We start from the raw sequence: 205,001 nt of genomic DNA on the forward strand, positions 1-205,001 counted from the left end.
TCAAAACGATCATCTGGCATCTCTGGAGGTGACGACATTTACTTTGACAAAGGCCAAAACGAAAACAACAATTTGTGAACGGTTTTCATTAGCTGATAGTTCTAGACTATTGCAGTGCGGACTTTTACAGTAAAATTTTTGAATGATTTACAAATAGATCAAAAAGGCTCGAAGGTATGTATATTGTTTTTCTTAAATATCGATTGTTTGCAATGTGAAATGTAAAATGCTGTTACATTTGAAAATGTAAAGCATTGCACAATTTTGGTTATGACTTTATTGTTTAAAACTTTCAATTTTTTAGATACCATAACTAACCGGAGATGTGGAAACCTTTGCGTTCCAGGCTGAAGTCGCTCAGCTGATATGGCTGATATGCGTGAATTGATTGAACTCTTCGGATGCTCTCGAAAAAATTCGTTATGCATACAAGAATGTTGGCTCGGACTATCATGGATACTGGTATCGGAATGACCAAAGCCGATCTGATCAATTGGCGATCTAACGTACAAATCTACACCTAGGCGGCGCTGCGGTGAAAGTGATGATGGTTTTAAATTTTGCCATGTGAGCTTATGGAAGGTTTGTAGTTCTTTCCATAAATTACAATGTCATAATCATAAAAGATTATTTGATTGCGATGAGTTTGTAAGAAATTTAATTCTGCGCAATTTTATATATAACATGTTATTTATTTACCTCTTTCAGTAGTGAAAACTATAAAAATGTTGACAATGGTTGAATCAAAGAAGGAAATTTGAGAGCACAATCAAACACAAGTAGAAAAATGTACGATTCCTGCATGTGAGAACTACCTTGGAAAGCCCGGAAGTAAAATATACGTGATGTGCCTTAGAGTTTTAGGTTACATTAGCATCACTTTCTTAGTTAAAAAACAAAATCCAGATGTCTCATTGGTCGTTTACGTATTGCGTTAGATCGCCAATAAGCTTGGCACGATTACCAACTCCGAAACGAAAGCGTTTATGTAAACTTTGCAAGCCGGAGCCGACATGTGTGTCTCAAATGATTCCGACGGATCGCCACCCTGTTATATGTGCATCGCACACAGTTCATTATTATCTGAATCAATCTTGTCAACATTCGAGAAAGGCCGTGTTTTTAAATGATTCTCCATAGCTGTAAGAACGCGAGAGAAAAACAAAAAAACCAATGTTATTTATTATATGGATATATTTTTTTTTCAAATTTTATCAAAAATAAATCAGCTTCACGAGGCACTTAGGTGCACATTCTTTTAATGTTTTTTTTCTTTACAAAAAGTTGATAACAAAAACCTAATAAATGCACTTTTGTCTTGATCAATCCCTGATTCCATAAGACACATACTCTGTGGTATATAAAACTTGGAAGCAATTTCTATTACACTATCCAACTAAACCTTACAGTTTTTCAATCAGGATGAAACAAGCGCCACCACCTTCATTGCAGATCGATGCACAGTCTGGCCAGTCTTGAGATTGTACGCCAAATGAGTGACCAAACAAGCAGCCGACATTCCGATAGGATGATTGGCGACTGCGACAACCAAGAAGGCATCGTTAAAATTCCCACATGGCGACATCCTCTTTAAAAATACCGGTCTGCTGGAGTAATTTAGGAATTGCTAGCAGGCGCTATTCGGAAATATTTTTTGGATCGATTTCGGCATCAGCAAATCCAATAATGCGAGCCAATAATTTGCACTTGAGCTTTTCGGCCACTTCAGCTGTCATAAAAATCGTAGCCGAAGTACCATTATTCAGAGTAGATGCATTTCCAGCGGTAACGTTTTCACTCTCACCTGAAATACTGTAGCCAATTGACTGAATTTGTAGAGATTAATTCGTTTATATCACTCATCTCTGCTAACAACAGAGATGCCGCGCTTGCCGCGATGCCGCGGCTTGCCGCGCTTTCCAGGGATTGTCACAGGCGTTTTTTCTGCATCAAAAATTTTTCCGCGTAGTTCCCCATGTGGAATTTGTTGTAAACATCAATCAGTCCGTAGAACACAATACCGTCCTGTATGGTGCATTCGATATTGACTCCATTCCTCCCGCCGGTACAACATCTTGTTGGCCCAGCATCAACGCTTGCGCTCCCAGCATACTGCTTTTTATTCCGGATGAGCACACTTTATTAACAGTTGTGCAGATTGTGCTTTTTTGAAGCCTGGTGAAAGTGACCGCTTGCCTAACAGGAACCTGGCCCAATCCAGCAGCGCTCACATTACCCATACAAACTTCCTGTATGTCTCCTCTTGTTTTTGTTTTGGTTCCACAGTTGTCTGACTGCTGCGATGAAAGTTCGACATTCGAAATTCACCGCCCTTCAGGATTTGAGGCGAACGGGTAGAATGCAAAATTTTCGAACTCGTTCGGATTGTGAAATCCAATCAATCCAATTGGCGATCTAACGTACAAATCTACACCTAGGCGGCGCTGCGGTGAAAGTGATGATGGTTTTAAATTTTGCCATGTGAGCTTATGGAAGGTTTGTAGTTCTTTCCATAAATTACAATGTTATAATCATAAAAGATTATTTGATTGTGATGAGTTTGTAAGAAATTTAATTCTGCGCATTTTTATATATAACATGTTTTTTTCTTATCTCTTTCAGTAGTTAAAATAGTGTAAATATCGACGATGGTTGAATCAAAGACGGAAATTCGAGAGCACCATTAAAAACAAGTAGAAAAATGCATGGTTCTTGCATGTGAGAACTACCTTGGAAAGTCCGGAAGTAAAACATACGTGATTTGTTTTTCAATTTTAGGTTACCTTATCATCATTTTCTTAGTTCAAAAACAGAATCCAGATGCCTCACCGATCGTTTACGTTTTGCGTTAGATCGCCAATCGCCGATCGTGAACCGGAATGAGGGTGATTGACGCATTTACGTTGGATTTACAACAAGATGGCGCAGCGAGTAAAATGAGAATGTTTTTTTTTTTTTTTTGAATGAAATTCGTTCAAATTTTCTAGACAAATCAGAATTTATCTTCAAATTTCCCGGTTTCATGTATACTTTCCACGCTGAAAAGGTTAGAAAATCATCATTTTACAATGTGCTATGTATATTACAAGGAATGGCTTGTTGTAAGTATTGTAACTTTAATTTTTTTTCAACTAAGTAAACGATGAATAGGGTGTTTTGCGCCAAAAAATACTGCAAATTCTTCTCGTATCGACTCCTACATAATCAATGATATCAGCCAATTTGATATGATATCGATTTCATAGCAATTATCCATAGTATCAATAACTGGTATGCATTATCAAACTTAAAATTTTCGAAGATTATCTATGACTTTGGTCAAATCGCGTGTTGAAACCAACGTAAATATACAAAACTCCAACATTCTTACCATATACTGACGACATTCAATGGCTGAAATGAATCTAAATTGAAATAAAATGAATAATCACCACCGAATCTTGCTTTTTAGTGCGTAAAATAAACAAACAGCCTCACTTTTGTGGTTCTTAGTTCTAATGTAGATGTCACATGAGCTGATTCAGCTTTGCGTAAATTCATCAATAAGTTCTAAAACCACTTGCCGTTTTTGTTCTTGTATTGGTTTCACAGTTGTCTAACTGCAACGATGAAAGTTCGAAATTCGAAATTCATCGCCTGTTTGGATTTGAGGCGAACGGGTAGAATGCAAAATATTCGAACTCAATCGGATTGTGAAATCCAATCGCCGATCTTGTACCGGAATAGGGTTAAGCTCGTCAATGTGGAATCGCGCGGCGTGATTACCACATCTCCACACCTCAATTAGATTTAAGTTGAACGAATCCCAGAATTCTAAATAACGATCTGTTCGGGTAATTCTATCTCGATCTAATTTCGGAGTATGGGTGAATATTTCTGAAGTGCGAACGAAATCTAGAAGGTGTCCTTTCGTGTAGAACCTTCTTCGCGCTTCAGTTGGGTAATTTATTGGCAGAATAGTGGCCCAACACTCATAGTGACGTCTGATGCGGGTTCAACCTTTATCGTCTTCAGATAAAACGATACGAGTGACAAACGATCAGAACGATACATATTCTCACCTGTTCTGTTTTAAAGTGACGTTATGATGTTATCTCGTAAATCGCCACGGAAGAGTGCGATGGCCATCACCATCGAGTGTTGAAGAAGCGTAGGAGTGAGCGGTAAGGAAGCTGTTGATGGTGTGTGAGCAGCCATTATTGCATTTCTCCTCTTCGGTTGGTTGTCTTTCCTTTCAATCGATTCCGACGAGTTTGTCCGTACGGTTTATTCCGTGTATTTCGCTAACCAGAAGGAGGCAAAAATCTCTTTTAATCGGTTTGTACAACCACGAATCATATCGAAATTCGGCTAGTATCATAATAGTACACGGCAAAAGTACGAATTGATACTAGTTTGCGGAGAAAACGCGCTGAAAAAAGTGAAATTTCGCATTTTTTTTTTTCTTGTGTGTTGGAAACAAATTTTCTGCCTTTTCCGCAGTTCGCTGTTTAAGGCTTCACACGCATACAAACAAGTCCGCACTGCATGAGCAGCCCCCGTATTGAAACCTGAATCTTGTGGCCGCGAACGTTGTGTATATTATGCGGGAGAGTGAAAACAAGTGTTGGTGTTACTCACTCATTGCTCTGGTTTCACCTTGTTTTTCCCTCGAAGTGGACGACGAATCTGAGTGGCCGCGAAAACCTGTTCCTGTTCCTTTTTTTTTCTCGCTCCGCTGTGGGCATTTGCATGAAAATTTTCGCAAAGCTTCTATTCCCAAATATTTTACATTTGAAATTGTACCGCTAAAATGGGATATTCATCGCAATAAAGAAGGAATTCCGGCGCCTCAGTGTTGGTTCATTTTCAGTTTCTATCAAACAGTAGAGAAAATACAAGCTTCCAGAGTATATAAAACAACAATACTGTGCTTGTCCGTTTGTTATCACAACTAATCGATGCTCAATTAATTCATGCGGCCAATTTCTATTCGTTGGCAACACTGTTAGTTTCCTAGTTGGAAATCCTTCATTCAGGCTCTCAACTCGGTTCGCGTGTGAATCCAACTTTGGCAGCCAGCCGTTCTTATTCAGACCCTTTCTCGCATTCTCGTTTCTCAAAAAAGTTACATCACACTTGTAATAGTCTGTCTGATTTTAATACCACTGCAATGAGTGTACTCCTCTCCTATCTCCGAAACCAGTTGAGTGAGAGATAATGCTGTTGTCCTCGCCGCCGAGTCTTTTTTTTGCTTGGTTGCTTGCTTGCGTACAACGATGTATCGATGAAATGAGAAAATATCGCCATCGCATCCAACGGGAATAAACAGTGCACACACAGTCAGTGATGAGGTGTGAAGAATGTCCGCAGAGCGAATATCCAGCAAGTGGGAAAGATACTAGAATAACTTTTTTTTTTCGAGTGTTTCGTTTCGTTTAACTTCTGCGCTCCGTGGTGGTTGTTATGGAGCTGTCGAGATAAAACTCATTTTGCATAGTGCTATTAATTTGTGCTCAATGAGTCAATGTCAAATGTGTTGAATCGTTGAAGAATATTATTCTGTTTATCGCTCGCAAAACAAAGAAAGTGCTTTTTGTACGTTTCAGTCCGTGTTTTTCGTTTGAATGTTTTTCAGTGTTTCCCTTCTCTTACAGGATTAGATCCGGGGAAAAGTATGTTATCCTAGATAATCCTGTTTTTCGTGAAGATTAAGTAACTCATCCATGCAGCAGTTGGGAAATTAGTCATCGTCATAGTATAGAGCTTGTGGACTAGAGAAACGGTGTCGGTAATCTGCAGCAGTTAACTTTTCTGCGTGGTGAAAAAAAGAGCGATTTGCTGCTGAGAAGTGAAGAAGTGAAAATGGTGCCGATGAAAAGGATTTATCTTGCCATACTTATTATGGTGGTGAGCAGCAGTTTTCACAGCAACCAGGTGAAAGGAGATAAATACGAGGACGAGGATGACTACTATGACTCCAGAGGTGAGTGTTTACTCGAGATTGATGCGAAATTCTCTATAACAAGAATAAACAGTGTAGCTTGATGTCCTAGCTGCTTTACTTGCTTTTCCCTATTTCCACAAGCTATTAGTGGAATAATCTAGAAGATGGGTAAACTCCAACATGTTTGTTCAATTACTGTTGGACTCGAGGGATTTTCATTAGTAAAATCCTTCCCTCGGCAACACGCCAAAAAACTAAACGTTACCAACAGAGCATCGTGACAACATCAACAACAACTGTTCACTTTTTTTCTCCCATAGGCCCATCCCATGGGTCCCTGGATTCATATGCAGATAATGGCTCCGAATTCACGGATGGGACGGTTCGATTTTGGCTCTGCGTCAAAATTTCATTTTGTCAAAAACGAACCGTGCCAAAATCGAGCGAGTTGTACATCATACATACAAAGACAATGCTATAAAGGTTCTTGCAATGGTATTGCTAGCAAAATTATCTTAGTTTGCAGGGAAATTATAAAATAGTTGTGATCAAATGGAGAATGAAAAGATATTTCTTCCTAATGAAGTCACACATAGTTTACCGGGTCACACAAGACCCGGCAAACTTCGTTCCGCCCAAAATTTGTTTTTTGTTATCAATACCTTCAAACATTCACGTTTTCTTACTAAGCACAAGTTCATGATTCCAATCGCAGAACTGTTCATTGATTGATATTCTAATCGACCCCGTTAAATTTACCTTTTACTAAAAAATTCCTAGTACTTCTACCAAAACTCACCATTATAATATCAGACTATTTTCAGACTCAATTCTCGTTCAAGATTTTTGAACCACTTGCAAATAACATGTTTCTCCGTTGCATGGAATAATTTTTTTTATCCAAAAATATATATTTTTATTAAGGCTCATAGGGCGTCAGCCTAACGGGGCCGGGAGTTCAATATTTCAACAATGTTTGCCTTACAACTATGTTGGTAATATGTTGGTAAAACCGGTAACTCGCGGTTGGCTCGAGGTTAGTATTACAAGTGTTTTCGTAATTGTGATGTTGCTGTATCCAATGCTCTGTACATGTGCCCGACACGGGATACTTCCTATTGGGATGCAGCTGACCATTAATCAGCAACGCCCTCTAGTATGTACCCCATATCTAGCGTGGTGCGTCTTCTTGACTCGAGGAATCCAGGATAGAATGATCACTAGCCGGCGCAAACATCAGTTCGTGTAGAGTTGTCATGAGCGGTACAACCTTTGGCTCTTGTTGAATCATCAGTGGACTGCACAACCTTCGGCCCGTGTATCTGTAAAGAGTGTGTGTATGTATTGCCGCGACTAAGTAAAAGTTTATAGATCGGATAGGAGGGATATGAAACAGGGACACAACGAAGGAAGAATCATTCAACGTTGACATCGGCGTTTCTGAGGAACAGGTATAGATGAAGCAGAAGATCAGGATCACGGCTACCAAAGATATCCCGGACGGGGATATCCGATTGTCTGCCTTTTGCTCTCATTGCTCTAGAGAGCTGAGAGCGAGCAGCATGGAACCGGATACACGACCAGACAACATGCTCGATGTCGTGGTAGCCATCGCCACAATCACAAAGATTGTTTGCTGCGAGCCCAATAGAGCCCATAGAGATGCGCGTTTAGGTTGTAGTGATTGGACATGAGCCGAGATATCACGCGAATGAAATCACGACCTACATTCAATCCCTTAAACCAAGCACTAGGGATAATCGTGTGTAACCAACGACCGAACTCATCTTCACTCCACATGCGCTGCCAACTTACGAGCGTGTCCTGACGAGGAATGTGAAAAAATCATTATAAGCAATTTGCCTTTCAAAAAGTGTGTCTTCTGAAGTGCCCACCTTAGCTAGCGAGTCCGCTCTCTCATTCCCCGGAACCGAGCAATGAGAGGGAACCCATGCTAAGGTAATCTTGAATAATTTTCCGACCAGAACACTCAATAGATGCCTTATTCTTGTTAGGAAATAAGATGAGCGTTTATCAACTTTCATTGAGCGGATTGCCTCTATTGAGCTGAGACTGTCTAAAAAAATAAAACAATGTATAATAAAATAATAGTATATCGCATCCAGTTCAGCGGCATACACAGAACAAGGTTCTCTGAGTTTGAAAGAGGCACTGGAATTTTCATTGAAGATGCCGAAGCCAGTGGACCCGTTTATGAATGAACCGTCAGTAAAGAACATTCTATCAGATCTAACTTTCCCATATTTTTTCCGAAAATATCGACGGAATAACATTGGAGCGTAGATGAGCTGGGGTTCCATGGATTTTTTGTCGCATGGACAGATCAAAAATGACAGAGGAATTGCAAAAGTATGGGAAGCAAACTTGATTGGAGATGCCTGGTGAAGGGTGCACGTCGTGGGTAAGATACCTTGACTGAGGAGTCAGTTGGAGTAGATTTTCGAAGTTATCAATCACCAATGGATTCGTGATCTTGCAACTTGCAAAGAAATCTGTAGGATAATTCTGTGAACCGAAGAGTAAGCGGGGGTACTCCTGCCAAGACTTCGAGACCATGGAATAAATAATAAATAATATATTTTTCATTTGTATGACAGCCCACCCTAAGAGAGGGGGGAGGAGTGTCGAACCATCATAGAAATATTTATTGCATCCTAAAACCTCCACATGCCAAATTTGGTTTCGTTTGCTTCATTAGTTTCTTGAATCATGCGGGAATGTATGCTTAATTTGTATGGCAGCCCCCCTTCCCTCTCAGAGAGACGGGAGGAGTGTCTGTTCGCCATAGAAACGTTTTGTGTCCCCTAAAACCTTCGCATGCCAAATTTGGTATTTTCTTGATTAGTTTTCGAGTCATGAAATTTGATTTTCATTTGTATGGCAGTTCCCCCTTAGAAACGGGTTGGATTGTCTAACCACCGTGAAAACATTTATGGTGCCGTAGAACCTCCATATACCTAATTTGGTTTCATTTGCTTGATTAATTGTCGAGTAATGCAGAAATTTTTGTTTCATTTGTATGGCAGCCCCCCCTTAGAGAGGGGGTTGGAGTGTCTAATTACCATAGAATCATTTCTTGCAACCTAAAACCTCCATATGCCTAATTTGGTTTCATTTGCTTGATTAGTTCTCGAGTAATGCAGAAATTTGTGTTTCATTTGTATGGCAGCCCCTCCTTAGAGAGGGGGGAGGGGTCTCAAACTATTATGAAAACCTTCCCCGGGCCCAAAAACCCCTACATACCAATTTTCATGTCAATCGGTTCAGTAGCTTCCGAGTCCATAAGACTCAGACACACAGACAGCAGACAGACAGACAAACAGAAATCCATTTTTATATATATAGATATCGAGAGAGGTTCATAAATTTCATTGTTTTAGATAGTTAAATGTTTAAGAACTACAACTACAGAACTAGTATGAAATTTAATTTCAAATCTACATCTGGATTTTCTTCTGAAAAATGACTGGAAAATCATGGAATTTTTCTCTCGGATTTTGAGTTGACACTCGGAACTACGGAGACCTCTAATACGTTTCACTAAAAAACGTTATTTTAAAATATCCAACTCAATGATTGTACAATCTGCTAAAGGTGACTTATTCCTATTCTTTCAGACTAATTTACTAATGTTGAATTCGAAAACTTCAGAACACTTGTCAATAAATATCCAGCGGATTGCTTTAGCCATATCTGTGAGTAGATGACTAGGAATCGCCAGGCTTGGCTGATGACGTTTAGCTGGCGCATTTCTAGCTGTCGCATTTCTAAGGTTTGCATTCCAATAAGTGCACAGTTCTTTTCATAGGAAGATAAGTTAATTAGGTTAATGGGATTATCCCAAGGTTGATCATGTACAGAATTTCTCAAGAAATATTTCTGAATTTATTCGATACACTGAACATTTAAAGTGTGATATGGAGCCCAGACATGTACTGCGTATTCCAGAACGCTGTGGTCCAACGCAAAATACAAATATTGGGTTGGGGAAATAGAAATGTCGTATTTCTGATCGAAATTTGACGCTTTATTTAACATACTTAAATTTATCCAATTTGAGTCAAATATGCGCCGTTTTGTTCGCAAACTTGTTGCCATTTAGAAGGCAATTTAATTGTCCCCCCTCCTTATTTGCAAAAAACTCAAACAGCCAGTTTTCGCAAGCCTCTTTTCAGGCCAACTTTCACCAAGAGCGTTTTGCATGGATGATAATCACTTGGAGTCAGGTCCGGACTATACGGTGGGTTCAATAGGACATCCCATCCGAGCTCCCGTAGCTTCTGGCGGGTCATCAAAGATGTGTGAGGCCGAGCGTTGTCCTGGTGGAAAACAACACCATTCCTATTGATTATTTCTGGCCGCTTCTGGTCAATCGCCTGCTTCAAACGGTCAAGCTGCTCACAGTAGAGAACCGAGTTGAGGGTCTGGCCATAGTTGAACAGCTCATAATGGATGATTCCCTTCCAATCCCACCAAACACACAGCAAAACCTTCCTGGCCTGACGTCCGGGCTTGTCGATGGTTTGGGCCGGTCACATGCCGGTCTACTTGGATGATTTCAACGATTTTGTCGGTTTCCACGACGGTTGACCTTCCAGTACGGGGTGTATCTTCGACAGCCATTACACCAGAACGAAATCGATCAAACCAACGCTGTGCTGTGCGAATCGTTACAGTATCGGGTCCATAAACTACACGAATTTTTTCGGCCACCTTCGTTACAGTTTTACCTCGCAGGTAGTAAAAACGTAAAATATGGCGAATTTCTTATTTGGCGGACTCCATCTTTGACGCGCTATCCGCGTTGACGGCATCGAGCTTCGTATTACGAAATGGGGGAGTAGGCATGACAATATGGAGTTGCAGAAGAAATGAACACACTTTTTAAATAAAAATTATGAATTAACATTATTTTTTCCAAATCAAATTAGTACTCTATGTAAATGAAAATCACTTCTGTTTGCAAGTAGGTAGAAAATATCATACAAAAATTGTGTCTAAAGATAATTTTATATTATAATGGTAAATTTTGGTGAGAATATCTGGAAATTCATAGAAAATAGTTTAAATTAGGGTCAGAACAACGTACTTCTAGTAGGTATGTAACACCAAGAAAGAAAATTTCATACCAATTTTACTAATTTAAAACTGCCTTAGGGCCGACTAATCTGATAGAGAAAAGTTGGCCTCATACAAACTAATGTCGTATCCAGATGTCGACACCATTCCGCCGTCAACGCGAATAACTTGAGACTAAAAACAGGAAGTGGGTTATATCTTTGGTATAACCGCAAAGGTGACGTAGGACTATCGTTGATTTAGAGATCATTTGTTTGAAGTTGAATCTGAATTCATTCTGAATGAATGAATATTTGGAGAACTTCGAAAACGAGAGCGTTACGTTGGAGGCACAAGGTTTTATGCATCCAATATTGGATACGGAAATATCCTACTGATGGGGAAGAATAATCTTCAAAAGCTATCCTAAAATCACAAAACCAAATGAATTTGGTCACAGTGTTACATGGATAGAAAACATTAAAATAAACTCTTTCACATGAATGTAATTTTAAATTCCCAGAGGAACTGGCAGATTATTTTCAGTAACGATTAGATATTTCCACATTTTCCTCGCAATTTTTGCAATACAAGTCTAAAAATGAGGTACAAACGCTGCGATAACGCCTTTGATTAACGCATATTGCTTAATCAAAGGCGTTATCGCAGCAAATGGTTAACAACATTTTGCCTAATCATCAAATGGTATGCGTAGAAATTCAGTGAGCACAAGATATGAAGACATATCCTTAAATGCAATAATGGATAACCGAGCCAAAACGTTGTGTTCGTACCAGCTTTTGTAATTCATGTTAGGAAAACACTTTTCGGAGTGCGAAAAAAAAAATACGGGTTTGGAATGCCAATTTCCCCACGCTCCTTGGATTTAAAGTCTGTGTTAGGGAACACACTTTGGTGAGAACACAAGCCCCCATACTTTCATGTATTTGCAATGCCGATTTCCCCCAGGCTGCTTGGTTTTGATGGTTGTGTTAGGGAAACTGTAGATCGGGCCAATCAAAATGAGTCAGTTGGGGCGTTTAGATAACGCTTAATATTTTACAGTTATTCAATTGTTTATCTAATGAAAAATAATATTTTATTAATTGCGATAGAAGCGTAGAAATATTCCCTATCAATTGATGGAAACATCTTTCCGATCCAGTAAGAAATGTTCGAGTTATAAGCATTCGGAGTCTTTCATTTTTTGCTGCATGTGCTGTTTAGGTTTTCATTTTACCCCCCATATACTCCGGTTAGACGTAGTCCCACGTCAAAAGGAGATAAGTGCAACCTGATCAACTATCGCGGGATAACCAGCCTTTCTGCCGCATCTAAGCTATTTGAGATGATCGTGAACAATGTTGTCTTTTTCGAAGTGAAGAGTTTTATGCCAGGACGCTCGGTAAGCACAAATCTTCTAGAGTTCTCATCGTTTTGTGTCAACCGCCTTGAAGAGAGAGCCCAAGTTGATGCTATTTATACCGACATAAAACCGCTTTCGACCGAATTGACCACCGTATCCTGTTGAGTAAACTATCTCGTCTTGGTGCTTCTAAAGGATTCATCTACTGGCTGAGGTCATACCTTTCTAGAAGGATACTCCGTGTTAAGCTAAGTCTCACACTCCATATCCGTTTGCTGTTTGTTCGGGAGTTGCACAAGGCAGCAATCTAGGGCCACTGCTGTTCGCAATATTTTTCAACAATGTGTCGCTTATTCTCGCATCCGGCGGTGTATCGATCTACGCAGACGATTTGAAAATCTATCTGGCTATCAAAACTCTCGAGGATTGCCTTCGGTTGCAGAGCTTGCTTAACCAGTTCGTATGTTGGTGGCGGCTGAACAAACTTACCATCAGCATTACCAAGTGTGTGATCATGAGTTTTTATCTAAAAAGACAGCCAATTATATTCGAGTACATGATTGATGATATCATCTTGGAGAGAGTAAGTCAGGTCAACGATCTGGGTGTAGCGCTCGACCCTAAACTCACCTTCGACTCACACCGCTCTGCGCTGATTTGTAAAGCTAATCGTCAGCTTGGGTTCATTTCAAGAATATCTAGGGACTTCGGGCCGATTGCCCGAAGTAACCAGACGAAGGAAAGTCGCGTCCAAGTTCCGTTATCGGTTACCGCGTGATTGTTGTTTTTTTTGCCGCTGAAGAGTTCATTTCGCTATCTGGATAGTGAGTGAAGTGCCCTGCCTGCAAGTGGATAGAGGCTTTCATCCTCGGAAAGCCAAGCATTGGTTTTTGTTTTGTCGCTGCTTCGCCGACATTGGAGATTTCGCCGAGTCATCGTGCCAACAGTGACAGTGCGGGTAAGCTTTCACCGACGACTGTGTGTAGTGGTGTCGTAGGCACATTCCCACCACCAACGAGCTTTCAGCACGCTCCCGTTCATCTGCACTGGAGTGCGTTCATAGGTGAATAAGATTGAATATAGTGAGAGAAAATATTTATTAATTATAAGTTTTTTTTTTGTTTGTTTTTGTGAATTATTATTATTGTGAAATATTATTTTAAAAAAATACTTAGAATATAAGTGCCAATTTTAAAATGGCAGAGGGTGGGGGACCTTCGGATATGGAGGTCTCTGACCCTAGTTCCCTCCTAAGTGATAAAAAAAAGTCACTCAAACGCGTACCAAATACGGAAGATACTTCTTCTGGGGACGAGTCAGCTAACCCTACCAAGCCTCCCTCCAAAAAACTAGCAAATCTCCCATCTGCCCTTAACGATCCCACTCTACCTTCAACCTCGTCTTCTCCCTCTGTTCTTCCCGCTCCTTCTCAACCTTCGTCTTCCCACTCTCAATCCCCGTCCTCGCCTTCCCCCCCTGTTATTCCCACTCCCCGTGTAAAGGTCTATCCAGAAGATGCGCCCGGAACTGGTCCCTGGGTTGTTTTCTTCAGGCCTAAGCCAAATGGAAAGGCGTTGAGAGTCATGCAGATCGCGAAAGATCTGGCAAGGTATACCTCCGTTTCGGAAATTTCGAAGGTTAGACCAAACAAATTGCGAGTTGTCGTGAATGATCGAAAAGACGCAAACAAGATTGTTGTCGATCAGCATTTTACAATTGAGTATCGGGTCTACATTCCCTCTCACATAGTCGAAATTGAGGGTGTGATAACCGAAACGGGCTTGACGTGCGAATACATTACGAGTGAAGGTACCGGCCGTTTTAAAAAACTGCCCTCGACGACTGTTAAGATCTTGGGTTGCCGCCAGCTCGGAACAGTCTCCCATGAAGGAGAAGAACAGAAATTTACGCCGTCCAACTCGTTTCGAGTCACCTTCGCTGGTTCAGCTCTCCCTGACTGCGTGATGGTAGATAAATTGAGGTTAGCCGTGCGACTTTTTATTCCAAAGCCAATGACTTGTCTAAAGTGCAAGTCAGTTGGTCACACGGCTGCTTATTGTGCCAATAAAGAACGATGTGCCACTTGCGGATAACAACATGAGGGGAAATCCTGCAGTGCGACTGAGCATAAGTGTCCATATTGCGGGGGATCCCCACACGTGCTCTCAGCTTGTGAAACATACAAGGCTCGCTAGGAGAAACAGAAGCGCTCTTTGAGGGAACGCTCTAAACGCACTTTCGCAGAAATTTTGAAGGGCGCTTCTCCACTAGCTCAAGAACAACAACCAATCAATACACACAATGTCTTCGCTACGTTGCCAGTTGACGAAATGGAAGCGGATACAGCTAACGGGGGCACGCCGTTTATTTCTCAAGGGAATCCCCGGCGCAAAAATGTGACCACTCCCAAAGTTCAAGGACAAGTCCCTCCGGTGATACCCCCTGTTAGCTTGCCCAAAAAATCGAGTGCAGCGGATAAGCAAAATCAGGTCCCTCCTGGCCTCCGTGGTAATAGTTCACCTTCGAACGACCCAGCACTCGAGGGGACATCAAAAACCCCAACTGTCCCTGTTTTTCCGTCAAGTTCAACTTCCCAATCGGGATTTATAAAGTTGTCTGACCTTGTGGATCAAATCTTCACGTGTTTTAATGTTTCCGACTCCATCAGAACCATTGTCACCGCAATGCTTCCAGTACTAAAGACAATTTTGCAGCAATTGCTCTATCCGAAACCTGGCTCTCTTCTCAAAATGATCTCTCTTTCCACGATTTTAATATAATACGCTTGGACCGCGATGACAGATACGGAGGGGTACTATTGGGGATCAATAAGTGTCACTCATTTTTTAGAATTGACCTTCCACCTATTGGAGGGATCGAAGCTGTTGCTTGTCATGCAAACATCAGAGGCAAAGACCTCTGTATAGTCAGCTTGTATTGGCCTCCGAGAGCTGCGGTTAGCCGCAAGCAACTTGTTGACATGTGCTCACTCCTTCCTGAGCCACGATTGATCTTGGGAGACTTCAACTCTCACGGAACTGCCTGGGGGGAACCGTACGACGATAATCGTTCATCGTTGATATATGACCTTTGTAACAGCTTCAATATGACCGTTTTGAACACTGGGGAAACAACACGTGTACCTAAACCTCCTGCTAAACCAAGTGCTCTTGACCTCTCGCTTTGCTCGAATTCACTATCGTTAGATTGCAAGTGGAATGTAATCCAGGATCCCAACGGTAGTGATCACTTGCCAATCAAAATTTCTATCACCAATGGGTTGAATTCTTCTGAATCTATAAACATGGCATACGACCTCACAAGACACATTGACTGGAAAAAATATGCGGACGCGATTGCTCTAGCCATCAATTCCAGAGATGGTTTGCCTCCATTGGAGGAGTATAACTTCATTTCTCGTTTGATCTATGACAGCGCGGTTTGCGCTCAAACGAAACCCATCCCAGGTTCCACTATTCGTCGAAGGCCTCCCAATCCATGGTGGGATGGCCAGTGTTCCAAGCTTTATGGAGATAAATCGAATGCATTTAAAGCTTTTCGGAAACGTGGAACCATTGAGAATTTTCAAACGTATTTGGACCTTGAAAATCAATTTAAAAACTTGATCAAAGGGAAAAAACGTGCTTATTGGCGAAATTTCGTGGGAGGTTTATCACGAGAAACGTCAATGAAAAAATTATGGAAAGTGGCTCGAAACATGAGAAATCGCTCTTCATCCAATGAAAGCGAGGAATATTCACATCGATGGATTTTTAATTTTGCACGAAAGGTTTGTCCCGATTCCGCTCCAGTGCAAAGAATTATTCGAGATATACCACAAGATAGGTGCGATCTTGATTCCGAGTTTTCGATGGTAGAATTCTCTCTTGCTCTCCTTTCATGTAACAATTCTGCTCCGGGATCGGATAGAATTAAGTTCAACTTGCTGAAAAATCTCCCTGATGTGGCGAAACATCGCTTGTTGAACTTATTCAATCGGTTTCTGGAGCATAATATTGTTCCAGATGATTGGAGACAAGTACGAGTTATAGCTATTCAAAAACCCGGAAAACCCGCGTCCGACTTCAATTCGTACCGCCCAATAGCAATGCTGTCTTGTATACGGAAATTGTTGGAGAAAATTATCTTGTTTCGCCTTGATCGATGGGTTGAAACGAATGGCCTACTCTCAGATACACAATATGGGTTCCGCAGGGGCAAGGGGACGAATGATTGTCTTGCGTTGCTTTCTTCAGAAATTCAAATGGCTTACGCCGAAAAAAAACAAATGGCTTCAGTATTCTTGGACATAAAGGGGGCCTTTGATTCAGTTTCAATAGAGGTTTTGTCAGACAAATTACACTCTCGGGGTCTGCCGCCTCTATTGAATAATATGTTATATAACTTGCTTTGTGAGAAACATTTGAACTTTTCTCACGGAGATTCGGCAGTAAGTCGGGTCTCTTACATGGGACTCCCCCAGGGCTCATGTTTAAGCCCCCTTTTGTACAACTTCTACGTAAGCGACATTGACAATTGCCTTACACAAAATTGCAGCCTAAGACAACTTGCAGATGATGGAGTGGTTTCTGTCGTAGGATCAAACGAATCCGACCTGCAAGAATCCTTACAAGAAACTTTGAACAATTTTTCAACCTGGGCCATTGGGCTAGGGATCGAGTTCTCCACGGAGAAAACAGAGATGGTGGTTTTTTCTAGGAAGCATAAACCAGCAAAACCAAAGCTTCAACTTTTGGGTAAACCGATCACTCATGCTATGTCATTCAAGTATCTTGGGGTCTGGTTCGAATCTAAATGTACTTGGGGGGCCCATATTAGGTATCTGAGTAAAAAATGTCAACAAAGAATAAACTTTCTCCGTACAATTACCGGCACCTGGTGGGGAGCCCATCCTGAAGATCTTATAATGTTGTATCGAACAACTATTCTCTCAGTGATGGAGTATGGCAGTTTCTGTTTTCAATCAGCTGCCAAAACACACCTCATTAAACTCGAGCGAATTCAGTATCTTTGTCTCCGTATTGCGTTGGGATGTATGCCCTCAACGCATACCATGAGCCTCGAGGTTTTGGCAGGCCTACTCCCACTAAAAGATCGCTTCAATTTATTATCTCTTCGGTTCCTCATCCGGTGTAAGGTTATGAACCCATTGGTGATCGGAAATTTTGAGCAGCTGATCGAGCTAAATTTTCATTCTGGATTCATGAGCTCATATCATGAATTCGTCTCCATGCAGGTTAATCCTTCTTCGTATATTCCCAACCGTGTTTGTTTTCCTGACTACATCAATTCCTCTGTGCATTTTGATCTGTCCATGAAGCAGGATATCCATGGAACATCAGACTATCTTCGATCGAGGATCATTCCAACGATCTTCGATGCAAAGTATGGGGATATCAATTGTGATAATATGTACTTTACTGATGGGTCCTCTATGAATGAGTCCACAGGATTTGGAGTGTTCAACGTATTTTTTAGCACCTCACACAGTCTTCAGAATCCTTGCTCAGTGTATATTGCTGAATTGGCAGCGATACACTGGGCGCTGGACAGCGTCGCCTCACGACCTGTTGAACACTATTACATTGTAACGGATAGTCTTAGCTCTGTCGAAGCTATCCGTTCAGTGAGGCCGGAAAAGCACTCGCCGTACTTCCTTGAGAGAATACGAGAAATTTTGAGTGCTTTAACCAGACGCTGTTATGTCATTACCTTTGTGTGGGTTCCTTCACATTGCTCAATTCCGGGTAATGAGAGGGCTGACTCATTAGCAAAGGTAGGTGCAATTGAAGGCGATATTTATCAGCGTCAAATCGCCTTCAATGAATTTTATTCTTTAGTCCGCAAAAATACCATAGTTAACTGGCAACGCAAATGGAACGAAGATGAATTGGGCCGGTGGCTCCACTCGATTATCCCTAAGGTTAGCCTCAAACCATGGTTCAAAAGTCTGGACTTGAGTCGGGACTTTATTCGCACCTTCTCCCGACTCATGTCCAATCACTGTTCGTTAGATGCGCTACTCTTTCGTATTAATCTTGCCGACAACAATCTTTGTGTTTGTGGCCAAGGTTACCACGACATCGAGCACGTTGTTTGGTCGTGCGAGCTGTATCTTGTCGCCAGATCGAATTTAGTAGTCACCCTTCGGGCCCGAGGAAGGCAGCCCATGATGCCGGTGAGAGACGTGTTGGCTCGGTTAGACCTTGATTACATGTCCCAAATATATGTATTCCTTAAAGCTATCGATCTTCGTGTGTGATTGTCCTTACATCCTTAGTTTTTCCTTTTCCTTTTCCTTTGTGAGAGATCGGATCCCTTCTTAAGAATAAGATGAAATGTAAATACGTATTAGATATAAGATAGGTTTAAGAATTGAGTGTGATGAGTGTGATTGAGAGTGTGATTGAGAGTGTGAGTGTGATCATTGTCAATATATCCTCATATCCCCTCCTTTTTCTGAAGAAAATATGTCACCCTTCTAAACTCGAGTCGACCGCGAGTAATCGGTTTCCTATATTATCAACATTAGAATTAAGGAAAAATGTTTATATACTAGTAACAATACAGTAAGGAGTTCGGCTCCTTTAAACCTATGTAACTGAGCCTATAAAAATAAACGATTTAAATAAAAAAAAAAAAAATAGGGACTTCACCGATCCCTACTGCCTGAAGTGAAACCGCATCGGTAGTTCCACCCTTATCAACACATGTGGAGCATCAGGATTGAAAGAATTCAGAAACGCTTCATCCGTAGAGCGCTTAGGCATCTACCTTGGCGTGATCCACGGAATCTGCCGCCACATATAGCCAGATGTCGATTACTGAATCTGGATGCGCTTGGACGTCTTAGGCGTATTCAACAAGCCACTTTCGTTGCCAAACTAATTTTTGGTGAATTAGATGCACCTAACTTGCTAGAGATGGTTAACTTTCGCGCTCCCAGCCGAATCCTACGATCCTCGTATTTGCTGCAACCGCTTCAACATCGATCATCGTTTGGGTAACATGCGCCGATCTCGGGAATGATAAGGACATTTTCATTAGTAGAACATTTTTTTGATTTCGGAGAACCATCACAACGTTTCAGAAACAGGATTGAGAATTCTAATGTGCCTAATGTCATCAACTAGTTATAAGTATTTTATTTCATTAAGATGATGTTGTCAGATGAATTTAAACTCAAACAAATAAACAAAAAACAAATGAATCGGATCTCATCCGAATACACAGAATAATAATGAATGAAAAAAAAACAAATATATTTAAAAGAACAAAAGCGAATGAATTTTTCACTGCCAGCACAAATCTTATTTGTCCACATAATAATTCACACATTCCATATTCATAGAATTAGCAAACGGGGTAGATCTCTGCGGAAAACTATTTCGGAGTGGTTTCAAAATATCACAGTAGTTTTTTTTCCAACGCAACACCGACGCTTCGTTTCACTCTAAGGAAGTAAAACCTGTATTGTTTATATGTTTAATCACAATAAAAACTTAAAAAGTTTTTTTTTACTTATTTTATTACTATAGTAAAAATGGCGTTTTGCCTCTCGTGTGGAAACTCCAACGTTGAGAGGGTTTCCCATAACATCGAATGTTATTATGAAGATTGCGGGAAGAAATCGTTTTGGTAGCATCGTAACAGTTTCGTGAAATTGATCCGAATCGAAAAGGAAAAAGAATCGTTTTGTACTAGTGTTTAAGGATCCTTCATAATATCCTTTACACTGTATTAATAAATCAAATCTGTTATCTTTTGTAACACTTCTTAGTCGTAGTTTAACTCAATCAAAAACTACGAACAGTTGATTTATTTAAGATATAGACAGACGTTCATAAATTTTATTGTTTTAGATAGATAAATGTTTAAGAACTACAACTACAGATCTAGTATGAAATTTGATTTCAAATCTACATCTGGATTTTTCTTCTAAAAACAGGAAGTGGGTTATATCTATGGTATAACCGCAAGGGTGACGTAGGACTATCGTCGATTTAGAGATCATTTGTATGAAGTTGAATCTGAATGAATGAATATTTGGAGAACTTCGAAAACGAGAGCGTTACGTTGGAGGCACAAGGTTTTATGCATCCAATATTGGATACGGAAATATCCTACTGATGGGGAAGAATAATCTTCAGAAGCTATCCTGTTGATTGCGATTGATTGAAAAATCACAAAACCTAATGTATTTGGTCACAGTGTTACATGGATAGAAAACATTAAAATAAACTCTTTCATATGAATGTAATTTTAAATTCCCAGAGGAACAGGCAGATTATTTTCAGTAACGATTAGATATTTCCACATTTTTCTCGATACTGGAAGCCCACCAGTGGTTAATGCTAACTCGATAACCATCTGTTAATAGCACTTGATTGAAACATATTTGGTCACAGAGTTACATGGATAGAAAACATTCAAATAAACTCTTTCACATGAATGTATTTTTAAATTCCTAGAGGAACTGGCAGATTATTTTCCGGATCTTTCTCGATCCAAACGGAAAGAATTCCGTGCGTGTATGTGTGTGTGTGTAGCGGCTGCTTCGAGATCTTCCCGGGGAACCGTTTGTAGCATCACTCTCCTCCTGATGGATTCCCTTCTGGCCTAAGGTGCACAAACAGGCTCTTGGTGACACCGTTCATCCGCGCTTTCATGATAAATGAAGAGCTTCACCACAACAGCGACAACATGCTCCAATCGCTGTTCAATTAGAACTGAGTGGATTTCCGAGCGGCGCTCGCTTATATACCGATTGGTGATTTCAATAGCCTATTTTGAAAGCAAATTTAAGACTATTGAATCAAGTTTTTGGATCAGAAAGTAACAAGTATAGAACGCGTAGACATTTTATCTTTCGAATGAAGTGTTTATCATACCATTTCGTTCAGTTGTTTAGGAGCTATTAACACTCAAAATCTCGGTCTCCGGCGTAACGCTTTCGTTTTCGAAACTTTGATTTTACACCCCGGTATAGAAATGAAAGACGTAGTCCTACGTCAAAATGACTGGAAAATCATGGAATTCTTCTCTCGGATTTTGAGTTGACACTCGGGATTACGGAGACCTCTAATACGTTTCAGTAAAATACGCTTTTTTCTTGTTATTTTGAAACATCTAACTCTATTATTGTACAATCTGCTGAAGGTGACTTATTCCTATTCCTTCAGACTAATTTACTAATGTTGAAATCGAAAACTTCAGAACACTCGTCAATAAATATTCAGCGGATTGTTTTAACCATATCTGTGAGTAGATGACTAGGAATCGCCAGGATTTGCTGATGACGTTTAGCTCTCGGGATGGTGTGTGAATGTTGATGTTTTGAATATAGTTTCTGCAGTTGGCTTCAAGCCCTGAAATTTTTTTTGCTGAAACAATCGTCGCATTTCCAAGGTTTGCATTCCAATAAGTGCATAGTTCTTTTCATAGGAAGATAAGTTAATTAGGTTAATGGGATCATCCCAAGGTTGATCATGTAGAGAATTTCTGAAGAAATATTTCTGAAATTATTTGATACACTGAAAATTTGAAGTGTGATATGGAGCCCTGACATGTACTACGTATTCCAGAACGCTGCGGTCTAACGCAAAATACAAATATTTCAGATCGTAAATATCATCGAAATAAGCTGTGTCCTTCCGTTTTAATTTTTTTTTGACGTAGAACTACGTCTTTCATTAAAAGTGCCATATTAGAAAACAGGTCCCGTTTTTATGAAATAAAGTTAATGTTAATAAATATTTTTGTCGCGAACGAATTTCGGCGATTTACATACCAAACGAATCGGAAGTTCCCTAAGATTTGTTTGATATGCTATACAGACAATGTCATAGTGTGTATATGGTTTAAATTGATGAAAATTGGAAGCATTCCAATTTCCTCATACATTTGTTCTGTCCATTTGTGTGCTTTCCCGAACAGAGCTATCAATAGCGAGCAACTTATCAATGAGCAACGAAGGGGAAATCGTAAGATGTAAAGTCTCGGTGAACAAAGGAAAAGAAGAAGAACGAAGGGGAATATTTGCCTAGAGTATAAACATTGGATCTCGCTGAGTAAAACTTTCTTTCTTCGTGAGGAAATCGACTGAACAACATCGTTGCTGGGCGAGTTGGACGGCGAGAGATCGAATGATTTTTTTTTTCGAAAACCTCGATTTCTTCACTCCTCCCTAGGGTGATTTTTCGATTTTCAAAAAACTCAAACTTTGACCGCTTTGCGCCTCTCTCCCTTAAGCTCGATTGAGCTGAAATTCGGCATAGGGTGTTTTTCGCAGGTTGTAAACGTTTTGTATAGGGTAACTTTTTGAAATTTTAGGGTCGATTATTTCTCATACATTCATTGGCACCCTAGCGTACGTGCGTGTTTTATAACCCGAAAGTAAAAATAGTGCATCTTCGCTACGCTGAAACCCCATTTGTATCTACTCCCGTGTGCATGCGTGTGTAACGATGCAACAATCGCTTAATTTTTAATGCTATGATTGACGATTGTTTGGTGTTGCAAATTATGCAGTCGTAATGATAAATATAAACAAGGAGGGGGAGATAGGAGGAGGGAAATGTTTACGCTAGGGTATAAGTAATGAATCTCTGCCTTTTGCCAAGCAGTTAACATTGTTTGTTTTCTGTCATCAATGCATTGAACTGACGCTATGGTGAAGCAGGTGTTAAGGTTGTGCACCAAAAAATTATTTGGGGAATACCAAATTATTCAATAAGTTGTAATAGGTATTTATTTGGGTTCGCGTGCCAGTATCAAAACTGCTTTCAACTAAGATTGCATTTGCGCTAATCTTGATCATAATGAAGCAGCGCTACTCTTTTCGAGGTTGTTGAGATTAGCAGATAGAGTTTATTCCGTTTATTTTGTCACGAAGAGAATAAATGTCGTTCTGAAATTTTGTATGTGATTTGGTTTTGCTTGCCAGTAGCAAACTTTCTCCACTAAGGATGGCAGCTGCGCTTATCTCGAGCATGTATTGTTCTGCGAGCACAAGAATGAATCGTTGAACAATTGTCGTCAAATGATTCTACAATAAAAAAAACATTTCAGGGTGACCAAACTGGTAGAACGGTTATTTCAAAATTTTCGCAGCATTATAAAATAATATCCGGAGTTATAAACAAGCGACTTGAATTAAACTACAGCGTAGTTCTGCGTCAACAATGCGGTGGTGTCTTGAACACAACCTCCTATAATTTTTTGCATCCGGATTCAAAGGTGAAGTAGAAAAAAATAATGATGGCTAAACTTAGATTATTCGCTTCATTCGAGACCCTAAAAGATTGATAACAATGAAAATGACTTCCAAGGTTGATTTTTTATTTCGATTTCCTCCATTCCTTCTTAAATGAGATTAAACAATATTTTTTATATGCAAATCGTATGTATCGTAACGAAGCGAAGGAAGCTGAAAAAAAACTTTGAAACACTACTAAGTGCACCACGCAATTCATCTTCACGGCTCATGACACCAATCAACTTGTTGAAAGAAACGAATTTCCAACACCGGAGCAAAAGCTTTTCTTCCTTTTGAAAACAGAGCCAGGAAAAAAAGTTACTTTTTAGTTTGAAAGCTAACTTTTAAACAATCAACTTTTCAATTTTCGCTTCTACACCGTGTTTGCTCGGTCCGCTTGATTCCGACTTTGCACAACTTGTATCTATCAACACGACGATGGCGGCGGCGAAAACCCAACCGTTGTTAATACATTATTTTAAAACTTTTTTTTTCTTGGAAATATCTCGTGGGGTGTAGACGCAGTAACTGAATTCTGAGGAATGTATCACCGCGTTTGATGGTTCAATTTGTGCAAAATTTCTAATGAAAATACATGGGAACCGGATTCCGAGAGCGGCTACGCCACATTTCTTCCGCCTTAGTCATCCATCTTGATTGGAAAAATATTCAACCTTAATTACTAGTCATCTGCATTTCTCGAAGTGGCTTTCGGATACGTTGGGATGTCGGCTACAAATTTAACGAGAAAACTTTTCGACTGGCAAAATTCTAGCTAAGCTAATTTATGGAAGAAAAAACAAACTTTCCAGTGTGCCAAAATTAATTGGAGCTTCGTCTTAAAATGTTAGCCTCTTTGCCAGTGGCAACGATTATTCGAATTCGGGAAACTTTGAACGGACGGATGGGTGCACATATATTCCAGTTTTTTTTTTCTTTTTTTTATGCATCAACACAAATTGTTGCTCGTGAAAGCCAAATTACAGACCATTTCGGGACACGAAAAAAAGGACGAAAATTCTGGTGAATTTGAAATTTAACTAAAGAAGAGAGAAGTTTTCGTACAATATTGTTCATTCGTTTGTTCGTTGAATCAATACTCTGAGGATGAAGGATAGCTTGTTTCAAATACTGTACAAATTAATATTCTTGTTGAAACTCAACAGATTTCCGGCATTATTCCAACAGCAAAACATGGGATGCAAAAATTTAACATTGTCGGGGCATCCCAGCAATAAATATTACGAAAGACAGAGTCGTACACGGTCTTCTAAAGCTCTAAATACGCAACATGACACACAATAGAGAAGAGAAGGAACAAAAGTTCAGACTACTCCCAGTTGAGCTGCAAATCCATTTGACTCGCTTCGTCCTTCATAGGATTGCTCTCGTCATAATTTTATTGCTTGGCTTGGCATTCTCTTTTGAATAGTAATAGGATGGATGGTGAACAATGGAAACCGATTTCCAGCTCTTTCGCCTGATCCACCCCAACCAACCAACCAACAGCGCACAACTCCTCTCGCAAGGAATACACACAATGCCTTGGGTTGCTGGTGCTTATTGCCTTTTCTTATTTCTCTACCCTCCGCCCGCTATTAGTGCCCTATAAAGTCATAAAAGCTTAACTGCAATGGCCATCGGTTGTATTGCTTTACGCCATATGCACAGAAGTCGCCACCCGACTGCATTTCGTACCGATGTGATTGATGCTGCAGATTTGCCAAATTTTTCGGTGCTTGTGTGTTGTAATCGGAAGTGAACAGAAACATCATACTTTGGGTATGAATTATTAATTTAAAATGCTTTTGAGATAGTTAGATGTCTGCATACAGTAATTAAATATTTCCCCCTAATCAACAGCTTGTTATGTTGGCGTCAACTTTCAATATTTTGATCGTACTGACAATTTGGGTTCCTCAATAATGGCATGGCACAAATTTACTTTTTTTTCTATAATGTTCCAGACCTGATCAAATAAAAAACAAAATATCAAATATTGTGCAAGATTTATTTAATCTCTTACACAATGAGTTTCATTAAAAGCAAGCATTCTTCCGACGAGCAATCCAATCATGCAGACACACTTTTTGAAGTTATATTCCGGAAGAATTCCTCGCGTTCTATCATCGAATTCGTGTTAATGCCTTCAACCGAGCTTAATTGGCTTCCTCGAAGCAGCCCAATTTGGGTTCAGAGAACAAGTCAAACAAAAAAAAATCTGTTGAACACTTTCCAAAAATATAGCGAAATTCCATGCCAAATTAACCGCGCTGTCCGAACTTTTTGGTTTTTTGTTTTCAAAACATTTCATATACGATATAGCGGTTCCCCAAAATCCCAATGACCATCATCATAAGAACAATTTCAATTTAGACTGGTACTGTCAATCTTGCGAACCTTATGCTCTACTAGATCAGCAGTGAGAACTTATGCAAAATTCTGGGTGTACTCACCAAAATATATCCACATATTGAAGCTTGAGCTTGAGTTAGGATTGGACGATATTGGATCGATATTTAGAACATCGATTTGTTTCATTCTGGGACCTGGTTTGTTTAAATCGATTCTTTGTACTCGAAAAAAAAACACGAAAATCGATTTTTTTAGGGTTTTCGACCTTTTTTTCAGTGTACATCGATCTTAATCTCACCAATAGGGTTGCCTACTATAACTTTCAAAAATCAGGAAGAACGAAAATAAAAATCAGGAAGGTATCGGAATAGCTCAAATTGAGTTGTCTGGAAAGCCGATTTTTGGGAAAAACAAAAGCATCATTTTTATATGCAGACATTCAGGATTTGGCGATCTTGGATCGATTTTCAGAAGATCGATTATTTCCATTTCGATTTCCAATCTCACCACCTGACAAATGTTACAAACATAATGTCAACATTTGGACAGCTTTGGAGAATGTCAAATTAGTGATAGAGAATAGGATTGGGTGATCTTGGATCGATATTTTGATCTTTTCCTCTCCGATTTTCGATTTTCAGATCGATTCTTTCTACTCCAAAAAATCTCGAAAATCGATCTTTTTGATCGTAGAAAAAAAAATTGTGAGTTTGTTTTCAGTGAACATTGATTTTAATCTCACCAAAATTTTCATAAACATTGGATCCCTTTCAAAGTTGTCAAATTAGTGGTCGTAAACTTAGGAGAAGCAGTTTTGTAAGTTTTTAGACGGTTTTATTTAGCTTGCCCTGTAATCTGTTCGTATGTTTGTATGTTTGTTTGTTTGTAACATGTCTGTCTGTAGCGCTGACCCACATTAATAGATATTTGATCTCCTACCTGTTGACCGATTGATCTGAAATTTGGAACACACCTTTATCTCTGTAGTCATTATAAAACTGCGTATTTCATGATCTTGAAAATCCAAGATGGCGGCCGCTACAAAATGACGGATCACATATTTTCTCAAAATCTCATCAATATAGGTTTTCCAAAACTTCATCAATATGGGTATCAAATGAAAGAGCTTGACTGGTAGAATACGGCCATTTAAGAAAAATGAAAATCCAAGATGAGTGGCCACTACAAAATGGCGGACTACATATTTTCTTAAAACTTAATCAATATGGATATCAAATGAAAGAGCTTGACTAATAGAATACGGTCATTTAAGAAAAATGCAAATCCAAGATGGCTGTCACTATAAAATGGCGGACTTCATATTTTCTCAAAACCTCATTAATATGGGTATCAAATGAAAAGGCTTGACTAGTAGAACACGGTTATTTAACAAAAATGCAAATCCAAGATTGGTGCCACTACAAAATGGCGGACTACATATTTTCTTAAAACTTCATTAATATGGGTATCAAATGAAAGGGCTTGACTAGTAGAATACGGTTATTTATGATAAATGTAAATCCAAGATGGCTGCCACTACAAAATGGCGGACTACATATTATGTCAAAACCCCTTTGATATGGGTATCAAATGAAAGGGCTTGGACTAGTAGAACACGGTTATTTATGAAAAATGCAAATCTATGATGGTTGCCACTATCAAATGGCGGGCTGCATATTTTCTCAAAACCCGATTAATATGGGCATTAAATGAAAGTGCTTGAATAGAAGGTCACAGTAGATTATGCAAAAACCAAATCCAAGAAAGCCGCAATCACAAAATAGCAAATTACTTATTAAACGGTTTTATTTAGCTTAAACTGTTCGTATGTATGTTTGTATGTCTTTAGGGTTGTCCCACATTAATAGAAATTCGACCAATAGGAACTGACTGAATTTATAAAATACCTTTATCTCTGCTGTCATTTTAAAACTGCTTATCTTGAAAAATCCAATTTGGCAACCGCATACCAAATAGCTGATTCCATATCATCTCAAAAAAAAGGTTGATTGAGATATGTGTATCAAACGAACGAACTTGAATTGGAGAACAAACTATGTATTTTCTGCAATCCACTCAATGTCGGTATCAAATGAAATTTTTTGACTGATAGAATACAGTACAATGGTTTTATTGTAGAGAAATATTCTAATGAAACAGATAATGTACTAAAAACTAGAAAATAAAATAAGTTAAAAAAACTTTTTAAGTTAAACGGTTTAATTGTGATTAAACATAATAATGTACTAAAAGCTAGAAAATAATTAGGCAAGTAGCAGTTAGCAGTCATCACACCTCTCCTTCATTTGTCTAGGGCATTGAAAAGCCTTAAATAAAATCGTGGGGCACGTTGGATTTCTATTATCCACAATTAGTGACTTCACCATATGTCCCACGATTTTATTTCAAGCTTTAATAAATGTCGACAGTGTATCTTCGAGAACGCTTTGCTTCATAAAGGATAGACAATAATTGACAGAGAAATTAAATATTACTCAAGTGCGACCCGGAGAGTTTGTCTTTTGAAGGCTCTTATGACATTTGTCATATCCAACCAGGAAAGTTTTGTATATTTATTACAGATACTTTTTATTTAGATAAAGTGAAATATACAAAAACCTGGAAAAATCGGACAAAATTTTCGTCACGATATCGGGCATCGTGCCAAAAATGTCTGGGAAATCCTGAAAAATCAGGAAGGTTGGCATCCTTGCTCACCTAAGATCATCTATCAAATCATATAAATTATATAAACATATTCCAGAGGAGGGAGGGGTGTCAAACCATCAGAGAATAATTTCTTATACTCTAAAATCCTCACATTCAAATTTTGGTTTCATTTACAAATGAAAAATACGAACCATCATAAAAACATACCCCGGCCCAAAATACCCCTACTTTTTTTTTATTTAAAGGTGGCTCGAAAAATATTTTATTTATTTTTTTCGCGCACGCATCAGTCGCGTAAAAAAAGAATCCAGTGTACTGGATCGATCCAGATGATCGTCATATCAAATCAAAGCTCGCCTTTTATTAAAAAAAATATTATAAATTAAATAAAATTTTTGAATTTCTTTAATATTTGAAAATTTGTTTAAATTTCGTTTTAGTAATCATTGATCGTACAGGGTAACTTCGATATAACGTACATTTTACTTTCAAAATTGTCTCCTTCTTCTTGAATGGCGTTAACGTTCCCTGTGGAACTTTTGTCGTCTCAACGTATGCATTAACTAGCGTCATTTATTAATATTTATTCGAGATTTCGTAAGTCAAATAACACGCCTTGAATGTATTCCGAGGGGCAAGCTCTTGAATACGCGTGACCACAGTGCAAGTCGAAGGAAATTTCTTTGACGAAAAATCCCCTCGGCCAGAACGGGAATCGAACCCGAACACCCGGCATGATAATGTGAGCCGCTAACCACTCGGCCACTGGTGCACTTCAACATTGTACGTTGCATCGAATTGTACGTTATATCGAATCATATTAAAGAACTTAGAAACGTAGCTTATATTACTTTATTGTATTGCTGCTTGAGTAAGGTTAATGAATAACTTAACTAGGTTAACTAGAAGACGAGGCCAACCTTTCTCATTATGTTTCTCTTCGTACTGTTGATCAACGATCTGGCGTAGTGGTAACATCCATGCTTCTCACGCTAAAGGTCACGAGTTCAATTCTTACTCCCGACATTCTTCCAAAAATGGAAGTGACGAACCAGCCAAATGAGTTGAAAATCACTATGATACAGATAAAAAAAAAGAATTATTCATTTAGAATGCGGAATCACAAGACAGTTGTATTTCGGGATTTCGTACCTCTACGAAACAAGCTCTAGTATCAAAATGCAATTAATTTATTGTTGTTTCAGAAAAAAAATATTCAAAAAATTATTATATATTTATATATTTGGACTTTGAAAATGTGTACATAAGTTCATAAGTTCCCCTGTGCACATAGTTCCACTGTGTTTGTTATTAGTTGTTTACATGGCTTGGGCCTAGAGGGCGCAATATTTTTTATTTTTTCCTGAAAGTTGAGGTTTTTTACATAACATATCCAAAAACTAGAAATGGATTATATCTGTGATATAACCGCAAGGTAGACGTAGGACTACCGCTGGCTCTGTAATCATTTGTTTACAGCTGCTTGAATCAAATCTCAATGAATGAATGAATAATTATTTCTAAAGTTGCTGGAAGTTTTCCTTGTTAGTGTGTGAGCTTTTAGGATTTGAAGCGCTTGTATTTAGTCTACTAGATGTGGTGGCTTTGACAATTGATGGAGATGGTGAATCCTTTGGCTGAAGTCGGCCTCGTTGTTGATAGCTCAGGGAACTAGGAACTTTGGTCTTGAAAAATACCGTTTGGAAAATTGGGAAACAACACTTGGAAAATCCGAACAGTGGGTGTTCAGTCCCTGAAGAGAAGAGAAACATTGCATCGCAAATTCATCCCCTCCACTCCAACGCAAGGTGGTGCATTAGTAGTAGTGATCGCTTCATACATAGCGGACTGCGTGTGCCCTGTCGCACTTGAAGATGCAGAAAAGTGTTCGAATGACGGCAGCTCCAGATGAAAGATTTGAACCCGGTAGTCATTATCGCTCATTTCGTAGTGTAATGTTGTGTTGCGTGCGGGTTCTATAGTGTAGTCATTTGTAGCCATCAGATTACATTCTTCACGGTGTAGAAGATTCACCCAAATAGAAAATAAAAAGACGGGTGGGTAATGTCGGGGACATAACCGGAGTGACGTAGGACTATACAAAGGGGACAGCTTTTGTTAAATATATATTTCAAATATATTGTTTTATTTTCTTCTCCTACGTGAATACCTACCTATCTACCTGAAAAATGGATTAGTTTACTGTTTAATCACTCGATATCCCCATCTTGTTCGGTTTCTCAGTTGGAAAATTTCTTCCCATCCAGCTTGTGACATGTTGGTCAGTAAATTAAATTTAATGGCACGTCGCATTACCACCACTCAGTATCGGATTGGAGGTAATTTTAACCTGTAATTGAACATTTCCGATGACAGTGGTACAGTGTCGACTTTCAATGTGGGGTCATAATTTGGACCCCGAACTCTATGTTTACAAAAATGTCGCATTACAGATCCATCCAATTAGCTCAATGTCGAGCTAAATATAAATTACTGTACTTTCAATCTAGAAGCAAATTAAGAATTGGTGAAAATTGGATAATCGGGAAAGTCCCCAACCATCAATAAGCTCAGAACAACTGCCAAATTCACATACTCATCATATCCTGGCAAACAAATTATAAAAAAATCAATTTGTGTTTTATTATTATTTTGGATATTATTTTAGAATGCATTGAACTGTATTCCGTAAACTCTTTTTTGAAAGGTTTAATGGCCCTGATAAGCGCCGTGTTTTATGGAATGGTTCCAATTTAGAAAACTTAGTACTCGTGGTTTAAAAAAAACCATTTCGAACGCCCTCGATGCCGCCTTGTTCTGGATTTGCCGCCAAAGCAGTTTGTATAAAGAACAAACTTTTTTCTTCTGCTACCTGATGCCGTTTTGCGATTGCGTTTGCCACTCGCCACTCGCTGCAACTGCCTGTTGTCTTGATGTCCACCGAACCGAATGTGTTCTGTTCCGAATGCAGGTTTTCTTATCGTCGCGAGCAGCTTTGTCAGCTAACTCGATCACTTCGGCGGCCGAAGCTATATAACGCCGGCTAGGTGGACTGGTACACTGGTACTAACGCGCTCGGCCTAGCTACCCTTGCGGGGAACTCCAGATCAACACGGTTCGAGCGGGATTTTGCCTTTCCCTTCACTTTTCCTCCTTTACCATGTCCAGGCATGGCTGCTTGGGTTGGTTTGTTGATGTGTTGTGATGCGAACCGATGTGGTGTACGGTTTGGATGAGAATGATCGTTACGGCAGCGGAGCGGGGATTTTTAAGCTGACTGGCTGGCTCGAGAATTACGCATGTGTGAGACTGCGACCAATGTTTCCCTCATTTTTTTCTTTTTCCTTTCCAATCGTGCTTCATTCTATTTCGCTGCTGCTCTGGTTGCCCGTTTTGGTCGGTACGATTTGAGGAGCACAAAATGGACCAATCAAAAATGGGCACATAGTGTATTTGGACAATGCTTGATATTTCACAATTATTCAATTATTTATCTCAAGAAAAATGAAATGTTATTCGTTATGATAGATGCGTAGATATATTTCCTATCAATTGATGCAAAAACCTTTGCGATCTATTGAGAAATGCTCGAGTTATAAGCGTTCCAAATCTTGCATTTTTTCCTACTTGTTCAGTGCCTAGATTTCCATTTCACCCCCTATATCTTCCGGTTAGACGTAGTCCTACGTCAAAATGAAGATATTCAGGATAACATGGAAATTACAAATAAATTATCTTCGATGCTACAAATGTGAATTAATATACATTTTTCTCTGAGATTGTCTACCTGTCCTATAAATGGTTTGAACGGGTCGACGAGACGCCACTTCATGTCGGGGACAAAATCGGAGAGGGCTAGGACAAAACCAAGGGCTGTCGCTTAAAATAACTTGAATATCCCGATATTTTTTTCAGTTTTTTTTAGCAAAATTATATCTCCAACGCTCTCAAAACCATCCTTTGACCAGTCTTCCATGTTTCACAAAAAACACTGCGTCCGGGATAACATGTCCACGCTCCTGTTCGCAGTTTTGTGTTTGAATACAAACATGATTTTTTCGAACCTATGTTTGAAAATGTGACATGTTTGTATTCGTAGTATGTTTGGACATACGATGTTCAATCCTAATGTTTCACATGGTGTACAGTTCCTCTTGCATGTTCACCCCAAGCACCGTCAGTGCGTAGAGTACAAGGAGCGAATCGGATACCACTCCACCACCACTCAACACGTGGTGTGTTGGTATGTTGACATGGAAAAAATGCTTCACTATCATGACAATGGGTGCTTCGTCTAAAATTTTGGGCAAATAAAATAAACCTCTTTATCTGTTCCGAACATAATAAACTTCGATTGATATCAGAGTTCTTCATAATTGATATAATTATTCAGTGCACGCATCAATTTATATATTGAACTAGCTGACCCGGCAAACTTCCCGCCCAACATTTGTTTTTTGTTATCAATACCGTCAAACATTCACGTTTTCTTACTATGAGCAAGTTCATGGGTCCAATCGCAGAACTGTTCATTGATTGACCTTCTTATCAACCCCGTTGAATTTACCTTTTACTATAAACTTCATAGTATTTGTAACAAAACTCATCATAATATCATAATCATAATATCAGATTATTTTCAGACTCAATTCTCATTCAAGATTTTTCAACCATTTGCAAATAACATGTTTCTCCGTTACATGGAATGTTTTATACAGAAAATATGATAGAATAAAGACGCCCCCTGTAATGTGTGTTTCATTTGTATGGCTACCCCCCCTTAGAGAGGAGGGGAGGAGTGTCTAACTACCATAGAAACATTTATTGCATCCTAAAACCTCCATATGCCTAATTTGGTCTTATTTGCTTGATTAGTTCTCGAGTCATGCGGAAATTTGTGTTTCATTTGTATGGCAGCCCCCCTTAGGGAGGGGGGTGGAGAGTCTAACCACCATAGAATCATTTATTGCACCCTCTAACCTCCACACGCCAAATTTCGTTTCATTTGCTTGTTTAATTCTCGAGTAATGTAGAAAGTTGTGTTTAATTTGTATGGCAGCCCCCCCCCCCTTAGAGAGGGGGAAGGGGCCTCAAACTATCACGAAAATCTTCCCCGGCCCCAAAAACACCTACATACCAATTTTTATGTTGATCGGTTCAGTAGTTTCCGAGTCCATAAGAATCAGACAGACAGACAGACAGAAATCCATTTTTATATATATTTTATATATTTTATATTTTTATTTCATGTAACATTCGCTATTATTAGCTATTGAACAAGTACTAAAAGTACAACAAATTTTGATTACAATACTTCTATAATTTTAATCGTATACAAATGACCAGAATTATTTAGCAGTGACATGTTAGGCGTGACGCTAACCACTCGATCGCGGGAGCAACAATTTTTTTGAGGATTATTTAATCAGACTTGCAAAATGTGCATGAGCTCATAGTCTCTTAGTTCATGCAATTATTGTAATGCGAACTAAATTTCAAGTTCGTTTCTGTGAAAAAAAATTAGGATGAATAATTTCTTTCCGTGCATGACAAGAAACGAAACTAAAGCAATGAATACTGCGACATCGAGTGATATGTTTGTACATGATGTTCTTGAATTATAAACATCGGGTTTGTTTACACACATTTATGTTTGTGTTTCATTGTTCGTGTTTGGAATAGACATCCAACACTAGCGAAAATCATGTTCGAGTTCAAACAAAAACATAGAATTTTCACATCGCGTGGACATGTGTAAGTGTTTTCCGGAAGACTGCCTTTGAGTAGGTATCCTCACTTTTTCCGGGGTGCTTTCTCATTATTTGTCCCTTTTTGATGTTATAAAACAATCGTTAAATCGTCGAAACCGCTACACTTTTCTTTTTCAAAGAATACGAGTATTAACGAGTATTATTGGAAAATCATATGAACACAAGAATCGAACTATGTCAAACTGCTACGGTTCCTTACGGATGCGAACACTGCCAGGAATACTCCGTAACAGTGTTCCATACTTTATTAAATCCAGCATTTCACAGCGCATACGTGCTCCATTAAGATTCACCTTTGAGATAAAAAGTCGATACCAACGTAATTGAAATAGTTGACGTCTCGTGTGCTGTTGAGAGTCCTTATCATTTGCTATTCTAACGTATCGAACGGTTTACTCTTCTTATCTATTGCCCTGGTAAATAGAGTAGCAATGAGAGCAGAGAAAACATATTTGCACTGCTCTTTGCTTACCGCACCACACTCTGTAGGCACCTTAAAATGGCTTTTACATCTACTACTGAGTGCTTGACCGAGTACTCGATTTATGTGATTACGGCAGTCTGAAATCTGGCTAGAAATCGATAATGTGTAATTCTGCTCCGCAGCACTCGATAAAAGAGATGTGTGGTCTTAAGAGAATGCACCTATTATGCTTTGCCCTTTCAGGTGTTTGATAACATCAAGCCAATGTAACGTACCTTGAACCCGCTTGAGAATGTTTGGAATGAAAAAAGAGAAAAATTAAAATTTAAAAATCATAAATACGATTCCGAATGAAAATAATACACCTCATAGTGCACCTACTATTACGATTCCTCCTGTAAATCGCATGCTGTATACATTTTCAACGAAATGACTCTCGAGCCAAGGAAAATTGTTGTGCCTTCCGTCTTGTTTACCGGTTTCAATTTTTCTCCCACTTTCCCGCGCTGCTGAAAAACAGCAATGCCACCTACGACAGGACGCGATTTTGTTTCGTGACGATAGCGGGGAGTGAGCGTTGTTGGCTCACTTCCAGTTGCTGACATGTACTCCAGAATCTGTTTTCTCCTAGCGTCACCCACATTAGGGGCTGATAAAAATACACATTAGCCTTTAAATATATTTTTATCTTTCGTCGTTAGGGCAAGAGGAAGGAAAAATGGTTTCTGTTTCTATTTTCTGCAGCAGCCCAGCAGCAGCCTTCCAGTCGACATTTTGTTTGTCCTATGCCAGACCGTATTTTGAGAGTGCTTTCTCACACTGTAGGATGGTGCTGACTAGTGTAATCCCACAACAATGAAACTGGATGGAATGAAAAATATGAGGACAATTTAGTGGAGCACCGATACTTCATTAAATAGTTTGGATTTAATGTGGAAATCCTATTCACTAATTGAAGTTCATTTCTCCACATTACACATTTTTGTATTATTATACTACAGTTTCATGAGTGAAAACAGGACTTTTCTGAGGTCTTTTTTATCAAATCTATTATAACTAGCCAATCGTGCCACGTGGCTCTATGCGAGTTCTTTCTGTTTAATCTGTTTAAGTTTATAACGAACTAATTGTGCTACAGACAGATTCTACATTCGACAAAAGTTAGAAGAGCAAAATGTCCTATCGAAATTTTTAGTGGTCAAGAATTCGTGGTAGAAATGAAATCAGTTTTATGTTTGCAGCTTCCTAACTAGGGCAATATTTTATAACTATTTGTGGAATAATGATGACACAATGAATCAATCAATGGGCAACTTTGGCAACTTTGGCAACTTTATTGCATCCTTGACAAGATTGATTGATTTCTTCCAGCAAAACAAAAATTCTTTTCAATAATTTTTTAAAAACAACAATGTTAGCACTATTTTCTAATCTACGGTATCTCCAAAACTCCTTCTAATTTCAATTTCACATCAATGCGTTCTGTCATGTGTTCTGTGTCAAAAAATTATCCTCTCAGAATGTGTTTGCTTTCTCGCCGAAAACTGTTTTCTATACAAAAGAAAGATGTTATCTATACTGTCCATAATGTCGAAGTTCGTATGCTTGAGATAATTTTGCAGGGACCTTAACCTGTGATAATCTTAAGGTGCAATATCCGGTTAGTTTAGCTGGTGGGATAGCACATTCCAGGCAGACTCCAACATGAATTGTCGTGTTGGCAAAGAGACATGAAGTTTGACATTGCTCTGAAGGAACATAACGGCTATCGCATAGACTAATTCTGGAAATTCCTCCAGTTTATTGCAAGCAGTAGTTGTGGGAATTTATCGACCGTTTGATTAGTAGAAGCTTATAATGGAGCTTCGAGAATAATGAATAAGTTCAGCTTTGCGATCAGTTTCGTAAGATTATGCTAATGATGATCAGTTTTTGTGGATATATAAGTAACTTTATTGACACAGTTGTAAAGTAAGAACTAGGACTACGTGTTTTAATTATTCAAAAACAACAAGTCATTATTTTCATTCGAAATATAACGTTATGAAACTGCCTTTGGGCGCGCTAATCTGATTGAGTATGTTTCTTTCACGCCAACTTTAAGCTTTAATAAATGTCGACAGGGTATCTATCTATATATAAAAAAATGGAGTGATGTCTGTCTGTCTTTCTGTCTTTCTGATTCTTATGGACTCGGAAACTACTAAACCGATCGGCATGAAAATTGGTATGTAGGGGTTTTTGGGGCCGGGAAAGGTTTTCGTAACAGTTTGAGACGCGGTCTGCCATACAAATGAAACACAAATTTCTAAATTTCTCGAGAATCAATCAAGCAAATGAAACGAAATTTGCCGTGTGGAGGTTTTAGGGTGCAATAAATGATTCTATGGTGGTTAGATACCCCTCCCCCTCTCTTAGGGGGGCTGCCTTACAAATGAAACACAAATTTTTGCATTACTCGAGAATTAATCAAGCAAATTAAACCAAACTAGGCATTAGGAAACTTTAGGGTGCAATAAATGTTTCTATGTGGTTAGATACCCCTCCCCCTCTCTTGGTCGTGGTCTGCCATACAAATGAAGCACAAATTTCTGCAGTACTCGAGAATTAATCAAGCAGTAAATGATTATATGGTGGTTAGACACTATTGTGTCTGAAAATAATCTGATATTTTAATGTCGAGATAATTTTCATTCTAATAAAGTAAAAAGTACAAAATCAGGAAAAATCAGGATCATATCACAAAAATCAGGGCAAATTTAGTATTTGTCAGGATATCAGGGAACGTGTCAAAAAGTCTGGGTAATCCTGAAAAATCAGGAAGGTTGGCATCTTGGTCGTAATGGACCCACTTTTCATCGCCAATATGATTCGATGCAAAAAACCCTTTCTTTTATGTCGTTGGAGCAGTTGTTCGCACTTGAAAAAACGGCATTCGGTGTCTCGTGGCTTCAATCCAATGTCCTATCTTTCGGATCATTCCCATTGCTTTTATGCGATGACTTTCTGCAGCTTTTTTCTTCATATTGAAGTAATGAAGTAACACTCCTCGCAAAAACACTCTGGTTGGTACGAAATTCGACATAATCGAAATGGCAAAAAACTATGTTATTTACGCTTTAACTTTTTGACATATACTGGAAAAGACGCGCAACGACAGTAGCTTTCCAACGAATGTCTGGAAATTTGATTCACTGCAATAATAATCATCTGTGTAATCAACACACAAAAAAAAACAGCATATCCCGAACGTACCCGACGGAATAGAAAGACGAATACCAATATGAACAACATTCATTCTGTATCCACCCTTTACCCGTGCTATATCGCGAAAATAAACCAGTGTTCAGAAGTATTTCTAAATGTTTTATTTTTCTAAAGCGTTTTTTTTTTAATTCTCCAGTGCAAGCTGAATCCAAATAATTTCCGATATTTTCCAATGCCAAAGCGCCTGAGCTAACCGATTCCTGAGTTATCATCGTCGTGGCGAAGGAGCACAACCGAAGGATCCGTCGTTCCAGTCAGTGATCAGAGTCACCACATAACTAGTATTCGGATGTAATTTGAAAAAAAATTGTGTGAGAAACAAAAAAAACAATGTAATCTTTAGCTACAGATTTTTGGTTTGTAAAAGTTTGAAGAATCTGTAGAAATACAGATTAATCTGTAGTTATGGCAATTCTGCTTCCGTTGCTGCCTATTGAAATGAAAGAGTATTATGTGCATGCGTTACCCAGGGATAAATTCCGTCACAGCATGATGAAATGAAATAATGTCACAACATATTGACGAGATGCATAGAAAATTCGATTTCTAATCGAGAATTTCCTCAGTTGAACTCTTAAGGAACTCAGGCATACATTACATCGTCGCGTCACTCAATATATCATTGTTCCGATAACTTCTAAGAGTCGCATGAAATGTTCAGCGAAAATGAACGAAATTCACCAAAATATGTTACGCTGTGATCTCTTTGCGATTGAGTATCGCGTATACGTATCCTGTTGCAACGTTGAAATAGACGGTGTAATAAACGAAAAGGGTTTGACTCGAAAAGAGATACTCGATGGTGTCGGTCGCTTCAAGAACTCCTCACTTAAAAGTGTGAAGATCCTTGAATGCGATCGACTGAAGTCTGTCTCACTTAAAAATGACAAACGAGTTCTCAATCGGACAAACTCTTTTCGTGTGACATTTGAGGGTTCCGCTCTTCCAAACTACGTTGCAATAGGTGCACTTCGTTTACCTGTTCGGTTGTTTGTACCCCGGGTAATGAAATGCAACAAATGTATGCAACTCGGTCACACGGCCGCCTATTGTTGCAATAAAAAACGTTACGCAGATTGTGGAGAGAGTCATGATGGGACTTCTTGCGCAAAAGAGCGCAAGTGTCTTCATTGCGACGAGGCTCCACATGATCTTTCTCAATGCCCGGTGTACATACAACGAGGGGAAAAACTCAAGCGTTCCTTAAAGGAACGTTCCAAGCGGACTTCTGCAGAAATGCTTAAGAGTTCCGCTTCAACGACTCAGAACAATCCCTACTCCATTCTGCAGAACGACGAGCCTGTTGCTGACGCTCCCAATGCAGGAAGTTCCGGTACATCGCAGGGTGCCATTAGGAAAAGAAAAATTACTTCTTTTCCATCACTCCCCAGAAAGAAGACCGAAACTTCCCAAATTGGAATGAAACCTCGTATCGAACGTGCTGAGAATAGACCGAAGCAAGTGCCTCCTGGTTTAAGCGGTTCTTCTACGCACCAGGGGTCCTCAGCACTTCCCGGAGCAGAGCCCAACACGTCTGTTCCTTTTTCGCGGTCGAGGCAACAGCCACAATCTGGCTTGCTTGCGCTTTCTGACCTGGTGGACAATATTTTAAATGCTTTAAATATAAATGACCCTTTTAAAAGCATAGTATTATGTTTGCTCCCGATTGTGAGAACATTTTTGAAAGAAAAATGTGGTTTTTTAGCAGCGTTCATTTCCCTCGATGCCTGATTTAGTGCAAGAGGTCAAGGATTTGACCACTGTAATACAGTGGAATTGCAGAAGCATCATCCCTAAACTAGATCAATTTAAATTTTTAATTCATAGTTCTAACTGTGATGTATTTTCCCTCTGTGAAACATGGCTTTCTTCAGCCGACGAACTGAATTTCCACGATTTCAACATTATTCGCCTCGATCGAAATGACTCGTTTGGTGGCGTACTATTGGGGATCAAAAAATGTCACTCCTTCTATAGAGTCACTCTTCCATCGATGACAGGCATTGAAGTTGTCGCTTGCCAGACACAAATCAATGGCAAAGACCTCTGTATTACCTCGATATATATTCCTCCAAGAACTATGGTTGGCCGCCATCAGTTTTTTTATATCATCGAGGCACTGCCGGAGCCGCGGCTAATCTTAGGTGACCTCAACTCCCATGGAACAGCATGGGGTTCACTCTACGATGACAACCGTGCCACTTTGATTTATGATCTGTGCGACAACTTCAAATTGACAGTTTTGAATACTGGGGAAGCAACTAGAATAGCCAACCCTCCTGCACGGGCAAGTATGCTAGACATATCACTTTGCTCTTCTTCGTTATCCCTGGATTGCACGTGGAAGGTAATCCAAGATCCCCACGGTAGTGACCACCTGCCAATAATTTTATCGATCGCCAATGAATCAGGTTCTCGTGAGTCAGTCGATATTGCTTATGACCTCACGAAAAATATTGACTGGAGAAAATTTGCAGAAATAATATCTGAAGCACTTGTTTCAATGCATGAACTTCCTCCACTCGAAGAATATAACTTTATATCGAGTTTGATTTACGAAAGCGCACTTCAAGCTCAAAAGAAACGTGTTCCTGCTACCACTTTCCGACGTCGTCCTCCATCACTTTGGTGGGACAAGGAGTGTTCAAAGGTCTACCTTGGAAAATCATCCGCTTTCAAAAAATTCAGGAAAACTGGATCAGTGGAATGGTTTCGAAAGTACCAAGCTCTAGAAGCCAAACTAAAAGGTCTGATTAAAGCAAAAAAGCGTGGATATTGGCGAAAGTTCGTCAATGGTTTGTCAAGGGAGACCGCTATGAGCACTCTTTGGAATACGGCTAGGAGAATGCGTGGCTGGAACCATACAAATGAAAGTGAGGAATACTCTGACCGTTGGATTTTCAAATTTGCAAGAAAGGTTTGTCCCGATTCCGTTCCTGCACAAAGCGTCGTACGCGACATTCCGCTCCAATACGACTATGAGAATTTTTCGATGGTAGAATTCTCAATTGCCCTCCTCTCATGTAACAATTCAGCTCCTGGGTCGGACAAGATTAAATTCAACTTGTTGAAGAATCTTCCCGGCTTGGCGAAACAGCGTTTGCTGAACTTGTTCAACAAGTTTCTGGAGCTGAATATTGTCCCACATGACTGGAGGCAAGTGAGAGTGATAGCCATACGAAAACCCAACAAGCCGGCTTGCGATCACAACTCGTATAGGCCGATTGCAATGTTATCCTGTATTCGTAAATTGTTAGAGAAAATGATTCTACTTCGTTTGGACAAGTGGGTTGAAGCGAACAATTTGCTGTCAAATACGCAGTTTGGCTTCCGCCGAGGTAAAGGGACGAACGATTGTCTGGCGCTTCTATCTTCTCGATATCAAAGGGGCATTTGATTCAGTTTCCATGGAAATTCTCTCAGAGAAACTTCATAATCGTGGACTTTCACCAATTCTGAATAATTTCCTGTACAATTTACTGTCAGAAAAGCACATGTTTTTCAATCATGGCAGCTTGAAATCTTCTCGATACAGTTTTATGGGCCTACCACAAGGCTCCTGCCTAAGCCCCCTCTTGTACAGTTTTTACGTCAATGATATGGATAATTGTCTAACTAGAGACTGCACGCTGAGACAACTTGCAGACAATGGAGTTATTTCCATCACGGGTACTAATCCCGTCGTTCTGCAAAAGTCGTTGCAAGATACCCTGAACAATCTGTTCACGTGGGCCCTCAAGCTGGGTATCGAATTCTCTACGGAGAAAACTGAAATGGTCGTTTTTTCTAGGAAGCACGAACCCGCCCAATTCCAGCTTCACCTATCCGGCAAAACGATCAAGCACTCGATGTTTTTCAAATACCTTGGAGTATATTTTGACTCTAAATGTACCTGGGGAATACGCATTGCGTATTTGAAACAGAAATGCCAGCAAAGAATCAATTTTCTCCAAACAATAACCGGAACATGGTGGGGTGCCCATCCAGGAGACCTCATTCAGTTATACAAAACAACGATATTATCAGTGTTAGAATATGGCAGTTTTTGCTTCCGATCAGCTGCCAGGATTCATATTCTCAAGCTGGAGAGAATACAATATCGTTGCCTGCGTATAGCCATGGGGTGTTTGCATTCGACACATACGATGAGTCTCGAAGTTTTGGCAGGAGTACCCCCGCTTACTCTTCGGTTCACAGAATTATCCTACAGATTTCTCATCCGTTGCAAGATCATGAATCCATTGGTGATTGATAACTTCGAAAATCTACTCCAACTGATTCCTCAGTCAAGTTTTATGTCTTTATACCATGAGTACCTTACCCACGACGTGCACCCTTCACCAGGCATCTCCAACCAAGTTTGCTTCCCATACTTTTGCAATTCCTCTGTCATTTTTTATCTGTCCATGCGACAAAAAATCCATGGAATCCCAGATCATCTACGCTCCGATTATATTCCGCCGATATTTTCGGCAGGATATGGGAAAGTTAGATCTGATAAAATGTTCTCTACTGACGGTTCATTCATAAACGGGTCCACTGGCTTCGGCATCTTCAATGAAAATTCCAGTGCCTCTTTCAAACTCAAAGATCCTTGTTCCGTGTATGTCGCTGAACTGGGTGCGATATACTACGCACTGGGGATCATTGAAACATTGCCCATCGACCACTATTTTATTTTTTCAGACAGTCTCAGCTCAATAGAGGCAATCCGCTCCATGAAGGTTGATAAATGCTCATCTTATTTCCTAACTAGAATAAGACAACTATTGAGTGTTTTGGTCGAAAAATTATTCAAGATTACCTTAGCATGGGTTCCCTCTCATTGTTCGATCCCGGGGAATGAGAAAGCGGACTCGCTAGCTAAGGTGGGCGCTTTAGAAGGCACACTTTTTGAAAGGCAAATTGCTTATAATGAATTTTTCCACATTCCTCGTCAGTACACGCTCGTAAGTTGGCAGCGCATGTGGAGTGGAGATGAGTTCGGTCGTTGGTTACACACGATTATCCCTATGGTCTCGACGAGTGCATGGTTCAAGGGATTGAGTGTAGGTCCAAACGATGCCTAGCAGGTATTGAACCAAGGTCGGCTGGGTAGTAAGGCTTTGACGAAGACTTCTTTAAAGGAAACAATCCAGATTTTGGAGCTTTAATATGTATGTTTATTCTATACTTTTTATTAATTTACATTAGTTTGTACTACTAGAACCGAGTGGAACGGTTAATACAGATCGCTGCCAACAACAAATGACAACTGGGAAACGTTATGTCACAGATCACCGTTATGTCGCCTTTTTGCTTCAATGGGACATGAAAAAATTGTCGAAAAAAACTGGCAATTTTAACTTACACACTTGGTGAAAAAATTGCGATTATTTTGTTATCATGGTTATCATAATCATTCCATCGAAAAAGGAACAATTTTTCGAAACCCTTATACATAACAACACGGTGATGTTGTTTCTCTTTTCTCCATTTGCACCAACAGCAGCATCCGATGATAAGTGAGTGTGTCAGCCCGCCGGTCACCAAAAAGGCGAATGAACCCATCGTTGTTTTTACTACCACTTTTCATTATTTCAGATGCAGATCGAGGGCGGTTTGGGGGTTGTCCCTTCCTGTGTAGCGAGTGGAAGGTTCTCTGGCTTTGATACAGTTGGAAAATTCGAGGGAGAACACGACACGAAAAAGCGTAATCACGGAAATTGAGTCAGAAAAAACACTGTAACTCTCTGCTCATAAAAAGAAATCATCTCGTTATTCTCGTATCAGATTCCAGCCAGCAAAAGGACAAAAGCGTCGCTTCACTCCGCTGTCGACGCCACTTTCGCTGTTCTTCGTCAGAACGTGGATCGCTTACGGTTGGTTGTTCATTTGCAAGCGTTATTTTCTTATCGTTTCCATATTCTGGTTGACACGATTAGTACGAGAAGAGGGAAAATCGGTGACCAAGCTCGAATTCGAACGGATAGCATCATAAACTCGCTTCTGCGCGCGTTTATTATTCTTCTTTTGGTATTAATCGGATAATCTCTGTTGCTTTCTGTTAGTAAACGCAAAGTAGATTGATTATGGATCACTAAGAGAGTGTTACGTCAGTTTGAAAAAACTAGTTTCGAGAAACACACCTTTGAAGTTTTCTTTCAAGCCCGAACTAGATTGGATACCGGCTCACTGAAATGGCTATAACTCGGTTAATAATGAGATTTTCAAAACGAACGATCAAACATTCCAAACATACTCTATTCTCCACAACGAAGGAATATTTAAATGTTAAAGAAACTTTGCGAAGAAGGTTATGATTTTTGAAAATTGTATCATAAAACTTGTCGCATTCCAGATCAAAGCTCTGTTTGCCAATTTTAACAGCAAACAAACAAACAAACAACAAATAACCCAAATTCCAATAAATTCTGTATAAGAGTAATTGGCGAATACATGACATACATTGGCGAACAAAAAATTATCTAAATTTTTTGCATCGATATCTCTGTATTGAAATGTTCACAGGAACGTTATAGGAATCAAATGAAAGCTTCTTGAATTTTTTAGTAGGATTTTTTAACAATGTATTTTAAATGTTATTTTTCCTCAATAGCCAATTATTTTCCAACAGCTTTGTCGAACATCATAATTTAATGAAACATCTGAATTCTTTGTTACGATTTTTTGAAATGAAGATATATGATTTTGAATACGCCCTTTTAAAAAATCAGTCGTAGTTTTAAGTGGTCATATTATATTGAAAATTTTGATATTGGATTTAGATTTTAGATTAGGTAATTTTCAACATAAGTACCAGGTTTCGGAAGTGGATCGGGTCAAAATTTGCTGTTTTTTGGTCGATTTGGCATGGAATTACTTTATAACACTTTGCAATAATACAAATACTTCTTCCCTTCTATGTTGAGATATTCTAATAAAACCATCAAAATTAACAGCAACTTTAGTGACAGACTCATCGGGCTTCATTCCCGTATACATTTTACGGTGAAAACTAAATAAACGGCACGTCATTGAACTATGTTCCACAAGTTAGTGAAGCGTCAAAGTTGATAATGGGTTTCCAGGCAGAAGGAACACTTTTAAAAGAGAGATTATGAATGAAAATTAACTTCACCATATCAAATTAGTTTCAAATTAGTTTCCTTTTTCATGTGGTAAAATATTCTCTCACAGAAATTGTATCTGGAGATAATTTTGAAAAATATCATGCCAACTAGTCTTAAAAGTTGGCAGCACTATTTCAGATTGCAGTTAAACGTTGTGAAGACATTGATCATTTAAGCAAATTTGCATACATTTTGTTTTGCTTTAAAAAAAGAATTGTCTGCTTTTTGAAAAGACCAACAAATTCTTCTTTTTTTTGCACAAAAATTTTTACTCAAAAATTATGATACCTACAAAATTTTGATTAAAGAATGGAAAGTAGGAAATCGTTAAATTTAAAAAAACAACTTTTTTACAAAATTATGCTGAAGAACCAAATGAAATCAACAAATGACAAAACATGAGTATTTTTGATTCGAATGAAAGTTTGTATTCCGTTTGGGTTGGAGAAAATATGAGTTTTCCACTGCAATTGGGAATTTTTTGACCCTAGTGTAGCTTTCGAAAAGGGCGTATCGATTTTAGTAAGAGAAATCTTTGATAATCCATATCTCAAAAATTATGAGTCGTACCAAAATAGTGTCTTAGAAAGAGTTATAGAGTATTGATGTTTAAACCATAAAAAAATACTATAAGAAAAAAAATCATTACCCCGTTTTTTATTACAAACAGAAACCTTTAATTTGCAATATCTAAAATACGTATTTTTATTTTACACGATGGACATATTAAAAGAGCATATTCACTATAAAAAAGACAATAAATTAGAAATATTTTTTTTAAATATCTCGAGAAGGGCTGCATTTATAAGAAGATTGGGAGTGAGCTTTTTAGTTTTAAATCACATCAGGATTTATAACTTGTGGCTAAAAATGATTGTTGACCTACAAAAATTCAAAGTTTCGAAAATTCATAAAAATGTGATGTTTCACAAAGTTTGTCAAAAATAGTTCTACCATCTTGGACTTATTCTTTAAATTTTATGAAATTATATGAAAAAATTGAAAATAAATGAATTTACATATTTTAGGTATTGCAAATCCAAGTTTTTTTTGCAAATAAAAAAAGTACTATTGTTTTTTCTCATTGTATATTTTTTCACGTTTAAATATCATTACTCTATAACTCTTTCTAAGACACTGTTTCGGTTTTTGAGATACGAATTATCAAAGATTTCTCTCACTAAACTCGATGCGCCCTTTTCAAAAGTAACACTTCAGTCAAAAAATTTCCAATTGCAGTAGAAAACTCATGTTTCCCCCAACCCAAACGAAATACAAACTTTCATTCGAATCAAAAATAAATATTTTTAAAATTTGCATTTTTAGGTCGTTTTGGAATTGCACTAAGCAAAAAAAAAAAATATTTTTAAAATTTAAATTCATTACATGTGTACTTTTGCAGAGAAAAAAATTGCAGAACATGTAAATCGCGATAATTTATACAGTAAAATCTGTTTTTATGCGATTGTTTTTTGTTCGTTGTATGAAAAGAAGCATATTTGACGAAATTATCGTCCATTTAGATTTTTCGATGGTTTATATGCATTTCAGCGCGAAAAAAGCATATTTGCGTCTCAATTATCCACTTCTGAAATCATTCCCCTCCTCTCATCAAATGCTCTAAGTTTTTCTTAGTTTTTGCATGACATGATTTCTAACAGCAACACGTTTCGACATGCAACATAAGCACAAAACCTGCCACGCGCAACCGAAAAGGCAAAGTGTCCCATCGCTAAGCAGAGAAACAAAAGGAAATTGAACGGTGAATGGCGTGGATTTGAGCTATTTTTTTTTTTTGAGAGAAATTTGTTTTATGCGGTCCCTATCTACCGCTTGCGATGTATGTGTAACTTGTAAGAAATTGTAAAGGCTATACGATTTTTTTTGAAATTTAAAAAAACCTAAAATTAATTTTAATTTTCAAATTATTTTTCTCAAAAATATGTTTCTCCAAAATTTTGAAAAAATAGATATGAATAGCTTTTACAATTTCGAACAAGTCACCCGCACTTCTTCAAGGAAAGTTTGTCTAACAACAATTTTTTCGTGTTTTCTTTGAAAAAATACCATTGATGTTCAACCCGTAACATTTTTATGTATAAACTAGCTAACCCGGCAAACTTCGTCCCGCCCATTTACTTGATTAATTCTCGAGTAATGCAGAAATTTGTGTTTTATTTGTATGGCAGCCACCCCTAAGAGAAGGAGGAGGGGTATCTAACCACCATAGAAACATTCATTGCACCCTAAAGTTTCCATATGCCTAATTTGGTTTAATTTGCTTGATTAATTCTCGGGTAATGCAAAAATTTGTGTTTCATTTGTACGGCAGCCCCCTCTAAGAGAGGGGGAAGGAGTATCTTAACACCATAGAAACATTTATTGCATCCTAAAACCTCCACATGCCAAATTTGGTTTCATTTGCTTGATTAATTCTCGAGTAATGCAGAAATTTGTGTTTCAATTGTATGGCAGCCCCCCCCCCTTTGAGTGGGGGAAGGACTGTCTAACCATCATAGAAACATTTATTGCACCCTAAAACTTTCACATGCCAACTTTGGTTTCGTTTGCTTGATTAATTTCCGAGTAATGCAAAAAATTGTGTTTCATTTGTATGGCAGCCCCCTCTAAGAGAGGGGGAAGGAGTATCTTATCACCATAGAAACATTTATTGCATCCTAATACCTACACATGCCAAATTTGGTTTAATTTGCTTGATTAATTCTCGAGTAATGCAGAAATTTGTGTTTCATTTGTATGGCAGTCCCCCCTTTGAGTGGAGGAAGGACTGTCTAACCATCATAGAAACATTTATTGCACCCTAAAACTTTCACATGCCAACTTTGGTTTCGTTTGCTTGGTTAATTTCCGAGTAATGCAGAAATTTGTGTTTCATTTGTATGGCAGCCCCCCCCTTAGAGAGGGGGGAGGGGTCTCAAAATATCACGAAAACCTTCCCCGGTTCCAAAAACTCCTACATACCAATTTTCATGTCGATCGGTTCAGTAGTTTCCGAGTCTATAAGAATCAGACAGACAGACAGACATCACTCCATTTTTATATATATAGATAGATAGATTATTGCTATTTACATGTTCTTCAAACTGCTTTCTATTTGGAAATATGTCGAGAAAAACTATAAAAGATAGAAAGTTGACGTCTTCGAAAAAGCTCATATTTTAATAAGTTCTAAAACTATGTCGAATACACTATACAGGGAAACTTCGATATAACGTATCCTCGTTATAACGTACCCTCGATATAACGTACATTTTACCTCGATATAACGTACACATTTCCAAAGTGTAAAGGAAAAAAAAAAAATTCAATATTTTTTTCCTGAATGAATTATCTGTATTGTGATGCTAAAACAAGTTTTGTACCTTCAATCAATCCAGAAATACAGCTGGTTTTGTGATTCCGGATTCTAAATGAATCATGCTTTAATCAACAGTACGAAGGGAAACATCATGAGAAAGACTGGCTTCGTCTTCTGATTGAAGTTATTCATTAACTTCACTAAAACAGCAACACAATAATGTATTATAGACTACGTTTGTGAGTACTTTATTATGCTTCGATATAACGTACAATTCGATACAACGTACAATTTCGAAAGTGAAATGTACGTTATATCGAAGTTTACCTGTATTGCTATCTTGACTTTAAACAAAATTAGGATGTTGTATTTTTTTCAGAGAAAACATAAAAAAGTTGTTGTTAGAAAAACTTTTTCCCTGTAAATGTGCCCATTTTCCGATGTAGGAACGACTTGTTGGAAATTGTATGGTCCATTCTCATATTTTTTTGAGAATTAAAAAAAAATACAATTTTGAGAAAAATAAATTGAAATTTGAAAAATAAACAGTAATTTTTTAAGAAAAATTGGTATTTTTAAAATTCAAATAACTTCCTATATTTCATTCTTTGACCAGATATTATAGATATTATAGATATTATAGATATTATAGATATTATAGATATTATAGATATTATAGATATTATAGATATTATAGATATTATAGATATTATAGATATTATAGATACTATAGATATTATAGATATTATATATATTACAGATATTATAGATATTATATTATATTATATATTAGACTAGCTGACCCGGCAAACTTCGTCCCGCCCCAAAAATTTGTTTTTTGTTATCGATTGTTATCAAACTTCAAACATTCACGTTTTCTTACTAAGCACAAGATCATGAGTCCAATCGCAGAACTGTTCATTGATTGATCTTCTAATCGACCCCGTTGAATTTACCTTTTACTATAAAATTCCTACTACTTCTACCAAAACTCATCATTATAATATCAAATTATTTTCAGAAACAATTCTCGTTCAAGGTTTTTCAACCACTTGCAAATAACATGTTTTTCCGTTACATGGAATAAATGTTTGAAACAGAAAATATGATAGAATAAAGACAGTCCCCTCCCCTCTTCTATACTGTCTATGTATATTCACCATAGAAAGGTTGGTGCCTCCTAAAATCTTCACATGCCAAATTTGGCTCCATTTGTTTGATTAGTTTTCGAGTTATGCAGAAATTTGTGTTTCATTTGTAAGGCAGTCCCCCTAAGAGAGGGGGAGGAGTATCTAACCACCATAGAAACATTTATTGCATCCCAAAACCTCCACATACCAAATTTGGTTTCGTTTCCTTGATTAGTTCTCGAATTATGCAGAAATTTGTGTTTCTTTAGTATGGGAGCCCCCCTTTAGAGAGAGGGGAGGAGTGTCGAACCACCTTATAAATGTTTCTTCCCCATAAATTTCAACATGCCAATTTAGCTCCGTTTGCTTGATTAGTCCTTGAATTATGCGGAAATGTATGCGTCATTTGTATGGCAGCTCCCCTCCCCCTTAGAGAGACGGGAGGAGTGTCTATTCACTATACAAACGTTTTGTATCCCCTAAAACCTTCGCATGCCAAATTTGGCGGTCTCTTGATTAGTTCTCGAGTTATGCAGAAATTTGCCTTTCATTTGTATGGCATCCCCATACCACCATGTCTATCCACTATAGAAACATTTATTGCACCCTAAAACCTCCATATGCCTAATTTGGTATAATTTGCTTGATTAATTCTCGAATAATGTAGAAATTTGTGTTTCATTTGTATGTTCAAAGGTTGCTGATTAGTCTCAGGTGAGAAGAAACCATAGTTTAAAGCATGGATTTTCAAATAAGTCGTGGTACAATTGGGCATTATTACAAATGTTTTTTCTTTATTCTTAAAATATGGTACAAATTGATAATAGAACTGGACAAACCAAGGTGCCTTACATTACATGGCGTTTGTTCAAATTCTTTACTTACACAGCAAATATGTAGAATTCCATTAAATTAGAAAATTGTTCCATTCAAATGCCCGACAAAACGGTACGTTTGGCTTTAATTGAAGTTGGAATGTAAGAAAAAGTTTAAGTTTGCTGAGTTCATATCATAACAAAAAATGAGTGTGTTATATCTTTGATATAACCGCAAAGTTGACGTGTGTCTTAGTAATCATTTGTTTGTATTGATTAAATTGATAAAATGAAACAATTTTCGAATTCAATGGAATTCTACATACTTGCTGTGTAAGTGAAGAATTTGAACAAACGCCATGTAATGTAAGGCACCTTGGTTTTGATGGCTGTGTTAGGGAACATACTCCGATGGGAACAAAAATTCCCACAACTTGCACGTATCTGCAAAGCGGATTCCCCCAGGAGCATGTATTTTGATGGCTGTGTTAGGGAACTTACTTCGATGGGAACGAAAATCCCACTCCCATTGCATCTATTTGCTAAGCGGATTTTCCCAGGTACATTGATTTTGAAGTCTGTATTGGGGAAACCGTAAATCGGCCCAATCAAAATGTGACAGGGCGTTTAGATAACGCTTACCATTTCACATTTGTTCAATAGTTTATAAAAATAACATTTTATTCATTGTGATAGATGCGTAGAAATATTTCCCATCAATCGATGCAAACATCTTTCCGATCTATTGAGAAATGTCCGAGTTATAAGCATTCGAAATCTTTCATTTTTTCCTGCATGTTCTGTGTTAAGGTTTTCATTTTACTCCCCATATATTCCGGTTAGACGTAGTCCCACGTCAACAAGCATTGGGATCGTCGAGTTTCGCTGAGAGTCTCTGTTAATTTTTTTCCCTGCGTATCTTAATTAATAAACTCAGTTTGATGGCAAGTATAACAAAATGAACCCAAGGTGGCCAGGAGTAATTACTAGAATTAACTAGAATGGTAAAGTTTGCATTGGTTGTGATAAGGATACACTAAAACATCCATCATCTCCACAAACATGAGCGACATATAGAGTCGTAAAGAGGTGTCTTTAATTTTAATAGATATCAGATCAAATCCAAAACAAACAGCGCGTCCTCACTTGCATCCAACTAATGGGCCTTTGCACACCCACATTGTCCGATAAGAAAATGTAACACTACTGAGGAGAAGGAGTTGAATACACAACTAACTTCGCCAGCATCCCAAATTGCGGTTCATGAAACCACACACACAGCTTAGGTTGTTGGGGTGTATGCGGAGAGTTTTATGATAATCCGCGAGTATCGCCTTCGCCGTTTCCCGAACACTGTTGGGGAAGATAATTAACCTCAACTCCCCTCTCGAACTAAGCAATTTATCATTAATCTTCTTGGCTTCCATGGCTTCATTCTACCGAGACTGGCAGAACTTTATGTTCGATATATGTGCGTACGATTATGATGGATTCGTTTGGAATGGGGAACGGACGGCATCAATAATAACTGTTTGTATGTCACTATTTGGATCATGCTCAGAATTTGCGTTCATAGATATTCAATCAGCTCACGCAGAAAGTTTTCCATCTAATGACAATTTGCGCTCAAGATGGTCATACATTAGGTTCTACGTGTATGCTCGAAATTATTTATGCCATCTTGTCGAAGTGCAAACAATTTTTTATAGAGATGATAATGTCTCAAAACATCGGCAAACTGAGAGTTTGTATCATACGTTGGAAGACTGCTCAGAACAAACCCACATGATAGCGCAATTAATTGATTAGTCACAAGAAGCTCTCGGAGCTCGGCTGCCGCAAACTTTTTGCTAATAACTCTTCACAGCTGCTCACACCGGCAGAGGGGTAGTTCTTCCTTCTGTTGCGAACACACGTACTTGATATGTTTGACGTCACAAATTGGAGCTTAGGGATTTTAGTCCTGAATTGAAAGCGAAACACCTGGATCGGCCTGGCATGGGTTTGTTCTCTCCGCAACAGCGGGATCAGCATTTGTCGTATTTGCAGCGGTGCATTACGGTCAGATCTGAATTCCCAAATTAGAATACGTGGGTGTATTTGTTGGCTAAACTTGTCGTTGTTTTGCCCCCCCCCCCACGTTTACCGGGGTCCATCTTTCAGTTCTGGCACTGAAACGTGGTTAGATTGTTTAGTTTATTAGTATCGTTATTAGTAATGTAGACAGTGCTTCAGCGGGTCTTCCCATCTATCCTCGGCATGACAAGAATTTCGCACCATCATTTTTGCAAAGGGTTTTCTACCATGATTCCATTTGTTTTAACACCCCCTTCAAAGGCTGAACTTTGCGTGGTGCAAAATCAATAGCACAAAGCATCCTCCACCTGTGCACAGTAGTTTATCATTCGTATTTCTATTTTCAGTGGGAATGCTCATTTTCACCTACGGTTCATGACCGCCCGCCTGCATTCATATGTCTAAACATACACACAGGTGTTTAAACTCATTGCCGCATAGCGGCAATCATTTTCCCTTTTGTGGTAGGCTTCTTGTGCTTCACCATGCTAACGATTCTAACAACCGAAGTGAATCATGTAGGCCAAACCGTCATCAATAATGTTTGAGTAGGGCACTACCTAGTTTCCTAGTTTCCGATTGGCCACTTGGATATGGATCTGAGCGTTTCTTCTCGATACAATTCCTCGATATTGGGATTCGATGGGAGGGTTCATCATCACCTGTATTCATACAGGATGAGAACGCAAAACGAGATCCACACACAACACAGTGTTTCGTGCCATTCGTGCTTCGTTAGCGTTTTCAGTCAAAATGATGATTAGACTGGCATGTTTTGGGATGGAGAGAGGGTTATTTGCGTGAGAACATTTCTGGGCGAAATTCGATCCAACCTCTCCATTAAAAATCGCTTCCACTTTTATACCTTTCCTAAATTCTTGCTAAGCGATTCTCCGATTATGGATGGATTGAACACATTTGTTTTTTTTCAGATCGGAGAATTTTTAGGTGTTAATTTTGCTACCACTTTTTCTTATAGTGGCTTCTGGAGAAAATTATGGTCGAATGAAATAGATCGTAAACAAAATCTAATTATCGATAGCATACATACACAGAAAAAAGGATAGGCGAAATTGGTTACGATTTTTTTAAACCTTCTATATTTATTCTTGATAAGGGTGATCTGAAAAATCGGGGTTTGTCGGTTTGCCACTTTTGAACTGCTGGACCGATTTCTAATCTCTTACCAGCAAATAAAAGATATTTTACACGTTAAGCCCCGTGTCGGGGACTGACGTTAAGCTCTTCGTTAGAAAAACGTTGATTACTGGGCCTGACAGGTACAAAATAAGGAAATATAAAAAATTTTGTTTGTTTTCGGATGTTTTACTTAATGTGACTACTTCCTGGCTGGATTTCTGACTATTTTCTTTTTATACAATAACTGTCTACAGTAGCGGGGACCGAATCGTATATTGTGCAAATGCTTTTGATGCGGGATGAATGAAAAGCGCAGCAAGAACAATTCGGGACTCAACGTGTTATTGAACTTTTTGAGAAAAATACTCGACTGCACCACAAATCGAGAATTTCTTAAATTTTCTAGTTGATTTCGACGAAAATACTCGTTAAAAAATCGTTTGAACCGCTTACCGATGTTTAATTTTTTTACAGCAAATGGAAATCATTTCTACTGCAAATGAATTGAAAATGATTTTTCGTCCAGGAGAAGTGGTAAATTACGTTTCAAATATTCACTTCCACGTGAAAATTGTGAAAAATTCGGTTCTTGTGGTTTTTAATGTGTCGAGAATTAGGAGATTTTAATATGACTTTGACAAATTAACATAACATATCGAAATTTTAGAGAGATGTGTCCTCAATGTATTGTTTTTTTCCTTCTTAATAACGGAAAGAGATTGGTTGGTTGAAAATTCCTGGGATTTTTAATGAAAACAATCAAACGCGCTGCTGTTTTTGGTCGACGGTCAGCAAACGCGGCACCCATCTCGCGGATAGCTTTTTCATGTCCAAAATGTATCCCACTTGTTCTTTCGAAATGACTAACTCGCGTAATCGACTCGCGTGAAGTAACTCGCGTAACTTCACTTTACGATCGTTTAAAACGAGTCGATGCACTTGTTTTACGATTTCTGGATTCGTAGCTTCTTTTGGCCTTCCAGATCGAGGGGCATCTGCGGTCGTACAAGCCCATTTTAAAATCACTTAACCACCGATAAACTGTTGTTCTCGAAGGAACAGAAGCGGAATAAGATTTCGTTAACCACTGTTTTGATTGTTCAGGAGTTTTTCCCATAAAAAAAAACAATGTTTGATCAAAATACGATATTCCTCTTTTTCCATTTTCTATACGAATGTTCAAGCAGTGAGACTTAAACAACTGTAGTTTGTGAAAAAATAAACGAAATGTCATGAAACTTCACAAATGAACTAGTGACAGATGAACCTCTCGAAAAGAATCTTGTCCATTTTGACGTAGGACTACGTCTTTCGTTTCTATACTGGGGTGTAAGTTCAAAGTTTTGAAAACGAAATCGTTACGCCGGGGCAATGAGATTTTCGACGTTAATATCTCCCGGGGCAATGTAGTACTTTTGTACTCGCTTGCGTTTCTGCAAATCGAAATGTTTCCCTAGCACCGATTCCAAGGTCATAGAGCCTGGGGAAATCGACATTGCAGATACATGCAAGTCAGCAGTACTTTTATACCCTCATGCATATTTTCACTCCGGAATTCGTTTTGCTAACATGGTCTACAAAAGCGGGCAGAAATGTATATACTTTGGCTCGGTTCTTCAAGACTGCATTGGAAGATATCTTAATATGGAAGATATGTTGCCAGCTCACTGAACTTCTACGCATACCGTTTGATGATTAGGCAAAATGTTGATAGCTATTTGCTGCGATAATTGCTACCATAATGCATGAATTGACCTAAATTGGGATTTGTTTGCAATTGTATGCGTAAATTATCTCATTCATTCAATAATTTAGTCAATAATTTAATCAATACACACAAAAGATAGATCTGCGCATTAATCGTACCCAATGTGACATCGTACCCAATGAGGAATATTCGAGGTGCGATTATTACTAATTGAAGGAACACAAATGATAACTAAGCCAACGGCAGTCCTACGTCAACCTTGCGGTTATATCATAGGTATATCCCATTCATAGTTTTTAGTCACGCCATATATTGAAAAATTCCAGGACTTTTCAGCTCATGTAGTATTCCCCTAAATATTTGAAATGTTATTTAAAAAATGTCTCACTTCTCCGAAAATATCTATAAACCTCAGGATCTCAAAACCCCTGAAAAACGATCCTGAATTGTCGGTGAAAAAGAATCAGCATTACAAAAGTAATTCCAAAATTATGTTTTCACGATGTTTTTTAACGCTGATTTTCCAATCAACTCGTTTTTTCCACGTCTCTTTTTGAGAAATCATAACCCAAATATAGAAAAAAAACACATCTGGATTTTTGAATGTTATTTAAAAAACCTTAGCTATCAAGAAATGATAAAAAAATATAGCGCCCTTGGTCCCGAGATCATGTGAACTTGTAAAACAAATACGATTGAAAATATCGCAGAAAAATCAAAGTTTGTAGTATTTCTTTTTCAACAAAGACCAAAAAAGATTGACTTTAATTTGATACGTCGATCATCTGATTCGGTCTAGTAGTTCAAAAGTTATGAATTTTTGAACAAAAATCATTTTTGGAAAAAATGAGGCAAAACCATTTTTCGGACCTCCATAAAATCGAAACGGCCACCCTAACGAAAAAAATAAGGGTCTAATATTTTGCAATAAGGAGCAAAACTACCAATTTTCACGAAAATCTGAGAACCACTATATCAGCTTGGCATGGAATGACTGAAAAAAAAAAGAATGTCTACTGTCCGTTTTCCTGTGTTTCTGTTGAATAGATTGATAATATATCTACTTTTGTCAGTATTTCTATCTGTCTATCTACCCATCTATTTATCGGTATATACTTTATATACTTTTTTTTAAATCTGTTTTATACTGACTTTCAACACTTTTGGCTGGTTCGTCTTGTTGGAAATTTTATGGGCTATTCATGTATATTTTGTCAGAATTTTAGAAAACCATGTTTTTGAGTAAAAATTAATTTTAGTTTTCAATATAGTTATTTTTCAAGGAATTTTTTTTTCAAAAGTTTGTATGATATTTTTTAATGAAAACATAAATATCAACCTACATTTCATTCTTTGACTAAAATCTTGTAGGTCTGATAGATTTTATGTGAAAAATTGTTTGAAATATTGAGTTTTTTCAACTTTTTTTTGAAAAATCGTAATTTAAAAACTGGTAGATTTACAAAATGTTGGTTAACACTAGAAAGACTGAAACTTAATACAGTCATACCTCGATATAAGGCAACCTCGATATAAAGCAAGCTCGATATAACGTAACATTTACCTCGATATAACGTATCTTTTTTAGATGTCTTAGAATTAAAAATCTCACATTATCATGACGGGTGTTCGGGTTCGATTCCCGTTCTGGCCGGGGGATTTTTCGTCAGAGAAATTTCCTTCGACTTGCACTGTGGTCACGCGTATTCTAGAGCTTGCCCCTCGGAACACATTCAAGGCGTGTTATTTGGCTTAAGAAATCTCAACTAAGTATTAATAAATGACGCTAGTTACTGCATACGTTAAGACGGCAAAAGTTCCACAGGGAACGTTAACGCCATTCAAGAAGAAGAATATGTATATGAAGTATGAATTATGTTTCCAGTAAGACTTCAAACAAATAAGTACCGTAAAATGGAGTAGCATTGGTATTCTTCTCAATCTTTTGTGAATATGTCCTATATAAACCAAATAATATTACGTTCCATATTTCAAAACAAGTATTGTGCCTACGGCTGAAAGTCTCTATAATAAAGAATAAAAAAAAAATAAAAAAAAAGAGTATTGTCCTAGTTGAAATGGAAAGAAATAAAGCTCACATTTTTAAAATCTTCAAACTTATCAAAATAAATGTTTCATGTGCAGTTTTCATTTTGGATCTCAATCTGGATGACGGAATTATTCAATAAAGTTGAATTAAATTAGTTTTGGAAACTTCCGACGCATATCGATACATCGTTGGATTTGTACCTAATGGACATTTCACAAACGTGAACAATGACGCCGATCAGTATATTTGGTTGATTGAAACATATCAGGAAATATGTTTATCGATTCGTGTTATTTTTACCTAAATTTATTCCATTTTTTTAAATAAAAAAGAACTTGTGGAAGAGCAATGCACGATTTTTTTTCCCACATGAAATACACATACCTTTAACATGATATTCTTGGGCGGTTTTTCCACTTGGTATTATTATGGCATTTTTGAACTTTTAGCATAACATTGAACATGTTTCAAGAACAAAAGTCAGAGATAAGTAAGTAAGTCAAACATAGAAACTACAAAATAAACATTGACACTAGAGATGAAAAGGATATCTGGTCTATCCGGCCCATATTTAAAAATTATGTTTTAATACTGAAATGCCAATTTTTTTTTTTAAATTAATATTTACTCATAACATTAATTTATGAACAGTACTAAAAATGACCCAGTGGTAAATTATGATGAATAAATAATAAATTTTCAGATGTTGATACTGCCAAGAGCTGAAAGATAAACTCTAGCAATCCTTGCCCTCGATTGATTACTTAGTTTTAATTACCACTACATTTTGAACCGATCGCAACCGTCATTCACATTTCGTCGATTTCGTAAGCAACGGGTTTTTTCCTGAACGCGACGCTAACTATTATTTTCATTTGCCACTTCGTTGAAACAGTCCCAAAATATGTGCCGTGAGTTTCGTGTACCGTTTTGTCTTAAAGTCCGAACAGTCTCAAATTCCGAACACTTCACTTTTAAATGTAAATATACTGAACTTTAATGTTATAAATAATTGAAAAAAAAACCTGACATCCTTTGTGGTATAGGTTTTATTTTGACAATATTTACAGGTATCGAAACTGCCTATAACTTATAATACTAAGCATTTGGAAAAAAGTGACTGTCAAAACCAGCGATGAAATTTGAATCAAGTTTCGAAGAACAAATTACATTTTTTTTGTGTAGTATTTTTCCAAAGAAAAATATGTTATTTGGTTTAATTTTATACATCGATCATCTGAATCGGTCTAGTAGCTCAAAGGTTATGATTTTTAGAAGAAAATTGCATTATTGCTGTTCGGAATTTGAGACAAACATAATCAAACATATTTTTAGTTTTTCACCATGAATATGTGTTTGTAAACCAATTTTATGGTGGACAAATGAAAGAAAAGGCTCTATTGTATCCAAAAACCACATTAATTCCGCGAAAAAGTACCATTTTCAGTAATGAGACACTGTTTAATGACCAACAAAGCTTAAGTGAGACTTTGAGACAAAGCGGTATAAGGTTTGATCCAGTTTCGTCTCTTTTGTTTCATTTACAGGTCTTGAAGACGACAATGAGCAGTTACTCTCAGAAGATTCGTCGCTAGATATTTTATGTACTCCAATAACATTGCCAGCAAGACTGTTTACCATTCAAGAACTCCTAAATTGTTTGACTTGATCTTCGGGTCTGAAAAGGATGCAATAAATAATTCTGATCTTCTCCTAAGTAGTTAAATCCTGATCAGAAAAACCCTGTTGAAGATTACATGCAAAGAAAACTTGAATCTCTATTAAAGGATATCCACGGAAACGGGAAATTTATTCATAGTTCATTATTATTATGTAAAAATGTGTTTATTTCTTCTAAAATGTAATCCTTTATTCGCATCACGGAGAAATACAGTGTCATCCAGTTTCGTGTTCGCAAATAAAAAGCCGAATATCCGACTGCCGGACAGTCTTGAAGCTATCTGGTATCCAGACAAACTACTATCCGTTTCATCAGTAATTGATACCATTTTCACTTCAATTTTTTCAAAACTTTTCCTCTACTTAAAACTGATCATGTTTGTTCACGAAAATTATCTTAAATAGACATAAGAAAGGTTCATAAATACTGCTGGGTGATTAAAAATTAGTTTTTGCGCATTCTTGAATAACCTAAAACAGTTTTGCATCAAGCATCATCCAAAAAAGAAACAAAAGATTTTTTATGCTTCGATATAAAACGTAACGAGAAAAAAAGAAAAGTTGCCTTATATCGAGGTATAACTGTATACACCCTGATTTCCCAAAAGCAGTCAAAATGACTGCTTTGCGAAAGAATAAATAATATGTAAAAAATAGGGTTTAAGTTGATTTTCAATACTTTTCATATTGTTTACAGTTATATGACCAGTTATTAGTAAATATCGACAATGAAAAATATTTCACTTGGAAAAAAATTATGCATTATTATTTGTACTTTTTTTTACAAAGTAGAGTGGAAATCTTTTTATGTGTAAATCTTCCGCAAGCGTACTTTTGACATTTGTTTACTTTATCATTTGTACAGGGTTTTCCATTTCGGGCTTCCGAAAGTATACAGCCCTGCGCTGACAACCGTTTGACGTGTCAACCAAAGCGTCATATCGTTAGTTATCGACTGCCATTTTACAATATGGATCGTTTTAGCATCGCACAACGTGTTAATTTTGTTAAATCTATCTATATAAAAATCTCGTGTCACGGTGTTTGTTACCGAACTCCTCCGAAACGGCTCGACCGGTTTTGATGAAATTATACTCAAAATACTTGGTAGGTATGAGAATAGGTTGTAAACTATATATGATACCGGTAGGATACCGATAACCATACATTTAATACCAAATAGGGTGGCTCTATGCAGAAAAAAAGATCTGGATATTTTTTTCAAAAATTTGACTTTATACCATACATATAACCTTAAATTTTGACCCCAATTCCCTATTTTTAATTGCGAAAATCGAAGAATCACTCATGGGGAAAACGTCGAGATTTACTGTTATCTCGAAAAAAAAATTTCGTCAAAAATCGTCGTTCCATGCAACCATGCAACAAGGCTCAATTTTTTTTTAAAACCCCGATTTCATGCACTCTCCCCATGGGTGATTGAAAAATTATAAATGATCAAGTCCCAGAATGTCGATTCTTGACAAAATTGTTTTTTCGAGATGACAGAAGATCTCGACGTTTCGTGCAATTTGAAGACATTTGGGATCAAAATATTTTTCTACATAGGGCCACCCTAATCAGTATTAAATATATAGTAATCGGTACCCTAGCGGTATCATGTATGGTTCAATCCACCCATAGCTTTTTGAATGAAAAATGTCACACCGCAACAATTTTGATATTTAAAAAAAAAGTTTCATACCCGAGGTTGAGATCCGATGAAAAGATGCCCCGCCCCCTCTCTACTAAGAAAAATATTTCTGAAATTTCGATGCGTTCCAATATAATCCCCAAAGTGATAAACACGCGGATTGAATGAAATTAATTCGTAATCCTTCACAGCCGTGTCCTGGACGCCACCCATTATATTTTTTTTCCTTTACGTATGTCCATCACCATCGGTTCGATTCTCGTTCAGGCCGGGTGATTTTTCGTCAAAGAAATTTCTTTCGATTTGCACCGTGGTCACGCGTGTTCTAGAGCTTGCCACAATAGTTCGGCAGAGGAATCTCAACTAAGTACTACTAATAAAACTGACGCAAGAAGATGTGAGCGTTAGAACATGGGTTAGGTCCAAACTCGTCTAAAGCTGTTGGGATTTGTAGAGGTGAAACAAGTTTCCTTCGAAAAATAGAAATTCAATTTGTATGTTATGGTCAATATTTTTTGCTATGAATCCCGGTGTAATATGCAACTAAAAATTGCTGTGAATGAATAGTTTTTTTTGATAACTCATGAATAATAGTCAATGTTTTTTCTTCTCATTTCAGGTATGACAAAATAAATATTTACATCAACGGTGCACTTTCCCTTAATACATTCTTTACGAATGTTCTCTTTCTATTGTTTCAAAGGTAAATATATAACTGATATCAAATTTTTGAATATGACTATAACGAAAACGTCGTTGAGATTATTATTATTCGAAGTTTAAGTGACCCCATATTGTTTCGGAATTTACAAGAGTCGTTTCACTTAAACCACTGTAACTTGTAAACTAAACGTTAGATCATCATTAGAATTTGCTAGATGCTGTTCTCGTTTGAGTTTGTCAACGGTGCTGTCATCTACAGTCTATCGCAAAATTGAGTGTACACCTTAAATTTCTCCAAACAAATTAACCTTTTTAGTAGGATCTCTGTGAATTAGCATACTTTTTTTCGTCAGCTTTTGACGTCAACACCAAACCACTGCTTGGGCAGTGTTGGTTTTTGTTTTTTGTAGATGTTTGAAAAAGTTTTTACAAAAATGGTAAGTAAGAGGAAAAAAATAGATATTGTTATACGTACAATGATAATAAGTAAGACATTGCGGGAAATAGCAACTGCTGTCGGAAAAACCCACTCTACAGTAAAGAAAATCATGAACAAATGGATTTACGAAGGAACCATGAAAAATCTCCCGGGTAGAGGACGCAAACGGATCCTATCTTCTGATGATGAACGGGTAATTGTGCGAACATTGCGAAAGAACCCCAAAACAAACATTCCTAAATTGACTGTCCGGAGAGCAGCATACAGGAACAATCTGAGAGGTCATGCTGACTGTGAAAAGTATTTCATCTAAAAGGTGAATTTGAAAAAAAAATACTACAGTTTGCTAAGGCATATGTAAACAGACCTAAGGATTTCTGGAACACGGTATTTTATACGGATGAGCCGAAAACCAATCTCTTTGATTCGGATGGAAGACAGATGGCGCGGAAGAAACCAGGATCGATGCTTCAGGTTCAGCATTTGGTTACCACAGTAAAACACGGCGGCGGTAGTCAGTTGATGTATGGTATATTGGCCTCTTCTGGTATTGGAACTATGGAGTTTATCGATTCGGTGATGGACGAAATGGCTTAATTGATCTTCCTGTAACGTAACCTGCAGTCTCCCGTTCAGAAATTGTGTCTCCATCGTGATAACTACTTTCAACAGAATACTGACCCGAAGCAAACTGACTTCATTGTGATATGCCTGCTCTATAATTACCCAATCAACTCAAAAAACCTCCACATTCAACGGACTTGAACACTATTGAGTATCTATGGTGGGAAATCAAGAACCATCTGAAGAATAAAAATCCAGTGAATGAAGCGGAACTCAAAACGACGGTTACGGAGACACATCCGTCTACAGTAACTAGAAATCTCGCCTCGGCGTTTGCAAGAAGTACTGGACGCCAAAAGGGGGCCATTCCAAATACCAGGGGAATTGATTTATGTTATCTGTTAACATTTCTTAAATGATGTTAATTTTCTTTAAAAAAAAACTCGAACTGTACATTAATTTTCCCACATCTTAATTGGAGATTCTTTGTTTGTATTTCAAATATGAAGTAGAAATGTGACCATTTTAATTTTTTCTTATCACTACATGCGAGTAAAATGGATCGATTTTACGATGAATATAAGTCGCATTTAGTTATTTACTTTTTAACCCCGAAAAACTCAAAAATAACAAAATAACAAACCAGCGCGAGGTGTATACTTAATTTTGAGATTGACTGTATGTGCCTGTTCGGAAACTTGAGTCATGTGTTTTGATGGCTCACCAATGATTCTCCACATATACAGTTTGGAAACTTATCTATGATCAAATATTGCTCCATGACGATATAACAATATTTTGATTAAAACAATGTTTTTGCTTCAATCGTATAAATATTGATGCTTTCTAATTATAATTCTCCACTTTTGTTTTTTTTTGCAATCTCCCTCGTTATCAGTCGTTATGCGTATTAAGCTGTGCTCAAATCTGAAAACGGTGCCATTTTTCGAATGAGTTTATAGTGGCGTTAATGAGTGTAGCGCTATTTATGCGCTATTCGCAATGGAAGCCAACTATCGGAAAATTCCACAAACTTCTCCCCCCCCCCCCTCTCGTAGCACATTATCACGGATTTTTGAAGCCATTGTTCTATTTTGATCATTGATGCCTGTGGGATCTTCCAGGGGGTTCAACATACAATGGTAAAATGCATGACTGCAGTTCGATTTTTCACGTTGAAAAACTTTTATCGTCACACTGGGTTTGGGTTCAAAAGAAGAGATTCTTCAGACTTATATTGTATAAATTTATACGTTGAACGTGACAAATGATAATCTGTAGAATCTAGCTTTCCTCAGTGCTCCCGTTTTATGTCCTCTGACGGTGGGTTTTGTATTTGAGAGCACGTTATCAAACCAAATCAACCGGTGACAACGCGCTATTAACTGTTATCTTCCAGGCGTACAATCACTTGCTCACAACGCGGGACTCCATGATTATACAATCGGGTACAGAATCAGTTACAGCAGCACGACGATGTCGACGTGCAAAATTCTCTCCATATCAGTGAAAATTTCGTGATTCTAGTGAAGCCATTGAGATATCCTATTTCTTGATTGGGGTGGGATTGGGTGTTTCTTCTATTTTCACTCATGAAATTCAATGTATAGTTTTAAACTGAACTGTTTCAGTCTCATGGGATATTCGCAAGGAATAACTTATTCTTCTAGAATGAACCAAGCAAGACTATACGAAACGAAGTCAATCTAGTAGAGGACCACCCTGACGTAAAACCTGCTTCCCGATCAATGAACAGCCCTTTTGGCAAGTAAACGCTTAATATACGCGCTCATACAAAGCTGCTGACGGGTGATAAATACGCCGGTTTCGCCGAAATTTTCATTGTAAATTGGGCAAATGCAAACCGCGTCAGTTTATTAGGTTTCTTGTTGATACAATGCACACTGTGTTGCAACCCGGCTCCCACTGTATTTTGTGCTCGTGTATAGAAAGCGCTATTATCGCGTGCTCCGCAAGCCAGGGATCAGAAGGATGATGAATTATTTATCTCATCCCAATATTATATTTTTAGATGCCTCTCGAGGGACATGAAAAAGAGTATATTCAATAGCTGCCAGCACGGCATTTATCTATATTGTTGTTGCTTATCGAAATTTTGTTGTGACTGTGTATGGTATACTATTATTTGCGTGTTATCATTTTTGTCCGCAGTGGCCCAGAATCCGAATTATCCGCAACGATATTCTGTGCATCACAACCCGTTGGATCTCACTGTATGGCACGATGCTATATTTGCACCACGATGAAATTTTTTTTTTTTTTTCTGTATTATAGTGACTTTCAACGCTTCTGGCTGGTTCGTCACTTTTACCTTCCATTTTGGAAGAATGTCGGTAGTGAGAATTGAACTCGTGATCTTAAGCGTGAGAAGTATGGATGTTACCTCCACGCCAGATCGGCTCCACACGATGAAAATGTTTTTTATCTGTATTTACTTCCCTCATTTGCTGAAGAAGATTATCGTTAGGAAAACCCGGGGCAAGAGTGCCCATCTGATTATTTTGCCTATTTCCATCTTTTACAATTATTTAACTACAGAACTTTGTTTTATACAGATACTGCATATATCTCACATATTATCAGCTAGAACCATAAATATTTTTTATTGGAAAAAAGATAAATACTAACTGAGCTTCTTACAACTGCAATCTATATAAGAACAAGCAGGCGCAAATTAGCGAAATACCCTCAGTTTCTATACGTTTGCATGACTCCACCCATAAATACAAATAGAATAATACTTTTCTTCAACTTACTGTATGAACTAATTTAAATCGTACACATTTATTTCAATAAAAAATAAATTTGTTATCTCTCAACTTCCGGTGCAAAAGGAGCCATTATTACCGCGGTAAAAATGCCATAGTCGTAACCTCGAATTCGATCTGTCAAACGCAAATATTTAGTGTAATCGTGGTTGTGTTTGTTGTGGTCATGGTTCGTAAATATGAACGGCTTCCGTTTCGAAACCAGTGGCAGATGGAAACTATGGTTGTTGCCGTACATTCTGCCAATCATGGTGACGAGCTGCGAAGGAATATAGACTGTGTTTTCTAAACAACAGGAGGAGCAACCCGTGAGTCACATCCTTAATATGCAAAAGTTATTGTATGGGCTGACAATACACGACATCCGGAACCTAGGGTATAAAATTGCAGAGTGAAATAATTTAGATCACTCATTCGACAAAACATCCAAATTGGCCGGAGAAGATTGGCTTACCAGTTTTCGTGAACGCCCCCAGAACTTGAGTTTGCATTCTTTGGAACCACCGTGAATTTCACAGTGCCTTTTTCATCAAAAATTATATTTTAATAAGATTGGCAGATTGGCTGTTGCCCCGTACTGGAAAAATACAAGCCAACAACATCATTTTTGTAAATGAAACATTTTCATAGTAAACATAACTTTTAAACAATTTGATGCATAGATACACCTAAATAGGAGTATAAATGAACAAACCAGCACAAAAAATGGAAAAAAATATAACAAAAGAGCATTCAAAAACGCATATTAGCTTAAGGTGGCACTCTTGCCCCGGGTTCCCCTACTTAGCTTTTTGTACGCTTAGCATTTCTCAGAACAAATTAGGTCCGCCATGGCACTCCGGAATTTTGGCATAAAATAAAAATTAAAAAGTTTATGCAGTTTTTGGGGAAAAGTGTTCATGAATAATTAAAAAAAAGACTAATTGAAAAATTACGAGGATACGAGTCATTAAGGGCGATAGCGGAATAATTATTTTTTAAGTAAAGGGAATAGCGAGATTCTTCGTGCTTTCGCTTTCTCGACACTTCGTCCCGCTCAAATTTATTTTTCGTTATCACATCCACGTTTTCTTAATAAGCGCACGTTTATACGTCCAATCGCAGAACTGTTAATTGATTGATCATCTAATCTACCCTTTAAAATTAATTTTTAGTATAAAATTTCAGTACTTCTACCGAAATTCGACATTATAATATCAGATTATTTTCAGACACAATTCTCGTGCAAGATTTTTCATCCACTTGTAAATAACATGTTCCTCCGTTACGTTACATGCCAAATTTGGTTTTAATTGCTTGATTAATTCTCGAGTAATACAGAAATTTGTGTTTCATTTGTAGGCCAATCGTCGAAGTTGCCTTCTAAATGGCAACATGTTTGCGAACAAAACGGCGCATATTTGACGTAAATTGTATAATTTTAAGTATGTTAAATAAAGCGTCAAATTTCGATCAGAAATACGACATTTCTTTTTCCCCAACCCTATATATAGATAGAAGATAGATAATATGACAGATTTATTTATTCATTAAGATCACATAAGTCAGATGAATCAGAGTTCAATAAATAAATAAATAAATAAATAAATAACTGAATAAATAAATCTGTATATATTTGAAAAAGGAGTGATGTCTGTCTGTCTTTCTGTCTTTCTATCTGTCTTATTCTTATGGACTCAAAAAAAACAAATTTCAGTATAACTCGAAAATTAATCAAGCAAACGAACCCAAATTTGGCTTGTGGAGGTTTCAGGGTACAATAAATGTTTCTAGGTTGGATAAACACTCCTCCCCCCTCTCTAAGGGGGGCTGCCATACAAATGAAACACAAATTTCTTCATAACTCGAGAATTAATCAAGCAAACGAACCCAAATTTGGCATGTGTAGATTTTAGGGTGCAATAAATGTTTCTATGTTGGATAGACACTCTTCCCCCTTTATAAGGGGGAATGACATGCAAATGAAACACAAATTTCCGCATAACTCGAGAATGATTCAAACAAACGAACCCAAATTTGGGATGTGAAAGTTTTTGGTTACGAGAAATGTTTCTATGATGGTATGATTGTATGGATTGTTAGTCCATTTGATGTTTGCGCCAACGAAATTTGATTCTTGTTCGAAAGTGGAAATGGATTTTAATGTAATAAAACGCACTCCTATATCTTCTTCAATCTAGTTAAATAAAAATGGATCGCCGAATGTGTTGATAAGAACAAAACTCGAAGAAGGAATTATCCGATTTAGGGCTATCTTCATTCTATCATATTTTCTGTATCAAACATTTGTACGTTGTAACGGAGAAACATATTATTTGCAAGTGTTTGAAAAATCTTGAACGTGAATCTAGATAAATAAAAATGGATCGCTGAAAGTGTTGAGAAGAGCAAAACTCGAAGATGGAATTGTCCGATTTAGGGATATCTTCATTCTATCATATTTTTTGTATCAAACATTTATTCGATGTAACGGAGAAACATGTTATTTGCAAGTGATTGAAATATCTTGAACGTGAATTGTGTCTGAAAATAATCTGATATTATAATGGCGAGTTTTGCTAGAAGTCCTAGGAAATTTATATTAAAAGTAAATTGTAAAGGGTCAATTAGAAGATGAATCAATGAACAGTTCTGCGATTGGATCCATGATCGTAAGTAAGAAAATATGAATGTTTGGAGGTATTAATAACGAAAAATAAATTGTGGGTGGGACGAGTTTTGCCGGGGCATCTAGTTATAAATAAATAAATCTCATTTTTATTTTCATAAATCAATATAATGAAAAAATAGCAATTCCTACGACAAGATCGTGTTCTACGTGTTCTATGGATTTAACTAATTAATGATTTTGTAGTATATTTTTAAGCCGTGACTTACTCACGGATAAGAAGATTACCAATCACACCAATCACATGAAACATGGACCGAACTCCGAAATCGTCCGAATTGTTTCAATTCATATTTTGGAAGTTTAATCGTTCAAGAGTATTTCCTTGGAAGGATTTTTCAGAATTCTCATTATTTAACGAATTATAGCCACTCTAGTGATGCGGTATCTAGTCTTGTACAACCTTGGTTGAAATCTTCGAACTTTTGAAGTTGAACTCCATGTTTTTTTTTAATCCCATATGTTTATTTTATTAGGTTCATTTTGCGATTTAGCTGTAACAGAGCCATAAATTCGACTCTGTACATTTTTTTATTCATGTACATTCTTATCTCACGATAAATTATTGTATATTAGACAGTAGCCATTGAGGCATAAGAGTATTCCTATCTTATCGATACACATTTTTATGCATTACACAGTAGCCATTTAAGCATAAGAGTATTCCTATCTTATCGATACACATGTTGGGCCATACACAGCGGGACAGTTGATATGAGGCTTCCATTGTTGTGTTATTAATAGTACCAAATACCAATGCAGCAGGCCACATATACAGAATATTCTGTGTTTTACAGAATATCGAATCTTAATCTCTGTTTCCCTAACCGATTGAAGTACACTCATTTAAGTGTGCGAGAAACTGTTTCCAATTATTCTAAACATTCTAAACATTTTTTGACTTTGTAGCCTTTGTAGGCTAACATAGTTGAGAACCCGATTGTAACAATTATGAACAGCACCGATTTTTTTTCCAATCCAAAATGCAATTGGAATCATGTTAGAAAAGATAATGCCGTCAGAAGCTAAATGTTTCGGTGGAGAATTTAGAAGAGTGCTGCTGCCTACCAAATCTGACATTTACCCTTCAATCAATACTCAGCTTCAATCAGGCTTCAGCAGGTGAGGAAAGTAAACATCGTCAAGAAGCTTTGTCCTTTGATGCCAGAAGATAAGAGACACTATTGAGAAATCCTCGTAATCAACAATAAAATTGACTAGATTTAACTATTTAGTTACAATCATTATGTGCAATATGTGAGAACAGCAATACACTTCAATCTAGGAAAAAATATTCCTCTAAGCTAAGTTTGATTTTATGAATTATATTTGACGAAATTTTTGAACAGAACTTCATGATTTATAGTTCTAAAACAAAATGGCTATTATAAACGCAGCATGAGGATGGAATGTTTCTGATTAAAATATTTAGCATGACGAGCTTTTCGGAAAACTGTTTTTTACGAGAAAAAACGCATGTGGCTCTCATTATGCTAAACGTCCAATACGGAAGATATTGTTATGTGGAATTTGCTGTCCCCGCTCGTTCATCCTATGCTATCAAAACAGATCAAATAAACACATCGCATCAAATTACGTCACATCATAGAGGAAACGGCGCTTACGCCACTCCGTTCTCAAGCTTTTACGGGGTCATTTTGACGTTGGACTACGTCTTACATTAAAGGTGCCAAATCAGAAAACATCGTGCCAAATCACAACATTCGCGAGAGGAATCATTTTATTCAACCAAGGTCTGAACTCATCACGAATGTCCGTTGAATGATGAAAAAATCGAATTAATCCACCTAGAAGTGATATCGTGCTATTCAGCAGTATAAACGGACAGACCCTCAACTATTTTGCTTTTGGTTCCAGTCAGCCTCTAAACAGTCCACATTTGGCGATTTGATTTCCATTTATAGACGCAGGACATTCCTTAGGAACAGATTAAACAGACTTTTCACAGTCCATCTTACTCCCACTGGCAACTGTCCATTTTATCCCACCAGTACAATTATTTCAACAATTTAAATTTTCCACTCAAAAATGAATTCTCTTTTCCGTACATACCTAATATCGCTTCTCTGTTATTTCACAAACCAAAATGTAACTATCAGCGAATTTAATTTTGATATTAAACCATGGCGCATAATGCTTAATATCGAAGCAGCTAAAATTACATCCACACGTGTTAGAGATGAACCAGCCTTTGGCTGAAAATCTCTTTAATAAAGAAAGAAAAAAAAACATCCACACGCGGAAACCTTCATAATTTTCGGTTTATGTTTCCGTTTTTCACTTTTGATCAGTATTCATTGCCATAGGGTGGCTTAAATATTATAGAATAACATGTAGAAGGTCTTCTCATTAACAGAAATTTGAAATTCAAAACATAACTATACAAATCAACCGCCTGCCCATATTACCACCACTGTCCGTATTACCCGCGGTTCCCCTATATGCTCACAAAATTTGCTCCGCACTCGAACGGCTAAAGTTAAATTGCTGTTAAAACTTTATAGAATTGACCAGTAGGATCGCAGCTGCTCTTCACATTCGGCTTTTATCTTGGAAACAATATTCGAATTCACGAAATTAATTTATCGATCGCAAAAGGTCACCAATAAATAATTCTCGATTTATTAGTCATGCTGCTAGCTACCAATCGGAAGCGGCATCAAGGCTTTGCAAATGGCCTTTTTCAAGCTAAATGTTCAGTTTATTTTCCAAATTGGCCTTTTCCAAGCCGAGTATTGGCCCCATACTCGCGCAAACGGTCAGACCGAAAATCAATGAGGTGGCTGAATTTAATGACTATTAAAACTGAATGAAATTAAAGAAAACTTATGTTCTGGAGTTTTTTCGTTCAATTATATATTTTTCTTCAAATGAACACCAATAACGCCTAAAAATACACAATAGCAATATTACACAGACACGCACAGTGTCCTAAATTCACAGAAACCTATCTTTTTCAATAGAATTATAATAATCAGTTCACTTTTGATTATTTCGAATATTGTTTAAGACTGCATCGAAATTTTCGAAATAACCTTTTAATCGAAAATTGGAAAGTTATTGAAAAGAACCGATGGGCTTGCGTGGTTTTGTAGAAGCAGTTGAAATGAGTGGTTCATGATTCATTCCAGTTCTCGCGAGAACAATACACGAGATTTTTGTCCTTACTGACAATGCAAGTAGTGCACTCAGTATGCATCGCGAAGGTTCTTCTCGTGCTTTACATAGTGCAGCCCATAGTGATTACATATTTGTCCCCCATCACGGTTATCTAATCAACAATTCGTAAGTGTGACTCAATCCTAACTCAATCCTCCACCTAACGGTATGAAAATCGACGCAGTTCGTCCTATTTAATGCTTCTCTTCTGCTATGCTTCTGCGCGTCAGTGCCTGCTCTGCACTATGCTTACTTCGTGTATGTTATGAGAGTGCAAAATATAAATTGAGGTTGGCCAGGGCGAGCACAATATGTATAGTGCTTTCACGACTTCTATTACAATATTTTCTCTAGCCCCATTGTCCGTATAACGGAAGTTGCATTTGCTATTTCTATTTGAAAAAAGTGTCCTGTTTTTTTATTTGACACCATTATTGAAATACGTAGTCACACATCAAAAAAATTCATTTTTTTTACGCGTACAAAATAATTTGAATACCAATAATACCAGATGGGCCAACCAAAAGAGCTCGTCTGTCCGCAGGTTGAGTATAGCTGATCTAGCACTACGCCAAGAGTTATCACATCATCTACACTCTCTAGAACATTATCAACGATGTGACAATCAAACATAATCGGGTCCTTGGATCGATGAAAGATAATAACAAGTTTGACAATAATGCCAAGTTTGTTATTATTGTCAAAAGTGAATAAACTCATCGAGTGGCCTTTGAAGGTGTAGACAATCCCCGATGAAACATACCATGACATAGATCTTCCAATCTTCGGCGTATATAAGATTCCAGTTGAAGCCCAACGAAAATGCATCGTCATTGAAAGATAGCATGAACAGTAATGGACCCAAATTGCTTCTTGTGGAACGCCATATACGCTAACAAATGACGATGATATTCTAAAGCGAATAAAATATTGCTGGAAGTTATTCTTGTAAGCGCGTGAGTGAATACGGAACGGGACTATTATTTACCACATTTACATTTACGGCCTTGAAAAGTCAAAAAGTCAAAATTCATTCGCATCTAGCCTTGAAAAAGGCCTATTAGAAGGTCGTTCATTGAGGTTCTGGAATTTAACCTACGGTCTTTCGCTTGATAAGTAGACGCGCAACAGTTATGGTTACGGAGACCACCTGAACGTCAGTTGATGAATTGATGAAATCACGCCGTTTTTTAAGCAAATCCTAATGAATGATGAAAAATTGATAATTTACAGCAATGTTGGACAAAAATAAATCTCAGGTAAACCAGATACAATTGAATGTATTGATATGGGTCTGGTTGATATGTGTAGCCGCTGCTGTGAGAAGATAGAAGATCCGAACACAGAAGCGATAGAGTGCTACGGTAAGTGTCATGAAACAATACATGTTGTATGCTTACCAAGCGCGGTGCGGGAAAATATCGATGTTTTGAGAAAAATAAAAAATGCCGTTTTTGTTTGTGATACTTGTCTCTTGTTACATGAAAATGGTTTCGGAAATAATCACTATGATGACTCCGTCAGTAAAATTTTGAGTAATATAAATGAGCTGAAAGGTTTAGTTGACTTGGCCAACAACTTTGAGCTCAAAGTCAAAGAGGCAGTACGGACGGAAATTGGTAATCTATTAAAAAACAATATTGATATTAACGCAGATGCAGAGGAAACACCTCAGCGGTACAATCTGCGTTCAAATTCGAAAAAGCGCCGACGTGACGAGCCAGAAAATCAAAATGAAAATACAACTCCATTGAGTTTTGCTGCGGTTTTGAAAGATGCTAGGAAAACAACAAATGAGAGTGTAGCTGATAAAAAAAAAAATGTTAATCCCAAGGGATTAAATATAAATGGCCTGCGAAACGGGAAAAATGGCGCTGTTGTTGTCTCTGCTATGGATAAAAACTCAATAGAGTTATTGAAGGATAATTTTGAAAAAAAAATTGGGTCAGGACTACGAGGTTAAAATACCAGAAGCACTAAAACCGACCATTAAAATAATCGGATTTAGCGAGGAATTAAATGAAAATGATTTAAAAATAACGTTGATGAAGCAAAACCCTTTGTTGCATAAAAATAAGCATTTTCAAGTGAGAAAAATTTACAGTAACAACGCTATGAAATACAATAAATACAGTGCAATTATAGAAGTCGATGGCGATACATATAATAAAATTATGGAAGCCAAGTCAGTATTTTGTGGTTTCGAAAAATGTAGGGTAGTTGATGGGTTGATGGTTCTTAGATGTTTCAAGTGTTGCGAATATGGCCATAAAATTGTCGATTGCAAATCAGAGCTTAGTGTATGCCCAAAATGCGGTAAAAATCATCAATTCAAAGATTGTAAATCCGAAGAAATTCAATGTTCCAATTGCACCAAAATTAAAAATGAGCGAAGATTAGACATAGATACAAAGCATTTTGCTTGGAGTACTAACTGCCCTATGTTCCTTCGCAACTACGAAAGGAAAAAGGGGCAGGTGGATTTCTCCATCTAGCCATCCAAGAAAGGACCATATGATATACTTTACCTGAATGTGGCAGGATTACGCACACATTTCGACGAAATTGAAATCTTGGTATCCAACAAAAAACCGAAAATACTAATATTGGTTGAAACACACTTGACGGTTTCAACCGATCTAAATGGATTCAATGTAGCTGGGTATTCAATGGTAAATTGCTTGTCGAGATCTGTACATACTGGAGGTGTATCTATGTACATTTCGAACCTTATGAAATTTAAAGAAATCTATAATGATACATACGGGGACAATTGGTTTCTAGCTGTAGAAGTCAGAGGATGCAAAATGGCTGGGATATACGCTGGCATATACCATTCGCCTAGTAGTAGCGATAGGGACTTTTTAGAATTTCTGGAAGATTTGTGGCTGCAACACATTCAAATTCATGAACAAAAGAGAATAATCATTACTGGTGATTTTAATATTGATTGGGCCGAACGTAAGAAATCTCATGAATTGAAAGCAATCACACAAGCCGCTGGATTCAAACAGAGAATTAATGATCACACCAGAATAACAAGGACAACTTCGACGACTATTGATTTAGTTTTTGCTAATTTTGACGATGGTGTTATCGAGATTCTTCATGACAGCAAAATCTCGGATCATGAAACAATTGGTATGATCTATAACTTCTCTGATGTTGAGTTTATCGAAATAAAGGACAAGTTATATAAGTGCTGGAACAATTATTCGAAACGCAAATTGGAATCTGTTTTACAGAACAAAATAATGCCGATTGGAGAACACTCCTCTCTTCATGATGTGGCAAAAAATCTTGAGGAAGCACTTTGCTCTTCAATGAAAAAGATATTGACCCCTAGAGGATCGGGCATTCCAGCACAAAGACAGAGCGGAGACAAAGCTTGGTATACCACTACGCTAGCTTCCATCAGAAGAAAACGGGATCGTTACCTAATAATAGCTAAACGTACAAACAGTATTAAATATTGGGACATGTACAAAGTATGGAGAAATATTTATGTACGTGAACTAAAGAATTCCAAAAATAAATTAATTCAAAGTGAAATAATGGCAGTTCAACATGATCCAAAGAAGCTGTGGAAAAAAATAAAAGATTTGTGTAATCCATGCAGAATGTAATTTCATAACAGCTGAAAAATTGAACAAATTTTTCACGTCAAGTGTGGAGGAAATCCACAATGGTATTGTGCCTCCTACAAATCGACTAAATCTTGCTTTTCCTAGTTTGTCTTCACAATGGAGATGCTTTAGAACCATCAGTATGGAAACACTGAGGAAGGTTGTGATGGATTTAAGAAACTGTGCGGGTGTTGACGATATCAATAAAACGGTATTAGTAGATGCATTTGATTTAATCAAAGAGAATCTACTATATATAGTAAATGAGTCGATGATTCGAGGTGAATGCCCACATAGTTGGAAGAAATCCGTTGTCATACCGATTCCAAAAAATCTGAAATCGACCAGAACCAGAAGACCGTAGACCAGTTAATATATTACCAATGTACGAAAAAAAATCCTAGAAATCGTTATCAAAGATCAACTTCTGGAACATACAACGGAAAATGAAATACTGGTAGATGAACAGTCTGGATTTAGGAAAAACCACTCTTGTGAAACGGCTCTTAATTTGTTGCTTCTAAAATGGAAACAGGCTATAGAGGAGAAGAAAGTTATTTTGACGGTATTTATTGATTTGAAAAGGGCCTTCGAGACAGTAGACCGGTGTAAATTGATAAAACTACTTTCCAGTTATGATGTAACTGGACCTGTATTGACGTGGTTTGAAAGCTACTTAAGCGGGCGAACACAAATCACTATTTATAGGGACAGTAAATCATCGGCGGGATCAGTGAATCTGGGTGTGCCTCAAGGAAGTGTTCTGGGGCCGTTACTTTTCTTGCTTTATATCAATGACATCAAACAGGTGTTAAATGACAGCGACGTGAATTTGTTCGCTGACGACACAGCGATATTTGTTGTGGCAGATACATTGCAAGACTGTTACAGAAAAATGAATCTTGAACTACAAAACTTAGATGACTGGTTAAAATGGAAAAAATTGAAATTAAATATAAGTAAAACGAAATACATGGTAGTGTCGACACGCAGTCTTGATAGTGGCAATCTAAGTATAAGTATAGATGGGCAACCCGTAGAAAGAGTATCATCAATCAAATATCTTGGCGTTATTCTAGACGAAACGCTGCTTTTTGAAGAGAACATTAATTATACTATAAAGAAGGCAGCTCAAAAATATGGAGTGCTTTGTAGAATTAATCGTTTCTTGACTTTTGAAAGCAAAATAACGATCTACAAAGCGCTGATCGCTCCACATTTTGATTATTGTGCATCTGTACTATTTCTTGCAAATAAGAGACGGATGCAAAGAATGCAAATGTTGCAAAACAAGGCTATGCGCCTGATATTGAGATGTGATCGACGAACTCCGCGGAGATTCATGCTAGAATGCCTACAATGGATGTCAGTCAGTCAGCGTATTAAATATTGCACGCTCACGTTTATATACAAAATGTCTAATAATATGACGCCGAATTACCTACGAAACACTATAATGTATGGAAGAGACATGCATCGATATAATACAAGACAAGCAAGCGACCTCAGAACCATGAACTTCCGAATGTCGTGTACCCAAAATTCAATTTTTTATAAGGGATATCGACTGTATAATACCTTACCCAATGAGGCAAAGACAGCAACAAGCCTTCGAATGTTTCGTAGTATTTGTAAAGAGTTTTTGAAACATGATTTAAATTTTTGACCTGGTGTGTAATCAATGTTAGTATGTAAGATGACGAAGCTGTAACGGATTAATTTTTTTTTTGTGCTTTTGTCTTTTTTATCATTAGACTATGATGATGGTGCTATTTTATTTGTTTGTACTCGTTTTTAATTATTTTTTTTTTTTATACATTTCGAGTAGTCTACAACAGTTTGAGCATCGTGCACGTGAAACGGCATAGAGAAGCTTAACATTGAGCATTGGCTAAAAAAATTATTCTGTTTTTAAGAAAATCATATTCTAAGGGATTGAAAGTGGAAATTGCGAACAAGCTAGGGATAGCTCAACCGGAATTCTTGTAAATTTTTCTTTTTTTTTACAGATGATTGACGAGATCTTTCTGTGTTGTGGCAGATCTCATTGCAGATTCTGATTGAAGCGATTATACCCCAATTTGAATGAAGGGCCTGAAGTATCGGCTGGAATTAGGCTTAGGTTTGCTTAGCTGTCTGGTCTCGAAAACGATTAACAGATCGTTGTCGGGTATCCAGTAAAGCGGGATTTCCTTTGTAAATTCAAAGCTGGTATGGATATAGGTATTAGGTTCGATTCCTGATCGGTCAAGGGTCTTCCCGGATTGGAAATTCTCTTGACATGCCTTGGAATATCTAGCGTTCATATAATGCCTTTACTTGCTCTTTCGAGTGACAATCTATGTATATGCTCTTAACTAATATACTGGTTTTGTTTGTATTATAAAAGAAATCCATATATATATAGTTATCAAAGAAAATTCGTCCAGCTCAAATCGTTGTAGGAAAATAAAGTGGGACCGTCATCATTATTACATAATGAATAGAGTACTGTTTTAGGTGTAGGTGCATGTGTGTGTTTTTTTTTATCTTTAGACTATGATGATGATGGTATGTTGTTTTTATTATTTTTTTTTCTTCAATTTTTAATAATTTTAGTTATTAGATTAGTTTAAAAATAATTGTGAAGTCTACAAGAGTTTGAGCATCGCCTGCGTGAACCGGCATAGTAAAATTTGAAATTGAACATTGGCAAAAGTGATTTTTTTCTTTGTTTTTGTTTTGTTTAATAAGATCGATCCATTCCAAGGGATTGCAAGTGGAAACCTGAAAAGAAGCTAGGGATAGCTCAACCGGAATACTTGTAAATTTATCCTTTTGACAGATGATTGACGAGATCTTTCTGTGTTGTGGCAGATCTCATTGCAGATTCAGATTGACGCGATTATACCCCAGGTTGAATGAAGGGCCTGAAGTATCGGCTGGAATTAGGCTTAGGTTTGCTCAGCTGTCTGGTCTCGAAAACGATTAACAGATCGTTGTCGGGTATCCAGTAAAGCGGGATTTCCTTTGTAAATTCAAGGCTGGTACTGACATAGGTATTAGGTTCAATTCCTGATCGGTCAAGGGTCTTCCCGGGTTGGAAATTCTCTTGACATGCCTTGGGAGAGTTACTGGGCCTGAAGTGTCCGCTAGAATTAGGCTCGGGGTTGCTCAGCTGTCTGGACTCGAAAGCGATCGCATTAGTAGATCGTTCTCGGGAATCTAGTAAAGCGGGAAATCCCTTGTAAATTCATGGCTAATGCTGATATAGGCATTGGGTTCGATTCCCGATCGGTCAAGTGTCTTCCCGGATTGGAAATTCTCTTGACATGCCATGGAATATTTAGCGTTTAGATAATGCCCTTACTTGTTCTTTTGATAAACAATCTATGCCAGTGGTACAACCGGACCGTTTTTTGTTTTTAACTAGCTTACTGGTTGATTTGATATTACAAAGAAACTCCTCCATATAATTATCCACAAGATAACTCGTCCAGCTCAAACCTATGTAGGGAAAAGAGGTGGGACCATAAAAAAAAAGGTAAACCAGATAAACCACCATCAGCTACCTGCAAAGCCATTCCTCATCGGAAAGAAGTCATGTCCAAGTCGCTGAATTTGAACAAGCACTGCTAATAGCTGGTCGAATTAAAGGCTGCAATCCAGGACAAACGACAAGAATTGACTAATATGCTAAACGTCGTGAGGGTTTATTTGACAAACAGACTAAAATTTTCGAAGTTTAACTGAGATGTGCTCTTCCCGCCGTCGGTGCTTACAAGATATTTCAGATTATGATTCACGTAGGTCTCTGGAAAAAATCTCAGTTATTAGAACTTCAACTCTGTAGTCCATGGGAAAACATAAAAATCGCAGTGACCATTTTTTTCGACGAGAACCATGATATGGAAGGACAAAATAGTCATGCTGCATGAAGGATGGCGCAAATTTGTAGACCAGAACGGTGCATAGATTATTGGATAATGATGTGTCTACCTATAAAAATGATGCTTCTGATTTTTTCCCAGAATATCGGCACGAACTTCCCGGAAACATCCCAATACTACATCATGTTTGAAATTGTCATGTCATAAACAGAAAATCATAACATCATCAAACCTTGATTCAAAACTATTCGGAAGCAAGAGAAAAAGGTTGTTTGTACTCGTAAAAAGTCCATTCGTTCCGATCTATTACGGAAGATAGCAGCGCGTCCCTTTTTCCTCATCCTGTAACCATCGCATACCCCGTTTGAGGCCACTTCATTTATCTCAATCAAATAAACTTGAATCTAATCACGTCCCACTCACATACGACTACATAGGTGGACTTTTTTTCCGTCCACCCGAAAGTTTCCGTTTCCGTAAATAACTCCAATATTATTACGGGGGGCACAAAGGTAAAATCATATCCTCAGGAAAAGAGAGAGAGAGGGAACGGATGGATTTGTGTTATTCACGCGATAGATTCCCCGAGGCCAGATCGAAGCGCTTTATCCGAACTGATTCGTTGTTATCTCCAAGTGGGGCACCATTAATATGTGTGATTTTTTTTTCTCTCCTCTGCTCTCTTTACCTGTGAAAACATGTATGTTCAGTGGAGGGTATTTTATGCGAGTTGAAAGATACCTGTAATCTAGTGTGACAGCCGAGAAGAGATTTCATTTGGAATAAGAAATTTGGTGCGACTCACGTACAGACGAGTAAATTTCTATTAGCGAAGGGATCGAAAACAGAAAGTTATCCGGAACACACAGTTGTGTCTGATTGGACACGAGAAGTGCTGACGAGAATTTGAGCATTGCAAACATTTGGCGTGAAGCATTCTTTGTTTTCCCTCTTTACAAAAAGCGTCCAGTTAGGGCAACGAGTTCTTACTCAATGTCCTTTGGGATAAATAGTTTTCACATAAGCATAGAATGGTCATATGGAGAATTCCCAACAATCACGGAACATGAATTTTGAAGTACAATCATGAAAAAATATGATAACAATCTTTGATAATCTTATTTTCATTACATGCCGCTCATAAAGGAACAACCAAAACAGCTCTCAAGGAGCACACATTTTTCGACATTTTCTTCGCTACCGATGCTTCTTTGAAAAAGCACAATAAACTAAGCGATGGATAGATATGCTATTCTCCGCGATTAAATTTCACCGAAAAAACCACTTGATACCGGCTCGTTTTCTCCGTTTTCCTTCTTCTCAATTGTATCCGGTTACCCCGAAAACACTTTTATTTGTGTTATAAAGTTTAGTGCCATCGATGTAATTTCAACTTAATTCTCAGCTAAAGGAAAAAAAAACAGCGAAAAAGAAAATTAACGGCGAGGGTTACTTTGAACTTACAATAGAGCTAAAGAGCAATTTCACCAACTGGCTGTCCCGTCACTCTCCGATTTTTTTTCAAACTTCGTACATAAGGTGGGAGCTACCCAAAATTACAAGTTGATGATCAAAATTGTTATTTGTCAAATTTCAGGTGGGACTGTTTTTTATGATGGTGTATCCAACAGCACTGAACTTTTTACAAAAAGAATTACAGAGGGATTAAGTCCAAGACACGATCGCCTTATTGACATTGGACTCCGAAATTATTTTATTCAATCCGCTTGTTTTCCACTTAGAATATCATTTGAGAATACATCGTAATTCTATGAATAGCTCTTTAGTAGAACGTTTCGGTGGCCTGTAGTTTGTGTGATTTTGTAGAAGCAGTTGAATATGGTTGATTGATGATTCTATTTTTTCCTCAAGAGAACAATACACGAGCAAATCTATTGTGTGGATATCAGCATTAGGGAAACTGTTGCCTGCTCGCTAGCTAGGCTAGACTAGGCTTGAAAGGTTTATTTATACCCAATAAGTTGAAAACGGACGGAGCATAAACTGCACAAATTTCCTTTAATTTTTCTCCATATTGTCCTTAGAACGAACGAACGAACGCATTTGCAGTAGTACATAATGTACCTTGCTGAAACATTAACCCTTAGCGAACGAATGCCGCTATACTCGCGACATTGCAAATATTCTAAAAAAAAATCGCCCGCCGTCATACATGCGGCATTCCGTTATATTTCTGGAATTATGTTAGGTTATGCCTTTTTTATGCATGCTACGTGATCTGATGCATTCTTTACCGAGCGCCTTTTCTCGCTCTGGAAATAAAGCACCTAATTTCTTAAAAATCCGTCGACCATCTGGTCATCGTTCTAGAAAATGCGCTCGTTCGTTAGAGGTTAATTACTCGTCATTGACAACACGAATAGATAAGAACAGAAATTCTCTGAACAAATGTATGAGAAAATGGAAATGGTTCCAAATTTCGTTCATTGAAACCGTTTACGGATTAGAAAATCGTAATATATAGTATCCCAAAGAAAAATAGAGAATTTCCGATTCCACTGGTATGCAAATAATCAAAATCCGTTTGCAGTATACATAGTAATTAACGTTAAACTATCTTATAAAAACGTGTCCTGTTTTCTGACAAGGAATCCTTGCAGAAAGACGTATTCCTACGTCAAATACCGTAACACACATTCCAGCTGTCTGATTAAAATATGATATTCGTGAAAATTATTGGAAAGCAGGTCTTCGTAGTAAATGGGTGGTTGGAAAATCAAAGGTCTAAAGAAATGACATATTAAATACACTGTTGAGAAGGCTTACTCAAACTATGAGTTTAATATTAAAAACCTTCGAATCTCAAAACACCCACTTAGATATAATTTTTTCATATATTCTTACATTTTTAATTTAATCAAGTTTTACGGATAGGAATAGGGATAGGGATAGGAATAGAAATTGGAATAGACCTTCAATAAAAGAATACGAAAACAGAAAAATAAAGAATAGAAGAATAGAAGAGTAGGAGAATAAAAGAATGGGAGAATAAAGGATAAGGAGAATATTAGAATAGGAAAATAAGAGAGTAGAATGATAGGAGAATAGGAAAATAGGAGAATAGAAGGATGAGAGAAAATGAGAATAGGCGAATAGAAAAATAAGAGAAAAGGAAATTTGGAGAAATTTATCATTCTTTTATTTTTCTTTTCTTCTATACTTCAGTTCTCCTATACTCCTAATCACTTATTCTATTTGGAGAAAAGAAAGATAATAACAGAAAAAAAGAATAGAAGTATAGAAGAATAGGACAATAGGAGGATACGAGAATAATATAATAAGAGAATAGTAGAAAATAAGAATAGAAAAAAGAAGATTAGAAATCTAATGAATATATGAATATAAATATGAAAATATGAAAATAAGAATATATGAAAACATGAAATATGAAATTACGAAAATATGAGAATATGAAGAAATGAAGATATGAAAAATTATGGAAAATATGTAAATTGTGGAAAACATCGGAAACATAGAATAAAGGAAAAATATGGGAAATATGGAAAGTCTGGAAAATATTGAAACTGTTAAAAATCTGGAAAACATCGATAACCTAGGAAATATTAAAAAAGAAAACACAGAAAATATGCAAACATAAAAAACATGAAAAAAGAAGAAAAATGAGAAAAAAATGAAAATACTGAAAATATAAAAAATAATGAAATCATGAAAATTACGAAAAAATTGTGAAAATGTAGAAATACGTAAAACGAAAAAATGGCAAGGTAAAAAAATTGAAAATTGTGAAAATGGGAAAATGGGCATAAAATATATAAGGAATAAGAAATAAAATAAAGTAGTAAGTAAAACGTATAAAATAAAGTAGTAAGTAAAAAGTATAAAATAAGGTAAATGGAGTAGGAAAAAAAATGAATATAAGAAAATATGAAAATCCAAAAATCCAAAAAATCCAAAAACCTAAAAATACAAAAATTTATTTAATACTAAAATACTAAAATACAAAATTACTAAAATACTAAAATACTAAAATACTAAAATACTAAAATACTAAAATACTAAAATACTAAAATACTAAAATACTAAAATACTAAAATACTAAAATACTAAAATACTAAAATACTAAAATATTAAAATATTAAAATACTAAAATTCTAAAATTCTAAAATTCTAAAATACTAAAATACTAAAATACTAAAATATTGAAATACTAAAATACTAAAATACTAAAATACCAAAATACTAAAATACTAAAATACCAAAATACTAAAATACCAAAATACTAAAATACTAAAATACTGAAATACTAAAATACTTGTCTTAATCGATCTTCAAAAAATCGGAAGTCTTTTTCCAGTATATTTTTCAGTATCATTCTCTATCAGTGCCCTTTTTTTCAACTGAGAATGAAAATTCCACACTTCTATGTAAACATCAAAAGCATTTGTGTTGTTCTCAGCATGAAGCCCACAATAAAAACTTTAAAGTACAGATAAAAGCATTTTCCAGGACATTCATCTTCTGTCGTCGTGAAATCATTTAATTACATAAATTAACCCATTAACGATTCAAAATCAACAAAGGGTTTATTAGATTTTTGTCATAAAACTTAATGAACTTAAAAGCCATTTGGATGGTCGATATTATGTTTATATAATTTATTATGTGGTCTTTGGTGTCACTAAAACTGATGTTCACAGGAAAACAAATTTACAAAATAGGGAAATGGCAAAAATTGAAAATAGTAAAAAAGAGAACAATAAAATAGAAGAATAGGAGAATATGAATAGAAATAAGGACAGAAAAAAGTTAATAAATATTGAAAAGGATAAGAAGAAGACAACGTAAGTTTACCAAAACCACTTTCTTCTCTGATTGAACATTTTTATCATCAGTGGAAGTCAACTCCTTGCCAACAATGGTTTGTTCAAACATCTCGAATGATTTGAGTCTGTTCAATATTTTTTTTATAAACGTCACCCAATTTTTGAACATTTTTCAATAATGACAGTTCAGATTAATGACAGCCCGGAGAGTCGAGATAATATTTCCGCAATCAGAGAAGATCAAGACGCTGGCAACAGATGTAGAAATAATGAGAAAATGGAGATTTGTTATTGGAGGGCATCTCCTATGTCGATCAGAAAAAAACAATAAGTTTCCAGCTATAACTCGGATAATTAAGTCCGCTTCGAAATGACCAATGTTCCGCAACGTTTTAAAAACGAAAAATTGAACGGCTTCTTCAAGAACTCTTCAAACCGATTCAGGTGTTGCCAACAGGACCTCCATGCGTTCATGTGCGAATGGAAAAAGAATCATTTTGAAATGTTTCATTTGTTCTGATAACTAATAAATATAACGAAAAAAAATCATTTGAAAAGGTGCTGTAATGACAGCTATTTTTCTAATGGCAATTTAAGGAAAATGTTGAAATAAACTGCAACAAAAATTTGAAAATATAAAAAATTTGACAAATATTGAAAACATGGAAAATATGGAAAAGACGTTTTTTGAAAAATATTTCAAATATAGAAAATGGGAAAATAAAATTATTGTAAAAATGGGAGATGGGGACACAGGAGAACAGGAAAATAAAAACAAAATAGAAAAGTAGGAAAATATAAAAATAGGAAAATGGAAAAATATGTAAATAGGAAATTATTATACAGGTCGGACTCGATTATCCGGAGTGAAAGTGGCGCCAAATATATATATATATATTTTTCAAAAACCACATCAATATGGGTATCAAATGAAAGTGCTCGACTAGTAGAACATAGCAGATCATGAAAAATTCAAATCCAAGATGGCCACAGTCCGCAAATAACTGATTACTTTTCAATGGTTTCATTCAGCTTGCCCTGTTTGTATGTATGTTTGAGTGTTTGTAGGATTGCTCCACATTAATTGGAATTTGACCCCGTTCCTGATCACTGATTGTTCTGAAATTTGGAACATACTTTTAATTATACTGCCATTATAAAACTGCTTGAAAATTCAATTTGGCCGCCCCTAAAAATGGCTGAATGACTTGACTTGGAGACTAGACTACATTATGAACAACATAAATTCGAAAAGGTAACCGCCACTAAATAGTCGACTATGTATTTTTGCATTTCCCTCAATACAGGGTAACTTCGATATAGCGTACCTCGTTATAACGTACACATTTTCAAAGTCCAAAGGAATAATTTTTTGAATAGTATTCTTCTGAAAGAACAATGAATTATCTGTATTTTGATACTAAAGATTGGTTTGTACTTTTAACCAATCCCGGAGTACAACTGTTTTGTGATTCCGGATTCTAAATGAATCAAATTTTAATCGACAGTAAGAAGAGAAACATCATGAGAAAGGTTGGCTTCGTTTTCTAGTTGAATTTATCCATTAACCTTACTCAAACAGCAACACAATAAAGTAATATAAGCTACGTTTCTGAGTTCTTTATTATGTTTCGATATAACGTACAATTCGATACAACGTACAATTTTGAAAGTAAAATGTACGTTATATCGAAGTTACCCTGTATTGTTATCAAATAAAATGATTTGACTAATAGAATACAGTAAATAATAAAAATATTCCGAAGAAAGTTAGGTAAGAAATAAAAAATTTAAAATACTTGAATGGTTTTATTGTAGAGATACCATTGTAGTATGCTAATGGTACAGATAATTAACTAAAAACTAGAAAATAAAATAAATAAAACAGCTTTTAATGTTGTACGGATTAATGTACTAAAAGCTAGAAAATAATTAGACAAGTAACAGTTAGTAGTTATCCGTTCCTTCATTCATATTTGTGTTGTTGATAATGTAGTGTATTCTCCAAGTCAAGCCATTCAGCCATTTTTAGCGGCAGCCAAATTGAATTTTTCAAGATCCATGGAATACGCATTTTTATAATGGCAATAGAATTAAAGGTATGTTCCAAATTTCAGATCAATCAGTAATCAGGAACCGAGTAAAATTTCAATTAATGTGGGGCAATCCTACGAACACTCAAACTGAATGAAACCCTTAAAAAGTAATCAGTTATTTGGGAACTGCGGCCATCTTGGATTTGTATTTTTCATGATCTACTGTGTTTTACTAGACAAGCCCTTTCATTTGATAGCCATATTGAAGGGGTTGGGGAAAAAATATGGCACCATCTTGTGGTGGCGTCCATCTTGGATGTGCACTTTTCATAAATAACTGTGTTTTACTAGTCAAGCTCTTTCATGTGATACCCATATTGGTGGGGTTGTGAAAAATATATATGGCGACATTTTGTGGTGGCGTCCATCTTGGATTTGAATTTTTCATAAATAACTGTATCCTACTAATCAAGCCCTTTCATTTGATACCCATATTGGCTATTCAATATGGAATTATTATACAAATTATTCAAAATTTCCGAAAATCAAAAATAAAATACTCCGGATAATCGAATCTAAAATTCCGGATAATCGAATCCCGGATAATCGAGTCTCCGGATAATCGAGTCCGTCCTGTAGTAGGATAACAGAGAACTAGGTTAAAAAATAAAATAAAGAAAAGGGGTAGATGAAAAAAATGATAAAAATAGGAAAAATGAAAAAAATGGAAAATTTTGAACTAGGAAAATATAAATTTAAATTTTAATATTTTTGGTATTTTCGTACGTTTCTATTATAATAGAAACGTACGAAAATACCAAAAATATAAAAATTTAAAAATCCAAAACTGCCAAAATACAAAATAAAGTTTGAAGAATCATTGTGGAATATTTCATTTGTTCTGATAACCAATAAATATAACAAAAAAAAAACATTTGCAGAGGTGCTGTAATGACAGTAATTTTTCTCATGGTAATTTGAAGGAAATGTTTTTTTCAAACAGCTAAAAAAGGAAGACGCTTGAATTCTGAATTTTACAAAGTCTTCCGGTCGTTTTTGTTTAATGCTATTGTAATGAGCTTCGATTCATCTTTTTTCTACTTTTATCTTCATCATATTTTTCTTCATATTTATTTCTTATTTTTTATCTTTTTCTTGTTGTTTCTTTGTTTTGTCTTATTGCTTATTTTTGAATAAGAACAAAATGTTCTTATTCTTCATTATTCTTCGCTGTTTTTTAGGAGAACCAAATTTGATGTGAATCAGTGCAACTCGGTTTCACTAAAACTCTATGAGCAATACGGAAAGCACTGAGGTCACAGTTGCTCACAGAAAATTTCTCGCACTATGGCTGTAACTTCCTATTTCTTTGGCACCCAATAAGACAAATTGTAGCTCCTCAATCCAGTAATCACTAAAAGCTAGCTTATGTTCCCGTTTTGTCGGCTGTTGGACCATATCCAGTAGCTACAGAACAACTGGGAATTGGTTGCGGCAAAACATCAACGAAGAAGAGAAGCTGTCTCAGTTCATGTTCCATTTCAACATGTTCTCTCAGTAACTTCAATCGTATTTCTTTCCATGCAATTTAGCCCCTCTTTTGAAAAATGATGCCATGTGGCTCTTGCCAGTGTCGAGTTAACCAGGATATAATAAAATTGCATATCCTTGTATCGGTGGTTTTGTACATCGTGTCTGTTTCTGTCTTTATTTCGCTTTTGGTGCTGCTGATGCTTCTGATGCTTGATGCTATTACTCGGGCCCTGTCAGATCTGCTGCAATAAGGATGACCAGGATGAACTGCTGTATTGCAAAGTTCTGTCTCGGCTGATACCAGCAGAAGACGACAATACCGCAAACACGATGGTATCGTACAATTGTTATCATCATGGTTCACGAAATGTGGTGGTTATAGAGCCATGGAAGTAGAGCTCACACCAGCCAGTACCCATCAACCGGTATTACTGACACACACACACACACACTAGTTTACCCGGACAGGGATACCCGCTTCTCGCAAAAGACCGACACAAACGCTTGCTCTAACATTCGACATTTGCGGCTTCAAGATGTCCACTTCTGTCACCGGTGGAATTTGGTCTGTACGAAGTCATTAGGACAAAGTTAAGTGATAAATAGTTTTTGCTGTGTTTCCCCAGCAGTTTCGATTCATGTTTGTATGTCATCTATGAAAGTTTGTCTGTTGGAACGTTTTGTATGTTAGGGATGCTAAACTGTTTTCCCACAATTTTAAATACGGCTGTGGATATGCGTGCGTACTTCGTGATGAATATTTCAAAAATTCCATATACGTGGAAATAGTGTCACATGAAACACGAGGGTTTATTACAATGGTTTACATTTAGTTCAGCATAAGGCTAAAACCATGCATAAATGCTATGCGAAACGGATAGACAATGTACCTTGTACTTTGTTGCGAAGAGGTTTAGCTGCTTATCATACACACACACACTCACAGTAAGGAGAGCTCTCCATTCCCGAGTCTTTCTCCGGAGATTACGCGAAGGAAGAACGAGTGGAGCGAGTAAAAAAACATATTACAACAGGACCTGCTGGATGGCATGTGACGAGATTGCGCTTTTTCGCCACAGCTTCAGCGGTAATATATTTCTCGTGAGACAGTGGGATTGAGTGAGCTTATGGTGGGAGATTGAATGTTTCGACACATTTTATAGTAGCTCGCCCAGAAATATGTTATTTTCTCTTCGCATCCGGGGATAACTGCTGGTAGCTACGGAACAGCCGGAGGAAGTTCGATCAAAGGAAGAACCTTGGACAGGCTTTCTAGCTTAAATAGCTGATTAAGATAATGTGACTGCCCTATTTACGTTTTGTGATTAACTAGAATCACTTCGCACACTGATGCTCAATCATTCGACTGCTCCATAATGGATTGTATTGGGAGCCCTTGAAATTAAAATTAAAAACTTTTATATTACAAAATCTCCTCGTTCTTTTTATGTATTTTTATTGGAATACTAATTCAATTGAATTATTCATTTGACATACAAAGGTGGAGATATGAATGCGAAGAGACAAAATCAAGGATTCCTCGTTGTAACAGCACGAGAGTAAGATGGTTCATATCAAACAAGCAAACTAATATCTCTATTCCAGGTATGATACAGTGTGTCAAACTGTTATCGATTACCCACCCAAAGTTTGCTCATTGATCATGTCGCGTTGGTTGTATTTGCCACCTTTATGATGCGTATCATAGAGGAGATGACTCACAACCCGAGAGATGATGAAAGTGAACAGCATCATCCTCAAGCCGAAGTGATTGTCGCAAAGTACAGACGGAACATCAGCATGGTGACAACGCCCCCAACAGCGCCCAACGCGTATTCCAGCTGAGCTCGAAGATGAGAAATTGTTTGAACTGAATTAGCATAAAACAAACATATGTTGAGGTTGACGAGGGTTCATAAGCATGTATAAACACAATTATTTCGTACCAGAGAAGATGCGTCTGAGATGCGTAGTGTATCACACGTTTACCAATCTTCGCTGTTACGTATGATGAGATAAAAAATAACGTCGTTCGAGATATGTTTCGTTTTGTGAAGGGTGGGTTTCCTGTTTCGCCCTGTTACCTCTTCAAGGCCTCGACATCTATTTACTTTTGCGAAGCATAAATATGATAAGTCTTAAAAGAAATTAAACAGAGGCGTGCGTGTTGCGAAAGGACACTTTCAACCTACTGGTTGAGCAGTTTTGTCACCTTCATTAGCCAGCATCAATCATCGAACAACATCAATCACATTGTCTATAAACCGAATCATAACCGAAATAACAGACTCAATCTATATCGTTTTTTTTTTCTTCTTTCGAAGCAGATCATCCCATAGATAGATAAAGAAAGCAGAAAGCGTTTTTCTTGTAGTTCACTCGAAGCTTGAAAAATTCCAATTAAAAATTAATTAAGCACATTGCTACATTTTCGTTTCGTTTCTCTTGTTTTTCAGGTAAGCATCCATATCGTGTGACCTTGGTGAAGAATATCGCCGCTTCCAACAAACCGGGAGAGGATATCCGATGGCACATAAATTAGGTCTCGACAGTCACGGTGTATATACAAAAAAAGGTTAGAATTTCTCTTGAATATCACCGTTCGTTAGCCGTTGAGGGCATAGGTTATCGTCATTCGATGTAATGAATTTATATTCAAAGTAAAGTAATTAGTCACGAATGTGATCGATTGTGTATACTACTCTGTTTTCGTTGTTTTCATTAGGGAGTTGTGCAAAAGTTGTGGAGAATCATGATTAATATCCATAACCCGATTTATCACAATGAGACATATTAGCATTTATCAATCAATTGAGTAAACGGCCCAATTCTGATTTGAATGATATTTCCAAAATACCTTAGAAAACAAAGATGTATATAATAGATTTTGACATATATATTAGGTTGGGGAAAAAGGTATCCATTATTTTCTCGATAACTAGCTATAGTGATAACTATCTCGCGTAATATCGATCATACAATTCCAAGTTTAGGCTCGTTTCATTTCACATAAAATTTTTTTTTTTGCTATTATTTGTTCGTTCCATTCAGTTGTTTGTTATAAGGTGTTAACAATGGAGGTCAACAAAGAGAGAATTCGGTACATTTTACCCTTTTTCTTTTATAAATGCGAAAATCCAAGTCAAGCGCTGAAATTGTGAATGGTCATTATGGGCCGATACATCAACAGAAAAATACGGGCATTAAATAATTTAAATATTTATTTAGAAAAAAAAATAAAATTGTTTTAAATTTTTTTTAAATTTTTATTCTCAATTTTTTTAATTTTTTTTTAGTGCAATACACTAAATTAAGGTCTCTACTGTCAACAAATGGACCGTTTGAAGCAAGCGATTGACCAGAAACGTCCAAAATTGGCTAACAGAAGAGGTGTTGTGTTAGATCAGGGCAACGCAAGGCCACACAATTCCGAGAGCTTGATTGAAATATTTTAATGCATCCACGCATTTCAAATTTCCAGGCTGATAAGAATTGGGTTCAAGAGAAGATTGTAAAAATCTATTGCTAGAGTTTTTCGTCAAAAAGATACAGACCTCTATGATTGACACATTATGAAGCTACCATTGGAACGGCAACAAATTTTACCCCAAAATAATGGATTACTTTTTCCCCAACCTAATATTTTGTTTTGGAAAGATCATATTTCGAAAACTGTTATTTGTGGCGGAATGGCTTCATAGAAAAAGAGAGTCTGTCTGTCTGTCTGATTCTTATGGACTCGGAAACTACTGAACCGATCGTCATGAAAATTGGTATGTAGGGGTTTTTGGGGCCGGGGAAGGTTTTCATGATAATTTGAGACCCCTCCCCCCTCTCTAAGGAGGGCTGCCATACAAATGAAACACAAATTTCTACATTAATGGAGAATTAATCAAGCAAATGAAACGAAATTTGGCATATGGAAGTTTTAGGATACAATAAATGTTTCTATGGTGGTTAGACACTCCACCCCCCTCTCTAAGGGGGGGGGGAGTGTCTGCCATATAAATGAAATACAAATTTCTGCATTACTCGAGAATTAATCAAGCAAACGAAACCAAATTAGGTATATGGAAGTTTTAGGGCGCAATAAATGTTTTCACAGTGGTGGGTGCGGCTGCGTGTGAGAGTGTGGCATTACGAGTGCGCGATCGTGGAGGATGACCAGCAAACATGTGATTGTATTGGTGTGGTTGCCTTGCTTCCCAGAACGGACTCGTTTGCTTCGGAAGACCAAGGTAGTTTGATTCTTTTCGTCGGTTGACGTACAGTCGAGTTTTGAGGATTGGATCGGAGAGCATATTTTGATTGTGCGGTAGCTGACGGATGGAGGCAGGCTGTTTTGTTTGTTCGAGGCAAACGATTTCGGTCACGGCAAGGCGGAGCGGACGGTGTAGCCACGCCGGTGCAGTTCTATGTCGTTGTTTACTTCTCGCAGTTGCGTGAGATTTGTGCAGCCGCATTTTCGCGCGAAGTTGCATTCAATCTAAACGACATTCTAGAGTTTTAGAAGATCCAATAGTTTTAGAGGTTTTTATATATCTAATATTGTCTTCGTGGTAAAGAGCACATTGACGTCAACGTAACATCGATTTTCTTTTCTTTTAAATCTAGCTAGACGTTGACTTTGATGTGTATGTACAAGCGGCCATAAGATTTCCATGCAAGAATATTCAATGTAGTGTGCGTTTCGACCATGAGAATGTTACGGAGGTCGAGAGAAAAGTTTGAATTAACTTACATTTGTCTCTTTTGCTCACCCATGTTTTTTTCTTGGGATTAGTAGTTCACCTTGAATGTCAGTGAGTTCTTCTTGTATGTATCTCCTTTTCGGTTTTTTTTTAATAGAGGATTGACGTTGCTTTTCCTTCAATTATGTCATTCAAACCCTTACTACAAGAACAATAATTTCGTTAATAATTGCTCGACTGATTACTTGAGAAATTGTTAGCTTTTATTACAAATCCAAATCGCAGGTATCAAGTTTTCCTTTTCGAGGTTCAAATATAAATTGCAAGACTAGGTTCAAGATGCTAGAGTCCCAATTCGGAAAACTTCCGTGATTTCCGTGTATTACAATGGAAGAGCATGACGTGCGACTAGGCACAAGTATTAAGTCCGATCCGAGTCTGATAAGACCTTATCAGGTGACCCTTCAATATATTCAATCTTCAAATGCATTTGATTTTCGAGTTTTTGCTCCGTTGAACAGAGGAAACTTTTCAGGTTACCGTTCAGCTGCTACGAAATGCATTTGATGTTCGAGTTTTCGTTTCAACGAGTAATTGGGTCCACGCTTACAAAATTAATTCACTTACCAGAGTTATGATCCTTTTGCAGAGACCTTTTCAGGTCACCCTTTAATATCTTCACGGCTACGAAATGCATTTGGTTTTCAAGTTTTCGTTTCGTCAAGTGATCTCTAGTTTGCGTTAGCATAATCACATCACTTACCACAGTGAATCCTGATTATTACCCCTTCCCACTAACAAACTATCCCTTCCATGATAAACGCTAGGGAACCACGCTATAGAGGCGACCCTTCTGGCCTTCGGGCGGCGAATATCATACTAACATTCCTACCCTTCCCCTGGTGACTGTAAGGACGTGGCCGGCGTCGTTATTGATCATTGAAAGCTCGAATCACCGAAAATTGCACAACGAGAATGATTTGCTAGTCCCAAGCGTCATTCTGTGTGTTCTTTGTGCAATTTGGTTGGTTCAGGTCAATCACGGAGAGCAACTACGAATTGTACAGTCTACCCAAGCTCAAGCTCAAGCTCAAGCAATAAATGTTTTCACAGTGGTTAGACACTCCACCCTCCTCTCTAAGGGGGTGCTGCAATACAAATGAAACACAAATTTCTGCATTACTCGAAAACTAATCTATTAAATGATAACAAATTTCTGCATTACTCGATAATTATTCAAGCAAACGAAACCAAATTTGGCATGTGGAGGTTTTAGGGTGCAATAAAATCAATGATGGTGAGATACTCCTCCCTTCTCTCTTAGGGGGGGGGGCTGCCATGCAAATAAAACGCAAATTTCTGCATTACTCGAGAATTAATCGAGCAAATGAAACCAAATTAGGTATATAGAGGTTTTAGGGCGTAATAATTGTTTTCACGGTGGTTAGACCCTCCACCCTCCTCTCTGCCATACAAATGAAACACAAATTTCTGCATTACTCGAAAATTAATCTATTAAATGATAACGAAATTTGGCATGCGGAGGTTTTAGGGTGCAATAAATGGTTCTATGATGGTTAGATACTCCATTCCCCTCTCTTAGGGGGGGGGGGCTGCCATACAAATGAAACACAAATTTCTGCATAACTCGAAAACTAATCAAGAAAATGGACTCAAATTCGGCATATGAAGAGTTTAGGTGCCACGAAACGTTTCTATGGTGAATAGACACTACTCTCCCCTCTCTTAGGGGAGAAGAGGGTCCGTCTTTATGCTATCATGTTTTCTGTATCAAACATTTATTCCATGTAACGGAGAAACATGTTATTTGCAAGTGGTTGAAAAATCTTGAACGAGAATTGTGTATGAAAATAATCTGATATTATAATGATGAGTTTTGGTAGAGAGTTTGGTAGAGTACTAGGAATTTCATAGTAAAAGATAAATTCAACGGGGTCGATTAGAAAATCAATCAATGAACAGTTCTGCGATTTGACTCATGAACTTGCGCTTAGTAAGAAAACGTGAATGTTTGAAGGCATTGATAACAAAAAACAAATTTTAGGCGAGACGGAGTTTGCCGGGTCAGCTAGTATATATATATATAAATCTCTCAACTCAAATGTCATGTCCTCTTTTAATTTATTAAATACTCAAACTAAAATAAATTTAAAAAAAATATCCGTTGATGGAACAAAACCTTGAAAAAATCTAAAAGAAAAAAATTAAACAACGGCATTTTTGAATTCAATTTTTTTTTAATTAAATTATTTTTTTGTATGTAGCACATGAAACTAATGATGAGAGTTTTACAAAGTCATAAATAAATACAGAAGCAACATTGTTTTCTTTATTAATCTCTTTATCCTCCGTTGTTCAGCAGGGATACATCTTAATTATCATTTCGTATGTCTGTCAGGACGCCAAATTCATGTTTACTTTCTTACTAATTTTAGACTGAATAGTTTTTAATAGGTCATTCCAAATTATTTCATTTCAAAACTTTGCACAAAACCCGTCAGTCATCCTCGTTCAACATGAAAAGATTACGATGAAATTAGTTATAACGATTTTCCATGTAAATTCCTTCAGATATTCAGATTCTTAAAAGCATGAATTTTTTTTTTGGTTTCTAGACCAAAAAGTTCAAGCACCTAGACCAGCAATACTCGACACCATGCCGCATGTGACCCGGCGAGCTCTTCTGGTTGGCCCATCTGGTGTGTATGATGTTTGGAACTCATACACGAAAATCTATAAATATTGGTGAATTTCCGCGTTCCTCACTCAGTTAAAACATTAATTCGCTGGCCCTTGTCAGTGTTACCAAATGTTTGTAGTAAAAAGTTTCATTTTTGAATTTTTAAAATGTTTGTTTCTCGCTGGTTATAATTTGGTAGTACATTTATTTTTGTTTTGCGGCCCGCGACACCATGTCTAACATGTGTTTGTGGCCCCTCTGAAAAAAAGGTTGAACACCATTGACCTAGACTATCCCAAGTATAGCCAAGCATCGATATATTTTGAAAATACTATTGGGTGTTCAAGTATGACCTCACGGACTTATAAAACGAGGCGAATATCGTATTGGTAGCCTTATGTTGATGTTGGCCACACGTTCATTTGGAAGGCGTGTACTTGTTCATTTGATTCTGTTGCATTCTTACTTTCTATCACTGGTGAACGGGCTGATGACAGTGAATACCTTCGAACAGAATTCCAAAGAGAAAAGGGCCAAAATGGGAGAGTAGACACGAAAAGATAATTTTACTGCTTGACAACGCCAGGCTACATATTCATGGATCTGTCAAGAATTATATAGAAAGAATGATCAAAGAGGTTCTATCTCACACGCCGTATTATGTAGACATCAATCTTATGAATCATGACAAAAAATAGCTTCAAAACAACCAGATTTCTACCAGCGTGGAATACGTGTATCGTTTGAATGATAGGCCAAGGTTGTCGTTTCCAATGGAACATACTTTGAATAAAGTAGCTGTAAGCTTTCTGTTTCAAACGAATGTCTGTAAAAGAACCGTAAAATCATTGTCATTCGATAAACATACTTGAAAAGTTCGTGACTCTTGTGTTCAATTTGTTTTTAAGTATTTATTTATTTATTTAACCAACACGTAAAATATTCACCCCAATGACAAAAAATATACTTGCACTATAAAAATTAATTTAGTACACTACAAAAACTACACACATTTTTGTAGCGCGAAACATTGAAGTCAAACACGTTTAGTTTAGTACAATGATTTGGGAATACTTTGTCATCCAGAGGAAAGGGTTGTTACCAAGTCTATACTTGTTAGTCACTGATATCACAAATGCAGCGAAAATGAGATGTTACTGGAATGATAATTTTACATGATATTCCAACAACAAACAAAAAGCAGCCCTACATACAATACATTTTAAAATGTATTTAGAAGTTTTCTTCGAGTTTATCAAACCATACGTGTTTCTAGATGGATGTTCACCAACCATGCTGGCGCTTTGCTGCTCATCATACTTTCCTCGTAAATTGTGAACAGCAGTCAGCTCGGTCTTTGGGTCGGTTGCTGCTGCCCACAGAATGAGAGAAGATTTCTGAAGGGAAACACGTGGAAGCGAAGACAGTGTAAAAACCAACCAGCCAGCCCTCATCGTCACGTGTCGGGTTACTTAAGCGAAATTTGATTTCATCTGGAAACTTTTGCCGACCGGCATTCTGTTTCATTTGCAAAGTGTAAGATATGAGAGTTCGTGTGGGCTTGTATGTATGTTTGCATGTATGTATGTATGTTACACAGTGTGATGGGAATGGGCCTCCGCCCCCTTCGAATACGACACGGATGGCTTGACACACATTGATGGAGAAATTAGATCTCCCATGTGTTGTTATTCTGGCTTTTGCTGCGGTGGCATCGAGTGAGCAAAATAATCCCAAACGAACGAATGGGGGTTGTAATTTTAAGCTCCAGAAATTTAAAGTGATTTGTAAATCGTTCAGCGCTGGCCAAATGAATGTCTTCTAACGAAAAGCGTTTTCATTTGTATGGAATCGACAGCACACTCGAGACAAAGATTGTAGCAGCGAAGAGTGACATCGAAATTTTAAAGTATTTCTTGAAACTTGATCCGTGGAATGTTCCAGTTAGATACCCAGATTGAATTGAAAATAATTTTTTTGTGTTTAATCATGAAGTTTTCTTTAAATAATATTTGCACAATATAGCGAAAATTATTGAAATTTACAAGGTACAAGTTACATTTATTTCTTCGTGAAAAAGATATATTCATCGAATTTTCCAATGACCTGCTAGATGATTAGCTAGAATCACTGCGAAATTTCATATTGTTAGGTTTGCTGTTAAAAAAAATGTCAGACTTTCCTCCTTTGTTTTTTTGTCGTTTAGCGTCAACCGATTCATTTAACAACTCATAAAAAATACAACAATAATTTGGCAAACTTAGATATTCCAATAGGATCTGAATTCCCTCACCAAATAACAACAGCGTGTAATAACCGTTGGAAGATTTGTCGTGTCAAAAATAAATCTCAAACAAAATCTATTCAATCATGCTCACTACTGTTCTCTCCTTGCTATAACGGGAAATATCTCCACCGAAGAATAAAAAATAAACACGAGCACACGCTATTGGTTGGCAAAATGTTTTCTGCTCTAATTATGAAATATTCATTTTTCTCTGCCATTCTTGGCCAATACTCAACCTAGCAGCAACAGCAGCACTTGTGTTCCTGGTCGTCCTGGCGCAAAGCAGCGCAAAGAAGGAGTGCCACTTGGAGACTGGGTCGTCCTGATGATTCTAAATTGTTGTCTGCCACGAGGAAGAAAAGACGACGGCGGCATTCGAAAGTAGCACTAGCAATAAATTTGAACATTTTACAATTATGAAAGTTAAGTCTCCTGTTAGCAGTCAGTGAGCTGGCTTCGAAACTGTAACGAAGCCCGCGCCAAAGGGGTGAATATGTTTTCAAATGGGTTTTTCCACGAACCAACAAATCAGCAGTAGGAGCCGCTTTTCTGACCTTTTGCCTAGTTGGGCTCCACTTCACAACAATGGAGTTTGCCAAGTTGGTGCGAGTGTTGTAATCAGGGAGTGTATTTCATCTTTTCTCTATTTTCAAACGAATCGATAGAGTTGGCAATTGAAAAGTATCGTTATGGCATCGTTTTTCATTATCAGTGTAAAGCGCAGCCCTAAAACTATGAGTCTGTTTTCGACGCTGAAATTGAACAAAATCGTATTGAACAGTTATTAAAGGCACAGAGACCTGAGCTGCTTGCATCATTTTCAGAAAGCTGAGGTTTTTTTGAAATAGGACTACGTCTTTCATTGAGGGTGCCAAAACAGAAACCAACGTATGAATTACAATTCGGGAACTATCCAGCTAGCAATCAGCCTCTCAACTGCACTGTGAAAAATTAAAGCCTACAATTCAAGACTTGCTTTTTCTCCTTTGTTCTATTACTCAGTCTTGCTCCTAGCCGTGAGCAGTCAACAATAATGGAGAGTGGAGAGCGCTTGAGTATTTTTGCACAACACGCACACATTGTTGTTGGGTTTTGTTCGTTGCCAAATGTAGATTGAAATGATCACCACAAGCACCACAAGACTTGCTGTTATAGCTATAATACTAAGAAGAAGAACAACCTTTACGTTGCTTGCTCATTATTAGTGTTATGATCGTCGTATTAAAGCTTTGGTCCATTTAATATTTGGACGAATGGTTTATTTTACTGTAGCGCTCCGAGAAAACATACAGTGGTGTTGTGGCAAGGGGGTGTATTTCTTCGAAAATGACATCAATCCACCCTACTCAATTCCGCCCACTTGAGAAATATTGGGCATTTGACAAATAGAAGTTGAACAAGATTGAAAAGATGACTTGGGATGTGACAGAGATGAAGAGATGATGGAACAAAATGACCGCCCATGCTAACCAATCGTTAGTGGCATTCGAAGAAAAGCTCGAGGATTCATCAAAACCAAATTGGATTATTTTTTTTTTTTTGCTATTTTTACCTTCAAGTTCAATAAGTGATCTTCGTTTCGAGTCCTCGCCATTTCTATTGCATTCACATTGTTCCGAGACAGATCCGTTTTTCTGCGACCAGACATCAAATGAACCAAGCTTTTGATGTAAAGAATGAATCAAACCACGCACACAAATCGGCCCTTTTCAGTTATTTGTGAAATTTCAATACAAAGCAACATTCGATGCAATGAAAAGCGAATTGATTTTTTTTCGACTGATCATCAATTTTCGTGAATTGTTCCCGGATTGAATTCGACGGCAAGTGTAGTGCATTTCAAGCCGGATTTGAAGAAGGTATTTTCCAGCGGTGAGAGCAATGTACTTCGGCGGAAAAAGGAAAATTGTTGTACTCGCTAACAACAATTTTGTAGTCCTACGTTAAAAATGCGGTCATGTCAATCTCAGAAAAATTTTTTTTTTGTTTTTGGGATATATTAGGTTGGGGGAACAGCGCTACATCCATCATTTTCGCGTGAAATTCAAAACTTTTTCCAATATACTTTGGATTGTCCGATTTGGGTCAAATATGCACCGTTTTGTTGTAAAATTTGTTCGGTAGTTACATAATACTTCTCTCATAGAAGTCTTGGTCCTTATTGGCGAAAAACTCTAGCAATAGATTTTTACAATCTTGTCTTGATCCCAATTTCTTATCACTCAGACAATGCGAGAAAAAGGTGGTAATCGCTTGGTTCCATGTCTTGACTATATGGTGGATGTATTGAGACATCCCAATCAAGTTCCCGGAGTTGAGTGGCCTTGCGTTATCCTGATGGAACACAACACCTCTTCTGTTGGCAAATTCTGGACGTTTCTGGTCAATCGCTAGCTTCAAACGGTACATTTGTTAGTAGTAGAGATCTGAAAAAACCAAAAATTAAAACAAAAAAATTAAACAAACACCATAAACACCATTCACAATTTCAGCGACCTGGCTTATATTTTCGCAGAAAAGTGCAAAATGTACCGAAGTTTCTCTTTGATGACTTCCAATGTTAACACTCTGTAACTCACAACTGAATCGAACAAACAAAAAAAGCAAATATATTTTCTTTTAGTGTGAATTGTCGATCACCACAACCAGCTATCGAGAAAAATAATGGATTTCCTAATATATGAAAATGGAATTTGGAGAAATACCGAATCGAAATTTATACCTTGCTAAACGTAAGAAGTTACCCGGGTAAGTTTAAACTTGTCACGCAAGTTGATGATTTGGCAATGTATCTGTAGTTGTGGAAAGAAAACAGAGATTTTCACCACTGGACCAACTTTGAATGGGTAACTTCACAAGGAGAAGTGTGCTCTGAAGATAATTTTACCGTTCATTCGATCACACGAGGGTCCCGTGATGGTCTTGCCCAACTTAGCCAACTGTCGTTACAACCGGGATGTCGTAGAATGGTATAAGCAGAATAATATGGATTTTATTAAAGAAAAAGTATGAATGCATCAAATCGTACAGATTTTCGTACCATCGAAAATTATTGGGCAATTGTCAAGCGTAAATTGAAGAATCGAATTGCCATCTGACATGGAAAGTGGTGGGAATAGATGGAAGGTATTCAGCAAGAAGTTCGTAAGCTTGTAACATTTCACTGAGTTCCACCATAAATTTAAAGTTGCGAACGGAACTGCACCAGAATTTAATTCACAACGTGACCCGCTATCGACCCTCCAAAGCGATGTTGACCGCTTGCTGACAGAAGCAAAACTGGTTAATATAAAATGGAAATACTCTGCCTTTACGCTCTGGCCGTGTTAATAAGTTGCCATTGGGCGAAGCTTAAAGTGCAGTATTTCCTCTCTCCACAGTGCCCGTTAGAGTGGCAGCGAAATAGGTCATGTCAAATTTCCAAAACCGACCATGTGAATTTTGTTTATTGGCCCAAAAAATGACCTGTGCAACGTTTCAGCTCACTCGGACATGATTTAGGGGTGCCTCAAAGCGCTCAATGTTTTGATTTGTTGTTGTTGTTATCTGTTGATTGCTCGATTGCTCTAGAGCGACGCGGATACTCTGAACTTATTTAATATCAAAGTAGTGTTTTAGTATCTCTTAATACCACAATAGTTCAGAACAATGGACGCAGTGGTTCACATCCAACAGGAGAAAAAAAAATCTGTTAACAACATTGTATCACCCACGCTCCCAGAAATATATGGTCAGAAATCCACCACAAACTATGAACACACTTGAACCTATTTTTTGAGTTTCCAGAGATATGTACGAAGCCGGTTGAATTGAAGTATATAGTATAGGATATTATAATTATTTTTATTGATAATAATGGCCATTTGAGCTTTATTGTTGGGTTCAGGCGCGGAACATACAAAAAACTATAATTCCAGTGTTTCATAACTATAGATCCAGATGGAAAAACTTTCACTCCTTTACAAAATTAACATCAATTTCACATGAATTACAATATGTTTCTAATTCGTATGTCATCTTTAGTTCTCAATTAATACAAATATCTAATTCGGGGTGGTTTCGATCAAGCTGCGCCATGTTGTAGTGTGTATCTCGTTCTACGCAGAGGATATTTCTCGTTGAGGCTTTCAAATCACTCATACTGCTTGTAAGCTGCTTCTTCTATTCGTACGATCACTCCTCATATATTCTTGATAGGGTTTTGATCTGGTAAACAAGCTGACCAGTCCAGAATCTGAAGCCCCTATTCATTAAATCATGTCATGACTTTCCGGATTTTATGAATTGATGCCAAATTACACAATTATTACATTGTTTTCGATGCAAAAACAGCAGTAAATGATTCTGAAGTACTTCGTTGCACTCTTAACTGTTCATATATATTGATGGTAAGCTATCTAAAGCCTATTGGAGAAAATTCTCCCCAAACCATAAAAATTTCATCTCCAGAGCTGCGGGTCCAAAAACTAATGTGGAAGCTAATCCCTTCGGTTTCACTATTTAAGGAGAACTTCTCTGATAAAAAGAAATTCATCTTGAATAGAATTTCTTCAAACTGGAAGGACTTACGGAATCTGTCACGTAATTTTTTCAACTCGTAACTTTGCAGGCGGCAGTTTGATGGTTTGAGGAAAATGTTTTCAAAAAGGGCTGTTTTAGATATCTTTTCATAGCAAATCCGGAAAGTCATTGCATCGTTTAATGCACAGGGACTTCAGATTCTGGACTGGTCAGCTTGTTTACTAGATCAAAACCCTATCAAGAACTTATGAGGAGTGATCGTACGAATAGTAGATGCAGTTTACAAACAATATGAGTGATTTGAAGAGCTTAAATGAGAAGTATCTTCTGCGTAGAATGAGATACACACTACAACACGGCGCAGCTTGGTAGAAACCACCCCGAATGGGTTGTTTGTACTGATTGAGAACTAAAGATGACCTACGAATAAGAAACTTATTGTAATTCATGTGAAATTGACGTTAATTTTTTAAAGGAATGAGAGTTTTTCCATTTGGTTCTATAGTTATGAAACACTCGAATTATAGTTTTTTGTATGTTCCGCGCCTGAACCCAACAATAAAGCTCAAATGGCCATTATTATCAATAAAAATAATTATAATATCCTATACTATATACTTCAATTCAACCGGCTTCGTACATATCTCTGGAAACTCAAAAAATAGGTTCAAGTGTGTTTATAGTTTGTGGTGGATTTCTGACCATATATTTCTGGGAGCGTGGGTGATACAATGTTGTTAACAGATTTTTTTTTCTCCTGTTGGATATATATATATCGGTGAAATGTGCCTCTTGGATAGAATATGTTATTTTGAAAAGTTTTGTTTATTTAGCAAACACCTTGAATATTATTCATTCGTATCAAAATCATACATAATACAATTTAAACTAGTTTCAATGTTCATCTAAATCTTCAAAGAAGGGTATGTAGAACAACCGTCTCTCTCTTTTAGAACGATTTAGGCAAGCCTCCCCGTTGGATACACCGAGACGATAACGTATTTATATGCAAATTTCTTTCAAAAACAGACTTATGAATATAGCGCGCAGGTAGGCTTGTATCCCTCCTCGGTTCTTCTTCGCAGTCGTTGGTAGACATGGATTCCGGCGGCGCGCGGAAGGGAAGCCATTTTTCATTTAAAGCTAGTGATGAATACGAGAGAGACTAGGGGGCTCGAGTAGGGCGGTGAGCACATGTGCTGAAAACATAGCAGCTTACTCGCCGTATGACACACGCTCGTGGAGAGCTTTCATCCAGATGAGATGACACACGTGATGTACTCCCTTAACAATGTCTCTTATAGCTGATTGCTGGCAACCTTCATAGCATAATGATGAACATCATCATCAGAGGAGGAGATGCCGGTGACGGCCGCCGTATGATGGCTGCTGTTGTTGTGTGTCTACATATGATTGTGAGAGAAGAGCAACAATGATGCTGATTGTTGATTTAAACGAGGAAATGCTTATCCTTGCATATCACGAGGAAAAAAAGGTTCGGGCTTTCACGCAAGAGACCCTTCAAGCTTCGAGATAAATGCAGGATGATTTCGCTCAAAATTAGTGTGCTACCACAAAATTGTGACATTTCTGCTGTCCTAATTTTCGGCGTGAAAAGTTTGTTCTCGAAATAAAGGTATTGATAAATGGAGAATCTTTTTCCTAGGCAAAAGCTTTCTTCTTCCATCATAATCATCGCTACCTTATAACGACCTCAATTCAGGCAGATTATCGTCCAGTAGGAAGGCAATGTGACAGACAGATGGTTTAAAGAAATTACACAAATGCTATAGTATTTAAATACTGTAACAGTTTAGTTAGCATCTCAAATTTCAAATGCCATAATTTAGAATTTTCCATCAGAATAGAAGTAGAATATACTACTCATATCAATTGATTACTCCGAAACAACTTCAATTATTCTATAAATGACTTATTTTGAATAGTGTATGAACAAACAGACAAATCTGTTATCGCCGTCAAAATAAATGACATTAAAACTAATAACTTCTATTCACACCGACCAATCTGAACCAGAAAGCGACCATTCTTCCGCTCGGAAAAAATAATTTCACTCTAAACCACCATAAATGTCTGGGCATTATTGATTATTTCACCTTGCGACGGTTTACGCAAGTTCGCAGTACAACCAACTGGTTTATCACCATCTAGCCGAGACTTTATGGCCGCTCTGGTACAATAAAACTAACCTTTTTCGGAAAAAAAATAAGCTTCCTTTTTTCGTTCGCTGTGGTGGCGCTAAATTACCATCTACTTAAATAACTTGCCACCTGCCTCTTTATGCGGACGGTGTGTGTGTGTGTGTGGGGCGGTATATGAAACACCCACCCCCAACACCTCCAGCAGTAGCACCAGCAGCAGCAGCGCATTGCATGTTTTCTTCAATTCGTCGTCCTGTGTAGCGCTATAAATGTACATATTGGCCGGGATTGCTGAGCCGAGTTGGCATAAATCAATTTCTCGACAAGGTCGGGCGGAATAAATTTCACCTTTGGTGGCGCCAACGCCGAACAGAGAGCGGCGGATTTCGAACGAGAAGCACACGGACAAATGAAGCAAAAAAGGGCTTTCGTGTTTTATGTTCACGTCTATTGCGAAGACGTTATTTGGATTTTGAACTATTGAACTAGTTCAAGTGTGATTTGAATTAATTTATTAGCTGATTATGGCATTATACAGTTATGTCGTTGGAACGATCTGTATGATAAGTAGTTGACTGAGGTCAGAGATGTTACGTGCCTAACTAAATCGTATATGTCATTGTTTACTTTTTTTTTATTTGATGGAACATGGTTAGCAATTTAATTCACCATTTGTTCGCATCTGACAGTCAATTACAAGCTAAAATTATGCCAATAGAGCAATTCCAAATCAAATCGACGAATGACAAAACATGAGAATTCTGGATTCGAATGAAAGTTTGTATTCCGTTTTTGGTTGGAGAAAATATGAGATTTCCACAGCAAATGAGAATTTTTTGACTCAAGTGTAACTTTTCAATAGTGCATATCGAGTTTAGTAAGAGAAATCTTCGATGATTTATGTCTCAAAAACTATGAGTCGAACCGAAATAGTGTCTTAGAAAGAGTTACAAAGTATTGATTGTTAAACGTAAAAAAATATACATTGAGAAAAAAATTAGTGCTCTTTTATCATTTATGAAAAAAAACCTTTAATTTGCATTATCTGAAATATGTATTTTTGTTTAGAAGTCCTGTAGAAAATTTAATACGGACAATATGGATACAGAAAATATTGCAATCTAAGGTCCGCGGTATTCTATTCATTGAGTATGAACATGCCATTTGCGATTTCAAATTACAGTATTCACAAAAACTTGTTAAAAAATAAACCAAGACGGTAAAACTATATTTGACGATCTTTGTTGAACATCGAATATTTATGAATTTTCGAAACATATAATTTTTGTATGTTAACAATCAATTTCAGCCATAAATTGTGAATCATGACGTGATTTAAAACAAGAAAGCTCATGTCAATCTCCTTCTAAATGCAGCCATTCTCGAGATATATTTTTTAATTTTTTTTTGTAGTAAATAGATCCTTTTAATATGTTTGTCGTGTTATACCGTCATATTCATGAAACTTAATGAATTTGCCTATAATTTTCAACAACTTTTCCAAATCCATCATTATGGTACAAATATATGTTTAGAAGTTAAGTTGAAAAACATTTGAAGTCATGTGGGTTAATACAAAACGTAGCGATATTAATTTGTTTTATCTCAATACAAACTTTCAACATATTACTCGTGTTGCACAATCAAAACACGAACAGTTTTCGAAGTAGAATTGAAATCCCAACAACACAAATACACTTCGTTGATTCAACCGATTCCGATGATCGACATATCAAATTGAAGGTGAAGAAAAGAGTTAAACATAGATTTTTCGGGCCATCGGTTAATTTTGAAAAATCATAACTCAAAAACAAAAAATAATGACTCTCTGATTTTTGGATATATTAGGTAAAAAAACTCAGCTTCAGAAAAAATATGTAAAAAGATGTAGCGTCCTTGGTCCCGAGACTATGAAAACCATAAAAAACAAATACAATAGAATAATGAACACAAAATTCAATGTTTTTGCAACTGTAGTATTTTTTTCAAAAAACACCAGCTAATTGTCTTAAATGTGATATGTCGATCATCGGAATCGGTTCAGTAGTTCAAAAGTTATGAATTTTCGAAAAAAGTTATTTTTGGAAAACAGTGTTAAAAATGATTTTTTGTATCACCCTAAAATAGAAATGGGAACCGTAATAAAAGAAATAAGGGCCTAATATTCTGCGATAAGTAACAAAACTACAACTTTTCACGAAAATCTGAGAATCACTATATCGGGTTGAATAGTGGAATGGCTGTATACTAGGGTGCCAATGGATGTATGAGAAAAAATCGACCCTAAAATTTCAAAAAGTTACCCTATACAAAATGTTCATCGTCTCGAAAAAACACCCTACGCCAAATTTCAGCTCAATCGGACTTAAGGGAGAGTGGCGTAAAGCGGTCAAAGTTTGGGTTTTTTGAAAATCAAAAAATCACCCCTCCCCCCTTGGGAAATCGGGGTTTTCGAAAAAATTTCTTTGATGCCAAATGTCTTGAAATGTCAAAAATCGGCACTCTGGGACTTGGATTTTTCTTCGGCATGCGAAACGAAAAGAATGGTTTAGGGTGCCAATAAAAATAGTTATCTCGATTTTTCATTTAGAACTTGCTGCGAAATGTTGATTTGCACAATAATATATCCTATGCAAAATATTAGCTCATTAGGACTTCATTTACTGGTGTCGCAGACGTTAAAATTTTAATTTTTTGAAAATCGAAAAATCAGCGGAAATCGATTTTTGACAAAAAAAAAATCTGAGATGACACTAGATCTTGACATTTCATGCAATTTTAAGACATTTGGCATCAAAAAAAAAAATTTCGAAACCCCCGATTTCCTTTACTCCCCCCTTGGCTGATTTTTCGATTTTCAAAAAACTCAAACTTTGACCGCTTTGCGGCACCTTCCCTTAAGTCCGATTGAGCTTATATTTTGCATAGGGTGTTTTTTCGAAGTGGTGAACATTTTTTATGGGGGAACTTTTTGAAACTCGAGATGACCATTTTCATTGGCACCCTATACATAGGTACCTATACATAGGTACCCTATACATAGGTACCTATACATAGGTACCCTATACATAGGTACCTATACCTATACATAGAAGATGGTGCCCCGGGTGACCAAGCGGATGGAGAGATGCTTCCAGTGCATGGGCTTTGGACATCAGGCAAGAAGCTGCCCAGGCCCCGACAGGTCTGAACTCTGCAGGAGATGCGGTGAGAAAGGGCATGTTACGAGAGACTGCACAATGCAACCGAAATGCCTGCTCTGCAAACCAGAGAACGGCAGCGATCATGCGACAGGAAGCTTCAAGTGTCCCTCGTATAAGAAGGCGTTAGCAGAATCGCAGTAACGGAGAAAATTCAGATCAATCTGAACCATTGCAATACAGCTCAGCAACTGTTGTGGCAGTCGACAACAGAGACAAAATGCGACGTTGCAATCATAGCGGAGCCGTACCGAGTACCCCGTGATAACGGCAGCTGGGCGACGGATAGTTTAGGGATTGCTGCAATACAGGTGATGGGCAGATATCCTATCCAGGAAGGGGTTGGAGTTTCACATGAAGGTTTCGTAATTGCCAAAATTAATGGAATCTTCATGTGTAGTTGCTACGCACCCCCGAGATGGACAACTGAGCAATTCCACCAGATACTAGACGCAATGACCGAGGAACTAATCGGTAGAACACCGATCGTCATTGGAGGCGACTTCAACGCCTGGGCGGTGGAGTGGGAAAGTAGATGCACCAACATCAGAGGGCACAGTCTACTGGAAGCTCTAGCAAAGCTGGAAGTAACGTTACTGAACGAAGGTACCACCTGCACTTTCCGGAAAGATGGGCGCGAATCCATCATCGACGTTACTTTTTGCAGTCCGTCGCTGTTGGCGAGTACGGAGCGGAAAGTGTGCGAGTCGTATACGCACAGTGATCACCAGGCGATCCGGTACAGAATCGGTCAACGAAACCACGTGCTAGTTCGGAGGACAACAAGCTGTGAGCGGAAGTGGAAGACGAATGCTTTCGACAAGGACCTTTTCGTCGAAGCACTTCGTGTAGATAGCGAAGCTTCAGATTGGAACGCAGAAAAGTTGACAGATCTACTGGTGAGAGCAAGCGACACTACCATGCCGAGGAAAGTTGCACCAAAAAATGGAAGACGCCCAGCTTACTGGTGGAACGACTCTCCGCAACCTTCGCGATAGCTATCTTCGAGCCAGAAGACGCGTTCAGAGAGCATGAAACAGTGCTAATAGAGAGGAACGTAATACGGTGTACCGAGCAGCTAGAGCCGCCTTGAAACGGGAAATTACACTGAGCAAAGCGAACTGTTTCAAGGAGCTGTGCCGAGATGCAGATGCCAACCCATGGGGCAACGCGTATCGAGTCGTGATGACGAAGATCAGAGGACCTGTGACGCCCGTCGAATCGTGTCCCGAGAAGCTGAAGGTCATTGTGGAGGGTTTATTTCCGATGCATGATCCTACGATATGGCCACCGACACCGTACGCCGAAATAGCTACCGAACGTTCTCAAGTTTCCAGTGAAGAACTGGTAGCAGTGGCGAAGAGACTGCAGGTAAACAAAGCGCCCGGCCCCGACGGAATCCCCAACGCGGCCTTGAAAACGGCGATTCAGGCGTTCCCGGACATTTTCAGGATAGTGCTACAGAAATGCCTGGATGATGGTCACTTTCCTAAGAAATGGAAGATCCAAAAGTTAGTGTTGCTGCCAAAACCAGGAAAGCCCTCGGGGATACCAACATCCTATAGGCCTATATGCCTTCTGGATACGCTCGGGAAACTCTTGGAAAGGATTATCCTCAACAGACTGACGAAATGTACGGAGAGTGACCATGGTCTGTCAAAGATGCAGTTTGGATTCCGGAAAGGCAGGTCCACCGTTGATGCTATCCGGACAGTGGTTGAAAAAGCAGAGATGCCAGCAAAAGCGGAGGGGCGACCGACATTGTGCTATAGTAACGATCGACGTGAGGAATGCTTTCAACAGCGCTAGCTGGGAAGCCATCGCCGAGTCACTACACCGTATGAAGGTTCCTGGGTACCTGTGCAGAATTCTAGAAAGCTACTATCAGAACCGCGTCCTAGTCTACGAGACGAGCATGGGGCGGACAACGTTGAATATAACGGCCAGAGTACCACAAGGCTCTATCCTGGGCCCATCGCTCAGGAACGTAATGTATAACGGTGTACTGAATCTGAAGCTTCCCAAAGGCGTGGAGATCGTGGGCTTCGCGGACGATATCGCTCTCACAGTGGCAAGCGAGACGCTCGAAGAGGTGAAGATGCTTGCAACTGAGTCCATTGTCTCAGTAGGGAACTGGATGCAAGCAGTGAAACTGCAGATTGCTCATAATAAAACGGAAGTATTGTTGGTTAGTAACTGCAAAGCCGTGCAGCGAGCGGAAATCACAGTCGGGGAACACGTGATAACTTCTAAGCGTAGGTTGAAATACTTGGGAGTTATGATCGACGACCGGCTGAATTTCAACAACCACGTCGACTACATCTGCGAGAAAGCAGAGAAGTCCATTAGCGCGATAGCGAGAATAATGCCGAATAACGCAGGACCTTGCAGTAGCAAAAGACGTCTTCTGGCTGCTGTATCCTCGTCCATACTGCGGTATGGAGCACCAGCCTGGTCGGCGGCTCTCGAAACCCACCGGAATCGTAGAAAACTGGACCGTACGTTTCGGCTCATGGCGATGCGAGTTGCGAGCGCGTATAGGACGATTTCGTTGGAGGCAGTCTGCGTTATCGCCGGCATGATCCCGATTGGCATCACTCTGGCGGAAGACGGAGAGTGCTACAGACGGAAGGAAATCAGAGGTATCCGGAAAACAGCGAGAGTAGAATCACTCTTGAAGTGGCAGCAGGAATGGGACAGGAGGCGATCTGGCGTAGTGGTAACATCCATGCCTCTAACGCTAAAGGTCACGAGTTCAATTCTCACTCCCGACATTCTTCCAAAAATGGAAGTAAAAAGTGACGAACCAGCCAAATGAGTTGAAAATCACTATAATACAGATAAAAAAAAAAAAAAAAAAAAAAAAAAGGAATGGGACACGGCGGAGAAAGGTAGGTGGACGTATGGGCCCATACCGGTACTGGCTGAACAGGTAGCACGGGGAGGTGAATTTTCATCTGACACAGTTCCTGTCTGGACATGGCTGCTTCCGGCAATATTTGCACCGGTTCGGGCAGGCAACGTCGCCACTCTGTCCGGAGTGTGGAGACGTGGAGGAAACACCAGAACACGTGGTATTCGAGTGTCGCGAGGAAGGCACCTGGAACGCTGTGAACAGTGTAATCGTGCACATCATGTCCGAGCTACAGCGGAAGTGGAGGGTCGACCAGCGTGGTAATAATTCCTGACCATAGAAGAGAAACAACTGCGAGGGCTGCTGCAATGGACTGTACCCCACGAGAGTCGCTGTGACGGAGTGCGCGTTATGTTGGAGGGTACTGCCTAATCGGCGCTCCGTTGGGAAGAGAAATCCTGCAAGGGTGGCTGTGACGAGGCGCGCGTCAAGTTGGAGGGCGCTTCCTAATCGGTTCACGTCTCGACAGGTGAGAAACCCCGTGAGGGTGACTGTGACGGGTTGCGTGTTAAGTTGGAGGGCAATTCCTAATCGGCTCACGTCTCGACGGGTAAAAGGAATCCTGTGCAACGGATGTGCGTGGTGGAGTACAACGGATTCGTAAATGAGATATACAGAGAAAAAGGGAAGGATCAACGCTAGTTAGCGTTGAAAACTCGTGAAGTGCATGAGCACAGCCGCCCCCTGAAGTAGTCGCTTAGATGTGGTCCCAGGGGGAACGAGGCTACGAGTAGAGGGCTTGGATTTGGTGGGTGCGATCCCCACTCGACGTCTGGGTTATCCCTTACCAGATAAGGCTGGAAGAGCGTTCCTCACCTCATTAAAAAAAAGGTACCTTAAGGAAACTTGACTTCAGGTACAATCTAGGCATAACGCAAACAAGTAATTTTTTGTACCCATAACGTCCGATTGAATCAACGAGGTGAATTTGTGTTGTTGGGATTTCAATTCTACTTTGAAAACTGTTCGTGTTTTGATTTTGCAACACGAATATATTAAAAGTTTGTATTAATATTATTATTAATTTTCAATTTATTTTTTTGGCAGACTTATCTCACTTCTTAACTAGGCGAACTTAGCCAGAATTTTCACCTGCCCCCGGGCTTCTGAATGCCAAAGGGGGACTAGGCTCTGCGGAATGCACGTATCTGCATGCTCGTGCTGTTTTAGTCCTGATCGAGGAACTGTCGAACAATCGCACAGGTGCTAAGGATGACCGACTTTTGGATGCCGGCCAATTCCTTCTCGATGTTCAACACCTTTAGCGGTAGTTTGGTACGTTGTCTTCCAGTAGAGCACATTGGAGCGCCAGTTGTCAACAATACGGGCCACGTTGTTGTAGCGCTCGGTGTAGGCTGCGTTGGCCAAAACGGGACAGCCTTCCATGATGTGCTCTATGTTTTCACCTGGTTGATGGCACATCCGGCAAATGTCATCAACGTCTTGATGCCAGACGTACCGCCTGCAGTTTCTCGTCGGCATTATCCTGTCCTGGATGGCTATCATGTCTGCTTCTACTACTGAAGAGAGTTCACCACGCGTTAGCCACAAATTTGATGCGGCCTTGTCGACGTGTTGCCGGTCCAGTTGATGGGGGTGGGCACCATGCACTGCCTTCTGCTTCCAAGCTGCAATCTTCTCCTCCACTGTCTGCAGATTGCAGTTTAGTTGGTACTCCGCTTGCGCCAAGTGCAGAGCGCTGTATCCTCTGTCAGCGGCGCAGACAGCAGACAGCGCGTTTTGATTGGCGCGTTCTGCGAAGTACTCGCGCAGTTGTCGTACCTGGGCAACACACCGTGCAGGAATGTCGACGATTCTAAGTCCCCCTTCTTTGCGTGGTAGTGAAACTCTCTCCAGTGCCGATTGAGGATGGTGCATTCCGGCCTCTTTGAATGCTTTCCTCATCCTCCTCTCAAGGTCCTCTAGGTCAGTTTTGCTCCATTTGACCACACCAAAACTGAAGGTCAGCAGGGGAACCGCGAATGTGTTGATCGCGCGTACCTTGTTCCCCGCGTTGAGGAAAGCCCTCAGGACACAGTTCACTCGATTCGAGAACTTGTCTCGCAGCTCCGTCTTGATATCGGAGTGGCGAATCCCGGTGAGCTGCCGGAATCTAAGATATTTATAGGATTCGCCACGAACCATGTCTCTTATAAACTCTCCGTCATAGACCTCGTAGCCTCCGAATTCGGTGAGTTGTCCTTTCAGCAGATGGACACAGCGGCACTTGTCGAGGCCGAACTCCATGTAGATGTCCCTGCTTATATCTTCGACAACCCGGATAGCTACACCTAGACGCTGACGTGAATCAGCGTAGACCTTGAGATCGTCCATGTAGAAGGTATGGGTCACTTCTTCGTTGGCGCCGTCCCCATACCTTATCTTATAGCCATTTATTATTTTTTTGTTGTTTTTTTTGTATTATTTTTTTTTCTTATTGTGTATTTTTTCATGTTGAAACATCAATACTCTATAAATTATCGAAGATTTCTCTTACTAAAATCGATACGCCTCATTGAAAAGTTACACTCGAGTCAAAAAATTCTCAATTGCTATGGAAAACTCATATTTCCTCCAACCCAAACGGAATATAAACTTACATTCGAATAAAAAATACATGTTTTAAGAATCTGCATTTTAGGACGATTTCATTTGGAATTGCTCAATATTGACATTGATATGTCGAACAATTACTTCAATCTCTAGATTAGCCATACTCAAACTGCGGCCCGTGGGCCGCATAGGCCCAACGGGTTCTTCAGGTTGGCCCGTCAGACCCGTTAACATTTTGTATATGTAACAGTCATGAAGACGTAAGAAAATCATCTAGTAAACATGAGATAAGAATAATGAAGTGAGACACATTACACATTTACACATTAGTAAGTTGTCTAGCTATGTAATATTGGTAGATTAAGTATCTAAATATATTTAATCCGAAGGGCTTTTTTTTGGTGTTAGTGAATAAAAATGAAAATATGAATATGAAAGCATTACCTATTTTCCGAACATAATACTACGTCTTTCTGTAATGGTACCAAATCAGAAAACAGGACACGTTTTTTATGAAATAGTTTTAACGTTAATAATTATTTTAAATCTTGATGGTTTTTGATGGTTTGCATTTTAATCGAACTCTCATTTTTTTCCGAAAAGTAATACTTTACGATTCCGTAATCCATAAATGGTTAAAATTAATAAAAATTGGAAGAATACACATTTTCCCATTGCGTTCCCTTTGGCCGAGGTACAATAATTAAATATTTTTGCTAATCAGATGAGCGTAAATCGGTCGCTCGAAATGCAAATGCAGTATTCGTTCTACGGACAATATGGATAGAGAAAATATTGCAGTCTAAGGTTCGCGGTATTCTATTCATTGAGTATGAACATGCCATTAGCGATTTCAAATTACAGTATTCACAATTCGTCAATCTTCTAGCTAGCGACACGGCGGCAAGAAAACGACCTTTCTCAAGGTCGAGTTGTTGCTTTACTTTTCCAAGTTAGTCTTTGTTAAGGCTAGAGGCGAATGAACTGATGAATTTTAAAGCCTCTATAATTCAAAACAACAACATCATCATCATTCAAGTCGTCTCGATCCAACTGTATTAGGCAGCAGTCTTTCTCAATGCTGATGTCATACATAGCGGTTTTGCTCGATTGAAGAAAGAATGAAAGATGAATATCGCACAGTATGATGTCATTTCGTTGGAGGGGGCACCGTGTCGAATTTCATGCCCTCTGGTGAAGTGTCCCTCTGTATTTTTGTATCACATCATATTTGAATCTGTACTGGGGTGTAAGTTTAAAAATTCTTAAAAGAGAGCGTTACATTTAGGGAGCAACATTTTGTGCGTCCATACCTCTATATCGGTTGAACGGATTGGCATGATAATCACTTCATTCGAAGAACAAAATATCTACGAGTTATATGCTGGTTATATATTGACCCAAAAACTTGTTTCCATAGCTCAAAACTGCCTCGAAAGCAAACTATTGAAATCACCAAAGTCTATGAATATTAGTACCTGCAATGAAAGTCCATCTTAGTCAAAATTTGTTGATGCATGTCGTTGGCCGTCAGTGAAAGTTATCTAAATATTGTGCTCGCCCTGGTTAACCTCTGTTTCTATTTTGCTACAGCGTTGAAATTTTTTTTCACCGCAGAATGGATTAGCAGGATATGCAAGAAGCAAGCATAGTGTAGAGCGGAAGAGAAATATCAAATAGGACATAAGTTGTCGATTTTCAAACCGTGCAGATTGTACGAATTGTTGAAAAAAAAAGTCTGCGTTATCGAATAGATAGTGATATTGGGGGAACAAATATAGGGAAGGTGAAACGGGCATGTTAAGAAGAACTTCAATTATATCTTTGGAAACTCATGTTTCCCAAAACTTTGATGAAGTTTCTTGCAATTCAATGGACTGTTTTTGTACCTAATTGGCCAAATATCTTACAAAAAAGTGTTTCTCAATGTTTTTTACTGAAATTAAAACAGACTGAAAAGTACAACTTTTTTTTCGTTGCTGGTAATATGGACATATATTGGGAGGAATGTGGATAGGTTTATAATATATGAAGGTCTGAACTCATCACGAATGTCCTTTGAATGATGAAAAAATCGAACTATCGCGATATCGTGCTTTTCAGCAGTATAAACGGACAGACTCTCAACTATTTTGCATTTGGTTCCAGTCAGCTTCTAAACAGCCTACATTTGGCGATTTGATTTCCATTTTTATACACAGGGCATTCCTTATGAATAGGTTAAACAGACTTTTCACAGTCCATCTTACTCCCACTGGCAACTGTCCCTTTTACCCCACCAGTACAATTATTTCAATAATTTAAATTTTCCACTCAAATGAATTTACTTTTAACTCACAAACCGAAATATAACCATCGAATTGAATTTTGATATTGAACCACTCAAAATGCTTAATATCGAAATTACATCCACACGCGGAATCATGTATGATCATCGATTTTTTTCCCTTTTCCACTTTTGATCAGTATTTATTGCCATAGGGTGGCTTAAATATAATAGCTTCTAAATAAACATGTAGAAGGTGTTCTCATTAACAGAAATCTGAAATTCAAAATATAACTATACAAATCAACAACCTGTCCATATTACCCCCACTGTCCGTATAACCCGCGGTTCCCCTTTTATCGCCTGGAGCCGCACTGTGTATAGTACGAGAATAATGTCGCGATGCATATTTAGTATTGTTTATTTATTTATTCTTATCAACGGGTACAATTATGCCCTAATGACGACCACTTACTGAACTAAACTTACATTTTACTTATATATATATATATGAACGTGAAAAAAAAATTAATCGCTAATAGCAGTGGCTGTAATTGCGGAGGTGTATCGTTTTTTAAGTAATGCGCGAGACAATCCGAAATCGAAGAAACGACTGCCATAGTTAGTGTTAGAAAACGGTATTTGAAGGAAACTGTGAGACCTCAGGTTTCTTGTTTGCACGTTGAAATTAACCTTCTGCAGAAGCTCTGGACAATCAATATGTGACAATATCAAATCTGATATGAAGCAGGTTTTGGCAATCCTTCGACGATCATGCAGTGTTTCTATTCCGATAAGTTTGCAGCGATTTTCATAGCTGGGGAGATTATGAGGATTACTCCACGGTAGACGGCGCAATGCAAACCTCATGAACTTCCGCTGGACAGCTTCCACACGTAGAATACCGTTTTGGTAGTAGGGTGCCCAAACAATAGAGCCGTACTCCAATAATGAGCGGGCCAGGGCACAGTATAAAGCTTTTATGCAATAAATGTCCCTAAAATGTTTGGTCGAGCGAAATATAAAGCCAAGTGCTTTAGATGCTTTAGAAATTATGTATGCGCTATGTTCGCGAAACGTAAGCCTTGAGTCCAGTATGATTCCTAAGTCCTTAACACAGTCAACACGTTGTAGAGTTATGCCTTTAAGCTTATAAACATAATAAGCTGTTGAACGTTTACGAGAAAAGGATATTATCGAACATTTGTTTGGGATCAATATCATCCTGTTCGCGTCACACCATGCAGCAAAGGTATTTATTTGTGTCTGAAGAAACTCAGCATCAGCTTCACATTCAATCTGATGGTACAGTTTGAAGTCATCCGCATACGATAATTTCTGGCACTCAAGAGAGAAATTGATGTCGTTGAGGTAAAGTGAGAAAATATATGGACCGAGATGACTTCCTTGAGGAACTCCTGAAGTAAAATTCTGAATTGTTCTGAGTGTATTATTCTCGCGAGAACAAGAATGAACCATCCATATTCAGCTGCGTCTATTTCCTGCCATTTTCGAAATTTCGATACTTTATAATACACTCATACCTCGGTTTACGGCCTAGATCGGTTCCATGAAATTTGGCCGCAAAGCGAAAAGCCGTATAAAGAATCAATTATTCTGATACAAATTCAATCAAATCGGTTCCAAATTTGTCTAATATGTAACATGGTTTATCATTCAAAATGCATTTTATCTTTCCATTTTTATTTCATTTGAAAAAAAAATTAAATTCATTTAAAACAAAAATACATCCAAAAATCATAAACATAAAACATAGAATACATACATAAAAACCAACAATAATCTCTAAATAAAAATGAAACAACTTCATGTTACATGAAATATGTGTATGTATACATACCTAATTTTTTTATTACTTAAGTTAAGTCTCGTAAATATTTTTTCACTTCTGTACAAGATTGATATTTGAAGCAATCCTCAAAAATTTGTTGCCGTTATAACGAAACATTTTAGGCCGTAAATCGAAAACGTGCCTGAATTGAAGAGGGCCGTCATAGCAAAATGCCGTATAAAGAGCGGCCGTATAGCGAGGTATGGGTGTAATGATTTTTGACTTGATGAATTTGACGTTAATGACTTATTTGAGATTTTTTCCAGTCGATCATTAAATTTTCGTGATTTAAATTATTGTTTCCGTGTTAAAAGTAAGGTATTTTTCAGTGTTGAGAGTTGTGTTTCTTGGTAGAAAACTGAAGGTGAAAGTTTGTTTCGATGCTACTTCTTTCGCCTCCGCCGCCACCACACAACGCCGTTCTGCGTTTTCAGAGATGCTTCGTTCGGCGTTGGAGATGTATTTATGTTAAGAAATACTAAAAAACTACTTGGATATTCAAGAATATCAGCATTTCAGTTCAATAGACAGCGAACAATCAACAGTACATTTTAATACTGAGGATTAATTTCACAATCTAATCAAAATCGCGCTCCTCACTCAGTGAAAGCATTTATCTATCGGCCCTTGCAGTTGTTATCAAATATTTGTTCCAAAACGTTTTATTAATAAATTTCTTCAATATTTCTTCTCGCCAGCAATGATTTCGTAGTTCTATGTTAACAATGCGATCGTGTCCTGGATATAGCCTGTTAGTGTCTCCTATAAAAAAAGGTCGGGTATCACTGCTCTAGATCCTTGCAATATTTGTTCTAACCATGTGATATGGCTTACCATAATTTGTTTATTATTAATAATTTTTGTAAAGACGTCGAAAAACGGTATAACCGCGGAATTCGTATCGATTTGAAATACCGGAATTCCACATCCTCTATGTAATGTAATTTCGAAATGTTAATGTGATGATCCAAAACACAATCGATAAATTATAAAACCATAAACAAATTATCACCGCCCCAAAGAATCTGTGAACATTTCACACGGTGATTTCCCCCGATAAGTTCGACTAACACTTAGGTGGTTACCGAAAGCAGAACCAGATTCCGTGATTCTGACTTTATAAATAGAATCGATTTTCGCGTATAAATGTAATTCCCTTCTAGAGCCAGTTTGTGTCGGTCGCTGGTTTCTCATCTTCTACACGACGGCCCCCATTTTCCTTTTTGTTTCCCCCGATGATGAACATGAGAATGATGTTTCCCAATGTGCGCTAATGCTGAATGCCACGATTGGAGAGACAAACATACAATTCCAAGTTCAGGTTCACCGCACGTTCAGAGCACGACTTCGTCAGCTATACCCTCTAACTGTGTGTTGGCCACATCCGGCGTAGCACGTAAATCTAATGAATGCCGCCGCCGACTTCTCCTGGAGGCTGTGAAAATAACGCCGAAAGCCATTTTATCAACTGCCAGGTGCGTGCGCACTTTATTTATTTTCGTTTATTTCTCTGACTGTATAAATCACGATCGCGTGTAGCGCTCGTTTATTGATACCGTTTTGTTGTGTTCTTTTTATATCGATTGGTCGTCGTAATAAGTTACAAGTGGTTTTAGTGCTGTATACAATTTTTCATGTTGTTAGTACTTCTGTAGTATGCGGTTCGAGAGATTTTTCGGACACTGTCAGATGTGCTGATGCTAAAAAACACGCAGTGTTTTATAAGCATGACGCAATAAATTTTCTATGATACTTGACATAGAAAATATATGATGATGAAATAATAAAAATAAAATGGTGTGTCAAATTAAATTATTCGGCAGTGTATTTTTGCATCTGGTCAGTCTTTGAGGAACCAAGTGGGTTCAAAAATTCGTGAAAGCTTGTACAAATAATTTATTACATATAAAATTATAGTTATTATATAAGTTATTCGAAATTAGTGTGGAATGTCTTTTGCACTTTTTAAATAAAAATATAAATTTTGCACTTTTTAAATAAAATAAATAAATTTTCAATTAGAATAATAGAAATGCACACTGAATCTGTATCAAAGCCTAAATGTGAAGAGAAGTTTGACTACTGGATTGGATTGAAAGCATATATCGAATCTTGCCAGAGATTATGGAAACAGTTTGGGCACTAGATTATTCAATTTTTCCCATATTTCAACACCGGGTGACAGAAGGTACCTATGGGCAACCTGATAAAGTAACCGGCAAAACATCATCCCGCAAAGACGAAACGGAAAGAGATAGACAAACGGAAAACCCCTTCAAAAAACACGTCGCAATTTCTCAAATACTTCTTCAAAACCCGGTGGCGAAGAATATCCATTGGCATTGGGAAAAGCAACAGGCACAACATCTCTTAGGCAAACTGTGACCGTGCCGTTAAATTTTTTTTATTTTAATTTTTTGATGTTTTCTATGCTTTAATTTTTTTTTATTTTGTTATTTCTCATATTTCATGTTTTTCAGTTATTGTTTTTTTTTAATTTTTTCTGTTTCAATTAAGAAAATTCCATAATTTTTTAATTTTAGAATTTTATTTTTTTTTTTAATTTTTGATTTTTCAAGTTTAATATTTTTTGGAGTTTTTAATGTTTATAATTTATTAATATTGTAATTTTCCAAATTTTTCAAGTTTTTTTTATATTTTTTTGATTTTTGATTTTGGTTTATTCGCGACACCCGACTTTCATAGTAAACGTGTAGGCCTTCCCGGGATTTGTCAGTAAGTGGTAGGCTCATGTTCTTTTGTTCTGGCTTTCACATTTTCTGACCACTGATATGCACAACCTCAATGACGGATAGTTTAATAATTTCTGTATCGATAAAACACACTTTTCATGTTGAAATATCTTTTTTCGTATTTTAATCTCATTCTAGTCCTTTATAGTGTTATCCGCGATGGTCGTTATTTGCGGTCGTATTGCCAGACCAGTTCACGGATAATTGGGGTTCTACTGCATTTTATTTTCGATTCTTGACTATTTTTTAATATTTTGTATTTCTGATTTCTTAAGTCTTTCAGTTTTTCAGTTTTCATGTTTTTGATTTTTTAATTTTTCAATGTTCCTGAAACAGTGCAACATTGAAAAATTAATAATTTTTTTTGAATTGTTTAATTTATTGTTAAGATTCACTTATATTTTTCTTTTAGTTTTACAATTTTTCATTTTTTTTGTTTTTTTTTTTTAATTCCTGAATTTTCAAATTGCTTAATTTTTTAATTTTTTAAATTTTTGATTATTCAACTCTTGAATATTGGAATTTTATTTTTTTCGTATTTTTGAAATTTTTCTATTTTTATGAATATTTGAATATTCTTTATGTAAAATTGTAAATTTACCATTTTTTTCATTTTTCAATATATGAACTTTTTAATTTCAGAATTTTTCTTCTTGCATTTTCGAATTGTAGATTTTTAATTTTTTAATTCATTCAGTTGTTGAGTTCCACTTTTTAATTTCTCTTTTTTTAAATTGAATACCTGTAAATTTGTGAATTTTTTTTTAAGCTCTTTTTTTTAAATATTTAGTTTTCATGTTTTCAATATCGGTATTTTTGATTATTTAACGTTTCAACTCTTAAATTTGCAATTTTTCAATCCCAATTTTTTTAATTTTCCTGTTTTAAATTTTTCAGTTTTTGAATTTTTAAATTTTCAATTTTCGACATTTTATTGTTTGCATTTTGATTTTTTAAGTTTTGAGATTTTTCAATCTATCAATTTACCAGTTTTTATTTATTTATTTTTTTGTTATTTTGATAAACTTTTCTAAATAAATTTTTTTTTCTGCATTTTTCAATTTGTTTGATTTTTAATTTGTTCAAATTGTGAGTTTAATTTTTTAATTTTTAAAATTTTCCAGAACATTGCATTTTTGATTGTTTTAAATTTGGATAATTTTTGACTTTCCGAGTTTATTTGTTTTTCTTCTAATTTTTGTTTTTTGAATTTTCAAATTTGTTAATTTCTAATTTTTCAATCGTTGTTTTTTTTGATTTTTTAAGTTTTTAAAATTTTTTTTTTATTTATTCCCCTTTTTCGTTTTTGAATTTTTATATTTTCAATTTTCGATTTTTTGCATATTTTTTATTTTTGATTTTTAATTTAATATTTTAGATTTTTGAAATTTTCTTTTCTTTTCAAGATTGGGATTTGAAATTTTACTTTTAATTTTTTTTCAATTTTAGATTTTCCTGATTTTGGAATCTTTATTTTTTAATTTTTTTTTATTTTGTTAATGAACAAATGTACACTTCTCGCTCCTTCTCTCTTCATCACATCCTCCAGTAGTCAAATACAAGCGATGGGATAATGTTAACCGAAGAGATACTTCAGTAAAAAAAAATTTGCACTCGAGAACGGATCCATTTAAAATTTATCTTCAAACTCGTGGGCTACGCTACGGAGACAATGTAAATAATTTTCAGTTTTTAACATCTAATGACAAAACCAATTCGTAAGCGTAATTCGAGGCTCGAGGATTATTATGTTCTCGATAATTCGCATTGAGCTTCGTTTACCAGTGGAGCGTCAAAGAATTAATGTTCAGGCGAAATGAACACGTTTTTAACACTAAAATTATGAATGAAAATTATGAGATCACATTCTCCGCATCGCATGAATGTTTTATTGAAATGCAAAACTCGTTTTTATGCAGGTAATATAAAATTTCATACGAAAATTGTTTTTGAAGACAACTTTTAATGCATTTTTCATTACTTGACATGTAAACATTATCTTTTCACTAAAAATGCTTCGAGTTTCTGGTAATATGAGTGAGAAAAAAACCAAGGGTTAAGTTTTTAAATTTTAATATTTTTATTTTTCCACTTTCTCGGCAAACGGTCAGATTTGAGGAAGGATAACACTGGGATTTCAACCATCTCAACGATCGATCATTGTGAACGCATTTTTGACCAAAAATGGCACGAATGTGATTGAACAAGCATCGTACTCTCCAGATATGGCTCCGTATGACGTTTTCCTATTTACGAAACGCAAGTTGCCGCTTCGTGGACCCGTTTTGAAGACATTGAAGACATAAGAAAAAGTGTATTGCTTCAGAAGAGACCTATTCTGAAGACGATAATATAAATTTATTTAGATGATAAATACATTTTCTTTCAAAAGAAGAATGTATACTGTGCAAAACCCAATCAAATACTAGTTGTATGCATATGAAACCAGAATATTTTTATTATGGAAACACGTTTATTGTTCTTGAATGGTTTGAAACATGTTATTCAAAGCGATGATCATTGGAAGCTACTCATTTTTCCCATCTTTCAGTTTACAAATACTTCGCCAAATAATTCTTTGTTTGTATAACATGTAATGTTATTCATTCATTCATTGGGGGTGAATCAAGTTGCTCTATAACTAAATTGGATTGATTGTAGTAATTTGAATTTGTTGTAGTAAACTTGAAGAACTAAGTCACTTACCAACATTTAAACTGATTGTCTCATTCCGTTCTACGAATTGTTCAACCCACCTATCAGCTGATGATTCAGAGTGATTTCGTTCGGTGAGCTCAACATATTTACATATTTATTTGTCGACGCACCGCCGGCCGTCTGACCGCGGGAAGCGCTTTAGTTTGGTCAGACGACAGCACGCGTGGCGAGTGTCTCGGGCGATTGTGAGTAAAAGATGTTTAAAACAGGAGGAGAAAAAAAGTCAATTCAGCGCTCTGATTTCATCTTGCGAGACTCCCACGCACGTAACACATTTCATTTTTATGGCACCAACGTTCTTCCTTTCCTCTCTGCATGTTCTGTATGTGTGTATAGCCTTAGCAATCGACCCCGATGAGATGGTGTCATCCCGTTTTGTTTTTTTTCTCATCGGTTGTTTTGGGGATTTGGCTCAACATGTTGTGAGCGTTTTATCTGTGCAAGACTGTGACGCATATACTTATACGGCGCTTGACAGGACTGGCAGAGTTATTTATTTCATGAAATCTGCTTAAATATTCAATTAGTTATTTTTTGTTTATAAAAATATCATATTGCTACAATAATTCTGAGGTCATGACGAAAAGAAATTTTTTTGCTTTCTCATAATACAAATCTAATAAGTTTAATTATTCCTACGCTCCATAGCTTCATAGCGTTGTTGTTACTCAATCACCATATCATTACCGACATGAATCCAGTAAATCTGGCGGGCGTTGAGTTACCTTTATAAAAGTCAATTGCGCTGGGGCGAACGACCCACGTGATGCCGAATCTCCTCTCCGATGTCCAATGAAATTTCCCGCAACCGGTAGACGATTGTACAATCTGGGGATTTACTTGGCCACACAACACTGATTTGTTAATAGCGATAGAAAATAATGTGTTACTTCATGCCGAAGACCGACATTAACAAATCTATCCATTGAGAATAGCTGGTTTAAATTTTTGCCGGCAACTATTAGTTTAATGAATTCGTGATTAATCTTTGAATGAAAAATAAACACTTAACGATTCCATTTACAATACCTAGTCAATTCTACAGAGCTTCTCCAATTGAAAATAGAAGTGAATTGAGATGCGTGCCGAAAGAGAGAGATATAGCACAAAGAATAAAAACCAGAAAGTAACAAAAAAAAAAGTACACGATCAATGCTCTCGTATTCGAACTTCGTCCCCAAACTGAAAGGTTAGACAATCCTCGTCGCAACACGCACAAAATCATTCTTCCACTTGCCATTCAATTTCATGTCCCGAAAGCATCGAATACACCATCATCCGTTGGGGAACGTGATGAAACCATTCGCTGTAGAATTTGTCAGCAACGACTATAATGGCTAGCACAAACTTGGAAACTTCTGGCCGGATCGAAATTTGAGGTGAACAAAAGAAAAGGAAAGGAACACACACAATTCGTCTCAAGTTTGGTGGCACCAGTTTCTTAATGAAATTTCTCCCAGTGTTAGTCACGTAGCAATAGGCACAAGAGTTCATTGCGGATGAAAAAAAACTCCAGTAGTCCCACCTAAAATCAATATGCTTTGCAATATAGAGTGAATATACACATCTGGGAAGAGAGGAAGGGAGAATTTCATATCTAAAAAAAATACACAACGTTTTCGAAACGTGTGTACTAACAATATTGCATCGACAATGACACAAGGAATGACACAGGAAAATATAGAAATCTAATCCCTAGTCATGGGAAACCATATCTCGCATGGACTTAAACGCGTATCAATTGACCTGACAAAACCGGAATGATCTGTATGAGTGTTGGAACGAAGGTGCCGAGTGTTTTGTCATGCGAGTAGCCACACCTGACAAGACTGGCGCAGTAAAAAACTTTTCCGGAAAATGAAAAACTGATCTACTGAAGAAAATCAGCATGATTTTGCTTAAATCTAATATACTTGAACTTGTACTTATCCAACAAATTGAGGTGTAGGTTTTGCCGTTCATTAGATGTTCATAAAACATTGAGTTTCGACTTCTCGGTGTATTTTCTAGTCCAACGATGACAATACCTGCTCAGAATTGCGTGTGAACAATCCACAACGACTCAAATAATCTTAGAAGTATTCTGCAGTATAGGCAAGTATTCAATGTCTTACTCTTATTTATCGAAACGTTGTCTTCCATTTTTACCTAGCGCAACGGTTTATAATTTTGATACAATTTCACGCTCGATTACACCAAATGAGGCATCTAATAAAACGTATCAAGAGATGACCGGGAAAACAGTTTTCATATTGCCCCTTCCGATCTTTATTTGCTTCGATCGTTGCAGAAGTGCATTATTATTCAAATAAATATGGTTTCGAAGCAAAACAAAAAAAACAGGACGAGACAAACTATATTCAAAACATGGATCCTACCTGCCAGGGAGCAGAGCAACTACGGAACCCTACAATTTTCCGTAGAGCTCCGTAAATCAACAATAACGCCCGATTAACAACTTTAATTGGTGTTTTCCTTGGATACAGTGATACAGAAGTACAGGTAATTAGTAATAACTTCTTCTTTTCCTTGTTTACGGAGATTTAAAATCTTTTAATTCATCCCAAAATTATTCGATTGACCGATTAATTTTTTCTATTATATCCAGGTATATGGCACGTTTATCGCTATCTTACTCTACCTACTGTCACCGCCTATCTCACTATCCATTTGCTGTAAAAGTTCATCATCGAAATCACGATATATCAGATGGTGGTAAAGTGGTAATTCGCGATGACAGTGGCATGGTGTCGACGTCTGGTGGCGACTTCAAATTAGCGCCATAATTTGAGTCCCAAACTCGTTAGTGTAATCTCTATCAGATCAGAAGACACGAAGCCGGTTTTCAAATTTTAAAAAGTGAATGAAAATTTTCACATCATGTTATTTAATTACTTGAAACACGTATTTCTGACCTTATAAAGTTGACAATATAAAGTTGTCTTCATAAACAATTTTCCTATGAGACTTTTTCACCATCTGCAAACAAAATTTTTTTGAATTTAAATAAAATACTAATTTGATATACAAAAGCTAATATTCATTCATAATTTTGAAAACGTGCATTCCGACTGAAAATCAGCTATTCTTTGACGCTCCCCTAAACTAGTAAATGAATCTCAATGCCGTCAACGCGGATCGCTGTTTTGCAGAAAACAAATACTTTCGACGTTTGAGATGCTGGCACCAAAACCATGGCGGGTGCCGTACAGTTGATTATATATCATTTTCGTGATCCTTCGCTTATCAAGGGGCTGCCCACATACCACGTGAACAATTTTAGGGGTGGCAAGGGGTACGAAAATGTTCACGCTTGTCCACGGTGTGGGGGATAGGGATATAGACAATGTTCACGTGGATGTATTGGATGAATATTTCATAGAAAAAACTAACATTTCTATGCAAAATTAATTGATTGGACAATAGAAAAAAGAAGAAGATGAAGAACTGTCCAAAGAATATTTTAGCGAGCTCTGTCATATTGAAAATGTCGCGGGTTCAATTCAACTTTCGCTCCTGATACAAAAGCCGCGTTGTTTTTATCTCCCGAGAACTCCCAAAAATGAATAGCGGAAATAGAACACACACCATAATTTGTTTTTTTTAATATTTCCCAAAAATTATGAAGAAAGACCATCGTTGAAATCGTTAACCGCGATGATACTACAGGTTCATTGTTTGTACTGGTTTCCTTACAGATAACAGATACTACCCGGATTAGTTTAGTGTTCTATAAAATCGGGGATGTATCATCACTGCTTTGAAGAATTGTGGCCTGAACTAGAGCAATTTGAAATACAAACTATTTTCCAATTACACTCAGTCACAGGTGATGATATATTTTTTGCATCAGCACCATTATTCCACATTTCGGCACACCAGATGGCATCAAAATCGATGCGGTGCCTCCCTACCTTCACTTTTAGGTTTCGGAAACTTGTACCTCTGTGCGAGTTATATACCGGATACAAGACCATCGACCTTCTGAAATGATTTTGTTCTTGGATTTTGTATTAAGCGAAACCGCTATGTATGTTATATACATTAGGAAAAACCGTTGTCCTCTCGCTAGCTGGAGCGAGACTGTGTGTTTGTAATAGCGGCATATTTCTACTCAATGAGTTGAAAAACGGAAAGAATCGTAGGGAATCGTAGTGTATAGCATATCGAACAAATTTGTCGAATTTGTTGGTATGAATTGTCGATTTTGTTGGTATGTTAATCATCAAAATCAGTTCGTAGCAAAAATAGTTATTAACGTTGAAACTTTCTTAAGAAAACATGACATATTTTCCGATTATTGTTATTTTTGACTGGACTAAGTTTGTCAATTCTACCTTATTCTTATGATCTGGGGTGTCTTTGTAGGAACTGACAGTGAGAGAGTGTTCATGATTTTCACCATTTGTTCTTCAATCAGCATATCGAGCCAAACTGTTTCAAGTTCAAATATGGATATGGGAAATCACTGCAACCCAAATGAAACTTGGAAGAAAGTGTGAAGCGATAAAAACATCTTCCCAAGCAATGTTAGTGAAAAAAATCAAAGAACAGTGAATAGCCCCGTCTTCTAATAAAGCTAATTTTAACTTGTTCACGGAGGGGGAGGGAGAAGGGGTGTCAAAAGTCGTGCATTTTCTGTCCACGTGGTATATGGACAGCCCCTAAGTAGACGCGCTGCCACGGAGACGTCCCAAAATTATATCTTCTTCATTTTTTTTGTAGGCGGAAATCTTATTCGTCTACGATTTTTTCTCTTTTCGCGACTTTCGTCTCTGATTCCGATGTCTGTGTTTGGGAAGAATTGAACTGAACTCTTTATTAATTGAAAAAATAACTATGTTTTGCATGTCAAACAACTGTTTGATCTTTTTTACGAAACATTTAACATTCATCACATCACAAAAAATCAACCAAATCTGTTCGCAACAGTTTGAGTTATTAACGTTCAAAATATCCCTTCAAAACGTGACAGCTGTCTGAGTTAGGACCCTTCTAGGAAGACGTAGATCTCGTGTATTGTTCTCACGAGAACAAAGAATAATCAACCGTCAATCCTTTTCAGGACCATGAGTCAGTTCAAAAGAGCTTAATTTTATGTATTTCACTGCATCATTTATACTTCAAAACATATTCTTATCCACTCACACATTTCCAAGAAAAACATTTAGTAGTCCTACGTCTACCTTGCGGTTATTTCACAAATATAACCCATCTCTAATTTTTTTGATGAATTTCGGTGAACACAATTTTCAGGAGAACGTTAAAATTTTTTTATTACAGTAATCCCCATTTGATTCTTGACATTTCGCCCATCCCTGAGATAAGTTGTAGACTCCTTCTCACAATTTTTTTTTCTGTTTCGACGAAAACCATTCGCCGACCTAATTTTTTGTCATCTTTATATACAGCCAAGTAATTTGCAAGTGCATGACCCATTGAAACAAAAATGTGACAACCCATGACCAGGCCGGGAGAGCACTTTATTTTTTATTTTTTATGTTTCATGTCAAATGAAAAAAATACATATATTTCAAATCAAAGAAACCCATACAATCCTGCATCCAACTACAATATCAACCGGGCAACTTCAACTCGCACACCTGGTATTCTCAAACATTTTAAGAATCTATAGTTACGAAAAAAAAGAGATTTTCGATATCTTAAAGCAGGGCTCCTCACTTCAAACTTTGACTGTCGGATTCACATTTATGTTAGCCGGAGTCACCTTTTAGAATAATAAAAATGTTATTTTATAATTAAAATAGGTACGGCAATACTGCACTCTTGCCTTCCAAGAAAAACCCTTCCTATTATCGATATAGACTGAACAGACTTTAATTCCCACATCTGTGTTTTTCAATATCCACGATATCCAGACTTGGTTCCCACATTTGTGTTTTTCAATATCCGCGAGATTCGAATTCTACCGCGTTAACGATGATGATTGCTCCAACAGACACGGGTTCTTATTAACAATGGCTGTTCGCTATCCTCAATGATAAATCCATTCGTTGTGTCCTGTGATGTGATGTTTGATCTTTCATAAGCGCCTCGGCTAAAATTTAGTTGAAGATCAATGATAAAATTATGTTAGACTATGAAGATGTTCCCATTTATTCATACAAATCAAACAATGGATATAACAGTGTATTCTATGTTTTATATACACGCCACCCTTTCCTCTTCATCTGCACGAATCATAACATTTGCAATGCAGTGAATAGGGGCGTGAAATGGAAATAATTCAATGCTTGGAGATTCGAAAAATGATACAATGTTAAACTCTTTGTGCCGATTCGTGTACTAACTGACATCAGAGCCTACCCATATCACCACTATCCTGATTCAGCTATTATTTTGTTCGGAGAAAGGTTGGTTAGTCTATTGGACGAGGCTAAAACAACACGGAAAAATAGGTTATTGGCTCAACCATCGTCTCTCCTCGACCTACAATCAAGAGCACTCAATTATTAAACGGCTTTGGAATTTCCCTATTCAATTTAACCCTCCTCCCACCAGCGCTGCGCCAAATAAAGCTGACACTGGCCTGGGATGCTCTAGCGTTCCGAGGAAAGGTGGAGTCTGGTGCCACCAGACGCAACGATAGGGGTACTAAATCATTTCGCTCAGTGCAAGAGAAGTGTGCTTATGACAACCCCGCTCATGTCCCAACTTCAATCGAGAAAAAGGGAAATTGTGGGAGAAATTTCCCACGGGATGCTAAGAAATCATTCGTGGAATAAATGTTTTAATAGACAATAGTGATGAGCAGGCAGTTGTAGATAATCAGGTCTCTCACCTAATTGAAACTAAACTGAACTGAACCTGTTCATGAATGTATCAATAATTAAGTGTACCACACTTTGAATCCTGGGAGTGGCTTCTATCGTGTGTCACTAATCGGAATAATTGTTCTAATATATTTTCATGAAATGGCACTAAAACTTTTACTGTTTCAGGAAAAAAAGTCTTGTCTACAACTGAATGTTATGGGCTAATTGGCACTGCAAAATTTTCTCCTCCTTAATTTGACTTCACAAGCGACAAATAAGTTGCCTGTCACAGTTGAGTAAGGGTCTACTCATATTGCCGTGTGACGTGGCCGTGTCGGAACCAAATCGAGCTTTATCCGTTGTGACATTTGCAATCTATTTTTTTGAGTTCATACCGGTGCATTTACACCATGTTTTCTCCGTTCAAGAGAGAAAAAAATCTCTCAGAATATATTTTGTACTTCGCCAAAAATTTCATCGCCGAAAATCATTGTTTCGGATTTTTATAGATCTTGACTTTCCGGTTAATATTTAACTTGTAATAAAAAATAGTTTTTGGAATCGATATAAGATAAACGACATCTTGTGCTATGGAAAAACTCAAGCGATGGAAACTGTAGCTTTCGTCATACCCCTCGAAAGTTCGAAACATCTACGGTGTGCGATAGAAACACTAAATTCAGTAATAAGTTAATCTAGACTGATTGCTTGAGCTTGAGCTTGGGTAGTCTGTACATTCCGTAGTTGCTCACCGTGATTGACCTGAACAAGTGCAATTGCACAAACACACTGAAACCATGGAGTAGCAAACCATTATTCAAACAAAACCGATTCGAGCTTTGAATAGACAATAACGACGTCCTCACAGTCGCCAGGAGAAGGGACGGAATGTTAGTATTATATTCGCCGCCCGAAGGCCAGAAGGGTCGCCTCTATAGCGTGGTTCCCTAGTGAATATCATGGAAGGAAAATTGCTAGTTGGAAGGGGTATGACGAATCAAAATTCACTGTAACCACTTGAAAATATCTCATATGTCACAACACGCGGTCGAAATTATCTTTAGGTATCATCAGAAAGAAACCCTGTAAAATTATTTGGACTGGTTATATATTCTATTATTTATCAGATGTACTTTTACGAAATCTATATGCGATAGCGGAGAGTTAACTGTGGGAAACCTAAGAAGGTAACCGAGAGAACTCTCTGAACACAATCGACCCAGCGATATATCGCGCATGCGCTATACAGAAATCTAATCTCAACGGCAGAGAGCGTAAACTCTATTAATCGTCTACTAAACCGCTCATTAAGCCTATCCCATTCGTAAACTCTCTAGGATTGTCTTCCTATAATGCAAAAGATAAGTTTTCTCCATGCCTACAACAAAATCAACCAAATATTTTCGAAAAAGAATGCTACTTAATCCACTATTATTCTGATTTTTATGATATTTAAAAAATCAGAATAATAGTGGATTAAGTAGCAGAACTACATGGTAACACTGAAAATTATTCCACTAAAAGTTCAGACTCTTCTGTTGGACGCATCCAAGAAGGCAAACTCTGGCAAAGCGACGAATGCGACAACCAATCCTAATACGACGTATTTCACACGATGTGTGACAATAAAACTTCATATGCTATTTGCATCAATTTTAGTACGAGAATACTATTCCACTCTCTATTATCGGAATAAGTATTATAAAACTATCATTTATACATGATCGTATATCGCAACTCAACTCATGTTGATAATCTCAAATATTCTCGAGACCTTGGAAGATGAACGTTGAATTTCGAATTGAACATCTTATCGCAAAACGTAAATCGTTTATCGTATATCGTATATTGAATACCCAATTTCGTATAAGGTATACCGTATACACTAAAATATACGCAAATCGAAAATCCTGAATCGTACATCGTAAATCGTAAATCGTAAATCGTAAATCGTAAATCGTAAATCGTAAATCGTAAATCGTAAATCGTAAATCGTAAATCGTAAATCGTAAATCGTAAATCGTAAATCGTAAATCGTAAATCGTAAATCGTAAATCGTAAATCGTAAATCGTAAATCGTAAATCGTAAATCGTAAATCGTAAATCGTAAATCGTAAATCGTAAATCGTAAATCGTAAATCGTAAATCGTAAATCGTAAATCGTAAATCGTAAATCGTAAATCTTAAATCGTAAATCGTAAATCGTAAATCGTAAATCGTAAATCGTAAATCGTGAATCGTAAATCGTAAATCGTAAATCGTAAATCGTAAATTGTAAATTGTAAATTGTAAATTGTAAATTGTAAATTGTAAATTGTAAATTGTAAATTGTAAATTGTAAATTGTAAATTGTAAATTGTAAATTGTAAATTGTAAATTGTAAATTGTAAATTGTAAATTGTAAATTGTAAATTGTAAATTGTAAATTGTAAATTGTAAATTGTAAATTGTAAATTGTAAATTGTAAATTGTAAATTGTAAATTGTAAATTGTAAATTGTAAATTGTAAATTGTAAATTGTAAATTGTAAATTGTAAATTGTAAATTGTAAATTGTAAATTGTAAATTGTAAATTGTAAATTGTAAATTGTAAATTGTAAATTGTAAATTGTAAATTGTAAATTGTAAATTGTAAATTGTAAATTGTAAATTGTAAATTGTAAATTGTAAATTGTAAATTGTAAATTGTAAATTGTAAATTGTAAATTGTAAATTGTAAATTGTAAATTGTAAATTGTAAATTTTAAATTGTAAATTGTAAATTGTAAATTGTAAATTGTAAATTGTAAATTGTAAATTGTAAATTGTAAATTGTAAATTGTAAATTGTAAATTGTAAATTGTAAATTGTAAATTGTAAATTGTAAATTGTAAATTGTAAATTGTAAATTGTAAATTGTAAATTGTAAATTGTAAATTGTAAATTGTAAATTGTAAATTGTAAATTGTAAATTGTAAATTGTAAATTGTAAATTGTAAATTGTAAATTGTAAATTGTAAATTGTAAATTGTAAATTGTAAATTGTAAATTGTAAATTGTAAATTGTAAATTGTAAATTGTAAATTGTAAATCGTAAATCGTAAATCGTAAATTGTAAATTGTAAATTGTAAATTGTAAATTGTAAATTGTAAATTGTAAATTGTAAATTGTAAATTGTAAATTGTAAATTGTAAATTGTAAATTGTAAATTTTAAATTTTAAATTGTAAATCGTAAATCGTAAATCGCAAATCGTAAAAGGTAAAGCGTAAATCGTAAATCGTAAATTGTAAATCGTGAATCGCAAATCGTGAATCGTGAATCGTTAATCGCAAATCGCAAATCGTAAATCGTAAATCGTAAATCGCGAATCGTAAATCGGGGTTCATCAATCGGAAATTGCAAATCGTAAATCGGGGTTCATCAATCGGAAATTGCAAATCGTAAATCGTAAATAGTAAATCGTAAATCGTAAATCGTAAATCGTGAATCGTAAATTGCAAGTCATAAATCGTAGAAGGTAAAGCGTAAATCGTAAATCGTAAATCGTAAATTGTAAATCGCTAATAGTAAATCCCAAATTCTAAAACCGTAAATCGCAAATCGTAAATCTTAAATCGTAAATTGTGAATTATAAATCGTAAATTGTAAATCGTGAATCGTTAATCGTAAATCGCAAATCGTGAATCGCAAGTCGTTAATCGTAAAAGGTAAGGCTTAATTCGTGAATCGTTAATCGCTAATCGTAAATCGTAAATTGTAAATCGCAAATTCGTGAATCGTAAATCGCAAATCATAAACCGCAAATCGTAAATCGTAAATTGTAAATCGTGAATCGCAAATCGCACATCGCAGATCGTAAATCGTGAATCGGTAATCGCAAATCGTGAATCGTTAATCGCAAATCGCAAATCGTAAATCGTAAATCGTAAATCGTAAATCGCAAATCGTAAATCGGGGTTCGTCAATAGGAAATTGCAAATCGTAAATCGTAAATCGTGAATCGTTAATTGCAAGTCGTAAATCGTAAATCGTAAATTGTAAATCGCTAACAGTAAATCCCAAATTCTAAAACCGTAAATCGCAAATCGTAAATCGTTAATCGTAAATCGCAAATCGTAAATCGTAAATCGCAAATCGTGAATCGCAAGTCGTTAATCGTAAAAGGTAAGGCGTAATTCGTAAATCGTAAATCGCTAATCGTAAATCGTAAATTGTAAATCGCAAATTCGTGAATCGTAAATCGCAAATCATAAACCGCAAATCGTAAATTGTGAATCGTAAATTGTAAATCGTAAGTCGTAAATCGTAAATCGCAAATCGTAAATCGTAAATCGCAAGTCGTAAATCGTAATTCGTAAATCGTAAATCTTAAATCGCAAATCGTGAATCGCAAATCGCGAGTCGTAAAAGGTAAAGCGTAAATCGTAAATCGCTAATCGTAAATCGTAAATCGTAAATCGTAAATTGTAAATTGTAAATTGTAAATCGCGATAATAAATCGCAAATTCGTAAATCGTAAATCGTAAACCGCAAATCTTAATTCTTCTTAAATCTTAAATCTTAAATCTTAAATCTTAAATCTTAAAAATACCGAAGAGTTACATCTATTTAAACACTGACAAAATTTCGCCTGGAAGATTGGAAAACGAAAGCGAATGGCTGGCATACTTCCTCTCTCATACAAACAAATTCAAGTGAAATGTGGTATCAGCGCAAGTAGGCAATGTCAACGTATTGAAAAAATCTTGACACAGAGCAGTGGGAATGGACCTTTATTCAGCTAAGCAGCAAATTGTAACGACGGAAATTGTTCGTACGACGTCTTGCGTGATTTCTGGAATATTGTGCGATTGAAAAAACTTTTGCTAAGATCCGTTTGTTTATACGCTAGGGAAGGGTTCTAGCGACTAGTACACAACTACTACTTTACCTGGAAATGTTTGAGGTGAGAAAATTCGAGCATGCGAATCAGCTCTCAAATAAAAAAAAATAACCGGAAATGTTTATCGAAATCCATTATTTCGAAGCGCTATTTCTCAGATGTGGTTGCTTGTCGATTTGCCCGTTTTACAGACCAATATCCGTTGACTCACAATTTTTCACGAATACTGCATGACAACAGGGTTTTCCCGTCCATCTTTAAACGAGGAAAAGTATGTTCTTCGTACAGTCTACAGTTGAGAAAATGGAAACCTTCACGCTGGGATGATAGAAATCAGTACTTATTATTATGTGAAAAGGGGAGTGTACTGCTCGCGAGGAATCGAGCATATCATCTATGTCGCGTACTTTTTTCTCGGATAACGATGAACCCCATTCGTTCTACGATAACGATAAGGGCAGGTCTTTGAACAACACTCAGTTTCCATTCTGCATATGTGTACCTACAAATGAGCCTATTTTGTGGTTGGCAGTAAAATAGATGGAGGGATTTGAATAGCGATAACAAGTATGATGGTTCTCCCGTGGCCGAGTGGTTAACGTCACACATTGTCATGCCGGGGGTTCGGGTTCGATTCCCGTTCTGGTCGGGGGAATTTTTCGCCAAAGAAATTTTCTCCGACTTGCACTGTGGTCACGCGTGTTATTTGGCATAGAAATCTCAACTAAGTACTAATAACAAAATGACGCAAGTAATACTACGTTGAGATGGCGAAGTTCCTCTAGGAACGTTAGAGCCATTTAAGAAGAAGAAGAAGTATCGGCACAGTGCTTCACAATTTGTGTATAGTATTTTCAATGAGAGGAAACATTTCATGAGCTTTAAAATATTTCTGTTAGAAAATATTTGAATGATATCTGAATTTTCACTGTTCCCTAATTTCAATTCAATGCAATTCAATCTTCTCAACCAACATTCATTAAAACAACAGAGAAATCTGCCGCCAGCATTTCCAGTAATGATTGTCATGTTTTCATACGTATACTAATCATGCCTTTTCCCGTTTTTTTGGTTTCTTTTCAGAACGCGTCCTGGAGACGTCATATCACGGTTTGATCAAAGAGAATGAAACATTCGTCGAAATTACACCGTTAATCAAAGTCGACGAAACAAAAATATGCGGTTTCCACATAATCAAAAAGAATAAGGAGATACCGTTTCAGGTGAGTTATCTTTCCCAGCCCAGCATCATCCGATGCGCTCATCTCATCACCGGTCGTGCGGTGGCATGGGGAAAACACATATCGAATTTTCCGCCTGTCTAATTTTTTCAGCCCATAACACACGCCACGGAGGTAGATTCGTAGGTAATTGATAGCAACAAAAAAAGATTCGTATCAAGGGCATTTCAGTATTGTAACTAGCCCTAAAATATGTTTGGAGATTTACAGAACGTTTATGGAAATTGTATGTTTGGATATTCCACCATCTACGAGGGTTACATTTATGAGAAGACGTAGACGAAACACAAAAACCAAAAAGTTTTCTCTGTAGCGCTTTTGTTGACACAGGTACACCTCCACGTACCACGTACTACTGTCTATGTTTCTATTCATGCAAAAAATAATCCATAGACTTTTGCAACGCAAATGAGTCGCACATGAAACTGCAAAAGAGCAGCATTCTAGCAGCACATAATCCATTCCAGCGTGACGTAACAAAGCTCTGACTCGCTACAAACACGTTTTAATTTCTAAATCTAACGATATCCTTAAAAATAATCGATGACACTGCGGAAATTGTGAAAATTTCTTGCAACAATAATCTCCCTCTGCTTTCTTAGATCCCACATTCCCTTCCAAGGGTTCATCCATTAATCATGCCACACTAAAAAGCTTCAAGAGGGTAAACAAATTATGCATTAGTAGAAAAGCGTGATAAATGGAGATGATGCTATTCTTTTACTCATTTTCAAATGCCATAATTTATTATTCTTTCATGCAAACATAACATTAGGACAACGAAATATTATAGAATTCATATTATTATCCATCCTCTGAGAAGACTGTTTATTTTTCTTCTTTACTCAAGTATCGAATATCAATAGAAAGAAACAAATCATTAAAATTGGTTGTGTCCAGGACTCGACCGTATAGGTGACGTAGGACTATGATATAATTCTGTTCGATTTACCTGTTTATCATCTCTTGTTATATCATCTTATTATAACGGGTGTTAAATAAAAAATGAGAATTTTTTCAATCACATATAAAAAAAAGTTTTTTTTTTTCATCGATTTCAGTATTTTTTATTAATAACATAATGTATTTTCATTTCAACATTTCAATTAATAACATAATGTATTTTCCAAGGCAGACAATCGGAGATCCCCGTCCGGGATATCTTAGGTAGCCGTGATCCTGATCTTCTGCTTCATCTATACCTGTTCCTCAGGAACGCCGATGTCAACGTTTAATGATGTTTCCTTCGTTGTGTCCCCGTTTTATATCCCTCCTATCCGATCGATAAACTTTTACTTAGTCGCGGCAATACATACACACACTCTTTACAGATACACGGGCCAAAGGTTGTGCAGTCCACAGCAATATTTCAACAAGAGCCAAAGGTTGTACCGCTCATGACAACTCTACACGAACTGATGATTGCGCCGGTTAGTGACTATTCTATCCTGGATTCCTCGAGTCGAGAAGACGCACCACGCTAGATATGAGGTACAGACTAGGGGGGCGTTGCTGATTAAAGGTCAGCTGCATCCCAATAGGAAGTATCCCGTGTCGGGCACACGTACAGAGCATTGGAGACAGCAACATCCGAATTACGAAAACACTTGTAATACTAACCTCGAGCCAACCGCGAGTAATCGGTTACACATTACTAACATAGATAATAAGAAAAATTGTCAAAGTATTGAACTCCCGGCCCCGTAAGGCTAACGCCATATGAGCCTTGATAAAAATATATATTTTGGAAAAAAAAAATGTATTTTCTTCAAAAAAATGTCAGTGAATGTTTGAGTAAGGGCCGTGGTCTGCTGTTCGACGCAACTTTGTCGCGATACTCTCACAAGAACGTACGGCACTTACATCCATTTTCCGGATACAATTCCGGATTCTTGTAGTCAGTTGCTTCGTGTCCTTGGCCCTCCAATTGTTTTTATACACTAGGGCACTGAGTGAGCCAAAGAAATCCTCTATTGGGCTTCTTGGCGTAATGGGTAGACGCCTTGTCCGGCCAGAAGACGTACTTCCCATCCGCGTGATGCTCGTTCAGGAACGGCAGCAGGATTTTATCGAGGCACTCTTCACGATAGCTTTGTTGGTTGATTGCCGGACCGCTCGGCTTAAACCAAGGCTTTGAAATGCCCCGGTCGGGAATAGCGATGTACAACATAACCTTTTTTTCAAACTTGTGCTTGAACTTGTATTTCACTTCAGACGGTGTGGATGACTTGTCGCTGAAGTAGTAATTATCATTTCCTGGAATATGCGTTTTGGACAGCGGAAAATAGCTTTCGTCGTCCAGAACGAAAGACGTCCCGCGGTATTTTTTGGTCATCCACCGACACTGTGATTTAACCGTCTCAATTTGCTCCTCCGTGTACTCCGGCGACCTCGTCTTCTTCCTGCAGAAGATTCCTTCCATCTTGAGGGTCCGATGGATCAATACGTGGGAGCAGCCATATTTCCGACCGGCGTCACGCAGGCTGGTTGCGTCCTTGTTGTCAAACAGCTTCTTTAACGATGTCTTCCTCTGCTTCGTCATTATCGTCACCGGACAACCATTTCCGACCTTCCGCTCTACGTTCAGGGAACCCAGGATACGATATACCATACTGACAGGTACATTTTCTTCCTTAAAATGTGCCACCGTGAACTTTTTTCCTTGCTGGAAATGCGTTTCGTAGAACCGTACAATGCGTTCGCGGAGCACGTGCTGTTTCGACGCCATCTTTCTTTCTTTCTTTCTTTGTTTTTAAGAGGCTTTAAACTTTGCAGTTCATTCGCCTCTACCGCCATCTTTGCTTTGACCAAATTAAAACTAGCAAAACCAAACTGTTTCTAGGGAGCCCAAAGAGCAATTTTCTTGGAGAAAGAAAATTTTACGCTCTTTAATTGAGTTGCTGAAAGGTATTGAAAAAATTCTCATTTTTCATTTAACACCCGTTAGAATGTTCCACAATTCTTGTATCTGTCTTTAGTAGAATGTTGTAGTGATTTCGGTATAGGTGGATGGTTTCCGCGGTTTACCAGCGGCTTGAGTTGGTTGATTCATGATTCACCCATGCTCTCGCAAGAGCAATACATTTGTCATAATTTGTTTCCTGATATCAATACACGCACTGAACTGAGTATGTATCATGTATGTTCATATTTTTCTTTGTGTTATAGGGGGTTGATTTAAATTTTATCGCCTCTAGCCTTCAAAAAGGTCGAATACAAGGTCAAAACCACACTGCTGCCAAAGGTAGAAAGTAGATTCAATCTAAAATAACAATGTGTGCGTATGAGGCAAAATACACAACGGCATTAAAACCGACGCGATGTATCTTTTAATCGACCATCGGTCTCGGATTCGAAGTTCAAAATAAAATGGTTGTGTTCTTGGACTTCGTATCGAGAAAAAAACCGCTGTTCTCGACACCACCATTAAGGGGGTATTCTAGTGTAGAGACACGAATTTCAGACGTTTTTTCGAACTCCGTAAAAATAAAACAAAGAATATCTTTACTATCTATTATATCATTATTTGTTAATCTATCTTTTAACAATAAAACAAGAATTGAACGGAGAAAAAACATTCATAACTAGAATAGTTAAGAGCTGATGAAGTGAGAGGGTTCAAAAAAAGTTGTGTCATGGCATACACGATTCCAGCCCTTTTGGTTATCTGAAACAAAAAAAAATCGAACAGATTCTGAATCAGTAACCTATCGCATTAACCTCGGACAAGTCAAAAACATCTTTTTTGACAAAATGGTGGCCGTTTGAAAAACAAAATGCGGTTTAAAACGTTTTTTTTTTTGCCTTTTCCCGATTATTGAAAAATAGTAAATCGTTTTTTGGAGGTTCATGCGATAGAGAGATGCCTGCAGATTGTACACATATAAATTTGACATGAATCGGTTCTGTAGAACTTGAGATATCGTGTATGTCAGTTTAAAAAAACTTGTTTCGATAAAAACGCGTTTGAAGTTCATTGTTATGGCCGTACCAGGTTAGATACCGCATCACTAAAATGGCTCGTATCAACCGCGTGAAATTTGATGTGTTAATTGAAATAAGTTTGTATTGTATCACTGATTAGTAGCTGAGAGAAACAGATATTGATTGATAGTAGCATGCAAAACAATTCAGTTAATCAATTGTTAGAATATGGGTTTCATTTTCCAGCCTTGTTAAGGATTGACTATGAATAACCTCATTCAGAGAAATCGAGATAATTTGCTTTACGAAAAATTTCTAGACCGGCACTTAAAAAACTTTCAGTTTCATATCCTTTATATGATATCATCACCAAGATCATTATAGACATAATAGAGATCAATACAAATTTAAAAAAAGATGATTTAAATAATTTTAATAGTCTACAAAATATAACCCGTTCAAAAAAAACTTCGTCAGGTTCATCGAAATTATTAAAACAAACTGCAAAAAAAATGTCCACATTAAATTATCCGTTCGTATGAAACTTCACCAGTAAAAATCTTCGTCATAAAAAAAATCCGTTCCGCTGTTAATAAAACATAGGCTTCACGTATGAAATACAGTGCCTCTTAAATTTCGTAAGTGTTGTTGCGCATCTAATATGTCGTGGCGTCGAGTTGAACACATTCATTACTTTAAAATACAACGAATTCTGTGAAGCACACGTCAAGAAATGGAGTGTTCGCGTTTAATTCGCGTTTCTAATGTTGTAACTGTGAAAGTCACTTCATCTATTAGCTAAACCGTTCACTACCATCAAAATGAACTTCTTCTTCTTCTTCAATGCCACTAACGTTCCTAGAGGAACTTCGCCGTCTCAACGTAGTATTACTTGCGTCATTTTTATTAGTACTTAGTTGAGATTTCTATGCCAAATAACACGCCTTGAATGCATTGTGAGTGGCAAGCTCTAGAATACGCGTGACCACAATGCAAGTCGGAGGAAATTTCTTTGACGAAAAATTCCCCCGACCAGAACGGGAATCGAACCCGAACACCCGACATGTTAATTGTGACGCTAACCACTCGGCCACGGGAGCACATCCTTCAAAATGAACACCATAGTTAAATAAACAATTCTTTGCTTCACGGATAACCATTGAAGGGCGTTTTTCAGTCGGCATAAGATTCCATACTTTTTGACAATTTTCTTGATGACATTGTGAATGTGAATGTTGATCTTGAGTTTTTCATCAATAATCACGCCTTCGTTTAGTTACGGTTAATCATCAATGGTTTCTCTGCTTCCGTGTGGATCTATCGTATTACGATGCACCAATACCCTTATTTGGATCGTGGTAATTGAGGAACTCTCAGAAACTTATTCGGTCATTCTTGCGATCTGTGTGATGCAACGTTATTTGCTGGCAACTGAAAGCATCGATTAGGTTGAAGATTTTTCAGATTATCAGACATACCGATGCAATCTAAAGCCTGGTTTGATACTCATCATCATCAAATAATTTTCTATATTACAGTTATACCTCGATATAAGGCAACTTTATTTTTTTTCTCTTTACGTTATATCGAGTTACGTTATATCGAAGCAAAAAAAAAACTTTTTATTGATGCAAAACTGTTCATGATTACTCAAAAAGGCGCAAAAACTAATTTTCTATCACCTAGCAGTTTTTATAAACCTTTCTTATGCCCATTTAATATAATTTTTGTGGACAAACATGAGGAAAGAGGTCTGAAGAAATTGAAGTGAAATTTGCATCAATTAGTGATAAAACTGATAGTAGTTTGGCCGGATACACTGTATGTGTGCATGAAGCGAATAAAGGATTACATTTTAGAAGAAATAAAGACAATCTTACATAAAAATAATGAACTATGAATAAATGTTCCGTTTCAAATGGATATCATTTAATAGAGTATTAAGTTTTCTGCAAGGAATCTTCAACAGGTTTTTTTTCTCTGATCAGGAATCAATTACTTAAGAGAAGATTTAAGAAGAATTACTTAATTGCAACCTTCTTAGAATCATGTCAGACTTTTTAGGAGTTCTTGAAAGGTAAACAGTCTTGCTGGCAAGGTATTAGGCTGTCAAAAAAGTCCTGCGGTATTTTTTTGAATTATCATTTGTTCATAAAATTAGTTACAATCATCTGTTTTAAGTCAAATATGCGTCGTTTTGTTCGATGACTTGTTCCCAACGAGATGCCAACTTCATAATACCCCTGTTATAGAAGCTCGCTTCCTTATTGGCAAAAAACTCGGATAGCCAATTTTCACAGGCCTCTTTTGTGGCTAACTTCTGACTACCTAGCTCGTTCGCAATGGATAAAAACAGGTGGTAGTCACTTGGTGCAAGGTCCGGACTATACGGCAGATGCAAAAGAACCTCCCATCCGAGCTCCCGGAGCTTCTGGCGCGTCACCAAAGAAGTGTGTGGCCTGGCGTTGTCCTGATGGAAGACAATGCGGCCTCTGTTTATCAAAGATGGCCTCTTCTTCATGAGTGCTACCTTCAAGCGGTCCAGTTGTTGGCAGTACAGGTCCGAATTGAGCGTTTGGCCATAGGGAAGCAGCTCATAATAGATTATTCCTTGACAATCCCACCAAACACACAGCAGAACCTTCCTGGCCCTTAATGAGGGCTTGGCCACCGTCTGAGCCGCTTCAGCGGGCTTCGACCACGACCGTTTGCGCTTCACGTTGTCGTAAGTGACCCACTTTTCATCGCCAGTCACCATCCGCTTCAAAAACGGGTCGATTTTGTTGCGATTCAGCAGCGATTCACATGCGTCGATACGGTCAAAGATGTTTTTTTTTGCGTCAACGTGTGTGGCACCCATACATCGAGCTTCTTTGTGAATCCAAGCTTCTTCAAATGGTTAATAACGGTTTGATGACTTATCCCCAGCTCTTGGCCGATGCTACGGCTGCTACTATGCCGGTCTTTGTCGGCTGAATCAGCGATTTTGTCGCAATTTTCGACGACAGGCCTTCCGGAGCGTGGCGCATCTTCGACGACCTCTACACCAGAACGAAAACGTTGAAACCATAGTTGTGCGGTGGAAATGGAAACTGTGTCGGGTTCATAAACTGCACAAATTTTATTGGCAGCTTGAGATGCATTTTTGCCTTTGTCATAGTAGTACTGTAAAATATGTCGGATTTTCTCTTTATTTTGCTCCATATTTGCGACACTATAACTCACGAACGACTTAACCAAACAAAACACTGTCAAGGACTATATTATAGCGCAAAAATACCTTTCCAACAAGCTATAGTATGACTCGATACAATGAATACAACTAGAACTACGCGCTTACAACGACACCTCGCGGAAATACCACAGGACTTTTTTGACAGCCTAATATTTGGAGTATATAAAATATCTTGCGACAAATCTTCTGAGAGTAACAGTTCATCGTCTTCTTCAATACCTGTAAATGAAACGAAAAAGACGAAACTGAAGCAAGCCTTATACACGAATCTCACTACACGCCTTTTGGGACTGTTTCAACGAAGTGGCAAATGAAAGTAATAGTTAGCGTCGCGTTCTGGAAAAAAATCCCGTTGCTAACGAAATCGACGAAATGTGAAAACATTTAGAACCAATCGCAATCGCGTTGCTTACATTTTATTATCATTAGTCATTAAAATTTAAGCAGTCAATCAAGGCAAGGATTGTTAGGGTTTATCTTTCAGTTCCTTGCAGTAGTATTACAGCGAAGGTTGTTCTCTGAAGTTGGCCTGGTGTACGAAGCAAAGCGTAATCGTTTGTCATCATTAACTTCTGAAAATTTATTATTTATTAATCATAATTTACCACTGGGTAATTTTGAGTACAGTTCATAAATGAATGTAATGAGTAAGGATTAATTTGATTTTTTAAAAAATCTGACATTTCAGTGATCAAACCTTATTTTTGATTATGGATCAATGATCTTGCTATGCTTTGTTAGCTAGCTAATGAGCTATTTTGTTATGATTTATGTTGTGTTAATGAGAAATCGTTGATTTTCTACAATACTCGATATTCGACCGAATGGCAAATATTGGCCGGAAAGGCCGGATATCCGTTTCATCTCTAGTATCAATGTTCATTTTATAGTTTCTATGTTTGGCTCACTTTATCTCCAGATGGAAATTCTACTGAATTTTGTTCTTGAAACATGTTCAAAGTTATGCTAAAAGTTAAAAAAATGCCATAATAATACCAAGTGGAAAAATCGTCCTAAATATAAGGTTGAAGGCATGCGTATTTCATAAGGGAAATTATTGTGAACTGTAATACAAAACAGTCCGTACATTGCTTTTCCGCAAGTTCCTTTCTATTAAAAAATAATGAAATAAATTTAGGCGAATGTAACATGAATCGATAAACAAATTCCCTGAAATGTTTCAATCAGCTAAATGTACCGATCGGCGTCATTGTTTACATTTACGTTATGTCCATTCAGTACAAATTCAACCATGTATCGATATGCGTCGGAAGTTTCCAGAACTAAATAAATTCAACGTTATTGAATAACTCCGTTATCCAGATTGATATAAAAAATGAAAACTGGACGTGAAACATTTGTTCTGAAACATGATATTATTGGGTTTAGATACGATATATTCACAAAACATTGAGAAAATGACCAATTCCACCCCATTTTGCGGCACTTATTTCTTTGAAAACTTACTAGAAACATTTATTCGATATAATTTATGCTCCAAAAACTATTTCTGTATTGTTTATTTTCAATTCTAAGACATCTTAAAAAGTTACGTTATATCGAAGTAGAAATTAAGTTATATCGAGTTACGTTATATCAAGGTTACTTTATATCGGGGTTGTCTTATGTCGAGGTATGACTGTATAGCTATCAGTCACATCTGTCGCCAACGTCATTTATCTAGGCTGACATCCAACTTAAATAATTTGTTTTAACTTTTCCGTGAAATATATGAATCAGTCTCAAACAGACTCTTTAATAAAATTGTTTAAAATTGCATGTAGCTAAACTTCTTATATGATTTTCATTAAGAAGTACCGGAAGCATATCATGTCCTTCTATCCTGAACTTTCGTCACGTTTTAGTAAACAGTGGCGCCAAAGTAAAAGGCGGGTAACCGTGGTCCTACGGAAAAATAGCCTTCTGTCTTGCTGTTTCCTCTATTTAAAGACACCGCTTCTCTCTAGCAGCAAACCACAGCGCTTGAAATGCGGGTGGCCATTAGAAAAGTGGCTGAAGTGCATTCCCGGAGCACATGTGCCAACATGCTTCACGAATAACAGGGCATCATCGGGCATCACTCACCCACCCACCAGCACCAGCATCAGCACGGCAATGTACATCAGGCGTGATAATAAGCCTCGAGTACTAAACCGTAAGTGGATTTCATGCAAATGCATTGTGAAAATGGTTTACACGCTGCCTTCGCCTTGGAAGTAGTTCCCAAGCCTCTGGTTAAGATAAAAACTCTTAATGAGCAGATTTTTTTCCCTCCAAAAGAGATTCATCACATATACAACCATTAGGATTCATGAAAAGAATAATTTTCAACCATTTTTTTTTACTACTGACAAACCCGGCTAACTTTGCTTTTTTGTTTCCAATAATTTTGAATTGCTTTTTTTTCAAATTCAAATGTTGTATCAATAATGATGCGACCTGATTTCCCCATATAATATTATTCCACAAAACGTTCCTTCCCAATAGAAGTGAATATTTCCACGATAAAGTCACCAGTTCGAATGCATAAAATAACCATACGTCATCGGTTTTTTGTTGGCACTTCCCTTCCACGATCTGTTTGACGTTGTCCACCACTGCCAGATTCAAATTTATGGCCCGACTATTTTAGCTAGTCTGCAAACGTTTAGCAAATTTCGCTTTATTTGCTTCTAAATTCTGAAGGCACCCGATGGCGAAGCTTATGAATAAATTGAACCAATGCGCGCGTGACGAGGATGCTCTTGTTCTGTAGTTCGAATTCATCAGATAGGCAATCGAAAGGCAACTGCTTGAGAATTATTTAGCTCATGTCCGATGATTGGAGCGATCCATGACTCATGATATTGGTGCATTTACACAGTGTGTATCACAACAAACTCTCGAACTCAGCAGGAAAGGTATATTGCCTTAGTTTGTAACCGGAATAGCTCATCACATACTCCACGGAGCGATAGTTGGTGCCGATGAAGATTGCATTTTGTATGCTTATCACACTTCCTTACAGTTCCATACACTTGCCATAGCCGCCGGAAGCAACACGAACATTATATGGCATTATTATCGAGGCGTAAATTACACTGTTTTGAATGAACTTTGCATGGCCAATCCCTGCAACACATTTTGAAATGTGCGCGCGCGCTTTGCAGCATGCTAATATGTGGCGTCTCGAATGTTTACTATAAGCCCGTTCCAAAAATAATGCTTTACAAACGAGATCCTTCGGTAATTATTTATGAGAATGGTTGTTATGTTTGCTTTCATTAACATTAGCGTGGTAATTTAAGTTTATGCAATAGAATATCCTCTGCCGCCTGGCATTAAAAACTGTGGAATATTTGAAAATTCGTGAATTGAACCACGAATTTATCGTCGGCTCGATGTTATACCGGTCAACTTCCCAGTTTGCCCGTAGATACCGTCCTTGAGAAGGCTTGGTTACTTTCGTAACGATATTAGCACATACAACAAGAAGAGAACATAGATGGTACCACTACTATTTTCAAATATCCTTTTACGCTTTGTAACACAACTTGCTAGAATGACTCCCATTAAGTTAATTTTTATCCAGTGTAAAAACAACCATCATTTTCATCGCGCATAAAGCGCGGAGGAATGGAAGATCAAGAATATTGAAACTCAGCATCGATGGCTTTTCTCCAGCTCCGCAACTTCAGCGCAGTAACAGCCTGACAGCGATTTGATTTTGTCACGCCAGGTGGTTCGTGCTGTTGAATGGAAGCAATTAAAATAAAGTGATATTCTTCCATCGCAGCAGATCCGTTCTCAGTCGGTGGAAATGAACCGAACGGCTGCTGGTGTAATTTTCTATCACCAATCGGCACCACCACCACCATGGTATGGTTCTCGGATATGAATCGGTGAAATTCAAAATGGGTTGTCCTTATTTTCCACGCATCGTTTATTTTCGGAGCACCGTGCGAAAACAAACAACCATTTAAACGCATCGGAGTCAGACTGTCAGCCTGTTGTGGGTGACAAAGTCAGGCCAACATAATTATTTTTATATCTATTTTGAGAGTTTCGTCGACGATTCGTGAATAAATTAATGCAACCATGTTGAGGAATCAAATACAAGCTATTTAATCGGTCGTGTTTAAGGTTTTTTTTTCAACAATACAAATAACATATTGTTATAATTATACATGTGTGCTTTAGAATTTGGCTCACACAAAAAAAAAAGAAATTGGCATAGAAAATTATTTCTTATTCCATACAGCGAATATGAAGTTTCCGATAATTGACAAAGGACCTGGCCGGGTAAGGTAGTAAAAAGTGCCCCCAAACCAAATCACTAGCTGTATGGCAAATATTGTATAGGATATTAAATAAGAAATTTTGACGGTTTGTTTGAACCCCTATGTGGTTTAACATAGGATCTGTAGTGAAAAACGTACTTTTTCGTTTATTTCACGCCATCCTCAAGAGCTTCGAGATAAAAATTTGAAAAAAATACTGAATGTGCATCTTACTACGGTGTATCAAGAAAAATATCAAAAAAAATTTGATCAAAAATTTTAATACTAAAAAAACATTGAAATTTTGAAAATTAAATGTGTTTCTACGGCTTTTTTAGACATGTGTGTTTTTTTTCACATGTGAAAATATTTTTTTGCGCAAACAAAAAAATATTTTTTTATATTTCCAAAGAGTCCGGCTGAATAAGGGAGTCAAAAGTCCCACAAATCAAATCACCAGTTGTATAGAAAATATTGTATAGGGTACTAAATAAAACATTTTGGCAGTAGTACCATACATTTGAGTCCTTATATGGTACACCACAGGATCTATGGTGAAAAATGCACCTTTTCGATTTTTCACGCCATTCTCAAAAGCTTTGAGACAAAAATATGGAAAAATACTGAAAGTACATCTTACTTAGGTGTATCGATCAATATTTTCAAACAAGTTTTAGTTGAAAAAATAGTTTGAAGATATTTATCGATATACCTTAGTAAGATGTACTTTCAGTATTTTTTCATATTTTTGTCTCAAAGCTTTTGAGAATGGCGTAAAAAACGAAAAGGTGGAATATAAGGTACTACTGCCAAAATGTTTTATTTAGTACCCTATAATTATTTTTGGGGGACTTTTTACTCCCTTAGCCAGCCATACCCTTTTGGAAATATAAAAAAAAATATTTTTCTAGTCAACAACAATTTCGTTGTGATTTATTGAACTCGGGTTAAATATTCAAAATAGATGTTCGTAAATCTATTAAACAGCCGAACTTGAGATAAATGTATATATAGCAGTTGTGATTAAATATTGGAATCATCGACCGCATACCATTTAACCTGTAGAATTATTGTTAATATTGATAACGTACGATAAACATGGGCCGTTTACCCATTATATCCATTACTAGCTGACCCGGCTAACTTCGTCTCGCCCAAAATTTGTTTTTTGTTATCAATACCTACAAACATTTACATTCAATTCTCGGTCAAGATTTTTCAACCACTTGCAAATAACATGTTTCTCCGTTACATGAAATGAATGTTTGATACAGAAAATATGATCGAATAAAGACAGACCCCTCCCCTCTTCTTCCCTTAGAGAGGGGGAAGAGTGTCCATTCATCATAGAAACGTTTCGTGTCCCCTGAAATCTTCACCTAATTTGGCTTCATTTGCTTGATTAGTTTTCGAGTTATACAGAAATTTGTTTTTCATTTGTATGACAGCCCACCCTAAGAGAGGAGGGAGGAGTGTCGAACCACATAGAAACATTTATTGCATCCTAAAACCTCCACAAGCTAAATTTGGTTTCGTTTGCTTGATTAGTTCTCGAATTATGCAGAAATTTGTGTTTCATTTGTATGGGAGCCCCTTAAGGAGTGTCTATTCACCATAGAAACGTTTTGTGTCCCCTAAGACCTTCGCATGCCAAATTTAGCATTTTCTTGATTAGTTGTCGAGTTATGCAGAAATTTGTGTTTGTGGTATGACAGGCCATCCCCTCTCCCCTTTGAGAGGGGGCTAGAGAGGTTAGCTACCATAGAAACATTTATTGTACCCTAAAACCTCAATATTATGTCTAATTTGGTTCCATTTGCTTGAATAATTCTCGAGTAATGCGGAAATTTGTGTTTCGTTTGTATGGCAGAACACCCCCCCCCCTTTGAGAGGGGGTGGTGAGTCTAACCACCATAGAAACATTTATTGCACCCTAAAACCTCAATATGCCTTATTTGATTTCATTTGCTTGAATAATTCTCGATTTGTATGTGTAACAATAACGAAAATCTAAGAAAGCATTACCTATTTTTTTAAAACTTAGGACCCCTTCTTTCAGGAATGGTGCCAAATTAGAAAATAGGGCACGTTTTTATGAAATATTTAGTTTCCCTAATTGGCCTTTTTCAAGGCTACAGACGAATGAACTAGGAAAATTTAAAACCTTTATAATTCAAACCATGATCATCTTTATTCAATTCCAGGTAACAGACAGCAATATTTCTCATTGCTGATGTAAGATAAGGAACTATATGGAACTATATGGAACTATATGGAACTATATGTTTGGAAGGTGTTCAATTTCAATTAAAAAACTCAATAAAATACAAAAATATGTGAACTTTTCTACAATATTGCTTTGACAAAAGGACAAACATTGTGATATAGAGCGAAAATCATTCGATTGTGTCTCCTACAGGAAAATAACAGCCAGAGAAATTGAGTGTTCGAAAAATCGAACGTTGGCCATAACGAACTTTTTTTTCCGCTGAATCAACACCAACACATCTAACCACCGCTGCGCATTTTGATTTGTTTACTTTAGAAGACGGAAGGTTTTTCATTTATTCTTGCATTTTCAATTGTGAATGTTTGCAAATATCGATTAACTTTGTAAATATTATTGAAAATCTATGATTTTTTGTCCGTAATAACCTTAGGTGATGGCGGCCCGTAAAATTTCTTGTGTGGAGGAGCTGGAGGAAATGATCAGTTCGTGTAACGAGGATTCTAATGAGATTGTTTGTGTGAATATTCTTCCACCAGACCGAATGATAATCTCCCAACTCAATTGTTTTTTCGCAGTGCTCTGGTACGTTTTGGAAAATGTGCAATTTTTTCGGGAAATGAATGATTGGGGAGACTAATTTTTAAGCATTGACATTTCTCCACAGTTAACAATAAAAATAACAGCATATGCTTTCGTTTGAAAGAAAAAGCCTGTCAGTAATATGTTAAAATTACATAAAATAAGAAATGCCACATCTCACCTTAGGTGGATTAATTTGGGTTTATTCTTAGAGACCCCCTGTTCTTATTCTTCCCGGAATTCAAAATTGATGCCAATGTTCGATTTTTCGAACAGTCGTTTCCCGGAAAATGGAAGATGGGAAAAAAATAATTCCTGAACATTGGAGTTCCTTTAGCGTCAATAATCGAAATTACACCAATGGCTTTCGTCAAAAAAATAATTTTTACAGCTTGGTCGTTAATGGGTTAAGTTCGATTTATTTTGAATTTTCCAACCATTAGTGCCATTTCAGAAATACCATCCTCCTAGACGAGTTGATGCAAAATTCGTAAATTTTCAAACAATGGTTTTAAGAACTTTGAATGGTACGATGATGTTTCGAGTTTTTTATTCTCAAAAGTCACACTTGACGTGTTACAAATCGTCATGATACAACTTTCTATGCTAGTGAGATACAAATTAAATTATGCTCAAAACATCAATGTTGGAGAACAACCATTTCTGAAAAAGTTTGTCAGTTACTTCCCAGCAAATTATACGATCACTGACAATACTTCATTCGTGAAATTACACGATTTGGCAGTGCGTAAAAATAAAATTCATTGAATATAAAAGAAGAACTTTTTTTTTCATTCACCCCCTTTAAGTCAAAACATACCTTTCTCATATAAATAAACCTAATTTTTTCAGGGACTTATAAAGGATCATATTTAATGAAAAAATCATTCTACACATATGTTGGAGTTTCAACAATGGCAGACCTATTGAACTTTTCTTTTTTTTTCAAATTTTGGAAGTGAAAAACTAGCTACTGATTTTTAATGTGTTATTATTATTATACCTCAAAAATGCATAATAAATATGATTGTCACGATTTTTACTCTATTGCCCTTATAATAACCAATTAACTTTCATCTTAACATTAAAATGATACATTTTTGCTTGCAATAAGCCATATTTGAAATACAGAAACTATAATTTTTTGGAACTGTATATAATCGAGTCTAAAATTGTATATAATCGAATTATACATAATCGAGTTCGACCTGTACTACTAAAAAACAAAATTAGAATCTCAACCATTTGAATCGTTAGATTGGATTAAGTAATTTATGGAATATAATTAAGTAAGAGCCACGACTACGTATTTTAAACATTCAAATAACATCAAGTAATAGTTCTCATTTCATTTTTGACAAGCTGCTTTAGGGGCTTACTAATCCGATAGAATTAATTGCTTCGCACCTCCGTGGATGTCGATATTGTACGTTCGTTATCACGAATTTATTTATTGATTTTTTTGCTATTATATAGACTTTAGATAGTCGGAGGATTAAACAAAACACCAAATCTTTGCAATTCAAAAGAAATGTCATCACCAGTCTTCCGAAGGACACTTACACATGTCCACGTGATGTTCTAATTCCATGTTTTTGTTTAACACGAACATGCTTTTCGCTAGTGTTCAATATTTATCACAATATAAACGAACATGGTGTTTATAATTCAAACACATCATGTACAAAACATACTACCCGTTGTTGCAGTATTCATTGCTCTTCGTTTCTTTTCATGCACGGGAAAAAATAATTCCTCCTAAAACATGTCTTTGTAGAATACTTTTTCACAGAAACTAACTAGAAACTTAGTTCGTATTGCAATAACTGTGAAATGAAAACATTCTCTGAATAGAAAGAAGCTTTCTATGAGTTTTCTCCGTGCATGTTGCCAATTGAAGTCTGGGGAACCGAGTGCACAGCGGGGCGACGTCATTCAAATGCTGGCCAAATAAATGAATAGATACCCAAAAAATAGTTTTATATGCATGTTTTCAGGAAAGTTTACACTTATTCTTGATATTTTATTTTGGGTAACTAAACATCTCCGCCACGCACTATTCAATTTTAGTACTTGTTCAAATAACTTTTAAAAACGGATGTTACATAAATTCAATTTTGATGATGCGTCAAAATTGATGCGTGCACTAAATAATGATATCAATTGTGAAGAACATCATGTGAAACATTGGTATTAAACATCGTATATCCAAACATACTACGAATATAAATATGATTATGAACTGTTTTATTCATAACCATATTTCAAATACAGCAAGTTCGGTTTATATTGATGTGTGATGATATTTCATTCAGATTGGGAAGATTTTTAAAAGATTCAATATGCACAAATCGTCCCAAAATAACTTGGAATCCATTTATACAGATCAGTACCAGTACATCATCTGTTGGTTTCTGATGATTGGTTTATGTATTATAACACTGTCAATATTTGGTGGCTCTTTGTTCAACGCCAGTCGGAATACGGCGTAATAAAATCGATATTAATATTAATATTAAATAAAATGCAACAAAAGAAAACGTATGAAGAACAAAGAATCAATAATGGATGTTGTGTATAATATGATAAATTTATGAATTGATCAATTGATAATTCAAAATAAGAAAAGTATGAATAGCTGAAATAAATATGCTGAACATCCTCTATCAACACATGTTTGATTAGTTTCCACGATTCGGGAGAGCCATGGAGGATGTGGTTGACGACAAGAATATAAATTATTATATACTAGTTGACCCGGTGAACTACGTCCCGCCCAAAATTAATCGAAATATGAACTCTTTTGAACATTCCGTTCCGTTTCCAAAACTCGTCATTGATTGTTCTTCTAATTGACTAATTTCCACCTTCGAACAAAGATCAATTTCGTTAGCGCAAACATCGAATAGACTAACGACGCTCTTCATGATGTGACTTTCGAACATATGGGAATTCAATTTTCCGATTTTCCGACATTCCTTCAGAGTTTTCCAACAATTTTCCGAGTTTCCACTCCGTTCTATTGATCTACGAAAAGAGACGAATGCAACTAAATAAGGACGGCTAAAATCCGAGCATTCCTTCCTCGGTTTTTGCGTGTAGCAACACTTTTGACCTTCCATTTTTATTTATATAGATAACTAGCTGACCCGGCCAACTTCGTCTCGCCCAAAATTTGTTTTTCGTTACCAATACTTTCAAACATTCACATTTTCTTACTAAGCGCAAGTTCATGAGTCCAATCGCAGAACTGTTGATTGTTTGATTTTCTAATCGAACCCGTTGAATTTACCTTTTACTAAAAAATTCCTAGTACTTCTACCAAAACTCATCATTATAATATCAGATTATTTTCAGACACAATTCTCGTTCAAGATTTTTCTTGCATTTGCAAATAACATGTTTCTCCGTTACATGGAATAAATGCTTGATACAGAAAATATGACAGAATAAAGACAGCCACCTCTCATCTCTTCACCCCTTAGAGAGGGGGAGGAGTGTCCATTCACTATAGAAACGTTTCGTGCCCCCTAAAATCTTCACATGCCAAATTTGGCTCCATTTGCTTGATTAGTTTTCGAGTTATGCAGAAATTTGTTTTTCATTTGTATGGCAGTCTCCCTTTAGAGAGGGGGGGAGTATCTAACCACCGTAAAAATATTTATTGCACCCTAAAACCTTCACATGCCAAATTTTGTTTCGTTAATTCTCGAGTAATGCAGAAATATGGGTTTCATTTGTATGACAGATTAAATTAAATTCAAAACATTCTCTTGCTTTATACTCCTAGTCTGTCGTTCTGCGCATAGTTGTCCCATGTTCCAAAATTAGCAACTGAGAAAAACGCAGTCAAATTTTTCTGCCATATTTGTCTACCAGAAGCTTCCAGCATTTCAGTTTAGCAATACACCGGTTTTTTTTATTAGCACTTAACTGTTGTTGAATGAAATGTCACAAGATCTCCTCACATGAATCAATCAAGCTTGGTTACGGTCTTAAAATTCATGGTGGAACAGTTATGCCTAGAATGTCAACATGGGACAATTGAACCTAATGTTGTTTTTAATAGGCTGGAAACAAACAATAAGTTTTTTTGTGCTTTTCCGAAAGATTATGCAAACATCGTTTTATAAAGAAGAGTGAAATTTGCCAAAAAGTAACATGTGAGAACTATGCGTAAAACGGCAGTAGCGATTTGTTCCTTCAACTTCATTTGTCAATGAGAAGAAACCGTTTTCATCAATTGAAGACTTTCGACATACGATGACCACAATTTCACCAACGACATCGAAAGACATTTACCATACGAACAAGCAAATCAAGGTGATTGGTTGATCTTGTCGAATAAAAAGAAAAATGTTTGTAACAATTAATTCATCATTCATAATTCATCATATCATAATTCAGTAAAATGCTGTAACATGAATCCAAATCATTCACAAGTCAAAAACTAATATTTTCATGGCAAAATCATGAGCACCAATGTCAACAGTAAATAATCTCATATTATACATTCGTAACATCGATATTACTGATAAATCTTTTTTTTCCTTTTTCTCCATTATATTTTCCGCAGATCGAGCTGGTCAACGAGTTGGGCATACTGAAAGCGAAAAAATCACTGAACTGCGAAAAGCGCAAAAACTACAAATTCGACATCACAGCGGTGTTTTGTGATGGATCGCACTCGAAAAGGTAAATATTCAAATTTGCTTTGAGGTTTTGCTCTCTGCGTGACTTTTCGCCACCAACGATGACGATGGGTGAGGAGGCGAGGTGGTGATGCATGGAATGGTGGTTTGACTAAAAGGCCGACGACGACGAGGCTGCGCTTCTTTCCTTGGGTGCAAATTCATGATTTTTCCTTTTTTTTGTGCTCCATCCGTTCAGAACCGAACTGTTGATCAAAGATATGGCACGGATTTAGGACTGGACTTAAAATTCAATTCATCGGCGGGTGTATGTCGGGCTGAGGTCCTTAAATGGGGTGCACATGTTGGCTTCTGTTTGCCGTAGAATAATTTAGACTAAAACCGGGGCTAACAATATGGATTACGAGCAAAGGTTTGGTGTTAAAGGTGTTTTATGATGCTGTTATCTCATGCGATGAGGGGTAGCCGATAATCTCTGAGCCTAGCACATTGAAGAACCAGATAATAATTGAAATCAAAATTATGTTTCAAGAGGACTCCTGTATTGAATAGAAAACCTCCTCGTTGGCTTCACAGAAGTAGTCTAACACGAATTTTGACTAAGAAATTATAGTTCATTGCCTCGAAGCCAATATCTCTCAGGGTTTGTTTACGATACGCGCAACTTTCCCAATTTTACGAACTTGTTGATGTTCATGTTTCAATAACTAAACACGCTAACAACGTAAATTTGTTTCTACCATAGTGCGTCACCCCGTTTCCCAAATATTTTTTATTTGATTAGTACAGCTGAGCTATGTGAGAATAGTCATATTAACTTGGGAAGGCCTTTCCCAATCGTCGTGTTCTTCAGACATGGTTCGGTCAATTCATCCAGCGTTGATCTATATTTTGAATCATAAATGTATACATAGTATTAGTAATAGTAACATAGTAACATAAAAGCATCGAATTTCGGAAGATACTGAAGCAAAGGTGTGCACTTAACGGATAATACGATTTCCATTCCATTTCCACTCCTACAAATGAGAAAATCTTATCAAACACAGAAGGAAAAAAAACTACATTCTATTTTGTGAACCATTATCCAATTACTATAGCTTATCCATTTTCCCCCCTCTCTCTATCTCTCGTTTCAGCGCAAACGTTCACATCTCAGTGATTGACATAAATGAATATTCACCTACATTCCTGCAACCATCGTACGTCACAGAGGTTAGTATATAGATGCAACGTCTCACATCCAGTCCTGTTTCGATGAATTCATTATTTTACCTCGAGCATTTTCATGACGAAATTAGTCGAAGATAATTAGTTTTCTGATACGTTGTCTATGTTGTCTTCAACAAGGGATAATGTAATGCAAACGAGAGCTTTGCATTGGCCTTCATTACACAAAAATGTATTTTTATAGAAGTAATTCATTAGAAAAAAACAATAATTACGATAGTTTTACACGTTAGATAACAGTACTATGGAACCGAAATTTACTACTTCGGATTACATCAGTACTAAAAATTAACCACACACAGCGAATGAGATAAGCATCAATGTAACCCGATCAAATGAAGCATACCCTGAACATTGGTAAATCATCGAGAAGCAAACATCCAATCCACCTGGTCACGGTTTGAAACCGCACGAAATAATTTCCGCTGTTCGTCTGGTTATGCGATGCGTACAAAACGACCCACTTGAATTTTTTTAAGTCATCCAACAAAAATTTCAATGGCAAATTTATGGACAATACTGAGGATTTATGACGACAGGCTTTAGGAAGTTTAAAAAGGCGTAATTTATTTTTGGATTTTTCAGAGAGGAAAAACAATTTAGATCTGCAATATTGTGTTTTGAATTGTATTTGAAATGCAAAAAATCAGTTAAAATCTCTATATATGACGAATTTCATGCCAACTCGACTGGCCGTTGGCAGCACCATCTCAGATAGCAGTGAAACGTTGTGGGTGCAAAGACATGGGTCATTTAAGCAACTTTGCATACTTGAAATATTCGAGAAATAATTAGACAACTTTTTGGAAAATGCCAAAAATGAAAAAGTTATTGTTCGAAAAACTTTTTCCATGTAAATGTGCCCATCGTACGATGTATGGAAAACTTGTTGGAAATTCTAAGGGCTATTTATATCTATTTTTTCAGAATTCTGAAAGCATATGTTTTCAAGAAAAATGAATTTAAATTTTCAAAATATTTGTTTTCAATGAAATTTTTTTCCAAAAATTCATTGATAATTTTTAATGAAAACCTAAGTAATTTCCTACATTTCATTCTCTGACCATCTTTTTGTAAATGTTATAGTTTTTAAATTAAGATTTTTCGAAAAAAAAGTTGGAAAACCCCAAATTAAAAAAAACCTGCAAAAAAATATCAGACCTACAAAATTTTAGTCAAAGAATGGAATGTAGGAAATTATATTGGTTTTCATTAAAAATTATCAAAAAATTTTTTTGATAATTTGATTTTGATTAAAAAAAATATTTTGAAAATTAAAATTCCTTTTTCTCGAAAACGTGCTTTCAAAATTCGGAAAGAAATAGATATAAATAGCCCTTAAAATTTCCAACAAGTTTTCCATACATCGGACCTTGGGCACATTTACATGGAAATTCTTAGAACAACAACTTTTTCATGTTTTTCTTTGAAAATATTCTATTTATGTTCAAACAAAACATTTTTTTGTATAAAATATCGCATTTTAAATGCTATGCTTTTCTGTATTTGTAAACATGTCAAGAACATGTCAAACGTGAGAATTTACACACAAAAATGTTACGAGCGAAACATTATTTTTTTCAGGAGTCTTCATACAAAAATGACTTATATTCCAAAAACTATAACAAAGAAAGTTGATGTCTTCGACAAAAGTTCATATTTTTATAAAACTCTAAAACTTTGTCGAATACACTATATCGCTATCTTGACATTAAACAAAATTAGGATTAGTTGTACTTTTTTCAAAGAAAATATAAAAAAATTGTTGTAAGAAAGACTTTTTCCCTGTAAAAGTGCCCTTCTTGGTGTATTGGACGACTTGTTGGAAATTTTAAGGGCTATTCATATATGTATTTTTGAGAAATTAAAAAAAATGTTTTTGAGAAAAATGAATTTTAATTTTGAAAATAATGTTTTTTCAATTATTTTAAAATGTTTGTTAATGATTTTTTTTTATACAACCATCCCATGCAAAACCGATATAGTGATTCTCAGATTTTCGTGGAAACTGGTATTTTTGTTCCTTATCGCCAAATATTAGACCCGTATTTTTTTTTATTTTTTCGTTAGGGTGGTCAGAAAAATCTTGTTTTTTTCAAAAATTACTTTTTTAAAACAAAATATAACTTTTGAACTACTGTACTGGTTCACATGATCGACATGTCAAATTAAATCCAATTAGCTAATATTTTTCGAAAAAATACTATAGTTGCTTGAGGAATATAGAAACTTGAATTTTGTTTTCGTTATTATTGATTGTATTAGTTTGTTATAGTTTCCATGGTCTCGGGACCAAAGGCGCTATATTATACTATTTTTTTTCTTGAAAGCTGAGAATTTTACATAGCATATCCAAAAATCAGATAGGCATTTTAATCGTTTTCGAGTTATGGTTTTTGGTCCGAAAAATCATTTTTTCCCTTTTTCCTCCACGAAAAAAATCATAACTTTTGTTCTACTGGACCGACTCAGATCATTGATGTATGAAATTGAAACAAATTAGATAGTCTTTTTTAAAAAAATATTACGCTCAAGAAAGAAATTGTATTTTGTTTGTTTTCTATGATTTACATGGTTTCGGGACCAAGGACGCTATATTTTTTGTTTCGAATTTTCTGCAACTGTGGTGTTTTTAAAGATCAGCTAATTGGATTTGATTTGATATATCGATCATCCAAATCGGTTCAGTAGTTAAAAAGTTATAATTTTGTGAAAAAAAATATGAAAAAATGACTTTTCAGACCATTCTTAAAATAGAAATGATCACCCTAACGAAAAAAAATACGTGTCTAATATTTTGCGTAAAAGAAAAGAACTAGCAGTTTTCATGAAAATCTGAGAACCACTACACTGAAGTCGCCTTTTACGCGAATTTTGCGCGGCTTTTTTACGCGGTTTATTTTTACGCAAATTTCGGAATTTACGCTGATATCTGAATTTACGTGGATTTTTTTTGCGGATTTTGGAATTTACGCGGTTTTTTTCACGCGGCACGTATCAACCGCGTAATATTTAATATGTTAATTTATATAACTTTTCACGAAAAAAGTTTGTATTGTATCACTGCTACTGCTACTCACTGATTAGGGAGAAACTAAGTTTTTAGGTTATAAATTTTTTTTAAAAATTTAAAAAAAAATGGCTTTTTCCAAAAAGTGGTCTAATTGTTTTTCGAATATTCGAAGTGTGCAAAGTTGCTTAAATGAACCATGTCTTTACACCCACAACGTTTCACTACTATCTGAACTCCTAAAACGAGTTGGCATGAAATTCGTCATAAATAAAAATCTCGTGTCACGATGTTCGCGGTCGAACTCCTCCGAAACGGCTCGACCGATTTTCATGAAATTATGCACTAAAAACTTGGTAGGCATGGGAATAGGACGTAAACTATATAATATACCGATTAGGGTGCAGAAAAAACATTCTAAACAATTTTTATTTCAATTTTTTTCCTTAAATTTGGCATAAAACTACATATAACCTCAAAGGTTCATTTTATGTACGTTGTTAAATGACAGATGGCGCTAAATTCGCTTCATCAAGTTTTTATCCACACATGCGCCAATAATCTCAATTCGGCTAAAGCCATGCATTGCGAGCTGGAAAACTTTTTGAGTAAACATAATAAATTATTGAAATTCTTCATGTATGTGCTCGGTTTGCAAGGTGACAATCACGTTATTGTCATCAATCGTAATAAAACACCGACTGGGGATCACGTGTATACATTCAATGCGTATGTTGTTGAAGACATTGCTGGAGTCATGTTAGGTGACTGCACAGCGACGCGAGAAATTGTGATTCGAACAAGAAACAATAATCTGAAGTTCACCGTTGACACCCACCGTTCGAACGACGCTCTCCAACTTCTTCTACAATGGTCAAACAAAAAATGAACGAAATGTAAAATTTGTTTCATTACAACGTGACATGTATTCGGTTCCACACTTTGCTGGATCGCTGGATAGCAAAAGCGATGATTACCTCATATGCACATTTTTTTATTTGGATAGTCGACAAAATACGCCCTAACGAAATCGATAGTGTAATATCCTCAAACATTCCAGCTGCGTCTATTGATCAACAACTTACCCGTATTCTGAAATCCGATCGATTAAAAATTATCCGAATCGATTGCAATATCGCATTTAGTCATCTAGTCACGACTTCGGCGGGATGTGCAAATGTCATCCGACCTTGAAACGCAATGCGGTATAAACGTCATTGAGTTACATTTCTATGAAGCGAGAATTGTTATGAATTTTCGTGTGAAATAAACACGCTTTAAAACACAAAATTTAAATGAAATATGGCTCTATTGTGTGTTCTGTGTAACAGAATAATACATACTCTGCAGATAGGGCAATATCGTGAACGAAAATTGTCTCTGATAATTGTTTTATGTTCTGGATAATATGAAATGCAAGAAGATTTATAGAAAAATAATTAAGTTAGGGTCAGGACTATGTCTTCTATATAAGTATTCAAACTACATCGAATAAACATTTTCATTCAAATTTAAACAATTTCAATTAGCTTTCAATTTCAATTTTGCTTATGATGGAATATGTTTTACTGTTCGTTATTGTTACCACATACATGGTTCATGGCCGTAAGGTGATCTAAAACTTTTATAGTCTTGCATGACAGATGGAAAATGTACACTGCATTTTCTCAAAGATTTCACCAACGGCACGACCGCATGCCTAAGTGGATAACCAATATATCAACGAAGAAATACTGATAATGAAGGGCAATCATTCATAACAATTAACAACGCAGACATTGATATGGAAAATCGTTCGGCGGTGCCATTTTCGCCTCAGCTGAGCAAAACATTCAATGCTTATATTAATGTTAAGTTCTGTGATTCGATGAAGAACAACACATTTGCAACAACGAAATTTCTATCGGTTTCCTTTGTTTAATTAATTTTAACTTTACGACAAAAATATATTCCTTTTTTCACTTAGCATTCAGCTTTCAAAAGAACAAACATGTCAGATTCGTTAATGAAATACATCGGGATTGGAATACAAGGAATGATTTGTGTTATTTTTTTTCATATTTGTCGGTGGTTATCGACTTGGCGCTCTAGTCCTCGATATGTTAAACACAAGTATGAACACAATAGTCACGAACGTTTCACGTATGTGATAGATCGTTGTAACATTTAAACACACTTACAATGCATTAGTGATTTTTTATTTATCATCCAACATATTCACTAGAAATAATTTCTATGGCAGAACAACGTTTGTCGGGTCAGCTAGTAACTCACAAAATAAGGTGACATGGAAACTTGTTGATTGTCGCTTTGCTGGAGTTGCCCCAAATTATTTCCGCCTATACTGCAATCCTTTTGACGTAGGACTACGCCTTCGATTTGGATATAGGGAGGTCACTCTACAAAAAATGTAACGAAAAATTAAGAGATTTCAATTGCATTTTACGCAAAATAGTTATTGCGATATATTTATTCAGCTTTTTTTTTTATCATAACCCAAACAGTGAAGATAATAAAATAGGTAAAAAATAATAAATTATTGTTTGGGAACGAATGATATGCAGCTGAACTGAATACATATGGAAAGCGGATTGCGTTGGTCGGAACGGAAACGCTTGGAAAAAGCTAAAAAGATAAGGATATTATCATTCACAAGCAAAACGCATCTAACGCGTGGTCTATATCGTTTATGTAGGCTCAATTTCGATTTGGAAATTAGAATCATTGAATCATAGAATCATCATTGCAATTAAATTTGATTCTCAGCAAAGCTGTAAATGTTCAATTTAATGCATTTTTTCAACTCTTGTGTAATATTTAAATACTTCCTGTAGGAAGCAGTTGAGGAGGAAGCTGAGAGAATTCATATATTGGATGAACAAATAATCTTCTAGTGAGAAAACAAATCCAAAAAATACTTTTTTGTTGCTTCAAATTAATTGTGAAAATTGAAAAATGTCGTTACGGAGATGAAGTGAGTGAATGTATTTAAACAATTCAGTGAGAATAAATAGAATGAAAGCTAAATATAGCATAAACCTATGTTTCCATCTCGCACTACTCAAACCCAAAATCCATAAAGGTTTTAGAAGAGTTTCCCAAGCATTTCCGAAAGAGTAATAAAGTTTTCAATGCATAGAGCGGAGCCATTGGGGCTCCCACCCGTCGATTAAGGCGTGAGGAACACGAGGGTTCCTTCCACGCACCCGTTGTGTCCAAGGCAGACGGAACAACTACGTTGAATCCCAACAGGAAATATGAAAAATCGCGCGAGGAAAATTATTACATACAGCATTGTCGGGTGAAAAACATATTGTTACACACAATTTGCGACTTGTAAAGAAGAAGCTATTTTTTCCCCAGTAATTAACAGAAAATAAACTTCATACAAATTATAAAAAGTACTTTATAATCTAGCAGTATTAATGCCAGACCATGAATAGCTGTAAAGCTAGCTATGCACTGTAAGATGATGGCTTCGTATCGTATTCAGCTAAATTGAATAAATGGAGCAAAAAAGGCGACCGATCGACTAATATTTCTGTAGGGACCGTTTTATTGATAAGGTTTTTTTGTACATTTGTGATCATCGATACAAGAAAATAAGAAAATGTCGAGTTTTCTATGTTAATGTTGGATATCTGGAACCCAATTGAAAATAGAAATTATGAATAAATAATGGTTCCGGAATCTTTCTACACTATAGCTAACCGTATCAAGTTCAGTTCACACAAAAACGGTTTTTTTCGGACCACCATTTTATTTCAATGAGTTAAACTTACGGATTGTTGAACATTCATAAAAACACAATTCAAAAGCAATTGTCCTCAAAGTCCTACGTCAAGTTTCCGTTCGTGCCTCTAGGCTCTGACCCTTCTACTTTTCTCAGGAAACCAGCTTTGACCGGTTGGTATGCAACAAGTTGGTTGGTCTTTTGTTGCAAAAAATTAGTTTTGTTTTCGTCATTATTTATTGTAGTAGTAAACGATGTCAAGCGGGGATTGAACCAAAGCCGGCTGGAATGCAAGACTGTTTTACACAACTACGCTATCCACATAGCCACTGGTGCTGTTGCATAAATGTGTGATAATATTACACCACATTATAAAATGAAGTTGCAAAGTGTTTTCTAAGAAAAAAAGGAGAGCATAACCCTGAACCTATATCCAAATGACTTAAAAATGCATGAAACGTCGAGATTTGGTGTCATCTCGAAAAAAAATGTTTGGTCGAAAATCGACCTTTTGGGACTTAGCCTGAGAGGCAATGAAGGTATGGAAAAAAAATAATTATGGAATTTAACGAACCAACCATGTACATTTTGTTTATTGGTCCAAAAAAATGATCTGTGCAAAGTTTCAGCTCAATCGCACGTGATTTAGGGGTGCCTCAAAGCACTCAAAGTTTTGATTTTTTCATCCTCGAAAATCCTCCAAGGGGGAGTAAAAGAATCGTTCCCGTTGAGTCGCCACCTTATCTGGCAGCATACGGGTTTCTCTGAAAAACTTCTGGTTTCTCAAAGCTATCCCCGAATCTTACCGAATTTTTTATCTCCGTAAGAATCGAAGTGAAGTGTCATTAACCGAAACAAATTATCGTCGAAAAGCGAGATTTGTATAAAAATCGTCTTATCGCTGTCATTTTTTCAGTGCTCGACATTGAGCATCCATGATTGTTCCAACTATTCATAATACATAACGCCGAGATGATCACATCAAATACACCCATGAGCCCTAAACCATGGATATGTGGTTTATCTGGCGATGTTGGTTTATGGACGCTGTGTCCAAAGCAAAAGCTTTGGATTATCGTTATGGATCCTTCATTCCCAGTAACAGTCCGATGCAAGAACCGCTCCCGTTTTCGACGTTGGATCAGTATTGCGCACAATAAAAACACCTTTCGACGTTTCACGTCTTCAATTCGCATGGAACTCAGTTCCGATGCTTCTGCATCATTCCCAAATCACGTAAACGATACGAAATGGTTTGCCGTTTTACGCCAAATAATTCTGTTGCCCTTAACTCGAATCATCATCACGAAAAGCCTTCGATTCTGATTCTTCAAAAGGTTCCATCTATCCGGGATGCGTCTTTTCTTCGATTCTAAAATCTCCGCTTCTAGAACGTGGAAACATGTTCTTACACTAATAGCGGTTTACCTTATATGCCTACAATCATTCGGTGCGCTTCATCCGTAGATTTCTCCGAACTAAACACAAAAAGCAAGACCTTCAACTCGAAGTCTCCATTTTTTCGTACAAAATACAGCTGACACCAAAAGAAGTCCTCAATCGCAATGATGACAAAACTGCACCAAGCAGGGTTAAGGCCTACACCGAATAAGACACAAACAGAAAACTTTAGCGCGTTTGTCAGACGATAAATCGTTGAATATTTTTTTGCATGTAATCCTGTCGATGGTTGACGATGTAGAGCATGTTACCTTTCAATACTATTGTTCAAAATTCAAATTGTTCAAAAGATAGATACGTATCTTCAGAATAACGTTGTTCAGAAAACTAGAACAAATACGAAATGTTCCCCTCTACAAGTCTCATTACTTTCCAACATTCTCTACAACACGATGTTCAAGCTTCAAATCAACTAATCATCCTGGGTTATCATTTAAGCACTACCATAGAACAGTTCCCACAGTGCAATGGAAATTGAAACTAGTTTTTCATGATTCATAGCTTTTTGAAAGAAGATATAATCGCACAGCAGGGAAGAAACTGTGTCATTGCAATGCTAATTCTCATTTTTCTATCTTTTGCGTATTTCACTGAAGCAGTAGACCCCATTATGTGGCGAAAAAAAAAACTTGTTTCCACGGTAAAAACTAAAGGGAACGCGAAATGCGAAGCACAATTGCAGGCACATACACACATACCACCGATGACGTTTTTGTTTCATGTTTCATGGCAGAAACAGATTTCAAACGGGAGTGAATAAACCATGGTTTGCGACTGCAACGGTTACTGACGACCGGGATGTGGACCTTGTAGAGAAGTTCACTCTTCGTAATAAATCCCGCCGTATGTCATGATGCGAAACTGTTTTGAAACCATACCCAGTAATATATGACGAGCGCGATGGAAACGAGCGATGGATCTTTAAAGTAGTAAACTCATGGTTATTAACACCATTTATCCGTATTCTTTCGTTCATTTCAAAGTTGGAGAGAAAATTAATTGTAATGATAAAATTAGTACGAACTTTTTCGAAGAACTAATTATATACTTCAATTTTAATTTGTCTCATTCTTGTCAAATACTTTCTAACAGAAAAAACTGCTATACAAAAAATTGAAAACATTCGCTATCTTTTGACCTCTTCGGCCTTTTTTGTTTTGGGCTATCACATTCCAACAATAATAGGAAGAAAACTCGGGTTCGCCCAAAAATATTCTCCTTCCACGCCGTTCAAACAGCCGGGATCATCTCCATTGGTTAGTTGTATGTTTATAGCAACCTTCGAATCCACTTGACCTGGCTTTATCTTTTACCAACGAAAAAAGGGTGAGGAAATTTTCACCTAAGCTGAATTCTGAAAAAAATAATCAGGTGCCTCCTGAAATTCCAACAAAATCACTCCACATCATCCACATCGCTGTGAAGGTGGTGCGGTTGATTTTTGCTACTATCGATTATATTGGGGTAGAAAGGAAAACACACAGAATCGACAAAGGCAATACAAATATATTTTCCTGTATATCACCATTCTTCATCTCGGATGCTTGAGATCATTTCGCTGACACTGTGCCGTAAATTGAAATATATTGCCTGTATAACAGAAGAGTTGTGACGGAGTATTTCCTGTGGATCACACAAACCAACTTGGATTGGGGAAACGGATGCAGTGAAAATAGCTTTTTGATGAGGAAGTAAGCACAAAGTGGAAAGAAGCTATGTATTCGAATGTATGGTGACTTTTTTTTTGCTTTCCGAATGCATGAAAAGTTGTTCGCCGAAGAGTGAACAGGTACATGTTTACAGATTGAAGTTTTTTGAATCATGAAACGCGTTAGAGCTTGTTCTGAATGAAGAAAAAAAATTGGTTCGAAAGAAATTACTACTCAATATAGTTTCAACTGATTTAAGAAAAATACTCAATTTGTCTCAGAAACACGATCACACGTCAAGTTGTTTCGTTTCGTAATCTTTTCATTTATTTCTCACACTTAATGTGCTCTCGTTTAAATTACCGGTGAACCAGAGATCCACAATATTCGATTTGCTCAATCACTCTAACCAAGCACTTGCCTCCTACCGAAAATGAAACACCTTTATAAAGCGTGTTTTTCTACAAATCACCACGGTGAACGTGACTAGAGGTTATTAAAGGGTGTGTCACATCAAATTGCATCACGGAAAAAACGCTGTAGAAATTCGCCCAGTAGACCGATCCCTTTGAAAATTTTAGACAGTAAAATAAAAACTATTAAACAACTTTTGGCATTTTTATTCATACTTCGAGCCCAAGCCCGTATGCTCGCACCTTCCTCTTTACCCCGTCCATAAGGTTCTGTACAACGTCAGGTTGTAGTTTTTTTTGAACAGAAATCCATTTTCTCTTGAAGTCCGCCTCCGATTTGACAACTTTTGGGTTCTTCCGGAGGGCCTGCTTCATAATCGCCCAATATTTCTCTATTGGGCGAAGCTCCGGCGCGTTGGGCGGGTTCATTTCCTATGGCACGAAGGTGACCCCGTTGGCTTCGTACCACTCCAACACGTCCTTTGAATAGTGGCACGAAGCGAGATCCGGCCAGAAGATGGTCGGGCCTTCGTGCTGCTTCAATAGTGGTAGTAAGCGCTTCTGTAGGAACTCCTTAAGGTAAACCTGCCCGTTTACCGTGCCGGTCATTACGAAGGGGGCGCTCCGCTTTCCGCAAGAGCAGATCGCTTGCCACACCATGTACTTTTTGGCAAACTTGGATAGTTTCTGCTTGCGAATCTCCTCCGGAACGCTGAATTTGTCCTCTGCGGAGAAGAACAACAGGCCCGGCAGCTGACGAAAGTCCGCTTTGACGTAGGTTTCGTCGTCCAGGCAATGCGGCTTCGTCAGCATTTCGGTGTACAGCTTCCGGGCTCGCGTCTTCCCCACCATGTTTTGCCTTTCGTCGCGGTTAGGAGCCTTCTGAACCTTGTATGTACGCAGGCCCTCCCGCTGCTTGGTCCGCTGGACGAATGAATTTGACAAATTCAGCTTATTGGCGACATCCCAGACCGAACTTCTCGGATCACGTCTAAACTGCTTAACTACGCGTTTGTGATCTTTTTCACTGACGGAGCATCCATTTTTGCCGTTCTTCACCTTCCGGTCGATGGTTAGGTTCTCGAAGTATCGTTTTAGTACTCTGCTGACCGTGGATTGGACGCTTCCCAGCATCTTACCGATGTCCCGATGTGACAACTCCGGATTCTCGAAATGAGTGTACGGGATTAATTCACGACGCTCTTTTTCGTTCGACGACATTTTTCCAAATTTACGAAAAATTGACAGTGAAGCATGGCGAACGTGATCTATACACTCTTATCTGATTATAAGTGAAAGCTGAAGATATAATTCCTAAAAATTAAATTTCTACAGCGTTTTTTCCGTGATGCGATTTGATGTGACACACCCTTTACCACTAGAAGCTTTGGTTTATCCATTCAGTTTACGCCCTCTTCCATTGTTTTCTGTTCTTTTTCTCCAACCCGGCGGGGGAGTTTCATTGAACTTGGTGATAGAGAAATTAATTTTTTCACCTCTAATCAACTGAACATATTTGTGGGAACTGGATTGAAATAATACTCCAGATATAATCAATTATTCATCGACAATTTGGATCATTAATTGATAGCCATCATTCGATCTCGAATCACTTCGACTTTGCTCTCGACACAGTTTTTTACTTATTACTAATTAAATATTCTATAATGCCTTTTTTTTCTTGGTCGAGTTCGATTTGTCTTTCTTGACTGAAAAGTACAGCGTCTGTAGCTAATGATTACCACGCTGATTTAAAGGGTAAATATGTGAATTTTAATTATCACGCTCAATTGATACAAATGATTCTTTGGCGTGAAACTTCATTTATCTTTTTTATTCTCAACTAAGGGTCACTCACATCATGGTTTCACCACTCAAAATCATTGTGATTCTGGGATCTGGGTGTCACAAAAAATGAAGATGAGAGACGCCGGAATTCGACCAAAATGACAAAGACTACCATTCGTCATCACACAATTTCGTTCACCCCTATTCTTATTTTTTAACGTCTCACAGCAATGCTAGAAATGTAGGAATGAAAGAAACATCGGATTCACTTCTCAGTAGTAAAAGTAGAATTCACTTTTGTCCATCCTGCTGCTTCTGTCTATTGATACAGACGGTCTGACAATCAAGAACAAGAAAACAAACCAAAATTTGGCAACAAGTTAAAGTAATGCGGAGCAAAAGAGCACACCTAACTGTTGTCGTCCAATAACTCTTGAAATAAAAGCAAATAAAATCCAGTTTGCTTACCAAATTGTTACTATATATACTACTAGCTGACTCGGCAAACTTCGTCCCGCCCAAAATTTATTTCTCCAATCGCGGAGCTGTTCATTGATTGATCTTCTAATCTACCCTTTAAAATTATTTTTTACTATAAAATTTCAGTACTTCTACCAACACTCGACATTATAGTATCAGATTATTTACGGACACAATTCTCGTCCACTTGCAAATAACATGTTTCTCCGTTACATGGAATAAATGTTTGATACAGAAAACATGATAGAATGAAGACACTGAATCAGACAATTCCTTTCTCGAGTTTTGCTCTGATCAAAACATTCGGCGATCCATTTTCATTTATATAGATAGGAGACGATATAGGAGTGCGTTTTATCACATTAAAATCCATTTCCACTTTCGAACGAAGATCAATTTCGTTACTGCAAACATCAAATGGACTAACAACGCTTGTCAATACATAATTGTAGAACACATGTAAATTAAATTTTTCCCATTTTCCTTCAGAGTTTTCCGAAAATTTCCAATTGTCATGTTTGGTTCGAATATGTGTATTATTTTTATGGAACTCCCTCTCCATTCCAGAGAAGGGAGGGGTGTAATACCATCATAGAAACATTTTTCGTACCCAAAAACCCTCACATCACAAATTTGGCTCCATTTGCTTTATAAGTTCTCGAGTTATGCTGAAATTTGTGTTTCATTTGTATGGCAGCCTACCCTTAGAGAGAAGGGAAGAGTGTCGAATCACCATAGACACGTTTATCGATCCCTAGAACCTCTATATGCCAAGTTTCGTTCCATTTACTTGATAAGTGCTCGAGTTCTTCAGCACACCCCTCCTCTCTGTAGAGAGGGGGAGGAGTATCAAACCACTTGAGAAACGTTTCTTGTCTCTTAAAACCTCCACATGCCAAACATGGTTTCATTTGCTTGATTAATTCTCGAGTTATGCAGAAATTTGAGTTTCACTTGTAAGACAGTCCCCCCTTAAAGAGGGGGTGGAGTGTCTAACCACCATAGAAACAAAACATGCTAAATTTGGTTTCATTTGTTTGATTAATTCTCGGGTTATGCAGAAATTTGTGTTTTATTTGTATGGCAGTCTCATCTTAGAAAGGGGGGTGGAGTGTCTATCCAACATAGAAATATTCATTGCACCCTAAAACGTCCACACGCCGAATTTTGGTTCGTTTGCTTGATTAATTCTCGAGTTTCATTTGAATTTGGTTCCATTTGTATATGTATATATATATATATATATATATATATATATATATATATATATATATATATATATATATATATATATATATATATATATATATATATATATATATAAATATCTCGTGTCACGGTGTTTGTTACCGAACTCCTCCAAAACGGCTCGACAGATTTTGATGAAATTATACTCAAAATACTTGGTAGGTATGAGAATAGGTTGTAAACTATATATGATACCGGTAGGATACCGATAACCATACATTTAATACCGAATAGGGTGGCTCTATGCAGAAAAAAGATCTGGATATTTTTTTTCAAAAATTTGACTTCATACCATACATATAACCTTAAATTTTGACCCCAATTCCCTATTTTTAATTGCGATTTTATTATTTTTGTGTCAAAAATATTCTAATAATTTAACCGTTGTTCGTTTTTTCAACAGAACGAATTTATTTAAATTGTTCAATGACGGCGTAACGCCCGCTTCATTGAACATCCATCTACAAATACACAAGTAACATCAATTCATCTAAAGCAGGGAGCATCTCCGACGAGCTGGAAGCCTTTTTGAATGAGCACAATGAGTTATCGAAATTCTTCAAATCACATTTGCTCGGATTACAAAATGACAATCACGCTATTGCCATCAACCCTGATAAAACATCAGCGAAAGTCACAAAAAAATTAAATCCCGCAAAAATTGTATTTTCCAGGCCATTCATCTTGTACCATCATGCAATTATTTAGCGAAATAAATTAATTGTAAATTATTATTAGGTATTCAACAACTGATATTCGGATATTCGGAACTTCGCAGACAATAATCCCATAGAATCCAACCGTGCAATTAGTCTGGGGTTCACTCGAAATCTTGGTAGTAGTCCCAGTTCTAGAAAAGAATGCTTCTGCTGGACCCAATGTCACCATAAATATAACTTGTGACCATGACCTTGTAATGACCAAACTTACAAAACTGCTTCTCCTAAATTTACGACCACTATTTGACAACCTTAAGAAGGACCCAATGTTTACTGAAAAAAAATTTACAGAAAAAAATCTAGGATTAAAAAGATCGGAAGGATCGGAAAGATAAGGTCGATTTTTGCGATTTTTCGGATAACTAGGTTGATCCAAAGAATCCGGAATAATAATAATAAATATCTAAATATCGATCCAAGATCGTCCAATCCTAGTGATAACCACTACCGGAATGTTTGTGAAAATTTAAAAATGTCGTTACTGGAGAGGAAATTGATAGAGATTACACCCAGGTTTTTTACGCGGATTTTTGAATTAACGAGATTTTTTTACGTGGATTTTCCAATACACGTCTCAATCATGTAGGATATTATATAGTTTTGCAATAGAGGACTAAACTGGTGGCCAAATGAGAGGTTCAAAAGGTATACCGGTTCGCGATATCTTGCCAAGAAGTACTAATGGTTTTATTTGCCCAGATACACTTTCCAAAATACATTTGTCAATTCCGCTTTCCCCTCCCTATAAATAAGCAACACAAATTTCACAAGGCAGCAATCACGGTTATAAGATGTCCAATCAGCATCACGTGGCAATATAATTATTACGAGTCACCAAAGGCACTTTAAATTTAAGCTTAAAAATGCATTGTATGATGATGGCTTCTTATCGTATTCAGCTAAATTAAATAAACGAAAAAAAAAGTCTAACGATCGATTAATTATGTAATTTCTAGGGACGATTGATGTAGGAATATCTATATATTTTTCTTTATGAGTTTACTATATATTATATAGAAAATAGAAAATATCATTAATCAAAGGTTCCAGATTTTGCTACCACTACAACTCTTACAACCCGTTTAAGTTCAGTTCAGTTCATGTAACAAACGATTTTTAGAGGGCCACGCAATTGTCCTCAAAATCCTACGTCAAATTTCCGTCCGCGCCTCTAGGCACAGATCTTTATTCTGTTTTTTTTTTTGTTATAATACCATTACACGATTTTGTTAAAGAGTAACTATGAGCTGTAGGAAACAATTGGGGAGAATGATTGAAAGCTACTTAAACTACAGAGCTTCAAACTTTGAAATCGATTTACTAGAATCATAATTATGTTACTGCGTCGGATCTGACTGAACATCGACCATATATAAAATAATAAAAAAAAACAATACCATGAGAATATAATGTTTATACTATAATCTCTATTAATTTATATTTCGGATTGTTTGTACTACTGTTTCTTACTAAACTCAGATTATATATGATTGACATGTGATTTTGTTGGCGTTCGTCTTAGAATAAAAAAAAGCTAGATCGTGTAAAAGATGTCTACAATAAGTTATCAACCTTCATTCAACAATTTATCTGCAAGTTGGGCCCAACAAGAAAGATTAAACCGAAATGATTGTCGGTATACCAGAACCGAGGTGACGCCAAGATTTCGGAAATGGATGTGTGTATGACCGTTTTTCCAAGTTTCGCAGTAACCGGTGGTGACCTCCTGTGATATAAAAATGAAATGTTGGTAGTTGTATGAACTATTCATATAATTTTCGTTAAGAATTAAATTTTTTTTTTGAAAAATGAATTTTAATTTTTAAAACATTTTTTTTCAGTGTAATTTTTACAAATTTTGTTTTGTGTTCATTTCATGAAAAATTAAAATGTGTTATATATTTCATTCTCTGATTGAAATTTTGTTGGTCTGAAAGTTTTTAAGGTAATTTTTCCGATAAAAGTTAAAAAAGCATAGCATTTCAGCAAAAATCTAACTCAAAAACTAACTATAAGAGCTACACATTTTTGGTCAGACGATGAAATATAGGAAATTGCTCAAGCTTTCATTAAAAGATAGCAAGCAAATAAAAAAAATGAAAACTAATAAATAATAACTAATAATATTTTGAAAACAAAAATTCGTTTTTCTCAAAAAAATATGTTTAAAAAAATTCGAAATGAAATCTATATAAATAGTCCGTACAACTACCAACAAGACTCTCATACATTGGAAGAATGGCACTGTTACTTTTGGCAATTTTTTTAGAGATTTAAGAAAAAATCAGTGTAATTTTTAGAAAAACTTGGATTTTTTTTTATGAAAATTTAAACAATTTCCTACATTTTATTCTTTGACCAAAATTTTGTAGGTATTTTGTTAGGTGTACCGGTAAGTTTATTCGGTTTTACAATAGAAAGCGTAACTTGATTGTTATTCCAGAGAATCAAATTTCCAGACATTCGTTGGAAAGCTACTGTCGTTGCGCGTCTTTTTCAGTATATATCAAAAAGTTAAAGCGTAAACAACATAGTTTTTTGCCACTTCGAATATGTCGAATTTCGTACCAATGAGAGTGTTTTCACGGGGAGTGTTACTTCATTACTTCAATATGAAGAAACAAGCTGCGGAAAGTCATCAGATGTGGTTTGCACGTTTTAGAAGTGGTGATTTTGTCTTGGAAGACGAAGAACGTTCCGGACCGCCGGCCGATTATTTCCGCAAAGGGATCCGTGAATTGCCAGAAAGATGGGAAAAAGTTGTGACTAGCGATGGGCAACACTTTGAATATTAAATTTGTAACCATTTTCGCAGAATAAAGCATTAATTTTTGAAAAAAAAGAAGAAACTTACCGGTACTCCTATTATTATCGCTTTGAATAGTGTTCGTATCTGAACCGACAAATGATTTTATAACTCAAACATTAGGCATTCCAGTCCATGAAACTATCGCGCCTCAGTATGAACAAATGATTGCCATTTAAAAAAAATACTTGACTGATTTAACATCACCAAAATAGAACAGAGAAAAGAAATTAATTTGCAGCATTATTGTGTCTCACTAATATATTATCGTAACTAATATATTATCATTAACGACTATTCGCCTCGCACTAGATACAAAACAAACAAACAAATGCACTCAATAGAACATTTAAAGCAGATTGTAGCCCGTGAATAAGAAAGCACTAACATACATTTTCGTTTTCCTCTCTCTCTCTCCAGGTGGACGAAGGCCGTCTGTATCAGGAAATCATTCGGGTGGAAGCGACGGACAAAGACTGCACGCCACTGTTCGGGGACGTGTGCAAATATGAGATTCTCACCAGCGACCAGCCTTTCACGATCGATAACGAAGGTTCGATCCGGAACACGGAACCGTTGTCACACAAAGCCTCCCATAATCACATACTGTCGGTGGTGGCGTACGATTGTGCAATGAAACAGTCGGCCCCCGTCATGGTGAATATACGGGTGCGGAGGGTTTGCGAGGCACACGTTATGGGTGTTGCCGAACGGATTGATTATATTGCAAATTCGATGGAAAGTGTGTCACTGTTTCCCAAGATACACCTGGAGCTGTGCGATATGCAGTGCAAGGGCGAGGACATCGTCATTCAGTCGTCGGTTTCGTTGAAAACAAAACACATCTCATTTGGCTGTGATCGGGATGCGAGCCAGTGTATGAAAAAGCTTAGCGAGGAAGAGCAAACCGAGGGCGGGATGATTGATTTGTTGCAGAAAAACACCGAATGGACAAAGGATTTGGTGTACGACGAAGGAACGGAATCGATTTTCCATTTTGATGGAAGTTCCGGCGCTATAATTCCTAAGACTGTTATTAGGCCGCAAGACTTTGCTGCTCATCAGTTCAGTATAATGACGATGTTCCGCCATCACAGTATCGCTTCGAATGACAAACATACGAAAGAACATATCATTTGTAGTGCCGATGATCACAAAATGAATCGCCATCATATGGCTCTGTTCGTGAGGAATTGCCGACTTATTCTACTGCTACGTAAGAACTTTAACGACGGCGATTTGAATATTTTCAGCCCCGCCGAATGGCGTTGGAAGATTCCCCAAGTTTGCGACAATGAATGGCATCATTATACAATCAATGTGGACTTACCAAAAGTTGATCTCTACATCGATGGTGTTAATTTCGAAAGCAATGTTGAGGATCGTCACAGCAATCCAGAAGTTATCGATGATTGGCCTCTTCACGCCGCTCATGGAATTAACACTACTCTCGCTATTGGTGCCTGTTATCAGGGATCTGAAAATCGCCTAAAACATGGATTCAGTGGAGACATTTCGGAAATCAAGCTGTCAATGAAAAAGATTCTAACAACAAACCAAATTCGATGCGGAACCGATTGTGCGGAGAAATTGTTGCCTCCCGCTGACCATTTTCTGGAACCAGAACAACAAATTCAGTCGAATACTCAAATGAATAAAATTATCATCGAGGGTAGTAATAAAAGTAACATCGAACAGTTGTTGCAGCAAATTCAGTATATTAACAGCAAAGATAATCCAACGATTGGCCGTCGTAACATCCAAGTCATGACGACCGTCAGCTGTCCAAACAAAAAGGCCATTCGGTTGCCCACGATTGATACTTACATCATGGTCACGTCATCGAATGCCTCTTTGTCGCCTGCTACTTCCTCTCCCACCTTGTATAATAAAATCCTTGTTGACAAACCATTAACGGGCGACCAGAAGCCGCAGATTGTTATCACCGGCAACTCCAATCATTTGGTTTCATACCCCGACATCAAGGAAGGTGTAAAAATTCTAGCCCAGATCAATATAAGCATCTACACCGGCAAAGATATACGACCAGCTCTGCAGAAACTCGACTCCTGCAATGTCAATGTATTCCCAAGTCTGAACCCAGATCACGAAGAAATTACCATCGATGACAAGGACGGAACCGATGACTCACTCTTCAAATTCGACATTAAAACCAAGATCAGTAAGGACGGTGTAGAAATGATCGGTTATGATACCATCAAAAATTATCAGCACATCTTGAAATCGTTGGTGTACACAAACAAAAAGCCGGCTTACTATTTGAATCGTGTCTTCAAGCTGACCTGTTCCACGGTGGACGATCACTTCCGAAGTGCTGAGTACACTCTAACGTTGACAGTGTTGCACCCGAAACAGCAGCCAACATCGGCCTCCACGACATCCAATATCTTGCTTGCTGTGCCATCAGTCTTACCCACCATCACCACCGATGGTCAATTACATTCCAGTGCTGCCATCGCAGCGGATTCGCATGGTAAGAAATGCATCAGCACATATTTCTTTGTATGACTGAATCGTTTAATTCATCTTTCAGACACCAGTCAATACGCCCACGCGATGCTCCACTCGCACGATATACAGGAGTCGCAGTCCAAGGTGCACAACTTGGCCCACGAGAAGGCGCAGCTGGCCTCGTCTCACTCGACCATGTTGATCGTGGTTATTTGCGCGTCGTTCGTGCTGCTGATCTGCGGCGTCGGGATAGCCCGCCTACGAAACAACGGTAGCGTTAGTGGCGCAGGTCCGTCCCGGAGTCTGGACAAACATCACGCCTGCCCAAAGGTGGCAACCGAGCAGCAGCTGGACTGGGATGACTCGGCACTAACCATCACCATCAATCCAATGCAGAACGATAATCTCTCGGACGATAGCTCTGAGTCGGAGAATTCCGACTCGGAAGACGATGAAGTTATCAATGGACGCTACAAGAATGTAAGCCAGCTGGAATGGGACAATTCAACAATGTGAGTATGTTAACCGAGGAATGCAATACCTACGGTACAGGTTTCCTTCGACTCGCCCGGTGTTTTCCCATATGATAAACGCAGGGAGGAAATATTGTGGTCGGATATCTATCATTCGTCTTGCATTTTTGCCTCTCCCTTTTTCCAATGAGTAAACTATTATCGCAATTCTACTTCAAGAAAGCGGGCGGCAAGTAAAATGGAATGTAGGAAACAAGGACAATTTTCTTCAGCTAGCATTTGTAGAATTCTACATCTTTGCTGCCAGATGGGAATCGCAATCCATCTTCCCATATGTTCGATTTCGTCAAGCGATTGAAACAGCTGTACGGCATCTGCCATGTTTTTGGTGCCAACATCTCAAACGTCAACAGTATTTGGTTTCTTCAATATTTAAAACAGCGATCCGCGTTGACGGCGTTGAGCTTCGTTTACTAGTTTAGGAGAGCATCAAAGAATAGCTGATTTTCAGTCGGAATGAACGTTTTCAAAATAAAAATTATGGATGAAAATCAGCTTTTCCATATCAAATTAGAAAAAAAAAATTAAAAACATTTTTGTTTGCAGGTGGTAAAAAAGTTTCATACGAAAATTGTTTATGAAGACAACTTTGTATTATAATGAAAAAATTAAGTAACAATGTTGGAATTGTATAGCCATATGAATGAAAGTCAAAAATACGTGTTTCAAGTAATTAAATAACATGATGTGAAAATTTTCATTAAAATTTTAAAATTTAAAAACCGGCTTCGTGACTTCTAATCTGATAGAGATTACACTAACGAGTTTGGGACCCAAATTATGGCCACCATGCCACTGTCATCGCGAATTACCAATTTATCACCATCTGACATATCGTGATTTCGATGATGAACTTTTACAGCAGAGGGATAGTGAGATAGGCGGTGACGATAGGTAGAGTGAGATAGCGATAATCGTGCCATACACCTGGACTGAAAGAAGCCACAACGTATAGAAATATTTCTAAATAAAAATATGAAATCATATGTTTTTAGGTTGAAAATGGTAGTCACAACATTTCATACTACACTGCGTTTCATAACTATAGAACCACTATTTTTTCTGAGTTTCCAGAGATGTAAGAAGTCGGTTGTATTGATGTATATAGTGTAGGATATAATAACTATCTTCAAATAACCCAATCAGTACAAATAAAATTCGGTGGTTTTGACCAAGCTGCGCCATGTTGTAGTGTGTATCTCATTCTACTCTGAAGATACTGCTCGTTTAAGCTCTTCAAATCACTCATACTGCTTGTAAGCTGCTTCTACTATTTGTACGATCACTCTTTATAAGTTCTTCTGACTGTACATTGGTGTTGATGAAAAGCTATCTGAACCAGGCCGTTTTGAAAATATTTTCCTCAAACCATCAAACTGCCGCCTGCAAAGTTACGAGTTGAAAAATCACATAACACGTTCCGTAAGTCCTTCCAGTATGAAGAAATTCTATTCAAGTTGGATTTCTTTTATTAGAGAAGTCCTCTGAATTAGTAAAACACATGGCATTAGCTTCCACATTACTTTTTGGACCCGCAGCTTTGGAGATTGGATTTTTATGTTTTGGGTAGAATTTTCTCAAAAAAGGCCTGGTTTAGGTAGTTTATCATCAACACGAATGAAGAATCAAAAGTGCAACGAAGTACTTCAGAATCATTTACTGCTGTTTTTACATCAAAAACAATGTACAGTAAACATTCACTAACTGGGCGAAAAGAGAAGACCACTTATCGACATTCGCGTTTTAACTGGTCCGGCATGTTAAACGTCAAATAAAATCGAGGGAAACTTCAATGAATTGTTTGATTCGCTTAGTTCCTGTAATTGGATAAATAAAAGGATTCCAATGGAAGTTTCGCATTGAGTGCGACAACAGGTATGACATATGATTTGAGAAAATTGTTTTTCTGTAGTTTAATCAATGTTTTTGTCGTGCGAAAATAATGTCAACTTTCATAACATTTAAAATTACATTCGAATGCCCCTCACAGCAAATCTTCCATTTGAATATGGCGTCGATTGTTTACGAAATTGTGCTTTTTAACTGGTCCAAGGACCAGTTAACGTTCGCCCAGTTAAATAGCAGACCAGTTAAACCAGGACCAGTTAGCGAACGATTACTGTAATTTGGCATCAATTCACAAAATTCATGGTTTAATGAATAAAGGCTTCAGATTCTGGACTGATCAGCTTGTTTACAAGATCAAAACACTATCATGAACTTATGAGGAGTGATCGTACGAATAGTAGAAGCAGCTTACAAGCAGTATGAGTGATTTGGAGAGCTTAAACTAGCAGTATCTTCTGCGTAGAATGAGATACACACTACAACATGGCGCAGCTTGGTCAAAACCACCTCGAATGGGTTATTTGAACTGATTGAGAACTAAAGATGACCTACGAATTAGAAACTTATTGTAATTCATGTGAAATCGACGTTAATTTTGTAAAGGAGGGAGAGTTCTTCCATCTGGTTCTATAGTTATGAAACACTGGAATTTTAGTTTTTTGAATGTTTCGCGCCTGAACACAACAATGAAGTTCAAATGGGCAATCTTTTAAAAGAAGATAGTTATTATATCCTGCATTATATACTTCAATTCAACCGACATCTTACATATCTCTGGAAACTCAGAAAAAATGAGTGGTTCTATAGTTGTGAAACACAGTATACGAAGGAAAGTCGATTGTATCAGATTGTATGTGTTCACCTTGTTAGCAAACGCCTAATAACAATGAGAATAATATTCCCTTTTTATATAAAGCGACGTTTTTGCATAATCTTTCGGAAAAACACAAAAAACTTATTGTTTTTGTTTTTTCAGTATTCCAGAAAACAACGTCAAGTTCAATCGTCCCATGTTGATATTCACTCTGCACTATTAAGTTCGTAATCAAGTTAGAATGATTCAAGTAGAGGAAACTTTTCACATTTCATTAAACAATAGTTTACTGCTAATGAAAATCCCGATGTATTGCTAAACTGAAATGCTTAAAGCTACTGGTAGACAAATATGGTAGAAAACTTTGATTGCATTTCTCTCAGTTGCTGATTTCGGAACATGGGACAGAACGGAGAACGGCAGCATAGGATTTTTATTTTTTCCTAAAACGAGCGGGTTTTTTTTTTCAACCCATAATGCCCCTTATTTTGCATCGCCTGATCTGGAACAGCAAAGGTACTCGTTTTATTCTAGAATTCGCCTTATTTTTTAGCTCCTGTTTCGTATGCTAGTTTCTTCTACCCGAGTCGATGTCAGAAAAGGTTAGAGTAGATAGGGATAATATGGTCCCCCTAAGAACGAAACGTCCTAAATCATGTAGGAACATCTATAAACTATGCTACATATTAAAACCTCACGATTTGAAACCTTATCGAGCCATGAAGATTGTATAAATCAAAAGATTTAATTGGAGAATTTACACTTTTAAAAATGTGTTCCATTTCCGTCGATCGAAAACACTACGGGGCAAAATGGGCCACCATGCGGGGCAATATGACCATGATTATTTATTGAATAATTTAAGCATGTTTTCATAGGGGAATAACGTTACAAGTTCATAAAACGGAAGCTTATTCTATTTTGCAACTTTCACGTGTATTTAATTGGATTTCATTCAGTTTGCATGTACAAAAAATAACAATTTGATCAAGGTGTGGGACTACAATTTTAAGTTGCTCAAATCAGAAACAGGGAATATCTGTGCATCGATAGCATTGGTTCCGTTTATCGCCACCCCTAGAGGAACTGAATTATGCCCCACAGTAGCAACATAAGGTTTCCTGTGGAATATTCAATAATGGTTATTCCTTACTCAGCACCCAGCGCTCATCTGGCTTTTTCTCCGCATTGCTAGGATTTTGGAATTTTGGGTCTGCACCTATTGAATAATGATAATAATTTTAAGTTTACTCCTATGAAAAAAAAGATAGTTACTGGAATCACTAATGTTTTATCGACGTTGAATTTTCTGGTGGTTTGTTGTATTTCTGCTGTTCGTCCTCCAGTAAATCGTAGAATTTCCCGACTGCAACGCGATTGAATCATTTAGTCCTAGCGGCGAAGGTTGCTTGTGTCCGAAGTGAGATTTGTGAATGACACTTTCGAAAACCAGACATAATGCACAAAGGATGCTTGTCACACTATCGTACTTCTTTTCGCTGCTTCGGTGGCTGTCTTCAAGCTGGTCTGTGACCACTTTTTACAATCGGATGTTCTGATATAATTCCGCACCATGATTCCACATCTTACTATTTACAACTATGTTTACAAATTTTGACAGCTGTTTTTACAGGTTATGTTGAAAAAGTACCTGGTCATAATGCCCCAAGCAGGTATGCCCATTTCGCCCCGTACACTTACACTCAATAAAGTGAACCGATCTTTTACATGGAACGACAAAGCAGCGCAATAAATCAGTGAAAATGTTCAGAAATAATACCAGTACGAATTGATATAAAGAGTAGAGTCATAAATTTCAGCAGTGTGATATTTCTTCCAATATCTTTATACAACAATTGAATTTGAACACGGTTTTCACGGAGATACTTAATAAGAGTATTTCTAACACAATTGTTGGCAAATAAGTGTTATTGGTTCAATGAAAAACCCAAACGAACGGTGGCCCATTTCGCCTCGCCTGGTCACATTGCCCCTATCTACCCTACGTCTCTCGAGCCATCTCACGTGATTAGCCGTGCAGAACCAATTGCGTTCTTAATTCGCAAATGGACAATGGAACATCTTTGTTTTTTGCTTTTACAAAAATTTAGGAATGAGTGAGATTGGTGTGGCCAATTCGGAACCGGATGAGAACCTCTATCGACTTGTTATTATTACGGTCGAACCAGGAAATTGTAGTCTTTTTTAAAAAAAACGTTAAGATAGGTGGGAAGACTCTTTCTCCAGCTTCGGAGAATAAGTAGTTTAACCCAACTAATGACTTTAGATGGTCTACAGAAGTATGGTATTCCTTATTTCTATTTTTGTTCCCTGATGGCCGTTTCGCAGGATTCTCAGATGTCCGCGAAATTAAATGTTACGGACTCCTCTGAAATAAAACTTGGTTGTTTATTTTCGTCTTTTCACTTCTCTGGTAGCTTTTTAGATCTTCGTTTTGTGTCGTTGTAATGGTACTGTTCTCCTCCTCCCCTCCTGATCTAGAGCACTTCGGTGAACGGAAAGTTTGAAGGTGTTGGAAAGAAGTCGGGAATTACTCCTGTTGTTTGGAGTGTGAATTGTAATGAACAATTGTTAAGTGCCGAACATTATGGAATCTAAAGCAGCTAAATCATTGTCACATAAAAACGATCGGAAAGCAAAGTCTGTTGAGGTTCAGGAGCAAATATTTTAGACATCCTGCTTTCATTTTTACCTAAACAATGACATATTACTGGTCGACTGTTTTCCTCAAGGAAAGTGAAGTGGAAGGTAAAACGTAATGTCAAAATTGCCGTTCAGGCGATACTCACGTATGTTTGAATTTGTTTACAAATATAGAACGCATCTAAGCAACACTAAAACACTTTGAAGCTTTTTCGTTAACGAAATTTCTCCGGACAAACGTATTTTGGAGCTTGCTATGTGAGTTCTGAGTGAGTTCAAGGAGTGTAATAAGGAAAAATAAATCTCAATTATGTACTATTGAAAAACACACTGCTAGCTTTATTACAGCTTTCTGTTATCCCGAATAAAACTTATCATCCAAAACGTACGGTAAAGCTTCCCACGAGATTCTGGCTTTTGGTGTGTAATTTTTCGAATGTGTTAAGGCTGCAGTGGTGACTTGTACCGAATGACGAATCGTTCTGTGTGTTTAATAGCTAATTGTAATAATATGACAATCATAATCGTCGAATGCCAGTTCCTGTCCGCCGTATGAAACGTAGCAAGTGCCATGTGACGGCTGCACTTCACCGACCGTTTGAGTTCTCTCGTGCGATACATGACCGACGAACAGTGGCTCTCCGTCCTCACATTCTCCTACCGGAATAGCATTCGGAGGGACGTTACTTCCGCTGGCCGAAACAAAGGTACACAGTACACATAGAACTTCATATTCGGCAATTGTATTCGCAACATCACCACATGGAACGTGACACATTCCATGGGAGGCGATCAACTTTCCCGGAATGACTGCGCCTTAATGGCGAGCGCGACCAATTAAGAAAAGGTTGTTAAAATATGTGTTGATGGCTTTTCTTCGTTCTTCAGTATAATCCACGAGCCAGTGGCACCCCAACCGGTGCAAACACCGATTGATTGGAAATGGATCAGGGTTCTCGTAACATAGAAAAGCTGTCACAGCTCCTTCTATACAGACGGTGATTATCTAGAAAGATGAGAGGTAACAAATAAGTCATTTTGCTATTATATTTGTTGTTGAGATGTAACTCACAACACCAAGCCACTTAATCCAGAGTCCACGGAACTCGCCAGCGTTGAGAATGTCGGGAGCTTCCACCTCGCACACTTCCGGCTCGGCACGGTTTTTTCGTATAACGAATTTGGTGTTCTTCCATCCACCGTTGAATTATTAGATTGCATGTAATCTTAAACTGATTTCGCCAAACAAAAATCATAATCATATACATGCTACAACTTTGAGATCACTGCTGTCCAGCTTGAGTTGCAATCAGCTGCGTTTTTGTTTTCCTCCTTCGAGGAATTGAAACATAACCATAACAACGTTAGGAACTTTTTAATAACAAATCAAAACACTACCGTTCCACCAACCTCAGACGTCTTCTCAAGATAGTGTCAATTACGAGCCACCTGTCAATTCCACCATCTTGGTTTTCCTCAAGCATGTCATCACTGTCAGTGTATCCAATGCATGAGTGACTTGTGGTCAAACTACAATGCCATTTTTACATTTATAGAATCGTGGTATGACGAAAACCGGAGCCATGGTTTCATTTTACGACATTGTCATAATGTCACTCTTCAGGGTTCAAAGATCTCGAAAAATACAACACACCCTTCACTGGTCTATTATGAAAACATAATAATCACGAAAATAACTAAGCCGTTTTTGGGCGCATCATCTGTAACAATGATTTACTTGTTCGGGTCAAAGTGTGCTAGCAACAGGGTATGAATCACTCTCGAATGGCAGTCCGTTCTCACGGCACATTTTATTCGGCAAGTAGTTAATGAGTGTTCTCGGGTCCTTCATTTCTTTAACGAAACGCCCATAATAGTTGAAAACTTCCGGATACGTTCTTCGGAGCTGGCATCTGCGAAATTTCCTAGGAACTTGATTCGCGAGAGACTAAAACGTAACTTTTCGATTCTCTGCTGAAAACCATACGATTTCACCCGTTACAGAACTTCGTTATGACTTCGGTCTTTTGTTCTACCTGTAATTATACTATAATCATACTGCTGTATTCCAAATATGACAGTAGCCGTACTGTCAATAATTGCTTGATATGCTCCAAGGTTAGATTTGATTCCAGATTGTTGTACTTGAAGTGTTAATCGTCAAATTTTTCCTTTTTCGGATTGCCAGATTGCTCATCGGATCGTAGGAAGCGTAGGCCATTTAGATGAATACACGAGACGCAAACAGACTTCAAGTAAAAATGAGCTTTCGCCTTAGTACTCCAACCAAGTGAGTTCTTAAACACTTGAGGACATTTTCTACGAAACTTTTGTCCAGTATCTTCCGACTTCTGATGAACAACATTCAGTAATGAGTTGAAGGAGTCAAACATAAATACAATAGAACCCCGATTATCCGCGGAATTGTCGGGCAATAACGAAGATCGCGGATAATGCAATAATGAACTAAAAATGAAGTGGAATTGTGCTCCATAATGTGCTCAATTTTTTTTTCTCCGGGTTGATGGCATATCCGGCAAATGTCATCAACATCTTGATGCCAGACGTACCGCCTGTAGTTTCTTGTCGGGATTATCCTGTTGGGATGGCTATCGTGTCGACTTCTACTACTGAAAAAAGCTCACTACGCGTTAGCCACAGATTAGATTCGGCCTTGTCGACGTGTGGCCGATTCAGTTAATGGAGATGGGCACCATGCACTGCCTTCTACTTCCAAGCTGCAATCGTCTCCTCCTGCAGATTGCAGTTGAGTTGGTACTCCGCTTACGCCAAGTTCGAAATCCGAGATATTTGTGAGATTAGCCACGAACCATGTTCTTGATAAATAGGCCGTCATAGACCTCGTAGCTTCCAGATTCGGGAAGTTGTCAGTTGTCGGTCAGAAGATGAACACGGCGGCACTTGTCGAGGCCGAACTCCATGCAGATGTTCCTGCCTATGTCTTCGACAACTTCGACAACCTTGCCACACATTTTCCCGTAGAATTTGCTCGTTCATGAGCTTTACTGCACTTGTCAGCCTGTGGGGACGCTGCAACTTCGGGATCCCGGGGAGCCATTGATGCTAATGATTCACGAGCTCCAATCGCGGTGCCAACTCGGAAATCCACTTAGTCGTGATTGTGCAATCCCGTTTCTGTTTTGCTACCCGTCTGAACGGAACATCTAGCGGTAACGGAAAATCTAAGAAAGCTCTGAATAGATTAATGCGAAAGTACTTATGGGCTCCGCACAACGTTGATTTTCATACCATTGGGCGCAGAGTGTTTGTGTACGTTTGAATCACACGTAAACGTTGTTGGTTTTATACGTTGTCAATAATATATAATGATGGTATAACACAAATATAACACAATCTGCGGCGACAACGAATGTCTTGGAGCAGAAATATATACTGACAATAAGGACAATAGTGCTCTCACGAGAACAATTATGAGTCATGTATCAACCATCTTCAGTTGTTTCTACAAATCCCCCAATTGATCCTCTTCAGGATCACCAACCAGTTCGAAAGAGTTCAATTTTATGTATTTCAATGCATCAATTAAAATCCAATATTCATACTCGTCCATTCTCGCACTTTCAGGAAATACGTACAGCAAATATTCAGAACATTCATTCATTCATTCATTCGTTGTGAATTGATTCGGAAACAACTTCAAACAAATGATTACTAATCCAATGGTACATCATTACCGTCAATGGGGGAAAATAATAAGGGAAGACCCTGATCTGGAAAAAAATCGATTGTTATTGCATTTTTTGGGAAGCTTATGCCCTCATAAATGTTGTCCTAAAAGGATTTTTCGATATTTGATTTCGTTGGAAAGTTACAGCCAAAATTATGAGGACACCCCAAGGGATATAATATTCTCTGTACGATTTTTGAAACGCGTTTTTCCAATTTTTTCAACTGGTGGTATCGATATCTCAGGATCTACTCGACCGAATAAGCTGAAATTTTTTATCAGCATGTAAAAATGAGTTACCTAAGACGTTACATAGCCGTTTTTTGACATCTTTTTTTTCGATATTTTATGAGCTTCTAAACAGCAATTTTTCATGAAAAATAACTCATTTTCAACAAAAATGGCTGCCTTTTTGGCAATTTTTCGAATTTTCAAAAATTCGTGTAATGTTTTAGGTATCGTCCAGAAGTTTCAAAATATTCATTGGAATTCGTTCTGCGATACCCCGTTGCTTCAAAAATATCCTAAACAATAACCAAAATACCCGAACTTTATTCCTAACATCCTAAAAGAAATCACGAAATCATTTATTATTTTTCAACTTCCAAGACAGGGGTCCCTCCATAAGCGATTAACATAATTTATTGTGAAATAAGAAACTATTTCTCACCTCTTTCCATTTTTAATATCTCATTCCAGATAAATTGAATAAACCAACAATTTAAAATTATGGAAAATGTATTGCATGTTTTAAAATTAATAAAACAAACAATTGAGAAAACAAGCAAAATTGCCACTTCACAACTATTCCTCAAAAATACACACACGTCTACACAGAGACACACACGAACACACACACGGCATGCAGACACGGATTTAAACAGGAACACGTAACGTTACAGTAAACAGCAGCAGCAGCAGCGTAGCAAATCAGAGGTCGAATCCAATCTGCGATTCGAAAACGGCGTGGAAGACGAATAATTAGAGCCAATCTACGCGCATTATTTACTAGTAAACAATAGTGATAATACACAGAAAGGCCATACTGGCAGAAGTTCCAGCAGCAGCGTATAGAGAAAAAAATGGAGAAAAGTGTGTGAAAAAATCGTTGTTCATTTTATTTTTCCATGTTGTGTCCCATATGTATATGAAGTAAAAAAAGGGCGGTCACTCAAGTTATCATTTGTATGTATATTTTTAGAGCCCAACTGAAATGAAAATATAGAAAGAAAAATATTAGCAAAAACCCAGATAGTAAGATGAGGCACAGAAAGGAGCAAGACGCAGTTAAGAAAATGTTACAAATAACACCGCCATCATAGCATAAATACGAATATCAATCGCCACGCGTACCATTATCTACTGTCTTATATCTGAGATATCTCTAGGGCTTTCATGAAAAGTATAACACAAAAACACACGCTTCGATAAGAACAAATTCGGGCTTAGCGTAACGACAAAAATGACATGCTGGTTTGATTTAACACACACATAGTGAAGGTGTATCATTTTTCTTCGCGATGCGTTAGATGGAGGATTTGAAAATCTTTGTTCGAATCGTATTCCGAAAAAAAAATAAGTGGAATAATACACAAGACCACTCGTGAGCTTTCGGAAGTAAGGATCGAAGAGGATAATCGAAAGACGTTTCGTCGTTCCCACTGAGTTGCTGGAACTACGAACCACATTCAAATGGTGAAATAAATGCCAGGGGCGTGAGGAATTAAGCGGTAAGTTGTTTCCACATTTGAAAACTGCATTCCTCATTCAAACGGGTATCTGTTTCTAACGCTTGCATTTAAAAATGGACAATTTTCAGATGGTAAAGCAAAAAAAAAACTACAGAAGATGATTTAATGGAAAACAATCCCCATGAAACAAAATTCTATTAATTCTTCTTCCATTCTTTGTTTTTGAAAGGCTTTAAATTCTATTGAATGATGTTACAAAAATAATTCGACGCCCTGTCGGGCGGCCTTTTGCCAGTTGGCAGGAGCTTTCGTCACTGCTGTCTTGTCGGCATGTTCTTCAGTTTTTTTCGCCATGAAATTGTAAGAGTAGACCATCCGCTTCAGGTTTGCCCAGAAATTCCCGATGGAAGGCAGCTGGGAGACGTCCGGAGGGTTGGCGGACTTCATAAAAACATCTATCTTCAAGCGGTTGATCTCCTTGGCGGAGGCCAGGTCCCGTCAAAACATCATATCCTCTTCCGGATGATATTTTTGACTGGTTCCCTGTCTATCGTTGCCGTCCACCGTTAAGTACGCCGTGACGTTCCGCTTCGCCGAAAAAATCTCATTCTCCATCCGTGGCTGCTAGCTTGACTAGTTTGAGATTCGAGGAAGATTCCAAATGAGGGCTACTAGCCTTGAAGAAAATGAAGGGGGAAAGGCCCTTTACCAGACGCTTAGAGTAGGCACAACTGAAGGAATGCGCCTACTGATGTGATCCGGTGGAACCACGTCTTCTGGGATTTGGCCGGGCAGAGCCGGATAGAGGAAGGAAAATAGGAGCGGAGAAGGAATCAATAGGAAATTTTCTGATTCCTTACCGAATTATCGATCGCAGAACTTTACGCTCAAAAACATCGAGCACTCGTCGGTCAGCTTTCTTCAGCGTCCATGCTTCATGTCTTGTTGGAGAACGCATCCCCCTGCTTCAGTCCATTTAACGTTACGAAAGCGGCTGATATCTTGCCAGCTATCCGCACGCATGACTTCGATCCTTCCAGTGTCATACGACTCAGCCTAATAAATTTCGTCGGAAAAACGAGCTCCAGCATAATCTGATACAGCTCGTTTCTTTTCACTGAGTCGATGGCCCTTCTTGTATCCTTGTATCCTCCCTGTATCTTTCTCTCTCTCTCTCTCTCTGTTCTGACACGTAGCCGCAGTGAGCATGCGGCTTCTGACACGGATCTTCTCGTCTGTAGCTCTCTGGCACTCGGCATCAAACCAGCCGTTACGCTGTCTTCCCCGCGTCGTACCTACCACCTCTCTCGCAGCCGTTTCAATGGCACCGTGAATAGTACTCCACAGCCCATTTATATATTGTTTCTCCTGCTATTCTGCGATCCGTTGATCCAGCTTTCCGGCGTATTCTTCTGCCACGCCATCAGCTTTCAACTGCATCGTTATCTCTGTGCGGGATTTCAGTTCGACAACCGTGCGCGGATCCTAAAAACGACGAGATAATGGTCAGAGTCAATGTTTGGTCCGCAGAAAGACCATTAGTAACATCCGAAAAGTGCCGACCGTCAATCAGTACGTGATCGATCTGGGAGCAGACTTCTCCATTAGGGTGCCTCCAAATATGTTTCCAAATATTCAAACGTGGAAAATAGGAGCTACATATGGCCATTCCTCTGGCCGCGGCAAAGTTTATCAGCTTCAGACCGTTTTCATTGGTTGACGAGTGAAGGCTGTACCTTCCAATGACCGTACGGAAGAATTCCTCCCTCCCAACCTGTGCGTTTGCATCTCCGATGACGACTTTTACATCGTGTTTTGTTTTGTTGTAGTTGAATAATTTGCTCTTAATCCTCAACACGCATATACGGTCATCAACGGGCCTCCAACGCCGCCACTAGAAGATCTGGTACTTGAAAGAAGTGTGTGCAATAGGGTCTACTGCACGGAATTCCTTTTCTCCGGAATTTGGCCATTCATTGAGAGATCTGACGTTCCAAGTACCTAACTTCCAATCGTTTACCTTCTTCGTGTTCCGTGTTCGTTGCCTAGGTCTTTACCGCCTCATCCGTTCCGTATTTCTATATTCGTTGTTCGTGGTTAGGATGGGTTTCGGTATGCTAGCTTACCAGGGTCGCGATACCTACATTCTCCTGATGGGGCTGCCATCTTAGGTGTAGCTGGCGGGATACAGCATTTCATTCTCAGCCGCTCGCTCCGAAACAGACGCTGTTTGGGCCGCTCCTCAGACGCACCGGTCTGTTTTTTTTTGGCTGAGATGCTTATGGCGGCGTCAACTCGCCATTTTGGGGTCGTTAGGGGAGATTGTGTCGACTAACTAACTCCTGTTGCTTGTTCAGGGGTATTTTTTCATTGTATTCGCACCTACCCTCCATATCTGTAGGTCAATTCGCTATCCACAATTTGCGACCCTTCCGATTCCTTGCAGCTAGGCTAAATATCGAACCTCACATTGAAAATGCGAGAAGCGTATTGACACCCACTACGACACCCATATTGAACCCTGTGAGAATCACTACGACACTCGGAGTGAAGAAAAAACAATCATGTAACCTTATACTAAACAGACGGACGAACGAGGGATGTTGATTCAGGCGCACGTAAGCGCAACATCATTTTAATTGCTAGTCATACGCGTCGTCAATCAGCGATCGGCTCCGCCTATATATCCTCATCCTTGCTCTAGTTTATTGCCCTTCCGTTTAACAGTATTATATTCTTCGCACGAGATGGTGCTCCCAGTAAACAAAAACCATGAAGCGCAGTTGCTTTACTGTTTTCACCATAACTTCCGCAGTTCAACTGATAGCGCTGTCAAATTTTGTTTGAAAACTCATGTGTTACTTTGATTGACGCATGAAAAATTGGTGAAATTTGTCCATTTTTTTAATGCAAGCGTTACAAATATAATTGGATTCAATTTTTGATACATAGCCAAATTCAAATAATCCAGAATTCATTTCTGTATTTGAATGATCGAAAATAAAATAAAATAATGGCTTCCTCAGCTCAGTTTCCATTCTACACTGATTTGCGCCCTCATGTTAAGTTCTTCTTATGTTCTCGGAAGAAACGCATCGTGCAACAGCGCAGACAACACAAATTCAGGCCACCATGTTCGATCGAAATTTACCGAAACAGTAGCTCCCCAATTGAGGAGGGTAGTGACGAAATTTTGCACGCAAGTAAGCACGAACAGACATAGACACTACCACAGACAGTTCTAGTTCAACTTGAAACCGTCCATATTAATTGTTTCATAAAAGATACGCATCGAGCAATACTGTTCTCCTCGACAAAAACAAAAATATTTGTGTTCTGATCACCACAGCTTCTTTATCTTACCTTACCAACAAATCGCAGACCCGAACAGGCGCACATTTGGTCATTCCCCCATTTCCCTAGGATTACAGATAAAAACCTGGAATTCGCAAACAAAACTTTTGATTCTTCAATAGTTTTTAAACATCGATTTTTAGTTATAGTTTTTATTGCTTTTCTAAAGCAGTGAATCTGATGGTATAGTCGAAAAAATGAAATCAAAATAATTTTGTGATACGAGTGTGAAGAAATAACATATAATAGCTACTTTTTTTTTGTTTCGTGATGAACAACAAGCAAAATATGGTTCAGGGCTCACAGGGCCCCATAGCGTATACAAGATTTCCTTTTTATTTCATTAGTTGTAATATTTTCTACTTTACGATATATCTACTTTAAAAGATATTCCGATCGTAATTATGCTTCTTTTCTTTGAAGATAAATTTGTTGCTCAGTCTACATAAAAGCGGCAAGGCTAATTTTATTATCACCTAAGTTAACACATCTAGACATAACTCTAGCGTTTAAGTGAAGACAAGTTTAACAGCAAAAATGGGAAAGTGTACATTAAAACAAAAATTGGAATTTAACAATATATTTAATACAAAGCGATAAATATATCATCACTAACACATGGTTTTGTGAATAAACAATGGTGAGCATAAATTAAGAAGCAAAAACACATAATGCATAGAAGAATCCAACTTCATCTAATAAGTATTGAGAAAGCAGAAGTTAAATTTCATAATAACTGAACATAATATATATATTTATAGTCAGTATATTATTTTGGGAATGGGATGAACCAGTGAGCCAGATTCACAGCTACATACAGCTAAACGGGAAAAAGAAAAGTCATATGGACGAACCGCTGTTTCAAAAAATGTACATGTTGTTTGAAGACGCTGGAGAAAGCAGCTAAAACTGCGCGTCAGATTGTGGTGCAGGTAGCTTGGGAAGGACAGTTTATGGAGCAGACGAGAATATGGAAACAGCTAGCAAACTCACACAGAGCAGTTAGAATTTTGAAAAAATACCTTCAAAACATCGTTTATTCTGAGAAACTTAAATGTTTGATTCGTCACTTAATACGCTGTCTCGATCTGAGGACAGTACAAATGAATAAAATCTGGACAAAATCAGCACCACAGTTAAGCTGAATAAAAGAATGGAAAGAACAGGTGTGTTGTAATCGAGCTATTTCCGTCCTTCCACAGAACAAAACACCTTCCACATCTCAGACACAACATAACGATGACGATTCAGACAAAAAAACGTGTGGCAGTGCGCATAAAATGATGAGATCATGAAATTTTACTAATCATAATGGCTGGCGAATTAAAATATATATACAAAAAAAATTCGTAAGAAAAACAAAAACTCGATGCAGTGAAAAATTACTTTAATAACTATGCTTAAGTTTGTGAAAAAGCAGTATAGAACAAAACGTATTTGTGTTTAAATGTGAATACTTAAAATGGAAAATTGAGGACAACCACAACAATGATGTGTGCACACACAGACACACACACACACACATGGGTAGTACGCATGTAAATGTACACAAATTAGCGTAAATAATTTTCCGTTAACGGTCATCCTATATACCGACAACAACAAGAACAAAAAAAAACACTTAAGAAGCAGATTAAGAGTAAAGAATGAGCAAAGCAGTCAGGACGGGAGTAAAAAAAGCGAAAAGTAAAATCCAAGGGATTTCCTTCATACTGAACGCCGCTTCTACAATCTTACACTAGTATAGAAAAACCAGCGAACTAAACAAAAAAAAAAAAAGAAATGCTTCTTTATATTATCACCGGTAAAAACAATAGAAAGGAAGAAATGTTCAGCACGATTTGAGCGGATTGGATGGATTCGTTTTATTTTTTATTTTTCATTCTGACCTGTTACAAAGATGGATATTTTTATATTTTATTTCGTTCTGAAAGTATTGCTTTCATGTTCTGTTCGACGGGTTAATAGGTCACTTTTGTTCTTATTATCATTGTAGATGAAAAATGCATCTTGTTTCGTTCGAATTCGCAAACGGTTATCGAAAGCGAAAAACAACAGAAATCTATAGAGCTAAACTTTTAAAGAGCATCATTTTTGAGAAGGGAGGGAACCTTTAGAAGTAAACCGATCCGTGCAACATTCAGTCCCCTACTTTTGTTTCGAGGAATAAAGTTTAAATAAAAAATAGGAGACGTGTTGTTGCTTTTAAAAGAAAGAAATTTCCGAATATTGGCCCCCTCAATGCTATCATCGTGTGTTTGTCAGTCACGGGCATAAACTTCAGAGCGTTTTCTTATTGTTTCAACATTATTCTGGGTTCTTCATTAGTCTTCATACTTCGACCTAGGAGGAGAAGGGCGCTGACCAAAGTCTATCATAGGAGATTTTTTGGCTGGAGAGCCGATTGAGGGCACATCTTTAAAATACCACATCTACTACAGTGAGGGCAGTAGAAGAGAATTAGTGGTTTTGCCCATTTAATGTTCAAAGATAAACATATCGAACGAAATTCAAAAAAACAACTCGAACGGAATACAGAATAGGGGTGAACAATGATGCGTGTCATTGGGTGGAGATTGTAGTGATCACCTACCAATAATTTTATCGATCGCCAATGAATCAAGATCTAGTGAGTCAGTCGATATTGCGTATGACCTCACGAAGAATATTGACTGGAGAAAATTTGCAGAATTAATATCTGAAGCAATCATTTCGATGCATGAACTTCCTCCCCTTGAAGAGTATAATTTTATATCAAGTTTGATTTACGATAGCGCACTTCAAGCTCAAAAGAAACGTGTACCGGCTACCACTTTCCGACGTCGTCCTCCATCACTTTGGTGGGACAAGGAATGTTCAAAGGTCTACCTTGAAAAATCATCCGCTATCAAAAAATTCAGGAAAACTGGATTAGTGGAATGGTTTCGAAAGTACCAAGCTCTAGAAGCCAAACTAAAAGGTCTGATTAAAGCAAAAAAGCGTGGATATTGGCGGAAATTCGTCAATGGTTTGTCAAGGGAGACCGCTATGAGTACTCTTTGGAATACGGCTAGGAGAATGCGTGGCTGGAACCATACCAATGAAAGTGAGGAATACTCTGACCGTTGGATTTTCAAATTTGCAAGGAAGGTTTGTCCCGATTCTGTTCCTGCACAAAGCGTCGTACACGATATTCCGCTCCAATGCGATTATGAGAATTTTTCGATGGTAGAATTCTCAATTGCCCTCCTCTCATGTAACAATTCAGCTCCGGGGTCGGACAAGATTAAATTCAACTTGTTGAAGAATCTTCCCGACTTGGCAAAACAGCGTTTGCTGAACTTGTTCAACAAGTTTCTGGAGCTGAATATTGTCCCGCATGACTGGAGACAAGTGAGAGTGATAGCCATACGAAAACCCAACAAGCCGGCTTGCGATCACAACTCGTATAGGCCGATTGCAATGTTATCCTGTATTCGCAAATTGTTAGAGAAAATGATTCTACTTCGTTTAGACAAGTGGGTCGAAACGAACAATTTGCTGTCAAATACGCAGTTTGGCTTCCGCCGAGGTAAAGGGACGAATGATTGTCTCGTGCTGCTATCTTCTGAAATCCAAATCGCATTTGCTCGCAAAGAACAAATGGCTTCCGTTTTTCTCGATATCAAAGGGGCATTTGATTCAGTTTCCATGGAAATTCTCTCGGAGAAGCTTCATAATCGTGGACTTTCACCAATTCTGAATAATTTCCTGTACAATTTACTGTCAGAAAAGCACATGAATTTCTCTCATGGCAACTCAAAATCTTCTCGTTACAGTTTTATGGGCCTACCGCAAGGCTCCTGCCTAATCCCCCTCTTGTACAGTTTTTACGTCAATGATATGGATGATTGTCTAACTAGAGACTGCACGCTGAGACAACTTGCAGACGACGGAGTTATTTCCATCACGGGTACTAATCCCGTCGCTCTGCAAAAGTCGTTGCAAGATACCATGAACAATCTGTTCACGTGTGCCCTCAAGCTGGGTATCGAATTCTCTACGGAGAAAACTGAAATGGTCGTTTTTTCTAGGAAGCACGAACCCGCCCAATTCCAGCTTTACCTATCCGGCAAAACGATCCAACACTCTATGTTTTTCAAATACCTGGGTGTATATTTTGATTCTAAATGTACCTGGGGGAGACACATTGCGTATTTGAAACAGAAATGCCAGCAAAGAATCAATTTTCTCCAAACAATAACCGGAACATGGTGGGGTGCCCATCCAGGAGACCTCATTCAGTTGTACAAAACAACGATATTGTCAGTGTTAGAATATGGCAGTTTTTGCTTCCGATCAGCTGCCAGGATTCATATTCTCAAGCTGGAGAGAATACAATATCGTTGCTTGCGTATAGCCATGGGGTGTTTGCATTCGACACATACGATGAGTCTCGAAGTTTTGGCAGGAGTACCCCCGCTTACTCTTCGGTTCACAGAATTATCCTACAGATTTCTCATCCGTTGCAAGATCATGAATCCATTGGTGATTGATAACTTCGAAAATCTACTACAACTGACTCCTCAGTCAAGTTTTATGTCTTTATACCATGAGTACCTTACCCACGACGTGCACCTTCACCAGGCATCTCCAACCAAGTTTGCTTCCCATACTTCTGCAATTCCTCTGTCATTTTTGATCTGTCCATGCGACAAAAAATCCATGGAATACCAGATCACCTACGCTCCAATGTTATTCCGTCGATATTTTCGGAAAAATATGGGAAAGTTGGATCTGATAAAATGTTCTTTACTGACGGTTCATACATAAACGGGTCCACTGGCTTCGGCATCTTCAATGAAAATTCCAGTGCCTCTTTCAAACTCAAAGATCCTTGTTCCGTGTATGTCGCAGAAATGGGTGCGATATACTATGCTCTAGGGATCATTGAAACACTGCCCATCGACCATTATTTTATTTTTTCAGACAGTCTCAGCTCAATAGAGGCAATCCGCTCAATGAAAGTTGATAAACGCTCATCTTATTTCCTAACAAGAATAAGACATCTATTGAGTGTTTTGGTCGAAAAATTATTCAAGATTACCTTAGCATGGGTTCCCTCTCATTGCTCGATTCCGGGGAATGAGAAAGCGGACTCGCTAGCTGAGGTGGGCGCTTCAGAAGGCACACTTTTTGAAAGGCAAATTGCCTATAATGAATTTTTTCACATTCCTCGTCAGGACACACTCGTTAGTTGGCAGCACATGTGGAGTGAAGATGAGTTCGGTCGTTGGTTACACACGATTATCCCTAAGGTTTCGACGAGTGCTTGGTTTAAGGGATTGAATGTAGGTCGTGATTTCATTCTCGTGATATCTCGGCTCATGTCCAATCACTACAACCTAAACGCGCATCTCTATCGCATTGGGCTCGCAGCAAACAATCTTTGTGATTGTGGCGATGGCTACCACGACATCGAGCATGTTGTCTGGTCGTGTATCCGGTTCCATGCTGCTCGCTCTCAGCTCTCTAGAGCACTGAGAGCAAAAGGCAGACAATCGGATATACCCGTCCGGGATATCTTAGGTAGCCGGGATCCTGATCTTCTGCTTCATCTATACCTGTTCCTCAGAAACGCCGATGTCAACGTTTAATGATGTTTCCTTCGTTGTGTCCCCGTTTCATATCCCTCCTATCCGATCGATAAACTATTACTTAGTCGCGGCAATACATACACACACTCTTTACAGATGCACGGGCCGAAGGTTGTGCAGTCCACTGATGATTCAACAAGAGCCAAAGGTTGTACCGCTCATGACAACTCTACACGAGCTGATGATTGCGCCGGCTAGTGACCATTCTATCCTGGATTCCTCGAGTCGAGAAAGACGCACCACGCTAGATATGGGGTACAGACTAGGGAGCGTTGCTGATTAATGGTCAGCTGCATCCCAATAGGAAGTAGCCCGTGTCGGGCACACGTACAGAGCATCGAAGACTGCAACATACCAATTATGAAAACACTTGTAATACTAACCTCGAGCCAACCGCGAGTAATCGGTTACATATTACTAACATAGTTGTAAGACAAAAATTGTCAAAATATTGGACTCCCGGCCCCGTCAGGCTAACGCCACATGTGCCTTAATAAAAAATATATTTTGGGAAAAAAAAAATTGGGTGGAGACCCTCCATGCCTATTAAGAATCAAGGACAGATTCTCCAATTACAGCCTGAACAATGTACAGTCAACCCTCCTATAACGCGGTACTCTCAGAACGCGGTTTCAATATTACGCGGCGATGAAATTGCAACAGCCCTCCTATAACGCGGTACTTTTATAGCGAGGTTTCCTTTCAACAACGTCCCATCAACGTGCAACCAATGCATGATTTTAACTGGATATGTTTATATAAACATGCAAGATAATCTTTTAGCCCGTTTGGTTATTAAGCAGGGTTAGAGGAGCGGTAGAAAACAGTACGGCAGAAAGCGGAAGAGGGTTTATCTGAAATGTTAAAGAGAAAGGATGATCACAAGAGTTTGAATGAATTCTGCACTCTCTCATTATTTAAGTAGTATTTAGCTGCTACTAGTACTTTATTCGAAGATAAACGTTTGCAACATGAACTTTGTAGAGTTGTAGAGTTGTAGAGTTCACAAATGTGCACAAGCGTATTGTGTTTTGTTTTCAAAAAATCAGTATACTTTAAAAATGGTTCCAGAAATAATGTGAGGTTGAGTATGCGAAGCCACTTATTTAACTTCAGCATCATCAACGTCCGTAGTCCCCATCTAGGTAGGGATCCACATTTATCAGAGAAGAACACCCGAATGCAGTTTTGAAATTTTAACATTTAAATGAAAATTTTTAGTTTAGTTTTGACGTAGGACTCCGTCTTTGATTTCTATATAGGGGGTCACTCTACGAAAAATGTAATGTTTGTCTAAGAGTTTTCAAATGCATATTACGCTAAATCGTTCTTACGATATCTGTTATAATATATACCATTAGACTGCAAATTTATTCAGCATTTTTTTCGCCTGATACATCAACAGTGGAAATAATAACACATGTGTACAATTTAACAAATAAAAAAGGTTCTTTAATTGGGCCGAAAAATCAATACACTTATCGAATTTTACTCGTTAACTGGACTGCAAAACAGCAAAAGCAATACTTTGAATTGAAGATAACATTTATTATTGATACATAACTGCTTTGCATCCCAGTTAACGTACGCCCTGTTATAGATAAGTCCAGTTGAAGATATTCCAGTTAGGGAATGACGTTTGTATAGGACGGGGTGACGAACAACATAAGCGAGTGTTTTCCGGGCTGCGGCAACATGGGCAATTGTACAGCGAAAAATGATATCAATACTAGGAGGATCGCAGCGATTATCATGCGAGGACCTATTGAGATCGTCATTACATCGCATCACAAAAATGAAACGAAATGTAATACTAACACTTTGCGGTCGGAATTAATTTCCCTTGAAAGAGATCCTCTTATCTTTCCACGCTTACAATATTTTGTTAATATCAAGAACCGTTACCTATTATTCACAGAAACTCCATATACATTCGTGAAAAAGTTCACTAAACATTGAGATTCGTTTAGAATAAAATTAAACTATAACATCGTTAAATGATGTGTTTAGTATGATTCCTTGCTGTGGTGACTGAGAGCAGACAAACGACCGCAAAGGGTTAATCTTCATGACTTATATTCATAATTCTAAATGACTCAATTCCTTCTATGATAGATTGAGCAGTACAACTAATACGACTTGAATGTGATAGTCTGCAAACGAGCATTATTCCACCGAAAAAGCTACTGCTCTCGATTATGAGTACAAACCGCTACAAACCGTTTGACGGTTTCCGGCCTTTTCAGGGCTTCAGAGTTTCAAAAGAAATAAACTAACAGATTTCTGAACAATGGAAAAAATTACATTTAAGAAAACAGCTGTTCCGATCAATTACAATCCTACGTCAAACTTCCGTCCGTGCCCCTAGGGTCAGACCGTTATACTTTTGTTTTATTTTTTCATCGTTTCCTCTTATGATCTATCATTGGTCTCCATGTAAAATCCGAGTTTCTTATAGTGCGGTTTCCATATAACGCGGTACGCACTCACCGCGTTATAGGAGGGTTGACTTTCACGTTGGAGAGCTTTAACCCTTCTCTTCGTTGGCCGAGGCATGTTGATTGAATGTAATACTTTTCCGTTTAATAATTTTAGAGCAGAGGCAGCCGTGGCAGTGTTCCGAGCTCTGCAATACAATTTTCTTAATCAATGTTAAAGTTGCTTAAACCTGCATTATAGACCCCTTAAACGTAAGAATAATAATTGTATTGATATCAACACAATTCTATTTTATTTTTTTTTCATGACATAAAACGCCATGACTCGTGAATAACATTTTATTGAGTGGTTTTTATAGCTGTTTCGATGATGTTGTCTGGCATCAGTGTCGAAAAAATAACGATGCTTTCACCAATACAAACAAAGCCATTGCGGAAAATTCAAAAATGAAAATTTAACTTTCAGAGCACTAGCTCGAGTTTTCCGACGTTTTTCACTATACATTGCGACGGCAAATGAAAATTTAATATCTTGAGAGTAATCGATTAGAGTTTGGTTGATATTACTTGATGGGAAGTATGCGAAAACGATAATTTTCTACACACTGTTTCGCAAAATCATTGTTTTGGAGATGAAAGAAGTGAGCTCCATTGTGGCAGCCCTTTTGTGGCTTCCTTCCACCTTCACCTTAAAGAATACTTCATGTAAATGTTGGTCACAACCACGTAAAGTCTAATTTCGATTCACTGTTTTGAGCATATCGGCTGGTATCTTAACGATAACACGTGTGATGTTGTCTCCAAGTGTTTGAATTGATGCTGATTTATCGGCTTAAGCAAAAGAGTTGGCATACATTTTCGTGGTCACTGGTCTAAAACGAGAGATGAGTTGCTCACTGAATTTGTTGCGGAATAGGTTCATCATTTCGTGTGCTGTGGCATACGACACCGTGTTGTTGAAATCACATGTCGACCCGATTTAGCTCATTTATTCTTTCACTAGGTGCCACAGAAACGCATATCGTTAGTAACAGCTTCAAACTCACTGTAAATTTTTGAAGCGTTTCTTAGAAATCCCATTTCACTGTAACACCTCCAATGCAGTCTAATAATTGGAATTAGCCAGGATAATTCCTGCGGCCTTCAATGTCCATGTCCGAAACTTCGTCGTAGGAATTTGCCAGTTTGGAAATCAACGTTTTTAGTTAGTTGTCAGATACTGCTAACATGTGTCTTGCTTGAATTGATTTCAGAATTTCTGATCATGGTTTGTCCAAAAAAATTATCATGGTTTGTCCGGCTTTAGAAATCACCATTTTTGAATGGAAACATTCGAATTCTCAAGTATCATTGCTTGAGTTTACTGTCATCATATTGATCCATTCATAATTTAGGCTTTGTTCAGAATATTGCTTTTTCTTGGGCATTTCAAAAGTGTTTACCTCAACACATTCAACACTGAGAAACTTTATTTCTGCTATTCGTGAAGGATACAATAAACAATCTGCAGCGCGCCAAGCGGTTGCCTCTAATCATGTGAACAAAACAACATTATTGAATTGGACAATTCATGATCAGAATTGAGTTCATCAAAATGTGTTAATTAAATGGTTTAGCTATGTAAATCTGATACAAATGGTGTGCAAGAATGATGTTTACAATATTTGTAAGTGTTATAATCCAGAAAAGGTCTGAATACGTGCAAAATAGTCATCTGGTGATCGATTAAAAGCTAGCTCGAATGAGGGATCCATTGACACCAATAGATGGTGTATTTTATAATCCTTTAAAACATGTGATTCCGTAGAAAATACTATAAAACTACTGTAAATCATGAAAAAGATAATTTTATTTATATGTTTTGGACCATTCGTATACCTTATTTGACAAAGGTGTGCTGAATTAGAGCATTCAAAAAAGTGAACAAACCATGATCATATTTTCGACTGGACAAACCAAAATCATTTACCTTACAGATAACACACAAAAAAGAAAACCAAAAACTGTTGGGAGAAGGGGCCATGCACATACTTGATCTAGTATTCGAGTTCTCGGAAGGATCTCAAAAAATTTCAATGACTGTGATCATCCCAACGTAGTTTGTATGAATTGATTTCACTACAATACAATGAGCACTCCATTGAGCTAGCGACAACCATTTTGCCATCACACCCGTTTTGCTCAGGAGCATATGCTACGAGTTGAAACTGCGAAACGAGTAAACAGCTTCATCAGCTCTCATCAAGCATGTTGTTCTCCGAGTTCGAGAGTGGTCTACAAACCTATGAATACGCCTTTTTTGTTTTGCTTTCTCAACAAAACCTGAAGTTCTTCATTTGAACTCGCCATGGTTGGAGCGTTGTTGAAAATTGAGAAAGGCACTTCATAACAACTGAACCGTCACTCTTCATTTGATGATTCATTTGATTTCAAGGGTAAAGCCTCTATGAAATGAACAAAGAAGAATCACGTTCATCACGTCTAACCGGAATATATGGGGGTAAAATGAAAATCTAAATACAGAACATGCGGAAAAAATGAAACATTTTGAATGCTCATAACTTGAACATTTCTTAATAGATCGGAAAGATGTTTGCATCAATTGATTGAAAATATTAGGCTGTCAAAAAAGTCCTGCGGTATTTTTTTTTTGAATTTTCATTTGTTCATAAAATTAGTTACAATCATCTGTTTTAAGTCAAATATGCGCCGTTTTGTTCGATGACTTGTTCCCAACGAGATGCCAACTTCATAATACCCCTGTTATAGAAGCTCGCTTCCTTATTGGCAAAAAACTTGGATAGCCAATTTTCACAGGCCTCTTTTGTGGCTAACTTCTGACTACCTAGCTCGTTCGCCATGGACAAAAACAGGTGGTAGTCACTTGGTGCAAGGTCCGGACTATACGGCGGATGCAAAAGAACCTCCCATCCGAGCTCCCGGAGCTTCTGGCGCGTCACCAAAGAAGTGTGTGGCCTGGCGTTGTCCTGATGGAAGACAATGCGGCCTCTGTTTATCAAAGATGGCCTCTTCTTCATGAGTGCTACCTTCAAGCGGTCCAGTTGTTGGCAGTACAGGTCCGAATTGAGCGTTTGGCCATAGGGAAGCAGCTCATAATAGATTATTCCTTGACAATCCCACCAAATACACAGCAGAACCTTCCTGGCCCTTAATGAGGGCTTGGCCACCGTCTGAACCGCTTCAGCGGGATTCGACCACGACCGTTTGCGCTTCACGTTGTCGTAAGTGACCCACTTTTCATCGCCAGTCACCATCCGCTTCAGAAACGGATCGATTTTGTTGCGATTCAGCAGCGATTCACATGCGTCGATACGGTCAAAGATGTTTTTTGCGTCAGTGTGTGTGGCACCCATACATCGAGCTTCTTTGTGAATCCAAGCTTCTTCAAATAGTTAATAACGGTTTGATGACTTATCCCCAGCTCTTGGCCGATGCTACGGCGGCTACTATGCCGGTCTTTCTCGGCTAATTCAGCGATTTTGTCGAAATTTTCGACGACAGGCCTTCCGGAGCGTGGCGCATCTTCGACGACCTCTACACCAGAACGAAAACGTTGAAACAATCGTTGTGCGGTGGAAATGGAAACTGTATCGGGTCCATAAACTGCACAAATTTTATTGGCAGCTTGAGATGCATTTTTGCCTTTGTCATAGTAGTACTGTAAAATATGTCGGATTTTCTCTTTATTTTGCTCCATATTTGCGACACTATAACTCACGAACGACTTAACCAAACAAAGCACTGTCAAGGACGCGCAAAAATACCTTTCCAACAAGCTATAGTATGACTCGATACAATGAATACAACTAGAACTACGCGCTTACAACGACACCTCGCGGAAATACCGCAGGGCTTTTTTGACAGCCTAATATATGAGAAAAAGGAAATTCTTCCAGTTTTCATGAATTTAAACCGTTTAGAGATTAGCGAATTGTAATGTATAGCATATCAAACAAATCTTAGAGAATCCCGATTCGATTGGTATGCAAATCGTGAGAATTCGTTCACAGTGAAAATAGTTATTAACGTGAACTTTATTTCATAAAAACGTGACCTGTTTTCTGATTTGACACCCTTCTTGAAAGACGTAGTTCTACGTCAAAAAAACATTGTTCTAAAAAATTGTTTAAAATAACTGGGGCTACAACATGGTCGAACTATGTTTACCTCTATCTGTAAAGGTATGAATGTTTGATTGTTTATTTCATCAAAAAATTTGGTCACCCTATTTTTGACAACACGAAATGAGCGCTCTATCATATGTAACAACTTTGTCGAAGACAGTTTCTATCTAGAGAATAACTGTCGAGCTCTAGATGCTAATTTCCATTTAAATGTACTTCCTGGACCATTGTGCAATCGTATGAGGAGTATGGAATTCAGATCTAAGCGGGAAGTGAAGGACTTCCTTACGGAGTTTCTTTTCCAGCAGCTTGTCAGATTCATTATTTACTAGGGATATAGATCAACTCAAGACTAGGTGTCATTCTTCGGCATAAGCTTCGAGTAACCGGTCATGTGCTGTGAGCGTCTCCGTTAAAGCATTGTTTTCGGTTACCGTTGGCTGTTATTTTTTTTTATCGCCCGGGTGTGCTTTTTTCGCGCGTTTTCGAACTGTTCGAGATATCGTAAAACGCAGTGTGAACTCGGAATTAGTGAGAAAAGCAGAATCATCAAAGCCTGGCAAGGCCAGCCGGCTTTCAGTTTTCGCCGATTTGTCGCCATCGCAATCGAAGTCGGACATCGGTGCTCAGTTGCACGCACACAATACCAGCGCGATTCGCTGTTCACTTACAGCAGTGTGAAGGAGAGCATCACTTCTTAGTGGTGTGTGATAGTGCCGAGCGCTCAAGCGCTCCGATTGACAAGCAAGCAGCGGTTGCCAGTTCATCAGCACTGGGTGCATTGTGGTGAATAGAAATAAATAAGATATAAGATTTTTTTTTTATTTTTATTTTTTTTTTAATTATTATTATTGAAACAAAATATTAGATTATAAGTACCAATTACAGAATGGCAGAAGGAGGGGGAGGATCTCCAGATATGGAGATCTCTGATGATGACTCCCCTCTGGTTGAAAAAACAAAAAAAGTAACAGCGAAGACACTTAAACGCGTTCCTACATCAGAGGATGTTTCGTCCGGGGACGAGTCTGCTAACTCTAGCAAGCCCCCCTCTAAAAAACCTGCAAATATCTCCTCTCCAACCCCCCTCGCTCCTACCCCAGCTCAGATTTCGCCTCCCCATCCTGTTGTCCCCGATCCCCTTCAATCCTCGTCATCTCCTTCTCCTTCTGTTGTCTTCTCTCCACGTGTCAAGGTCTATCCTGAAGATGCACCTGGAACTGGTCCGTGGGTTGTTTTCTTCAGGCCTAAGCCAAACGGAAAAGCACTTAATGTTATTCAGATCATGAAAGATCTGGCAAGATACTCCTCCGTGACAGAAATTACGAAGGTTAGACCGACCAAACTGCGTGTTGTCGTGGCTGATCGGAAAGACGCAAACGGTATTGTCGTTGACCAGAGGTTTACCCTGGAATATCGTGTCTACGTGCCTTCCCATGACGTAGAAATCTCGGGGGTGATAACCGAAACGGGTCTGACGTGCAAATCAATTATGGAAGAAGATGGCAGATTTAAAAAGCTGCCTTTGATTAAGGTTAAAATCTTAGAATGCCGACAACTCGGCAAAGTCTCCCAGGAAGGGAAAGAATCGAAATTTACGCCGTCCGACTCGTTTAGAGTCACTTTTGCTGGCTCCGCCCTCCCTGACTACGTTATGGTGGACAAATTGAGGCTACCGCTGCGACTCTTCGTGCCAAAGCCCATGACTTGCCTGAAATGCAAGTCAGTTGGTCACACAGCAGCTTACTGCGCCAACAAGGAGCGCTGTGCCACTTGCGGAGAGCAACATGTGGACAAATCCTGCAGTGCGATTGAGCAAAAGTGTCCATATTGCGGAGGAAATCCGCACGTGCTCTCGGCTTGTGAAACTTACAAGAGTCGCTGGGAGAAGCAGAAGCGCACTTTAAAGGAACGCTCGAAGCGCACTTTTGCGGAAATTTTGAAGGGCGCTTCTCCATTGGCCCAACAGCAACAACCTTTAACCGCAAACAATGTCTTCGCTTCGCTGCCAGTTGACGAAATGGAAGCGGATACAGCTAACGAGGGCACTCCGAACATCTTCCAAGGGAATCCCCGGCGCAAAAATGTGACCACTCCCAAAGTTCAAGGACAAGCCCCTCCGGTTATACCCTCTGTTAGCATGCCTAAAAAATCGAGTGCAGCGGACAAGCAAAATCAGGTTCCTCCTGGCTTCCGTGGGAATAATTCACCTTCGAACGACCCAGCACTCGAAGGGACATCAAAAACCCCAACTGTCCCTATTTTACCGTCCAGTTCAACTTCCCAATCGGGATTTATAAAGTTGACTGACCTTGTGGCTCAAATCTTCACATGCTTTAATGTTTCCGACTCCATCAGAACCATTGTCATATCAATGCTTCCAGTATTAAAGACAATTTTGCAACAATTGATGCAAACATGGCCCCTCCTTGCAATGATTATCTCTCTTGATGTCTAATTCAAATAGAGAGGTCGGAGATATCACTGTTTTACAGTGGAATTGTCGTAGTCTTATCCCTAAATTGGATACATTCAAATTTTTAATTCATAACTTCAATTGTGATGTTTTTGCTCTGTCCGAAACTTGGTTTTCTTCGCGAGATGATCTCTCTTTCCACGATTTTAATATTATACGCTTGGACCGTGATGACAGATACGGAGGGGTGCTATTGGGGATCAATAAGTGCCACTCATTTTTTCGAATTGACCTTCCACCTATTGGAGGGATTGAAGCTGTTGCTTGTCATGCAAACATCAGAGGAAAAGACCTCTGTATTGTCAGCTTGTATTGGCCTCCGAGAGCTGCGGTTAGCCGCAAGCAACTTGTTGACATGTGCTCACTCCTTCCTGAGCCACGATTGATCTTGGGAGACTTCAATTCTCACGGAACTGCCTGGGGGGAACAGTACAACGACAATCGTTCATCGTTGATATATGACCTTTGTAACAGCTTCAATATGACCGTTTTGAACACTGGGGAAACAACACGTGTACCTAAACCTCCTGATAACCCAAGTGCTCTTGACCTCTCGCTTTGCTCGAATTCACTATCGTTAGATTGCAAGTGGAATGTAATCCAGGACCCCAACGGTAGTGATCACTTGCCAATCAAAATTTCCATCACCATTGGGTCGAATTTTTCTGAATCTATAAACATGGCATATGACCTCACAAGACACATTGACTGGAAAAAATATGCGGACGCGATTGCTCTAGCCATCAATTCCAGAGATGGTTTACCTCCATTGGAGGAGTATAACTTCCTTTCTCGTTTGATCTATGACAGCGCGGTTCGCGCTCAAACGAAACCCATCCCAGGCTCCACTATTCGTCGAAGGCCTCCCAATCCATGGTGGGATAGCCAATGTTCCAAGCTTTATCAGGATAAATCGAACGCATTCAAAGCTTTTCGGAAACGTGGAACCATTGAAAATTTTCAATCGTATTTGGACCTTGAAAATCAATTTAAAAACTTGATCAAAGGGAAAAAACGTGCTTATTGGCGAAATTTCGTGGGAGGTTTGTCACGAGAAACGTCAATGAAAAAATTATGGAAAGTGGCTCGAAACATGAGAAATCGCTCTTCATCCAATGAAAGCGAGGAATATTCACATCGATGGATTTTTAATTTTGCACGGAAGGTTTGTCCTGATTCCGCTCCTGTGCAAAAAATTGTTCGAGATATACCACAAGATAGGTGCGATCTTGATTCCGAGTTTTCGATGGTAGAATTCTCTCTTGCTCTGCTTTCATGTAACAATTCTGCTCCGGGATCGGATAGAATTAAGTTCAACTTGCTGAAAAACCTCCC

At 37.5% G+C, this 205,001-nt stretch overlaps 1 protein-coding gene and 1 pseudogene across 3 annotated transcripts; one reads left to right on the forward strand and one right to left on the reverse strand.

The window, feature by feature from the left end:
- Window positions 1-1,403: 1,403 nt before the first annotated feature.
- On the reverse strand, window positions 1,404-4,197 carry LOC129766572 (acetyl-CoA acetyltransferase, mitochondrial-like; annotated as a pseudogene).
- Window positions 4,190-191,179, forward strand: LOC129764520 (calsyntenin-1). Of its 3 annotated transcripts, none has more exons than XM_055763691.1 (8): window positions 4,190-4,317; window positions 5,637-5,965; window positions 134,334-134,473; window positions 153,295-153,413; window positions 154,510-154,585; window positions 172,328-174,401; window positions 174,462-174,891; window positions 184,647-191,179. In XM_055763691.1, the coding sequence occupies exons 2-8, from the start codon at window positions 5,845-5,847 to the stop codon at window positions 184,648-184,650; spliced, it is 2,964 nt and encodes a 987-aa protein (XP_055619666.1). In that variant the 5' UTR covers window positions 4,190-4,317; window positions 5,637-5,844; the 3' UTR covers window positions 184,651-191,179. The 3 variants fall into 3 exon arrangements, with proteins under 3 accessions (XP_055619666.1, XP_055619668.1, XP_055619667.1); XM_055763693.1 differs by lacking the exon at window positions 4,190-4,317 and adding an exon at window positions 5,190-5,368; XM_055763692.1 differs by lacking the exon at window positions 4,190-4,317 and adding an exon at window positions 5,397-5,577.
- The last annotated feature ends 13,822 nt before the right edge of the window (window positions 191,180-205,001 follow it).

This window comes from Toxorhynchites rutilus, chromosome 2 (genome assembly GCF_029784135.1).
Source record: "Toxorhynchites rutilus septentrionalis strain SRP chromosome 2, ASM2978413v1, whole genome shotgun sequence".
In the NCBI taxonomy this organism is placed as follows: domain Eukaryota; kingdom Metazoa; phylum Arthropoda; class Insecta; order Diptera; family Culicidae; genus Toxorhynchites; species Toxorhynchites rutilus.

Bases quoted from the DNA above. Each gene is read 5' to 3' on its own strand.
- LOC129764520 (XM_055763691.1), top strand. From the start codon at position 5,845: ATGGTGCCGATGAAAAGGATTTATCTTGCCATACTTATTATGGTGGTG. The intron at 134,474-153,294 runs GTGAGTTATCTT...TATTTTCCGCAG, and splicing joins ATAAGGAGATACCGTTTCAG to ATCGAGCTGGTCAACGAGTT. The intron at 154,586-172,327 runs GTTAGTATATAG...CTCTCTCTCCAG, and splicing joins AACCATCGTACGTCACAGAG to GTGGACGAAGGCCGTCTGTA.